This window comes from Macaca fascicularis, chromosome 14, assembly GCF_037993035.2.
Source record: "Macaca fascicularis isolate 582-1 chromosome 14, T2T-MFA8v1.1".
Classification (NCBI taxonomy): domain Eukaryota; kingdom Metazoa; phylum Chordata; class Mammalia; order Primates; family Cercopithecidae; genus Macaca; species Macaca fascicularis.
In genome coordinates, this window is record NC_088388.1 from 120,286,842 (window position 1) to 120,575,199 (window position 288,358).

The following is a 288,358-nucleotide window of genomic DNA, read 5'->3' on the forward strand; positions in this document are numbered from 1 at the left end:
CAAAATATATGTGTGCATATATATATATATATATATATATATATATATAAAAACCCATATAATCCTCATGACAACTCTCTGAGATAATTTAAAGTATATCATTATTTTAACTTACTAATAGCAGTGGTATCAAGAGAATGAGAAGACAAGCCACATACTGGAAGCAAATTTTTGTAAATGACATATCTGATAAAGAACTGCCATATAAAAAATAAAAAGAACACTAAAAATGCAACAATAAGAAAATGAACAACCCAACTATAAAATGGACAAAAGCTCTGAACAGATACCTCACCAAAGAAGATATACAGTGCACAAATAAGAATGTAAAAAAATGCTCAATATCATGTCATTAGGGAATTGCAAATTAAAACTAATAGCAATAATAATAGCTAGCATTTTTCAAATGCCCACGGTACTCATACTTTATGAATCTCATTTAATGTTCACAATACCTGTAAGAAGTGGGCACTCAATTATCATGACTATTTTGCAGATGAGAAACCCAAGACTTGGAGAGGTGAAGTAACTTTCCAAAGGCCACAGTTAATGGATGTGAATCCCTATCTGTCTCATCTTAAAGCCTGTGCACTGAATTGCCATACTATAGCCTATTAATATTTAGTCACTCTTAATAATTTACTGCTTTTATACAGTTTTGGTTTTACAATCTTACACAATTGAGTGAAAAAGTAAGCTTATTTAACACCTATACATATTTAACCAGGTTATTACCCAGGCACTACCGTTCATCTGCAGGGAGCTTGTTCAAATTGGCAGCATAGTACATAGGACAAATTTAAGAGCTTTGGAAAGTTCTCTTTGTGGCTGGGTGTGGTGGCTCACACGTGTAATCCCAGCCCTTTGGGAGGCCGAGGCGGGCAGATCACTTGACATCAGGAGTTTGAGACCAGCCTGGCCAACATGATGAAATCCCATCTCTACTAATAATATAAAAATCAGCCGGGCATGGTGGTGCATGCCTGTAATCCCAGCTACTTGAGAGGCTAAGGCGGAGAATTGCTTGAACCCGGGAGGTGGAGGTTGCAGCGAGCTAAGATTGCACCACTGCGCTCCAGCCTGGATGACAGAGTGAGACTCCGACTCAAAAACAAAAACAAAAACAAACAAAACAAAACAAAACAAAACCTATTTGTAATAATCCAAACTAATAAAGTTATAGGATAAAATCACAGTCTTCGGGGGCAGTTATTCTGATCTTCGTTTCCATACTGTCAGTTTGACAGATGTTGACTGAATAGCAGAAGTGTTCTGAGATGGCATATGCAGTTGGATACTTTAACAAGAATTTTTAAAAGCTATGATTTATAAAGTGTGCAAAACTTACATGAGATAATGCGGTATTCTCGGCGAATAGTCTGCGAAACTCTTACCAACCTGAGCCTGAAGAGACCAGAGGAAGGGGCAGTTACTGACACCCAGAGAGGACAGCTGGATGGAAGAGAATGACCCCACAGGGGCAGGCCTTCAGTAAAGGAACATAGCTAGCCCATAACTACCTAGAAGGCAGGAAAGTAGGAGAATAACCCCTGACCTCCTTTCTTTGCAACACTATGATCTCCTCGCAGTGCCTCCAGTTGGCCAAAGCCAACTGGAAACCAAGTGCCAGTCTCCTGAAGCACAGGGCAGGGCAAGAAAGGATGAAGACTGGCTTAAAGGAAAATGGACAATATCTAGGACACTGATAATGGCCCAAATAAGGGCATGTGCTTTGATAAAATGGAATTTCTGAGCCTGGCAAATTAAAATCCAGCTGCTGGATCTGCGGAATCCTCACTAAGTGTGGTTACCTAAGTAGTTGGACAGCCTGACTATTATAATCCTCTCTCAATCTCTCTCTTCATCAGTTACATTTAAAGAGGCCTCTGACTCAAATGCACCAGCCCACAGCTTTGGTTCCCTTTGTGTTCTTCCTCACCCAGCTGGCACAACTGCTGAAGTGCGGAGTGCAGAAGAACCCTCTGAGCTGTTGTTGTAGCAAACAGCTTCCTCCTGTTAGGAAATTTCACAAACCCATCTGCTCAATAGACATCCTTCCTGAGGTAGGCTTGGGAAGGTTACAAACATAAGCAAAGGACAGAAAACCAGGTTCCCATTTCTGGGCTTGTGCAAAGTACATGTGATTGTTGCATAGACAAAAAGAAGGCATGCTAGAGGGCAGAAAGCTGTTCACATGTTGGCCCAGTTCATAGTTTCCTGTCTTTACCTTTCCTTCAAAAGTTCTTGGGGATGGTGTTAGGCACAAATGGCCTGTCCCTTTTTCCTATACTTGCGGATGATCGCACACGGGTCACCTTGACCATGATGCCCCACTGCAGTGCCTTGCTCAGCTCTGCTCTCTGATAACGCCCTGTGCACTGGCTCTTTCCCTTTGCTCTGTCCCTTTCCCTTTGCTCTGTCTACTTGTCCTGAGTCTCATTTCTCTTATCTGGTTGAAAGAAATGCAAAGAGATAAAAAGAAAAAGCATGTCAATTTACTATTACATGTCAATTTTCAATTTACTTGGTTGCTAACAGAGTGATGTAGTTCTCACTGTGTGTTCTGCAGAACCCTACGGATTGGCAGAGTTAAGCAAGCAGGGCTTTGGAAACCCTGGGTCCCCCACAGCCTCAGTACCATACATCTGCTTTTGTCTGTTTCATACATTGAGGTTCTATGTCAGGTTTTAATTGTAATAAGTCTAGTTCTGCTGCTTGAAATTTTCAAATGATTGTAAACCACTGGCTAGATCTCCCAGGGTACTTCTCTTTTGTCAGGGGATTAGGGATATCACGATCACGAATCAACTGAGGAGCAATGAAGTGGTTAAGGGCACGGGCTCTGGAGCTCGACTGCCTGTGTTCATATCTGAGCTCTGCCCTCTACTAGCTTTAAGACAACAGCCTGAGGACCTCCCACACCCCAGCTCAGTGATCTGTGATGTCTTGGGCTACAATTCAGGATTGAGGAGAGGCTCTTGAGCAAGAGCCATATGCTGGGTTCTCACAACACTGCTTTTGAAATAAAGGTTGTCCAGTAAGACAGTCACATGCACACTAGAAGAAGAGGAGAGGGAGGAGAAGTGAGTTCCTCATAGGTGCTAAATATATTAGACATGGTTTTAGTTGATTTAGGCAAAATGACCACGGGGAAAAGTCTGTTACACAGCTTCAGCATAACAGTGCTGTGGTTTCCTGCTCCTATTTCTCATGTCTATCAGGTTCGTTCCTTATAGTTTCCTTGGCTAAACCACAGCTTCATATTCCACTATGCTCTGTGGTCTGCTGCGATTATGCCTTAATGAGGACAAACCCACTTCCTGATCTCTTTAATGAATATTTGCTTCTTGACCCCTCATGTCCCCTCATTCATCTCCCCTCACATGGCTCCAGACTGCACTGCTAGAGGAACCTGACAACTCTCAAACAGAAGACGCACTAAAATATTTAAAGTTCTTACTGCAGTGGTTTCTGCAGCCTCCTGCTTTCACTGAAATTATAAGTATAAATGGAGCCTTATCACACCTATGAATGATAAAACAAAAGCAGGGAGGACACAGATGAAACACAAAGAAGAATGTTCTTGCTGCAGATATTAGAGGCACTGGGACAGGTTACTGAGGAATGCCACAGACCTCTCTTTCCAGTAATCCTAAAAATAACAGGAAAGGAGTTAGTCAGTTTGGGATGGCTGAGGTACCTGGAACTAAGAAACGGGGCTAAATGATTTTGGCAGTTCCTTTCTGGGACTTACTAGAGCCTAGTGAGCAAGAATATGGACTTTGGAGTCAAATAGACCTGAAAATGAGACCCAGTTCTAGTACTGACTAACTGTGAAATCTTGGGCACACTACTTAGCCTCTGTACAGAGAGTTACAATGAGGATTAAATAAGATGAATGGACACAAAGTGTTTAGCATAGGATCTGACTCCATAGAGAGTGATCAGTAAATATTAGCTTCAGTACTTAGCCTGGAGTTTTATTCACCCACTTTCTTTCAACCCGCCATGTTCCATGTCATCTGCACAGACCCATTCTTATGCAACCACTGAGTTGAATTCTTTCTCATGCAGCTCCAAAATGGCAAGTCTCCAAGTCTGAACAAGTTTGGCGATCTCAACTGGTTCTCTTATTAATCAGCTGGTATTTAAACTTCTGACTTAATTCTAAGTAATATAGTTTTCACAGAAAGGTCCCAGGTCATATTCTATCATTCAGTCTATCTCATGTAGAACCTGATGAAGATGCTACTGCTGATGGCTTGGTTGTTTCTCTTCATTCAATCAAGCCCAGATTCCCCTGTTCAAAGAGCCAGACTCTTTGAGCTGGAAGGGACCTTGGCATCATTTAGCCTGGGAAAATTGCTATGTTACAGGTAATCTAGACTCAAAAATAGATTCAAACTGTGGGCCACAGGGCTTATAGGGTAGTCTTACTGGTGCAGTTGACTTCTATGTAGTTTCAAGGAAGGGCAGAAGTTGATGGGAAGTTGGGGTAGGGAGGATGTTTAACAAAGGAAACATACAAACACCACATGTTCTAAGATATAGGAACATAGAGTGGCTAAAGGTTTGCATTTCAGGAGGCAAGTAGTTAGAGGTAATGGTAAATAGAGGAAGAATTTCAGAAAAGAAAAATAAACAGATTCAAGAAAGTTTTTTGGTAACCTAAGTTTCCATATCTACGTGGAGTTCTCCAAAATAGAAGATGAATGCAGGTTTTGCCTTTTCCAAAATACATGATTAGTTCAGCATTACATATCAAGCATCATACCAAAGTCTTAAAATCTGAGGGCTTTTTTTTATTGCTTAATCTGAACCCCCAATTCGAAGCATCCACAATATCTCTGACAGGATTAGTCTAGCTTAAATACTTCCAGTGCCAAAGCATAATATTGGAAGAAGCAACTCATTTCATCCCTTTGTATTAATTTATTTTTATTCGAAGCATAATTACATATGGTAAAATGCACAGACCTTAAGTGTATAATTTGATTAAACTTAATTGTTTAATCAAAATGTGAAAATTGCCATCACCCAAAAAATTTTCCCATGCTCCTTTCCTGTGGCCCACCCTCCCTCTACCTTCTCACAGGCAACGACTATTCTGATTTCTATTTCCATAGATGAGTTTTTCCTGTTGCTAGACTTCACATAAGTGGAGTTGTTCATTGTTTGTACTCTTGTGTGTCTGGTGCTTCTCATTTAACATAATGTTGTTGAGATTCATCTATGTTGTTGTATGCATTAATAGTTTGTTCCTTTTAATTGTGGGGTAATATCTCACAGTATGAAAAATCTCATGTTATCTCTTTAGTCTATTGATAGACACTGGCATTGTTTCCAAAGTCTGGCTTTTAGAAGTCAGCCGGGCGTGGTGGCTCATGCCTGTAATCCCAGCACTTTGGGAGGCCAAGGTGGGCGGATCACAAGGTCAGGAGTTCGAGACCAGCCTGGCCAATATGGCAAAACCCCATCGCTACTAAAAATACAAAAATTAGCCGGGTGTGGTGGCACATGCCTGTAGTCCAGCTACTCGGGAGGCTGAAGCACAAGAATTGCTTGAACCCGGGAGGTGGATGTTGCAGTGAGCCGAGATGGCGCCACTGCACTCCAGCCTGGACGACAGAGCGAGACTCTGTTTCAACAACAACAACAAAATAAATAAAGCCACAAAGAATATTCTTATCCAACTTTTTTTGTAGACATAAAATTTCATTTCTTTTGGAATTTTTAGATCACATGATAGGTGAATATTTATGAGAAAATATCAGTTTTCCAAATGGCTCTACCATTTTATACTTTCGCTGGCCATGCATAAAACATCCTGCTGCTTCACAGCCTCTCTAACATTTGGTACTGCTAAAATTTTTAAATTTTAACCATTCTGGTGGGTGTGTAGTGGTATCCCGTTGCATTTTCAATCTGCACTTCCCTGACGACCAACAATGCTAAGCATCTTTTTTATGTTCTCAGTGGCCATGCACACATTCTCTTTAATGAGGTGTTTATCTAAGTCTTTTGCCTGTTTAAAAAAATTGATTGTCTTTTTATTATTGATTTGTAAGAGTCCTTTGCACATTCTGTTTACGAGTCCTTTGGCACCATGGAGAAAACTTCCACTTTGGAGCCAGATACCCAAGGGGTTTGAATCTTGGATCTGTCTGTGTATCTTCTATGAGTAACTCAATGTCTCTGATCTTCAGCAGCTTTGTCAGTAAAATAAAAATAATTCTCACCATACGGGATTGCTTTGAGAATCTGAGAGAGCACAAATACAGCACCGAGTTCAGATCCAATCCTGGCACATAACAGGCACTTACAATAACATGTAAAGACGGTGATATTAATATAAATGTTTAAAGATAATGGCTGAGTTGGCCTTCTGCTAAATCTCCTCTATTCTAAGTTAAATATCTCATTTCTTCAACTTTTGCATAAAATATGATTTCCAGACATTGCTGCCACAAGTTATATTTGAATTTTTTAAAACTCAGTAAGACAAGGGCATTGGCCAGTCAGAATGGACACAGGCCATGGGACTGGATGAGAGTCTAGGAGGCCCCTAGCAGACCAGACATCAATTAATATTTTAGTTATTGGATCCTCAGGGAAATTCACAGTGTTCTGGGCGGGGAGGCATGGTGCCTGGGGGAGCACTACCATGGGATTTGGTAGTGCTCAGGAGCTTGCCAGGGCTCAGAAAAAGGTACCTCAGGGTGGGTACGGTGGCTCATGCCTGTAATCTCAGCACTTTGGGAGGCCAAGGCAGGTAGATCACTTGAGGTCAGGAGTTCGAGACCAGCCTGGCCAACATGGAGAAACCCTCTCTCTACTAAAAGTGTAAGAATTAGCTGGGCATGATGGTACATGGTCTGTAATTCCAGCTACTTGGGAGGCTGAAGCAAGAGAATGTACCCAGGTGGCGAGGTTACAGCGAGCCGAGAGTATGCCACTGCACTCCAGCCTGGGTGACAGAGTGAGACCCTGTCTCTAAATAAATAAATAAACAAAAAACTCCAGAGGGCCAGAGGATGGCATGCAGAGACTCGGAACTGAAGAAGATGGGAAAGCCCCACCAGCAGCCTCAGAAACAAGTTCTCTCTGACTTTCTCTTGCCCTCCTGTCTCTTGTCCCTCTTTCTCTCCTGACTCCTAGAAACCGGAATTCCTCTTTCCCAAGATGGGTCATAGAAACTAGAATTTCTTTCTCCCAAAGCAAGCCATGAGCCTGGAAAGATCACGCTCTCCCTTAATACTTCTTTCTTGAAGACCTTCATTCAAGAGGGGTCCCGTTCCATACTCAGGAGGAAGGAGGTCAAGAATAATCTGAACAGACCAAGGCCTAATGGGCCAGTAGACCTTGGGAGGGTAGTCGGACTTGGACCCTGCAGGCCAGTGGCCCTTGGGAAGTTAGCTGGGCTGGGGCCAAGTGGCCCAGAGGCTCTTGGGAAAATGGTTGGATTTGAGCCCTGGAGGCCAGCAGACTTTTGGAAGGTAGCTGGGTTTGATGCCAATGTGCCAGAAGACTGAGAGAAGGCAGATGAACCCACTCCCCGGGAAGGGAATTGGCATTTACCCCCATGGGGCTGCCTCGCCTTGAGAAATGAGCTGAATTAGGGCCTATGGGGCCAGGACCCCTTAACATGGGAGATGGATTTGGCCATGGAAGGCCAATTCCCCAAGAGCCAGGACCCGAGTTTGGGCCCACAGGGCCAGGTACTCTTGCCATGGAGGGGGCTTGTGCCCATGTTTCCAGAAGCCTGTGAGAAAGAAGCTGAATTTGCTCCTAAAAGACCTGCTGCTCTTAGAATGGGGGCAAGATCGAGGCCTTGAGGTCCAGCCATTCTTAAGACCAGATCCTGTGCCCAAGAGGCCACCTGCTCTGGCATCTAGATTAGGGCTCAGGCCCAGACCACTTGGTCTTGGGTTGGGCCCAAGGGCTGGGCCTGGAAACACGCCTGACCTGGGGGCAGGGTTTGTCTCTAAAAAGCCTGATCTCAGATTGGGGTTTTGTCCCGGGCCCAGGCCAACCGGCCTAGGATTGGGAGGACCATTCCCAGAGGTCAACAGAACACCTGCTTTCATGTTAGGTCCAGATCCAGGGACCATGGGACCACCACTTCTGGGGTCAGGACCTGCTCCCAGGAGACCACCTGCCCGTAGATTGGACATAGGACCTGGTCCTGGAAGACTCCCTAACCTAGGGTTAGACAGAGGCCCTGTGCCTGGCAGAGCCCCTGTCCGAGGCTTTAGGGTGGGGTCTGGGCCTGGGCCTGGCCCCAAGAGGCCACCAGGCCTTGGGAAAGAAACTGCACCTGTGCCAGTGGGATTGATCCCTTTTGGAAAAGAAGCCATACTTGGGTCACGAGCACCAGCTGGGAAAGCTGCTGGATTTGAAGTCAAGGAGCCTGATGAAGCTGGAAAAGGAGATGGAGAACCACTGATTTGTAATTGGGTACATGGATGCTTAGAATAAGGCCTCTATTTCCCAGCATCCCTTGCAGGTAGCTGTGATCATGAAACTAAGTTCTGGCAAATGAGATGTGAGCAGAAGTGATGTGTATGCACTGGCTTGTGCCCTTTCTCCTTCCCACTGGATGACTTGAGGATGTTCTGGTGAGCCATTGTGGATCATACAGACAAAGGAGGCACCCTGGGATGGCACAGAATTGAGACAGAAGGAGCCTGAACTACCAACAGCTGCATGGAGTTACAGCAGAGACACCAGCTAATGTGTGGGAGAAATACACTTTTGTCTTGTGTAAGCCACCATCATTTGGGTCTTTGTGGCATGCAGCTAAAGTTTTATCCTAAGTAATCCACTGATCCTAAAAACCTGTGTGCCACTACCCCTACTCTTACCCTGGTTTTCCAACAGGAGCACTTAGTAACATATTGAAATTGAGCTAGATAAGTTTATTCATGCCCAATCATTAGTTATTTTTGATTGATAGAGTAGCTGCCAAGTTGGAGCACATAAGGTTTAGTTACTCCTCCACAACCTCACTGCCAGATTTTAATGATAGCAAACCTTGCACAAGATTCTGCTATACAGGCAGATGTTTATTAAGGAAATATGTATTAGCAACAAGGCATAGGAAGTTTCTCAGCAATCTTTTAGGTGCTTTCATTGCACCTTACTTGAATGTGCTTTACTAGATGTAGATGCAACATTCCAGAGTCGGCATTCAGTTAAACTTATGATTGGTAACAAGCAACTAGAATCCTTAAACACAAGGACACAGGAAGAGCTAGGGATTAAGACTCAGCTGGGACTGGGCGCAGTGGCTCACACTTGTAATCCCAGCACTTTGGAAAGCCAAGGTAGGTGGACTGTTTGAGGTCAAGAGTTCGCGACCAGCCTGGGCAACACGATGAAACCCTGTCTCTACTAAAAATATAAAAACTAGCTGGGCATGGTGGTGCACACCTGTGGTCCCAGCTACTCAGGAGGCTGAGGCAGGAGAATCGCTTGAACCTGGGAGGCAGAGGTTGCAGTGAGCTGGGATTGTGCCACTGTACTCCAGCCTGGACAACAGAGTGAGGCTATGTCTCTTTTTTTTTTGAGAGGGAGTCTCGCTCTGTCGCCCAGGCTGGAGTGCAGTGGCGTGATCTTGGCTCACTGCAAGCTCCGCCTCCCGCATTCACGCCATTCTCCTGCCTCAGCCTCCAGAATAGCTGGGACTACAGGCGCCCGCCACCACGCCCAGCTAATTTTTTGTATTTTTAGTAGATACAGGGTTTCACCTTGTTAGCCAGGATGGTCTTGATCTCCTGACCTCATGATCCGCCTGCTCGGCCTCCCAAAGTGCTGGGATTACAGGTGTGAGCCACCGTGCCCAGCCAAGGCTCTGTCTCAAAAAAAAAAAAAAAAAAAAAGAAAAAGAAAAAAAAGACTCAATTGGCATCTCTGAGGCTAGAGGACAAGAAGACATGGGATGGAATAGTGTGTCTATAAAATGTTTTTGACAAGCCATATGTCTTGAATACTTCTGACTCTACTAATGAGAGCCTGTTTCTAATACTTACTAATCTAACAAGCTACTAGTGAAAATTCATTCTCCACATTTGTTATGCTAATTAGTAAAAGATCACTTGTATTGATTGAGATTTAGAGCTACCCTGAGCTAGCGTTGGACTTTCTAGTGCTGGCTGACCACCCTTGAGGCATGAATTCCTGGTTAGGACAAACGACTGCCCTAGGTTGCTGCCCAAACACGGCCATATCTGGCTGTCTACAGTGGCATATCTGAAATAAATTCTCACAATGCCATGTCAAACAGACAGGAACCTAAGGCATGAATATTCCCACTGGAGGAAAAGCCATGGTTTTATACCACTCTCCTGTTCCATCGATGTTGGAAGCTTTTCCTTATTCATAGTTGCTATATTGTCTGTAGTAGATTTTAAATACTTCACTATAAACCGAGTCATGTATATGTGTATACATTAACTTTAATCCGTGCTGGGGGTGTACAGTTCACATTTGAAGGGACTTCACCAGAAATCCATGCTCTAAATGTGATCGGCACTTGAAGCATCCTGGTCAGGAATTCAGGCTTTTCAGGGAGCTGCGCTGAGAACATCACGTACATGTGATTCAGAAGGTGTATTAATTAGCATAAGGGATATTAATTATTTTTCATTGGTGAAATTAGTGCTGCTCAAGAAACATAGCTGGAGCGGGCTTGCTTGGACAAGATGTAAGAATCCAGGAGACCCAGCAGGCTGATTCCTCCTCCAGAGCTGTTGAATTCATCTGGTCTTTTGTCTCTCCACTTAAAGGGAAACTGTTCCCTGATTTGACTAGGAGTTTGGTGGATCCTGGCCTCAGAATACCGCTACATCTGTTTGGGGTCTAGGTTTTCCTTGTAAGGGTTTTAGGGGTGCCCTGAGCCTTCTGGTACAGGCTGTGTGATGGCCTCTAACCTGCTTGCTAAGAAATGTGTGTGTCTGTGTGTGTGTGTGTGTGTGTGTGTGTGTGTGTGTGAGAGAGAGAGAGAGAGAGAGAGAGAGAGAAACATGGTTTAATTTATAAAAACTAATCTCAGTTTTTATAGCAACATATCACCTAGTAGCGAGGTTGAAGGGACATGTACAAACCTGAATAAAAACCCAACAATTGCTGAATGGCCAAATTGACTTACCAACAATACCTAACCCGAGCTTCCCTTAATAACAATAGGCATCATTCGCTGAACAAGTTTTATGTGCCAGGAGTTCTTTCTAAACCATTGACATGTATAATCTCAATTAATCCTTTAAACCTGCAGATGTAGGTAATTCATATTTACCTACGGATGAAGCAACTTAGGCTCTGAGAAGGTGCCTGAGCAGATCCAGCTGGTCTGTGGCAGAGCCGGATATAAACCCAGGTGAGTGGGCTCCTGACGTCACGCCTCTAGTACTTTGCACTGCACATGGATGCAGGTTAAGCCCATTTCAATCTCTCGTTCCATTTTAGGTGATTAAATGATCTGGGCAAGATTAAATTATGAGGTGGGAGAGGGGCGGAAGGGTGGACAGGATCTAACTTCAGTGGGCAGGATAAAAAAATGAGGACACAGTGGGTGTCCCCCTGCTGGGAGGCATCCAAGACAGATGGGGGAGCAGGAACCACACTCCATGGTTGGCAGACTGTGAAGTCTTCCATGGCGTCATTATCACAGAATAGCAGCCTTTTAGAATTAAGAATAGTCTTAATTTGCGCTGTGTTGGGTTTTTCATTTACATAATGTTAGATTTCAAAGAAGATTCATACACAAAACTCACTGCTAATTTAGCACTGAAGCTTCTGTGGAAATAACCATTGAAAAGGAACGAATTTTTCACTCACCTCTTTGCTTAGGTGGTTGGGCAGTTTGAAAATTTGCCTCTGAGCAGGTCTGTTGGTACGATCCAAACTCTAATCGCTGTTTCAATAATTTATTTGGTGTGGAGGATTTAATGTAATTTGTTTAAGGGCTCTGAGAAAATGTATTCTTTTATGTGGAGCCTCATTAAAAGCACTTGCAGTTTTGAGTCTGGTGGGAATGATGATTTTAACAGGTGTTAAATCAGCTGATGACACCACGTAAAATTTCCAGGGTGATGGATTTAGAGAAGGCGCACAGTGACAGGTATGATCTGTCGCACCCTCTGGGAGATGATATGCATGATACATAGGTCCTCCTACTTCTCCTGAGCTATAGCAGGAGACGGGCGAAAGTGGCATTTGGAACACGTGTTGTGGCCCTGGTGAAACAGATGCCGGAAGAAGCGCTTCTCAGAACCCCTGGCTGCATGGCCTCCACAGATCCCTGCACTGCTGTGCTGAAAGGGACTAGCTGGGTGCTCACACCTCAGCTTCTGCTGTCCCCACAGCTCTCCTTTGGTGTCTCTCTCCATTGGCCTTCCCAGCCTCCCATAGCAGGCACCAACCCACCTGTTTGTTCCCACACCCTACCTTGCTGCCACTCTATCCTGAAACCTTTCCTCCTTCTCCTCGGATGCTGAAAATAACTTCCTGCTTCCTCCCGGAACCAGAGCACTTTAGCCTTCTCCGCTTGTCCTGTCCCAACTACCACACACACACCTGAAACCACGGCTCAAAACGTCTTATTCTCCAGAGAGTTTGCCCATCACCCTCCCCAAAGCCAGTACTCATCTTTCCCCCCTCCAAGACAGAATTCTTTTTGTATTTACATACTTCTGCTAGTTTCATGTTTATCTTTCTTCTCTTTCTTCAAGCTCCTTGCAGTTAGTGGCTGTGTCCTTTATAGACATTTGAGCCTATTACTGGGCAGATGATGACTAGGACATGCATAAAAATACGTTGCAGGGAAAAGACTCCCTTTTTGCTCGGGCTGGCTCTCCCGGTGCTGACAGGCCCTCAGAGGTCTCTCTGCCATTCTTTGGAGTGAAAGCTAGAATGGAAAATTCAGACTCCCCAGAGCATTGATTGAAAATTGTTCCTCCTTCCAGAACCAACTGCCGCAGGGTATGAGGAACGGGGGTGGAGGTAATTCCCTCTCACCACTCGCTTCACGTTCATTTCTATTCTGTAGGATCTAGTCTGCCTCTGTTAAGTACAGGACAGGGGAACAGACTCCAAGACATCATTACTATTTAGAAAAGGAGGTAAGCACTAAAATGGTTGCTCTGATGGAAGGCAGAACATGATCAACATCTCAAAAGAAACCTAAAGCAAGTTTCAGGGCCTCCATGGGTGGTTGGGGGAAATCCAGGAAGAGGTCAAGAAGTGGCCTTTTAGTTAGTGAATAAACAAGGCCAGAGGGAGAACATTTTGATCTGTTCTGATTGGAAAAGGGGTGTGGGAGATCCTAGGTTTCTGTTAGAATGTATCCAAGAGAAGGCCAGGCATGGTGGCTCATGCCTGTAATCCCAGCACTTTGGGAGGCCAAGGTGGGCAGATAACATGAGGTCGGGAGTTTGAGACCAGCCTGGGCAACATGGTGAAACCCCATCTCTATTAAAAATACAAAAATCAGCCAGGTGTGATGGCACATACCTATAATCCCAGCTACTCAGGAGGCTGAGGCAGGAGAAGCATTTGAACTCAGGGGGTAGATGTTGCAGTGAGCCGAGATCACACTATTGCACTCCAGCCTGGGTGACAGAAACTCTGTCTTAAGAAAAAAAAAGGAAAAGGAATGTATCCAGGAGAGGTGGGCCAAAAAGCTAGTCTGACTGTCTGCTTTCCCTGTCTTGCTGGCCCTCTGAGAGTGCAGAGGCATCTGCTGAAATAAAACATCACATTTCAATTATGTTGTGTCCAAGCTGACTGGTCACATCTCTAGGCTCGTCTGTGCCTAGTGCATGCATCCCCACTGAATGTACTGCAAAGGCCTCAAGGGAAGAAGATACAGGCCTTAATATGTAATTACACAGGGATTTTCAAAGAATCTTCAGCTTAAGTTCCTCTCATTCACTTCAAACCCAGGAGGGGGAGTCCTACTCCTCTATATTCCCAGGGAAAGAGGTAATTTCCTGGGGACCCTCAGCCACCCATTGTCTTATGTCAGGAGGTTCGTCCTTGGGTCTACATAATTATGCAAAACTTCTAGGTTCCCACTTCACACACTTTGTGAGAAAGGTCTAAATGCTTTCCTGTTATAGAAGTTCAGGAAGTTGATTTACTCAGGGATGAAAGACCAGACAAGGGTAAACAGTGGAACCAAAACTTGAGGGCTTTTTTTTTTTGGAGATAGGGTCTCTCTCTGTCACCCAGGATGGAGTGCAGTGGTGTGATCTCAGCTCACTGCAGCCTTGACCTTCTGGGCTCAAGTGATCCTCCCCACTCAGTCTCCTAAGTAGCTGGGACTACAGGCATGTGCCACCATGCCTGGCTCATTTTTCTATTTTTTGTAGAAGTGGGGCTTCGACACATTGCCCAGGCTGGTCTCGAACTCCTGGGTTCAAACGATCCTCCCGCCTCAGCCTCCGTAAGTGCTGAGATTAAGGGCATAGGTCACTGTGCCCGTCTGAGGGCACCTTCTAAAACTCGTGCTCTTTCACAGGTTTTGGAACACATTGGAAACCAAATCCCTCGCTAAATTCATCTCCTAGAAAAGTACAGAAAACAGGACTGGACTTGTGAGCTTTGTAACTGTAACATTATTGCTAACTTGTCCCAATCAGGGCCTGAGGGTCAAGCAGATATAGCATCTCACCTAGGCTAGGTACCTGGGAAGGGAGACAGCGCTGGTAAAGCAGGGCTGAGCTGTGAAGGAGGTGAGACCTAGAGCCACTCCCTTTCCTTCTTTCTGTCCTAGTTCCTGCTGTTCCACTATACCCAGGACTTGAAATTCCAGCTCTTCTCTTCCTAAGGGAGGTATCAGATGTGGCAGAAAAAGAGAGGCTGGGTTCAAATTTATCCCTTACTAACAGTAAGTTAGCAAGCCTGTTTAACTTTAGGCAAAGCAGGTCGTCTTCCTTTCTGAATTTCAGCGCTTAAGGTCTGTAAAATGGGGGTGACAATAATTCTTGCTTTGGCCCACTTCAAAGGGTTGCTGCAGGATGGAATGAGATAGATAATGCTGTTATAATGTTATGCAAATGTAGATCACTGCTATGCAAAATAAGTTACTGCTATTTCCAGAAACTCCTCTTTGGATTTAATTTAATCAAGAGTGAGAATATAAGTTACTTATTCTATGCTCTGGGTGCATTTGTATTTTAAACCTCATCAATTATCTTGGACGTTTTCCTAACTGAAGTAGATTTTGGCAACAGCAGAAGGAGTTATTTCTTTGGGGGCAGGCGGGTATTGCTATTTTGCCTGAGCTGGTGAGGTAAATGGTAGTTATTTGGCCAAAGTAACATGGAAGAGGGAACAATGTTTACTATCCTAAGGGCAGGGAAGTCGCTTTTCTCTTTTAATGACTCTGGTCTGGTTGTGTGACTCAGAGAGGCCTGCTTTGGGGGAAAAAATGAGGTGGGAAGCAGATGGTGGTAAGAAAAGATCTGAGATTCAACGATATTGGCCCCTTAACCAACCACTGCCACCGGGACAAAGGGGGTGTCACTTCTCACCTTCATTTAAATACATGCACCCTATAAATATTGAGTGCCACCATGTGCCAAGAGTAAGCTGGGCACTGGGCATATAGACATGAATGAGATAGACTGGTTTTGCCATTCTGCTGCTTGTAGATTAAGAGGAAGATGGAGATTAAGCAAGTGACCAGAGAGGAAGTATCAAAGGCTACAGGGGACTAGAGCCTTGGAGTGAGGGCTATAACCTAGCCTAGGTGCCTAAGGAGGCTGCTCTGAAACCTGAAGGATGTATAGAAGTTGGCCAGCCAGGAGGTGAGCATGTGAGAAGGCCACAGGATGAGAAAGAACAGAAAGAAGTCAAATTAGGCTTTGGGGAGTTTCTTCCTCTTCGTGGCTGTCCTTGCTGCTATTTTAAACGGGACTCCATCTGGATAAAAATGTGGGACACTGTAACCTCTGTGTGTTTGTCCTCTACCTCCATCTCCAGTGGCCTGGGATGGGCAGAAAGACAGAGGAGGGCAGTTTAAAGTCTGACAACAGGCTTAAGACTGTTTCATACACAGCTGTGAGTCTATCATGACATTTCCATGCATGTTTTCATCATGATGCTGGGCAGCATCCGAGCAAGGCCATGCAAGCTGGGACAGAGGGCGATGGGGTACTGCCTTCCATCCTGCACTCCAACTTTGTTGTTACTTCAGAGGGATGGAGGAAGTGGTAGCTTGTTTACAACCCAGAGCTGGTTTTGAAGCTGAGAGGAACGCCTCACTCATATTGCACAATTCAGCTCTAACTCCTGTCCTGGGTGACCTTGTCTGTGACTGCTCCTATCTCACGACCCAGTTTGGGAGTGGTCAGGGCTGAAAGGTGTCTTTTCATTTAACTTATGAAGAAATCAATGTCCAGAGAGGCAAGATGATCAAGACAAAAAAAAAAAAAAATCATATAATAATTTGGTTGCAAAGCCAGGACTAGAATCTATGTCTCTAATGCCACCTGCATGCACTATTTCTCTCTGGAGGCCTTCACACAAATTTGCACAGCTATTTCATATACTTACCTCATCTGATACTCTCAGCAGTCCTGTGAGATTTGTAGGGATTAAGATCCCTATTTTACAGATGAGAAAACTGAAGCTCTGAGGAGGTTTGGCCAAGTCCCCATAGCTAGAAAGTCAACCTTCTGACCTGAAATTCAGCATGTCTTCCACTGTGCCCTGTAGTTGTGCAGCAGGCACAGTCTTGGGGGGTTGCTGATTATCCACCTGAGGATGGTTTGGAATGTAGATAATGATTAGATAGGAGGGCTTGCAAGGAGTACATTAACCATGTTTGAATATTCTTACCAATTCTCCAGCATCCAAGTTGCAAATCAACATCAAAATGAGCAAGTAGCTGGCCCTGCCCTACTAGTCCTTCTCTGCAAGGGGCCATCTGAACCTTAAGCCAGCAGTTTGTGTGGGCAAACAGATCCCCATCTTCAAATCCACACTTAGGAGACTCCTGTCTCTGTTTTCTGCTGGGACTCTGACACTTGCTCTTGTAGAGAAGGTTCTCGTTAAATATATGTTGGAAAACCCCCAATAATTGACTCATCTACAGGATGTTCTCACTTTAGCCATATTCCCTTCGTTTTCCTTTGAGGGCTAAATGGGAGTAGAGGTACCTTTGCTGCTGGTCTTGAGAGACCATGGGGTTGTCTATTCCTGGTAAGGTGATGCTGACCAGACAGAGCTGATCTAGATGAGGGGTGGGAGGTGACAGTGGTTCAGTGGCTTTCTTGGAGGATGCATGATTGTTTGAATTACTATTTTTAATTGACATATATTTGTATATAATAAATATATATGTTAGGGCCGGGCGCGGTGGCTCAAGCCTGTAATCCCAGCACTTTGGGAGGCCGAGGCGGGCGGATCACAAGGTCAGGAGATCGAGACCACAGTGAAACCCCGTCTCTACTAAAAATACAAAAAATTAGCCGGGCGTGGTGGCGGGCGCCTGTAGTCCTAGCTACTCAGGAGGCTGAGGCAGGAGAATGGCGTGAACCCAGGAGGCGGAGCTTGCAGTGAGCCGAGATCGCGCCACTGCACTCCAGCCTGGGCAACAGCGTGAGACTCCGTCTCAAAAAAAAAAAAAAAAAAAAAAAAAATATATATATATATATATATATATATGTTATATATATATGAGTTAGAGCTGAATTGCACAATATGAGCAAGGCGTTCCTCTCAGCTTCAAAACCAGCTCTGGGTTGTAAACAAGCTACCACTTCCTCCATCCCTCTGAAACACCATCAAAGTTGGGGTGCAGGATGAAGGCACCCCAATAATATCACACTGGGCACAGTGTGATATTTTGATACCTGTATACGATGTATAATGAACAAAGCACGGTAGTTAACATAGAGAATGCATGATTTGCTTGGTGGGGAGAACTGGGTGGTTCTGTAATTATGTTGAGATGGACAGAAAGACATCATCTGACTTGGGGAGAAAATCGGGTGTGGGAGGAGGTGGGAGAGTGCAGAATCTGAGGCAGAGGTCTCCAGCAAGTCTGGCATGGGGTAGGGTGGGCTGGTTGAATGCTGGCTTCAGGGAGATGAGGCAAGCTGGCCTGCCTCTGGCAGGTTGTCAGTGGTAGTCCTGGGTAGAGGAGGGGGCTTTGGTAAGCTGACTGAAAAGCACTAGAGTGGGCGGGCGTAGGAATCAGGCTACCGTGGCTTGTTGGAGATGAGGAACATTGTTGGAAAACTGAACTGACCATCCCGTCCTTCCCCTGAACAGCAGCTTGTATGCAACTATAGGGGTAGTCTCCCTTTCAGCCCTGCTTGCTGTGTCTTTATTCGTATCAAAAACCAGGATCTGAGTCCAGAGGGCAGTGAAACATAAAATGAAATAGGAAAGGTTGCAGTAGTACATAGACCTCGGCTGCTCCCACTAACCTGCAAACAAAATATTTTCCTTGGGCGTACCTTAGCAGTTCCATGGCAGAAGTTTTATCTCCTGAGGTTCACAGAGTTTGGCTCTTCAAGCTGAATGTAGGGTTAATCTAAAGTGTGTCCTCCCTCCTCTGTGGGTGTTTGCCTAGCTCCTGGCTGTGGGTTGAAGGGACTGGTAAATGTGTCTATTTTACTGCTGAGGCAGGGTGGCTCAGTGCTTGGTCACCTTGGAGGGATCATAAGCAAGCCGCCGCTGGGGCCCTGTGCCACGCACAGGTATTCATGCATGCGTGCAAGCACACCCTGTATAGCTGTGTAATAATTGTCCAGGTGTGGTGCATTCTTTGTCAGATGTACCCTTGGTTTTACTGCCTCTGTGCAGAATGTTTATTTGCTGTGCTTCAGGCGGGGGCACGTAGCTTGATAAAGGGTGGTTTTTGCTGTGGCCCCTGCAAATACGTTTTGGTGGCCAGAGTAGATGAAAAACTGAGTTTCCCACTGGAGCGGGTTCATCTGGACTCTGACTTGTTGGTTGCGTTCTAGGAGCTAATTCTGTGGCTCTGGGCTCTCCCATGGAGGTGGGGATGAGGCCGGGGCCGGGGGGAGGTGGTCTTGTGACGGGACTGAGGGCTGTGCACTCAGAAAAGTGGCCACGGTTTAGGACGACCTCGACACGACCCTGTATAGGAGGCAATTAACTCCAGAGAAAACGAGCGAGCCCCGCGCAACTCTTCATTCCAGCAGGGAGAACAAGGAGGTGTGCCCGCCAGGGAAGGGGACGCACCCTCCTCGGCGCTTGCTGCCTTAACTTCCCCATCCCCGCGCCAGGGAGGGGCCGGAGTCGCCGCCGAGGCCGCCGAGCGCAGAAAGTGCGCTAAGGGGACGCGCTGCGAGCCTCACACGTGACGGCGCCGCGCCGAACCGAGCGGGACCTGGCGCCAGCGGCGGCGGGCGCAGCGGGGTGGCCCGGAGCGGCGCGGGCGGCCTGGAGCCCCGGGAGCGGCGCGCGCGGCCCCGGCCCAGCGGCTCTCCTGGCCTCGCGCTGCACATTCTCTCCTGGCGGCGGCGCCACCTGCAGTAGCGTTCGCCCGAACATGGCGACACGGAGCAGCAGGAGGGAGTCGCGACTCCCGTTCCTATTCACCCTGGTCGCGCTGCTGCCGCCCGGAGCTCTCTGCGAAGTCTGGACGCAGAGGCTGCACGGCGGCCGCGCGCCCTTGCCCCAGGACCGGGGCTTCCTCGTGGTGCAGGGCGACCCGCGCGAGCTGCGGCTGTGGGCGCGCGGGGATGCCAGGGGGGCGAGCCGCGCGGACGAGAAGCCGCTCCGGAGGAAACGGAGCGCTGCCCTGCAGCCCGAGCCCATCAAGGTGTACGGACAGGTGAGCAGTTTTGCAACCCGCCTCCCTCCAGTTTTTTCCTCTCCCTGCACTTCCTCACCCCTGCATCCATCCGTTGCAGTCGCTTCCTAGGTGCAGGCACCACTGGGGACTTCCCGGCTTGCATTTGTTTTTTTCCTTCACGAGTACAACCGTCAGCACTTGAATCGCATTGATCTTTCCTTCTTCCTGTCGATTTAGTAAACGTATTCCAGGTACCTCGCCGGGTGCAGTGCGTATTACCCCAGGGTGTGTGCAGAACGCTGTAGTTTCCGGCAGGTATAGGAGGGGTGCAGCTTCATTTTACATCTGGATAAAAAACGGGCTTTCTTTAGTGTACCATCAGTTGGCAGTGGAGGCGAGCACCCTGCAGTTGCGGTACACTTACACAGAACAGCACGAGGTGGGGGTTACCACACTTAGCATTATTAGCACAATAAGGTGGGCGAACCTGAAAGCTTGTCGACTGTCTGTACAGTCAGACAAGAGGTGTGTGTGCGTGTATAAGGGCTGAATTTTTAATTTCTGATTTTTGCCTAGGGTATGAGATGCTCTCCATTCCTTCTTCCCACCCTTCAAGATACTGACTCTCCTACCCCCTTCAAGATAACTTTATTTTGGAGAGGCATACCCCTCATGGCACTTGGAGATTTGAAATGACTGCAGGAAATTTGGTGGGCATTATTATTTTATAAGTGATTTATTTCTATCCAGGCAATGGGTTTATTAGATCATAAGTAACGTGAATTTCACTTTTATGGTCAGACTTACTGCGAGGAATTGCAGATGGAGTTTGTAGGTTAGGATCAGCACTGGCAAAATTAATTTGACCGTGTTATTGCCTCATGAGATTCCCAGTTCTGCAGTTAAGATTGACATCAGCAAAAGTATAAAGTCGGGAGGGGAGAAAAAGTAGGACCAGAGGAGGTGGTAAATACACTTGTTTTCTAGAGTCAAATTGTTTCTTTTAAAGTAGAAATTATTAATAAAAGATTACCCTGAGTTCTGCCTTTTCTCACTAATTTCACTTTAGCCATTTCTTCAGGAAATATATAGAGTTAAATGTTCAACCCTGGGATCCAGGACGAACCTTATAAACATATCACCCTATTGTGTCATTTTGTTGGTGAAGAAACTGAAGCATGGAATGGTGAAGTGACTAGTCCAAGGTCATACCGGGAAGGTGGCCTGCTCTCTAGTTTTTGTCTGCATTGTCTCAGTGACCTTTGCTTGATTGCAGTCACCCTGTCTTTATGCAGTGCTGCTTAAATACCTCTTTCCTGAAATAAAATAGATCTGGTATAAAGGGGGAAAGGATGGTGGGGACTTGGTGGGTGCATTAGACTTCCCTCCACTATTGGCCCCGGGCAAGAATGTGTGCCACAGGCTGCAGGAACCTGCGTGCTCAGTTCCTCTTGGGCCCAGATCCTTGTCCCCCGTCCCCACCCCATATGACAAATATATGTATTAACAAAAAGAAGTCATCAAGGTCCTTGCTCTCAACAGCGACAACAGCATGGGGCTGATGGAGGGTGGGAGGAGGAGGAGGAGTGGCCTGCTTGTTCATTGGGCCTCCCCAGTCAGCCCAGCTCTGCTGTGCTCTTGAATCAGCATTCTGGGAACTGGGAGTTGGGGGCTGGTGGGAGGCAATCCCTCCCAGTGCTCAGGTCCCCTGAAGCTGTAGTTTAGGTTGAGGAAAAAGCTTTCTGGTTTCAAAAATATGCGTACAGGTGCCATTTCTTTCTTGGGTTTGGTTTGTGAAAAGCTCCAGGGGATGTGGGGCAAGTTGGACATGAACTCTGTTCTCATTGGGAGTGACTTCCAAACCCTGGGCTTTTGAGTTTCTGGGCCAGCCAGATTGAGTTTGGTTCAGCTGAAGGATGGAGAAGTAGCAGTCGAGCTCATAATGAGGAATTCCTAACCAGAGGGTGAGGATGCAAGGGTGAGATTTTTCTTTTCTGTGGCTGCCTTCCTATGCCATTGTTGCCTCTTGCTCTGAGGTTAATAAGAAGTGGAATTAATTGGAATCTGTAAGGATTTGAGTCAGATAAAAGGAAGAACTTCCCCGTACTGGGCTTTCTGCCACAAGTTCTGTCTGGTGCAGACACTTCAGAGTGCAAGCACAGGTTGGTGACTGAAGGGATTTGAGGTGCCCTTCTTGGAACCCTGGAGTAACTGACATCTACTTGGAATGATCTTTCTAGCAAGGATGACCATTGCCTCTGTGTTTCCCTGGGGCAGACCTGGTTTCTAAGTTGTCTCTGGTGGTTATGAATAGCACCCCCTTCACTCTCAAAAGTGTCAAGATGTGACAATAAGTTATATGGTCCTACTTTTAGCCTTAAGCCAAGTTCCACTTTATACTCACCGCTTTCCCCTTCAACTTAGGTTTAAACCTAAGGAATGGTGATGTTTTCCAACAGTACTGCTTGACTTGAATGTGGGTCTATGGAGGTGCAGTGGGGTGGGGAATAGAATTTCTTTTTTTTTTTTTTTTTTTTTGAGACGGAGTCTCGCTCTGTCGCCCAGGCTGGAGTGCAGTGGCGCGATCTTGGCTCACTGCAAGCTCCGCCTCCCGGGTTCCCGCCATTCTCCTGCCTCAGCCTCCCGAGTAGCTGGGACTACAGGCGCCCACAACTGCGCCCGGCTAATTTTTTGTATTTTTAGTAGAGACGGGGTTTCACCGTGGTCTCGATCTCCTGACCTTGTGATCCGCCCGCCTCGGCCTCCCAAAGTGCTGGGATTACAGGCGTGAGCCACCGCGCCCGGCCGGGAATAGAATTTCATTCCTGCTTTTAGGAAATGTACAATTTAAGGAGGAGAACAAGCAGATGCAGACACAGGCATGTCAGTGTACCAGGACGGGAACCAGGAAACATGGTCACAAGAAACCAGCCACAACTCTACAATGGTGTGATAACGGGCTGTGACATGCAGCGCATGGGAGATGGAGCGATAGGGGATGGTGGGCTCAGACACTGTCCAGCTTCTTGCCCTCTGACCTTTGAGTGAGGTTAAGAGGACACTGGCAGTACAGAGCAGGGCTGGAAGCAGAGGCTGCCTGAAGGAAGCAGGCCTAGAGGCAATGTTAAGGCCACCAGCTTCAAGGGGAAGAGAAGGGAAGGCTTTCTCAGGGGAATACTTGCATCTGAGAAAGAGCCATGTGCTGGAGTCAAAGTCGGTCCTTTTTCCTCTGCTTTGCTAACCTCTTGGGTAAACTAGGCTTGGTTATTTTGACCATTTTCCTCCTCAGTTTCTCTAGGGTGGGGAGATTGGCTTCTGCCATGATTAGTTAAAGGCACATTTATGAACTGAAATGTGGCTGTAGTGGTGAAAATAATTTGCTGGCAGATATCAGGACTTTTCTGCCCATGTTCAAGGCTCACGCCTGTAATCCCAGCACTGTGGGAGGCCGAGGCGGGTGGATCACCTGAGATCAGGAGTTCGAGACCAGCCTGGCCAACATGGGGAAACCCCGTCTCTACTAAAATTACAAAAATTCACCGGGCGCGGTGGCGGGCACCTGTAGTCCTGGCTACTCAAGAAGCTGAGGCAGGAGAATCGCTTGAACCTGGGAGGCGGAGGTTGCAGTGAGCCGAGATCATGCCATTGCACTCCAGCCTGGGCGACAGAGCGAGACTCCATCAAAAAAAAAAAAAAAAAGGCAAAGTTTAGAAGTTGAGCCCTTCTTAAAAAGGCCAAGTCCAAGAAGAGAAATTCCCTGATTTATGCCACACTGAATTTCCTCCTGATTTCAAGTAAGCTCTGTCTCTCTGCACCATCATGCCTGCTTTTTCCTCTGCCTGAAATGGTCTTCCCCGACTCTCGTCCTTGCCTGGAAAGCGCTTATTCCATTCTTTAACATCCAAGGAATACCTCTTGGTATTCTCAGGCTACGGTGGGAAGAGTTTCTTCTGAGCTTGGATGCAGCACTTGCTGCCTTGTGTTAGAATTGCTCCACTGTCTCATTTTCCTATTTGCTCCTTAAGGGCATGGATCAAGTTCTCTTGTGTTTCCCTGGCACTTGGGAGGCCCTTAATGAGTATTTGTGGACCAGCAGCGCACCTGGAAGAAGAGAGGCCTGGAGGGTAGGAAGCAAATTCACATTATATAAAATGTATTTATAAGGAGGAATGCAGTGAACCACACATGGATAGTGAAAATGAGTTGGCTTATTCGGTAGTGAGGATGCAAGTGGCATGGCCTACAGATAGTGGAGTCCCGATTTTCCTGTGCTATCTGGGAGTTATTTTGAATGAAGAGCTTGGATTCTATTTTACAGAATCCTCCCTTTTAGGGCTATCATTCTGGTTTATGCTAATGGTATTGTTTTGGGGAAAAATCCTTTGGAATGAAGCACAAAGCCTAACAGGATTTACAGGTTTATTTTCCTTCCAACAAGCTCTCTCTTCATAATTCCTACATTTTAGAGGTCGGGGAGTATTCAGTGTCCTGATTTGAGACTGAAAATAAAGTGTCTATTACAGCACAAGGCCCTGGGACAAAGGGCCTCCTTTGGGGGTGGAATACCATTTAGCTTTAGATCTCTTTTGAGTAGATTCTTCCATGATACACTTGCTTGGGAAAGAATTGGCCGGTTGATTCTGAAGTTTGGATGTTTGACCCGTATGCTTCCAGAATAAGATGAGAAGGCAAAGAATTTGCTGTTTCAGGTTGGCTTCTACGTAGCTGAAGAGTTGCTTTGGGCCTTGGGTTGGCTCAATAAGGGCTGTGACCTTGAAAAACTCTTCCTGGTTCCACTTGGCATCTTTTCTTAGGGAGCTCTGTGCCCAGTCTCTGGCCACTTTTAGTTCATAAATAGCTTGCGTGGTTAGAGGCACAGAAGGTGGAGGCTTTGAGAGGTGGAAGGAATGGAGGAAAGGGGTTGGTGAGAAGAGTAAGGAGGTGGAATTTCAAGGGATGAAATAAAAAGCTATCTGATTAGGTAATGCACATTTACAAAACAAAATTTGTACAAAAGAGTATGTAGTGACAAGTAAATTTCCTTCCCTCTCGTGCCCCCTGTTCACCCAGATCTCCTTCCCAGGTGGCATCCGTTGTTATCAATCTTTTTGTATATCTTTCCAGAAATAGTCTCCGCATGTACAACATGTATGTACACAAAATTTGAAACTTGAATTATAAGTGGCTTCCTGTTATCTGTAGTCCCTGGTATCCTGAATAATGAGATTAACTTTAGCTCTAAATTATATTTGTGATATTATGATGGTGAATTGTTAGAAAATTACCTGAAGTGTCATAATATAAAATAGATAATTACTTTTTTCCCAGGCCAGGTGAGAAAAACGTCATTCTCCTTTCACTTCAAGGGTTCTTGCAGAGCAGGAGAGCAGCCTGATGTAGCCCTCTTATAACTTGCAGAGATGCTGGAGCACAGTTCCCTTGAGATGTGGAGTCCAGGCTTGTAAGAGCATCAGAATACAGTGATCATGGATCTTGGTTTTAATTTGTGTTCTTTCCGAGAATATTTTCTCTATGTTCTGTAAAATGAAGTTAGTGGTATGCTTCATAAATTGCTTTGAGACTGGGGATCCACAAGGCAGATCCTTATAGCAACGAACATCCCAAGGCAAAAGGTGGATGTTGTAGGAACATTTCATTGTCAGATTTTGGTCTTTTCCTCCTTAGAGATGACAGCTGTCTTTGTAGTGTCATTGTTGAATCCCAGGACACAGAGAGATGGAGCCAGCTTTGTTCTACCCACTGTAATGGAGGGACACAGGGGACAGTCTTATCATAATCTGGAGAGCAGATAATCCAAAAAATAATCTATTTGCTTTTGCTATGTATTTATTTAGTCTTTTTTAAAAAGCATTCATTTACCTTCCTAATTAAGTTTTGCTTAGGTGAATATTAAAACGAGTTTGCATTCTCTGATCTATTGATAAGGGAAATGGCTGGCATAAATGTGTTCAGGGAGAGGCAATTTGGAGTTTAGAATTTTTGACAATAATTCAGATGCAGATAATTGAGAGTTGATAAAAATGTATTAAATGTGTTAAATGCATAAAAATGTATTAAAACCGGGGGCATTACATTGACCTTTCCTCCATTTATTTGGGTTTAAATAAATGTGATGGAAAGTAAAAGAGAGCTCACTCCATTTTTGGTTTGAATATTCAGGGATTAGTATTTCTCCAGAGGTGGCCTGGGCTGTGGGGTTGAGACGTTCTCTTTGTTGATGAATGTGGGACCTTCCTATGCATTTTCTAGGTATGCCAGACTCTGTTGGCAGATGGTATAGTCAGTCTAGCCACGTACATGCAAAAATCAATTTCCCTCAATTTAAAATGGACCACAGTTAATTTCGACCTAATTTATTGGTTTATCGACCTGTGAACCCTGGGCCTTTGAAGAAGTGGCATGGGCGGCCTTCAAGTACTGAAGTGGCTGATGAAGCTAAAAACCAGAAAAGGCAGGATGGGCTCCTGAGCAAGATCAAGATTTGGGTTTCCTCCTATGTTATTGTGAGTTGCTCAGTTTTTAAAAACCGTAACATGACTAATGCTTTGTGCATTTTATGGTGAGTTCCATAAAAATAGGACTGCATAACGATCACAAGTACAATAGTGTGTTAAAAAGTAATTACAAAGTTCTGTTATCCACTGGGTTTATTATAACGGTAACATCCGTGGCCATAGCACTGCTACCAGCCAAGAGCTGGAAGATCCTATCTTCCTGGTTGCATCCTGGACCCTCCGATGTGGCACTGTTCCATAGATCTTTCTGTGAGAATGATGTTCTCTATCTGTGCTGTTCACCACGTTCAGTAGTCAGATCTGGCCATTGAGCAGGTGAAATGTGGCAAGTGTGACTGAAGATTTGAAGTGTCTTTCATTTAATTTTAATGAATTTAAAGTTGAAATAGCCACATGTGGCTCTTGGCTACTGTATAGACAGCACGAGCTTTGACGAGGCCCCTTCGTCCCACCTGTAGGCAACCTCTGCTTCACCCAAGAGAGAAGTTCCTGCAAAGACCTGCTCGTGTAGGCATCGCAAACAGGGTAATAAAAGCAAGAGTGGAGGGCTCGGGTCTAGACCCCAGGTGTTGGTGGCTGCTGACTGCCAAGTTGAGTGTCAGGAGACAGTGGCCCTTCTTTCCTAGGTAGGAACTTACCAGGGGACCGTGGAGGGCCAAGTGGGTCCAGTGATTGACTCTAGGGCATGCCTCTGCACAGTTGCCTCCTTCCGTCAGTCACTTAGTCAATGAAGGCTGGCTATTCACAGGGTGAACCAGGTCTCCTGGCTTCACTTCTCATCTGGCCTTATGCAAACACTGCCCTTGTGTTGGGCTTCGCTCAGGTGGAGTGCAGACCCTGCACGTTCTGTTTAGCAATGAAAGATGTAAATAGTGCCTTAACAGTGGGGCCATCTCCCTGCCCTGCCCTTTGCTTCCTGTGCTCTTGTTGACTTACCTTGATGTAGCTGGGTCTGTCTGTCTTCCCTTCAACCCTCCAGATTGGCATGAAGACAAACACTACAGGCGTGTGGTCTTCATCTTTGCATAAAAACCTCCCCCTCTTCTTGGCTGACCTTTTAACTTAGCGTGCCATTGCTGCTGCTGCTGCTGCTGCCGCAGGCTCTTAGCTTGGAGAATCAGGACCCTTCACAATGATTTATCTCCAGTCCCCTGAATTAGATTCAAAACACAGCTACGAATTCTCAGAAAGGCAGGCTGATGTGATTATATCCCAAATCTGAGTGGCCGACAAGGGCAATAAAAAGATGTACCTATATCAAATGCATTTATGCCGTGTAGAGACCGATGTGTTGTTTATTATGTCCCCCCCTTTTTGGGGAGTTTTTAAATGAAGAAGGTCACTGATGTGACCTCTATTATTTAGAAGAGAGACTAGCCTGTTGGGTAGAAACCCTGGGCTAGGGTGAATCTTATGTGAAATAAATGTGGGCATGAATCAATGGGTGGGCCCTCAGTTGGGATTTTAATATTTTAGGGTTACTGAGATGATTTCCTTCTGACTTTGGTGGGCTGGTGAGCTGAGGCATAGTGTCATGATTTTTTTTTTTTTTTTTGGAGACAGAGTCTTGCTCCGTCACCCATGCTGGAGTGCAGTGGCTCTATCTTGGCTCACTGCAACCTCTGCCTCCCGGGTTCAAGCGATTCTTGTGCCTCAGCCTCCTGAGTAGCTGGGATCACAGGTGCGTGCCACCACGCCTGGCTAATTTTTTTGTATTTTTAGTAGACACGGGGTTTCACCATATTGGCCAGGCTGGTTTCGAACTCTTGATCTCGTGATCTACCTGCCTCAGCCTCCCAAAGTGCTGGGATTATAGGTGTGAGCCACCATGCCTGGCCTTGATGAAATTTTTAACTCTTAGGAAGCCTCTGTGCCCAGAGGCATTGGAAAGGCTGGTATGAGCTGGTTGAGCCTGGAGGGCCCTGGGTTAAGAGCTACCTGGGGAGAAAGGCTAGCTTGGAAACTGTGGCTGGGAAGACTTTAATAGGTACCTGTGAGATAGCAAGCTATAGGGTTAGGGTCCCAGATAGTTAAGGACCCCTTTTCTCTACTAGCCCAGGAGACACATGCGAGACAGATCCACGTGTCTCTGCCCCAGGGACTTGGGAAGAAAGGCCAGTGCTGGCTGCCCAGGGATCTCAGCCAAGGAGCCCGAGATGGCAGGGAGTGAGGACACAGCAGAATGGGGTGAGTGTCCTGTGAAACCGGGAGTATTTGGAAGGACTTGCATGTTTTAAATCTGTGCTCAATTAATTGAGTAACCTGAGACTCTGTACCTATGACTTACCTCATCTTTGTATATTTCGTTCCCTGAAATTCTCTCACTGAGTGGTTAAAAAAAAATCTGCAGCTAACTGCACGTGGTTTGCTGAATTTGGCAAGGTGTGCTGTTGGTGGTGGTGGTGATGGGTGGGGTGGGGGTGGCGACGGTTACTGCAGAAACAAGGCCTTCAATCTCTAGAGGAGAGAAATGAAGGAGTGGATGTGGAAGTTGGCTAGAGGTGAAAGAGCTATCTAAACAGAGCTGGGGGAGTTTAGCTAGCAGATCAGAGCCTGTGGGACGTCCGCCTGTTGCCTCACCTCCTGGTAGCCCAGAGGGCATCTCATATTACTGAGAAATTGGCAGAGCCATTGGGTTTAATGCACTCCCCCTTCTCCATTAGTCTTGTTTATAGCTTCTCTCACAGGGTGGTGAAGAAGCCACTGGTAGGGTATAGAGGCCTTCAGTTCTGGGTTGTAATGTTTAAATGCTTTTCTCTTGGGGTTAGGAAAGTGCTAGAAAACAGTGTCACCTCTGGGCTGGAGCCTTGGGACCTGGAGGTTGGGTTTCCCCAGGTTTCGGAGTTCGGCTGGGAATCAAGGAGAAAACTGCCTGTGAGTTTCAGTTAGGCGGGAGCTCCTAGCTTGACTCAGGCATGCAGCATTTTGTCATTTTATATATGTCATCGCTTGCTCTTAGGCCTTACGCTAATGTTAATGTTTTATGTGGAGCCGTTTTGTGAGAAATGGCTTATTTTGGTTGAGAGGCATTTGGTAATGAAAAGAAATGATGTTTTAGTGCGTCGGAGTTTATGAAATGACATCCATGGGTTGCATCTCATTTGATTCTTACGACAATCTTGAAAAATGGGGAAGATAAGAATGATTATTCATCTCATTTCAGAGATGAGTATCTTGAGGCTCGAAAAGGTGAAGTGACTTACCCATAGTTAAGACAAGTGGTAAACCGGAGACATCAAGACTCAAACCAACCTGCTAACTTGTTTCAGATTTACGCGGACACATTTGTCTATCCTAAGTAATCTAGTGAAATTTTTGATCTCAGGCGGGGATCCACAGCTTTTTTGCAGTGCTTTTTTTCTCCACCTTTAAAACCTGGAGATCTCATATAATTCCACTTTCTCCTGGCCACACTGATCTTGTAATTTTTCAAACACAGCAAGTATCAAGGCCCTTCTCATTCCTGGCTTTTGCTCTGCCCTGCCTTAGGTCTGGGTCTCTGTTCTCTGCCTCACTTCTCCATCCCCTTTTCCCTAACACCTCCCTCTTCATCCTTATGGTGTCAGTACCTAGGTCAGGTCTTCCGTGAAGCCTCACTGTCTCCTCAACATGAGGTTAGGTCCCCTGTGTAACAACAGTAATTCAATCATCATTCCTGGAATTCATTGTTTAATGCGTGTTTTCCCTACTATAGTCAGAGATGTGAGGCAGGACCTAGAAGCATGTTATTTTTCTTTCTTTTTTATTTTTTGAGACAGGGTCTAGCTCTGTCGCCCAGGCTGCCACTGTTGAGTAGAAACCCTGGGGGAAGATGGCTAGGGTGAATCTTATGTGAAATAAATGTGGGGGTGAATCAGTGGGTGGGCCCTCATGCAGTGGCATGATCATAGCTCACTGCAGCCTCGACCTCTTGGGCACAAGCGATCCTCCCACCTCAGATTCCCTAGTAGCTGGGACTACGGGCCTGCGCCACCATGCCTGTCTAATTTTTGTATTTTTTGTAGAGATGGGGTTTTGCCATGTTGCCTAGGCTGGTCTCGAACTCCTGGGCTCGAGGAATCTGCCTGCCTTGGCCTCCCAAAGTGCTGGGATTACAGATGTGAGTCTGCCATTTTACTAACACCTAGTATAGCATCTGGTATATGGTAAGTGCTTGATAAGTACTTATTGACTGAGCAAGGTGAGAGGCTATTTATAGTGAGCTGCAGAGGGAAAGTCGGGGGTCTGGAACCATCCTGAAGAGCTGTGAGAAATGGCTTTGGGCTCACAGCGGAATCCTCACATAAGGCAAGTCCTGGCTTAGGGTATGCAGTCTGGAGGGGGTGCTTGCTGTGCTCGCTCTGACTGTGTTTCCTGCACTGGGGCCCTGTGTTTTAAGGCAGTGAGGACCACCACATTGCCTTAAAGTCTGTCTCTGAGCTTAATCTCATTTGCAAAATGTAGCATTTGGTTTAGATGTTCTCTGAGATTCTTTCTGGCTTTGATATTTTCCTCATTTTTTTTTCTTTTTTTACCAACTGGTAAATTAAGGGGTGATATTATGTTCATGAGAAAGAGAATTTTCCACGGTTTCCTTTTAGTAGGGAGCCCCTCCCAAAACAGCAAAGCACATTCGCTCATTGACAAAGTGGGTTCACCAGGACAGAGTGGCACACAGAGGTAAACGGTAGATAGGTTCTCCCTGCCAAGGATCAATCAGAAAGGGAACTAAGTTCTCTAAACTGATATTCTAAGGCAGTGAGATTATGATTATCATCCTTTTAGCAAAGAGAAAGAAAAGGGCACGTGTGTATTTTTCTCTGTAGAGTGGTCATGGCTCCAGTGAAGGAGATAGTAGTGAATGCTAAGTTCTAGTCCAAGGTCACTCTCCGTGTTTCCTCATCTGGAAAATGGGCAGCCTGAATTCATCAGCAAAGTAGTTCAGGAGTTCTGTGGGTGAAGCATCTTGAGCAAACTCAAAAGTCAAGTGAGTGAGCTGAGATTCCATGAACTGGGCCTCTCTTCCGGGCGTGCTTGTAAACTAGATTTCAGCTCTTCTTCTGAGGTGAGGAGTCCAGGGAGGATAATCAGCTTGCTAAATATAGTGAGAACACAGTCTTGAAAGGGGACAGTGAGAGGCATATCTAGCATTTAGGCCGCGCAAAGGGACGGTTTGGGAAAACCTTATTCTCCTGGACCTCAGGAGGCGTCTCTGGCTTCCTCCGTTTGGTCGTATAGTTCGGGGAGTGCCTGGCTCCTTCTGTCCTCACAGTTGAAGGACAGGATATTTGTTTTATGCTACATTGTAGAATTTTAAAAATGCCTCTTTGTATTCCACTGCTAGTGAAGCAGAGACAGGAATCAGACTGCCTTGTTTGGCCTCCTCGTACCGTGTTCTGGGAGGAAGCTGTGTAGGAGTTGTGAGGACTGCAAGCTGTGGGAGTCTAGGACATCCTGATCTTTGGGTCTGACCAATTTGAAAGAGGAGAGGTAGAGAAGGGTACCTGTGACCCATTCTATTCAGGGGACCCACCTCCTGCATAAGGCTCAACAACTATGCAGATGTTGGTGGTTTGATAGGAAACTTCTTATCATTGGCTTAGACTTGCAACCCTAATTTTCCCCAGAAGTGCTCTGTGTGAGCTCACAGGTAAGAAATGATTAAAGAGCCTAAAGGGTGCCTGGCACCTAGCAGACCTCAGTGCCTACTTCATCCACAAGTGAACGCATGAGTAATCAGTCCCTTCATCCAAGCCATTGACTTCCTCCCCTCTACTTGTAACAACCCAGAACTTGAGGACTGGGTGGTAGCAGGTCCTTCCCCTTACTCTGAATAACAGGAGGTGAATCATTCCACCTCTCTGGGTTGCCAGGGCACGCGGGGGGCTGAGGGACAACATGTGTGGGGTGATATGGACTTGTTTGATGAAGATGCCGAGGTGAGTCAAGGTGTGGGTGGCATCCACTGTTGTGAACTGGCGGTGGATACTAGCCTTGGGCCTGCAGCCGTTTCTCCGGCTGGGGACAGGGAGGCCCGTGCGGATGCTGTGGCTCTGCAGATGCCACTGACAGCACTTTGAAGGATTGGTTTGGCCAGAGACCCAGTCCCCAGCCTGCCTCCTGTATGACTCATTCTAGCTGCATATTTTGGTAGCATGAGGGCTCGAGATGAGATAAAAGGAGCACTTCTTAAGAGTGGAAGCTCCTCGGTTCTTGATTAGCACTTGAGAAATATAATGTTCTCTGCAGGTCCTAGAGGCCTTAAAAACATTTAGGTGTATTTCACATTATATAAAATTAGCCATTTTAAAGTGAACAGTTCAGTGGATTTAATATCATCACGATGTTGTGCCACTACGATTTCCAAAACATTTCCATTGCTCTGAAATGAAACTCCTTACCCATTAAGCAGTGATTCCCTCCTCTCCGATCTACCAGCCCCTGGTAACCACTCATCTGCTTTCTGTCCCTATGGATTTACCTGTTTGAGACATTTCATATAAATGGTGTCATGCAATATGTGATCTTTTGTATCTGGCTTCTTTCACTTAGCATATTGTTTGTGAGGTTCATCCACATTGTAGCATACATCATCAGTGTGTCCTAGAGTCTTAATGACCATCCCAAATCCCCATAAAATGGTATATCTTTCTAGTTACCGTCATTTAGTTCCAGCTCCTGCTGGGAGGCAGGGGAATCAGCTAGATTCATTGTTTCCCAAAGAAGCTGCCTTAGAAATACCTGGGGTTGGGGTGTGTCTTCTTTTTTTTTTTTTGAGACAGAGTCTTTCTCTGTCGCCCAGCCTAGAGTGCAGTGTCATGATCTCGGCTTACTGCAACCTCTGCCTTCCGGATTCAAGCAATTCTCCTGTCTCAGCTTCCCGAGTAGCTGGGACTACAGGCCCTTGCCACCATGCCTGGCTAATTTTTTGTATTTTTAGTAGAGACGGGGTTTCGCTGTGTTAGCCAGGATGGTCTCCATCACCTGACCTCGTGATCCACCTGCCTTGGCCTCCCAGAGTGCTGGGATTACAGGCGTGAGCCGCCACACGCGGCTGGGTGTGTCTTTTAAAAAAGATTGATTCCTGGGCTCCAGGCAGAGGGCGACAGAGCCGGTAGGCGTGGAGTGGGGCCTCTCAGGTGATTCTGACCTTTGGTGGGACATGGGACCCCCCTAGGCCAGGTGATCTTGGGGGGGTGGGGTGGGGGGAGTTATCTTGACTCTTAATGACCTGTCAATGAGCCAGATGCTGTTTCTTGTTTATGATGCAGTTTGTGTGTTCAGAGGTTTCTGTGGCCTGTAATTTTTCTCTGTTTGCTTTCTGAGGGGAGGCACTCAGCCCCTCCCTGCTGCCTTAACAGTTCCAATTAATTGCGTCTCATTTATCAAGCTCCAGCTATGCCCTGTGAGCTAGAGAGGGAAGAGGGAAGGTTGTTCACACCCCGGGGTTGTGGTTACAGCTGATTGCACGTCAAGGTTATGTTCCTGGGAAGGCCACCCTCCCGCCCACTCCCAGGCCAGTGTCTTCTGGGTGTGGGACCTGCGTGGGGGATTGGCGATGGAAAAAGGTTTGCGGAGGAGGAAAGGGGACATCATGGGGAGATCCTTGGGGATGGATGGAAAAGCAACCAAACAAACTGGAAGCCACTGGTTAAGTAAAGGGATCTAAGGACCTGTAGGTTGTTTTGATTGCTGGGGGCTGCCCTGGGCTGCTGGTGTCTCGGCCACATGCCATGGAGAGCCAGCCAGGAAAAGGCTGCTTTGATGACTTCTTTTCTTTCCCTTGGGGGTGAGGATGGGGGCACGGTGGAGACAGAGGAGGAAGGTGAGGCCAGAGGGCAGAATGCCTGTCTTGGTGATAATAAAATTTACTTCCCGCCAGCCTGCCTGCTGGCTCCCCTGTGCTGCGCATCATTCCTGATTCCTACCACTAGGTCTGCTGTGGGGGGATGGGCACCTGGGCTGCCTTGGGGATCAGCTGTGACTCACCAGGGAGTTATTCTCATGACCAGGATGTGCCTGACATCTCGCCAAGCGAAGGAGCTGAGCTGTTCCTGCGAGTGCCTGGTGGCCCTCGTACAAGTCATTTCTTGCCAGGGATTTTATCCCCCTACTGGGCTGCCCCTTTTCAGTCTGCACTTATGAGTCAAAGGCACATCTAATAAAAAAGGCTTTTCTAAAACAAAAAAAGAGAAAGAAACAAAGAAAGAAACAAACAGGTGTTGTACCAGGCTTGTCTTCTAGAGGTTTTCTTTGTAGAAAAGCCCTTGGATGTTTTGAGGCTTGCCCTTGGTGCTCTTCTCACCTTTCACCGGCCTTGGGATTGGTGAGGAGGCCTCCTGTCCTCTGAGTAGATCGATTTCAGCAAGTTGTCTTCAGACCTTTTGCCCCCTCTGATCACTGAAAGCTTTGCAACCTACTCAAAGCATTATCTGAGTGTTACCTGCCAGAGGGAGCATTTTGATGTCATCTTTAAGGATGCCCAAGTTGAATATTTGAGGACTTTTTATCCCAGACCCCAGGGGAACATGGGTGATTTTTTTTCTAGGTTCCTAGTCCTTTATTTTATTGACATTTGCATAGTTTTCTATCCCCACTCTGGTTCAAGAATGCAGATGTTTTGGGAGGGGAGGAAACCTTTATCTGGGTTTCCCAGGCACCTGTGTTGTGAGTTTCTGATCTCCAGATGCATCCAGAGGATTGGGCTGGAAAGAGAGAGGAGAAAAAGCGAAGGCTTCAGTGACCGGAGGAGATTCCTTTAGCTGCTTTCTCTTTGTAGCATTCTGGGTTAAATAATTTATTTACTTCTATTTCTTATTTGCACTTCTCAGTTAGTGCTTGCCTGGACTTATCTATCTGGGAATGAGAAGAGACAGTTTGGAAGGACGTATTTTCCTAGGTCCTTCTCTTTAAAGTAAGAGTTTAAAAGTAAAATTTTCAAATTTTTTCAAAAAGAGTTTGATCCTGGATCAAATTAAATGCAGGTATTTAAAACCCCAAGTAGCGTCGTTAAGGATTAGCTGCTGTGTCCTGCTAGCCAAGTATGTGGTACAGGTGTTTCTCTTCTCCCTGATGACATCTGAGAGCACCTCTAGGAGTGGGTGGGGAAAGTTCGAGAGTGCTGGGGAGAGGAAGCTAGAGAAGGAGAAAGGAGCTGTGGGTTTTCTGCTGCAGAGCCTTGGTGAGAAGACAGCTTGGAGGGCAGGTTGGCCAAGGCTTGAACTGTCTTCAGTCTAAGCCTTACTCATGGGTGGGGTGGACTGTGTGGGCTGGAGTCCCAGAAGCTTGATTTCCTTCCATGTGTGCCTGAGACAGCTGAGGTTGAGGAGGCTGGTGGAATGGGCTTCTCTCAGACATCGCTCAGCAGGAGAGGCAGCCTGTGCTCCTGGTTTCAGGGTGTTGTCCTGCTTCTGAGTGTTGGACCCCCTCTCAGAATTTTTTTTTGAGACTGAGTCTCGCTCTGTCGCCCAGATTGGAGTGTGGTGGCTCGATCTCGGCTCACTGCAACCTCCGCCTCCTGGGCTCAAGCGATTCTTCTGCCTCAGCCTCCCGAGTAGCTGGGACTACAGGTGCCTGCCACCATGGCTGGCTAATTTTTGTATTTTTAGTAGAGACGGGGTTTCACCATATTGGCCAGGTGAGTCTTGAACTCCTGACCTCAGGTGATCTGCCCACCTTGGCCTCCCAAAGTGCTGGGATTACAGCCGTGAGCCACTGAGCCTGACCAGCCCTCAGAATTATTGTTATTCCTGTCATGACTTTGCTTTCCACAGAGTGGGTGGAATGTATGGTTCAGGTGTTCAAATGCCAGTCCTCAGACAGTTGTCCAACAGCCAATGGTGAAGTAAGAAAATAAAAGCAATGTAGTTTTCCATACAGCGAAACAACCGTTCTTTATTCTGAGATGGCATCCTCCCTCAGTTTTCAGTGTTAATACATCTTTAAAAAAAAATGACAGCGACTCTAGATAGTGGTCAAATTGCCCTGTAAGGTGAGCTGCATAACAGACAAATCCCACAGGCTCAGCGGTGTGGCTGAGTTGAGGCTCCGGGTTATGAGAAGTTCAGGATGAATGCTACTGATTAGCGGAGGTCTTTTCCTTGGGGGATGCAGGCTCCTTCTGTCTTCGACTCTGCCCTCCTCTGGGGCTTTGGAGTCCTCTGAATGCGGCCTGTGGGTGGGGAAAGAAAACAGGACTGGATGGGGACCAGGCTGATAGTGGCCCTGATGACTTCTCTCACATTCCATCTGCTGGAACTCAGTCCCAGGCCACACCTCCTGCCCCACAGCCTGGACCAGAGTCTGCGGTGTCCTCAGGAAGCAGAGGAAAGAGATTGACAGAATAGCTAGTCCTGTTTTTGTGACGTCCTTACTTGGCAGAATAGAAGTTGCCAACCAGTCCTCTGTTGGCCTTCCTCATTTTTATTTCATTGGTTTACAAAATCTAAAAGTCTGAGAACTAAAATATTTCCTTATTTGAGACACTTCAAAAGCGATTTTGAGAAGCTTCACAAGGCTACTTCTCTCATTTCTCATTACCAGCTGAAAGTGAATGACGGTACCACCGAGCCAGAGAAAACATAGTCTGAAAAGAAGTTTGAAAAGCATGTGGTCTTTCTGGCCCATGAATTTTTTCTGAGGAAGGGCAGTGTTTCCATGCTTTGGTTTAAAATCTTACCAAAGTGCATGTCATACATGGAGTAAGGATCAGAGTAACCAGAGATTGGTATCATAAAGGATGAAAATAATCAAAGGAATTGGTTATGCCAATGAGAGTCCAAGAAGCCTTTCTACAAAATCTGTTTACATCCAAAATAGCAGGGGACTCATATTTCTTTGTGGGGAAGCTGAGTGTGACAGAATATGCATGAGGTGGGAGGGGAAGAGGCCCCCTTGGCCCAAATGCTTTAGATGTCAGAATCTTAATCGTTTCTGCTTGATAAAGGAGGAAGGAGTCTTGATTTAGAATGTTTGTGGCCATCACTTATTATGGATCCTAATTCCTATATTGATTTCTTTCAGGTTAGTCTGAATGATTCCCACAATCAGATGGTGGTGCACTGGGCCGGAGAGAAAAGCAACGTGATCGTGGCCTTGGCCCGAGATAGCCTGGCGTTGACGAGGCCCAAGAGCAGCGATGTAAGTATAGTGTTGGCTCTGGGCACACCTTGGTGCCATCAACATGCCCTTTTCTGATCCACTGGGATTATCCTACCAGAAAAAGTAGTGGGTAATTGGAACATGGAAGGAATGAATTGTATGACAGAGAAGATAATCTAGAAAATGATGTATCCCTTGTTTGCTCAACACAGGGAGTTGCAGTCAGTGTTGCAAACAGATCCATGCAATGTGTGATTACCTTTGGGAAGTAATAGCGTATGGACTGGATTGTTGCATCTGCCCAAGAAAATACCAGAGTGCCTTCCTGGGCAGACCTGCCTGCCCGCAGCTGAGCCAGATGGAATCAAATTGGCCTTTCCCATATGCTGGTTTCTTCTAACCCATTGTAGTGGGATGAGCTGTTGAAACTGATTCTCTAATATTCTTAATTTCTGTAGCTGGGTATTTATGATGTTTAGTAGGTTAGGTACTTTGAAGACACAAGATGCCAAGGGTTACAAACTCAAAGGCCTATGGGAGGCCAGGCAGGTAAAGGATAGGAGTGAAACCCCTTCAAGTTTACAGCACTCTTTTTTTTTTGGAGTTGGGATCTGACTCTGTTGCCCAGGTTGGGGTACAGTGGTGTGATCTTGGCTCACTGCAACCTTCGCCTCCTGGGCTCAAGCCATCCTCCCACCCATTCAGCCTCCCGAGTAGCAGGAACTACAGGTGCACACCAGCATGGTTGGCTAATTTTTGTTCTTACATATATTTTTTGGTAGGGATGGGGTTTATGCCGTGTTGCCTAGGCTGGTCTCGAACCCCTGGACTCAAACGATCTGCCTGCCTCGGCCTCCCAAAGTGTTGAGACTACAGGCGTGAGCCACCATGCCTGGACATAACAACTCTACCTCCTCAAAGAAATATGGTTTCTCCCATTTTTCTTGAAGTCTGTGGCCTTCTTGGACAATATATGTCATTTCCACTTTTGATGGAGATGCAGATTTAAGAAGCATTCTCCCGTATCTAAATTTGAACGTAGTAATGGATACTCGGTTCCCGTGTTGGAGAGACGTGGGGAAGGGGAAGGGCCTTTGAGGACCTGGAGAAGCGTGCTTCCGAGGAGCGTTGCTCGTCAGCTGCAGGCTCTGGTTGCCGTGCAGAATGCAGGGCCCAGTGTTGCCAGATCTTCTGGTTTTCCAGAGGAACCCCGAGGTCTGGAGTTTCATGTGAAAACTGCTGAGTCTTACAAGTTGGCAGCCAGTGTATAGTTTCTACAAACACCGCGCGAGCCAAGTAAAACACACGTAAGGGCCAAAGCTGGCCCGACGGCTGGTCCCAGGTCTGCGGCCTGTGCTCCGGACTCCTCCTTGTGGGAAAAAAGGAGCAGACCCTGCCTCAACCTGGGATCCGATGCTGTGGCAGTGCGAGGCTGTGGATGGAACACCATGCTTTACAGCTTCGGTCACCCTGCATTCTGGCCGGGGGAACCTTCTGATGAATTTGCCAGCACTTTCACATCAGCCTTAGGGATACATTTATAATTCTCGGATGCGGATTTGGTCTCTGCGAGGTGCCTCTCTGGGTATCCGCCGTCTGGGTTGGGTGTGTTGAGAAGCAGGCGATGGGAAGTTGTCTCAGGGGACTGTTTCCAGGGAGTTGAATGAGGGCAGCCACAGACAGGGGAGACAGAAGGGCTGGCTGTCAGGATGCATGGCTTTGCCCAGGGTGGGTTCTGAGCCGTGTGTGTGGGAGACCACCGCTGCTGAAGGCCAGTCTGGGTGTAGTGCTCTGGGGCAGGGCTAGACTTGTTTGGGGCAATGACTTTGGCCCGTTTATAAATGTGATTAGGTTTTGCAGGTTACAGCTGTGGCCACCACAGACAGCTGTGTCTGAATGCCTTTGGTGGCCGGGTGTGGTGGCCTGCTCCTGTAGCCCCAGCTACTCAGCAGGCTAAGGCGGGAGGATCCTTTGAGCCAAGGAGTTTGAAGCTGCGGTGACCTATCGTTGTGCCACTGTACTTCAGCCTGAGTGACAGCGAGACCCTCTCTCTAGAAAAAATAAAACAAAAAATAGAAAAGAAGGCCTTTGGGCCCGTGAAACTCTTCATAGGCACCTGTGTGTAGTCTCTACCCATGGGCATCCCTCCTGGGCACAGGAGATAGATGTACTGTGCTGTATTGTGTTGAGAAATCCTTCTTGGAATTTTTATGCATTAAAAAAAACTCTTAATCCAGACACCATTTTTTTGTGAGGTAGGCAAAGACCTTAAGCATTGTTTTACAGTTTTGCTGGACAAACAGGAGCCAAGAGTTGTAAAGAGACTTGCATGAGGTCACTCAGCGTGTCAGTGGGAAAGTTGGGGCTGATAGGACTCAAGGCCCAGTCATGTGCTTAGTGTGCAAAGATGTGGTATTAGTAACGTGACCAACTTGTCTGGGTTTTAGCACTGAAAGCCCCACATCCTGGGATCCTCCCTTAGTTCTGAGTGAACCAGGATGGTTTGTCACCCTAAGTATTGCCAGTCGATTGAAACCCAACTCTTGCTCTCTCTGTATATCTGGGTGTGTCTGACTAACAGCCCATTGAACATTTGAAGTGGGATACACTATTATGGAATGAAATGGGAGATAGAGCCGAGGTAGACAGATCACCTGAGGTCGGAAGTTCAAGACCAGCCTGACCAACATGGAGAAACCCCATCTCTATTAAAAATGCAAAATTAGCTGGGCTTGGTGGTACATGCCTGTAATTCCAGCTACTCGGGAGGCTGAGGCAGGAGAATCACCTGAACCTGGGAGGTGGAGGTTGCGGTGAGCTGAGATTGCGCCGTTGCACTCCAGCCTGAGCAAGAAGAGCGAAAACTCGGTCTCAAAGAAATGGGAGATAGATTAAATGGGAAGGAAACGCAATGGCCAGAGTTAATAAGTAGGGCTGGCAGAAATGGCCTTCCTCTCTATACAAACTGTGTTAAAGGATTGTCAGATGCAACTGAGATGCCTGATGTAAAAAGTTAATGTGAAAAGAATGATGACTCAGAGGCAGGAGTTGGGGTGATAACAATCCAAATTCTCTTTAACGAAGACTGAGCTTGGTTTGTAAGGTCCTATCAGCAGTCCAGAAGGGAAAGAACCTAAACCAATCAGGAACTGTGTGGGTGTTGGTGAGCAGCCAAGGTCATGCATATTCAGTATCTAAAAAGGAATGGCTCTGGAAGCTGGAATCCAGAAAGCCTTGCTCTTAAACAGGGGGGAAAAAAATGAATCATTTTCCACTGATGAAGTTGAAGCCAGTGTGGTTCCATGAAGAGAACGGCTCCTGCAGGACCCGTCTGTCCCGTGATAAATCGACAAAAGAAACAATACATGTTTATCTCAACTTTTCCTAACTCTTTGTTTCTGCTCTCTCATGATGTATTTTACAAAGTACTAGGTTTACAAAGTGCTCAGGTGCAACATAATTGGCTGAAGAGCTGTCCAGTGGTACAGTCCACCAGAAGATCAGAATCAACCAGGGGCTGGGTGAGGTGTGGCTCACGCCTGTAATTCTAGCACTTTGGAGGGCCGAGGTGGGTGGATCATTTGAGGCCAGGAGTTCGAGACCAGCCCGGCCAACATGGTGAAACCCCGACTCTACTAAAAATACAAAAATTAGCCAGGCATGGTGGCACAAGCTTGTCATGCCAGCTACTCAGGAGGCTGAGGTAGGAGAATCACTTGAATCCGGGAGGTGGAGGTTGCAGTGAGCTGTGATTGTGCCACTGCACTCCAGCCTGGGTGACAGAGTGAGACCCTGTCTCAAAAAAAAAAAAAAAAAAAAAAGAAAGCAAAGAGTCAACCAGGGAATATATTGTGCATGACAGGACTTGCTGCCCTTGTCCCTAGAGCAGTGTGACATTATGATTGTGCCCCTCAGGATTGACTGGGAAACAGTGTCAGGTCTTGCTAACTAACAGCGGGAGGCTGATGTCTGGCTGAGCACAGGCTCTGAAATCAGAACACCTGGGCTGGAATCCCGGCTGTGCCATTCATTAGCAATCTGACCTTGGGCCAGGTGATGTACCTTCTCTTGTCCTCCTCTGTCACTGAGATAGTGCTTGTTAAACCTTGCTACCCAAAGTGTGGTTGTGGTCTGTGGATCAGCCCTTGGGGATTTTCTGGGAGCTGGTTAGAAAAGAATCTCAGGTCCCGCCTGGACTTCTGGACTCAGAACCTGCACTTGTCCAGTGTCTTGCTGGGGCCGGGGGGGCGGGGGTGGGGGAGTGGAGGGGGGGCAGTCTGTGGGCATATTACAGTTTGAGAACATTGCTGTAAAGCACTTAGAACAGTGCCAGATGTGGGGATGTTTTCTGTACATTTTAGCCATCATCTGTTTCTCCCCTTTCTCTCCCTCCTCTTTATTATTATGTAGTTTTGAAGTACAAGGGAAATAATTTAAAATCACTCACTTTGAAGGACCATCTTTGTAGGTAGAAGCTGGGGGCAGTTTAGTAACTCCTCCCCTCTGCTATTTTGCTCTTTGGGGAGTAGCATCATACTGAGGTCAGAGGGGACTAATCAGTGCAGAAATCCTGTCTGGATGAAAAACCAACAAGAAGCACAAGATGAGCGAGTCCGGGGTGTTCTCTCCAATTCACCTGGAGATCGTATTGGACCGTGAGTCAGCAGCATGGTGCTGCCATGAAGACAAGACAGCTAGAAAGGAACACGCAAGTCAGGGTGCGGTGTGGAGGCCACAGAGCCACCAATCCGCTTGAGCTAAGTGCACACTGGCAGAAGCCTCTTCTGGGCTGTTCGATGTGGAGGAAGGTAGAGAACTGTGCACCAGCCTTAAGCATTGTCCTTGTTCTATGGAGCTTACAGTCTATGCTAATTAAATAGAAATAAGAATTGAGGGATGGGCGCGGAGGCTCGTGCTTGTAATCCTAGCAGTTTGGGAAGCTGAGGTGGGCAGATTGTTTGAGCTCAGGAATTGGAGACCAGCCTAGGAAACCCCGTCTCTAAAAAAAAAAAAAATACAAAAAATTAGCTGGGCATGGTGGCGCCTGCCTGTAATCCCAGCTACCCAGGAGGCTGAGGTGGGAGGATTGCTTGACCCTGGGAGGTCAAGGCTGCAGTGAGCTGTGCTTGTGCCACTGCGCTCCAGCCTGAGTCATAGAGCAAGACACTGTGTCGTCAAAAAAAGAGAAAGAAATAAGAATTATGAAGGTAGGATAAAAATGTCATGTTGGAATTTTTCAACCTAGCCAAGAGAAGGAAAGTTGATGAGCGGTGCAGGATGGCCTTCAGGCATAGGATGGACTCTTACATACTTGCTTTTTCACTTCTATTGAGTAGAAGACCCAAAGAGATGGATTTTTGTTTATAGGTGAGAATTAGGGAAGAGCTCTTTGATAGTGAAGGTGGTTTTATCTCTATGCACACGATGGCAGCAGCATGGCTGAGAATCTCAGGGAGGCTCCCTACTTTTTAATGTGGGTCTTCTCTCTCTGCCGGCCAGCACGCCTTCCAGTGCTTGGCCTGTAGACTTGGTATAAGACCTTCCTACTTAGCAGAGAAACGTTAAGATGGAGAAGAGAACATTCTCCTAGAGGTAACTTGTTGGAGTAGAAAGACAACTGGACGTGGAATTGGAAGAAACTGCCATAGTTTTATCTCTTCCTAGTGGTATGACCTGGGGCTGGCCATTCACTTCTGGGAATCTTAGTTTTTGTGTGTCTCTTAAATGGAAATCTCTTAGTGACTCACTGATTCATTCAATTCGTTCTTTTCTATTCATTTATTTATCACATTTGTTTACTTGCTCTTTGGTTTATAATGATATTTATTCATCCTAGAAATCTTTGTTGAGTGCCTGCTATGCCCCAGGTACACTGAGAGAGACAAGGGTGCGACTAACTCCGGTTTTTCAGATGAAGAGAGAGAATGTTTGTAAAGGAGTATTACATACTGAAAAATGCTACCTTAATGTAAACTATCACCTTCGTGCCCCTGAAGAAATACATAGAGGGTCATCAAATTATGGGATGTCAGAGCTGGAAGGGGCCTTAGTTCCCTTCCTGAGAAGCCATTATTTTGCTCCATGTGGTGTTTGAACCTAACCAGGACACTAATGTCCATTCTTGGCCAGCAGAATGGAAGTGAGAAAGTGCTACTTCGTCATTTTACCCACTCAGATTATCTGTGAACTCTCAGCCTGCACAATTTCTGAAGCTGCTTTTGTGGCAGCCCCTTACTGTGTATCTGGTAGTTGGGAACACATACTGTGTGTTCTAATAGCTTCCTCCACTGTGACCCAGATAAAGGCAGAGGCTCTGTCTTGGCCTCTTCTAACCTTAACATCTAGTAAGTATTAAAGACCTGCATGTTCTCTCTGTTCCCTTTCTATATATCTTGTGTTTACATAGGGCATTGTTTACAGACGTTTACATGTTTACATGCCTGTGGTGTCTAAACACTATGTCTTTTATTAGTCTTTGTCTGGTATCTAGACAATATCTGGCTCACATGGAACCCTCAAAACATGTTTGCTGATGACTCAGACAAGCAAGGATGGGAATACACTGTGCTCTACTTTGAACACCTGCCCCTCCCTCCCTCCCTGCCTCCCTGCCTCCCTTCCTTCTTTCCTTCCTCGCTCTGTCACCCAGGCTGGAGTACAATGGTGTGATCATGGCTCACTATAGCCTGAAACTCCTGGGCTCAAGTGATCTTCCCACCTCAGCTTCCCAACTCACTGGGAATACAGGCTCAAACCACTATATGCTCAAACCACCAAGCCAGGCTAATTTTTATATTTTTTGTAGTTATAAGGTCTCACTCTGTTGCCCAGGCTGGTCTCAAACTCCTGGCCTCAAGCCATCCTCCCACCCCAGTCTCCCAAAGTGCTGGGGTTACAGGCATGAGCCACTACTCCTGGCCTCATTTGTCTTTAATGCTCATCCTAATCCCCTTTTCCATGAATCATTTGAAAAATAACGAAGTTATTATTAATATATTCACCTATCAGGCTTGTTTTTAACCCAGTGATTATATTAATTATTTCACATCTCACAGGTAGGTATGAAACATCTGAGACCTTCATTCTCCTAGTTGTTACCTGCGGTGATAATGGCCTTCAGGCAGCTTAGGTCAGAATTCCACTCTGCTACTTACTTTCTGTGTTACTTTGGCAGGGGACTAACCTCATGAGCCCGTGATGTCTTATCTGTAAAACAATTTTAATAATTGCACTTGCCATGCAGGGCCGTTGTGAGTTACTGGAGCTCATTCATTTGAAGAGGTTGGTACTTTATCTTCACATGGTGAGCACTCACGGAATGACAAACATTCTTATGTTTTGTCACTGTGATTACTGCATAGCCAGAAACTGGGGTGCAATAGAGAAGCAAATATGATTGGCACCCTCGTGGATTCTGCTGCTGTTACCGTCTCCAGTGCTACAGAGTCATAAAACACTAGCGCTCCCAGTATTTTCACGTCACTCAGCACTCTTTCATTTCCATCTCTTGGGCTACGTGGTGGAGACCCGTGAGGGTTTTCTTCTCTTTTGTATGGAATGCTGTACAAACAGAACTTCTCAGCAGAAGAATGAAGAATTAGATGCGTTTTGGGCACCGTTCAACAGATGGCAAAGCAAATCCTCTACTCTGTTCCCCTCAGCTAGCCCCATTCTCCCTGCCTCTGGATGTAATTTGTTAAACACTTAACTCAGCCCTGGTGAGGAGGTTATTACTGTTTCTATCATTCGTCTCCTGCTCCAGGGACTTGCCATGACCTCAGAAAAGAGACTTGTGTATTCCAGGCAGTGGGGACTGCAGGGGCCCCATGCTTTCTGCCCCCACATGCTTGGGGACAGACATAGAGGTGCCCTGCCTCACCTTTGTGGGTTATCTGGTAACATCTGTCATTTCCTATCAGGCAACTAATGGGAGCCAGGTTCAGGATCCAGGATGGGATGTTTGAAAGACATCTTTCTGGCTGGGCGCGGTGGCTCACACCTGAAATCCCAGCACTTTGGGAGGCCGAGGCAGGTGGATCATGAGATCAAGAGATCGAGACCATCTTGGCCAACATGGTGAAACCCCGTCTCTACTGAAAATACAAAAAAACAAAACAAAACAAAAAAAACTTAGCCAGGCGTAGTGGCAGGTGCCTGTAATCCCAGCTACTTGGGAGGCTGAGGCAGGAGAATCGCTTGAACCCGGGAGGCGGAGGTTGCAGTGAGCCGAGATCGCGCCATTGCACTTCAACCTGGGCAAAAAGAGTGAAACTCTGTCTCCAAAAAAAAAAAAAAAAAAAAAAAGAGATCTTTCTTTTTGCTAGTTTCTCACCAACTCTTTTTCTTCTCCTTGTCTCTATATTCCAGGTGTACGTGTCTTACGACTACGGAAAATCATTCAAGAAAATTTCAGAGAAGTTAAACTTTGGCGTGGGAAATAGGAGTGAAGCTGTGATTGCCCAGTTCTACCACAGCCCTGCGGACAACAAGCGGGTAAGGAAGCGGCCATCCCGCCTGTCCTGACTTCATGGGACTGGGTTTTGGGAAGGTTGCCGCACTTAAGAGGGTGCTAGGAGATGGCGTTGTCTGTGATCTTTGCAGCATGACTGATGGCTAGTGAGGTTTTGTGCTAACCTGGGCGTTTGTGACAGACTGCTGTTCTCAGGGTGGGTCTCTGCACAATCAGGCAGGCCAAGTACTGGTCAGGCAGGATTTCTAGACAAACAATGGCAGGCTAAACCACAGAAAATCAGCCAACTATTATAATACCTTGCCTGACTCGCAGATGGCAAAAATGTTTCCCAGGCACACTGAGAATAACCTTGCAGTCTAATTCATGTTTTTTAAGACACTATCAGTGTGTCTGCTTGCGTGCTTATGTGTGCTTATATGCGAGTGTGTGCATGTGTGTGCTTGTGTGCGTGTGGGTACCTGTGTGTGTGTGCTTGTGTGCGTGTAGGTACTTGTGCGCATGTGGGTACCTGCGTGTGTGTGCTTAGGCACGTATGGGTACCTGTGTGTGTGCTTGTGTGCGTGTGGGGATACCTGTGTGCATGCATTGGTACCCGTGTGCGTGTGCGTGTGGGGATACCTGTGTGCATGCACTGGTACCCGTGTGCGTGTGCGTGGGGGGGTACCTGTGTGCATGCATTGGTACCCGTGTGCGTGTGCGTGTGGGGGTACCTGTGTGCATGCATTGGTACCCGTGTGCGTGTGCGTGTGGGGGTACCTGTGAGCACATGTGGGTACCTGTGTGCGTGTGTTGGTGCACCCCTCTTCCCCCTGCCTTTGAACCTGTACCGACGTGGAAAAGAAAACCAAGGCAGCAGATATTGCTATGCCTCCTGCTTTGTTTTCCCAGCTGGCTGGCCCTGGGGGCTTTGTTTCTTCAGTTAGGCAATTTGATTTGAGGAAGCACTGACCCTGGGCCCCCGGGGAGGTGGAGGTAGGAGGGCAGGAACCCGGCAGCCGGCAAGGCTTTCCTGCTGGTTGGGTAGCCCTTAGCTCAGAGAATTGTATTTCATTGCTTTCTTCCCCACTCTGTGTTACCTTGTTTGTTTCCAGGCCAGATCTTCTAGGGAAAGACCCTTAGTAGAAAAACTAAGAGAAACTTTCTAGTAGCAGAGGCTTTCTGCTCCAGAAAGCAACCAGCAAGCAAGATCTACAGGGTCCTACTTCCAGTCCCTAGTGCTGGCTTCTCAGGTTGCTTGAGGTCTCTTAGCAAGGGCTGCATTCAAAATCTTTAGCAACTGGTGTGGCTTAGGCACTGACCAATCAGAACAAATCCTGTCCGGAGGAGGCTGGGTCCTGGATGTCCCCTGCTGGGCCATGCATTAACTTTTGAGTTGCTGAATATCAGGGAGGTCCTGGGGAAGGGACCAGGCCATGGGAAGTATTGTGGGTGTAGGCTTAGGGAGGGTCACTTAAGGGTTTCAGGGCAGCGGCTGTTGACCAGGTGGTACAGAACAGTTGTTTTTTAACAACTGGAATGGTCATTACTGGTACATACTTGTTATGGAGTGGCAGTTAGGAGCAAACTTCCCTTTCTTACCTGACTCCAGGGTGACAAGAGTAATTTTTCCCTCTGAGATGAAAAGCAAGGAGGTGGTGTTGGAGAGAAATGGCCCCATAAACGGGTCAGCCAGCCTTTGTGTCCCTCTGCCTCACTGCACAGTGTGACCCGGAGTCCTGGCCCCTGGGACTCCCACAGGGAGGTGGGGCCCGCTGCTTGCCTTGCCTTTGGCTCCTCCATGAGGCGAGGAGCCCTGTCCAGGGTCCGGCTCCTAGCTGCCTCTTCTGTGGATGGATCCACATGCACCCCGCCTCTCAAGAACCGAATTACACCTGCTGATGTGTTGTACGCTTGGAACTGCAGAGTGGATTTTGTGTTCTCACACAAAAATAACGATGAGAGGGAAAGCATTTGTTAATTAGTCAGATTTAACCATTACACAACGTATGTATGTTTTTAAACATTATACTCTACACGATAAATATGTATAATAGTATGACAATTTAAATAATTAAATTTGAAAAAAGACTAATAAAATATCATAAGTAATGATAAAAGCCACAATCTCTTTTGCACCAGGCTAATAACACCTAGATTTCTCAATGTATTAGGTTGTACTTATCTGATGGTGATGATGATTACTATATTTACACATTGTCTCAGAGCTTACTCTTGCAGAGGTTTTGGCCCTCAAAAATGCCTTGTTGCCCCTCTGGAATCTTTCTTTTCAGCTTCATCTACTCCTCCTCACCTCCTGCTGTGGTGCACAGATGTCTATGGGCAGGCTCCATCTCCTCCTCCCCAGCTCCTCCCCTAGTGCACAGTTATCTATAGGCAGGCTCCATCTCCTCCTCCTCAGCTTCTCCCATAGCGCACAGTTATCTATAGGCAGGCTCCATCTCCTCCTCCCCGCTCCTCCCCTAGTACACAGATGTCTATAGGCAGGCTCTATCTCCTCCTCCCCAGCTCCCACTGTGGTCCACAGATGTCTATAGGCAGCCTCCATCTCCTCCACCCCAGCACCTCCCCTAGTGCACAGATGTCTATAGGCAGGCTCCATCTCCTCTTCCCCAGCTTCTTCCTTACTGCACAGATGCCTTTAGGTAGGTTCCGACTTCCTTCCTGCTTGTTGTGGGTTGTGATGAGCAGCTGCTAAGGTCACAAGTCTGAAGAGTCAGAAGACAAGGACAGATGATGTTTTGGACTTGGAGGAGGAGGGCTGGTGCAGGCAGAGGACCGGGGCTTTGGAAGCACTGGATCTGGAGAAGGAGCAGAGCTGGGGCGGTGGTGTTTGGGGCAAGAGCAAGGGGAGACTGGAGGGCGATTGCAATAAAGGAGTTTAGGTGCTGCACAGTGGAATGGGGGTGACATGTTTGCAGCCCAAGTGCTGTGTACCTTTGAGTGGTGCGTCTTAGATTCTCATGGGTGGATATTCTTTGGAGTTGGTGGGGATGGAGAAGTCAGGAGAAAAAAGGCTGCCTTCTTGGAGAATTTGTTGACGGTTGGACCTCAGGCCTGGAACAGGCTGAGTGGGTGAGGGGGGCAGCATTCTGTCTAGATAGTTTCAAATTCCCCAGAGAAGGCTGCTCCTCGTACCCCACCAGACTCTCAGGAAGGAAATGATGACTCTTAACAGTGCTGATTGCTTTTGTTGCTTTTGCCTTTGTCCCCTGAAAGGCAAATTGCCCCACCAGACCTACCACTTCCTGAGAAGAATCACACAAGGCTGGGTGCCTTGCTGTCAACAGCAGGGCGCTCCGCCTAGGCAAATCACCCAGGTGAAAATGTGAGCTGCCAAGGAGCGTTTGAAATGGTTGAAATGAATGTTAGCGGCTGCCCGGCAAGGTTAAGATATCAGGGAAGGGCAGTGTGGATGTCCAGGAGTGTGGGTGCCTGTGGAAGGGGAGAGAAGGTGCTAGCACAGCATCCAGCTGCAGTCCGAAGGCTTTGCCTTGTGATGGAGATGGTGCCTGTGGGTCCATGTGAGTTTTGGGTCTATTTTTGCATTAGCCAGCAGTCCCACTTCCTTCTTGGTCTCCTGTGTGCTGCCCTGAACCATTGTGCAGTGCTGGCCACGTGGCAGTTCCACCGACATTGTGGGGCCTCTGAGATCGGTCAGACAGTATTGAAGTAAGTCTGGTGCTGTTATTTGCTTGCTTATTAATTTTTTAAAAAATAGAGACAGGGTCTTACTCTGCCATACAGCCCGGAGTGCAGTGGCACAATCATAGCTCACTGTAACCTCAAATTCCTGGGCTCAGGGGATCCTCCTGTCTTAGCCTCCCCAGTAGCTGTGACTACAGGCCAGCACCACTGCATATCCGGGGCTTTTTAAAAAAGGCCACTGAATGTACGGTTAGGGCTCACGGCGTCAGCCTCGGCAGAAGCAAGAGCCAGTCCTGCCTTTTTCCAGGCAGAGGTTGGTCCTAGGTAAAATGTAATTCCCATCTTCTGGAGGGATGTTCCTTCGTTGCCTTCCCTTCCCTTCCTCCTCTCATGGGACTCTTGGTTTCTCCACTTGAAACTGGAGAAAGTCACTTATGCTAATAGACTGTGGATACATTCACTAGCGTAGTTTGTTTTCTTTCCAGAGGTGTTTGTATTTTCAGAGGAAACACAGCTTTAAACCAAAGGAGGAAGCTCCTCTGGAATATTAAGTTACTGCAAACAGGGTTGAGAGATTGGGGTACACAAAGGCACTCCTGAAATTGCATAGTTTTGGAAGCACCTTGTAGGTCAGCTCTTGGTCAGTCTGTAGGTTTGACTTCCAGTAAACTTGACAGCCGGCAGCACAGGGACTTAAAAGCCAGGGTGAAATACCGTGTCTTCCTAACATGTGCGTATGTGACCCTTTATATCACAGCATGAGGTACCAGGTGCTCAAGTGATGAATGTAACCTACAAATAATAGAGCTAGGGGAATCAAATGAGGTTGGATCATAGAAGTCAAGTCTTCGTGGGATTAGATACGAGCTTCAAGGATGGGCGTGTGACCCCAGTAAGTAGAGCAGAGCTGTCAGGAGCCCTCAAGCGGGAGAAGGGCATCAGCAGAGACTGCAAAGTGCTAAAATGTGGTTTCTGTGCAGGATGGCGAGGAGATTCACTTCTCAGTGGTGAAGAGTTTGTACTGAGCTGCTGTGCAATGTCAAACAGGCCCCTGTCTGAAGATGGAGATTGTCTTTTGCTCTGCGGGCTGAAGGGAGCTAGGAAAGAGTGTTTGAGTAGGGGTGTAAATGAATAGTGTGCTTTAGGGATATGTGTCTTCTGGCAATATTCATGACTTTCCCTTTTAGCAGGGAAAGATTAGAGAAGAGTCTAGAAAGGGAACTATTGTAGCAGTGCAGGCATGAAGTCGCTCTGTCACTCAACCAAACCTAGTATCACCCTCTAAGTATTTCATTTAGGCCCTGGAAGACATGAGGATGAAGAAAACCCATTGCCTGCCTCCAGTTTGCTTAGTCTCTAGTAAAGATGTGGGTCATGCCAATAGCACTGAGAGGAAAAAGGAAGGCATGCATTTTGAGAAAGATTTTAAAGGAAAACAAAACAGGTTTGGTGGCTGATAGAGACTGAGGGCCAAAGGGAGGGATTGGAGCAGAACCCATCTTTGCTTGTAAGTAGTGGGGCTGGGAGAAGGCATAGCAGGGAGGGGACTTGGGACGTGGGGTGGGAGAATTGGGTTTTATTGGGAAAGTTTTGAAGAACTCAAGTTTTGTGTATAGTAAAATATCTTGGCCCATCAAAAGTGGAGAGGGTGAGAAGGTAAACAAAAATGGAATCTCTGTAAGAAGTCAGGGTTAGACTGTAGATTTAAAAGTCAGGCCATGCTTGTTCTTTTGTTTTTGAGACGGGGTCTCACTGCATCACTCATGCTGGAGTGCAGTGGTATGATCTCGGCTCATTGCAACCTCTGCCTCCCAGGTTTAAGCGATTCTTGTGCCTCAGCCTCCTGAGTAGCTAAAATTTCAGGTGCACACCACCATGCCCAGCTATTTTTTTGTATTTTTAGTAGAGATGGGGTTTTGCCATGTTGGCCAGGCTAGTCTCAAATCCCTGACCTGAAGTGATCCACCCACCTTGGCCTCCCAAAGTGGTGGGATTACAGGCGTGAGCCACCCCGCCCGGCCCCGTGCTTGTTCTTAAGGGTGGTAGTTGAAGCTTTTTGAAAGGATAAGCCAAGGTTAGCAGCAAAGGATAGAAGAAGAATGAGGTTACATGAGCGTAGGGAGTGGGGAGGACCAAGGAGCCAGCAGAGGAGAATGAAGGCCTGAGACGATCAGGGGCTGGGGTTGGAGAGGTGAAATGAGAGGGTGCTGTGGATTAGGAGAAAAGGCATGCAAATGAGTTAAATAGTACAAGGTAAGATCTATGAATGAAGTTCAGGAAATGTTGCCTTTTTGTTAGAAGAAGAAATGTTAAGAGGTGGGATGTGAACAAGTCAGATATTGATGTCAATGCTGCCTAGTCCTGCGTCACCTTGGGCAGTAAACCACTCTCAGTCTCAGTGTCCTCATTATTAAGAGAGTGTATAACAGTAATATCCAAAGCACTGAGTCACTGTGAACCCTGAATGAGATAAGGCATGCCAAACTTTTAGCTCAGTGCCTGACACATAGTAAGTGCTCTTGAAAATGTTTAGCTATTACCATGGACAATAATACAGTCTGTGACTGGGTGCATGATTTTTAGATTCTCCAATGTGAGGCTGCAGGAAGCCATGGAACAGATGTCTGGGGAAATCTTTTCAAACTGAGAATGCTTCCTTCCCCAATAACCTAGGTGGTTTGGGAGCGGAAAGATGGACTACGTTATTTCTGGGGAATAATTTTATGCCAAAATTATGATGATCCTCTTAGGATCATAATTGTTTTTTATAACATTGGATTTTCTTGTAGGTTTTGCTTTTAAAACATTTACTAACTTTTCCAGTTCAATTTAATGAGGCTTCTACAGAGTTTAGAGATTTACCTGAGATGCTGGGGAGGAAACATGACGAGCGTAAATCCACAAAATATGTCCCTGGGAAGTTTATGGTCTGGATTTGGGGAGAGAGTGCAAATGAAAAGGAGTGAGAGCATCTGAAAGCAGCACGAGACAAGTGCAAAGTGCTGGTCCACACAGAGGCTGTGGCGCTGAAAGGCTTCAGAGCTGGAGATTGATCTGGGTCAGGAGGAGTCCATTAGAGAAAGTGTCCTTGGGCTTCTCCTGCAGGATTGCTTGACTTCTAGGATGTCAATGACTGGCTGTGGGTAGAACTAGGTCCCTGTTGCTCTGGTTTCTGATTCATAATCTCCTGAGCCTTCCTCATTCTTCCAGGAGCAGGGACTGGCCTCCGGGTCTTGCCAGGTGTGCACACGAGGCCTTACATCGTCTGTGCTTCCCAGCCTTGTTTTCCATTTATTTCTCTCAGGCCCTCAGGACTGTCGTCTGGGTGCAGTGGCTCCTGCCTGTAATCCCAGCACTTTAGGAGGCCGAGGCAGACTGATGGCTTGAGCTCAGGAGTTTGAGACCAGCCTGGGCAACATGGCGAGACTCTGTTTCTAAAAAAAAAAAAATACGAAAACTTAGCTGGGTGTGATGGCACACACCTGTAGTCCCAACTACCTGGGGGGTTGAGGTGGGATGATCGGAGCCCGGGGAGGTCAAGGCTGCACTGAGCCATGATTGCGCCACTGCACTCCAGCCTGGGCAACAGAGTGAGACCTTGTCTCAGAAAAACAAGACTCTCATCAAACCCATGCTGTATCTCTTTTCCCTGTTTGTGCCTAAACCCACGCCACCCTAGACCTGGAATGTTCTTTCCCTGTGGGTGTCTCGCCTGCCCTTCGAGGCCCATCTCGTCCATGAATCATTTCTCATCTCTCGGCCTGGACTGGTACTCATAGGACTCTGGTCATGGCTTCTCATTCAGCCTCACTTTCTCTGGACTGATGGTTAGCCCTGGACATGTCTGTCTCCCATGTCAGATTTCGGGCTACTTGAGGGAAGGCTTCTCGGGTTTTTGTGGCAGCTCTTGAGTGTCTGGTCCGTGGTGGGAATGCAGCACACGTGTGTTACGTTGAATTGCCTGGATCCTTCTCCCCAGGGAACTCTTTCATTTCAGCCGCAGCCACTGTCCAGCCTAACTTGTTCAGATTCACTCACCCATGCAGAAGCTAAGTAAGGTGAGGCCCCTGCTCACCAGAGGCACTTCCTGCTCTGCCCCAGAGTGAGCCTGCCAGCCACGGTGGCAGCCTGGTCCCCGGAGCTGCCGGTCACCTGGCATCTTCTAAGATGGAAGTGATTTTAGTGCTTTTCCTGGAAAGCCATGTCCCATAACTGCTTGGAGGATGCAGGGAGACTCAGCCATCCCATCTGTGTTTAGCCAATCTGAAAAGTAGGGCTTCTCTGTCCCAGATGCCAGTGACTACCCTCTGATTGTGACTGAGTGACCCGCTAGGGAGTGGGAATTGCTAATTCCATTGAAAGGAAAAAACAAAAAGGTTTGACCAGCTTCATTACCTGGTTAAACAAACCCACCTTGTAGCTTCATCCCAGTCCATCTCCAGGCCACCTCTTTCGTTGAGCCTTGTTTGGACTGTACCGGTGTCTTTTCATTGCCAAGAGGTGGGGAGAAAGCCATTGTGGAAGCCCTGGAAGGCCGTGGTGCCTTCTTGGTGCAGGTTGGCCCCTGTACATGTGTGTACTCGCGTGGACTCGTACATGGTTTAGGGGAGTGTTGGGCAGCTCTGGACAGGGCCTGCTCTGAAACTTACCTGTTTTCCCTTGCAGTACATCTTTGCAGACGCTTATGCCCAGTACCTCTGGATCACGTTTGACTTCTGCAACACTCTCCAAGGCTTTTCCATCCCATTTCGGGCGGCTGATCTCCTCCTACACAGTAAGGCCTCCAACCTTCTCTTGGGCTTCGACAGGTCCCACCCCAACAAGCAGGTAAGAGAGCTTTCGGAACCCAGTTGCACGGGGCTCCTCTAGTTTTCTCCTCTGCCTGTGTGATTGTGTGTCCTTTGAGTGATCTCGCCTCCTGCCTGTCCCTCCTTCTCTCTCAGGCCTAGCCTTTGTAGCTACTATTTCCCTTACCAGGGCTCAAGAAAAATATCTCCTCCTGGCACTCTCAGTCGGTAGCCCAGCCAGCCATCAGCACCCAGCACTTGGCAGACCCCGTGGGTTAAATGTCATGCCCTTCTCCATGCAGTTACACCTTTGTTAGCCCTTGGGGTAAATCGAGGCTTTGGAATTTAATCAGAGAGAGAGCCAGGTAGAGAAAGCTGGAATCTGAGCTCTTCTGGGACCTCTTGTTGAATTTCTGTTCTGCTTTCCCCATCCTCCACCTTAAACACTGCTTTTGCCTCCCATTTATTTGAAGTTACCACTAACAGTAATAGTCTTCCTTTGAGTGCGTGCATGTGTATCATATAAATGTGTGTATTTTCCTCCTTCAACCCAGGTTTGATGGAAATCTGAGAGATGAGGAAAGAGCCTCAGTAAGATTTATATCTCAAGGTTGCAACTTGCCTAGTCAAGGATATTAATTTGGCAAAAATCTGTGAAACTTGTAGATCCTGTATGATTGGATTTACAGTGAGCCTTGAATGTTTTTGCTCAGAGAAACCTTGGAATATTTCTTTGCAGGTTGTTTAACCAAAACACAGATCTGTTTACCTTTGCTTGCCTTAGGGAGTAACAACCTAAGTATGGGCTGGGTCAGTTTACTGGTGGAGGGGGAATTATCCTTTTTTTGGGTCTTTTTTTTTTTTTCTTTTTTTGAGATGGGGTCTTACTCTGTCACCCAGGCTGGAGTGCAGTGGCCAGATCTCAGCTCACTGCAAGCCCCGCCTCCCGGGTTTACGCCATTCTCCTGCCTCAGCCTTCTGAGTAGCTGGGACTACAGATGCCCGCCACCTCGCCCGGCTAGTTTTTTGTATTTTTTAGTAGAGACGGGGTTTCACTGTGTTAGCCAGGATGGTCTCGATCTCCTCACCTCGTGATCCGCCCGTCTCGGCCTCCCAGAGTGCTGGGATTACAGGCGTGAGCCACCGCGCCCGGCCCGGGTCTCGTGCTTCTTAATACATGGTTCCTAGGGCCGGAGGAACCCTCAGATTCCATCTGTGGGAGTTGAAGGGCTTTGGCAAAGATCAGCGTGTTAATTCCTCGTTGCCACAGCCGCGTATTCAGCTGGTTCCCCGCGGGGCTCTGTACTTAGCTGGTGTCCTCTGCATTCATCTTTAATTACCAGGGTCCATTACTGTTTTTTTCTTCCTTTTTTTTTTGTGTTAAAATACTCATAATGTACAATTTACTGTCTTGACCCTTTTAAGCATGCAGTTTAGTGATATTGAGTACATTCATATTGTTTTGCAGCCATCACCTCCATCCATCTCTAGAACACTTTTCATCTTGCAAGACTGAAACTCTAAAACCATTAAATAATACCTCTCTGCCCCCAGCCCCTGGCAACCACCATTTGATTTTCTGTCTCTATGCTTTTGCCTACTGTAGGTACCTCCTAAGTGGAATTATATACTATTTGTCCCCTTGTGACGGACTTATTTCACTTAGCAGAATGTCCTTAAGATTAATCCATATTGTAGCATGTGTCAGGTTTGTTTTTTTGCTTTTTAAGGCTGAATAATATTCCATTGTATGCACAGACCACATTTTGCTTATTTGCTCATCCCTCATGGACGCTTGGATTGCTTCCACATTTTAGCTGTCGTGAATAATGCTGCTGTCTGTGAAAGGTTTTTAAGGATACTGTTTCTTCGGTGAAAAGTGCTGAGTATAATCATCCTTTTGTTTTTACCATTACCTAGAGGCTAGTCTTGAGTGAAATATAACTTTTGGTAATCCATAAATAGAAGGCAAGTCCTACTCATTTTTCCTTCCAGTTGCTATTGAGGGAAGAACACATATGTACACAGTTGTCTTTCCTTTCTTGCCCTTGTTTGCTTTTGGAGCAACTGAGCTGGCTTTGGCAGTCCCAGTGCCTGCCTTCACAGAGAGCGTGTCATGGAAGGTGGAATTTCAGCGGGTGTTTGATGGTGATGCCATTCAGGTTGTATTATACATGCCTCTTGCATCATATATGCCTCTTGCATCATGACCACTTGTCTTTGCAGCTGTGGAAGTCAGATGACTTTGGCCAGACCTGGATCATGATTCAGGAACATGTCAAGTCCTTTTCTTGGTAAGTTGTGTCATCTAAGCAATCTTGATGTACATGACCTCCTTTCTCCAGTTCTAGCTCCTTCGTGGCGGACAAACCTGCCCTCACCTGAAATGTCAAGCGTTTGTTCAGGAAATACGTTGTTCCAGATCTGAGAATTAGAGCTGCAAGTACAGTGATCTCACTGGGGGAGGGAGTGGGGAAGAGGAGAAAGTAAGGTTATTTATGAGAGGAGTGGTAGAGCTTTTGCATTTTTCAGTTTGTCAGGGAACCCAGGGGAATCTTGAGGCCCTTGCATGTTTGTAGAGTTTCATTTTTAGAGCATCATATTAGAAGTGGGAGTTTTTTCTCTATATAAAATTTATGCATTTCGCTGGGCACAGTGGCTCACGCCTGTAGTCCCAGCACTTTGGGAGGCCGAGGTGGGCAGAGCACCTGAGGTCGGGAGTTCAAGACCTGCCTGTCCAACATGGTCAAACCCTGTCGCTACTGAAAATACAAAAATTAGCCGAGCATGGTGGTATGCACCTATAATCCCAGGTACTCGGGAGGCTGAGGCAAGAAAACCGCTTCAACCTGGGAGGCAGAGGTTGCAGTGAGCTGAGATCACATTGCTACACTTTAGCCTGGGCGATGCAGTAAGACTCTGTCTCAGAAAAACAAAACAAAATTCTTCATTTGTTCATAACATTTTCTTGAATGTCTGTTAAATATAAAACCTACTAGATGCTTAAGGGTATAAGAAGTTGAATAATTTATGGATATAGTTATTAAGGAGAGGTAAGGAAAGACATTTCAGATACATAACACACATCGTGAAAGGGGCACAGAGGTAACAGACATCGCATGAGAAGCTAGAGAGAGGACTTATCCTTCCATATGGGAGGATCATAGACAGCTTTGTAGAGGAGGTTGCCCTTGATCCAGGATGTGCACAACAGGTACGATGTACCTGTGTGGAGGTGTGGAGGATGGGAATTCCAGGCAGAGGAACAAAGTGGCCAAAGGCACAGGGATGAGCCAATATAGTGCTTGGACAGAGAACATGAACTCTTAATATTGGGTGACGTTTTGAAAGGGAAGTTGGTATTAGAATCTGCATTGCTTCATAAAGGAATTTGGGCTCCCTTCTGAAAGCAATGGGATACCACTGTAGGTTTTTGAGAAGAGGAGTGAAATAAACAGGCTGTACTTCAAGAAGTACTTGTTCTAGAACTAGATAATAATATACTTATTGTAATTTACCATCACAGTGATAAAGTAGTACAGGATCGTGAATTATCTGAATTTGTACGTGTGTAGGCAAACGTGTAGGACAGATTTCTGGGAGTGGGTATGCTGGGTCAGTGGGTTTATCTAACAGCTGTCCGTTTACTCACATGGATGACTGATGGATATTGCAAACTTGACATCTCCCAAATTGACTCTTGATCTTCACCACCCCGAATCAACACCACCCATAATTTTTCTCATTTGCTTAGGCTGAAATCTTTGGTGTCATTGTTGATTTCACATTTGTTTTATGCTTTACATTCATTCTATCAGGAAATCCTATTGGCTCCACCTTCAATATATATCTAGAATCTTCTAGGCAGGTACCACTTTTACTGCAAGCCTCCAGTATCATTGCTCATTAGTCTCCCAACTAGTCTTTCTGCTTTTACTCTTGTTTTTCTACCATTAATTCTCAGCATGTGGTTGGTTTGAGTCTATTCAAACAAATTAGATCATTCTGTTCCTCTGCTTTGAACCCTTAAATGCTTCGTCATTTCTCTCTGATTAAATATCAGATACCTTCTTACCATAGGGAACAGGATGTTTGCAATTGCTGTTTACTCTGCCTAAAATACTCCCACCCAAGATACACTATACTGTGTACTCCCTTACCTCATTCCAGTCTTTGCTCAAATAATATCTTCTAAATGAAGCCCACCTCATTTATGCCCACCTTAGGATCCTATTTAAAATTGCACCGCGCCTGCGCGGTGGCTCACGCATGTAATCCCAGCACCTTGGGAGGCCGAGTTGGGTGGAACATTTGAGGTTAAGAGTTCCAGACCAGCCTGGCCAACATGATGAAACCCCGTCTCCACTAAAAACGCAAAAATTTGCTGGGCGTGGTGGCAGGTGCCTGTAGTCCTAGCTACTCAGGAGGCTGAGGCAGGGGAATCGCTTGAACCTGCTAGGTGGAGGTTGAAGTGAGCCGAGATTGCGCCACTGCACTCCAGTCTGGGCAACAGACCAAGATGCTATCTCAATAAATGAATGAATGAATGAATGAATGAATAAAAATAAAATTGCACCTACTCCCCTATTACTCCCAGTCTCCTATACTGTATTCTGTTCTGTTTTGCAGAGCACTTTACCACATTCTAATACACTATTATTATGGTTATTATTTGTCTTTCTCTCTTCAATAGAGTGGAAGCTCCCCAAGGGCAAGGATTTTTGTAAGTTTTGTGCACTGATATATCCCGGTGAATAAATCCTTAAACTTGTAGCTTTGGGAGAGATTGCCAGACTCGCTATAGAAAGTGTCAAGTTTGCCGTCATCTCAACAATATACAATAGTGTCTCCCTCCACAGCCAGTGTGTTAGGGAAGAAATATTATCTCTGTGGTTTTAATTTGCATTTTCCTTATTAAGAGTTAGAACATCTTTTAATCTGCTTAAGGGTCCTTTTTTTTTTTTTTTTTTGAAACAGAGTCTCGCTCTATTGCCCAGGCTGGAGTGCAGTGGTGCGTTCTTGGCTCACTGCAACCTCCGCCTCCAGGGTTCAAGCAATTATCTGCCTCAGCTTCCCGGGTAGCTGGAATTACAGGTGCCTGCCACCACGCCTGGCTAATTTTATTTATTTTTATTTTATATTTTTTAGTGAGAGTCTCACTTTGTTACCCAGGCTGGAGTGCAGTGACAGTATCATAGCTTACAGCAGCTTCAAACTCCCGGGCTCAAGTGATCCTCCCACCTCAGCCTCTTATGTAGCTAGGACTACAGGCATGTGCAGCCATGCCTAGCTAATTTTTAAATTTTTCTGTAGAAAGGAGATCTCCCTGTGTTTCCCAGGCTGATTGCAAACGCCTGGCCTCAAGCAGTCCTCCCACCTTGGCCTTCCAAAGTGCTGGGATTGTGGTTTATTTATTTATTTGTTTGTTTGTGTAAGTATGACCAGGCTGGAGTGCAGTAGTGTGATCTTGGCTCACAGCAACCTCTGCCTCGCAGATTCAAGCGATTCTCCTGTCTCACTCTCCCGAGAAGCTGGGATCACAGGTGCCCACCACCACGCCTGGCTAATTTTTGTATTTTTAGTAGAGACGAAGTTTCACCATGTTGGCCAGGCTGGTCTCAAACTCCCAACCTCAGGTGATCTGCCCACCTCGGCCTCCCAAAGTGCTGGGATTACAGGTGTGAGCCACTGTGCCTGGCTTCATGCCCCTTTTCTATTTGATTATTAGTATTTTCATTATTGATTTCAAGGAGCTCTTTATGTATTTGAGATTAGCCCTTTGGCTGTAATGTGAGATAGATTGTATGTGTGTGTATTTATATTTCTATCTCCTAGTTTTTCATGTGTTTTTAGATTTTTACTAGTAATTTTAGTCCTCATTACGTGTAATGGTCCCAGAAGATGTAGATACTGCCTTTCTTTTAGTTCTCCATGTAAAGTGAAATGTCTTTTAGTTGGTATTGCTTCCTTAGTAATAGAGGATGGTAAAGATGGAGCTGGCATGTTGAGGAGCCTTACAGCTGACCATCGTCAGACACCCATAGATTCTTGTTTATGTTTCCACAGAGGGTAGCTGTTTCTGACCCTTTTGCTATTTTCCTTGAGCAGAAGTTGTGGGATCTTAGTGAAATTATAACCACAGTCTCATCCAAGGACACCCTGTGCTCAAGGAAAACCATTAGAACTTTCTTTTGCTTGATTTGAATTTTAAGGGGAAAAATTGTTCTTTTATCTGTTTAAGAAACTATAAGAGGGCAAACCAGCAGAATTACTAGATAAGGGAACATACAATTTAGAAATTTTTAAGTTCTAAAATTATATTGTACCTTCTGCCTCTGTGTAGATATACAGATATCTTGGGAGAAAGGACTGGTTTATCTCATTTAAGCTAATGACATGTCGGTTAGGGGATTTTAGGCTATTTAGGGGATTTTTCCCCTCAGGTTTCCCCATAGTAAGTGAAAGTGTAATCTAGTCTGTCAGAATAATGACATACATTTGTTCAACAATGCTTGGCAAGTTGGGAGCAGCAGGAGTGGGAAAGCTAATAATTTACATGGTCGGGAGCTGGAGATTGGCCGGACAGAACAGTGGAAGACCTGGAGGGGAGCTGAGGGGACTAAAGATACCCTGTGGAGTATCATTGAGGGATTTCAGGTGAGGCCAGGTGAGGCTGGTGACTGCTCAGAGGTAGAGCAAGGAGTGGAATTTCTCAATGAGGGCAAAGACAATAGAAAGTAGGTGTCAGTGAGCGTAAGACACTGGAAGTCTAAGTGATTGCAAAGTATAAGAAGTTGTAGGTGGAGCAGCTTGCAGAAATGGGAGGTCCAAATATGGATTACGGAAGAAAATTGGGATGAAAGTCATAGTTCTTTCTATCTCTAGGTGTTGGCTGCTGCTTTTGGCTAGGAGGGAATAATAGAGGTGAGCTGGGTCTCAAAATAGCTCAATAAAGGTTCCTTCCTCTGCCGTTTTAAAAATACCAAGCAGCCTCATTTTAATTTGCATATCCTCTGGCTAGAGGAAGTACTTTAATCAGTACTTCTAATTGTGGAAAAGAAGAGAACATGCCACCACCCGCCCACACATGCACACAGAGGATCTGATAGTGAAGAATAGTTTTCTCCCACACTAGGACCAAGGCTGCTGGTTTCTTCGTTGCCCTAAGAATCCAGATTGTAGGGCAAAACTCAAGTCTTGCTCTCATTGTAAAAAGAAGCTCTTTTTTCTTTGTTTTTTTGAGGCAGGGTGTTGCTCTGTTGCCCAGGCTAGAGTGCAGTGGCACAATCATGACTCACTCAGGCTCGAACTTCCAGGCTTCAATCCACCCACCTCGGCCTCCTGAGTAGCTGGGGCTACAGGTGTGCGCCAATGTGCCTGGCTATTTTTAAATTTATGTTTTATAGAGGTGGAGTCTCACTATGTTGCCCAGGCTGGTCCCGAACTCTTGGGTTCAAATGGTCTCCCTCCCTACCCTGGCCTCAGCCTCCCAAAGTGTTGGGATTACAGGTGTGACCCACTGAACCTGGCAAAAGAGGCTCTTGTTTCTCTGTTTCTTATCTTCCTTTGTGGGAGGGGTAGGGGAGAATATGCTCTTGACGGTGTATCTCTGAAGGAATTTTAACACAATTACTTTCGTTATTCTGAGAGCCATCATGCATATGGAACTGTATAAGGGCAATTACCTAACTGAGGCCTTCTGCCTTTCCTTGAGTCATCACTCTGTATTCTTACTACAAGACTATCTTCCCGACTTTTCCATTTATTTTTTCCATTTGCTGAATGGTTCCCATGGCCTTGGTGTTCTTGAGAATGTTAGGAGACCTGGAGCAGATGAGTTGTCCTCTGAGCTACTGTGTGGGGCTTCTTTGGGGAACACTGGCTCAGAAGTTCTTCTCCAAGGTAGTTTGGCCTGGTCATTCTATGTTTTCGTTTTGGATTAGCTTCTCGAATTGCCCCACAGATCCAATGCAGAAAGCGTCTCTTCAGCTAGGAATACTATAGGGTGAAAAGAAATCCAAGACATGGTTTTCCAAGGCATCTATACTATGTCTAGGAAGCTCAGACAAATACATAATGGTGAACAATAAAATACAGTGTCTAAGAGGCATTACTGCATAAAGGAATAAGACTGATTCTAAAAAATGGCCCAACTACAGGGGTTTTGTACCTTTGTCTGTAGTTCAAACTCATGTGAAAGGCTTGGAATTGGGTGCTGCAGAGCGATGTTTTGCTAGTGTTGGGAGAAGAGAGGACAGCACTGAGGAAGGCTTCCTGGAAGATGAAGACTGGAACTGGATGACAGAGGAGAGTAGGAATTGGATGGAGGGATCAGAGTGTGTGCGGAGAGCATCTCTTCGTGGGAGTGTGGTGTTCGCAAAAGCACAGAGGGAGAAAGGCGTCCTCCCTTTCTGAAGGACATCAAGGAGATCAGTATGTGCGAGAAAGAGTTTGTGGAAGAGCCTCATGGGAGACGAAATGCACAGGCAGCTCCAGATTGCCTAGATCCGTGACATTGGCAGGGGACAGGGCAGAGACAGGGCAGCGTCCCTTGGAAGGATCAGGCTCAGAGGTTCATAGTGTGGTTTCTCCAGTAATGTTCTTCAGAGGATGTAGCAGCTTGGGAAAACTCTCCTTCGTTCCTCTGAGATGCGTAACTTGAGACCAGAAACTTGCTTATAGCTTCAAGCAGTCCCTTGCTTATTAATTTTGAAAAATTTTATCTTGTACTATTACTTTTTGCCCTTCCCAAGCAGGGCAGGGTTGCCTTGAGCGAAACCCAGGATGCTTTGAAAACAACATAAAACACTTTACAAATGGCAGTTTTGTCCCCTCTATCCTGAGTCAAGGAGTAACCAAAGGGATATGTTTGAGGCACGGAGAGTATCATCTGTAGGTCACACCATGGTAGGCCTAAATTCTAGTTGATTTTCCTCATTGCAAAGCCTCCATACCTCTAGTAATTAAATGTGCAAATGATAACCTTTTTTTTTTTTTTTTTTTTCTGCCAGGGGAATTGATCCCTATGACAAACCAAATACCATCTACATTGAACGACATGAACCCTCTGGCTACTCCACCGTTTTCCGAAGTACCGATTTCTTCCAGTCTCGGGAAAACCAGGAAGTGATCCTTGAGGAAGTGCGAGATTTTCAGCTTCGGGACAAGTACATGTTTGCTACAAAGGTGGTGGTAAGTTGAATGCACTAAAGAATAAACTACTTTTGAGTTTCCTTTGTGACGTTTGGCATTCTGTGATTAAATAGGTGAGTTTGCATACACAGGAACCGGAAGGATGTGCTTGGGACAGATTGACTGAAGGATTCTCAACATTGACGACATTGACGAACATTCCCAAAGGGCTTGGCAGGTGCTAGGAAGTCAGAGGAGTGGAGAGGCCTAGGACAAACACTCAAAGTGGCTCTAGGCTCTAGGAATTTGGTTGTTTCCTGGTAGCCAAGCATTCTTGACAAAGACTATTGCTTTGAAATCCCTATGAAAAGAGCAAAGAATGGAGGGGGAGGGTGGTTCAGTGGTTTCTTTCCTTTAATCCCACTGCCTGATTTCCTTTAAATTTAGGCTGATTTCTTTGAGATTTTTCAACACATGTTAATTTACATGGCTAATAGGATGTGTAGCCATTGGCTAGTGGGAGTTAATGCTCTAAGAAAAGCAGTAATTAAGCTTCCAGCTGTCAGTAAGTAGCTTAACTCTCAGCCTCTGGGAAGATCTTCCCCTTGATTTGATGTCTTGGAGCCAGATGCTGAAATGGCGGGCTTGCTCGTTTAAAACCAGAGATGATTACTTAACAGGACTTGTCTTGAAACTGTATTGAGTTCAGTCTTTGTCACCCTAGTTGTAAAGGAAAAAACCAGGCCCAGTCGAGGGCAGGTGGGGCTCTTATTTCTGGGAGGCTACTAGCTTGCGTTCCTGATGGTGCCCTTCCCTTGTTGACTCAGGCTTTGTTGAAGGCCTTTGCTAACTGGGAGGTTGCTGTATTGTCTGTCACTGTTAACCTTAGAGACTGAAATCAGACACAATGTTTTCCTTCAGGTTCCCATTTACTTCTATAATTGGTAGTAGGTAAGGTGGAAGTAGGTCAACCTTCTTAGTAGGATTTTAGGGTCAAGAGAGGACCTCCCCAGCAGGAAAAGCAGGGAGTAAGGACAGAATGAGAAGAGAGATGTGGGTGGCTAAAGGCTAGAGGCATTTTCAGTTACACACCTTGCAAAATGTTCTGAAAAACCATTAGCCTATGGCAGTTTTTCTTGTTGGGCCATTTGCATTGATCCACAGACATGGGTTCACTGCCTTCCTGCTTTGCCTGTCTCTTTCTCTATCTTTCTCTTAGACACACATGCACAAATGTACAGCAGCCCAGAAACATAAGCATCCTTGAATGACTTTGGGCAGGGATGGGATGATGGGAACACACAGATGAGAAATCAGGCCCAAGCACTGGTGTCTTGTGACATCAGTTGGACAGTCTTGAGTTTTCAGTATGGTCTAAAACCTTGTCTTCAGTTCTCCAGGGTTTATAGGCCTTTTCTGCCTTGGTACCTTGGGCCTGGAGTTATTGTATGATTTTAATTCTGAACGCTAAAACACATTGGCTGACTGCCTGGTTTGTCCTCCTTTTTGTGTGAACCAGGGCAGGATGGATAGCTGTTGTGCATTTCTCTTAACCGGGTTATTCCTAGGTGTCACGGCCGAGAGTTTAAGTTATATCCCAGCTGGGCCGGGCATGGTGGCTCATGCCTGTAATCCCAGCACTTTGGGAGGCCAAGGTGGGTGGATCATTTGAGGTCAGTAGTTTGAGACGAGCCTGGTCAACATGGTGAAACCCCATCTCTACTAAAAATATAAAAATTAGGCTGGTGTGGTGGCACGTGCTTGTAATCCCAGCTACTCGGAAGGCTGAGGCAGGAGAATTGCTTGAAGTCGGGAGGTGGAGGCTGCAGTGAGCCAAGATCATGCCATTGCCCTCCAATCTGAGCAACAGAGCAAGACTCCATCTCAAAAAAAAAAAAGAAAAAAGAAAAAAAGTTATATTCCAGCTGGAGCTTTCTGTGCCCTCCATTCCAATCTAACAGCTATGTCTGTTCTCCAGATGTATCTGATTTACAGAGTGCCTGTGGTGAGTTTTTAATTAAACCTAGCCAGTGGTAAGATTAGGGGTCATGTTTGTTTCGATCTCACTAATACAGTACGCAGTGCCTTGCACAATGTTTGGTACGCAGCAGATGCGCAATGGAGTTGAATGAATGCCATGTTTGCCCACGAAATTTAAAAAGTAGTCAATTTTTAGAAATGCGGTGGGAGAGGTATTAAATTTTTGGTACTTTTATAGGCAATTCTTAACTCTCTATATGGCTTATTTATTTATATGCTGTTGGTGGCGCAACTGTAGTTATGTGTTGGCTCCTCCTCCTGCACATGGATGAACCAACAGAGTCCAAGGTCAGTGGTGTTAGCAAGAGGATGTAGGTAAGATGAGTTGGGCCACCACTGAGAGGTGTTTCCCAAATTGTGGTCTTAGGAGTAGCCACGTCAGCATCAGGCAAGGACAGTTGTTACAAGTGCAGATTGCAGGGCTCAAATGCACTTTTCCCCAGAGCATCTCAAGGCCGTCTAAGAATCACCAGTTTGAGAAACTCTGCCCTGAGCCTTCTACAGGCAGATCCTTCAAATGACAGAGTTGTACTACTGTCTAGGGAATATTTCTCAAGGGATGGATTGATGAGAAAAGAAACACAACTGGCTGTGGACAGCACGTAAAATATGTGCTTTCCTCCTTTTTATTACATCAGACTGCTAAACCACAAGGATAAACAAAGTTGGCCTTGGTCAGATAATCCCCTCCCAGTAGGAGTGTTGAAACCTGCAAGTGTAACTTTTTATCTGGGATTTGCCTAGTTCTAAGGCTGCCTGAGCTTGGGGAATTCCAGCTGGCTTTAGTGTTAAATGAATTCAGATCAAATTGGGAAAATCAAAGAACTGATTTTAAAACTACGGAAAGTTGGTTTTGTGTGATTAACTCTTTTGCTTCCTTCCAGCACCGTGAATAATTACAGTCCTTTGCAAGTTACTGTTTCAGCCCCCTGGCTTCGGGACTGGAGCTGGTGTCCAGGTCTTCAGAACCTCCTGGTACCCTGTTGGCCTTGCTCTGGCTTTGTAATGTGCTTTGTATTTGTTGCCCTTAAGCTGTCTAGTTTAATTTTTATTCCTTGCTTTTTGACATAAAGTTCACTTATTTGTCTTCATAGTCTACATCAAAATGATAGGACCATTAAAGAAACAATGACGTTCCTCTGTGATTTGTTAATTTGGTAATATACAACTGTGAGACTCTTTCAGTAGATAACAGTAATTTCCGAAAAGCTTGAGGTGGGTCAGGGTTAGCTACTCCCCTACAACCTCACAGCCTCACTACCAGATTAAGATTATCATGCAAGCCAGGCTCAGATATTTCTGGCACAAATGTGTATCAGTACGCAAAGACATGATCTGTGGACTTGAGGTCTCTTCTGTGTCCTTACAGGTGATGCAGCCACCCCTGCCTTGCATGCTGCACACGCTATGTTCTAGAGTGGATGCTAGGAAACTGTGGCCCACCACCTGTTCTTGTAAATGAAGTTTTACTGGGACACAGCCATAGTCATTGCTTATGTGTGGTCTAAGGTTGCTTTCATACCGCAGTGGTCGAGTTGCATAGTTAACTATACAGAAGCAGTATGGCTCCAAAAGCCGAAAATACCTATTATCTGGACCTTTACAGATAGTTGTCTGACTGCCTGTAGTTGCTGACTATGCTGCTAGTTGTCTGTTACCCCTTCAGTTGGCATCAGGTAACTGGAATCGCATTGTTTTGACAAGTCCCAGGCATTATCCCAAAAAGTATAGGTTATGGTCCTCTCTCAATTGTTATGCCCTGTTAATGACAGGATGGTATCTTTAGAATATTATGCCCAATTCAAGTATTTTGATGTCACGTCGATCTCCCAAGTGAAGGCCCATGTATATTTACATGATTCTGACCAAGCAACCACCAATTTCACTATTGAAAACCAATTTTCAACCTTAAGCTAATTTAGTCTCTAATGTTGATCAGAGGTAACAGAAGAGTTTAGTAACTGCTGCAAGATGTTGTGGCCTCTTCTAGATGAGAAATTAGCTGACAAAACTGTGCTGTGAATTATAGGATAACTGACCCAAATCAAATTACTTACGTATTATTTTAACTATGTTACTTAAATGTATGCAAATATAAAGCTACGTATAAGCACCTAATGCTTATAACTCTCATACACGATCAATAAAACCCAAACATTTACAGATTAAAAATAAAACTATAATACCAGTACATTTAAAATTAATATTTGTTACAACTGTGTTCAGATACAATTCACATTCTACAAAATTTAACCTTTTTAAGTGTACAATTCAGTGGTTTTTAGTATATTCATAAAGTTGTGCAATGATCATCATTACCTAATTCCAAATATTTTTATCATCCCACAGAAGAAACCACATACCCATTACCATTACTTCCCTTTTCCTCCCTGATGCTGGTAATCACTAATCTAGTATTTTTACGGCTTTGCTTATCTTGGGCATTTTATATAATAGAAATCATACAATTTGTGACTGTATTAGTTCATTTTCATACTGCTATGAAGAAATGCCCTAGACTGGGTTATTTATAAAGAAAAGGAGGTTTAATAGACTCACAGTTCCACATGGCTGGAGAGGCCTCACAATCAAGGCAGAAGGTGAAGGAGGAGCAAAGGCATGGCTTACATGGCAGCAGGCAAGAGAGCGTGTGCAGGGGAACTGCCCTTTATAAAACCATCAGATCTCGTGAGACTTATTCACTATGTTGAGAACAGCACAGGAGAATCCACCCCCATGATTCAGTTACCTCCCACCAGGTCCCTCCCATGACACGTGGGGATTATGGGGGAGCTACAATTCAAGATGAGATTTGGGTGGGGACATAGCCAAACTATATCAGTGACGTTTTGTGACTGGTTTCTTTCACAGTATAATGTTTTCAAGTTTCATTTATATTGTAGCATGTATAATTACTTTAACCATTTTTAATGGCTGACTAGTATTTGCAATGAATATAACATATTTTATTTATCCATCTATTAGTTGGTGGCCATTTGGCTTGTGTCTACTATTTCACTGTTACAAACAGTGCTGCTGTGAATGTTCCTGTGCAAGTTTGTGTGTGAACTTATGGTTTTAATTCTGTTGGGTTTATACCTGGGAGCATAACTACTGGGTCATGTGGCAATTCTTTTTTTTTTCGGGACAGAGTCTTGCTGTGTCACCCAGGCTGGAGTTTGGTGGCACGATCTCGGCTCACTGCAAGCTCCCCAGGTTCACGCTATTCTCCTGCCTCAGCCTCCGAGTAGCTGGGACTACAGGTGCCTGCTGCCACGCCTGGCTAATTTTTTGTATTTTTTAGTAGAGACGGGGTTTCATCATGTTAGCCAGGGTGGTCTCGATCTCCTGACCTTGTGATCCGCCCACCTTGGCCTCCCAAAGTGCTGGGATTACAAGCGTGAGCCACTGTGCCCAGCTGACAATTCTGTTTAACTTTTTGAGAATCGGTCAAGTGGTTTTCCAAAACTATTGTACCATTTTATATTCCCACCAGAAATGTATTAGGGTGTAGTTTTCCCATATCCTTGTCAACATTTGTTACTGTTTTTTGGATGATAGCCATCCCAGTTAAGTGTGAAGTGGTATCTAATGGTTTTAATTTGAATTCCTGATGGCTAAGGATGTTGAACATATGTTGAACATCTTTTCATGTGGCTGTTGGCCATTTGTATGTCTTTCTTGGACAGATGTCTATTCAAGTCCTTTGTCCGTTTTTAAATTGGGTTCTTTTTTGTTCTTGAGTTATAGTAGTTCTTTTTTCTATATATTCTTTATATATAAGTTACATGATTTGCAAATCTTTTCTGCCATTCCATGGTTTATCTTTTTACTTTCTTTTCTTTTTCAGCACTAAAGTTTTTCTTTTTATTTTTTTGAGTTGGGGGTCTTACTCTGTCACCCAGGCTGGAGTGCAGTGGAGCAATCATGGCTCACTGCAGCCGTGATCTTCGTGTGCTCAAGCAGTCCTCCTGCCTCAGCCTCCTGAGTAGCTGGGACCACAGGCATGTGCCACCATACCTGTTAATTTTTTTAGTTTTTGTAAAGATGGGGTTTCATCAAGTTGCCCAGGCTGGTCTCAAACTCCTGGGCTCAAGCAATCCTTCTACCTTGGCCTCCCAAAGTGTTGGGATTACAGGCACGAGCCACCATACCCAGCCTTGTTTTTAATTTTGATGAAGTTCAATTTGTCAATTTTTTTTGTTGTTGCCTGTTCTATTGTTATATCCAAGAAACTATTGCCTAATCTGAGGTCATGAAGATATGCTTCCTTTTCCTTTAAGAGTTATGTAGTTTTAGCTCTTACAGTCTATGATTCATTTCATTTTCAATTAATTTTTGTATCTAGTGTGAAGTAGTTGTTTACCTTCATTCTTTTGTATGTGGATAACCAGTTGTCCCAGCACCATTTGTTGAAAGGCTATACTTTTCTCTTGGTACTTTGGTTGAAAATTAATTTCTCATAAATATGAGAATTTATTTCTGGACTCCTTCTCTCTCTGTCTCTTTTTTTTTTTTTTTGAGACAGTTTTGCTGTCACCTAGGCTGGAATGTAGTGGCATGGTCATGGCTCACTGCAGCTTTGAACTCACAAGCCCAATGGTCCTCCCGCCCCAGCTTCCTGAGTAGCTGCAACTACAGGCATGCACCACTGAGCCTGGCTAAGTTTTTGAAGAGACAGGGTCTCACTATGTTGCCCAGGCCACTGCACTTGGCCTGTTTCTGGACTCTGAGTTCTGTTCCATTCATCTATATGTCTATCCCTATGCCAACATCACACTGTCTTGATTACTGTAGTTTTGTAATAAGTTTTGAATGTGGTAAATTAGAACTCTCCAACTTCGTTCTTTTTTCAAGATTGTATCGGCTATTCTTTCAACGTGTGTTTAAGATCTGCTTGTCAATTTTTTGCCAAAACAACAACAACAAAAAAATCCACAGATGGGATTTTGATAGAGATTGATCTACAGATTCAACACAATTTGGAGAGTATTACCATCTCAATATATTATGTCTTCCAATGCATGGACAAAGGATAGTCTTCCATTTATTTAGGTTTTCTTTAATTTCTTTCAACTGGGTTTTCTGGTTTTCAGTGTATAAGTCCTGGACTTCTTTAGTTAAAAACTTCTCCTGGCTGGGCACGGTGGCTCACACCTGTAATTTCAGCACTTTGGGAGGCTGAGGTGGGCGGATAACGAGGTCAGGAGTTCGAGACCAGCCTGGCCAATATGGTGAAACCCTGTCTCTACTAAAAATACAAAAATTAGCTGGGCGTGGTGGGGTACACCTGTAGTCCCAGCTACTCAGGAGGCTGAGGCAGAAGAATTGCTTGAACCCAGGAGACAGAGATTGCAGTGAGTTGGGATCGTGCCATTGCACTCCAGCCTGGGTGACAGAGTGAGGCTCCATCTCAAAAAAAAAAAAAAAGTTTCCTAAGTATCCTTTTTGGCTCCATTGTAAATGATTCTTTTCTTTATTTCATTTTCAGATTGTTCATTGCTAGTATGTAGAAACATGATTGATTTTTGTATTAGTGATCTTATATTCTCCAACCTTGCTGAACTTTATTAGTTCTAACTTTTTTGGTGTGTAGATTCCTTAGGATAATTCCTTAGGTCTGCTAAAAGAGACAACATCATCCTTTAATTCTTCCTTTCCAGTCTGGAGGCCTTTTATTTGTTTATTTTTTTGCCTAACTGCATTGGCTAGAACCTCTAGTAAAATGTTGGCTAGGAGTGGAGAGAGTAGGCATCCTTGTCTTATTCCTGATCTTAGGGGAAATGCATTCAGTCTTATACCATTAAGTATGATTTTTAACTGTGGGGTTTTTCTAGATGTCCTTTACCAATTTGAGAAAGGTTCCCTTCTATTCCTAGGTTGTTGAGTGTTTTTATCATGAAAAAGTCTGGGATTTTGTCAGTGCTTTTTCTGTGTCAGTTGTGATATCATATGTTTCTTTTTTTCCTCCTTTAGTCTGTTAACATTGACTATTACATTGATGGATCTTTCTCATATGCTAAACCAGTGCACATTTTTGGAATGAATCCCACATGCTCTTGGTTTATAATCATTTTTATCCTTTAATTTGTTTGGCAGAATTTACCGTCTTTGTGGGAAGTTTTCTGGTTACTAATTCAATCTTTTTAGTTTTTAAATTTTATCTTTGGTTTAGTTTCAGCAGTTTGTATCTTTCTAGTAATTTGTTCATTTCTTCTAGGTTATTTAATTTTCAATTATTCGTAGTATTCATACTAATCTTCTTTTTTATTTCTGTGAGGTTGTTAATGATGTTTCTTATTTCTTTCCTAATTTTAATAATTTGAGTCTTCTTTTCTTGGTAAGTCTAGCTTGTAGTCTAGTTTATTAAATTTTGTTAATCTTTTCAAAGAATCAGTATATTATTTGAGTAATTTTCTTTATTCTTTTTCTCTTCTGTATTTCATTTATTCCTACTCGAATCTTTGTATTTCTTTCATTGTGCTTGCTTTGGGCTTAGTTTGCCCTATGTTTCTACATTCTTAAGGTGGATAGTCAGGTTATTGATTTGATATTTTTCTTCTTTTTTAATATAAGTGATTATGGGTATACATTTTTCTCTAATCACTGCTTTAGCTGCATTTCATATGCTTATGTTTTCATTTTCCTTCATCTTAAAGTATTTTCTAATGACTCTTGTGATTCCTTTTGACCCACTGATGATTTTTGAATGTGTTGTTTAATTTCAATATATTTGTGAATTTCCTTGTCTTTTTGGTTTCTCATTTTATTCCATTATGACCACAGAATGTACTTTATATGGTTTCATTTCTTTTAAAATGTATTGAGGCTTATTTTAATACTTAACATCTGTTATCCTTGAGAATGTGGCTGAACATGTGAAACGAAACATGTGCTTTGAGAAGAATGTGTATTCTGCTGTTGTCGGGTATTATGTTCTAGAAATGTTTATTAAATTTACCTGGTTGATGGTGATGTTCAGTTTATCTTTTTCCTTTTCTGCCTTGTTCTATATTGAAGATGGGAAAATCTTTAACTGTTGAAATCTCTAACTATTATCGTCTTGAATTATTTATTTCTCCCTTCAATTGTGGCAGTTTTCCCTCATGTGCTTTGGAGTTCTGTTGTTAGGTGCATGTATGTTTATGATTGTTAATTCTTCTAGATTGACACTTTTATCATTATTAAATGTCCTTCGTTGTCTCTAGTAACTATTTTTTGTCTTAAATTCTATTTTGACTATTATTATAGCTATTCTTCTTTTCTTCTGGGTACAGTTAACATGGTGTATTAGGCCATTTTCATGCTGCTAATAAAGACATACCCAACACTGGGCAATTTACAAAAAAGGTTTATAATCGACTTATAGTTCCACATGGCTGGGGAAGCCTCACAATCAGAGTGGAAAGCAAGCAGGAGCAAGCCATGTCTTACATGGATGGCAGCAGGCAAAGAGAGCTTGTGCAGGAAAACCCCTCATTTTAAAAGCCATCAGATCTCATGAGACTTACTCACTATCAGGAGAACAGTGATAATAACACTATCATGGAAAAGACCTGCCTCCATGATTCAATTACCACCCACCTGGTCCCTTCCACAACATGTGGGAATTCCAGATGAGATTTGGGTGGGGACACAGCCAAACCATATCACAGAGCATACCATTTTTTCATCCTGGTAGTTTCAATCTATTTGTATCTTTGAATCCTTGTAAAGAGCATATGGTTGTGTCAGGTCTTTTATGCATTCTTTTGATTTCTGCCTTTTGATTAGGGTGTTTAATTCACCTACATTTAATGTAATTACTAAAAGGTAGACTATATATCTGCTATTGCTGTTTGCTTTCTATATTCCTCATATATTTTTTTTTTTTTGGTTCCTCTATTACTTCATTACTGCCTTCTTTTATATTAAATGCAGATTTTTCTAGGGTAACATTTAAATTCCCTTGTACCTTCTTTCACTAAATTTTTCCCAGGTGTTTTCTTAATCTGTGCTTTGGGGAGTATAATAAATACCTTAATTTATGAAATCTAGTTTGGATTAATAACAATGTAACTTCAGTAGTGTACAAAATCTTTGTCATTATATAACTTTATTGTGTCGCTGCTTTTGTGCTATTATTGTCTCATCTTTATACTCGTAAAGCCCGTCAGTACAGTCTTAGTCTAATTGAGGACTCCTTATATAAGATGAGTCATTTTTCTTTTGCTGCTTTCCAAGTTTCTTTATCTTTGGCTTTCAGCAGTTTTACTATGGTGTGCCTGGGTATGGGTCTCTGAGTTTATCCTTTTAGGAATTCATTGAGCTTACTGGATTTATGTTTTTCATCAAATTTGGGGAGTTTTGGGCCATTATTTCTTCAAATATTCTTTCTCCTTTATTCTGTCATCTCATCAATGACTTCAGTAATTTGTATGTCAGGACACTTGATGGTGTTTACTGGTTCTTTTAGGCTCTGTTTATTTTTAACATTTTTTTTTTTTTTTTTTGGTCAGACTAAGATATCACAATTGACATGTCTTAAAGTTCACTGCTTTTTTATTTTCCTGGTTCAAATCTGCTGTTGAACGCCTCTACTAAATTTTTCTTTTGATTTATTATACTTTTCAACTCCCAAATTTCTTTTTGCTTGTTTTTCTTTTTTAATTTTTTTATTTCTTTATTGATATTCTCTATTTGATGAGGCATTGTTCTCATACTGTCCTTTCATACTTTATACATGATTTCTTTTAGTCCTTTGAACATATTTATGATAGCTTATTGAATTTTTTTTTTTTTACTTAGTCTAATGTCTGAGCTTTTAAGGACAGTTTCTACTGACTACTCTTTTTGCCTGTGTGTAGGCTATACTTTGCTGTTTCTTCGCTTGTCCTGTGATTTTTTTATTGAAAACCGGACATTTTAAATGGTGTGGCAGCTCCACACCACTGACACCCCCTCCTCAGGGTTTTGTGTTGTTGCTGTTTGTTGTTGTTGCTGTTTTTGTTGTTGTTGGTTTTGTTGTTCAGGGAGTTTCCTATACTGCTCTCAAGTTTGTGTTCTTTATTGTTATTGCTACTGAAGTATCTCATAATTTAGCTTATTGGTCAGCTAATGATAAGACAGAGATTTTCTTAAACACTTTGAACCACTAAGTCCCTCAGCCTTTGCTAATGGCCTCTGGGTGTGTGTTTGGGTATACCTTCAATGCTTTGGCAGGGAGTTTACAACTCTGTCCTAGCCTTCACTTCCTGCTTATGTAGAGCTTCAAGATTAGCTGGAGGTAAGAGATTAGACCCTGTTAATTTCTTTCTTGAGCATACTCACAGCTCTTATGTGCTTGACTTTGTGGAGTCCCAGGAATATTCTAGAGCTTATTGAAGTCTCCTAAGGGCATCTTCTTCCCCAGTTTTTCCTTTTAAGCTTTTTAGTTAGCCTCTTTTCATTCCCAATTGGTAATACTGTCTTCAGCAGTTATGATGATAAGCATTTGCTAGTTTTTATTCACTGTTTTCAGTAAATACCTTGGCTGGCTATAAGGTTGTCTATATCATGAACCAAGTCAGGCTATATAAGGACAAGTGCTGATAATGCAGCTTTCCTGTGAGCCCCCAGACAGGTCAGGCTTTTTGGGAACTCCAGACCTATTCTGTCCTCTCCAGTGGCTGCTAGGCTGCTGTTTTTCACAGCTATTGTAGATGTGAGGCTGTGGGTTTCCAAGGCTACCACAGAGCTAGAGAGAGGGGGATGGGATTAGGGCAAATGAAAACATCACAAAGCTGGCTATTTTTGCCAAGATTCAGCCATTGTTCTTGAATAAATGTGCCTTGAATTTTTGCAACTCTTTATTTCATTTGCAGAATTGTGAAAAAGTTGATTTTGAAGATTTTTGTCAGTGTTTCTCTTGCTTTTATGGATGAGTATATTTTTAGAGTTCCTAGAAATGCTTCCAATTAATATTAACTTTGTAAACTTTATTATAGGCATTTTCCAACCTACACGAAAGAACAGTTAATGCTGACATGACCTCCCCATGTGCCCTCATTCAGCTTCAATATTACTTACCCACGTTTGCCAACCTCTCCTTAGCTGTCTACTCACTCCTTTTTACCCCCTGGAATATCCCAGATGTCGGATTTTAGCTATGTTTTATTTATGATTTTTTTTTTTTTTTGTAAACAACATTAATGTGGATGAGGATGTTTTGCTGAAGCTTTGTTGCTGCTTCAAGGGAGGATGTGATCCATGGCTCTGGTGCTTCTGAACTAGTGGCCCTGTGCTTCCACATGCCCTGGGAGGGCTTAGTTCTTTACGCATTTTCTCTAGCTGAGCTGCCATGCAACTTTCAGTGGGATAGCTCATTGCAGTATCCTTTGGCCTTTACTTGATAAGAGTATCCTTTATTTAGTTCCTTTCTCCTCTTCTTGATCCTCCTCCATTTCTTTCTGCTCTTAACACAATCTCAAATATAAAGGGAAATTCAGGTTATTTGCATACCTAGATGGATTTATTTGTTTATTTATTTATTTTTTTCTGAGATGGAGTCTTTCTCTGTCGCCAGGCTAGAGTGCAGTGGCATGATCTCGGCTCACTGCAACCTCCGCCTCCCGGGTTCAGGTGATTCTCCTGTCTCAGCCTCCCGAGTAGCTGGGACTATAGGCATACTCCACTATGCCTAGCTAATTTTTGTATTTTTAGTAGAGACGGGGTTTCACCATATTGGCCAGGATGGTTTTGATCTCTTGACGTCGTGATCTGCCCACCTTGGCCTCCCAAAGTGCTGGGATTACAGGGGTGAGCCACTGTGCCTGGCCAAATTTATTTTTAATTATCAGAAATGAAAAAAAAAAACAAAAAAAAAACTTCTTATAAATTCTCAGACTCTATAGGATTGACTTAGATTAAAACATTTAAATCATTCCTAGTAGTTGATGAAGGTATGTGTGTTTGTGGATGTGTTAGCTGGTACAGCTTTTCAGGAGGGCCATTTCATGATAGCTATCAAAAATACAAATTTTGACTTAAGAATTCTTCTCTAAGAATGCATCCTACCAACAGTATTGTGCAGTTCTGAAAAAGTGATAAATATATACGTGTGTGCACGTGTGTGTGTTTAAGAACTGTTTTTGGAAATAACCCAAATGCCTACCAATAGCTGTTAAGTGGAAAGATGTCTAAGATACATTGCCAGTGATAAAATGTTAAATTGTGGGACAGTAAGATATACTGTTAATGGAAAAAGTTAAGTAATAAAACAGCATTTATATCATGATCCAAATTATATGTGAAAAATTAAATTGCCTGTGTCAGTTTAGAATTGTGTTAGGTTGCTGGTAATAGACTAGAAAGAAAAGTTGCTTAACCAAGTCAGGAGTTTAGTTTTCTCCCCCTCGCTGCCTGGAGGTAGGCTGTCTTGGGCTGGTATGTTGGTGTCCTGATGTTCTTGGGAACCCAGATATCTGTCTTAACGTTCTACCATCCTGACTAATGATTTCCATTCTCAAGATTACCTCGTGGTTCAAGACGTCCACACTAGCCTTCAAGTCCTTATTGCAGTTAGGAAGAATAAGGAAAGACAGCAAGTAGGACCTCTTCCCACCAATTCCATCTATTTAAGCAGCCTTCCTAGAAATCCAACACAAGACTTCTGTTTTTAATCTTATTGACTAGTACTTAATCACATGACTAGCCATAGCTGCAAAAATGGTAGAGAAGTGCAGTCATTTATCCTGGATGTTGTCAGGGTCCCAGTGCTCGGAAGGAAAGGGATAATGGGTGTTGAGGGTAGATGTAGCAGTGTCTGTCACTATGTAAGTATGCTTGTGTGTGGTGGCACAGTGTATTTCTGAAAGGATGCACAAGAGCTGTTAGCCACTGGGCACTCTGCAGGGTAGAGTGGGAGGAGGGATGTGGAGGTCAGAGCAGAGCTTCTGCATTTACCTTGTACTCATCTGTGCTGTTGGATGTTTTCCATGAGTATGATTTGCTTTTATAATAATAGAGATAAAAAACAAACCAACCCAAAACCTACGGTTTATTAAGAAAAATCTCAGAGCCTTACAATACATCTTACAATCACTAGTGTACCATAGCTTAATTGTTAATATATTTCTTGGTGGCAGTAAACCAATATAATAACTCTTTAAAAATGCATTAAGAATGAACCTGAATTGTCCAGGTTTAGGAATAATTCTCCAAGAAGGAAGTGGGATCAATGCATTTTGAGATTATTTTTGGTTCGATGATTGTAGTATTCTGTGATTTTTGCATTTATGAGGTAAGACTGACCTGTGAAATATATTCTTAATACTCAGGCCTTGCAGCAGCAATTGTTAAGTATTTTTAACTAATGATGAGCCTGGGTGTCATTGAGAAATCACTCTTTTTAAAGTTTTACTGACAGTTGGAAGTAGTAAAAAACAAAGCATAAAAATGTATATTTCATTGATATGTTCCTCTATATATTCACAAAAATGTGTGTATATAGGCTGACTGAAACTAATCATCTGACATAGTCATAACATTTTATCAGCTTAATGAGGGCTTTTGGAATTTATATGTAACAATTTTGCTGGGAATTGTTTTCTCATTCAGTTAATATGCTTTTACGTTTTTAATAGATCCATCATTTCCTACAGCCCCATGTTTAGTACAGCTATTAATATGGTTTTCAGGTTTCCATTTTGGTGGGCAGTCTTTTGTACCTCTTTACCTGATTTCTTGAAAACAAACTACTTTTAACCATTTGTTCAGTGGTAGTTTGAATGTCTGCTGCTCAAATGGATTAAAAGTAACTTTGTCTTTATCAACTGGGTCCTCACAGTATTTATAGGGCATGTGTGAGCACAGGGTACTGAGTTGTTATATTACAGATAAAATAAATGGGTATGTTCCTTACTCTTTAGGAAGTTAATATCTATAATAAACAGCAACCTAGTCAAGGATAAGTGAAGCCAAAGTAACCCCTCTGGCTGGGAATCCCAACATCTCAATAAGTTTAATAGTCATTTGTACGATTATGTCCACATGAGGGTGTGCCTCCCTGTGTCTTTCCTGACAGATATGCAACATTTGCCTTCAGTTTCTGGCCGTGTTCTTTTAGAGCTGGAAGAAACCACACAGAGTCTCTGTAACAGTTCTTCTCTTTTTTGGAATTGTGGACTTCCTTGAGAATCTGATAAAACGTATGGAGCCTCCATAGCAAAATAAATAAGTGTATATAAAAAATTTGCATATGTGTTTACAGGGTTGCTGGACCATTTAAACCCATCTATAGGGAAGTCTGGATCCAAATAAGCTTCTCCTTTTGTAGATGAATAAACTGAAAGCTAGAGAGATTTTTGTCATTTTTTCAGTTGGTAGAGCTAGCTCTTAATCTGATGCTTTTATACACATTTCCAAGATTCTTGCTGTGACTTAAAAGTCTCTAAAATGCAATGTGATGTGGTCAACATCATGTTGAATACTCTACCAATGAATATATATTCTAGCAAAAGACCTTCCTCAATGAGATTATTCAGAGATGGAAAACCAGAATCAATGAATATTCTCTCAAGTCTTGGTGCAAATTAAAGCCTTGTGACTGCAGCATCCTTGTAATCTAAAAATAGGAGTAGAAAGAAGAAAAGAACATGTTTTGTGTGCATGGTGTGTGGCTGATCTCACCCTTTAGTGGTTTGGGGGCTGTAGGCTCCTCCCTGCCTGTTTCTTCAGCCTCATCACACAATCCTCTTTCTATCTCTTACTCTACTGAAGTGTTGGCAGCCTCCAACAACCTCCTCTAGTCCAAGTTCTACCATCATACCATTTCCTTCCTTATCTAATATCCACGGAGTGTCTAGTGTCTGTTGCAAACCAGGTATCTAAGATGAAGCAGTACAACCCAAGCTGCCCAGTGATGGCAGACGCTGCAAAAATATGAATTTGCAATCAGTCTCTATTTTGTGTTTCCAGTAGAACTGGAAGAATCTGGTTCTTCTATTTTTATTTTTGCTGCTTTTGAATGACTGTAATGTGGCACCATTAATTTTTTTTTTCTCCTCTTCCTTGGCAGCATCTCTTGGGCAGTCAACAGCAGTCTTCTGTCCAGCTCTGGGTCTCCTTTGGCCGGAAGCCCATGCGAGCAGCCCAGTTTGTCACAAGACATCCTATTAATGTGAGTGGGGTCTGCTTGAGGTTGGGGAGAAGTGTCACTGTCTTTACGCAGAGGTCAGAGGAAGGGTGTTGCAGGGATGGCCTGCTGGAGTGGATATTTTATGGAGCCTCCCTGAAGTCACTTTCCAGAGAGGTCTCTAGAGAGAGCAGTTTCACTTTGGCCATCGTGGTCTGTGTTTCCCACTTCACTGAAGCAGAGCTGAAGGAGGGTCTTAGTTTGCTTTAAGTGGAGCAGCACTGGCAGAGAGAGGTTGGATCCAGAGTCAGTGCCATCTGAGCAACGTGCCAGTACGGAAGCAATGGGAAGTTTGTGCATGATAGGAATTTTTTTTATTGAGTACCTGCTGTATTGCTTGCAAGGGGTGAGTTCCAACAGGGGATAGGATTTGGGTCCCACCTTTTAGAAACAGGTTGGAGAGACTATGAACTGAGCAGCAGAAGAAGCCACACATAAGCAAGTGCTTACATATGCAGCTTTATAACATGAAGATGGATAGGAAAGAGCTGCATGGGATGGGGTCATTAGAGGAGTTGCCACAGAGAGGAGGTCACAGGGAAACGTCTTGACACTGGCAGTTGGCTTGATGAAAGGTAAGCAGCTCACTGACTTACCTTCCACCCAACGAATGGGATCATATGGAGAACCGTCTTGCCAGTTCTCTGCTAGTTTCTATGGATTTTCTGCCTTCCTTTGGTCACCTTAGGGAAAATAAAGCGAAATGCATTAATCCATATTGTACTTTGCATGAATGAAAGGTCTCATGGGAAAATGAGGGAGACATTATTAACAGAAAGAGGTTTGTAGGTCATTTGTGCAGTGCAGTGGCCTGTTATTTTGTGCCCCGTTTGCCAGTAAGGGGCCCGCTAAGCTGCAGATCCGCCTCAGGTTCTCCAAAGGGAAAGTGGCCAAAGCTTCTTTGCCAAGGTTAGGGAGCTTCCTGTGGGCTTTAGGCACACATTCGTCACTAGGACATTTGAAAGTCATTGCTTCCGTGTGTATAGAAAAAGCCCACAGGGCACATTTGTTTTTTGACATATCTTTTTTGACTTCTGATTCCAAAGGAATATTACATCGCAGATGCCTCCGAGGACCAGGTGTTTGTGTGTGTCAGCCACAGTAACAACCGTACCAATTTATACATCTCAGAGGCAGAGGGGCTGAAGTTCTCCCTGTCCTTGGAGAACGTGCTCTATTACAGCCCAGGAGGGGCCGGCAGTGATACCTTGGTGAGGTAAGGAGACTGTGAGTCCTTCTGCCTTCTTAGGCCAACACAACCATTAGCTTCTCTCTGGTTCAGTGGTTTGCAGCATTAGCTGCACATATGGATTCACCCGGGAAGTTTTAGAAATCCAATGTCTGGCTCACGTGCCCGGGGATCACCGTGGGATGGGTTTGGGGTGTGGCCAGGTTATGAGGATTTTAAGAAGCACCCTAGGTGATTCTTATGTGCAGCCAAGTCTGGAAACTACAGCTCTAGGTAACATTTAGGGTCAGAGCTACTGTGTTAATCAATCCCTTGAGCTCCTTTTGCTCAGTGTTCTGGTTTTGTGGTTTCTGAGCATTGAAAAACAGCACTTGGAAAATATCAAGTCAGTGAGAGCTGGCATATGCGGCCAGTGGATCAGGTTAATTGATGTCATTACTCTTTTTTTTTTTTTTTTTTTAAGAGATAATTGCAGTGTTTTGTAAGGAAAGGCGCCAACGTCATTGATCTTTTATCTGTAAATCATGTGTTTAGAGCTGTTTTGCAGTCCAGCAGTGAGCAATATATGAGCACCACACCCATCAAGGGGTGGTGGAGGACTTGGGGTTTGGGAGGGATGAATTGGTTCTTAAGATCCTTTCAGGACCATTTATTCTGATTTGTCATTTGACAACCAGACTTGGGTGACCTGTGTGGCTGTGGTTAGAGTCCCCTCTGCTCTTGGAAAGAGTCTCCTGCATGAAGCTGACTGGTCTGGGATGGAGTCTGGCTCTCCAGCCATGACAGCCAGGTCTGAGGGCATGCCTTTGTGCCCACTGTTTCTGGGCAATTCATTCCATTGTCAGTTTATTCACAATTATGCTGCTGCTCTCTGCCAGAGCGTTCTAGGTATAGCCACAAAATAATGTATGAAGCAATAAAATATCAGAACAAAGTCCCTCTTCCATGGAGTTTATATTCTAGTTGGGGAAGATAGAACATAAGCAAGTATGTGATCTGCCTGCTAACATGTTGAAAAGAAAAATAAAGCAAGATCAGGGGACGGGGGTTTGCAAGGGTGTTCTTTTATTCTACTGGCTGCTTCAGGAGGGGGACATTTAAGCAGGTGCCTGAATTACATGAGGGAAGGAACCAGGCAGAACCCTGGGTGAGTAGCACTGCAAGCAGGGCAGACAGGAAGCACAGTGACTCTGAGGCTGGACTGCACTGGTGTTTTAGGAGCAGGGAGGAGGCCAGAGTGGCTGGAAGGGCTGAAGAGAGGGAGAGAGAAGGAAGAAACAGTACCTAAGAGAGCAGGGCTCAGATCCTATAGGGCCTTCAGGGGCTTGTGAAGAGCTTTGTTTTTTTCTTTTTGGTTGTTGTTTTTTTGTTTGTTTGTTTTTGAGATGTAGTCTCGCTCTGTCGCCCAGGCTGGAATGCAGTGGCGTGATTTTGGGTCACTGCAGCCTCCGCTTCCTGGGTTCAAGTGATTCTCTTGCCTCAGCCTCAAAAGTAGCTGGGATTACAGGCGTGTGCCACCAGGCCAGGCTAATTTTTATATTTTTAGTAGAGACAGTACCATGTTGGCCAGGCTGATCTCAAACTCCTAACCTCAAGTGATCTGTCTGCCTCGGACTCCCAAAGTGCTGGGATTACAGGTATGAGCCACCACACTCAATCCTGTTTTTTCCTTCTAAATGAGATGGAAGGTTTAGACCGGGAGATGGACATGATCTGATTTAACCTTTTCTTTTTTTTCCATTAAAAAATTGTGAATTGCATTATGTAATGAAAAGAATGTAAAACATAAATGGTGTTATAAATAATTATAAGTGAGCCCTCATGTGGCTTATCTTTTACAGAAGTTATCCTCAATGCTGTGTGGGAATTTGACTACTGTAGGGGACAAAGGCGGGAACAGGAAGACTAGTTGTGAAAGGATTGCAGAGATACAGGCCGGTAGGGATGGATGTTGGCTGGACCCAGGGTGGTGGCACTAGAGATGCTCGAAATGGTCAGACCCTAAATATATTTTTAAAGTAGAGCCAGTGGGATTTGTTGATGGATGGGAACGAGGGGTGTGAAAGAAGGAGGAGCCGGGGACTGTTGCTGCTTCACCTGAGCTGCCTGTAAAGAGACGGCCACACAGGGAGTCAGGGAGATCTGGGGCAGGGGCAGTATTAGGGGGAGACCACGAACTTGGTTTGGGACTTACCTGGTTGGAGAGGCCTATTGGATATCCACGTGCCCAGCTTTCTACCTGATCTCTGATGGTGCTTTTCCACTTCCTGTTTCTTCTCTTTTGGAGGCGCTGTCATCTTTTATTCCTTTCCTGCCCTGACACAGACTCATGGATTAATTATTATTTAATGTGTTATAAACCATTCCTGCCATGATTCGTTTTGATGCTCAGCTTGTCCTGGTTTGGTCAGTGGCAGATCCTACCTCCTTCAGGCTGGTTCTTGTCGTTTTTTATTGAAAAAATTATTTATTGACTGGGTGTGGTGGCTCATGCCTGTAATCCCAGCACTTTGGGAGGCCAAGGTGGGTGGATCAGGAGGTCAGGAGATCGAGACCATCTTGGCTAACATGGTGAAATCCCATCTCTACTAAATATGCAAAAATTAGCCGGGTGTGGTGGCGTGTGCCTGTAGTCCCAGCTACTCGGGAGGCTGAAGCAGGAGAAATGCTTGAACCTGGGAGGCAGAGGATTCTGTGAGCCGAGATCGCGCTACTGCACTCCAGCCTGGGCGACAGAGCGAGACTCTGTCTCCAAAAAATACATATTATTTATTGAGGTGAAATGTATATAACATCAGCTTAATCATTTTAAAGTAGGCAATTCGGTGGCATTCGATACATTTACAATCTTGCGCCACTGCCACCTCTGTTTAATTTCATGGCCTTCTCATTTCTCCAAAAGAAAACCCCATGCCCATTAAGTCGCTTCTCTCCACTATCCCCTTCTCCCAGCCCCTGGCAGCCCCTGGCAGCTGTCAGTCTGATTTCTGTCTCTGTGGATTTTTCCCTATTTTACAGGGTGTTTCGTATAAATGGAATCATACAATAATATGTGACCTTCTGTGTCTGGCTTCTTTCACTTAGCATAATGTTTTCAGGGTTCATCCATGGGTACCATAGATCAGTGCCTCATTCATTTTAATGGTGAATAATAGTCTCCTTTTTTAAATAATTAAAATAGTGAATCACTGTCCCTCAGACCTCTCACTGACGCTTTAATCTTTCTTTTTTCACCATTAAAAGCCCCTGGTTATGAAATGGAAAAGTCACAGCTTGCTAAATATTTTCTTGTCTTCCGCATGTGTCAGATATTCAGGGTGAATGTTTCATGCTGGGACAGAGTATGAGCCAGAAGCCAGAGCGATGGCCCTTTGCAGAGTTATGAAGGCCTCCCCTCCTTGCCTGAGCGCACAGTCCAGTGAAGAAACTGGAAATAGATTCACGTCAAGAGTCATAGACCAATGTCCTACTCAGTTTTCTCATTCTTCTCAGATTTTATCTGAGGACTAGAGAGGTTCCGTTGTACTCAGCTGAGTGACATTTTGTCATCTGCATCTCGATCTCAGCCGGATGAAATGGGATAAAGGTGAATTAGCACATCACGTGGGCAGGCTGGTTTAGAGTAAACTGGTGTGTGAAATGAGCAAGTCTTTGAACTGAATAGGAAAGGATGGTGTGTGGGAACTGCTTCTGATTTACTTAGAGAAATGGAGAAAGAGCTCTTTCTGGGGAATGACCCTGGCCCTGGTGGGATGTGCCAGGTGGGAGTCTCATAGAAAGCACTAGCTAGATGTTGGATGCTTTGGAGGAACTAATGTGCTGAGGAGATGTCAGGCCCGCGGGTCACCTTAGGGAGGGGCACGGGCCCAGTTGGTGGGGGTGTTGTCAGGGCGTGGATTCTGCACTGAGCGGGGCTGTAGGAGACCTGGTGAGCTTCCTGGTAAGCCTTGGCCCTGGGTACTCCGGGAAGAAGGGGAGAAGTGCCTGGGGGAGGGCCAGTGAGGATAAAATGGGAGAAAGTGGACTCTCAGAGAAAGTGCTTAGGGTGGGGCAAATTGTTGTAGGGCAGGTCAAGTGGGGGAAAGAAAAGGATGAGCTGGGACTCCTGGTGGAGGAGCATGTGAGATACAGGAAGACAGGCTTCTGCCTAGAAGTAAAAGATAAAACTCCCGGAATCCGACTCGGGAAAGAAACAGAGCTCATCTAAATGAGAGAAACTCAGACCTCCCAGATATGTAGAAGAAGCCCATAACTGGTGGGGTGACAGTTTATGATGATAACCCCCAGAGAGGTAGAGCAGAGGTCAACAGAGAAGGAGGGAGAGACCTTCAGCTGGTTCCTAAGAAGCCCCTGAAAAAGAACTGAACTAGGCCTAAGGAAACCGCATGTCAGAGAATTTGGTCTCAGCTCCAGCATTTCATTCAGCGTTGTGCTCAGTCCCTCAGCCTGAAGCAGCTTTGGTGGGGCTCCTAGTGTTCCTTTTCCTGCCTCAGAGGTTGTCTTTTGGGTCTTTCTGTCTGATGTGGCAGGGCAGTCCTCCAGCCGAAGAGATTGTGTGGAGACGGATGACGGAGGGCAGCGTTTCTCTGCTTTATTGTGTAGCCAGTGGCTCAGAACCCCTGAAATAAAGGGCAAGCTTCCAGTCTTTTTTCTTTTTCTTTTGTTTTGAGATGGAGTCTTGCTCTGTCACCCAGGCTGGAGTGCAGTGGCACGATCTTGGCTCACTGCAACCTGTGCCTCCTGGGTTCAAGCTGTTCTCCTGCCTCAGCCTCCCAAGTAGCTGGGACTACAGGCATGTGCCACCACACCCAGCTAATTTTTGTATTTTCAATAGAGGCAGGGTTTCACTATGTTGGCCAGGATGGTCTCGATCCCTCGACCTTGTGATCCCCCCATCCTCGGCCTCCCAAAGTGCTGGGATTACAGACGTGAGCCACCTCACTCAGTTAAGCTTCCAGTCTTCACAGCCATGTAAGAACCCTGGTTACAATTTCTCAGAAATCCGCTCTATTTGTAATGCTTGTATCATTTTAGCACAAAACCACTTTCCTGTGGCATTAGGGTATCAGCATAGTAGATAAAGCCTGGGAAGGCCGTATTCTCTTCAGAATATGACCCCAAGCTTTCTAGAGCCATCCTTGCTGTATGTACAGTTTCTTCAGGAAGGAGTCGACAGGTTCTGCTGAGCTTCCTGACAGAAGACCTTGTGGGCTTCTATCTGATCAGAGTGTTGGATAATTAGATTGTAAGTACCTGGAGAGAGGCTGTGTAACCCTGAGCTGTGTTCCTACAGATTGGGTTGAATTTTAAGCCTCAGCACTGTTATTAGTGTCTTGTAGGTCTGACTTAATGATTTCTGTTGTTGAAGGCTCGCTGGAGGATTTGGAGTCAATTTCGATAGTGATGTAATAGATGTGACTCTTACGTCAACTTTTGTATGTTATATTCATCATTCTAACCCCCCTGTTAGGAATTGTTGATCAGATAAGCCTTTTGGCCCTAAAAGTTGAAAAGAAACAATTTTTTAAAATAGCAAATTACCAGGCTGGGCATGGGGGCTCACGCCTGTAATCCCAGCACTTTGGGAGGCCGAGGCAGGTGGATCACTTGAGCTAAAGAGTTTGAGACCAGCCTCGGCAACATGGCGAAACCCCATCTCTAGCAAAAAGTTAAAAAATTAGCTGGGCGTAGTGGCACACACCTGTAGTCCCAGGTACTTGGGAGGCTAAGGTAGGAGGATCATTGAGGATCATCTGAGTCTGGGAGGTCGAGGCTGCAGTGAACCGTGATCGTACCACTGCACTCCTGCCTGGGCAGCAGTAAGACCCTGTCTCCAAAAAAAAAGGAATGAAGTACTAACAATGTGCTATAACGTGGATGAACCTTGAAAGCATTATGCTAAGTGAAAGTAACCAGATACAAAAGACTGCATATTGTAGATTCCATTTATATAAAATATCCAGATAGGCCAATTCATAAACCCATGGAGCAGATGAGTGGTTTCCAGGGCTTGGGAAGGGAAGAGGAAATGGAGAGTGACTGCCAGTGGGTATGAGGTTTCCTTTTGGAATGATGAAATGTTCTGGAACTAGATAGTAATGATAGTTGCCCACCTTTGTGAATGTGCTTAATGCCACAAAATTGTATACTTTTAAATGGTCAAGGTTTATGTTATTTATAATAACAAGCAAATACCAATTCAGGTTCATAGCTGTTTATTTTCATATTGTAGGTATTTTGCAAATGAGCCATTTGCTGACTTCCACCGAGTGGAAGGATTGCAAGGAGTCTACATTGCTACTCTGATTAATGGTTCTATGAATGAGGAGAACATGAGATCGGTCATCACCTTTGACAAAGGGGGAACCTGGGAATTTCTTCAGGCTCCAGCCTTCACGGGATATGGAGAGAAAATCAATTGTGAGGTATTGATGTTTTAATCTTGTTTTGCTTTTTGATATAAGGGAAAGAGCCCTACTCTGTGGTAGTTTCCTATGTCTAGTATTAATTGAAAAAATATAGTATCACATAGGATTCTATTAATATCACATGGAGCAGACTTTTATCTGTGTTGCTACATTTGGAGTTCCCAAACTCTGCTCCAAGGTCTCACTACCACTTCTGGGCAGAAGCAACTCAGGAAAAAAAAAAAAAAAAAAAAAAAGTAGTATTCACTTTTAGTACTACTTGTTTAGTTAGACCATTACTTGGTCTTTTGAATTTTTGAGTTTTGTTTGTCCATGGTGGGCTATGTGGACACTCCCCTGTATGATATATCTGTGGCCCTTGGGAACATTTCTTTGAATTTACTTCTTGGTTTTTCTTCTCTATTTAGCAATGGGTCTTGGCTTACCACATCAAATCTAATTTTGGAAAGAGGCAGCCTATAAACAGATATAGACAAATATCTGGGTGCTTCCTCCTCCCTTAGTAGTGTCTTCTACAGCATCTTGGTGAGATCCTGGGGTGGTTGGAACTTGGGTGTTTTTGAGTGTGCTATGGGGGTCAGGCTTTAGTTAAATTGAATTAATGGTATCACTCAAATTCAGCTTTTTGTTTCCCTGACTGAGCAGTTTATTTATGAACTACAGGACAGTTCATCAGCTTTCAGTTTCTTCTTCTGAGTTTAGGTGGTGGAAGGAATGCATAGGAAATGGATAAGTCTGATTACCTGAGGATAACAGGAACTTTTCAATGAATAGACTTCCTTGCAGGCAGAAAAGCATGAGTCACAAAGAGGAGTGAGCAAATAAATATTTCTTTGACACCCAGCCTAATTTGTTCCAGTTTTCATTGGTCAAACTGAGACTCTAGCCAGACAGATACTTGTTAGAGATCCTTTTGTGACAAAAATAAGTAGCAAATAATCCAGCAAACCTTGCTACCAGTTTTACCTGACTATAACCACATAAGCACATAGTTCTCCTGTGCAGAACCCTGGCCACATCTAAGTAACACTGAACAAGCTCTTCTGACCAGGAGAACTGAGTGTGACCATATGGCAAAAGGCGTTGTCCTGATTGCTTGCAGAGCTACTAAAATCTGGACATGAGTGATGGAAGCCAGACTGAATCACTTGAAGCCTTGCCCTGTATATGTACACCTTTGTGCAAATGTAAAATACATGGCAAAAAATTTAATGCCTGTCCTTTGGTTTTTATATCGCATTGATACTGTACATCAGGGGAGCTTATCCATGAGACTTATGACCTCTGATTCTTGGTCTTTCTTATGACAGAATTGCTGGAATCTTATTTAAAATACATCTCTGACTTAGAAAGTGTATATGACAAAATCATTTCATTTCTCTTTAGTTCTGAGTCACTTGAGAGGATCTCTGAGTGATAGGATGAGATGATGACTTCCCCATCTACTCGAGATGACACTGATTTCTAATTGTTATTCCCTGAGAGTCTCAGAAGGCCTTTCTAAGTTGTGATTGTTCTCTTCTTCTATGGGACATTTATGTGGGTCCAGATGATCCTCTCTGTCTGGGGGTGTGGGGACAGCTGGGCTGTGAGTCTGGTTTCCTCTGGGCCAGGCCTCCTTGCCCCGTGTCAGCTGCAGTGCCTTCACACAGGCCACAGGGTTTACAGGGAGCGCTAGGCATGGTATTACGTGCTGACACTGCCTGAAACGTTGCTTGTATAGCTTTCCCAGGGCTGTTCCCTTCATCTGGCTCAGCGCCTCAGTCAGCTCCTCAGCCTCCAGCTCCGGAGAATGCCCATCCTGTCCAAGGAGTCGGCTCCGGGCCTCATCATCGCCACTGGTAAGTGTGCCTTGCCTGTTCTCACAAGGGGTTCGGCTGTCTGGTGATACGCAGCCAGATGCAGAGTGATCACCCACCTCTCCAGCAGTAACCACTCTTTGTGGTTTGAAGGCATTCTTAGTTGCTAGATACTACTCAGAATTTCTGGCTGGGCAAGGTGATTATCTGACATACTCTTGAAATTAAAAATAATTATTTCTCTTGCATTTTAGGTTCGGTGGGAAAGAACTTGGCTAGCAAGACAAACGTGTACATCTCTAGCAGCGCTGGAGCCAGGTGGCGAGAGGTCAGCCCCCTCCCCCAATCCCCTCCCCTCCACCCTGGTTCCCGTTTGTGTGAGAATGCAGACTGTGCCTTGGCATATCAGGGACACATATGGTCCATGGCAGAGACCAATAATGCCAGAAATGACTATAAAGTAAAGACAGGTACCTGAAGTCACTGATTTGTATCCACAGTTACTTTAAATTAAAAACAGACCTTTGCAAATGTGTGAATTTTACTAAACGTTCTAAGATTATGAGTTCTATGAGGGCAAAGACAGTGTCTGTTTTACTGACTTCTTTATCCTGAGGACCTAAGAGTGCCTGGCATGGAGTAGGGGCTCAGGGCATATATGCTGCATGTATCAGCAAATTACAACGTAGTGGTATCAGCCCTGAAACCGGCTATTATTATTATTTTGTATATTATTGACATTGAAATGAAGCCAGTCCTTGCTGGGCTGTGTTGTGTGGACACTTTCATCTCATTCTGTGCTATGGAAGTAGACTCTGTTTTTGCCTTAAGGTTGTATAACTAGTATCGATCCTGATTATACCAATTCCTATGGCGGGGCTAGTTCTCTAGTTCCAAAATGCTAATTCATCTTCATCTTTGGGCATTAGAGAATTTCCAAACTTGTTAAAAAAAAAAAAAAAAAGGTTGTTTCCAGCCTCCCATCATTGATTAAGGCCAAGGACGTGTGTTTGGTCTCGTTCTGTGGGGGTTGCTTTCAGGGGTGACCCTCTAATTATGCCGGGAGCCACTAGGGTGAAACCCAGTAGATCCCTTAACAGGATGAGCACGTTGTCTTTGAGCAGCCATGCAGGCTGGGCAGCCTACGCAGCATGTCAGGAGTGATGTGGAGTCCTCAGAAGAGCTAGCAGACATAGTTCCCATCCACGTGGTGCTTTACTGGGAATGCACCGTGCTCACCTTGATATTTGAATAGGTAATATGTAAAGCAGTAATAAAAATACCAACATTCATTTGGCACCTCGCAGTTCACAGAGGCCTGTCGCAAGCCTTCTCTCACTGTGGCAGGGCTTACCATCCCTCCCGAGGAGAGAGATGAGGCTCAGACACTGTGTACTGTATGTGGCAAACACAAATATGTGTTGAGATGAGGCAGGTTGTTAGGTCCATTGTGGTCAGAGTGCAGACAGTTTGAAGGAGAATTTTCGGGTTGTCCTTGTCCAGCTCCCAAGGGAAGATTAAGCAGCTGCCTTCCCCTTTCGTGGAGCTGGACGCTCCCTTTGAAATGGGGTATCCTCTTCTCTGCGAATAGGCCTGTGGTTTGTTTGTGCCTTCTGCTGTTGGTGTAATCTGGGATTTGCACATCTGCAAGTGATTTCCTTCTGGGTAGAAAGCAGTGTCTTGTTCCTCCTCCAGTGAAGTGGTATCGTCTGGCGATTACTGGGGCAGCTGTCAGTGCCTCCCTCCACACACGCCTTGTGCCTGCCAAGAAGCAGCCAGTGCATAAGAGACCTTATTTTGGGACATAGCAGAAAACTAACTGGGGGATGAAAAGATTGTGAGTTTATCTGTGTGAGTGGGCATCTGAGTCCCCATGGGCAGCCTTCACTTTAGAGGGACAATCTGGGCTGTGTGCGGGAGCAGGTGGTGGCAGAGGAAGAGGCTGTAGTGGACAGAATGCTGCCTGGAGCACTGCTGATCGTAATTCTGGTTTTCTTTTCCTCCTAATTAGTTGTGCAAATTCTCTGATCCTCGGAATTCCTTTTTTTGTGCTTTTTCCTTTTTAAAATAATTTTTATTTCTTTTATTTTTAGCTTTTTTCTTTATCAACTTCATTGAAGCAGATGAAGGTACAGTACACGGCACATAGTTAAAGTGTACGGTGTGATCAGAATTAATTATGGTCACCACAATTAAGAAAACAAACATTTCCATCTGCAAATTCTCTGATCCTCAGAATCCCTTTTTTGTGCTTTTTTCTTTTTAAAATAATTTTTATTTCTTTTATTTTTAGCTTTTTTCTTTAACAACTTTACTGAAGCAGATAAGGGGATGGTACACTGCACGTATTTAAAGTGTACAGTTTGATCAGAATTATGGTCACCACAGTTAAGATAACAAACATTTCCATCACCCTCCCCGAGGTATCTTTGTGCCCCTCAGCAATCCGTCCCACTCTCTACTCTTGTCCTTGTCTGCTTCTGTTGTTCATTGGCATTTGCTAGCATGGGTTATTCATTGACATTTTCTAGAATTTTGATAAGTGGACCCACACAGTATATACTCTTTTTGCCTGGCTTCTGTCACACATCACAATGATTTTGAGTTTCATCCAAGTTGTTTCGTGTATCAGTTGTTCTTTCCTTTGCTAGTCGTATCCCATTGTAGGGATATATCATAATTTCTTTATTCATTCATCTGTTGATGAACATTCCAGCTTTGCTGATTACAAATATAGCTGTTATGAACATTCATGTGCATATTTTCTTCATTTCTCTAGGGTGAATACTTAGGAATGGAATAGCTGGGCAGCATGGTGGGTGTATATTTAACTTTTTAAAGAACTGCCAAATTGTTGTCCCTTTTACATTTCTACCAAACAGTATGTGAGAATTTTAATTGCTTCACATCTTTGCCAACACTTGGTATGATGAGTCTTTTTAATTTTAGACATTTTAATAAGCATGTGATAATATGTAGTTGTAATTGGCATTTGCATGATCATTAACGATTCTTTTCATGCGCTCATTGGCCATTTTAAAATATGCCCAAACCTTTTGGCAGAAGTATCTGCCCAAACCTTTTGCTTTTTTGAAAAAATTGGGTTGGTCCAGCACAGTGGCTCTGCCTATAATCCCAGCACTTTGGAAGGCTGAGGTAAGAGGATTGCTGGAGCCATGGGCAACATAGGGAGAGCTCGTCTTTACAAAAAATAAAAATATCCAGGTATGGTTGTGCATGCCTGTAGTCCCAGCTACTCAGGAGGCTGAGATCAGAGGGTCACATGAGCCCTGGTGGTTGAAGATGTAGTGAGCTGTAATTGTGCTGCATTCCAGCCTGGGTGGCAATGGAATGAGAGCCTGTCTCAATAAACATACAAATAAATTTTAAAAACTAATTTTAATAATTGAGTTGTCTATCTTCTTTGAGTTGTAGGAGTGTTTTAAAAAATAGGTTTTGGATTCAAGTCTTTTGTATGATGGTAGATACTCATTTTTTCCATATGGAGATCTAATTGATTTAGCACCATTTGTTGAAAACACTTCTCTCTCCCCCATTGAATTGCCTTGGTACCTGTTTGAAAATCAATTGGCCATATGTAGGCCAATTTTAGGCCAACTGGGTCTATTTCAGGACTTTATTCTGTTCCATTAATCTGTCTCTCTTTTTACTAATACTAAATTATCTTAATTTCCAAAGCCTTATAGTAAATGTTGAGATCAGGTAGGGTAAGTTTTTCAACTTTGATCATTTTACAAATCATTTTCGTTATTGTAGGTCCTTTGTATTTCCTGATACATTTTAGGGTCACTTGTCAATTTCTATGAAATCTGCTGGGATTTTTATTGTAATTGCCTTGAATTTATAGGATCAATTTGGAGGAGAATCAATGTGTTAATACTATTGAGTCTTCTGATCCATGAATGCAGTATCTTTTTCCATTTCTTCTTTAATTTCTCTTAGTATTTTGTAGTTTCCAATGTAGAGGTCCTGTACATCTTTTATTAGCTTTATTCCTAGATATTTTTATTTTTATTTTTTGGTATTACTGTAAATGGAATTTTATTTTCTAATTTTTGCTCTAGTATATAAGAATACAATTGATTTTTTATATATTAATCTTGTATTCTGTGACCTTGCTAAGGTAATTCATTAGTTCTAGTAGGTTTTTAGATTCTATTTAAGCAATCATACCATTTGCAAAGAGTGGCAGTTTTATTTCTTCCTTTCTGATCTTAATGTCTTTTATTTCTTCTCTCATTCTTCCCTTCTTTCTTGTCCTTCTTTCTTCTTCTCTTTCCCTCCTTTCCTCCATTTTCTCCCTTCTGATTTCTTTTTTTTTTTTTTTTTTGAGACGGAGTCTCGCTCTGTTGCCCAGGCTGGAGTGCAGTGGCGCAATCTCGGCTCACTGCAAGCTCCGCCTCCCGGGTTTACGCCATTCTCCTGCCTCAGCCTCCCGAGTAGCTGGGACTACAGGCGCCCGCCCCTGCGCCCGGCTAATTTTTTCTATTTTTAGTAGAGACGGGGTTTCACCATGGTCTCGATCTCCTGATCTTGTGATCCGCCCACCTCGGCCTCCCAAAGTGCTGGGATTACAGGCGTGAGCCACCACGCCCGGCCCCTTCTGATTTCTTTAATTCTTCTTATCACAATGGCTAGGACCTCTATATAGTGTTGAATATGCCGAGACCAGCTCCGTCGGGGAGACCCTAACCCAGCAGTGCTAGAGGAATCAAAGACACATACGCAGAAATATAGAGGTGTGAAGTGGGAAATCAGGGGTCTCACAGCGTTCAAAGCTGAAAGCCTGAAACAGAGATTTACCCACGTATTTATTAACAGCAAGCCAGTCATTAGCATTGTTTCTATAGATACTAGATTAACTAAAAGTATCCCTTATGGGAAATGAAGGGATGGGCTGAAATAAAGGGATGGGTTTGGCTAGTTATCTGCAGCAGGATCCTGTCCTTAAGGCACAGATTGCTCATGCTATTGTTTGTGGTTTAAGAACGCCTTTAAGTGGTTTTCCGCCCTGGGTGGGCCAGGTGTTCCTTGCCCTCATTCCTGTAAACCCACAACCTTCCAGCGTGGGCGTTAGGGCCATTATGAATATGTGACAGTGATGCAGAAATTTTGTTTATGGCCAGTTTTGGGGCCAGGATATGGCCAGATTTTTGGGGGCCTGTTACCAACGGAATAGAAGCAGTGAAAGTGGGCATTCTTGTCTTGTTCTCTCTCTATAGGGGAAACAATTCAGCCTTTTTACCATTAACTATGATGTTAACAGTAGATTATCAACATTTGGGAAGTTCCCTATTGTTACTAGTTGTTGAGTATTTTTTTATCATAATCAGATACTGGATTTCGTCAAATGCTATTTTTACATTTGTTAAAATGATTTTTTTTCTATTACTATGATGTATTAAATATTACATTAATCAATTCTTGAATATTAAAACAACCTGGAATTGCTAGGACAAACTCTACTTGGTCGTAATGCGTTATCCTTTTTATGTGCAGATAGGTTTGATTTGCTAATATTTTGTTAAAGATTTTTGCATTATTTGTGAGAGATACCTGTCTGTAATTTGTTTTTTTGTAAAATCTTAAAGTTTTGATATGAGGGTTTGGCTAGTATCACAAAACAAGCAGAGTGGTAAACCCCTCTTCCTCTTTTTTAGGACAAAGTTTGGTGTTATTTTTTCTTGAGTAGTTCCCTACAGATATTGAGTTTTCTTTCTGGGAATATTTTTTGATAAGAGATTTAATTTCTCTGGTTGATATAAGACTATTCAGATTTTCTTCTTTTTGTTTCGATTTTGATGAGTTGTATGTTTCAAGAAATTTGTCCCTTCACATAAGTTGTGATTTTCCTTGGCCTTAGTTATTGATGATATATTCTCTTTATCTTTTTATGTCTGTAGGATCTTTGGTGATGATTTCATTCCTGATATTGGTGATTTGTGTATTTTCTCTATTTTTCCTTAGTTTAGGTGTTTCAATACTGTTGATCTTTCCAAAGAATCTGCATTATCTCTGTTGATTTTCTATTGTCTGCTTTCTGTTTTGTTGATTTTTTTCTTATTATTTTTTCCCTTGTTTTTTTGTTGTTTTTGTAGCTTATTAAGATATAACCTTGGGTTATTGATTTTATATCTTCTTTTCTAATGTAAGCATCTAAAGCTGTAAGTTTTCCTTTAAATACTAATTTAGCTATATGCCACATATTCAGATATATTGTATTTTTAGTGTTTTTAAGTTCAGAGTATATTTAATATCCCCTTTTAAAACTGAGATATAGGCTGGGCACAGTGGCTGATGCCTGTAATCCCAGCACTTAGGGGGACAAGGCAGGAGGATGACTTGAGGCCAGGAGTTCAAGACCTGCCCAGGCATCATAGTGAAACCTTATCTCTACAAAAAATAAAAAAATTAGCTGGGCATGCCTGTGATCCCAGCTACTCCGGAGGCTGAGGTGGGAGGCTCACTTGAGCCCAGGAGTTCAAGGCTGCAGTGAGCTGTGATTGTATCAGTTCACTCCAGCCTGGGTGACAGAGCAAGACCGGGTCTCAAAAAAATAAAAAACAGATAACACTGAGATATAATTCACATACTATAAAGTTCACCATTTTAAAGTGTACAGTTCAAATGTTTTTAGTATTATTCAGTCATCACCATTATCTAATTCCAGAACATTTTCATCAACCCATAATATATCCTGATTTTTATCTTCGAATGATAAGTTATTTAGCAAAGTGTTATTTAATTTGTTGGGTATTTGGGGGTTTCATAGATATCTTGTTATTGGTTTCTAATTTAATTTCCTATAGTCAGAGAAGACACTTTGTATGATTTCAGTCCCTTTAGATTTATTGAGATTTGTTTTGAGATCCAGCGTGTGGTCTATATTGTTGAATATATCATGTGCACTGGGAAGGAATATGTATTAAGCAGTTGTTTGAGGTAGTGTTCTATAGATATTATTTAGATGAAGGTGGTTGATAATGTTGTTCAGATCTTTTGTGTTCATATTGATTTTTGGGGGGTCTAGTTCTCTAAATTCCTAAGAGAGGAATGGTAAGATCTCCTATTATGATTCTGAAATTGTCTGTTTCTCCTTTAAATTCTGTCAAGTTTTCCTTTGTTTTGGTATGCATTTTGAGTCCCTGTTGTTAAGTGTATTCACATTTATAATAATATTTTCTCATGAATTGTCCCTTTTTTCATTATGAACTATCTCTCTTTATTGTAATGCCCTTTGTCATAAAGTCTATTTTATCTGATATTAAAATAGTTACTGTAGCCTTCTTCTGTTTACTATTTGGATAGTACATCTTTTTTTGAGTTGGTGTCTTACTCTGTCACCCAGGCTGGAGTACAGTGGTATGATCTTGGCTCACTGCAACCTCGGCCTCCCGGGTTCAAGCAATTCTCCTGCCTTAGCCTCCCGAGTAGCTGGGATTTCAGGCGCTCAACACCACACCCAGCTAAATTTTGTATTTCTAATAGAGACGGGGTTTCACCATGTTGGTTAGGCTGGTCTCGAACTCCTGACCTCAAGTGATCCACCCGCCTTGGCCTCCCAAAGTGCTGGGGTTACAGGTGTGAGACACCACGCCCAACCCTGGATAGTACATCTTTTAACTTCCATTCACTTTCAACCTATCTGTGTCTTTGTATTTAAAGTGTTTTTTTTTCTCTCTTTTTTGAAGTTAGGTCTTGTGTGTTGTCCAGACTGGTCTTGAATTCCTGGGTTCAAGTGATCCTGCCAAGTAGTTGCAATTAAAGGCACATGCTGCCATGTGCAGTTCTTTGAAGTGTTTCTTCCAGACAACATATAGTAGGGTCTTGCTTTTTTCACTCATTCTGCCAAGCTCTGCTTTTTAACTGAAATGCTTAGGCCATTAACATTTAATATAATTATTGATATATTTGAATTTAGGTCTAATATTTCATTTATTTTCTTTTCATTTCTCCTATTTATTATTCCTCTGTTCCTTATGTCCTCTCTCCTTTTGTATTATCTAGATACATTAAGTATTCTACTTTTATTTCGATTTTTGGGGGGGCTTCTCTGTGTATTTCTAGTGGTTTCTCTAAGGATTACAACATACATATCTAATCTTTTATAGTCTTCTTTGAGTTGATATTGCACTTAACATAAAATTTAGAACCCTTTCAACCATGTAAGTCCCTTTTCTCCTCCCCCACCTATATGTTATTTTCATATTTATCACATCAACACACATTACAAAACCCACAAAGCAGTGTTTGGTTTTGCTTTAAATTGTCATATGAATTTCAAAGAACTTAAATATTTACCCAGATATTTACCATTTCTCTTGCTTGCTCTTTGTTCTGGAAAAATCTCTGTTTACCCATGGGAAATTTCCCTACAGCCTAAAGAAATGCCTATAGCGTTTCCTGTAACAAGATCTATTGGCTGTGAATTCTCTTGTTTATCCCTCGTTTGAAAATCTATCTCTATTTTAACTTCATTCTTGAAGGATATGTTTATTGGATAGAGAATTCTGGGTTGACAGTAATTTTCTTCCAGTACTTTAAAGATGTCTACTGTTTTCTTGTTTCGGTGGGTTCTGGTGAGAAACCTGTCTTCACTTGAGCTATCATTCTCCTGTGTGTAATATGCCATTTTTCTCTAGATACTTTGAAGATTTTTTTTTCATTAGTTTTCAGCAGTTTTGTTATGATATGTCTAGGAGGGCTTTTCTTTGAGTTTATTCTCTAAGTAGATGCTGATTTTGAATCTATATTTATGTCTTTCACCAAGTTTGTGAAATTTTCAGCCATTATTTCTTCAAAAATTTTTTCTGCCCCCGTCCCTTTCTCCTGTTCTTCTCAGACTCCAGTTACATATTAGACCTACTGTTATTATTCTCTGTGTCCTTGGCAATCTTTTTTTCTTTGAAATATTTTTTTCCCCTGTATGTTCTTTAGAACATACAGATAGATCTGTAATTTCTACAGATCTATATTTATTTTGAAGTTCACTAATTCCTCTGTCATTGCTTTTCTGATGTTGAGCCCATCAGTAAATTTCTTGTTTCAGACATTATATTTTTCTGTTATAAAATTTGTTTGGTTTCTTTTTAAAAATTGTTTCCACTTCTCTGGAATTCTTTTCTCTCATTCATTTCACGTGTGTTTTTCTTTCCCTCATTGGACATGGTTATAACAGCTATTTTAAAATTCCAGCAGGGTATGGTGGCTCATGCCTGTAATCCCAGCACTTTGGGAGACTGAGGCAGGTGGATCACTTGAGGTCAGGAGTTTGAGACCAGCCTGACCAACATGGTGAAACCCTGTCTCTACTAAAAACATAAAAATGAGCTGAGCGTGGTGGTGCATGCCTGTAATCCCAGCTACTTGGGAGGTTGAAGCAGGAGAATTGCTTGAACTCAGGAGGCAGAGGTTGCAGTGAACTGAGATTGCACCACTGCACTCCAACCTGGGCAACAGAGTGAGACTGTGTCTCAAAAAATTAAAAAAAAAATTCTAATAATATGGGTCACTTGGGATTGGCACCTTTTGACTATCTTTTCCCTTGAGAATTAGACACATTTTTTGGATATGTTTGTATGCTGTATGTTAAGTAATTTTGGTTTGTATTCTGCACATGTGAATGAAATTCATGCAATCAAGACTTCTGAAGGATATTGATATTTTTGTTTCAGCATATAATCAGCCTGTTTAGGTTCTGACCCTGAGTTCTGTCTTGCTTTCTGTAGGTGGTAGTTTAACTCTCAGTTCAGTATGCTAAGCCTCTGTTATACTGGTTTGTGTCTGTTTCATGCACATACACTTCAGGGGTTAGGCTGTGACTTACGTAAATTCATACACAAAATTAGGGGATTTACTTTTTTGACACTCCCTGCTATGGGATTCTATCCACACTTTCCCTACCCTACAGAGGCTCCTTTCTCTGATTCCTTTGGGGGAAATAGTGTCTGTTGAAGTTTTAGCTGTGACTGAGACTGAGGTGTACCCCATGTCTGGGACTTTCCTTTTGGGCAAAGCTTTACCAGCAAATTCATGACTTGTGTATGTAGCTTCTCTAGGTTTTTAAATCTCCACAAGCTGCTTGCTTTTGTTTACTTTTTCAGCATCCACTGGTAGTTGTTTTTTGTCCAGAGTTTTCAACTGTAATTAGCAGGAAGGATAGGCTATAGAGGGCTAATACTGTCATAGTAGAACTGGAACCTCAGTTACTTTTTAATCAAGGGTTGGTGGGAGTCATAGATTTGGATCTGAGTCCTAGCTCTGCTGTTCACAGTTTGCCATTTTAATATTAAGCCTGTGTTTCTTCATTTGGGCAAAAAATTGAGATACTAGAACTTGCTCTGCCTGTCCCTAGGGTTGTGTGAAACAGATGAAATAATGGATGTCAGTGTCTTCTGTGAACAGAAAAATTGTTTTAAAGTGGTTGTCATTGCTGTTATGTCTATGTGCACATGTGTGCATGCCTGTGGTTATGTGTACATAGTTTCTGCACAGTTACCTCCACAGCAGTGGTGTCACCATGAATTTTTCCTCCTCAGGCACTTCCTGGACCTCACTACTACACGTGGGGAGACCACGGCGGAATCATCATGGCCATTGCCCAGGGCATGGAGACCAATGAGCTAAAGTAAGTGTCTCTGATGAGGCCTTTTAACATCAAACTCTTCTCCCAGAAATTTACGTCTGTGATTCTAAGTGGATTATCTCTCTACAGCACTAGGTTGTTGACAGCACAATTTGTGATCTCTGGATATGACTTAAACTATTTTTTTTTTTTTTTTTTTTGAGATGGAGTCTCACTCTGTCCCCCAGGCTGGAATGCAATGGTGCGATCTCAGTTCACTGCAACCTCCATCTCCTGGGTTCAAGCGATTCTCCTGCCCCAGCCTCCTGAGTAGCTGGGATTACAGGCGCCTGCCACCATGTCTGGGTAATTTTTGTATTTTTAGTAGAGACAGGGTTTTACCATCTTGATCAGGCTAGTCTCGAACCCTTGACCTCAGGTGATCCACCTGCCTCGGCCTCCCAAAGTGCTGGGATTACAGGTGTGAGCCACCACGCCTGCCCTGACTTAAACTCTTTATCTCTGAAATGGGAATAATAAGAACCTGTCCTTTCTATCAGAAAGGGAGATTGTGAGGAACAGGGCAATTAATTTTATGGATTTGAAAAAGTATAACACTATAGAAAGAATTAATAATGGCCAAGTAATTTAGTGGAGGCTCTTTAATTTGTTCTCCTTTGCTTTGTGTCTTTATTATATAGAATGACTAAAAATAAATAGCAATAATAATAATACATGAGTAACACTTACAGAATGCATACACCTTGATAGCCATTGACTTTTGGTGCATTAGGTCGGTGGGGGGTCTCATAGAGCTGGAAGGGATGTTTAGGGTTAACTGCATCATTGCACAGATGAGAAAACAGGCTCAGCAAGGTGAAGTAACTTGCCCAGGGTCATTCCTTTTGTTAGTGACATTGGCAGGATTAGCACTTGGGTTTTTAGATTGCATCCTACATTCTTTGCAATATATTGTTCTGAAAAGCAAAACTGTCAGGAGTTTGTAACCTCTACACCCTTATGTTCTGATTTTATCAGATATAGACAGATCTGTATGTATGTACTGGTTCTTTTGGCTCATTATTGAATGGTTCATGTTAGGTCAAGTTCATGCTGGACCACACTTCTTCCTGTTTTTGAGCTGAACCCATTAGATGGATTGGTGAAGGATCTGGAGAGGGCTTCTGTAACTATCTTGTTTATTGCAAGGACAAAGCTTTCTTTTTCTTTGCTCCTTTTAGAAACAGGGCTAACTGGCCGGGCACAGTGGCTCACACCTGTAATCCCAGCACTTTGGGAGGCCGAGGTGGGCGAATCACGAGGTCAGGAGATCGAGACCATCCTGGCTAACACGGTGAAACCCCGTCTCTACTAAAAATACAAAAAACTAGCCGGGCATGGTGGCGGGCGCCTGTAGTCCCAGTTACTCGGGAGGCTGAGGCAGGAGAATGGTGTGAACCTGGGAGGCGGAGCTTGCCGTGAGCCGAGATCACGCCACTGCACTCCAGCCTGGGGGACAGAGGCAGACTCCATCTCAAAAAAAAAAAAAAAAAAAAAGAAACAGGGCCAGCAGCAAGTGAGAGGTGGGTGGTTTGGAAAAAGAGATCTTAGCAGCTGGTTTTTTCCCTGTGGATAATTTGACATGTGCTGAGCAACCTGGCTTCAGAGAAGGAGAGAGAAGCAAAGTACTGGTATTTGGCATTCCGCTTGGCTGTTCTCTGTTCTGTGTAGCACTGGTTAGCTGTTTCTTTAGAGGCAATACTCTGAAGAGGTCCTGTTTGTATGCCACACTCTGTATTCATATTCAGATAGGTATTTGCTCAGACAACGACCATCACAGAGCACAGTACTTCCCACATTTGTGCTATCATTTATATACCCATTAATTTAATTTTCATTTCACATGTTTAGCAAGCGCCGATTGTGCCAGGTACTGTGTATCTATAGATGAATAGGATGCATGCCACCCTGTAGTCATAAGGTGGGCGAGGAAACAATTGTAGTGTTTGGTATACTGCTATGTGTGTAATACGCACGTAGGGGACATAGTTTGGCTTCCTAGGAATACATTTCATTCTTTGTATGGTTTTCAGATTTCAGAGTCAGTTCTCGATTTGCCTTGTTTAACTTCTCTGAAAATTAAATTTGCATTCCAAACTGGCTCTTCTGAAGGAGTTAGTGTGATTCTAGTCCTCTTACACCATCTGTCGGTGCATATGTGCTCAGGGAACGCAGCGTCATTCTGCACTAGCTGGAGCAAAACATGATGAGGAAAATAAACTCGCTGCCAGAAAATCATAAAGCCTTCCGCAGACGTTCTGAAATGACTTGGGGGTTGTAGACTTTGGGGGATTATGGACACTGTAGCATTCCTCTATTTGTATAGGTTTCTTTTGGAAGTGTCTGTTTGAATAGTTCAAATAGAGCATTTGAAAATACAAAAATACATACAAGCTTCCTATTGACAGGTACATGTGTCCCACATAACAACCCGAGCTTGGCCTAAATCTGTGTAGCCACCTGGCATTTACTCAGTGTGTTGTTCACAGAGGTATTTTGCTTCTTCTCCTGCTGCTCTAAAAAGCAAGAAATAATATTCAGGTTAGTTCATATTCTCAAACTACAGTAGTGATTTACTGTGATGCCCGTGCACGAGGAGAGGGTGCTTCTGACAAGACCGGATATCTGTTGCTGGGCTAGGGCTTCAGGCCCCTTCTAAGTTTGGCCTCCGCAACCACAGAGATCTCTTTTCCTTTATGACTCACAGCATGTATAGGCTGTCCTATTAATTTGGCATTGATCATATTCTGACTTCTTATGTTAGTTACCTTTACATGATGTGCCTGAATTCTGCAACTCGTTAGTAAGGTCTTTGTAGGTAAACACTTCTGCTCGATACAGGTTAGCAGGCACTTAAGCAAATATTTGATTGAAATAGGTCATGCATACTTAATCATCCAAGATTGCTTTTTTTTTTAAAACTGATTTATAAAACTAGAGGAGACCTAGCTGGCGTGCCAATTGCAGAGCTCCAAGGGGACCACTGCCATTGTGCTCCGTGTCAATGACAACCCCGGGAGCACAGATGTGAGTGGAGGCTCCCTGGATGTGTGCAACCTGGTGGTACCCAAGAGACACCAGAGATGACCTATTCCACTTTCCTTAGTTTTCACATGAGGGAATAAGAGATTAGTCAGGAGTTAATGCCCACACTGGAACTTGAGCATATTTCTGTTAGGAATCATTTCAGGTCAATTACACAGACAGCTGTCGAACATCCACAATGAAGCAGATGCTGTGCTAGATACCAAGGATGCAAAGGCGAGTGGGACACTGATCAGGAGCTGCCTGTGCCCACTGTTGCTCTGTGATGTTTCTGAGCCAGATGCAGAGAGAGAGGCTGGGAGGAGGGGGTTGTTTGAAAGAGGGCTTTCTGCTCTGATTTTACCCATCTTTAGGGAGGAAAGCCAAGTAAAGTAGCATTGGTAACTCAAATAGGTGGTAGTGGGGACAGAAATTGAAGCATTGCTCGAAGTAAACATTAGTGGTTTTTTTGTTGTTGTTGTTGATGTTCTTTTAAGTTATGCGTGTCTTTCTCTCCCTGATTAGCACAGATATCTAGGAGTTGACTGTTATTTGTTTCAGCTTCTGCCTTGAGTCTCCTCTGAGATTGTTACCTTTGTTATTGTTAATTGAAATTGAGAGCGAGAAGTGGAACACTTTGTTTTGCTCTTGTGTCTACATGTCTGAAATGGGTAAATAAGAACCTGCACTGGGGATTCACTGATTCATTCATTCAGCATGCTGCTCCTGTGAACATGCTCACAGGAGGTGTAGGAGCAGTGGCTTTTTCTTCGGAGAAGGGGCTGTTGCATTTTTGCACCCCGAATGAAGAAGATTCAAACACGTTTGTCAGCTTTATCACGGAAGATAAGATCAATTTCTGTTTCTTCACTGCGGTTTGCTTGTCAGTGTGATGATATTATTCGTAGTCAGTGATAAGATTTTGAACTTGCCCCAAAGCATCTTTTTTTCTAAGATATCCAGTTTCATAGGGGCTTCTCTCTGGAAATCCCGAAAAGCTCCTGCAAAGACTCCACGCAGCAGAGCAGCTGCCTTTTCTGGACCTGGGCTCTGGAATCAGACCCACAGTTCCAGAATGTGGGAGGCAGCAGTTAATGTCTTCACTTGCTTGCAGCACCTCTCAATGGTACAGTTGCCGGGAGAGCCACCTCTACTTTATCCTGACCCCTGTGGTTTTTCTGCCCCTTGAGGTATAGAGGAGCAGGTATTCTTATCATGTTTTTTTTTTGTTTTTCTGGAGTGCCGTGGTGCAATCTCGGCTCATTGCAACCTCCTCTTCCCAGGCTCAAGCGGTCCTCCCATCTCAGCCTCCCGGTAGCTGGGACCACAGGCGTGAGCCACCATGCCTGGCTAATTTTTATATCTTTTTTTTTTTTTTTTGGTAGGCACGGATTTCGCCATATTGCCCAGGCTGTTTTCATTTGAACTCCTGAGTTCAAAGTGATCCGCCTGCCTTAGCCTCCTAAGTGTTGAGATTACAGGTGTGAGCCACCAAGCTTGGTCCTTATCACCTTTTAACTGTTAAGAAACCGAGAAATGGGGTTAAAAAAAATGCAGTGCAGTTTCTTTAACTTCCTTCAGCAAGCGTTTATGAATAATGCCCTTTCTGTGTGCTAGGAAAGATTCGAGGTGCCAGGGGCAGAAAGTAAGAGGTCTTATTCCTGATGAATAGCAATCTAGTAGAAAACACTCGCAAAATCAAGTCACTGAAATATAGTGAGGTATAAGATTATGGAGAGCCCTGGGTGCATTGGGAACCAGAATGAGGGCCAGGTGGTGCTATCTGGGGGACAGAGGAGGGCTTCTGGGAGAGGAAACCCCAGCTGAACCTAAAAGGATATAAAGCAAGGTCGGAATGCTTTTCTAGGGCTAGAGAGACCTTGAGCAAGGGCCAAAGCATGCTCAGTGGGGAATGTGCACGGCTCTTGAGTATTAATAGAATGCAAATTTCCAGGTGGGAAGTGGTGAGAAACGAGGTTGGAGGAAGGTCTGTATGTAGAGGCGAGGTCCTGGGGGACCTTACCTGTGCCTTACTAAAGAGATTAAAGTTTGCTTTGAGGTAATAGGGTCCCTTTGAGGGATTTTAGTAGGGGAATGACATGGCTAGACTTGCACTATGGAACGATGGATCTGGCAGAATGGAGAGCATGGATTCAGTGGAGAGAGACCGGAGGTGAGAGCTGATGCGGGGGTGTGTTTGAGGACTAAGTCTGCAGGGCGTGGCTTCTGATTCACTGGGATGATGGGAGAAGTGATTCTACCACTCATAGAAAGGCAGAGGGGAAGGAGTAGGCTTGCAGGGTCGTATATTAAATGCAGACATGGACAGGTTGAATTGAAGCCTCTGTGGTGTGTCCAAGGGGAGATATCCAGCGGGAATCTGGATATATTACAACATCCGGTTCAGCGTTCTGCCACCCTTTGCAAGAATTTTCTCCATGCCATCTGTGATAGACAGTCTTCTGTTCTATACTTGAACATTTCTCTTGGTGGGGAATTTGCCATATCAAAAGGTGCTTCCATTTTACTTTGGGACAGTTTGCTGTTCATTTGCTCACTCATTCATTTGCAAATGAAAGTTCTCTGGTAAGGGAGAGCCCAAATTCTCCTCCCTCCAGCTTCTATTCATGGACTTAGTTCTGCTCTGTGGAGATGTGCAGTAGATATTTCCTTTGGCATGAAAGCCTTTCAAGTATTTAAGGAGTCTGTCATGTTCTCCTCAGTGTCTGCCATTTCATGATGAATATCCCCAGTTCCTTTCCTCATATTCTATAAATCCCGAATCTCCATCTTCTAGGTTCTGCCTTAGGTCTGCCTCACGATGTCAGTGCCTTAAAATGTGGTACTCGGATCTGGCCCCAGTAGCCTGAAACGTGCAGAAGACATTGAGATTTTTGCCTTCACGATTCTGAACACTCTGTATCTATTAATAAAAACCTCTGACAATATTTACATTTTTAACAGCCATCTCAAACTGGTGGCTCCTATTAATTTTTTTTTGTTTTTGAGTGAAGCTATCATTTGCATACCACAGGATGCCCAGATATTGACTACAGCAGTTAATCAGTTCTGAAGGGTGCATGTCAAGATGTAGAGTATTTCCGTCACTCCAGAAAATACTCACGTGTCCCTTTCCAGTCAGTGCTCTCCACCCCCAAACCCCTGCCCCAATTACAGGCAACCAGTGGTATGTTTATCGCTGTAGGTTGGTTCTGCCTATTCCAGAATTTCATTTATTTGTATGTTTTGTATTTGGCTTCCTTTACTCAGCATAATGATTTTGAGATTTATCCATCTTTTAACTGGTATTGGTAGACTGAGTTCACTTTAACTAAAATACCTGAGATCCTTCTTTCTTATGGATCTTATTAAAGACCAGATGTTCCCCATTCTGTATTTGAGCAGATAGGTTTTTGAAACAACGTGTGGAGCTTTATTTTTATTTTTGCTTATTTTTTTGGTTTGAATTCTATTTTTGGCATTTATTTTATTATTTATACAATTAGCCTTTTACCCTTTGCAAATTTGGCAGATTCGCCTTCCAGATCCCTATTCAGATCGTTGACAGATGTGTTGAGCTCTGTGAGAATGAGAAGTCTTATCTTGGGTTGAGATCAAACCATATGTCAGCACTCTTGGGATGTGCTTATTTTACCACCAGTGAATTTTATCTGACTGCGTGGTCCACAAAGATCTTCATGAAAAAATGAATGTTCTGTGTCATTGTCCTGTTTTTCAAATCAAGAATTACCACGAGGAAAGGAAATGGAGTTAGTCTGTTGTGACTTGTGTGTGAAACCATTTGGGTTCTTAGCCTTGACCTCCTTTTCGTCTGATTGCTCTCAAATAACCTGTTTCATAATCCATTCTTGAAACCACCTTTTCTTCATTGAGGAAATAAACGTTTTTTCCTTATTCTAGTTTTTGAGATCTTTGTTCTTCATAATTCTTCTAGAGATTTTTGAAAAGGATGCTATAATCATCGTGTCTTTAAGTCTTTCAGTCCTTAGAATATATTTTGTACTCATTTTCCTTTAACTTACCTAGTTTTTCTTGTCATGTCCAATTTGAAGATTATTTTCCTTGCTAAGGAGCAAAATAGAAATTATTTTTTTCTGTTTTTTTTTTTAGACCCAGCTTTACTACTCTGTTGTTACTCAAAGATTTTTTTTTTTCTAACGAAGTCTTTATTTCTTTTATTCTCAGTTTTCCAATCAGTCAGAAAACATAAAATATTTTCAATTCAAAGTTCTAGTAAAGATAGGCAGAACTGGGTGATGGTTTTCATAAATGAATGAACTAATGGATGAATGTATATCAAGTGCTCTGTTTTTTTAAATTGATACATATGATTATGTCTGCTCTTATTTATTCTATTGACCATCAGAACGATGATCCTGTTCCTTTCTAATTCTTTATAGAACTTATCAGATAACCCATCCACTGACCCACCAGTCTGCCAATTATTTTGGTAATTTGAAACATAAACCGTGATTCATTTTGAACTTACCTTGCTACTGTTCCGACAGACTATTGGCTGTGAGAATTACAGCTAGAATTAGCTCGCAGTAACTGAATTTTTTTGCTCTTGGTTATATGACTTTTTTTCCCATCTTGAATATGTTCTTTAGAAACCTGAACTCACCAGGAACCTTTCTGTGTAGCTGCCTGCTAGAGTCCTAAGTTGGTTATCTACCACACTTCTTCCTTTTAGAGTATCTGTGGTTATATTATGCTTTATTATTATATTATATGACCTTCCCATCTTCTTGAGAGTTTTTGTCCCTGGGATTATGTCTATATTTTTATCTGAGCAGTTTGAATTCTTCATTCCTAAAGCTTAGTGCCCTATATCCTCTTTCATAACTTAAGAATGCAAAGATGGGCGAGGTGCGGTGGCTCACGCCAATAATCCCAGCACTCTGGGAGGCCAAGGTGGGTGAATCATTTGATGTCAGGAGTATGAGACCAGCCTGGCCAACAAGGTGAAATCCCATCTCTACTAAAAATACAAAAAAAGAACGCAAAGATGGCTTTGTTTCTTCACAAGGTTCTTGTCACTTTTACCAACACAAGTTCTCCTTTAGGGGTCAGAATTCAGTCCAAAATACGTGTTCTCTTAACTGCTGCTGTTGATAAGGCAAGAGCCTTTTCACCAGAATTCTGAAGAGCACCATTTTCTAAATGAGTAGTGTATTTTCAGATACAAGCTATGCTTGGTCATGCACCTGCTTGTTATTTCATTAATGAGTTATTGTCAGAGTCCTCTGGGAACCCTCAAGAAATGAGGTGATTCATTTCCTGAGGTTATGTGGGGTTCGAGGAGCTCTTAAAGAGAATTAACTTGGCAATGTATAAATAGGTGGACTTTAGCATTACCGCTGAGTGGGCAGATGGCTACCATCATATCTGGATAATAGGTTGACTCTGCTGGTTCATTTTGCTTTAAAAGTAATATAAACCTTTAGCTTATGACACTGGTTACAAGAAGGAGATTGAATGAGTTAATTTATCCAAATATCTGTTTCAAAATTTTCTTAAACCAAAAGTGTATCTGCCAGGTGAGATTTCTCCCCTTGTGAGAGATTTGTAGTGGGAGATTACTTAGTCTCCCATTGACATTTATTATTCTGCCTTGTAATCCTACCAGTTGGTTTAACCCCCTAGCCTTTTTGTGGCAGTATCTTTTTTATCTTTTTTTTTTTTTTTTTTTTTTTTTAGGCGGGGTCTTGTTCTGTCACCCAGGCGGGACTGCAGTGGTGCAGTCATGGCACACTGCAGCCTCACGCTCTTGGACTCAAGCATTCCTCACACCTCAGCCTCCAGAGGAGGAGCTGGGACCACAGGGGGCACCACCACACGTGACTAATTAAAAAAAATTTTTTTTTCTGTAGAGATGGAGGTCTTGTTATGTTTCTCAGGCTGGTCTCAAACTCCTGACCTCGAAAGATCCTTCTGCCTTGGCCTCCCAAAGTACTGGGATTACAGGCATGTGCCACCATGGCTGACCAAATCAAGTTTAATAATCTTAATATGAGATGAAGTGTTTGGATTGAGTGATGTCTTGAAAAGATTTATGTCAAGTATTAGAATCCCAAGGTGTAAAACTAAAATCTCAAAAACATGAGAAAGCTGAAAGAAAAAGTTTTGCATATAATTTGGATTTAAGAAGGGCCCAGAAGCCCTGTGATTCTAAAGAGGCTTGAATTGAGTGATTTCTCATGTCAAGCATCTCACCCGCTCACTGGGTGATAAAACAAATGTTGGGCAGATTTTCTTCCTTGCCTCCCTCTCCCTCCCTCTTCTTCTCCTTCTTCAATACCAAAGATAGTGTAAAATCAGTGCAGTTACTCAAACGCTGCTTAGTTTTTCAAGGACTTGCTTCCTTGTTCTGTTACAGTCTGTCTTGGAGACTTTCCTCAGTATATACTTTCCTTCAACTTTTTTGCTTTTTAATTTCTAAGACCACGGAAAAGTTGGAAAAACTGTATAAAGAACACCCATGAAACTTTCACCTAGAGTCACAAATTGTTAGAATTTGCCAATTTGCTCTACTTCTATCATTGGTCTATTTATCTATCCTGTGTATCCATCTATTATTTTTTAGCTGAATCATTTTAAAGAAAGTTACAGACATCATGCTCCCTCACAGCTACTTAAACATGTATCTCCAATAAATGAGTGCATTTTCCTATATAATCACAATGCCATTCTCATGCCTAAGAAAATTAACGTGAACTCGGTATGACTTAGAGACTATATTTTCTCAGTTGTCTCAAATTATTTATGGCCGCTTTTCCCCTTCGATCTGGGATTTAGTCAGTCCTGAACTAAACCCTGGATTGGATTTATGCATTGCAAATTTGTTTACTCATTGCATTTTGCCATTATACTCCTTTAGTCTTTTTAGATCTATAACACATTATCTGCCTTTTTTGTTTATTTATTTGTTTTTTGTGGCCTTGATTTTTTTGAAGTATCTGGAGCAGTTATTGTGTAGAATATCCCACATTTTAGATTTGTCCAATTGTATAGAATAGTACACAGAGGGTGTGTTCTTCTCAATGCTTTATTCAGGAGGTACCTAATATCAAGTTGTCCTGTTATTGATGATGTTTAGCTAAGATTGTGACTCTCTGATCATTCATTGTGAGATTATGTTTTGTGAAATTTTATTTCCCCATTTGTAGTGAATGATTTGTCTGTTGGTTGATGTTCAGACAATCTGAACATCCTGGCCCCAACACTTTCACCCCGTGGTTTTAGCATTTTTGAACCTTGTGTGATTTAGTTATTGCAGTGGGGATTACAGAATGGTAATTTTTCTGTAATTACTATTATATTGTTTCCAACCTTTAAGTGTCATTCTAATATAAGAAAAAAATTGGGGGCTGGGCACAGTGGCTCACGCCCGTAAACCCAGCACTTTGGGAGGCCGAGGCGGGCGGATCACGAGGTCGGGAGATTGAGATCATCCTGGCTAACATGGTGAAACCCAGGCTCTACTAAAAATACAAAAAAAAAAAAAAAAAAAAAAAAAAATTAGCTGGGCATTGTGGCAGGCGCCTGTAGTCCCAGCTGTTTGGGAGGCTGAGGCAGGAGAATGGCGTGAACCCGGGAGGCGGGGTTTGTAGTGAGCCAAGATCGCGCCACTGCACTCCAGCCTGGGCGACAGAGCGAGACTCTGTCTCAAAAAAAAAAAAAAGAAAAAAATTTCTCTTTTGCTCCTCTGTCTTTTAGTATCATTAGAGACCCATGTCCTATTTTCATTCAAAGTGTAATCTGTTACCATCATTTTTCTTTTTTATGTTTGAATTCTCCTAAATTCGGCCAGTTGGAGCCCCATCAGGCTGGTTCCTGTGTTCTTTGGAGATGACTACGTTTATCTCTGAGCATTTCCTTAAACTTTCCCTGCCTTAGCCCGGGATCAGCCGTTTCTCCAAGGAGCCCTGATTCCTGCTCCTGGTGAACGTTATATGGAAACCAAGCCTTTGCCTTAGATACTTTAACTGCAAGCATTCTCTTACTTGCGTTTGGGCAGATACAGTACCAATGAAGGGGAGACCTGGAAAACATTCATCTTCTCTGAGAAGCCAGTGTTTGTGTATGGCCTCCTCACAGAACCTGGGGAGAAGAGCACTGTCTTCACCATCTTTGGCTCGAACAAAGAGAATGTCCACAGCTGGCTGATCCTCCAGGTCAATGCCACAGATGCTTTGGGTAAGCTGCTGCCTCCTTGGACCTTTTCACATGGATATGCATGGACTTCCTGTTATGTGCAAAGCACCAGCTTAGATACTGTGTACTCAGAGGAGCTTGAGATGCGTTGGGGGAGATGGGCCCATAAGAGTTAGCAAAATGCATAGGGAGGTAATTCAGGGCTTGCTCAATTCTTCTTAGTAAGACTGGGTGTTATTCTTTGTATCTTAGTTTCCTCATGCAGTTCCTGGCACATAGGAGGTTTAAATATATGTCTGCTGAATATGTAGATAAATGCATGAATGAAAAACATAGTTCCAAATCAGCAGTGCCAACTGGACGTATTCAGTGAGTGTGCCTGACTCTCCATAAGTCAGTGTGCCAAGCAATGCAGGGTCCTCTCAAAGCCATCTAGGATCTAGTCGTGATCTGCTAGTCTGGATACAGGATGTGTAAGTATGCAGGCGGAAGTGAAACTCTTCAGCATCCTCTCCCTGCGTCCCCACGTTATCTTACCCTTTCCTACCTCTCAGCCTTGGCTAACCTGATTCTAGCTGCCCGAATGCCCTGTTTCTTCTCACCTCCACCCATTTGGCCTCTCCTACTCGAAATCCTTTTCATATCTCAGGATCCAACACACTTGTTGCTGATATCCTAACCAGAAGACATCTCCCTTCTCTATGTCCAGAACATAAGTGTACTCATAACTCTGTGTCTGTCACTCGGTGTGTTTCACCTTCCATTGACTAGATTATAAAGCCCTTCAAAACAAGAGCTTGCCCTTTGCATATTTGTATTCCACCTACTGGAAAGCTTGATAGCCTTACAGTCGGTAGGAGTTTAATAAGTTTACTGTGTTGCATGGCATTGAATCAAAAGTTGTGTATCGACTTCAGGTAGTATCTAATCTGACTGAAGACACATATATGAGAGTCAAAAAGTGCCAACATAGACATAGGCATACTTTGGAATGCTTGTAAAAAGCACCCTACTTACATTTTGATGAATGTGGCAGATGGAGTGATGGTGCAAGGTATCTTAGCATTTTCCAGCCTCTTTCCATGGAGATCCTGTACCTTCAAGTAGGGCCAGCGAGCCCTCCATTGCCCTCGGGCCACACTACCAGATGTGCCCTCACTGCCCGAGGAGGCAGGCTGAGAACATTAGCCCCCAGTGGTATTGCTCATCAAGGAATCAGCCGTTCCCCAGTTCTCTAGGAGAGAAACACTTCTGGCTACTTGTTTCTACAGTAATGTCTTCTGTAATGTTTCAGAAGTTTGGATAAAGGTGGCTTGCTTCTTCCCAACTTTTCCAGGCAAATGTCTGCATTTCAGGTATCCTTTTCATTGGCCTAGGGCTGCCCAGCTTCAAAGCAAGCCAATTGGAAGGTCTGTGTGCTTGTGGGGTGGCAACACATAGACAGGAAGTGGGGGTTGAGGCTGGGCACCTTGAGGCACAGCAGGGAACCCCGTATGGGCCTGCCTGTAATGCTTCGTGCTGTGTTCCTTTTTCCTTAGGAGTTCCCTGCACAGAGAATGACTACAAGCTGTGGTCACCATCTGATGAGCGGGGGAATGAGTGTTTACTGGGACACAAGACTGTTTTCAAACGGAGGACCCCCCATGCCACATGCTTCAATGGAGAGGACTTTGACAGGCCAGTGGTCGTGTCCAACTGCTCCTGCACCCGGGAGGACTATGAATGGTTCGTTCTTCTTTGATGACTGGCGACTGAGTTGTGCTTTATTCACTCAGTAGTGTCGGGGAAAGAGACTAGGCACGGTCCCTTTCCCTGAGCAAAGGAAGGGAATAGAAGGAAACAATTATTTAGGAAGCATCTTTTATGTGCCAGGAGCTGTGCTAGGCATGTTTCATGTAAGTTGTCTTCTTTAGTTCTTTCTTACAGCCAGGTAAAGTGGTAGAGGTGTCTAGGAGAGCTGTAGCCATTTCTTCAGGAATAGATAGCTCTGGGATTTATTTCTATTAGGGTAACCCAAAAATTTGCTGAAGGTTCCATTGTTGGTAATCCTTCTCCTTAGGACCGTATTCTGGAGGGGATTTATTTCTTTATCTGAAACAAGGGGATGTTAGTGTGTGTATATGCGTATGTGTGTGTTTGCATCATGTATTATTTCTTGAGCAAAATATCCAAGGCACTGCTGCGAATGCTAAAAGTAGAAGTGACTTGTGCATAGCTAATTGGCACAGGAGGTGGAAGAGAGCAGGTGCCTCAGAGCAGGAACTGGTACTTTTATTTTGACTATTGAAAGGAAGGAGAGGGCTGTGGATTGCTGTTGGAGAATCAGGACATTTTTGAGAGAAGTGATGTTTGAGCTGGTCTCTCATGGAGCATCTATATTTGCAGACAGCAGTGTTTTGAGACCATGTAGCTGTAACAGGCAGGTGTAGAGGCAGCAGGGTGTGGTTGGGAGTTTAACTGGGATGCCTTGTTGGGTGTATGACATGGGGATGATAATTGGAGATGAGACTGAAAAGATAGAATACAGTAGAGCAGAGAGACCTTAGAAGGGATGAACCTTATTCTATAATTAGGAGGAAGCCTTCAGGGGCTTTTGAGGAGAGTTGATGATCAGAACAGAGCTTAGTTGTAGGAATTTTGAGGAGAGTTGATCAGAACAGAACTTAGCTGTAGGAAGAGGATTCTAGTGGCAGAGTATGCAGGATCTCAGAGCTCCTGGACAGTTACTTTAGTCTATAATTCAGCATGAAATCGTTGTAGTTTATTCAGGAGCACCAAGAGAGCCATGGGTATTTAATATAAGTACACAACTCATATTTCAGCGGTTGCCGAGGCACAGAGGAACTAGATTTTGCTTTGGGCAGCTGTACTTATCTTGACTAAAGCCAGAAACTTCTGATGTGTTCTAGACCAGAGGTTGGAACATGGTCATACGGTAAATGTTCTAGACTTTGTAGGCCATATGGTTTCCATGATCTGCATTACAACTCCTCCCTCTGCCCATGGCAGTGCCCATGGTGCATGAAAGCAGCTCTAGATGAATGAATGTGGCTGTGATCCAGTAAATTTCTATTTACAAAAATGGCCAACCAGGTTTGGCCACTTCTGTTCTAGACCAGTGCTTCTGAAACTTTAAGGTGCGTATGAATCACGTGCAGATTCTGCCTCAGGAGTTCTGGGGGTCTGCATTTCCATCGAGCTCCCAGGAGATGTGGATGCTGCTTATCTGCACATTCACCCTTTGAGCAGCAAGGCTTAGAACACAGAAGACAGTCATTTCCTTAGAAAGGTGTGTGCTCCCAAGGGAACGACACAGACTCTTTAACAGCAAAAGCACAGAGCTGGCTGATGTTCTTGGTGATGTCAGTTCCATGCTGTGTGCCTTCTGCTCTTCCTTAGACACTTTTTCATTATAGTCTAATCTAATCTAAGAGCTTTGTTGGCCTCAGGTAGTCCTCCTTAGACTGGCTTGAGACTGGAGATGTCCTAATTCCTGAAAATATCATAGTGACCTCTATGCCCTCTTCCTATCCCCAACATGTACTTCAAAATAAAATTAAGACTAAGTAAAAAATAGGTAAGAAAGTCGAACAAATTTTTGGGTTTTTTTTTTTTTTCATGACATTTAGGCTTAAAAACAAATAACATTAAAATTTTCTCTCTTGCCCTACATTTCCCCAACCCCCACCAAAAAAAAAAAAAAAAAAAAAAAATTCACAAAAAAACAAAAAAGAAATGGAGCTTGGTGTGCTCTCCTGGGTAAACTGACCTGCATCCTGCTGGTCTGCCATGCCCACCCCATCTGCCTTGCTGGAACCTGCTGGATGTTCACCCTGGTTGTATGCGGAGTCTTTTTATTATAGACCAGTCAAACCACCTCCTCTGCCCCTTATGGAGTTGGGTTGCAGGCCAAATGAGATCGTGGGGTGATGACCCTCTGAAATGCTAAGGGGTATATGGATATCGGCTGTTCCCTGCTCCACCCCCCATTGTTTCTCTGCTTGCTGTAGCTGCTGGAAGGCAGCCAGCCCAACTGTGTGGCTCTTGGAGATGTTTGATGGCATCGGACTATGGCAGTGAGAAGGAAAATGGTCCCAAGATGGATGTCAGGAAATGAGATGAGATTATAGTATCTTTCCATTAGTTCAGGTACTGGTTGACCAACTGTGTTTGAACACCAGGTTTTTTCTGATGGTCCTTTCAGACCACACAGGGAAGCCCAGCTATTGGCCCCTGTTCCCTGATTTCAGTGGCAGATTCTTTTATATCCTTATATTTCTTGACATTGCCAAGTCATACAGCTTTCACATTCTTGACTGCAACCCCTAGTAAATAATACATTTTCTATGATGACCCTGTACCTACATATGTATATGTAGATACATACACACATGTAACTAAAACACAAGTTTTAGGAGACAACGTTGACTTTTAAATGTATGATGGGCCTTTTGCAATCTTTTGCTCTTTTTTGGGAGGGGGAGAATCTGGTCTTGGGCCTCCCAGGTACTTTCAGAGTCCACTAGGTCATGACCTGTGGTCAAAGAAAGCTGCCCAGGAAGAGTGCTTTGCTATTGGAGGCAAATAAGTAATTCGCTAATGCTTTATCTGGTTCCTAAAAAGATTTAAAGTGGCTGTTCAGTAATAACGAACCGAGGTAATGAAAGAGGCACGTTTGATCCAGTGGCAAAACTGCTGCCTTTCGATTCTTTACAAATTATTAAATGTGGATTATGATATAATGCACACAGGCCACTCTGTATCTGTTAATACTTTTCGTGTCAGAAATGTTTAATAAATATTTGGATTTTTTCTTTTTCTTTTTTGTTTTACTGAGACAGAGTCTCACTCTGTCACCCAGGCTGGAGTGCAGTGGTGCGATCTTGGCTCACTGCAACCGGGTTCAAGCCATTCTCTTGCCTCAGCCTCCAGAGTAGCTGGGACTACAGGTGCGTGCCACTACGCCCAGCTAATTTTTGTGTTTTTAGTAGAGACGGGGTTTTGCCATGTTGCCCAGGCTGGTCTAGAACTCCTGACCTCAAGTGATCCACCCGCCTCAGCCTCCCAAAGTGCTGGGATTACAGGTGTGAGCCACCATGCCAGGCCTAAATATTTGTTGAATTGAATAGAGCAAATAAATGTGTTCTGGTAGAGCACACGAATGTGGAATATATGTTCTGTTCTATAATTCTTTGAATATGTTCTATAATTCATTGAATTATAGAATTTACAGCTTGGGCAGGGCCTTAGAACATTCATAGTACAGTCATCTTGTTTTAGAATCGTCTTCGACTGACGCCTCCTGCTTCCTACTCCAGGATGCTACCCATCAAGCTGGGAGGTTTGGCAGATGTGACCCCAAATCACAGGCAGTCTCGTGAACCTAACTACTGTATCTCAAAGTACAGGATGATTTTAGCTAGTATGTGGACATAGTCTTAAATAACATTGAACCCTTAGTCAAAATTTTTCTTTTTTTCTGAGACAGGGTCTTGCTCTGTTGCCCAGGCTGGAGTGCAGTGGCGCAATCACGGCTCACTACAGCCTTGACCTCCTGGGCTCAAATGATTCTCCCCGCTCAGCCTCCCGAGTAGCTGGGATCACAGGTGTGCAGCACCATGCCTGGCTATTTTTTTGGTTCTTTTCTGTAGAGACAGGGTCTTATCATGTTGCCCAGGTTGGTCTTGAACTCCTGGGCTTAAATAATATGTCTGCCTTGGCCTCCCGTAGTGTTGGGATTATAGGCATGAACCACCATGCCCGGCCCAAAATAATTTTTTTAAAAGGGTTATTCTTTTAAAATTTCTCTTTTACTTCTTCAGAGTCTGTCAAACAGAAAGTCTCATTGGTTACTAGTAATTCTGTAACATTTGCCTAATCCCTTTTAACAGAGAGGGCAGGTCCAGATTCTTAGAGTAGGGAACTGGATCTGGCTAAAATTTAATATTGTTTTGATTTGGCATGATGATTTGTGTTTTTTTTTGGTCTATTTATGGCATGTGATTGTGTTTTCCCAACTGTGGTTCTGATATAAATCTTCTTTTGAAGATGTATTTTATATAAAAAGTACATATTCTTTAAAGGGACAAGTTAAATAACTTAAAATAAAAGTGAAAAGTAGTAAGGTAAAGTCAGCACAATTGGTACGGGAACGCCTGAAATGTATAAAACAGTGGCCCTAACAAAGCCCAATTGCCTTTTTAGTGACTTCGGTTTCAAGATGAGTGAAGATTTGTCATTAGAGGTTTGTGTTCCAGATCCGGAATTTTCTGGAAAGTCATACTCCCTTCCTGTGCCTTGCCCTGTGGGTTCTACTTACAGGAGAACGAGAGGGTATGTATCACAGAGATTTCCCTGTCAGGTTCTCAGGGGTCTGCACATGGAATGAGAGAGCATAGAGGGCCATCTGGATTGCTCTATACTCTAAATTGTACAATTGCAAGTTAATAGCCTACAAGTAGTTTGGGCCACATTTTAACTTATGGTATTTGTAAACTCTCCTACCTCCAGTGAGAAAAACATTGCAAGTCTGTAAGCATCCCTGAAACTCTAGGAATATCTTATGTCATCAACTTCAGCAAGGAAACATCTTCAGAGGAATGTATTCAAGAGATATATTTAAAAATCTTGGCCAGGACAGTGCCCTAAATTGTCTGGGCTTGCCTAGTCTAGTTATAAGCAGAACTGACTCAGAACTACTGAGCATCCTCTTTCTAGTTCTAAAGGGGAATGAGTGGATGGACTGTATTGACCGTGGATAGTAAATATATTCCTAGCTGGGATGCCTTTGTGACTGTTCTTCCCTGTTTCTGACCTCTTGCTCTTGGGGTGGGGTGACAGCTACCGGAAGATTTCTGGGGACACTTGTAGCGGAGGAGATGTTGAAGCGCGACTGGAAGGAGAGGTGGTCCCCTGTCCCCTGGCAGGTAAGGGAGGTGGTTTCTTCCCTTTCATTTCTTGAGACGTGGTTGCAACAGTGTCATGATCTCACCTAAGTCCAAGCTTGTGGCTCCTGTAATTGAGTGGAGAAAAACAATGGCCATCACAAGCATCACAGGGCTTCCCCTTTTCCCTAAGGTTGGTGTCTACACTCAACTTATGCATAGCCATACCCTTTTTTAGGAATGGAAAGTATGTTGTGTCAGCTCAGTTTCTTTGAGGGAAATCCCTTTGTTAATTGAAAAATATTGATTCAGCATCCACTGGGGTAGAAAGGTGCCCATGGGCTTCTGTGTGTTCCTTAATCTGTTTGTCAAAGTTGAGTATAAAGAGGCGTGTGGCTTCTTAGGAAGTAGCTGAGTAGTCTGTGTTAATTTTATAATAAAAATAACTGTACAATTTTAATGGAATTTTATAGATTTCAGTGTACTTTTTTATGTGTTGCCAGTTTAACCCTTTTAACAACTCAGGGAAGCAGATATTATCACTTTTGTTTTTTACTTTTTCATGAGGAAGCATGTTCAGAGGAAGTTAAATGGCTTAAGGTCACACATCTAGTAAGTGACAAAGTTGAAATTCAGACTCTAAGCCCCATGCTCTTCATTGGACATTGCCCAGAGGGCAAATAAATGTCATTCTCACTATTTTAGATAATCATTATGCATGCTAATTAAGAAAAACTTCTCTGAAATGATTCATATGCTATAAAGGTATAGTGTGTTTTAAAATGTTTCTGCTAGATTTAGTGGTGATGTCACATGGGATCTTTACAATAGAGACATGAAATTATGGTACTTTGACAAATAATCTCTTAGCTGCTTATTTTTCTTCACTCTGTTTCCAGTTCTTATTCATTTAAAGCTTCTTTATTCCCTCCATGCCCTCTTTCCTGCCCATACCTCTTGGTGAAGGCAAACGGCTGGAGTTAACTTCCATCTACGGTGGGTGGTGTTGTCTACGTGGACAGCCATAAGCACCGAATGAATCATGAAAGAAGCATGTGGTCTCCACAGGCAGGGCAGGGCAGCCCTGTCTTTTGCTTACTGCTGCCAGCTTGCCCTGGTGTTTTTCATGCTAAGCTCGTTAGTCCCTTAATTTAATCTTTCATCATTACCAGAGTAATTAACATACCTCACTATGGAGACTTAAAAAGAACCACCACTTCAGCAAATTCCAACAAATGAGCAGATAATATTCAAATATTTCCCTCACAAGAGCTGTTATTGATGAGGGCGTGGGTTAGTGGGGTTTGAGTGATTGCTCTTAAGGGGCTGGAGTGCCTACTTTTGTAATAAATATTTCTGAAGATAATTCAACAAGGGACAAAACAGCTTGTTTAAAGCCATCTAAACTGGCAGGAAAGCTGTTTTCTCTTCTACCAGAAGATAGAACAGGGAATGAAGTGGAGAAATCTCATTCCATTGTGGGCCACCTCCTATGTAGAAGAGAGAGAGAGAAAAAAGGCATGGAATAGGGGGCAGGGATATACCAGGAAACGAAAAGATGCTTTCATAGGACTAGTGGAGCCATAATATCTTTGCAAAGATGAGGTAATCTGGACATCTGGAAGGATTTTTTAAATGCAAGAATTTTTCTTCCTTTACGATTACTATGAAAACACACATTCCTAGGCTGTGCTCATGTATGGCCAGGACCAGCCAGGAATTCCATTCCTTTTCTAGGTTAAGCATTGCCCACTGGAATGCCACATGCTGCTCTGAACATAATCCTAAAACAAGTATTTCTGGATTCAGGTTCTACTTTATGGGTATTGGTTTCTTAAAGGAAAAAAAAAATAACCCAAAGTGACAGAATGAGGTTTATAGATGCTGGAGAGAGATGTGGGGCAAAAGGCTCACTGTTGCAAAGGTAGCTTTCATGTCCCTATACGTTAGCTGGCCCCTCCCTGGGAATGACAGTGGGAAGGTTTTCTTGACAACCAAAAGGGGAGGTAGGTTACCATGTGATGGTAGCATAGATAACTTCTAAAGTGACCTGCAACCAAAGGAAAAGAAGGAAAACTTACCTTACTAAAAATTGTAGATAGATTTATTTTTTGATGCATTATCTGTATTGCAGCTTTTATAAAGAAGGTGATAGGTACATGTTAAGTCACTGAGTGTATGGAATCAGGAAGTGGGCAGGAATGGCTAACCCAGGCATGCAGCAAAAGAATTCAGATTTGCATCTTGGTTCCATATGCAACACACTGTCAAGAGGCACACTTTAGACACAGATGCTGTTGTGCTGCTTGTGTCCACTCCTGGGGAAGAATCTGGATGTTTCCCAGGCTGTTCCCTAAGTGGAAAAGAGAGTATATTGAGTCTTCCTATTTCCAGTTGTCTGACGTTAGGTAAGTATCTTCAGCACTCAGGACCTTCATTTCTACATCTTAAAAATCATCCACACCCGTGTCTGTATCATAAGAGAGAGCACAGTGTAGTAGTTAAAGCATAGACTGTGGATCCAGAGTGCCTGGGATCTGATCTCAGTTCTGCCACTTGCTAGTTGTGTGACCTTGGGTGAGTTACTTAACCTCTCTGGTCTCAGTTTTCTCATTGTAAAATTTGGTTAACAGTAGTTCTACCATCGGGCAGTTGTTGTGAGTCTTAAACAATGCCCAATACTTAGTAAGCACATTATACACAATAGGTACACAATTTGTATTTGTTGAGTAGAAACAGATTTTTTGTGATGATTATGTTGTGCACCATTTTCTAAATAGCCAAGAACAAATGCATTATTATTATTTTGAAGATCTAAGAGGTTGATGTAATTGCCATATGGTGTTGTAAACAATATGAATAAGTGAGCACATTGATTAGAGAGCTTAGTTACAAGGCTTCAGTGACTAATGGTCTCTCGTCAACAAGATGATGGTGCTGTGGTGATAGCAGTCACGTGAGGAGGGGGAACAGGGCGATTGGTGTAATTAGGTTGGCAAGTGTGACTTGAAGACTTATAGGCTTCGCCCAGACGTATGGTTGTTGGAGCATGCATATTGGGAGATTCAGATGAAAGAAAAACGTAACAAGTAAAAACACTTGCAGATGAAGAAACAGATTCACTGAAGTTTAAGTCACTTGCCTGAGGTGGAAATGTGATTCCGTTATGCACCTCCTGAGTCTTGATTTCTGTGCCCTTCACTGGGTCCACACCACAAGCCAATGGATTTGAGGTTTGTGTGTGAGAAACAAAGAGGTCAGATGTGCTAGGACCTCTTCAGCATCCCCTGGGTCCAACCTCCCACGTGTCTTGTGTGCCTGGCAGAGGAGAACGAGTTCATCCTGTATGCTGTGCGGAAATCCATCTATCGCTATGACCTGGCCTCGGGAGCCACAGAGCAGCTGCCTCTCAGCGGGCTACGGGCAGCAGTGGCCCTGGACTTTGACTATGAGCACAACTGTTTGTATTGGTCCGACCTGGCCTTGGACATCATCCAGGTGAGTCAGCGCTTGGCCTCACTGTGGGGGCTGTGCATTGTGACTGTCCCGTCCTGATAAGCTGCATGCAGAATGGCCTATGGAAATGGACAGTTAGAGGTTTGTAAGTGTCGCTCATCTCAGGGCCGACAGGTAAAACTTTCCAGTCTTCTGTGTTAGTATTTTTCTTTCTCTCTCTTCATCTGGTCATATAGGAAGCATAAAGAAGGCCCTAAATCCACAGATGTGCTTGAAAGTGAGGTCTTGCTTTGCCTGCTGGGAAGGTGTTGGGACTAATAATGTAGGATGATTAGTTGCCCCCTATTGTGCCAACTGCCTCTTGAGCATCTTTCTTCCCAAGTCATGATACAGTAACGCTTGACTTACCCATAGCTCACATAATTATCCACTTCAGCTGTTCTGAACACAGATAAGAACCAGGAAGCAAGCGTTAAAGAGCCCTGGACAGGCCAGGGAGATAGCCATACACTCAAACCCATGCATTTAAAGGAAAGCTATTTGATCTTTTGATCTTTGTCCGCTTAATCCTTTTAGAAAAGCAATTCCAACAACTTTGTATCTAGATTCCCAACCCAACAGAAATCTTACAGTGCCTGGGTGTTTGAGGGGGTTGGGGTGGGGGATGGCGGTGATGCTGAATGGAGCTGTCCAACAATAGCACTTGATGGCTAAGAGCCTCACAGGGAAGAAAGAGTATAAAAGCAGACACAAGAACTTAAATATAACAGCAGTCTGGTTTCACTTCTTTTAAAAGCAAACAGACTCATACATCTCAATAATCTCCGACTTTATTGTTGCGATACAGCATAATTTAGTGACCAGTGTTCATAGTGATAATGCAGAGTAATGTATATGATTAAATTCTCTTTGTCCTGCTTAAAAAACAAAAATGTAGTACATTTTAGAAATGTTTTCATGAAAACCCGGCTTCATGGGTCTGGAAAGTTTACTAACATAAAACATCTCATCCCTTGCCAGTCCTACCACTTGAATAAAGGTTACCCTTCATAGGACTGACTTGGCAGGCGGTCCTTTGAACAGTTCCTAGCATTTATTATGACTTTTCTCTCTTCAGCGCCTCTGTTTGAATGGAAGCACAGGGCAAGAGGTGATCATCAATTCTGGCCTGGAGACAGTAGAAGCTTTGGCTTTTGAACCCCTCAGCCAGCTGCTTTACTGGGTAGATGCGGGCTTCAAAAAGATTGAGGTATGTGTATTTTCGTGCTGTTCTTAATTAAGGGAGTAGGCGGGGCACCTGGGCTTTGAGCCAGATTTGACACAGAGGCAGGGGCCAGTGTGTCAGATTACTCTGGAAATTTCCTGCGAGTTTCCAGAGAATGGACCAGCTGAGCCTCTGGAGAGGAGAGAAAAGGGGGTAAGTACCTGGGAGTTGATCTTTTGACTAGCAGAAGCTTAGCTAATAACAATAAATGGTAATATTATTTTTATTTTATTTATATATGTACTTATTTATTTTATTTATATATTATTTTTGTTTTATTTTACTACTTTTATTAAACATGATGGCAAAAACTAAAATTACTTCTGCATCAACCTAATATGGTATTATTATAATACTGTAACAATAATAGTCTAGTATTATTTTAGTCAATTAGAGTGATAGCAACAGTATCATCATCGTCATCATCGTCGTCGTTATTAATCCCCATTTCTCTGCAATGTAGCTATCTAGTAACCTGTCCCGCCTTATATACCCAAGGCAAGGATAATGAATGACCTCTAAACTGCCAAATCATTGTCTTGAGGAATGTAGTATGCTCAGCTCACTGCATCAGCACCTCTTTATACTGACTCTGCATGGAGAGATGGCATGTGGGTTAAGTGGGAAGTGCAGTAGAAGCAGGGAGATGCAGGGAACTAAGAGGAGTTGTAAGACGAAAGACACAGACTTGGGAGATAGACCCGGGTGTAGGCTTGACTCCACTAGCTAAGCAACATGGGGCAAGGTGCTTATGCTTTCTAAACTTCAGTTGCTTCACGCGTTAGATGGAGATTCATTTATTCATGCAACCAGTTGACAGGGGTTCTCTGCATGATACATGTGGTTTAGGTTCTGATGATACAGCAGTGGGCCTGATTCACACGTTCCTGTTCCCACAGAGCTTAGATTTTAGTGGAGGAAGCAAAATAATAAATCAGTTCTGTTGGTGATACTTGCTGCAAAGACTCTGAAACAGTGCAGTGTGATTGCACTTTTGGAGAGTGGGGCAATATTAGAATAGGCAGACAGAGCAGGTAACTTGAGGTTGATGTCTGAGCTGAGCCAAGGATGATCTTGTGTCCACCTCATGGGGATGCTGATAGAAGTGAACTGGCATCTACTGAATGCTGCCCTGGTGGTCGTGTTATTGCTCTTTCTCTCCTTTCTTTAGTTACGTGTGGTCAGCACTTGGCTAGGGGCCAGAAGAATGCAGGTGGTTGGTCACAAGCACCTACCTTCTCACAGGCTGTGGGGTGACCACTGCACAACTCAAATACTGTTGGTGCAAAATGATGTCAAATGAGCCAAGGTGCAGAGCTACTGATGCTTATAGGTCCAAGTGGGTCAGAGAGTTAGGAAAGGAGGCAGGCCTGGCAGTGAGGTTTGAAGGAGAGTTATGCCTTGATTAGAGTAAGCAGTGAGGCAGGTGGGTCCAGGATGGGATGTGGCAAGAGCAGACAGGAGTGAGTCTGCATCAGGCTTAGAGAAGCGTGAGATGACCAGCCCGGCTGATGGAGAGGAGCAAGAATATGAGTCCCACCTGTGGACTCTTCATTGCAAGGCTGTGACATTGAGAATCTGTTTTATGGGCAGTGTGGAGCCATCGGTTGCCTTGGAACGTGGACTGACATGGGATGGTGAAATAAGTCAATGCTTATTTGCTTATTATTTGAGTAATTTACTTATTGATATTGCTTTGTCCAGATCATCATGCCCTGGAAACTGGTGCATTCATGGTTCTAGCTCCTCTTTCAGACCACTTGAAAAACGTCCCATGAGTCAGAGGAAGGAACAGTGCATTGTGACTAGAAGTTGGGGCAGGTTTCCCAGATGGGTCGCGTCAGGGAAACAGGCAGGCGTGGAGGGGGCATGTCTGTAGGCAGAAGCTGAGGAGCCACCTTTGGCAATGGGGGTCTTTAAGGAGCTCAGATCCGTCTCAGCCTCTTTCCCCCTGTTTTTGTCAGGTAGCTAATCCAGATGGCGACTTCCGACTCACAATCGTCAATTCCTCTGTGCTCGATCATCCCAGGGCTCTGGTCCTCGTGCCCCAAGAGGGGTAAGTGTTGCCCCAAAAGGAAATCAGTCTTGCATCCAATGCTGCAATAATAGATTCTCATGGAAACACAGACAGTGGGACAAAAACCTGTTTCTCATGATGGTGGTTGAAATGATCTATTAACTGAAAAGTTAATAGAGACCACAGCTTAGTCACCATGGTCAGGTAACTCCATTCACTTTTTGTTAGCCAGTGTCAGAATCTCTTTAGGCATCCAGATGTCTTGCATCTGTAGGTTGTTTCCCTAGAAAAGTTGATGTTAAAAGAGAGCCTCTGTAGACCTGGATAGGCCTGCTTGGATATTGTGAGAACTTTCTCTTGAGTTTTATGCATGGTACAAACATTTAATTCATTCCATCTTTCCCCTGCCTTCCTAGCATGTGTAGGTTTTCTTACTTACAATCAGTGTGCACTTGGGGAAGGCAAAGGTGCTTTTTATTAACTCATTAACTGAAGGAAACATAACTAAGAGGGAAATCCCTGATTTGACATTCTGGCTTTTCCTCTCTCGTAGCATTTATGATAGAGAATTGGCACAATTTTTTCAAAGAAAATTCTAAGAGTAATGTATGTACTTGGTTGACAGTATTTAGAGAGAACAGAAGTTGATAAAAATTTTGCTTCCTTCCTTTTCATTCTTAACCCTTCACCCTCACACTTCCTAGTGGTAATCATTGTTAATAATATCTTGTGTATCTTTCATGATTGCTTTTACTTATGTACAAGTAATGTCTTTGCAACACACACACACACACACACACACACACACACACATGCCAAATAGAATTGTAGTAGAGTTTCTATTCTGTACTTTTTTAAACAAACTTAATATGTATTGAAGATAGTTTTGTGTGAGTACGTGTAGATTTTTTAGGTTTCAGAGTATTCTATTATACGTACCATAATGTGTCACCTCCTCTGCTGATTAACATTTGGTTTAATATACAAACATATACATTTCTTTGTATATTATCTTTGCATAATTTGATTTTATCTGTAAATTCTAGTAAAGGGATTTGCAGGTCAAGGAATTTAAGTGGTTTCAGGTATTATCATTATATATTGTTATAATAATGCTGAAATAACCAGCTGGATCATTCGAAAGGGGTTTCTGACCTTTTTTGGAGTAGTATTTGAGCTCCCATTTCTCTAGTCCTGGTGAGATATGTGTTCTGTCCCCATTTCCGCCAGGGTGATGTTCTGGACGGACTGGGGAGACCTGAAGCCTGGGATTTATCGGAGCAATATGGATGGTTCTGCTGTCTATCGCCTGGTATCAGAGGATGTGAAGTGGCCCAACGGCATCTCTGTGGACGACCAGTGGATTTACTGGACGGATGCCTACCTGAACTGCATAGAGCGGATCACGTTCAGTGGCCAGCAGCGCTCCGTCATCCTGGACAACCTCCCGCACCCCTATGCCATTGCTGTCTTTAAGGTGAGTCCGTTTGCTGCCGCCGTTGGACAGTCAGCTCCAGTGGGTGAGGACATATGAGGTCAGGAGCCTGCCGTCCCTGGGCTTTGCAGAGAAGCTGGTTAACTTCTTAAAGATTGCCTTTTTTCCAAATTTGAGATAACTTATTTTCAGTCCTATGGAGGGATGCCAGGCAGAGGCGCCAGGGGACCAGGCTCCCCTGCTGTTCACATTTCAAAAGGTTAAAAGTGAAGGCTCTTCCCATGAACATTCCCAGTTTGTCCCTCAGCGTCAGTAGCCTCATTTCGGGGTGGTGTCTTCATTTCTTGTGCGCTTTGCTCACTTTATTCCCTGATGACTTCCGGCGAGCTCTGCACCACCTACAGTGCCTTGCAGTTCTTTTCCAACTCTGGAGAGCAACATGGCTCTCCCCAACTCTGGGAAGCAGATTTCAAACTGAGGGGGTTGGGTTCATGTGATAAACTTGAATGCTTATCAGATAGTTTCTTCTGGGCAGTTTCTTCTGTGGCGTTATATGGTGAGGTTTGGATAAAATTGCTGTCCTTTGCATTTAAGTAGAAGCTTGATCGGGCCAGTCATTCAGCCAGTAAATGTTAGTTGTGTCCTGCCTCGGGGAGCTCTTACCCTTAGAGAGGGATCGGAATAAAGAACTAAAGAGCTGGGCTAATGGGCGAAGGTTTTCTTTGTAGAATGAAATCTACTGGGATGACTGGTCACAGCTCAGCATATTCCGAGCTTCCAAATACAGTGGGTCTCAGATGGAGATTCTGGCGCACCAGCTCACGGGGCTCATGGACATGAAGATTTTCTACAAGGGGAAGAACACCGGTAAGGCAGAGTCTCTTCCGTTGTCTCTGCAGAGTTGATCTCAGGAAAGGGGCTGCGTGTGGCCAATCTGCTCAGAGCAGGAGCTGGCAGCCTGCGTCTTTGTTGTCACGACAACATGCACATTATTTAATTTCTTCCTAATGACATCTTAATTTCTTTTCTAACGATACACACACAGCTGGAAGACAGCATGTTGTTGCCTGCCTAGAGTGTTGGTGCTTGGTGGGTAATTACACCCTCCTCCTGCCCTTGGCCCCTGACTGATTGGTGGCGTGGCTTCTGTTGCAGCTGGGAGAGTCCCAACATGTGCTTAATCCCTGTTTGGCACACTTGCAGGAAGAGACTCTGGGCTGGGTGCTGAGATCGTTGCTGCTTCCCGCCAGGGCCTCTTGCTTGTTCTGTGGTTGCCCAGATGACCTATTGCTCATTGCCCATACCTACCTCTGCTGGAATGGCGCTGTGTAGTTAGGTGTTATTTTAATTAATTTTTCCCACCATGAAACTCTAAACCCCATGAAGAAAGAGATTGTCTGTTTTATTCCCCGATAGTTTTACCAGTGTCTAGCACTTTGTAGGTGCTCAATTCATATTTGTTGAAAGAATAAGGGATGAAAAGGGAGGGGAAGAATTGCAGTGAGTGCAGACAGTAGCCGTTTTAGAGATCTATCGGGTGAGGCTTCAAGAACTGCTATGAGGCTTTGACCTGCTAGTCCTGGAGTCTGAGACTATTCAATGGAAAGCCTTTATCATTTCATGACTGCTCTTTAATTTTGCTTATCTCCCAGCCTTACTATTGATTCTAGAGGAGAAAGATCAGAGGATTACCAAGAAGAATAGTCCCTTTAAGAATTTCCCTCTTTATCTCAGCAGGATTGAATGGCATCCTGGGTTTGCTGATTCTCCTTTATTGACAAACTGCTAAGTTTTCTGTTCTTAGCTGGAATGTTGATATTGTTTTATGGTTCTTGGCTGACCCTATACGAAGAGAAAATTGACAGGGGAAATAATACAGTTATAGATACCATTGTTATCCTCTTGGGATTGTGAAGATAGCTTGAGAACACCCTGAGAAAACTATAAAGTGTCTTACAAATGTAAGACGATATTATTTGTTATGTCTTCACCACTGACCTGTGAGGTAGGGAAGGCTGGTGTTATGATCCATGGTTTATAGATTAGGGAATTAAATCTCAGATATCAATTAGCTTTCCCAAAGTATCCTCACTAGTTTAGGAGCTGGCCTTTTGTTGCAATTCTGCCACCACATGGAGAAGTCACATTCTTTCTTAGAGGAGGCACCTATTTTGAAATAAGGAGAGTTGAAGGAATCTTGCTTCTCAGCTCCAGTGACTGAAATCTTTAGGCCTTTGTTTGATGGAGGACATCCACCCCTACTGATCTGACTTGCTAGCTAGCAGAGTGGGTTTCTAGCATTTCTCCAAGTGGATTTTTAGCATTTCTCCACGTTACCCCTTAGTCCAGTGGGTCTTCATTTTCACAAGTGCTTGTAAGCATGTGTTTGATGTGCACACAGGAGCTTCTGAAACACTGTGTGCAGATGAAGCCAGTGGTTACCCGGTCACAACTTACTTCCCAGTCTTGACTGTCCACTTCATCCCAATAACTTGAGCACAGCTGACACAGGCAGTCATACCCGTGACTGGGGAGCAGTGGGGGAGGAGGGAGTTTGTGGTCTCAGCACGTGCAAACATGGTATCTTGGTGCCAGACAGACAGGCCTACAATCCTCACCTTAGGTATAATTTCCCTTTCATGCCTCAAAGAGTCATCTTCATTTAAGCTAGCCAGAGTCATTTTGGGGCCCAGAGTGAGGTCTGGATAGATGACAGGCTGGTTTAAAAGGGAGATATGTATTAGCAAGGCATAGTGGCGCGCATCTGTAGTCTCAGCTACTCGGGAGGTGGAGGTGTGAGGGTCACCTGACCTTGGGAGGTTGAGGTTGCAGTTTAGCCGAGATTGTGCTGCTGCACTCCATCCTGGGTGACAGAGTGAGACCCTGTCTCAAAAAAAAAAAAAAAAAAAAGTTTTGGGGGAGATCTGTGTTGGTGAGTAGAACACAGAACTGGACCTGTGCAGAGGCGGCTGTGACCGTCCCTTTGGCCATGGCCAGTTTTCGCCTCTCTGTTCCTTTCTCTGTTTGCCTTTGGGGTTCTCTCTTATTCCCCTGTGGTTGTGAGCAGGATACTTCCAGAAGACCTCCTGGCTCCTAAGGCAGGGCTGGAGAAAGATGTTTTTGTCTTTCTCTGCAGCCCAGTGTGGGTCAAATCAAAACTTCTGCAGTGGTGTCTGGCTGTCAGCACTGTCTATGAGCACTCCACACCTTTTGGCCTTGAACTCTGCTCTAACCTGCTTGCTTTTCTGGAACTGAGAAGATACTTGCTTTTTTGGACACTGTATTACAGATCCATGGTGTGTGTTGGGAACTCCTGTCCATCTTTATTATTTTTGTTGTCTCCTCCTAATATATTCAGGACTTTCTACAGTAGTCTCCTACTTATTTGCCATTTTGCTTTCTGTGATTTCAGCTACCTGCAGTCAACCACTGTCCAAAAATATATATAGAAAATTCCAGAAATAAATAATGTATAAGAGTTAAATTGCTTGCTGTTCTGAATAGTATGATGAAATCTTGCACTGTCCCCTCCCTGTTCCACCTGGGATGTGAATCGTCCCTTTGTCCAGTGTCTCATGCTGTTGATGCTGCCGGCTCATTAGTCCCTTTAGGAGCTGGCTGGGTTATCAGGGTGTCAAAGTATTGCAGTGCTTGTGTGCAAGGAACCCTTATTTTACTTCATGATGACCCTATATCTCAAGAGTAGTGATTCTAGTAATGTGGATATGCCAAAGAGAGGTCGTAAAGTGCTTCCTTTAGGGAAAGGGTGAAAGTTCTAGACTTAATAAGGGAGGAAAAAAATCTTACACTGAGTTTGCTAAGATCTGCTGTAAGAACGAACCTTCTATCTCTGAAATTGTAAAGAAGGAAAAGTAAATTCATGCACAGTATTTATAGGGTTTGGTCCTATCTGCAGTTTCAGGCGTCACCTGGGGGTCCTGGAATTGGGGACTTTGGAATAAGTGGGGACTACTATATTAACCAAGTGTTAAATAATAATAATTGATAGTAACGACATTTATTGAGGGGTTGCTGTGTTGTAAGTACCACAGTAATATGCTTTGTGGGCTTGTATAACCTCACTTCGTCTTTCCAAAGATTTCCATATGTACTATTAATATTTCCACTTTATAGATGACAATATGAAAGTCTGGTTTAGTAACTTGTGTAGGTCACACTCTTAGTAAGTGGTAAGAATTTGCACTGTGGCTCGATTGAGGTCAAAGCTTGAACTTAGGCCGGGCGCGGTGGCTCAAGCCTGTAATCCCAGCACTTTGGGAGGCCGAGACGGGCGGATCACGAGGTCAGGAGATCGAGACCATCCTGGCTAACACAGTGAAACCCCGTCTCTACTAAAAAATACAAAAAACTAGCCGGGCGAGGTGGCGGGCGCCTGTAGTCCCAGCTACTCAGGAGGCTGAGGCAGGAGAATGGCGTAAATCCGGGAGGCGGAGCTTGCAGTGAGCCGAGATCCGGCCACTGCACTCCAGCCTGGGCGACAGGGCGAGACTCCGCCTCAAAAAAAAAAAAAAAAAAAAAAAACAAAACAAAAAAAAAAACAAAGCTTGAACTTGGATAAAAGCACCAGGCTCTGCTCCCTCTGCCATGTGTTGCTGGAATAGCAGTGCCCTGGTAGTGTGACAGCGGTTCAGAAGTACTGTTCTAGATTTTGACTGATGATTGTTCCTGATTAAAATGTTGTTCAATTGCAACATTTATCAATTTGAAATATTTGGTTATAAACGGATAACAAAAGATGCATTTTTCCTTTATAGCTAGCTGGTTTTTATTTTTTATTTTTATGTATTTAGTTTTTTTGGAGACAGAGTCTCACTCTGTTGCCCCGACTGGAGTGCAGTGGTGTGATCTCGGCTCACTGCAACCTCTGCCTCCTGGGTTCAAGCAATTCTTGTGCCTCAGCTTCCTAAGTAGCTGGCACTAAAGGCACTTGTCACCATGCCTGGCTAATTTTTTGTATTTTAGGAGAGATTGGGTTTCACCATATTGCCCAGGCTGGTCTCGAACTCCTGAGCTCAGGCAGTCTGCCCACCCTGGCCTCCCAAAGTGCTAGGATTTACAGGTATGAGCCACTGTGCCTGACCACTAGCTGGTTTTTAAATGGTATTACTGGAATCTATTCTTTGTAAAGTGTGTTTTTTTCTTTAAAGAGGTTACTTTACAAGATTGTTGATGTATTCAGTTGCTCCTGCAATGGCTCTTGGAGCTTTGGAATTCTTTCGAAGTTTTGGAATTCTCCTTTAGAGCCTGCAGTAAGTATGTGCTTTTAAATATCTGTAATGAGGGTACGTATTTATTATTTGAGGTAGATTTGATTTTGATAATTGCGAAGTGTATAGATACTTGAGATGATGACATTTTTGGCTCCTAAAGTATTCCTGGAGGAATTTTCCAAAGAGGAAATGTGAAAATGTTCTGAACATGGCCAGTGAAGACGTCACGGGACTACGTGTTTGATCTTCTAAGGGAATGTCTTTGAAGATGATTGCTCTCACTTGTCCGCTCTTCACATTGAGATCACGGTTTTCATATTGCTTGGTCTACTCAAGACAGTTGGCATCCTGTATAAAGGGTCTGTGGCTGTGGTGGAATTGCCATCATAGGAGTTCCATCTTCTTCCAGGTTCTCTCTGATGCAGCTCTCCTGTTTTCCATTCTCTGGCTTCCTACCAGCCTAGACATTCCTGCCCTGCCTGCCTCTCATGATCAGTGACCTGGTTGGCTTGGTTTGGAATTTGTCCCTGGTTACTGCCTCAGAGTACAGTTTCATACATCTCTGCCTAGATCAGCCTCCTGAAGTATGATACCCCATTTTGAGTTCTCTGCTCTTAGCTCTTGCTTGTTTGGATAGGAATATTTGCTCTGCATATGAAAATGTTAGTTACGTTATTTTACAGACACGATCCCTGTGGAAAAAATCATCCTGTAGTAGAGTAGATTTTTTATTTGTTTGTTTTGTTTGTTTTTGAGACAGGCTGTGGCTCTGTTGCCCAGGCTGGAGTGCAGTGGTGCTATCTCAGCTAACTGCAGCCTCTGCCTCCTGGGCTTAAACGATCCTCCCACTTCAGCCTCTGGAGTGGCTGGGATCACAGATGTGTACCCAGCTAATTGTGTTTACTTTTTTTGTAGAGACGGTCTTCACTATGTTGCTCAGCGTGGTCTCGAACTCCTGGGCTCCAGTGATCCTCCCACCTCGGCCTCCCAAAGGACTGGGATTACAGGTGTGAGCCACTGCACCCAGCCAGTAATAGAGTATTTTAAGATAACATCATATTCTGTTATTGTTCAGGATCTTGGAACATTGAGTGATATATTGTCCTTTGAATACAAAACACATATTCCCACATCCTTGTTTGAGTTGTTTCTCATGAGTGGTGGCTCTGTGTCAATTCTGCATTCCCTCTTGTAGCCAGTGGCCTGTACCTTTGAACTAGAGGAGCGGTCTGTGCCCACTAATAGATCAGAGTGAAGGGATGTCGGGGGCTTCTGCTGTAGTCACCTGGTTAGTCTGCTATGCTGCTATGGTAATTAAGCTGTTATGATTGATTATTTACTGAACCTTTTGGAATGTTTCATCATATGGACTTCCCTTCCTCTGGATGTGTATGTTTTCTCTCTTTGGTAATACCTCTTACTCTTTTCCTTGGCATCATAATAACATTGTTGCCATAGCGTTGTGATTTTTATTTTTATTCATAATGTAAACTAACCAATGAGGTGCCCACACACCCAAAGCTACTGAGTATATTATCCATATTGACACTGATTGCCATTAATGAACTACATCTAACCTGTAGGCCAGGATACGCATGACTTAGATGAACGCTTGGCTGGATGGCAACAGATGATTTGGATATGGTGCTGATGCGTGGGAGGGTGTCTCTGTCCATGACGTAGCACAAATGAAGAATTAGCAGTTGAGTTTTATCTAAGTTTTTGTATTCATTTTCCCCATTTTCATGATTAATAATTGCAGTCAAAAGAAAAAACATGATTTCACAGTTTCTGTGACCCCATAGTTGTATCATGTTTCAGATTGTTATAAAATGGTTTATATATCCTCTTTCCCGCCATCCCCGGAACGACGTAGGGGATGGGATGGCACTTTTGCCACCTTTGTTCATCCACAAAGGCTCCTTCTCAAGAGTGCAGTGATGGATTTTACCAACTCTCTCTGGTGCTACCTTTGGTAAGCTGAACCAGAGAAAAGATTGGCAGGAGTGGGCTCGATCATCATGCACTAGTCCTTATATGAACTCATTGCACAGCAGTGACTGGTGAGTACTGTGGTTGGCTCCTCATTTAGCTCTTGAGCTGCACTGTGGCACAAAGGAACTGAGAAGGGGAGGCCTGGATTTTTGTCCTGGGCTCACCATTAACCAGGTATATGTTTTAATTATGGCCTTTGGGGACCTAAGGAGCAGAAACCCACCCAAGCTAGCTCAAGTGAATGGTTTTATAGAATGACTAAAGGAGCCCAAAGATGGAAGTCTAGGAGAGCCTCATGGGGACTGGAGCTGTTCTTTCTCTTTCCCTCTCGTTTGGCCTCTTCTCTCCATAAGTCTCTTTCTTTTTTAAAAAACAATTTATTCAGAATTTTCAAGGCAGTGTTCAACTATATTATAGCCACCAGTGTTGTGATCGAGAAATCCAAAGACATTCTGATTCTTTTTTCAATTAAAAAAAAAAAAATTAAGGGATAGGATCTTGCTATATTGCCTAGGCTGGGTTCGAGCTCCCAGGCTTGAGCGATCCTCCTGCCTCAGCCTCCTGGGTAGCTGGGGCTACAGGTGCATGCTGCCATGCCTGGCACCTCCGTAAGTCTCTTTTAGTCTCCTGACTGTCTGCAGACTGAGCTTATCTGCATACCCAGAGTTATGACTTCCACACAGTTTTGGCTTGCCATGTGCCACTTCAACACCCACATTCTATGACCCTTTCCCTGGCTCCAGTTCCTTGGTTGCTTTCTTGTCTTTCAGTAACCCAATTCCAAATTCCCAGGAGGAACACTGCTGCCTGGCTTGGCTCTGGGGCAGTCTGATCTGGCTGAAGACAGGATGCAAGTCACTGGTTATACTGAGCAGAAGGTTTCGGCACAGTAGGCCCCCCAAAGCTTGCCCCTTGACCCTTTAGAGCTTCCCACTGTCCTTTCCGTAAGACGAGGAGGTTACAGTGGGTCTCCTTTATGTATTCGGTACCTCCCTCGTGGTGTGTATTAACCTGTCTGCTGCTGTTTGTCTGCCCTCCAGGAAGCAATGCCTGTGTGCCCAGGCCGTGCAGCCTGCTGTGCCTGCCCAAGGCCAACAACAGTAGAAGCTGCAGGTGTCCAGAGGGTGTGTCCAGCAGTGTGCTTCCGTCAGGGGACCTGATGTGTGACTGCCCTCAGGGCTATCAGCTCAAGAACAATACCTGTGTCAAAGAAGGTACTTCCCTTTTTCTTTTTTGCCTGTCATCCTCCTTCCTTTGTTTCCTGCTCCCCCGCCAGGGGTGGGAGGGATAGCTCTCTGTTTCCTGACCTTTTCGGGTTATTGGAAAAAGTCCAAGGTAAAAATCAAACCTAGCAGGTACTTACAAGAATACTGGTTTGGGTTCTAAGGCCTGGTAAGGGTCAAAGAGGCCCTTCAGGCCTCATTCAGAACAGGCCTACGCTGTGCCTTTCTAAGGAGTAGTTGTGGTTTTTGGTTTCATGTCAGGTGGCACAGGCTTTCTTCAGGGTCTCCCTTTTTATTCTTTTGCTTCTTCCTTTCCTCACCCATCCCTCACATCCAGGTTTCTTACCTTTTCCTGTTTTGCATAAGCTGGACCAGCCTGACTGGGAAAAATAACCAGGGTGACTCCTTCCGTGTTGACTTACTCTCACCTAACGGTTGTCCATCCTCTCACCACAGCCTAGCCCAGCGTGTCCTGAACTTTCAGACCAATGTTTGCAAAGCGCTTTGAGTCTAGACTTTCATGCCGTGACCAAGTGGCGATAGCAGCCTTACGCCCACTCCCCTTCTGAATTTGAATATAGAGATTTAAAATTTCTTTCCTCCGAAATTTAAACATTTTTCCTTCCTGTGTAATTTTTACCCTCACCACTTCCCTACCCTCCAGCTTCATGTTTCTGTGAGTGGGGTGAAGCCCTGCAAGGGCACCTTGCCATGAAGTACATGGATTGATGGCCAGAATTTCTGCTTTTCCTTATCTGTGATTCTATTTGCCTTTTTTCTTTTTTTTAAACATTTTAAAGAGACAGGAAAGAGACAGGGTCTTGCTGTATTGCCCAGGCTGGCACATTCACGGCTCACTGCAGCCTCAACTCAAACTCCTGGGCTTAAGGGATCCTCCTGTCTCAGCTTCCCATGAAGCTAGGACTCCCGGCACGAGTCCGGCTAATTTCTTTCACAGCGATGAGGTCTCACTTTGTTGTCCAGTCCGGTCTTGAACGTCTAGGCTCAAGGGATCCTCCCTCCTCTGCCTCTCAAGGAGCTGGGACCACAGCCATGAGCCACCGTGCCTACTCTATTTGCTTTGTAATCCTACCCCTGCTTCTCAGAGCAGCCCGAGTCCAAGGCAGTGAAACACACAATACAAGCCTTTTAGTCAGTCTTCCTTAAGAAATATAAACAGCCGGGCGCGGTGGCTCAAGCCTGTAATCCCAGCACTTTGGGAGGCCGAGGCGGGCGGATCACAAGGTCAGGAGATCGAGACCACAGTGAAACCCCGTCTCTACTAAAAATACAAAAAATTAGCCGGGCGCGGTGGCGGGCGCCTGTAGTCCCAGCTACTCAGGAGGCTGAGGCAGGAGAATGGCGGGAACCCGGGAGGCGGAGCTTGCAGTGAGCCGAGATCGCGCCACTGCACTCCAGCCTGGGCAACAGTGTGAGACTCCGTCTCAAAAAAAAAAAAAAAAAAAAAAAAAAAAGAAATATAAACAGAAAAACGATGAGCCTTTCTTTCTTAGAAACAAGAAACTTTCTTTCAGGCTGTGGATACAATCTTAAAACTGTTTGGAAAGAAATAAAATCAACACTAAATTCCAAGAGAAGGGGAAGAAAGCTACTCCATATTTCCCATTAGAATGCCTTTGATTATCCAAATAAGAGACCAGTCATCACATGTCGTCGATGCAGTTTGCCAAACAATACATTTTTTTCTGTAAGGAATTTTAATTGCTTGCTTTAAAGTAGTCATGGGACAGAAAAAAGTCTCCGAGTATTGAGAAAATCTTTGTAACTCATTTGCTTGATAGATAGAATATATATGGATATATATAACCATATATATATAAACATACCTATAGATATATTGAATCTGTCTGTTTTAATACTGTGTAGACACAGTCCATTAAGGAGTTCTGTGTGTAATTAGTATTTTGTAATGCTGATGTACTCTATTCACTACCCAATAGACTCAATTGGTGTCGTGGTTATCCTTCCTAAGCATTTCTTCCAGCAAGCCTTCTCTCCTTTGATTTTAACTAAAAGAGGAAAGCAAGAGGCTAGTATGGGACATTTCCTTCCCTGTATACATGTGTGCTTGGCGTTCCTCCTCCCCCTTTACCACCATGTTACTAAAGGAAGGGAAACGCCAAAGAGAAAGTCCTGTGGTCCAGCAGTGAGAATAATATTGGTTTCATTTCCTCCCCTGCCGCACTCTGATGGGTAGAGAACACCTGTCTCCGCAACCAGTATCGCTGCAGCAACGGGAACTGTATCAACAGCATCTGGTGGTGTGACTTCGACAACGACTGTGGAGACATGAGCGATGAGAGAAACTGCCGTGAGTCTTCTGGGTTGGACATTAAGCATTTGCCATTACTCAGAAGCCTGGTTGGCTCTTCCCAGGCTGAGGGCCTAAGGTCTAGGGTGAGGGCCACCCATGATTGATGATGCCCGTCTAAGTGGATGGGGCTTGGATGACGGAGAAAACATATTTCCACATACAGGTAGATATTAGATATATAGGATTAATATTATATACATAATATGTTTTTAACCACCCCAGAAGTACCACTCATTACAAGAGATTTATAAATAAACATCACATGGCTGAAACTGAACTGATTTGGCAGTCTTTGCTCTGGTCTTGGCTGTGGCTCTGTAATAAAACTGGTGACTTGGGTGAGTAAACACATGATATTCTTTGATTTGGAAATTCAATATTCAGCCTTTTTAGGGATGGGAAATGAGTATTTACTCCAGTTAGTCGATGCTGGCTACCTACCAGGCTCAAGAGAGATTGTTTTCATTGGTTAGTAATGCATAGCTTGGCCTACAGTGTGGGGCCATTGGTGTACCTGCCATGTAAATGTCATCTTTGAGCTGTATAATTTTTAAGGTCTGACTTCTAAAGTATAAGACTGTGGTTAGCAGAAGTTAAAGAAAACCAAACAACCACAAATAGCAGATAATTTATGAACCACAAATTTTCACTATCTTTTCTTCACTTAATTTCTAATAGCTTCGACATCATCTTATAAGGAGATGATTTGCCCTTTTGTTAGTCATGCATTCACTCAATGAGCAGTTGCTATACACCCTGTGTTCCAGGCTGTGTACTGGGCCTGCATGTATATTGCCGATCAAGGTGGAAACGGAGTTCACAGTCTGAAGTAGGAGTCAGAAAAATAGGCAGTTGTAGGAGAGCGATGGGCACTGCGATGGGGAAGTGTCATGTTCATGAGGGATGGGCACCCAAAGCAAACTTGGGTAGGCCCTAGCAAAGAGCTCTGGAGAGCGTCTGGGGTGAGCCAAGCAGAGGTGGAGGGAATCAATTCACAGGCAAGAGAGCAGCATGTGGGGAAGCTGGCATGGCCGGGAAACTGGTTTGAGTTATGGGGAATGGGCATGGGCACAGGGGCCAAGGTGAAGTTGGATGAATGGGTGGGGCCCAGGGCAGCAAGGGCTTTGTGGACTTTATGGGAGAAGCAGTTGGGAACCACTGATGTGATGTGATAAAAGTTCATCTTTGGAAGGATAAGGAGTGACTCGGTAGAATGCGTTTGATGGAGAGAGACCAGAAGCAGGAACCAAGTCAGAAGCTTCTCTTTTAAATATTTTACCTTTGGCAACCCAGGGGCTCATTTCCCCATTTGTACTGTAAGAACAGATTAATGGGCAGCTCTAGATACTCATTTAGCCAGTCATCCATGGGGCCTGTGCCTGGCTCCCCTGCCACTTCACCCAGAAAGCAACTTGAGAAATATCCAGCTCATTAAACACATCTGGGCCCTGCGATCCTACAGACTCCCCCTTTTGACTGATAGAGGGTTATTCACAAAGCCTTTCCTTAATCGTTTTCCCTTGGCTTCAGAGGATGCCTTTCACACCGAGGGAGAAGAGCTTATTTGCGGAATGGCAGATTTGGGAAAGCACTAGCCTCTCTGTGTCTTTTCTGCAAAAAATAAGGCCTATAAAGCCTCCTCTATCTACCAGAGTTGCGGGAAGGTGTGATATTTGTGGGGGAATAGCCAAAGCTCTTTAAAAACATTAATGCTTATTAACAGCATTGAAGCAGATAACAGAAAGGAGTTTATTACATATCTGGGTGGGATAGAAGATGCTTCTTAGAATTAACAAGTTGCAAGGAAATTGCCCAGACATAATTAGGCACAGTGGAAGCAGTGAGATACAAACCAGATGACCTCATGTCCAAGTGAGGGACGCAGGCGGCCCAGCATTCCTCCTTGTGCCCTTGGGCTTGGTTTCTACTAAATGGACAGGCTGAATCTTGTATTGGCTCCGAGTTTTGCGAGGAATGAAGCCCTGCATCTTTTGAGAGGCACCTGCTGCCCCCAGTGGCTTCCTCCCACCCAGCCCCTGAGCTCTGTTGCAGACTGCACAGTTATGCATGAAGTATGGAGCTGGCCCTGCCCTCCTCCCAGCTTGGTGTGAATGTCAACTGGGATTCACTTTCCGGAGACCCTGAGACCTGCTTTCTGTTCTGTCATCTCCCTAGTTCACCTGGCTCAGATCTACACACGTCAGATGGAGCTGAGGTGTGGAGAGGAGGAACCAGAAGGATTTAAAACTCAGAGCCTGGGAATGGAGAGAGGGGCTTATCTGTGCCTGCACACGTGTCTCCCTCATCAAGGAGGTTGCGTGTGCAGGAGAGAGGTTCCCTGTTTCTAAGCAGGGCTGCAGAAGAGGGACCACCGTGAATGAGTACTGCCATGTGGGGAGTTAAGTGAGGCACCCCGCCAGCCGCCAGGGAGCAGTGGAGGAGGGGGGACACAGGGATGCAGGAGGGTGTTGTCAGTGGGTTTCCCTCCCTCTTACACAGAATCCTCCAGCTGGGTGGCTGTCAGGCACTCAGGGTTTTGACGTGAATCCCTGCAGTCTTGTCATTTTGCATTCATCCCCTGCCTCCCACCACGAGCTCAATTACAGAGAAGAAATGGAGCCTCAAATAAGAGCTGCCAGGATGTCTAACGGCAGCGTTGCTATTTGGCATTTTGTGCACGATAACCCCTCCCCCGTGCCAGGATTCTGTTCTGCCACATTTTACCTCCTGGGTCAGCCTTTCACTGCTCCTGAGAGCAGCCTGCCTTCCCCTCGCCTTTCCTGGAGGGTGTTTCACGGGGTGCCAGGGATTGTGCTTAAGCACAGGAAATATCTACTTAGGAGAGGAAGAAAAATCTAACTCTATATCCATTCTAATGCCAGAAGGACATGAGGAATGATGAAGAGAAGTGACATTTGTTTAGAGCCCATTATATTTACATCCTATTTAATAGGCTCTGGTTCCAAACTTGTTCCCTGATTTGTCTTCATAATAATGCTACCAGGTAAAGGTAGATTAAGTTAGTTGTAGGTAGCAGATTCACTGCAAATCTAGTCTTTCTGACTGGGCCCGGTGGCTCATGCCTGTAATCCCAGCACTTTGGGAGGCCGATGCAGGCAGATCACTTGAGGCCAGGAGTTCGAGACCAGCCTGGCCAATGTGACGAAACCCTGTCTGCACTAAAAATACAAAAATTAACTGGGGCTGGTGGTGGGTGCCTGTAATCCCAGCTACTTGGGAGGCTGAGGCAGGAGAAATCACTTGAACCTGGGAGGTGGAGGTTGTAGTGAGCCGAGATTGCACCACTGTACTCCTGCCTGGGCAACAGAGCAAGACTCCATCTCAAAAAACAAAAAAACAAATCTAGTCTCTCTGACTGTGATCTCAAACACTTGGACATGTTATCTTACCCAATGTTACGGTTGCAAAAACTGAGCCATAGGGAGATTAAAATTAATTTCCCCAGGAAGAGGTAGAGCCAGGATTTGATGCCCAGTCTTGACTGACTGCAGACAGAGTCTATGTTCCTGCTGTGGAATTCTACCTCCGTGCTGCCTTTACCATCTGTCCAGTGAAGTGCTAACTTCTTGGGTGAAATTGAGCTTCTCTAAAGGTAGTTTTGTAGATAAAGGTATTTCTGCCACTTATTTAGGAAGACACTTTTCATGTCTGAAGGGATCTTAGGAGGTAATCTAGCCTGTCACTCTCTCTCCCCAACAGATGACAGCTTCTCACTTTTCCCAGTCCTATTCCAATCTGGAAGCTGTCCACAGAAAGATATACCCTTATCTCTCTTGGTTGTAAATTTCAGGCTCTCATGCAATTTATTTCTTCTGTAAGTCTAGGTTTAATTTCTGTTGCTACAATTAATATCTGCTTTCTTCTATTTTTTAATTGGCTTTCCAGTAGGATATTTACATTTGTGGGAAGTTAATTGTACTTAAGGAGTATATCATCTTTCTCTCCCATTTTAGCTACCACCATCTGTGACCTGGACACCCAGTTTCGTTGCCAGGAGTCTGGGACTTGTATCCCACTCTCCTATAAATGTGACCTGGAGGATGACTGTGGAGACAACAGTGATGAAAGTCATTGTGGTAAGGGGATGCCACATCCTGAAACCCTGCTCCAGAGAGGGGTCATCGTGCTCCCTCACAGGGCTGTACTGGTGTGTACTGGTTTTCTGATCGCCATCTCAGGATTTATGATATTCTAGCTGAATGGCTTTCTCCATCCACATGGTGGGGTTGAGTAATTTCTCTCTTCCATTCTTAAAGAGCTTGTTTTCTGCTTTTCATGGGGATTCAGTTCTGCTGGAGACACTTGATCCAAAGTGAATGGGAATCTAGGGTCTCTGGATCAAGCGTCTCCAGCAGAACCGAACCCTCATGATTCATGGTCAGAAAAGATGGAGCCGAGACTCAGCTCCTGTCACTTACTCTTAGATTAGCCTTTGTTTTCTAATCTGAAAAATGGAGAAATGGACCCTGCTTTGCCTTGGAGAGATGCTACAAGGACAAAAGGTGATGATAAGGAAGTAAATTTCTGAATGAATTCAGGGAGTTATTAACAGCTCTACAGGCTTGGCCCACATGTCTGAGTGTGTGTGAGATTAGCCCGCTGAAGACACAAATCTGCACCTCTGTGAACTGTTCTTTTTTTTTAACCAATTTAATTCATTCAACTCTGTTATTATTAGAAGTCAGCAGATGGTATAGGCATTGAGTGAGCATCTGTTTTCTGAATGGACATTTTTATATTTAGAGAAACAGTGGGTTACAATTCCAAGGAATGATAGAGATTCTCTGGTCCAATCCTTTTAATTTCTACTTTCTAGAGTGACTGAGGTCTGTTGAGGTCAGGGGGCTTATTCAAGGTAACACAATTAGTTGTGTCAGAATGGGGAACTGGAATCCATGTCTCCTGTTTTCTAATCCTGCACTATTTCTGTTGCACAGTACCTCCGTGTCAGTTTCATGAGACCCATCTTAGTTAACAGTCTTCGGTCCCAGACTCGTAGTTGCTGACCACCAAAGGAGACATTATGCAATCAGCATGGTGTGCCAGATTGAGGCATGAAAGGGAAGTGAGAGCGGAGGCCAGACGCTGACCCAGACGTGGTGATGAGTTGGCCAGGCCCTACTCGGCGCTCTCTCCCTGTCCACGGGGGCAGGTCCAGCCATGCTGTGCTTGTGCACATGAACACAGCCTGCTTGATTATGAGCAGGTGGTTTGACTCACAGCGGCTGAAATAAGGGGAGCTAGGGCAGCTTGTAAATCATCTCAACACAATTTAACCAGTAGAGCACAGCCTAGGCCACTTCCACACAGATAATACCCCTAGCCTGGCTCTTGGAAGGTTTTTAAAAAATTCCCAGTTTTCCTTCTTCAAGTGCCTGAAAACATGTCCTTGGAATGTGCAACTATTTTCCCTTCATCCCTGCCATTCCTTTCCCAGCACTCTTAGAAGGTTGAAACGTGCGGCTAGTTTTGCCCTAGTAAGAAGGAAACTCCACATGGTTCCCTCTTTCTGGTATCATCGAGCTCACGTACGGGGCACATGTTTGACTGTGAAACAGTTTCAGCCCCCCGGATCCTCTGTTCATGTCCCATTCTTACTAGTTTGTCCTGAATTCATCCCAGCGTCCCAGTTAGCCCCATCCTCTGATGCAGGTCTTCTTCGTAAGTTTCCAAACTCTTCCTCATCAATATCTGATTTACCAGCTTTGCCATCAACAAGCCTCTGGGGAGAATGACTGAGATGGCTGCCTCGGGCCCCACACTTGGCTGCTCCTGTTTTCTGAGGCTCTGTAGACTCCATGTGAAAGTTCTATGCCATAGTCTGTTTGGGCTGCGATAACAAAATACTTAGTGTAGGTAATTTATAAACAGTAGTATTTTGTTTCTCACAGTACTGGAGACTGGGAGGTCCAAGATTGAGGTGCCAGCAGACTTTTTGTCTAGTGAGGGCCTGTTCCTCATAGATGGTACCTTCACTGCATCGTCAGATGGCACCTCTGCTTCTGGAAGGACTGCAGGGAAATGCTTCTCTCTGTACACAAGCGTGGCAGAAGGAGTGAACAGCTCCCTCCCCCCTCTTTCATAAGGACACTAAACCCTTCATGAGGGCTCACCACCCGCCCCCGTGACTTAATTACCTCACAAAGGCCCCATCTCTTAGTAATATCACATTGGTGATTAAGTTTCAGCATAACGAATTTGAAGTTTCAACATATGAAGTGTAAACATTTGAATTTTCCTAGCCTCCAGAACCGAGAGAAATAAATGCTATTGTTTATAGGCTCAGTCTATAGCATTCTGTCTTCATGATCTCCCCAGGAGCTTTGAAGGCTGTTGCCAGGGCAGCCTCCTTCCCCTTCTTGGTCAAGCTCTACTGGTTGGTTCGTACCAGGCCCCCACCCTTCTAGAGACAGTGCACCCACCCACGTCCCTGGAGCTCTGCCCACAGAAAGTCCCGAGTTACATTTACCCCGTTTTGGGAGCTCGGCACTGATTTTACTCTCTCTGACTGAGCATCTCACGGTGATCAGCGCATGCGGACCTCTTGGTGCTCCTTTTCTCAAACCACAGGCTGTGTCTGTAGGAGTCCTCTGTTTCTTGAAAGTTCTGCTCCTTGGCCGCCTCTGTCACTGCTTCCTAACCTCTTTCCATCATAGCAAGCATAGACAATAATATATGTGGAGAGCACTGGGATGAATGGACAAGGATGCTGTTGTCAAGAGGCAAGCAGCTCTAAGGGTCTGAGGATCTCAGAATCTCAGCCATTTCTGGCACCCTGTAACCCGTTTGCAGCACACTGACTGAAAGCTGCTAAATGACCTTATGTCCCTGATAAAAGTCTCTTCGTTCATGGTCTCTATGGATCATTGGTGATCATGGGTCCATCTCCGTCCTTTATGAGAGCTTTCACACCAGTGATAAAATTCTGAACAAGCTTTTGTCCTCACCTCTCTGTTTGTGGTCTCACCTGCAGAAATGCACCAGTGCCGGAGTGACGAGTACAACTGCAGTTCTGGCATGTGCATCCGCTCCTCCTGGGTGTGTGACGGGGACAACGACTGCAGGGACTGGTCTGACGAAGCCAACTGTACCGGTCAGTACTTCTTGGACTCAGTTGACAGCACTGATCTGTTCATGCAGTGGTTAACATTATAGCTTTAAACGATCGGAAGATCTAGGCTCCGAGAATTAGCTTGGACCTTAGAAATCAACGAGTTTCATGCTTCTCAAAGAGCTGGTCTGTGATGAGATAAGGAGCCTGTGCCAGAATGTAAATCAACACCCTGCTTGCAACTGACTAAACAGTGTTCTGAGTGATATCGTTGATTTATGTTCTGGCTCAAGCTTCTTATTTATTCAGGACCAGTGTGAAACAGTTTTCAGACCAGCCCCTCGGCTGGGGTCCATACTTTGAGTAAGCACTGAACTAGTTCATGTTTTTTAAATGGAGCATCAGGGAGTTCCCCAGACAATGAAAATGTAAACTGTGTTTGTACTCATTTTGGCTAAGATTTTATTAAAGGTAAAGATGGAAACAACATGAATACAAGGCAAGTGCTAGGTGCTATAAGGTAGGGGTAATGTTCTAATTCTTTTGTTGCGTTCTAATTCTTTTGTTGTACATTATAAAATAATGTAATAATTACATTATTTTTATGATGAGTGGATGAATGGTGGCCATATACATTATGACGGGGCAGGGCAGACTGGGGGTGATGGGCAGTAGGTAGTGCAAGGAGTTGGGAAGTTTGTGGAGAAATGAAAACAAATTCCATTTTATAATCATCACTTTGTATTGTACCCCATTATAATTTGTCAAATAAAACAAAATTCAAGGAATAAAAAACAGGTTTTATGACTCATTGAGTAAATTTGCTCTACAGCCTCCTCGAGAAGCTGTTATTCAGTTCTGTCTTAAACTCCTCTAGTGATTTTGGACTAGGGAAATAAAGATGTTTCATTTAAACATTTTATGGTAAGGACAGATCTGTTTTTACACTCGGATAATTCAGACTTCATTGTGCAATTCATTGTTGAGTCAGCTTCTCAATTATCTGAAGCCAGTCATTAATCTTGTGAGTTATTGGACTTTTAAATCTCATGCCTTAACCTCCTCTGCCCCCAGAGTATCCCAGCACTTCCTACACTGCCCGGCATCTGGCGGCTCAAAGCACGCCTATTAATTGGTAAAAGCAAATACAAAGAAAGTACATCTGTTATATCTCAAACCTAAGGATAAATAACTGTGCATTATGCCTGGCTTAGACTTGCTTCCCCAAGGAGAGAGGTGACCTCTTCTTTTACTCTTTTGTATTCTCTGCAGTGCCCAGCACATAATAGAGCACATGCTCAGAGAACCTTTGTGGATTGAGTAATTTTGCGCAACTGCTTCCCTCCATTCGTTTTAGTTTAGAGGTGACCTCATAATGGCCTTAAGGAAGTGAATGGATCTCTTCAAATGCCTTATACATCACACGGGATATTCTGTGATATTACCAAATCCTGTTCGCTTGTAAAGTCCACCCATATTCTTTCTGGTGCAGCCTCTGTGGCTTCACCTCTGCTTCTGAAAAGACTGCAGGAAAACGCTTCTCTCTGTATATAAGCCTGCAGAGGGAGGAAGAACCGAGGCCCATAAGGGAGCTGCCATTGGCACAGGAAACGCATGAATGCTGTTTGGAAGCTTCGGGTTTGGATGGATAATTAGTTAATAGATTAGAAGGGTGCACTTGGACACTGCAGTTTGTAAATTGCAGTATGATTGAACATCTTGTTAACACAACTGCCTTACTCAAATTTGTGTTTCAGCAGTGTGTGCCGGTCTTACAGAATGAATTGATAACTTCATTTCTGTAGGCAAGCTTGTATAAACTCTTGGGTTTTTTTCTCTGATTTTCTTCCGGCAAGGCAAACTGGAGAAAACTTAAGAGTCCTTGCTGCTCAACTGCAGCCTTGTTCCAAGGGCTGTTCTTCCAAACCTTTCAAGGATGATCCACCTTCTCTGTCATCTCAAAATAGTTGGAGGTCAGGTGTGAGCTCATGGTGATGTGTGACACGACACCTCATTTTCAGACCTACTAAATTAAGCTGGTACAGTGCCAAAAGAAATAGGTCAGGGTAACTGACCTCCTGTTGGCATCAGCTTGGATGTGTTCTCTGCTGTGTGTCCTCTTTGCTTTGCTTTTCCCCACTTTTAATTTCCATGGGGCTGTTTTCTTTATTCGCCTCAACCCACCGCTATTGTTTTTAAATGTATACATCTGATTTCTGTGTGTTTTTTTCTTTTAAGAACAATTACCTGTAGTCATTTTATGTATATTCTTAACATCTTTCCCCTCTCCTAGATATATGGGGACTTTAGAATTTGATCCAGATCTCTGCCTACAGTTCCAGTACTAAAATACCTAGTATTTTAAACACTAAATATTTAATATTTTAGTTTTATATTGAAAAATCCTAAACTTCATTGTTACTTTTTTTTAATAACCATTCTTCTGCATAGGCACACAGCTATTACCAGCTACCTTTGTGTCTTGTTGCTAATGTCTTCCACCAATGCACATCCTTCAGGCGTTTTGCAGCAGGAGTCTATAAGTGGCAAACTCTTTTAAGGTTCTGTTAGTATAGACATATCTTTAATCCTCAATCTTGAATTCAGATGGGTCTGGGTTTCTAGGTTTTTAGTAATTTTCTGTATTTTCACAGAATTCTTCCATTTCTTTCTGGCTTCTTTTGTGTTGATTTGAATTCTGCTCTTAGTCGTCTGTTCAAACAATAACAGACATTCTTTTCTTTCCAATTACCTTTGGGTTATATTGCTCTTAGTTTCACCTACCTAGGTGTGGAATTATTTTTACTTATCCTGCTTGAGACTTTGTTTAAGATCTGAGAATTTTTTAAAAGACAACTCTGGGAAGTTACAGCCACTAACTCTTCAACTATACCTGTTGGCTACTTTCTCTGGTCTTGTCTTCAGCAGTTACTCTAAGCCATTCATTGGACTACCTCATTCTGTTGTTCTCTTCCCTCCTGTTTTTATATTTGCTGTTGCTTTATGACTCTATGTAGAATCTGAGTGACTTCTCTAGATTTATCTTCCAGTTCAGCAATTCTCTTTTCAGCTAACTCTAATCTGCTATTTCACATATACATTGAGCATTTTTTTTTATTTCTGTGAGTATATGTTTTGTATCTAGAATTTCTGTTTGGTTCTTTTTCAAACCTGCCCTTTCTTTTTCAGTGTTCTTTTTTTATACTTTATGCTTTTTCTTCTCTGTCAATCATTCAAATTGTGATGATAGTCATTTTTTTCTTTATGCACTTACTTTTTATTTTATTTATTTATTTTTTAAGACAGGGTTTTGTTCTGTCTCCCAGGCTGGAGGACCGTGGCGCCATGACAGCTCACTGTAGCCTTGACCTCCTGGGCTCAATCCATCTTCCCGCCTTAGCCTCTTGAGTAGCTGGGACTACAGGCACGTGCCATCATGCCTGGCTAATTTTTGTATGTTTTGTAGAGGTGGAGTTTTGCCATATTGTCCAGGCTGGTCTTGAACTCCTGGGTGCAAGTGATCCTCTTATCTTGTCCTCTCAAAGTGCTGGGATTACAGGCATGAGCTACTGCACCTGGTCCCCTTCTCATACACTTTTTTTTCTTTTTCTTTCTTTCTTTCTTTTTTTTTTTTTTTTTTTTTGAGACAGGGTCTCATTCTGTCGCCCAGGCTAGAGTGCAGTGCTGCAATCTTGGCTTACTGCATCCTCTGTCTCCCAAGTTCAAGCGATTCTCCTGCCTCAGCCTCCTGAGTAGCTGGGACTACAGGTGTGCACCAGGAGGCCTGGCTAATTTTTGTATTTTTAGTAGAGATGGGGTTTTACTATGTTGGCCAAGCTGGTCTCTAACTCCTGACCTCAAATTGATCCACCCACCTTGGCCTCCCAAAGTGCTGGGATTACAGGTGTGAGCTACCGTGCCTGGCCCTCATTCTCTTCTTAATAGTCAGTGCTTTGTAAGAAATAAGGCAGTACTTTCCCTGTTATAGTACTTATTTCATCCGTTCTACTCTGCCCATGTTTGGTTAATGTTTTTAATCAGGTGTTCCAGCATGTCTTGATGAATCAGGAAAGTTCTGCCTGAGTCAAAGATTAAGTTGTAGGATATTGACCTATATTAGAAACTGATACTAGATTTCCATGATTGTTTACCACATGAACCTCACCATTCTTATAGTCACAATGAATCCCACCATGCAGAGGATTCTTTTTCTTCCCTAAATTCTTCAGTCTGGATTAAAGTCCATGTCTTCCATCCTTGTAATTAAAAAAAAAAAATTATGTATTAAGCATGCAGTATTTACCGGGCACTCAAAATCAGAGCTTGTAAGTTACTAAGAAGACAGAAAAATCTAGAAAAAGATAATGTGTTATGCATTCCAGCCATACTTGGCCACTTGAATGAAATTGTGCAAACTGATTTCTCTTTCTGAACTCAGCTTCTGTGATAGAATCTGGAGATCTCAGCTATACCTCCCAGAATTGTCATTTGGAAACTTCACTAGCACTCTGAAATGGTTTTCAATTAAAAATGCAGTGCAGAGGCTGAATAATAACTAGATTAGCATGGCAATCAGTTTAGGCAACTTTATGTTTTATGAATGTGAGCAAGGTGTTGGTGAGGGATTTTTTTGAAAGGCTGTCAGACTTGTGACATGAATAAATCAAAAGTATTCCAGGCGATGGCTGTTACTGGGGCAGAAACTCATGTAACATGCATGATACATTTATTCCTCTCATCAGAAATAAGTATAGTTTTTAAAGATGTTTAATGGATTCTGAGTGCCAAAGGTTGTAAATATTGAAACTTCTTATAGTTGTATATACATGCTGCCAAATACAGCCTTAGTCTTTGGAGAGATGGGAAGACATAGATAATGAGCCACCGCTTGTTTTAAAGTGGTTTGAAAAATCAGGTTCTTTGGATTTCTGACCATTGCAAAAAATAGCTTCAAATGCAGTAAAATTCCTGAGGACATCATAAACCAATTTCCCCAGTCCTTGGGCAACTTATTGCCAACTGTCTCAGTTGAATAGAAAACTCTAGTTTGCTCTCAGCAACCCACTTCTGTATGTTTTGTTTTTTTCTGTTGTGGAGTCATCCTGTCCACACAGTTAAACTAACAGAGAGCCCATCTATCTAGGTTCTGTTATTTTATGCTGGTTGTAAACAAGGCCAGTCCTGGCTTGCATTCAGCAATGAACAGACACAAACAGCTTTCTGTTTCAGAGGAGGAAGAGGAAATCAGATGGAGAGGACCATTAGGAGTGTTGGTTGGGTTTGAGGCACATATTATGCATTTGAACTAGTGTTTGACTGAGATTTTGAGATGGTTCTAAATGACTTCCAGGTGGCCTCAGCCCACGTGTGTGGAGGGGGCTGTTCATTTTTAACAGTGACTCTCTGTTTCACTAGCTTCTTTTTTGCTTTTAGTGATTATAGTGGACACCACATATTATTGGCTGGTAGATGTTGCTCTCAACTCTGCAGAAAGACAATTTCAGGTTCTTGGGGCTGCTTTCTTTGTGATTTTGGATGATTCTTTTATGTTCTTCCTTTGGCCTGAGGTTTTTCACATTTGAAATCTTTTTTTTTTTTTTTTTTTTTTAAGAATTGTAACGTATGGCTTTCCAGAACTTAGCAGGGCCCTTAGGTGTCACTGCGTGACTGGTGAATTTGAGGTCACCACACGGTGGCTGCACCAGGTCCAGGACTCCGTCTCCTGAGCACAGGCTGCCACTCCTTATTTCTCAGCATTTGGATGAGTAAGAGGATTGAGGTGAGAAGGTAAACTACCAGGGTATAGTAGAAGAAGTACAGGCTTGGGCCTTGGACTGCCTTGGTGTTACTGCTTAATGATCTCTAAGTTTCCTATTCTTTCTAAGCCTGTTTCTCATTTGTGAAAGGGGAATAATACTTACCTCACAGGTTGTTGTGAAGGGCGAGTGATTTTTTAACGTGTGCATCTGTGTCTGGGCAATGGCCTGGGTCATGTTTATAAATCCATCGGCTCAAGCCCATTGAGGGAGCTGCCCTCCACTGCAAGGTCAGCCCCAGTGCCCAATTCCCAGCCGAGGAGAAACCTGGGCACTCCCACCGTTCAGACCATATTCCCACCTCGTGCAAACCTCTTTTCAGCCCACCCCCTTGGACAGTTGGCTGAGGATGGAGATGAGGGGTGTGCAACTGTGTGTCTCTTCTCTGTTACAGCCATCTATCACACCTGTGAGGCCTCCAACTTCCAGTGCCGAAACGGGCACTGCATCCCCCAGCGGTGGGCATGTGATGGGGATACGGACTGCCAGGATGGTTCCGATGAGGATCCAGTCAACTGTGGTAAATGCAAATTCCCCAGCTCCCTCCCTGAGCCTCCCCAGTGTCTGCTGCTCAGGCAGGGAGGCAACAGCGAGCCAGGGGATGAAATGCTGTTCTCCTATGCCCCTATTTACATTCTGAAATCGAATAAGCCCATCTACTTTCTATGTTGTATTGCCATATGATGTATCAGAGTATACTATATAGTCTTAAGAGTTGCAGGCAAGCAGTTTGCCCCCCACACAAACTATATAAAATGCTGCCACGTAAACAAATTAAAATGCTTTTTGAAACCAAATATTTTTAAGGTTCTCTATCCTTTTGCCAAACATTCCAAATTTGCAGAGGATGTTGGTTGTCTACATGTTATACGTTCTACTCCTCAAGTAAAGATGTTTATGCAACTCTATTTTTCTGTAGTAAGCATTTTCGTGGAAGATGCGTACTCACTTTATACTACCATAACCTAGTTCACCTGATTGCTTCCTGATTGGGCGTTTGAGGTTTTTAGATTTATACTGTTATGCTAGTACCACTATTCATGTCCTTGGAAATGGCCTGATTTTTCCTTGAGATATTTTCTGAGAGGCGTTCTTCAGTATGGAGTTGTAAGGTGAAAGGTTCCGACCAGTTTTTGAGTCTCTCTGTTACCAGATTGGGTTTCCAAGGGATTCCATCAAATGTGTCTCTACTAGTAATAGGTTGTATGTTTCCAGAAGTCTCCCTTGATATTAGATTTGTATCTTTTTAGTTGCTTCCACTAATGTAATGTGTGTGTTTGCCTCACGTAGGTTTGATTTATACCTCTTTTAAAATACTTTTCTACCTAGTGACATTAACCATTTCTCCAAATAGTGGTGCCTGTTTACTGTTTCTGTTTGATATCCTTTGGCTAATTTCCCAGAAATGATTACTTTTTACAGGATTAAAACACATTTTCATGCTTATACCTAATCCTCAAGGAGCAATTCTACACAGAGCTCGGTTTGCAAAGGCTGTCTATGACTGCCCCATTAGAAGTGATTTTCTTTCTTTCTTTTTTTTTTTTTTTTTTGAGATAGGGTCTCACTCTGTCATCCAGGCTGGAGTATAGTAGTGTGATCATGGCTCACTGCAGCTTTGACCTCCTGGGCGCAAACCATCTTCCTACTTCAGCCTCTGAGTAACTGGGACCACAGGGGTGGACCACCACGCCTAGCTAATTTTTCTATTTTTTTGTAAAGATTAAGTTTTTGCTATATGGCCCAGGCTGGTCTCAAACTCCTGGGTTCAAGTGATCTGCCCACCTCGGTCTCCCAAAGTGCTGGGATTATAGGCGTGAGCCACTGCGCCTGGGCAGAACTGATTTTCAAGTCCAATGCCTGGCAGTAACTTTTTGCTCAGGAGAAAGGATGACCTAGTACTAAAGATTCTGATCAAGATACCTTAGTTCTAGTTTAATTTCCCCTGGAACTGTTGTGAAACCTCAGGCTCTTAGCATTTCTACGCAAACTTTCTCCAAAACAGCTTTGCCTTAGAATTCCTCCAGAATTAAGGTAGTGAGTGATTTAAAGAGCTTTATAAAACTAGGATTTCATAGTCAGGATTCATATTGTCCTTTTCCTGTTCATTGAAGCTTTTCTTTTTCTTCTAAAAAGTATACTTAGGTCAGGTATGGTGCCTCATGCCTGTAATCCCAGCACTTTATGAGGCTGAGGTGGGAGGATGGCTTGAGCCCAGGAATTTGAGATCAGCCTGGGCAACATGGCAAGGCCCCATCTCTACAAAAAATACAAAAATTAGCCAGACGTAGTGGTGCACGCCTGTGGTCCCAGCTACTCAGGAGGCTGAGGTGGCAGGATTGCTTGATCATGGGAGGTGGAGGCTGCAGTGAACTGTGATCACGCCACTGAACTCCAAGTTGGGTGACAGAGCAAGACTCTGCCTTAAAAAAAATAAAAATAAAAAATATATATATATACACACACATATACACATATATATGTATATGTGTGTATATATGTGTGTGTCTATATACACACATATACACACACACTTATAAAAATGGAAATGTTCAAAATGGAAAAGATACAAAAAGGTATAGAGTTAAAGGTTGATCTCCTCACCTGCCCAGTTCCCACTTTTTCCTAATAGGAAACCAAGTTGTATATTTTTTCAGAATATTTTTGTGCATATACAAATGTAAGTATACTCTGTATTGTTGTGCTGTTTCATACCCATCATGTTTAACTTTGCACCTTGTTTTTTTCACAGAACTGTTTAAGGCATAATTTTTATAGAGCACTTCTTGCATCTCTTTATAGCTGTCTGTGTTCCAGTGTACAGTACAGTAATTTATTAAACAGTCTCTTGTTGATGGACTGTTTTCAATCTATTACACAGTTTTGCAATGCAACACTTGTGGGTAGTTTTCAGTCTATTACAAACAGTGTTGTAATGCAACCCTTGTACTTACATTAAGTACAAGGTCGTAAACTTTTATTTACATCATTTTTTTCAGTTGTGAAATAGAATGCATTTCTACAAAAGTAGAATTACTGGGTCAAAGTGTATATACATTTGTCATTTTGCTAGTTACAGCCAAATTTGCCCTCCCCAGTGGTGGTACCAATGTGTAGTCTGGCCAGCACTGTGTGTAAGTGCCTGCCCGTTTCCTCCTCATCATTCTTCCGTACTGTTGAATTCTCTTTCAGAGAAGAAGTGCAACGGATTCCGCTGCCCAAATGGTACTTGCATCCCATCCAGCAAACATTGCGACGGTCTGCGTGACTGCTCTGATGGCTCCGATGAACAGCACTGCGGTGAGTTCATTCCTTGCCCCCAGGACGCACTCAGGCCTGGTGATTGTGAGTGAAAAGCGTATATTGGACTAAATCCTTTCATTTCCTCAGTATCTGCTTGTGGTTAGCTTTTAACTGAGTTGATCCCCGAGTTCTTGGCTAGGACTCCTGGAGGCTGATCGTGGCAGAGGGACATGGTTTGGTTAAAGCAGAGCAGGAAGAAAGGAAGCAGGGTTGGGGGCGATGGTGGGATTAGTTTGTACTTCAGTGAATTAGTTCATACTGTTTAGTTGAAATCTGTTCTATTAATTGACTGGTTGTTTTGAATCGGCCACTTATTTCTACTTGATAGGTTTTATTAATGTTGCTGAGTATCACTGGGGGTAGAGTGGGGGGTGGGTAGGCATTTTTTGGCCAGGTGACCCTTTTTATCTTCAGTTTTCTTTAGACCCAGAAAGATTGCCTTGGGTCACTGGTGCTTATCCTTGATTATGGGAATTACCTGGGGAGCTTTAAAACCTTCTGGTGCCTGGACCTTACCCCCAGAGATTCTGATGTAATTAGCGTAGGTGTGGCTGGGGTGTTGGAACATTTATGGTGCTCCTGGTGATTCTTCTGTGCAGTCCGGATTGAGAGCTAATGTATCAGTGCAGGGAGTGGCCAACTAGCCTGTGGGCAAAATCCAGTCCCTAACCTGCTCTATTAAATGAAGTTTGATTGGCATACAGTAACTACTGTTTGTTTACATATTGTATATGGCTGCTCTCATGCTGCGGCAGTGGACTCTTGAGCAGTTGTGACAGAGGCTGTATGACTTGAAAATCCTGAAATAGTTGCTTCCTAGTTGTGTTAGTTGGGGTTAGTTGGGATTCTCCAGAAGAATAGGACCAATAGGATATGCATATGTATATATATAGACTTATTTTAAGGAATTGGTTCATGCAGTTTTGGAGGCTGGCAAGTCCCAAATTTGCTCCAGCAGGCTGGAGACCCAGGGACACACTAAGGCTATAGTTCAAGTCCAAAGGCCGTCAGGCTGCAAACCTTGGAGAGAGCCAGTTGCAGTTCAAGTATGAAGGTCTCCTTGCTGTGTCCTCACATGGCCCTTTCTCTGTGTGGGCATTCCTGGTGTCTCTCTCTTCTCAAAGGACATTAATTCTATTGAGTTGGGGACCCATTCTTATATTTTCATTTAACCTTAATTACTTTTTAAAGGCCCTATGTCCAAATACAGTCAAATTGGGGATCAGGGCTCCAACATACAAATTTTGGGGGGACACAGTGCATTCCATTAGACTAGTTCCTTACAGAAAATTTGCCTATCCCCATATTAGAGAGTCAGTATCATATTAATCATGCTTGAGATCAGGGGGTTTGATGCCAGACAGCTCTGGATTTCACTTTTGGCTTCATCTTCATCAGCTGTGTACTCTTGGCAACCTACTAAACGCTATTGCCCTTGTTTTCTCCTTTTGAATTAGCGACAATAAAATCTCTCCTAATGTTGTCTTGAGGGTTTAATGATGCACTTTATGTCAAGTGCTTTAGCTCTAGGCTTGGCAGAAAACAAGTGCTCAATAAATGGTGGTTTTTACTGTTGCTTCCTGAAGCCACATCTGTACCTGTAGGCACTTGCCCAGGGCTAGAGGGCCCAGCCAGCCACAGTGCTCATGGCCTCTTCCCCGCTCTGGATCCCTTACAGAGCCCCTCTGTACGCACTTCATGGACTTCGTGTGTAAGAACCGCCAGCAGTGCCTGTTCCACTCCATGGTCTGTGACGGAATCATCCAGTGCCGCGATGGGTCCGATGAGGATGCGGCATTTGCGGGATGCTGTGAGTTGGGGCAGGCAGGGGAGGTGACTCACGGTCACTAAAGAACTTGCACGGGAGTTTGGCCACCCTGGGGTTGTGTCTGTATTTAATAACTTACAGGTCTTGGATGAGTGTTGAGGGGTTTGGCCACCCTGGAGTTGCACCTCTATTTAGCTTACACGTCTAGGTTGAGTGTCCAAGCTTGCCTTTTCTGAGAAAGACTTTCCTTTGTTGCTTAAGGAATCCTGCTTTTCAGTAGTGGGTGTATGCATAAAGGGCAGGATGGCGAGTGACCAGGGTCTTGGCTCAAGGGTCACTGAGAGTGAGAGGCCTTCCTTGCCAGTGCTGTATCAGATGGCACCTCCAGCCTGCCACAGCCCTTTACCCTGCTTCGATGGTCCTCCCACAACACGCCCCGCTTTGGACCTGTCTATTCATTTTGCTGCTTGAGCTTCACAGGAGCCGGGGCTTGTTTTATGCATTGCTATGGCCCTATCTTAAAACAGTGCCCTCGTTGGAGTAGCTCTTGTATTTGTTTGCTGGGACTTATGTAGCGAAGTACCGCAGACCAGGTGGCTCAAACAACAGAAGTTTATTTCTCACAAGCCTGGAAGCTGGCAGACCAAGCTCAAGGTGTCGGCAGGGTTGGGTTCCTCCTCTCTCCCTGGCCTCGTGGACGGCTGCTTTCTCCCTGGCTCTTCACACGGTCTTTGCTCTGTACACATCCGTGTCTACATTTCCTCTTCTGTAAGGACACCAGGCCTATTCAATTTGGGCCACCCAGATCACCTCATTCTAACTTTTCCTCTTTCAAGCCCTTATCTCTAAATACAGTCCTGTTTCTGAGAGACTGGAGGTTGGAACTTAAACACATGATTTTTGGGGGGATAAACTCAGCTCATAACATGATTCGGTAAAGATTCATGGAATGGATTAATTAACAGAGTGTGCTCTGTTTAGATTAGGTTTGGCTTTTGCTTTCAAGGTATGTTTTAGCCAGACAGTCCCTTGCCAGGACTCACTGCTGTTCCCCCTTGCTTCTGAGCAGCACTGCTGCTTCGACCCCTCAGCCTGGAAGTTCCTGGACTTCATGGATGTTTGTTTCCTCTGTAGCCCAAGATCCTGAGTTCCACAAGGTTTGTGATGAGTTCGGTTTCCAGTGTCAGAATGGAGTGTGCATCAGTTTAATCTGGAAATGCGACGGGATGGATGATTGCGGCGATTATTCTGATGAAGCCAACTGCGGTAAGATGTCAGATCTGCCTCCTCGCATCCTAGTCCTCTAGTTACAGTGATGCCTGCAGTTACAGGGACACTCACCGACACCCCCACTGCAGACTTGGCCTTCCCCTAACTCAGCAGCAGTTGCTGCCAGTTCCTGAATCCTCACACGAGGTGTTGAGTCTTGAACTGGGCAGCTGGCACCCAGCAGGTGCTAGGGAAAAGTTTATTTGATCTCCTTTCCTTTCTGCAGTTGGGAAGACCACATTATGTATAAGGAAGACGGTAGATAAGGAATTATGGTAAATATTATGGAGCGACCTCCCCTTAAAAGTGACAGGCCACCGTGTAATAGTTATTGTCACCATTGGCTTACCATCAATAGTTGTTTTATTCCTTTAGTGAAATGTCAGAATTAAAATTCAGGTGATCATTCTCAGGATATCATAGTATAGATCAGAGGAACATGGGTTAGGGGCTGGGAAGATGGGGTTTTGTTTAGGTCGTAGGTGTATTTTTTGTTGCCCACTGGGTGCCTGAAGCTGCCTTATCTCTCTATGGGTGGGAAGTGCGGGTTGCCCTGGAACTTGGGTCTGGAGGAGGATGCATAGAGTTGGAGCCCCGTGTTCACACTGGTGCAGGGGAAGCGACTGATGACCTGGTTGATCTCCACAGAAAACCCCACAGAAGCCCCAAACTGCTCCCGCTACTTCCAGTTTCGGTGTGAGAATGGCCACTGCATCCCCAACAGATGGAAATGCGACAGGGAGAACGACTGTGGGGACTGGACTGATGAGAAGGATTGTGGAGGTAAGAGGCCCCAGGGTCCTGGGTCAGCCCCATCACCAAGGCACACCGGAATCGTTCCACCAGCTCTGCAGGGTGTGCCTGGCTTATTCCGTGTTTTGGGGGGCATATTTTTGCGAGAATAGTGACTCAAATTTTTTCTGTTCCTCTTTCTCATTTTGAAAAAAGTGTGGTTGGTTTCTCCTATTTTCAGGCTGTTTATTCTGTATTTTCAGGGCAGAGTGAGAAGTCTAGAGCCTTCCTACTCACCGTGTGGTTTGCAACCAGTAGCATCTGCATCTCCTTGGAACTTGTTAGCAATGCAGAATCTCTGACCTCACCCCAGACCTAGAGTCAGAATCTGCATGCTACTAAACCCCCAGGTCCTGTGTGCTCCACCATGCATTTGAGGAGCACTCATGTGGAATGCAGACTTGCCCCTTTCCTTTCTGGCATTCTCATCTCTGGACCAGGTCGTGGGGTAGTTGAGGTTGAATTAACTAGAAAACAATGCTTCACCTCAGTAGGAATTCTCTTAGCCATGCTGTGCCTCCTCAGCCACCTGTTTCTTCCCCCAGCCCCTGCGAAAGCAAACTTACCTGAATATTGTTAGCCCAAATCAAATATAGTAAGTAAGGGAAATCTACTCCCCAAAAGGGAAAAGGATATTGCCTCTTCTGACAACCTGTTATACATGATTTCTAGATTAGCCACTGCTCAGAGCTGTGCCTGGCACTGGCCTCCCTCAGCAGGTACAGCTAAAACTGGGACATCCGCACTAGGTTTGGGACGCAGTTGGTCTAAGATCAATGTTCTGCTTCTAATGTTCTGGGTTTCCTTGCTTGGTGTTTTTCTCAGATTCACATATTCTTCCCTTCTCGACTCCTGCGCCCTCCACGTGTCTGCCCAATTACTACCGCTGCAGCAGTGGGACCTGCGTGATGGACACCTGGGTGTGCGACGGGTACCGAGATTGTGCAGATGGCTCAGATGAGGAAGCCTGCCCCTCGCTTGGTGAGTTCTGGCCCAGGTCTTCTCCTGTGGTACCTGCTGTTGTGGAGAGGACCTTCTGGGGGTGTGCTCTGGGCACAACCCAACCGGGTCTCATGCCCTGCTGTCTGGGCCTCCGCTGTGTGGCCAGGTTGCCTGTCACTAATGGTGCACCTCCAGGGAAGGCTGATTTCTAGCATTTCTCCCTGGATCACAGACACATAGGAAATTGGAATGGGAGCATCTCATCCTCTATAACTGGCCTCTGACCTTCCTGCAAGAGGCCAGCCACCCTGATTTCCACCCAGGCTGTGGTTGTGCCACCTTTGCTGCCTTCTTAGTGGGAAAGTACAAATTGGAATTAATGTGGCACTTTTTGTGTGTGTGTTAAAACTCTCAGGGGAGAGAGCCCAATTCCACTTGCTAGTTGGCTGGCCTGTCCAACTAAAAGAAGGGTAAGCACTGCCATCTAGTGGCTAAACTCAAAGAGGCAGCTGAAGGTCTGTAGTCACCATGTTGTTGGAGGCGGGCGTAGACCTTGAAACCCCTTCTCGTGCGTGCTCTTAACTGCAGGCAGAACAGAGGTAAGGATCCTGTGTTCGTTCCTAAACAGGAGTCTACTTCAAACTCAGTTATAATAGGAGAACAAATAATTTTTTGCATGCTTTGCATGATCGTTTCCTTTCTTCTGTGACCATGTTCATTCCATGGCTTCCTTGTTTAAAAACATCAAAATCCCAAACTTTAGTGAAGCTAAATCATATAGGGGGATCTCCTGGGTTCCAACCAGAAATTCTGATTCTATGTTTTTTTATAAAACATTCTAAAAATGATGGTTTTACTAGGGTGGTCTTTTTGCCATATTGAGTTTCCTCTTGTTCTCCTGTGTAGAAGCTCAATTTTTGACAATTTCTATTTTCCAGGCCCTCTATGAGCTGACTCCTCCTTGCCTCCCTGGATTCCTTACCTCAGCCAAGCTAGGTTCCTCACCTTCTCCAGATAGACTTGCTTCTTTCCTGCCTGTGCACCTGCAGCAAGGTTTTGCCCTCAGCAGGAACTTCTGTATCCTCAACCTCGTCTTCCTACTTTCCTTATCACTGAAACCCACCATCCGTCAGTGCAAACAGAGGCATGGATTTTATAACAAAAGAGACCTTGATGTGTTAATATCATCAGAACTTCTCAAAATATGGTGCAAAGACCAACCTAATGGAATCGCCTGGGGTGTTTAGAAAAAACATAGAATGAGAATTTTTGGGTGGAGCCCAGGAGATCCCCATATGATTCGTAGGTTCACTAAAGTTTGGGATTTCTGCTTTGAACAAATAGGGCATTATTCTCCTTTCAAGTACCACCTCTATGGCGCTTTCACTGATTCCTTGAACTGATTTCCATCTCTTTTCCAGTCTCATTAAACTTACCCATTGACCTTTTGATTCTTAACTAGGATCTGCTGTATATTGCTTCCTAATTATTTCATGTGTGTTGATCTTTGCTTCCATAGCCATTGCGTGGATTTCCTGTTTGGGGATCATGCCATCTACTACTTTGAGTCCTGCTCTGTGTCTCCTACAATAATAGGCAAATAGTCAGTATCCCCTAAATGCTTCTCAATTAAAATAAATTGTAAAAAACGAAACAAAACTTTGTGTCTGTCCTTTCCCCTCCAGGCCTACGTATTTATTGAATAACTTGATTATCCTCTCCAAGTTGTTTTTGCTTATTAAAACTCTGACCAGGACGTTAATAGACTCTAGCAAATTCTGACTAATCCGTTGAGCAGATCTCTGTTTATGTATCCTGTTCAGCTTTTGTACTTTCTTTTTTGTGTGCAGTGCTGGGACAAATTTAAACTCGTTGTTGTCTGTAGCTCTTCTTTGTGGATCTTCTTTGTTTAATGTAGAACTCTCCTAACTGGTTTATCAGCCTCATATTTCTCCCCTTTCAGTTTTCTTCTGATAAGGCCCATACTGATGAACGATCATGTCCTCCCCAGTATTGTAGCCCTCTGATGCCTCCCTTCTTGTCCAGGAATAAGTGGCATGATTTGCCTTGGCCTGGCTTTCTCCCCCTTTTTATTTTTTATCATCCGTCTCCGTGTACCTTGTGTTTCTGCAGAGTGTTTCTGGGATTTAGGGAAAGCCCTTTTGAAAATCCAATTAAAACTGTAGAATAGGCAAAATATCCTAAAGTTAATAATTGCTTTTTCATTTGTTTGCTTAGGTTGTTTTGTACCCTTTGCCAATGCTTTCTGCCTTTCAGTCACCACTCAGGATAACTTTCCACAGGTCAACGTGTCCAGGGATGTATCAGGTCCAGTTTTTCTCTTGGAGATATTCGTTCTAACAACTTGGATTCTCCTTTCTGGACAGATTGTTCTCTAGTCCTCCTGTGTGCCTGTTATGCTGAAATTTTCATGGCCTCTTTGGAATTCTCTTTGCCTTTCTCCCAGTTTAGATTCCTTGTTTCTTGGATCTTGTGTTTTGCTTTTTCTTAGTTTACTCCCTTGTTTGGGTGGAGTGCATCCTTCAGTAGCCTTGTCAGGTGAATATGATGATGCAGTGGCCAAGGACACTGTGATAACAGCTCTCAGGTGTTTGTCTCTTGAATTTTGCTGCTCTGGTTTGTACTAGTTGCCCTGTATACCTGGGGCACAACTGCCTTCTAGGACGTTGCACCATCATCATCCTCAGTACTTGCTTTTACCTCCATCTCCTGTTGGAACTCCTGTTTTCTGTGTCCCAGTTTTTCTCTTTAGTTTAATCCCATGTTTCGGTAGAGCACATTTTCTGGAAAATGCCTGAGAAAATGCATGTGGGAGGCCTGTGTGAGGTCTTGCTTGTCTTAAAGTGTTTTAATTCTGTCTTCAGACTTAATTGATAGTTGGGCTGGGTTTGGCATGCTAGATTGTAAGTAATTTTCCTCCAGAATTTTGAAGGTTTTGTTCTACTGCCTTCAAGCTTCTGATTTTTTTTTTTTTAATATGTGACCTGTTTTTAATCCTCTAGAAGCTTGTAGAATCTTCCCTTTGGCACCAGTGTTTTAAAATTTGACAATGATGTGCTTTGCTGTGAGACCCTTTCCATCCAACGTAGTAGACACTTGCATGCTTTTTGATTATGGAAGTTTATATGTTTTAGTTCAAGGAATTTTTCTTGAAATTTTTATTAATGATATTTCCCTCTCTGTTTTCTCTTATTTCCTGGAACTCTTGTCATTCATATGTTGTCTCCTGATCTGGTCTTCTTCCTTATTTTTTAAAAATCTTTTATATTTTTTAACATTCCCTTCCCCCCCCACCCCCAACTTGCTAGGAGATTTACTCAACTTTATATTTCAACTTTTTGCCGAGTTTTTCATTTTTGTTATCATGGTTTTAACTTTGAGAGCTTTTCCGTTTTTACCACTGTCCCTTTTTATGGTTTTCTGTTTTGTTTTGTTTTGTTTTCATGGATAAATATATATTCTTTCTTTCTGAACATATTAAGGATATTTGTTTCTGAAGTTTTCTTCTTGCAAAGCCTGTAAAGGGCCTTTTGGGGGTTGGGGGCTCTGTTTGGCTTTCTGCCTTTCCTGTCAAAGCTTTTTCTCAGATAGTCCTTGGTTGCTGCTCTGCTTGTCTTTAAGGCTGGGGACTAAAGAACTGCTAAGTAATTCTGAGCACGTGGGTGGGCTTGTCAACTTCGAGGTTCATGGCTGGGAACCATGGGGGAACTCTGAATCTCGGTTACTTCAGGGTTAGTCTCTGAAGCTGGTCATTTTCCCCAGAGAAGATTATTAGATCTCCTGCCTGGACAATAAGTACCTTATTGTTAGGATCCTCGGAGAAGAGGACTGAGGCTCCCATATGTAGGTTTAATCCCCCTTTTATCAGTAGGATATACTTGCTCTCAACTACGCCTATCTAAACAACTCTCTGTTTTTACCCTCTCCAAACAACAACCCTCCATTCTTCTATTGGGGTGACGTATGGATCGGTTGTCTGGTGGGACTGATAGGAGGGGATATAGGGAATGTAGCTGCGTCTTAAACATCATTCAGTCAGTTCCCTTATTTTAACTCCTTCTTCTTCACTTCTGGTTGGGAGATACCAGTTTCTGAGCTTTTGGAGGACTGTGTGTTGTTGATCTGATTGGTTCTGAGCTTTCTCCTGTGACGGCTTAAGGTAGGATGCAGCCTTCACTGGCCTCTTTAGTCACATACCGCTGTCTGTCTTCTTTCCACGTCCCAAATCTCATTATCCACGTCCTCATGGATTTAGGTCTTTGAAAACAATCTCTTGGCTGTGGCTTTAGTGGGATCCTGTGAGGAAGCAACATTAGATGTCTGTATCTACTGAGTTCTCTGTCTGGAACTTGCATTTGTCTTCAGGTTCCCACTGTAATTTCTAAAGCACCGTAATCTCCTAGCATATTGATTGGTTGCTGTTATTGGCCAGCTCCCTCAGTACTAAAAAGTGAACTTTAAAAATCTTTTATTTTAGCAAATGTCACTGCTGCCTCCACTCCCACCCAACTTGGGCGATGCGACCGATTTGAATTCGAATGCCACCAACCAAAGAAGTGTATTCCCAACTGGAAGCGCTGTGACGGCCACCGAGATTGCCAGGATGGCCGGGACGAGGCCAATTGCCGTGAGTAGTCAGAAAGCCCTTCACCCCCTGGGCACATTTCTGCAGACAGCGCAGTTCTGGTGCTTCTGCTTCATTTCTGGATCAGCACACACCTGTGTGTGAGTCTGTGTACTTTTGTGTAACCATGCTCTTACTACATTCTCCACAAGAGCTTTGCCACGTGCACCCATTCCGTTGCGTTAGTCACTTTCTTTGTAATAAGTTGACTGTGTTTTAAATACCAGGAGCGTGTCCAATAAAAATACTTTCTGAATGACTAAAATAAATATTTTAGATAGGTTTCATAAGCATATTTAACTCTTTAAAAACACCCGTGGGGAAAGCCACAACTCTTCTGTATGTGCATTCATTCTTCTGGAAGTATTTAGTGAGCACTTACTGGGCATAGAGGCCGTGTTGTTAGAGGGTTTGCCTCTAGCACCCCATTGAGAAAATTCATTCTTAGCCTTTAGGGTAATTATGGTTGGTGAGATAGTGTGCTGAGCCACATGGGGAATAATTGCAAGGCCATCTGAACCCAGTGTGACGTGATGCATGCATTCTCTACAGGTTTGGAGTTGGTAGCTTTCAAACACAGTGGGTCCTGGTGTTCGGTCCTCTGATGTACCCAGGGAGGATCTTTGGAGTGAGTGATGGAGGGAAACACTGGCTTCTGCAAGCGTTATCCTCATGTGACCAGTCAGCACTTTTCAGTCCCTGGCTGCATGCTAATGCCACCACTGGCTGGTCTGTCCTACTGTAGTGGACTAGGGAGGGCATGGCTGGAATGGTGCTTATGCAGCCCCTCACCAGCCTGTCTCCCTGATGGTTGGGTGCTGCTCTAGCTCAGGGATCCCAGCTTTGCGGGCCTCCCCTCCATCCAGTCTCCTGGCTGCAGACAGCAGGTGTCCTAGCCAGTCACACTCCCTTCCTTGCCAGGATAGGGCTTCGTCCATGTTTGCCTGATTCCTGCCCTGGTGAATGTAGAGGAAGCTCCTCTCACTCTCTGCTGAGAGCCTCCCTGCCGCCAAGCCCTGACCCTAAGCAGCAAATGCCTCAGTTCCTCCACTTTGATCCCTGTTCTGGTCCCATTTTTTTTAAATCTTAAAATAATGACTTCCTCAACCAATGAAAAACTAAGCCTCACTTGGAACCCTACCGAATCTTACCATTTAGAGATGGAATAGAATCTGAGGTGGAGGTTAGTCATCTCTTAATTCCTCTAATTCAGTATTTACAAAATTTATGGGACTTAGCAGGATCATGTGGAAGTGCTTATAAGAAATGTGAATTTGGTGATCTCACCTCAGACCACTGAATCAAGAGCAATGACGGAGGAAATGCTTGGGAACCCAAGCCTGGGATCTCAGCTCACTGCAGCTTCCGCCTTTTGAGCTGATGTGATTCTCTTGCCTCAGCCTCCCGAGTAGCTGGGATTACAGGCATGCACCACCATGCCTGGCTAAGTTTTGTATTTTCAGTACAGACAGCATTTTGCCATGTTGGCCAGGCTGGTCTTGAACTCCTGACCTCAAGTGATCTGTCCACCTTGGCCTCCCAAAGTGCTGGGATTACAGGCCTAAGCCACCATGCCCAGTGACTGGCAATACAGATTCTAGTGGGAGGGACATCAAGTCAGCAGCTATCCTACAGTGTGGTGTGGGCAGTAGCAGAAGTTATCCAAGGAACTGGCATAGTTCACAGCTTCCTGGAGAGGTGGGGACAGGCCAGGAGAGGCAGCCCTATTGATGGTGCCTGGACAACGGTGGGACAAGGTGGCAGATGATGGGCATTCTAGACACAGGGGACAGCATGTATATTTCAAGGCTCAGAGGCATAGGAAAACAGACCTGTAGAGTGGTTGTGAGTGGGATAAAGGTGAGTGCGGAGAGGTAGGCATGAGGTGGACAGGGCGACCCCTGTGCTTTGAGTTTATTTTACTGGTCCTAGGGAGCCATTGAAGATTTCAGAGATGGGGTGTTTATATCTTAGATCACTTGAACTTCATCACGCGGGGAATGGGTTAGAAGAATGCTGAAGTGAGATTGGAAGCCAGGTGCCCGTTAGGAGGCTAATTTGATGGGACTGTGAAGGTGAAAAAGGGAGAGTGACCTCTTAATATATTGGAGGTACTATTAACAGTGTCCAGTGAGGTTTTTTTGGCTGTGGTGATTAGGAAAAAGGAAGAATGAGGGTTTCCCCCAGGATGACAGTGAAAGCTGATGCCACCAGCTATGCGGGGGATGCTGAGGATGAGGAGTCACAGCTTTCCCTGGGTGGGGCTAGGCACGATGGTGGGTTCGTTGATTGACATTAGCATCTGAGGTAGTGCAAGTCATCCTGGTAGAAAGTGAAAAGGGAAGGTCAGAAACTGGGGCATTGTTGTCTTCCTTTTCATTTTACTGCATTAATTGTCCGTGCACGTGTCCTTCACTTGCCCGTTGGAATGAGCCTTTGCCAATTTTCACACGTTTGTTGTTCCTTATGATGATCTCTACAGTGATGGACTTTTGGAGACGAATTTCATTCTAGGCCTTGATGTGCTCTGAGTTGAGAGAAAAAATCATCTTGGCCAAGTCCTTAACTTGAAATATGAAACTAATTTATTTCCACCATGCATAGGTTTTTCTCTTAACACTTGGTTTTTCGGCAGGGGTCCCAGGACCCCCATCATTCCTGCGTCCTTTCATCTCCGGGAGTGTCACTTTGGCTTTTGTTTCAGCTGCCTGAAGGGTCTGTTCTTTGACTAAAAGTCAAGGAATTGGGTAAGTTGCTACCTAGGGTTCTTTTTTTCAAGAAACAGCCTTTGAGTCTTTCTAATTCTTCAGTTTCTAAGGTAGGGTGATTTCTTTTTACTTCGTTTATTTATTTATGTGTTTATTTTAGTTTAGGAAAATCGTAAGGAATCTTTCATTACTAAACTATTCCTATTGGAACTCAGGAATTGAGCAGTTTCAGATCCATTTTGGGGATGGATCTTTTTGTTTCATTTATTTATTTATTTGTTTATTTTAGTTTAGGAGAATCATAAGGAATCTTTCATTACTAAACTATTCCTATTGGAACTCAGGAATTGAGCAGTTTCAGATCCATTTTGGGGATGGATTTCTCTCTGTCCAGAACATGCTCCTTGTTATCTGGAACCCAAGAACCAAAAAGATTAAGATAATTTGATATCTCTTGATGCTTGCATATAAATCCATAGACATAAATACATAAATCTATAAAAATAAACCAAATAGGCCAGGCGCGGTGGTTCACGCCTGTAATCCCAGCACTTTGGGAGGCCGAGGCAGGTGGATCAACTGAGGTCGGGAGTTTGAGACCAGCCTGACCAATATGGAGAAACCCCATCTCTACTAAAAATGCAAAATTAGCTGGGCGTGGCGGCACATGCTGTAATCCTAGCTATTTGGGAGGCTGAGGTAGGAGAATCGCTTGAACCCAGGAGGCGGAGGTTGCAGTGAGCTGAGATGGGGCCCCTGCACTCCAGCCTGGGCAACAAAAGCGAAACTCTGTCACATAAATTAAAAAATAAACCAAATAAATTCAGATGGTAAGGGATATTTTAATCTCCTTGGTTAACATTTCCATATTACATCTCTTTCTCATTTCTTTGTCATGTCTATCAGTTATAAGGTTGAGCTTTGTCATTTGCTTTCAAAGTTAATGCAAGTTCACACAATTAAGTGTTTGGATTCACTGATAGAGTTTGTCTTCAATGTAATTAATTTTCCTGCTGTGTACTTTTTTTTTTTTTTAAGTTGTGTGTTTAGCAGGATGCGGCAGCCTTTGAAAAGCCTTAAAAGATTCTCGTTTCTCATTCTATCGCCTTATATACTGCTTTCGTTGTTATGCCTGTTTGCTTTCTTGCATTTTGGCTGTTTTGTTTTTCGCTTTGCTTTATCGTAAGTGGTCTTTTTCAGGCTGCTTCTGCTTTGCTCTATTCGCTGTGGTAATATTTTCTGATGATTTTAAAGTGATCCTATCTTCTTTAATGACCAGATGAAAACTTGGAAGGCAATGCCTGTCATACTTGCAAATAATACCAAGTTGCCCAGATAGCTTATTTTCTGGCAACACACTCAGGTTTTACAAAGGGAAGCTAAACGTTGGTGGTGGGTTTTAATGTGCTATTCATTATTCTCAGGCAAATCAGGTATTCATTCCACTTAATTCTCAAAATAACTGTGATTTTGGTATTATCTCCTTTGTTGAGATAGGAGAATTAAGGTTCCAAGAGGATCACCTAGCCAGTACCAGACTGGGTTATTTATTTAGGTTGAAAGCCGTGTTGAAAGTTCTCATCAGGGAAGAATACACCAAAACCAACACAGATGAACTGAATAGGGATTAGTGTACAATTCTACCCTTACATTAAAAGAATGAACAAAGTGGACTCCTAGAGTGTTAAACCAATGGGGACAGGTTGGCCCCACACTCACCAAAATAACAGTGGGAACGTCTGAGCCGAATAAGCAACCACATAATAAGATGAACATTGGAGATAATTAAGAAAGAGAAAAGAAATGGGACCTCCCTCCTGGGTGATACTAATTCATTAATTGGCATTCTTGAAATCCATGTTTTCAGCCTGTTTCCAATCTGGCTTATTCACAGGGATGTTGCCTAGTTAAGGGTCTTAAAATCAAGATGTGTTATATCCACAGTTTTTTTCCAACAATAATTTGATAACCTTATCTAAAAATGAAATGAGATGAGTGTGGTGTGATTCTTTTTAGAGAAGCTGTCCCCTGAAGGCTACTAAGTTCTGTTCTAAGTGCCTATTAATCATCTGTTTCATTATCAGTTTAAGAATTTTCAGAGATCAATGACAACCTTATTCCCAGATTCTATTTTTTTTTTTTTTTTTTTTTTTGAAGAAACAGGGTCTGGTTATGTTCCCAGGCTGGTCTCAGACTCCTGGACTCAAGCAATCCAGCCTCCCCAAGTAGCTGGGATTACAGGTGCACACTACTGCACCCAGCTTATTTCCAGAGTCTAAAGCCCGTGCTTTTTTGTTCTTAAAATTTTGAGACACACTTTAAAAAGAAACCTCCAGTGTCCTCAGCTCTACTGCTTAGCTGTTGTTTGATTGTATTTTACCACATTGTTACCCAGTGGAATACTTCTGTGATGAGGGTTTTGGTATTTTTCAAAATAATCCCCTCTGAACAGAGTCTGTCCCTGGCAATCCTATAAAAAATGGCATAACTTGATCAGATTAATTTACTTGTTTGCAGTCTCTCTCAATAGAAGATAAGCTCCATGAGGGCAGGTCCTTCATCTGTTCCACATATCCCCATACTCTTAACATCCGGAGCAGTGCCTGAGTCATGGTAGGACCTCCATGAATGTTCGCTGGATGGATGAATTCCATCTTGGGCTTCTGAGACTATTACAATAGTGGTTCTCAAACCTTTCTTTAATTCTTGAATACATGTTTGTTTGTTACGAGCTTCCCCCCACCATGGCAAACCAATTACATCTCAGTATATAATAGAATTCTGAAATGCAGTGATCTTCCTGGAGATTGGGGGATTATAGTTTGTGAAAAGCCTTATAACTGGTTTTGCTAGTTCCCTTCTCCTGTTGGCAGTTTCTGTATCAGAATTGGTTTTTAATAAGTAGTGAACTGAAGTCTGTACCTCCATCCTGGAGACTCGTGCAAAGAAGTCCTAATTCTTCTTTCTCATGAAAACTCCTCAGCGGAGAACACTTGTTAGAGTCTGCACGTCTTCTCACCACCTCCCCTATCCTTTATCTTTTCATCTCTAGGAAAATATCCCTGGATCCTTTATCCATTCCTCTTGAGCATCCTTGTTGCTCTCATGGGAACATTATCCAGTTTCTCTACCTACGTCTCAAATTGTGGTTGTTTATGTTAGCAGAAAGGGGAAGAGGGAGGGGGTCGAGGTCAAGAGGTGACCCATGGCCACATGCCTGGGTCTGAGGTGGGGCAGATGAAGCTTCCTTGCTCAGGTCACAATGCTCATATCACCTTTAACATAACCTTGTTACTTGTGTGAACACACTCCTTATTTCCTCAGGGATTAGTTTCAGGAAGGGACTATTATCATCGTTGCTTTAAAATTAAACTATAAACAAAATTCCTTCCATAGTTAGCTTGGCCTATGTGCCGTGCCGAGATAAGCAGAGGCCATTAACCTACAAGATGTCACCACGGGCATGGGGCAGGGTGCGGGGAGCAGAATGGAGCCACTCATGTTCGGCCTCCTTTTGTCTGTTGTAATTTCCCCATTTTCAAAGCCAGTGATGTTGCATGTCTCTCACCTTTCTTCTGTTTTCTCTCTTTCTCTCATCACAACCAGAAAAGGGTCTCTGCTTTTAAGGACCCAGGTCATTAGACAGAACCTACCTGGATAATCCAGGCTGAACTCTCCTACTTCCGGGTCCTTAATCTAATCACACCTACAAAGTTGCTTTGTTACATAAGGTAACATATTACAGGTTCCAGGGATTAGGATGTGGACCTGTTAGACTTGGAGGAGCAAGATTGATTTTAGACCCTCATCACTGGTGGCACTGGATTTCTGATGTAGCCCTTCCTTGTCCAGGACTGGGCAGGCAGGTGTGAATCTGTATAAGGAAGGCCTCAAATTACTGTTCCTGGGCTCACCCAGGTACGTAGCAGATTTGTACCACCCAGGTACACAGCCTGCATAGCAGGTTTGCTGTCTATAGCCATTTTCACCTTTTCTCTTTTCAGGAGGATTTGCAATTTTATGGTGATTGCTTTCTTTTTAGAGCCTCCCATGCAGTTTAAATCTACTTTCAGAACTGGAGAGCACATCACATTTTGGTCAATAGCCTAGCCATACAATTGAGTAACCCTTAACTTACCGATGCTCATTGTTTGCATTGTTTCATTTTCCGTGAAAGTACTTTGAAAAGCCAAACAACTTAAAATACTACATAAAGTATGCATGCCTCTTAATATTGTTGGGATTCATCTCATTATTATTTCTATTACTCAAACCAGAAATCAGCTCCTCTTTCTAGATTGCAAACTAATAATAGCAGCAGAATAATAGTACTGTAGAGTAATAGCTACAGTTTGTTGATGCTGGCCAGGAGCCAGGCACTATTCCAGGTGGGTGATCCCGTTAGATCCTTGTAGACACGACAGCGATGGAATTGTTACTTCCATTTTTTATAGGGGAACTGAACTTGGGTGATGTTAAGTGATTTGCTCAAACTCACGCAGATCTAGGGTTTAAACTCTAGTTTGTTTGACTCCAAAGGGCTCCCTCTTCCTGAATGCAGATTCCAATTGTTAATGTTAGATGAGATGGCACCTTAGTGCCGGTATAGATTCCACCACTGGTCATTCCAGAGGTGTGTTTTGAAGCAGAAGCCTATTAGTACTTTGCCTAAACCCGAATAAACCTGGGCCCAGCCTTTAGTACCATACGGCCCCTCCCCGTGGGTTTAAGAAGCTTCTCTGTGTTTCAGCCACACACAGCACCTTGACTTGCATGAGCAGGGAGTTCCAGTGCGAGGATGGGGAGGCCTGCATTGTGCTCTCGGAGCGCTGCGACGGCTTCCTGGACTGCTCAGACGAGAGCGACGAGAAGGCCTGCAGTGGTGAGTGCCGGCCCGTGGGCTGGGCTGGGCTGGGCTGGGAGGCTCGCTTACCCCAGGGCCTCTCCCATGTAGATCTCCAGCTAGGACTCTTTTGAACTGTTCCTCAATCTGAGGATGAAACAGATTTGTGCCTAGTTTTGGAGCCCCAAGTGAGGTGAGCCTTGGCCAGAGTCTGATATAACGTGCAGCTGTCTCCTCCCTGTTAGTGAAAAGCTGGTCTTGGATTTTTTTTTTATGGACTCCCTACCTCATGTCCATACATCATGACTCTCACAGTCTCAATCAGCTGGTGGAATTAACTCTGTTCTTATCTCAGAAGACCCTAGGAGGGATTGTATAGGGAGGTTTCAACTACATTTTCTGAGATTTCTTTTCAGATAATGATTATGACCTCCTGATAATCTAGATCGCGGTAGTCCTCTGAAATCTAAGGATTTGTAAGATCTAACTTTTTTTTTTTTTTTCTGTATTTTCAGTAGAGATGGGGTTTAGCCATGTTGCCCAGGCTGGTCTCGAACTCCTGAGCTCAGGCAATCTGCCCGCCTCAGCCTCCCAAAGTGCTAGGATTACAGGCGTGAGCCACCAGGCCCGGCCAAGATGTAACTTTTTTTGACTTTTTCTCCTTTATCTCTCTAGATGAGTTGACTGTGTACAAAGTACAGAATCTTCAGTGGACAGCTGACTTCTCTGGGGATGTGACTTTGACCTGGATGCGGCCCAAAAAAATGCCCTCTGCTTCTTGTGTATATAACGTCTACTACAGGTGGGTCCCATCTTTGCCACGGGAGGTGAAAATGGTGTCTTCATTGTCCCAGGATGCTCTGAAAGCTCTCTAGTGGCGTGCACCATGTTCTTAACTGAGTCAGACATCTCAGCCCCCCATGCTGCTCCCGTGTGACAATATCTTTATTTTTTTGGGCCAGGGTGGTTGGAGAGAGCATATGGAAGACTCTGGAGACCCACAGCAATAAGACAAACACTGTATTAAAAGTCTTGAAACCAGATACTACGTATCAGGTTAAAGTACAAGTTCAGTGTCTCAGCAAGGCACACAACACCAATGACTTTGTGACCCTGAGGACCCCGGAGGGATGTAAGTGTTTCCGTTAATTTTTATGGCATGTGTGAGACCTCAGGTGGGGTTTTGTGAGCGTCTTTCCGAGTATTCTCAGGAATGTGGGAACACACGTGTGCCTCACATGTACCGAAGTATTGTGGCTAAGCTTTATAGTCTTGCGAGAGTTGTCAAACAGCTCTTCTCCTTACTGCGTCAGAGACTGTTCTTGTACCTTAAGTTAATTTAAGATTCTCTACACCATTGTCCTCTTGCATTTTTTGTCTAGTTTCTACCTCTACCTTCCTTCTCTAGATATTTCCTAGTACTTGGTACTTGGGAGGTCATCCTCATTAAAATATGAGGCATATCAGCAATTTTGTGGCTAAGTTTTTTTTTCTTTTTGGAGACAAGGTCTCACTCTGGCACCCAGACTGGAGTGCTGTGGAGGCGCAATCACTGCTCATCACCTCAGTCTCCCCAGGCACAGGTGCTTCTCCCGCCTCAGCCTCTCGCATAGACTATAGGTGTGTGCCACCATGCTCAGCTAACTTTTTATATTTTTGCAGAGATGGGGTTTTGCCATGTTACCCAGGCTGGTCTTGAACTACTGAGCTCAGGCAATCCACCTGCTTCAGCCTCCCAAAATGTTGGGATTACAGATGTTAGCCACTGTGCCTGGCTTTGTGGCTAAGTTTTTAAGAAATCTACCAAATTTATGTGTCTAAGAGAGTTCCTCACCTCCTCCCTACTTCAAAGTAGTTGACATGAGCAACTGTCTGCTTGAATGTCATCTTTTTCCATTGCCTAAAGTATCTTGAATATGCTAGCACTAAACTCATTAAGGAGCCTGCTTTGAAGATGATCACATTCATTTGGATATAGAAATTCTGTGATGTTACAAAATTAGTCTTATTTTTTGGTAGTCATGCCCACAGTACTCTGTTTTTGTTGTACAAGAAGCAGAGGCAGCAGGTGCTGTCATTGACAATTAAGATCTGAGCATTGAATTCATAGGGTCAGTGGTGACTCAGCCTGCCCAAGTGATTCTATTATACAGGCCTTATGAGCCACAAATTTACCACACACTCAACTAAGCCATGATGTGACATGTGGACGGCACACCTTGCTTTTTGGAAGAAGAGGAAAAGTGTCTTGTCAGTGTGAAGACCAAGCTAGCAGCCTTTCTAGTGGATAGTCTCAGTGCCGGCTGTGGAGTCTTTCTTGTCCTTGTTCTAAGCCCAGGAAAATTCCTCTGGTTGGCCGCTAGGCAGATGGGTTTTAACCTTGAGTTGACTCTTCTTCTAGTGCCAGATGCCCCTCGAAATCTCCAGCTGTCACTCCCCAGGGAAGCAGAAGGTGTGATTGTAGGCCACTGGGCTCCTCCCATCCACACCCATGGCCTCATCCGTGAGTACATTGTAAGTATCTTCAAGGAGTTGGCCGTATGTGTGTTGGGGGGGCTAGGAGATTTCTGGGTGTTCTGTATGAGTAGGGGTTGATTTGGTATAGCTTTGTAGGTGATGACCCATCTGTCAGAACATTCTGCTCCTCACCTTCTTTTCTCTCCTCCCGCCTCCTTGCAAGGTATTAGGATGCCCTGGACCGTTGGTTCCCTTTCCTCACATTTTTTTTTCTTCTCATTTTAGGTAGAGTACAGCAGGAGTGGTTCCAAGATGTGGGCCTCCCAGAGGGCTGCTAGTAACTTTACAGAAATCAACAACTTACTGGTCAACACTCTATACACCGTCAGAGTGAGTGTCGCCGTCCATTCCAGCCATCCACGCAGTCTTAGAACTGAGCGAAATTGCTGCTATTTTGTGAGAACTCTCTACTCACCTTTATGAGATGCGTATTACTCATCTGCAAAATACCCAACTTCTTGTCCTGGGACGGGGGAGCTCAGAGTTTCTTTCAGTCTGTTAAATGGACGCCACAGAGAGCTTGACGTCAGAGTTTCTGTCGATAACGGGGCGTTTATGGGAATGCAGCTTCCCTGCTTTTAACTCCGAAATTCTGCTAGCTTTCCAGCTCCTGTACTTTTGCACTCAGCTCTTCTCTGCTTATCTTTAGCTGCAGGATGATGCAGAGCTATGATAAGTAGTCTTTCGACACTGATTTTGTGAGGTTCTTATGAAATATATTTTTAGTATTTTTTGGCAGAAAGAGATAGATTTTGTGTAAAGCATGTTTGCTAAGACCATTAAGTGTACACATTTGTGACTCTCACACTGATCATTTTGTCAGCACCCTTTTTATATATGTGTCTATTTTTGAACCCCCTCCCCCATACACCTGCCCTTTAGAAGAACCTTGATATTTGTCGATCAATAGACATTTCCTGATCTCAGGACTGTCATAATGCCCTTTACCCAAGCTCCTTCCCTCGGGTATTTTGCCGTCTTATTTCAGATGCTGGCGCCTCTGAATATTCTGGATCACTCTGTATAAAATTTTTCCACCCTCACTGCCAAAATCTCAGCCCTTTAACTCATTCAGTATTCTTGCTGTGTGGTGTATTGCCTTCATGTCATACTAATTCCCCCTCTGATTTGAAAAGGTGGCTGCGGTGACTAGTCGTGGAATAGGAAACTGGAGCGATTCTAAATGCATTACCACCATAAAAGGAAAAGGTAAATGATCCCAGCCTTTGCAGATTTAGAGAAAATATTATAGAAACCCTTTCAAATGACTTTCAGTATGACTAGAAAATGGAAAAGCGTAGGTCAGAAAAACATCACACAAATTCCTTCTCCCCAACACATGCACATTTCTGGGTGTCTCTGTAGTGCTTTAGATACAAAGTCTTTTTGGGGTGACTGAGTGTGTTTTTCCTCCTAGAACTGAGCATTTCTTCTAATGCAGACATACAAAGGGATTTCCAAAGGCCATCGTGCCCAGCCCTTTGTGAGTAGTCACAATATCTAAAATAGAAGGAGTCCTTCCTTCTCGCCAAAGCCGAAGATGATTTTGTGCATGTTCATTTATGGTGTTTTAAAGAAAGCACCATGCTGAGTCTTGTTATTCTCCCAGTGGCACTGGCACACTGTGTGTAGGTGGTTTTTTATCTTGTACTAGAGCTGATATTAGTAATAACTGATGGCTTGCCAAGGGCAGGACACTCTAGAGTGTTCACTGCTTTGCGTACATCAGCTCATTGATGGTCAGAACAACTACAAAAAAATATTAGCAACTTGAATGAGGTTATGTCACTTGCCCCAGGACACACAATCAGTAAGTGACAGAGCTGGCACTGGAACCTGATCTGCCTGACTCCAAAGCCTGTGCTCTTAACCACTGTGCTCCACGCTTCTCTCTGGGCTGAGACACATGCGGCCTACTGGACCACCCTGCTTGCCGGGGGTGGCGGGCTCAGCATCTTGCACGAGTGCCTCATGAGGGCAGAGATCTGGTCTGTTTTTCTCTACTCTATCACGGGCATCTAGTAGAGACTAAGGAAATGATTGATGAATGAGTGAGTCGAACCAGTTAAATGAAGGGTTCTGGCATATCTTGGGGAATGGACTACAACTCATTTTCCAGAGTGGTTTTCCGGACCTTCGCCTTGGCACTGGGGACTTGCATTTCTGGATTTCCAGGTATTAAAACCGGGTGGACACTGTGGCATGCAACAGGACTGGAAGATTTTACTTTAACCTAAGCCTGTGAGGAATAGGCTCTGGGTCATGGAGAGTCACTATCTGGTCCCCTGTAAAATCTAGAGCCTTTGCGATCAGGGCCCAAGGCGGTCAAACATAGTGTCACCAGATGGTCTTCGGAGCTGAATGCTTGCAGGTCTTCGAGAAAGCCTGCTGAATTCACACTCTCCTAGAGTTTTTATTGTTTTATGACTTCTCTCTACAAAGTCTGTTTCAAAACACTGACCACACGTACCAAGAAAAAAGGATGTTGGAAGATCAACCAAAAACATGTACCTTGAATTCCAAAGGCACAAGTCACAACCGCATTTGCAAATCTCAGTGGGTGGTTGCTTCTCTTTAACTTATTTTCTGTGATTTTGATGAATCTCAGCTCCTTGCGTATATTTGGGCTAGGATTTATACAGAAGGCAGCTGTGTGCCACATCCAAAAGGTGTTTGTTGTAAAATATCTGTGACCTGGTATCATAATAATATTTTAAGATGAAGGACAAAGACAGCAGAGGCATCAGCCAGACGTGCCAGGTTAATTGGTGAACGTCGTGGATTAGTAATGACAATGAGAAAAGCCACCATTCCCTGAGCACTTCTTATACACTAGCACCGTGCTATTGTTGCTCATGAATTGGTCTCTTATTAATCCTTACGAATCCTATGAGATAAGTATCCTTATCCTCATTGTGTAGCTGAGGAAACTGGGGTTTGGAGTGGATTGTGACTTGTCTGTGGCTGCCATGATTATAATTCAAGTCAGCTTTACCATATGCAGCATCCATAGTGTTTTGTTCTGTGTTGGCCGCCTGAAGCTTCCAATTTCCTTTCTTCTTCCAGTTGTTGAATTTTCCTGAAGTCAAGTTTTATTACGTGATTGATCATCTGGACAGACCTCTTCAGACTTTGACACGTCTCTTTTGCCACCAAATCTTATCTGCTCCTTTGAGTCTCTCTTGCCCAGTCTATAGAAGGGGCATATATGCGGAGAGTCTAATATGCAAGTTGTCATTTAAATAATATTTTCTGATAATATTGATCCGTTGAGCTCTTTTAGATCATGCTGGGCCAAGCACTGTCAGCCTTCTGGTGGCAAGGCCTTCCAGAGGACGAGCATGGCGCTCATTGGCTGAAGTGAGAGCGGTCTTTTCCTTGGCCACTTCTCCTTGCCCCATCAACTCGCAGCTTGAGCTCCGGTCTTTTTGAGAGCGCCAGTTGGTTTCTAGTTGTTTAATTGGCCGTATGTGAGGTTATATTAGAAAGGAAGAGAAAGAGAGGATCAGTTGAGTGCTAGGCACCATACATACATTATTTTAGTTAACCTTCCCAGCTCTGTGAAATGCGGATAACATCTCTAGGCTCCAGGAAGATCAGTAACTTGCGCAGGTTACACAGCTACCAGAACAGGAATTCGTATCTGTCCTCCTCACTCGGGTTTGCCAGATTCCAGAGGCCACATTCTTTCCATTTTGCTACACGTACATCTACCATTTATGATTTACCCCACTGTCAGCCTTCCGAAAGGACTTGAGATTGGTGGGACTTCGTTAGTGCCAAGTGAGACGCCACTCGCAGTGAATGATCCCTGTGCCTTTAAGAACGAGGCTGAAGCTGGGCTGTTTTGGGACCTTTACAAAATGGAACTTTTCTGCCTGACCTAATTGCCAGGATAGCTGACTGAGCCAAGATAGTTTTGTGTTCACCAAGCAACTGTGGACCAACCTTAGCTTCGGGAAAACAGTGGTAAAAAAGATAGATGAGGAACACTGCCAAAGAAATACCCTTTCTTCCCCGACTGAAAGATGGCTTTGTCCGTTGAGTTGAAAACTGTTAAGTCCTGCCTTCCTCGCTTTTCATCACGTGGCTTCTGTTTTTGAATTCCTTTTTGTTTTCAGTGATCCCACGACCAGATATCCACATTGACAGCTATGGGGAAAATTATCTAAGCTTCACCCTGACCATGGAGAGTGATATCAAGGTAATGTGGGAATTTCAAACCAGCAGCTGGATGGGGCTTTATTTTGTATGGGAACTGAAAGGACATAGCACAGTAAGGCTGACAAAACAAAAACAAAAACAAAAACAAAACGAACGGCTAGATCTAGTGAAGCTAAAATACCAGAACTAGGTGGTTCCTTCCCCCCATGAAGAATAACTTGAATCTTCGCATGTAATTATTCTGCCTCAGCCTGGTGCCTTTTTTTCCTTAACCATATAATTAAATGGCTCACAGCAACAGTGCAAATAAAGAGTTGGTGTTAACAGAATATGTATGCCCTGTAATTTTCAGCTTTATTGGATTTCCTGGTGCTAAGCGCTAATGCTGAGGCACTCACAGTGGAAGAACAACCTTCTTGTGGGAGAGTTGGATACCTTGGAAACATATTCACTTTCCATCCACCTAAGATCTTCCTCTTCCAGCACCGCCCTCGCTTCTATTGGCCCTCTGCGTAGCCGACTTCGCCATTGTTATCTGTGCCCATGTGGTTCCTCAAGCTGAGATCCACTTTCCATAGTGTTCCTTCTTATCTGTCCCTCCTCACAGCCTCTCCATCGACGAAGCTGTGTTGGGACAAGCAGCCTTCAGAGTCCTTGTGCCATTTACTTAACTACCATTTAGTGTCATGCCCTTAGCTTCAGAATGGGTTGATATAAGAAATGGTCTTGGCCGGGTGTGGTAGCTCACGCCTGTAATCCCAGCACTTTGGGAGGCTGAGGCAGATGGATCACCTGAGGTTGGGAGTTTGAGACCAGCCTGGCCAACATGGTGAAACCCGTCTCTACTAAAAATACAAAAATTAGCCAGGTGTGGTGGTGCATGCCTGTAATCCCAGCTACTGGAGGCTGGGGCAGGAGAATTGCTTGAACCTGGGAAATGGAGGCTGCAGTGAGTCAAGATCATGCCACTGCAGTCCAGCTTGGGCAACAGAGTGAGACTCTGTCTCAAAAAAAAAAAAAAAAAAAAGAAGAAAAGAAAAAGAAATGGCCTTATGTGGTTCTTGTCTTGTAATCTTTGATCTTGAAAATATTTTTGTTTGTTCGTTGTCCCATATTTAAAGATCTTTAGATCAAATCCTTTTATGAGCTCAGGACTTGGAAAAGGTAATCTTTCCTGATGGGTGGATGTATTTTTGGTAGTTAGACAATGAGATCTAACCAGCCTGTTTTGGGTGGATTGGCCTCATGGCCTTGACTGCAAGGACTTACCTTAATTTCCATAGCCTAATTATCTTTCCAGTGTTTCCTCTTTCTACCTTTGTTAATTGTTTATTATTCTTTTATTCTTCATTCATTTTTTTGTTGCATCGAATTTATAAATTAAACATGGTCTGCTATTTGTTTTTAGAAGTAGGTGGAGTATAACTAAATATTAGCTGATGGTAGCACAAATAGAACCTGTTTAAAGATTTTAAAAAACAACCTGTTCAGTGTAAGAAGCGAGATACCCAAGGAAACAGCAGAAAAGAGGTGTATTTTTAATCCTGCCTTTTGTGTGTGGTGTGCCGCATGACTAGCTGTTCATCTGACGTGCTTCTTCGTTCTTGGCAGGTGAATGGCTATGTGGTGAACCTTTTCTGGGCGTTTGATACCCACAAGCAAGAGAGGAGAACTCTGAACTTCCGAGGAAGCATATTATCACACAAAGGTAACACGTTGGTGCTGGTCGGTGTGTGAGCAGGAAGGAGTAAGGCTGGACCGACGCCTTCCCGCCATAGAGCTTGATTGGGGGTGCCAGGGAACGGGGGGTATTCTCTGGAAGCTGTTCTGCGTTGACAGGTTCTCGTGCATTGAGGATCCTGTAAGTCTGCTGCTGATCCTAGGCAGAGGGCTTCCCTCGGTGGCCCCTCGAGCCCTCCTCCAACCTCATGACCCTTAGTGGAAGTTGGGGGCCATAAGGAGGAAAATTGGACAGAGGCAAGACTAATTCTCTGCAGATGAGTTTTGATTTCCAAAATAAAGAGTTCTTAGATGTAGACAGTTTCCTGTCTCTCTTTTCTATTCCGTTGCTAATGAGAGACAGCAGAAGGCCTTATGCATAACTGGCGTTCAGTAAATATACGTTGCCTGGAGAAATGAACAAAAAGTAAAGGAGGAGTGGTCCAGTCCTTGTTACATATGTACCAGCAGCAGGTCTCAGCTACAGTTCCTCTATCTAAACACGTGCTACAGGACGGATTTTAATTTATTTCTAAGTGGCAAAAGCTGACTGTGATTGTTGAGAATGACTTGGGAGCTTCTTCCTGTCTCCATCTTCTAGTCGTGAAGTACTTTCAGTCATGTTTTTATTTAGTCCTTGTCATAGCCTTATAAAATAGAGACTACAAATGTTCTATTGTTACTTTTTTTTTTTTAACTGAAAGTCTACAAGGTACCCGAGGAGGTTGTTATTGGTACTCTTGCACATGGAGCACCTACCATGTGCAGGCATTTACATAGGCATTCTATGCATATTATTTACATAACCCCAAGTATAATTCCATGAGATATGGGCGCTTTACAGAGGCAAAACTGAAGTTGAAAGAATAAATCATACTCTCAGATGGTGGCAGAGCCAGGACTGGAACCCACATCTTTCTAACTCCAAAGCCTATGATCTCATGGCCTCAGTGTTGCCCCAGTAGAAACTGGCAGAGTCAGGAGCAGAAGTCTTAACTAGCTGTTGTCTGAAATCTATTAGGGCTAGTGCCATGCTAGGCATTATGCCAAGCACTTTATAAGCATTTTCTTTTTTTTCTCCCTGTAAGCCAGCAGCTGCTGTAAGTGCTGTTATTTTTTTCTCCATCTCACCAACAAGGAAATAGAGAGTTTAAATACTTTATCCAAGGTTATACAACCACAAAGTATAGAGTCAGGCCTTAAACCCCAGTCCTTCTGATTCCAAAGGCTATCCTGTTAGTGTAGCCTCCCCCTTCTCACTTTTCTTTTAGTTTTATTTATTTATTTATTTATTTATTTGAGATGGAGTGTCGCTCTGCCGCCCAGGCTGGAGTGCAGTGGCGCGATCTCGGCTCACTGCAAGCTCCACCTCCCAGGTTCACACCATTCTCCTGCCTCAGCCTCCTGAGTAACTGGGACTGCAGGCACCCGCCACCATGCCCAGCTAATTTTTTGTATTTTTAGTACAGATGGGGTTTCACCGTGTTAGCCAGGATGGTCTCGATCTCCTGACCTCATGATCCACCTGCCTCAGCCTCCCAAAGTTTTGGGATTACAGGCGTGAGCCACCGCGCCCGGCTTCTTTTAGTTTTAATAGCCTTTCCTCTGATTAGAAAGGGGATACATATTTGTTTCAGAAAATTGAGAGCACAAAAAGAGTGTAATGAAAATTAAAGTTGCCTGTAATTTCACTTTTACATTTCAGATGTATTCTAATATATTTTTCCATGGATTGATCTCTATGTCTTTTTTATAAAATCAGAATAATGCCATATATAGTATTATATCCCGCCCTTTTCACTTAACATACAATTGTGAGAATTTTCCAGTGTCATCAAATATTTTTGAAACAACTTTTAGTGCCTGCACAGTAGTTCATGGAACGCACATTATTTAATTATTATCCTGTTACTGGACAATTAAATTACATTCAGTTTTTTCCTATTGTAACACTGTGATGCGAATCCTTATTATACACACGTTCGAGTCTTTCTCTGACTTCATAGGATAACTGGATTGAAGGCTATGATTTTCAAGGTTCTTGTTATACAAGGCCAGATGGCTTCCAGGAGCATCATACCAACCCATATCCGTGGATGGGCAGCTTTAAGGAAATTACCCAGTGCCTGTGCAGTGTGTTATGTACGGTCGTCATCAGTGCATAAACGTTGAATGAATTTGTCATCTAATGACAGTCCTACAGTACATGGGACTCATTTAAATTGAGAGATGACTATTTTTTTAAGAAGTGTGTATACCAAGACACATTCTTGACTCACACCCCCAGCTTCCTCCTGGAATCTCCTTTTCCTGTTTTCACAGTTGGCAATCTGACAGCTCATACGTCCTATGAGATTTCTGCCTGGGCCAAGACTGACTTGGGGGATAGCCCTCTGGCATTTGAGCATGTCATGACCAGAGGGGTTCGCCCACCTGCACCTAGCCTCAAGGCCAAAGCCATCAACCAGACTGCAGTGGAATGTACCTGGACCGGCCCCCGGAATGTGGTAAGTCAGCCAGAATGACCATCACAGAGTGAGTGTGGACTGTCTCCTAATGCTGCGCCACCACACAACTCTAGCGCTTTTCTGTCTTTTGCAAATGTTCCAGTGTCCCTGCTGCACTTGGATATAGGCCTTTCTTTTTCCTTTGTTTTCGTATGTGCATTATGATTCACTGTGATCAGATCTGTGCTCCTTTTTCAGTCTAGTGTTTCACTTTCCACTCCTCCCCAGTGTGTCCCCTTTGCTTTTAGGTCAACCGTCCCGAGGCTGTTGGCACGTTCATCCCCCTCTTGCCTCTCTGTACTTGGCTTATGCCCTTTCTCCTCCTTGGAGTCCTTTCCTCCTCCTGCTATGCAAGAAAATCCTCCCTTCTATAATTGATCTCTTTCCCTATGAACTCCTACTATATTTATAGTTGGTTCCATATAGCATGATATTTCATTAAATACCGCCTTACCCTATTTGATCATTTCTGTCTGTTACTCTTATCTTCCTAACTAGTTTGTAATTTCCTTGAAGGGAAGGATTGTTTTCTGGATTTTCTCAATGGAAAAGCATATAGAAGTAAATTTATAATCAGGAATTAGTAAATCCTTAGTGATGAGTGGAGGAACTACCCACGTCTGGTCTTCTGAGGATATCTTCAGTGTGCATTTGGCACAGGGCTGATTTATAAGGAAATAACCAAAGTTTGCAAGTAATCGTCTATAAAATCAGTGAAGAAGAAGGAAGGAGAAGTTAAGGTTTACTGAGCAGCCAGTATGTGCCAGGAACAATACAAAACCCGATAAACCCATGCTCCCCCTTATTCCTTTTATTGGTTCTGTGGGTAAATATTCCCATTTTGCCAGCGAGGAAACTAAGGCTCAGTGAGGCTGAGTAACTTGCTAGAGTTAAAACGCTCACAGGCAGTAGATTGAGTTTCAGTTCAGGTCTGGCTAATTTAACAGCCTCTGCTCTTTCGTATGTCCCAGCACCTGAAGCTGAGGCAGGGACAGTGATGAGAAGCCCTGACCCATCCCCGGAGCTCTCTTTTACCTGGAAGTTGAGTCTACTCACAAAGCACCCTTTCTTTCCATTTACATACCCGGCAGCACGTGACCACCTCATCACCCCCAACTATCTGTCCAGAGCAGGGCAATTGCACAGAACACTGCAGCCTGACTTGATTTAGGGTCTGTAAGTGTGCGTGAAGTTGGAGGAGCCTTCCTGCACCTCATCCCAGCTCATGCGCTGGTCACACTAAAGGTGGCTTTCAGAGATGAGAGTGCAAATGAGATCACCTGTAGGAAGCTCTCTGTTTCTGCCCCGCTTTAGTTCACTGAGGACCCTGACAGCTCTTACGGTTTTCCTGTCTACTGTGAGAAGTGCCATTGTCACTGTGCATGTGGGGAACCTCTCATCCCTTGGCTCCCATAGCTCTGTGGTCCCCTTTCCTCTCCAGAGACACCCCATCCAGGGCGGTCACCAGCTTGTCCTCGGTGATGTCATCCTACCTCTGTACTCTAAGCCCCCACTTGGCCTACTGCCACCTCATGTTTTGCAGCTCCATTTGCATTTGCTTTGGGACTCCTTTGAGTCCCTCAGCGCTTATCTTTCTTACATCCTCCCAGGCGATCACCGTCTTCAGGGTTTCCCTTCCTCTTTCTCTGTCTGTGCTCTCCCGTCTGTCTGTCCTTTTTCAGCTGTCAAAAAAAAAGAATCAAACTCTGTAAAATATATGAAAAGATTTATTCTGAGCCAAATATGAGTGACCACGGCCCGTGACACAGCCCTCAGGAGGTCCTGAGAACATGTGCCCAAGGTGGCCAGGATGCAGCTTGGTTTTATACATTTTAGGGAGGTGTGAGACTTTAATCGAATACATTTAGGAAATACACTGGTTTGATCCAGAAAGACAGGACAACTCAAAGTGGGCGTGAGGAAGGTGGGGTTCCAGGCTATAGGTAAATTTAAACATTTTCTGGTTGTCATCTGGTTGAGTTTGTCTGAAGACCTGAGATCAACAGAAAGGAAATGATCAGGTTAAGATAAAAGATTGTGGAGACCAAGGTTGTTTTGAAGACTTTCAGTGGCTGCCCTTAGGGGAAATAGATGACAAATGTTTCCTATGTAGATCTTTAAAAGGTGCAAGACTTTTAGTTAATGTCTTCAGGATTGGGAGGGCCTGGAAGAAAAAAATCTAGCTATGTGAATAGAGATTCTTTACAGATGTGAATTTTCCCCCACGAAGGACAGCTTTGCAGGGCCTTTTCAAGCTATGACAAAGAAACATGTTTTGGGGTAAAATATTTTGATTTTCTTCCTTGTCTCATGATGTTATGCCAGGGTCAGGTTGGAAAGTAAGTCCGATATATAGGATGAAATGAAACCCATCTAATGAGAATTTATGGTTTGTAGGGCATGACTCCCCAGACCCCTTAGAGAGGAATTTGGTCAATATTTTAAAAATCAGAGCTTAGTCCTCACAGCTGCTGAGCAGTGTTGGAGAAAGTCACCCTGTTGCCTGGGACTTGGAAATCCCTTTGTGGATGGATCCCTGCTCAGTTCCTGCTCATCCCATGGATCCTGCAGCTCCTACAGTTCTCTTCAAGCCCCTGTCTTACCTGTGCACATAACTCTTGGAGAAAATTCTCTTTGATTCTGCCTTACAGAGAAAGCTTCCTCAGCTCCCACCCTCCAGTAATAAACTCCCTCGGCTTCCACTTTCTGCCATAAGCTTCATCCCATTCCCACTTCCCTGCTTGAAACTCTCTCAGTTTCCAATGTTTACCAGCTAGGACTAAGCAGGGATGCATAGAGCAGAGGAAGTGACAGTAACAGTGGCTTTGAACAGTTTATTTCCTCTCGTAATTAAAAGAAGCTTAGAGTTGAGCAGTGCAGGGTTTCTGTCAGAGCAGCACGATTTGATCCGGCACCCGAGCCCTGGCATCTCCAGCCTGTGACATGCGTCTTCAAGCTTACCTCATGGTGCTGGGGCTGCAGTCATGATCTCTATTCCAGGCAGCCGGAGGGCAGGAAGAAGGGCTCCTCCCTCTGTTGTAATGAGTCCTCCTAAAGCTTTCCAGTGTGATACGTCTGCATCTCAATGGCTGGAAGCTCCTTGTGTAGCCTCTGCTAGGTTAGGGAGGTGCGCAGTGTAGACTTTTCTAGGCAGCAATTCTCAGTAAGTACCAGAGTTCTGAGGAAGAAAGGGAGGATGGGTCCCCGCTGGACAGCCAGCAGTGTCTGCCCTCCTTCCCTCCCTCCACACACTCGCTGGGGTGTTCATATCTACTCTGCAAGCTCCCATGACTTTCCTTCCCACTCAGCACATCTCCTTGGAGCCCACGTCCATGCTGCCAATGGTAGAATGACACCCCCTCTTTAATAGCTCCCCCGGTTCCCTGGCTCATCATGTGGGTTTCTGGTGTAGCATCTAACGCTCTATGTTTGCCACTTGTTATTTATAATTATGTATGTTTTTCTTCTCTGCCCGCCTCTTCTCCAGAATGAGCTCTTTGAGGACAGAGACCACATCATATTTATTTTTGTAGCTCTACATACAGTGCCTGGCCCAAGTGCCTTCTCTGTAAATGCTATAAATGTAATAAATGTAGAATGAAGACTTCTCTCTGAGCTCCTTTGAAGCAGTTCCAGGGTCTTAAATTGGGGATTTCAAGGAAATGAGGTCATTGGCCCATGAGCTGATGTCCTCTTCCATTCTCTGCTTTCAGGTGTATGGTATTTTCTATGCCACGTCCTTTCTTGACCTCTATCGCAACCCGAAGAGCTTGACTACTTCGCTCCACAATAAGACGGTCATTGTCAGTAAGGATGAGCAGTATTTGTTTCTGGTAAGTTTCCTGTACCATTTAAGTTTTTTAAGGGATGTCTTAAGTCCTGGGCTCTGGGCTCAACCCAGGACCTGGGGAGCTCGCATACCTGGACTCCAGGATCGATGTGTGTGACGAGAGGCAACTTCCTCTTCTTCATAAGCATCATCAGGTTCTTGCTTGAAATACGGAATGAACGACCACTGTCACCAACTGCAGCTCCATTATAGAGGATTGATAACTTGGCAGATGATCACAAGTATAGATAAATCAAAAACTTTTATCAGGTTCCAGTTCTAGGAATTTAGTCTACATACTTTTATGTGTGTGCTGAGATAGATGGAGAAAGATACTTGGTATGTTATTATTACTTATGATAGCAAAAGATGTGATGCAACCTAAATGTCTATGAAGAGAGGACTGGTTAAACATACTGTGATTTATTCATGCACTGGAGTACAGGGCAGCCATTCATAAGAAATATGACAACTCTAAATGTACTGATACGGAAAAGTCTCTAAGCTATCTTATGTGAAAGAAGCCAAGAGCAGAATATGTGTGCCACTGTCTCAGTTGTATAAAAAATATTTGCGGAAGATAGGCTACATATACACATGCTTATATGGGTAAGGATACATGTATATACATATCCGTGCTTATATATGCATAGGGCATTTCTGGAAGGAAGCACAAACACTCTTACCAGTGGTACCTCTTGGAAAATGATCTGGGGTAGGTGGGAAATTACTTTATATTTTATGTTGTTTTTTACTAACTGAATGTTAATTGTTGTCATTATTTTGTTGAAAAAATACGTTAATAAAGATTGCATAAGGCCATGATATATTTTTTTCCTGTGTGTGTGCTTGGGCTTTAGGTCCGGGTGGTGGTACCCTACCAGGGGCCATTGTCTGACTACGTTGTAGTGAAGATGATTCCAGACAGCCGCCTTCCGCCCCGTCACCTGCATGTGGTTCATACGGGCAAAACCTCTGTGGTCATCAAATGGGAATCACCGTATGACTCTCCTGACCAGGACTTGGTGAGTGGGCCGGGCTTCCAGGCCTCTGTGTTTATTCTTGGCATGGTTAGGGTAGGGTGGGATGGAAGGGGGTCCTCTAATGGGGCAAGAAACACAGGCCTGCTTTCTGGCACCCAGCAGAAGGTCTCTCCCATTTCTGTCTGGCCAAAGATGGGGTCCGTATAGGGACTTCTTCTTAACTGACACTTCTCCATTATTCCCAGCTCTTCTCTGCTGCTCACATTTCCTTCCCTGACCCTCTCACACAGGGATTAGCAAACAGAGGTCTGCAGGCCAAACACAGCCCATTGCCTATTTTTTTTTTAATAAAGTTTTATTGGAACCAAGTCATGCCCATTTGTATATGTATATTATATCTCACCACTTTTGTGCAATGATCAGCAGAGTCGTTGTGGTGGAGACTCTCTGGGCCTCAGCGCCTACAGTATTACTGTGTGTGGACCCTTACAGAAAGTTTGTGACCCCTCTTTGAAAGGAGCGTTGATCCTAAACAAAACAAAACAAAACAAAAATCGCCCATTTTTTCCTTGCTCTGGGCTGCTCTGCCCTCTGCCCTCTCTCCACTCCCCTTCATCCAGCAGTGGTTGGTTTAAAATGCTTGGTTGCTAATACTCCTCTCAACTCTCCACTTCTTTGTTGTGACTGAATTTCCTGTGCTTACTATATGCCCTGTTATTTTCCCTTGCACCCATATACCTAGAAGCAGCCTGGGAGAAAGTAAGTAGATCCTTGCCCTTTAGAGCCAGGATTGAACACTTTGGTTCATTCTCTCTCCACCAACAACATCCATGAACTATTGCAATGGTGAAGATATGGAAGTTGAGTACTGAGTTTGGATGTGCTTGCTTGTTCCAACCTACCTGCTGATGCCACGATAAATGTGGCCTTCCCTGGAGGGCTAAAAAAAATTTAATTGATAACTCTATGTGCAATTCTATGAGTGAATAGTTATTTTAAGATTGGACCTGGTCCTCCAAAGGCTTTCCAAAGAATGAAGTCAGAGTTTGGGACTCAAACTATGGTTGCTGTGGGTCACAGCTATTAATACACTGCATTGTCCACCATTGAACTACAAAGAGTGAAAAATGTCAGCCTTCTGATTATCATTCAGATGTTCTTTTTCGGTCCTAGTTGTATGCAATTGCAGTTAAAGATCTAATAAGAAAGACTGACAGGAGCTACAAAGTAAAATCCCGTAACAGTACTGTGGAATATACCCTTAACAAGTTGGAACCTGGTGGGAAATACCACATCATTGTCCAACTGGGGAACATGAGCAAAGATGCCAGCATCAAAATTACCACAGGTAAGCGGGAGAGAGGTTAGAGGTCTCCCCGCACAGCCAAGTGCCCACAGTGCTGTGCCGCTAGACCTCCAGACACAGACTTTTCATTAGGAGTTTCACAGGAAGTGCAAACGCTGCCTTCAGTATCCCTACAGGGGCAGAGCAGTGCAGAGGCTCCAGTGTCTGGGCTGCGGCGTGGTGGCCGGGGCACAGTGGGCTGGGGAGTGGCTATCGTTTTCTATATTTTCTAAGTCTTTTTAACTCCCCTCACTTGTTTTGATATTACTAAAGGAAAAGAGAGGAGGGATGCCCAAGAGAGGAAATAAAACCGAATAGTTACCACGATGTAGCTGAAGATCTGAATGGCAGGTTCTCAGTGGTCCGTTGTGGCAGTCTGACATGTCGAAGTGGAGGGAGACCCATAGCTGGGCAGTGGATCTAAGGGCAGTCACGCTCAATTCAGAAAGATGGTAGTAAGCTCAGTTGCTCAGACAGCAGGTATTATTGGGAGTTTTGATAGTGGGTTATGGAGGCCCATCCCCATTTATGCTAGTGGCATGCAGTGGGCCCGGGCCACGAGCCATCGTCACTCCAGTGTCCTGTTTTCAGACGAAACTCCTTACGCCATCCCATTCCTTCCCCACCACCCCTCTAGCCCACCCCATTTGTTTTTGTACACCCTTGGGTACAAGGGCTATTAAATTAAGTACTGTCCAGATTTCTTGCCTGAAGATGTTATAAGAATAACAAAGAGATGCCAATTAAAGAATATCTACCACATGCTAGGTTCTGTACTCAGCAGTCTGTATGTTTTATTTTTTCCGTAATCCAGCCTCCAAGGCTAGCATTATTTAATCTCTCTTTGACAGACAAGAAAATGGAGTTTCAAATGTGTATCCACTAACTGCATCCCATTTCATCTTTAATTTTCAGTTTCATTATCAGCACCTGATGCCTTAAAAATCATAACAGAAAATGACCATGTTCTTCTGTTTTGGAAAAGCCTGGGTTTAAAGGAAAAGCATTTTAATGAAAGTAGGGTAAGTTCCTCCCTCATTCTCAATGACTTTGGAAATTTAATTGAAATGCTGTTTCAGAGATGAGCTCGTTAACAGCCTGCTGGCATAGATAGTGTAAAAAAAAAGAAAGGAAAAGAATAGGACGTGGACATGAACTTGAGAATTAAAGGACCATTTTCGATGGGATTGCTAATTAGTGAAATGTTTATATTGCCCATTAAAGATGAGAATCTCTGCACTAAGCACTTTTCAATCCTGACTTGTCTTCCTCTGAAGAAAGAGGAATGGGCTGGAGGCCATGCTGTGCTTCCCGCAGAAGCTGCAGCTGGGCTGGGGCTCAGGGTATCACACCAGGAGCCCCGCCTGTTCCACACTCGCTGAGGGCGGGACTGTTGCTTCAGTACCAGGAGCTGAGCTGCACTCTCAGCCTGGCATCTCAGCACTCTCTTCCCAGAGAAATTACAGGGAGCAGGAGGTACTTGAAGATACCTTGCTGACTTATGAAGAACACCTTGGTTTTGTTTGGTTTTGCTATTGGTAGGCCAATATGATATTCACAGCAAAAGACAGGGGAAGGGGAGTGAGACCTGGGAGTAGATTTACCACCCAAGGGTGGACAGATTCTTGAGTAAAACTGGGTTGGCCCCAGTGACAGCAAAGCCTTAGCTAAATAGGAATGTGATGAATCAACTATGGCTACCTGGAGATGCAGCATAGGCAAAGAGCCGTGGGTTCTAAATAGTCACCATGCAATGCCAAAGCAAAGTGAAATGAAAATTGGAAAATTCTCACCACACACTCTGTGAGAGTTCTCATAACTCTTACAACTATGATATCTAAATGGCTAATATCCTTAAATATAAGGAAAGCTTTCAAGTAAATTCACAACAGAAATATTCTAATTTTGAAGAAGGTACATGTAACAAAGCAAAAAATTCCAGCAGCAGTAAGCAAAAGGAGAAAAGTTCAACCTCACCAATAATGTAAATAACAAAGAGGTAGCCCTGTCATGTTAAATTGGTAAAGATTTGCAGGGAAGAATATAACCGGTATGGATAATAGTTAGGGAAGTAAACATTCTGTGAATATAAATTGGTTCAACCTTAAGTAAGGCTCTTGGGTAATATCTATCAAAAATGTTAAAAGTGTTCACACCCATTGATCCGGGAGTTGTAGGATTTTACTCTAAAGAAACAATGTGCCTGAAGAATTTATGTACAGAATTTATGACAGTAAGAAAGAGGAAATGGCCGAAATGCCAAACAGAAGAGGATGGGTTAAATAATGTATGAGTGGTTGATGTTGTGTAATCTAAATTATTTTCTTTATAACCTTTATGTATTTTACAAACGATCGACACCAAATATATATTAGGTGGAAGGTAATAACTGCTAGCTTATAGAACAGAATGTGGGGATGAGATTCCAGGCAGGTATTGGGAATCCCAGTTCGGCAGCCAGTCGCCAGTAGGGGATCCTTCCTGGGTGGCTGGAGCCCGGCTCTTAGGTTGAGATTCTAAGTTAGTATTTCGTTCCTAGTGGAGGGTCTGGCACAGGCAGAGCATGTCCTTCTTCCCTTCCCCCGACAGGGAGTTCAAAGAATTATATTAGTCCGTTTCCACGGTGCTAATAAAGACATACCCGAGCCTAGGTAATTTATAAATGAAAGAGGTTTAATTGACTCACATTACCGCATGGCTGCGGAGGCCTCTCCATCATGGTGGAAGGCCAAGAGGAGCAAAGCCACATCTTACATGGTGGCAGACAAAGAGAATGAGAGCCAAGTGAAAGGGGAAACTTCTTATCAAACCATCAGATCTCGTGAGACTATTCACGACCATGAGAACAATATAGGGGAAACCACACCCATGATTCAATTATCTCTCACTGGGTCCCTCCCACAACACCTGAGAATTATGGGAGCTAGAATTTAAGATGCGATTTGGGTGGGGACACAGCCAAATCACATCAAGAATAGACAGGTCAGTGGTGTTGGGATCAAGAGACTGTGATTATGCAAGGGGGCCCAATATGTGGCTAGAGATAAGGGATGGAGTCTTTTCAGGGGGATGGTGGAGAGTGTCAGTAGCTTTGACACTGGAATAGTTGGGGATCAGCAGAGAGGTCAGATTGTCAGCCCTCATCCCAGCTAGCATCCTGGGCCAGGGCTGTCCCAAGGGTGACTTTTCCCAGCACCGGAGTCCAGGGCTCTAACTAGGAAGACATTTCATCCTCTCCTCCAGAGAACAGGGGCCTGATCAAGCTACAGTGCTTCTTATTTCAAGGCCAGGTTGTTGGGGAGCTGAGATCAGCTCAGGAGGAGCTAGAAAGCAAGGAGACAGGAAGTGAGCCGACAAGGTCATTCCTACACATTGTTCTGGGGACAAATGTCCTGTCTTTTCTAATTGCAAGTTCCCCTTTCTCACCCCTTTGCTGGAGTCCACTGCGACCTGGATTTATTATTAGTCAAATCCCATTACGGCAACCTGTTCAGATTCTTGGTGGCATTTAATATTGCTTGAGACAGGCAGACTGCTGAGCACAACTCTGAGTGTGGCTTTGTTAAAATGACTTTCCTGAGGGCCACAGTTCTCATTTCCACAATATAGCTTGTAAGTGGGGGGCGGGGGGTGGCAGTTATTTGAGACATTGGAGATGAGCAAATTTTCATTTTCTGAATCCAGTATCTCAGTGGTAGTATAAAAAGAACAAGGAGAAACCCAGAGCACTTTAGCATCTATAGCAGCCTGCAGTGAGGAGTTCACATAAAGCTGGAACCAGTAATAGACTAGGCTGTCAGTTTCCATATTCGACTTCCTGAGCAATCTCCTGTGTTTGTTTTCAGGGCTATGAGATACACATGTATGATAGTGCCATGAATATCACAGCTTACCTTGGGAATACTACTGACAATTTCTTTAAAATTTCCAACCTGAAGATGGGTCATAATTACACGTTCACTGTCCAAGCAAGATGCCTTTTTGGCAGTCAGATCTGTGGGGAGCCTGCCATCCTGCTGTACGATGAGCTGGGTTCTGGTGAGTTGTGATTGCTGTCCATTTCTGCCTGCAGTTCTGGGGAAATAGCAAGAACGTTGGATGATTTGATGACCACGTGTCTTTCTAAAACACCTTGAAGATATTCTCAGCTTAAAAGAAAATCATTTATATATCAGTTTAATCAGGTAGTGATGTATTTAACAAATACTTCCTGAGCTGGACATGGTACAAGAAGCTGAGATTACAGGGGGACCGGATTCTCAACAGAAAGTGTAAGAAAGGCAAGGCTTGGTTTAAAAAGAGAAATACTAGGTTCATAAGAGTTTTGTTTTTTGTGGGACTTCTCAGAGCCTCTACCCTGCTAATATACCCTGTGGGTCCGCAAGCCAGTAGATCATCTCTTTGTCATGGATTTTACATGTAAAATCATATAACAGTGCGCACCCCCGCCCCGCCCCGGCTTCATCTTAGCTCTCAGCATAAGCTTAGGCCTGGAATTTGCCCTGGGATCTCTGTCTTATGTCTTATGCCGGGCCATGCTAGTGGTAGGAGAGAAGACCCTTCCGTTCATACAGAAAGTCTGCTTACATTAGAGTAGCTTGGCCAGGATTTCAACAAATGTTTTGCCACTGGTCTTTTTTAGTTCCATTTACTCTCAGCCAAGAACTAACCAGTGCTCAAGCCAAAATCTTGTGTTAGAGTTGTTAAATGTTCCGTCTCATAGTGTTTCTCAGGGTGAGATCTCGTGCAATATTTATCCTTGGCACCCCCCACTAAGAGAGGGAAGCACTGCCTGCCACTTCCCTTGGGAGAATCATAACATATTAGAGGTTCTGAGAAGGTCCTACAGAAACCAGCACAACTCTTGTTGACCTAGGATTTCCTCAATAGAGCCCCATTTTTAGGCAAAACTAATTGGTAACCTGTGAAATATGCTTTGGGAAAAATTCCTGTGCAGACCCCTCCCGGCCACCTTTATGGAACCAAGGTTGTCAGGCAGAAGGGCTCTTGACTGGCATCTTGCCCCTTCATGTTCACCTTCCCCTTGGAAGTGGGGTGGGGGAGGGAGGGCGCTCATTCCTGGAGCTCCCAGCCTCCATTGTGCCGACTTCCTCTTCACTGCTCCGGCCGAGCACACTCGCTTCATTAACCACAGCACAGTTGGAATAGGTTGGAACATATTAAATAAGATGTTGCTAGAGTTTTTTTCTGGCAAGGAAATAATGAAAGAAATTTAAATACAGACATGAATATTGAATTGTTAAATTAAGCTTGCAAGAAATGGTGGTTCTCTGGCCCATCTTAATGAATACCCTGTGAGGGTGAATGCCTGGGTAGCGACAGAGCTTTCTACATGAAGCAGAGTCCTGGCCTGTGCCACTTCTCCCGATACCAGGGAGCAACCCCAAGCCTGTTGAGGCTCCTCATGGAGACCTAGCCTGAGGGAAGTCCACTCTGTTTCCTTTGCCAAAACCTGATTCCTAGGTTTCATTTTCAAGTTCAGACATTCCCTGGAATTTTTAACATGAAAAGTCTACCGCTTTCAAGGAGACTGGCCCCTACCCCAGCAGCGTGGAAGGTGGGCCATGGCTTTGCCCTAGAGCCCTGGTGGTACAAATCTATTAGTGACTCATCACAGAGCCAGTTTGTTTAAGTCAATAGGAAGGGGCCATCTGTGTTAGGTTATAAATGGCAAAACGGCTTTGTAAAGAGCTTTAAAAAATGTTACATGTATATATGGAAAGTTGTTTTTCTCCCCCACTCTCTTTTTTACTTAAGTGAAAAACCTCGTAAAACTTCATGAGCTGTTAAGTCTGTATTGTGGTATAGGAATCTCGTTTGTATCACTTAATGGAGCTTCAGGTAATTGCAGTTCAGAGTGACTTTGGTGCCAAGTAGGGGGAAATAATTGCAATCTCGTTAATTAGTGGTCTGATTTCACATCCTCTTATGTAAGGCAAGCAAGTGGTCTTAAGTAATAATGCTAATGAAATCAATGTTGATACCCCAACAAAGGTCTCCCTTCCAAGAGATTATCTAAATAACCAACAAGGCAGTGATTAGGAGTCTAATGTAATTACCGTATTTGCATGCACAAGGCCCTTGGTCTATCAGCCCATAGCAAGTAGTCGGAAAGCAATCAGGCATCACGCACATGCAGAAATGTCTCATACCAGACAGGCAGTTTGTGTAGCTGTGGCGATCCCCCAGCTTTTTTTGGTGGGTGGGGCCTTGAGGAGTCATCTCGTCTGTTCTCCTGCCCTCAGGTGGGCTTATTGGTGGGAACTTTGCCTTGGCAGGTGCAGATGCATCCGCCATGCAGGCTGCCAGATCTACGGATGTTGCTGCCGTGGTGGTGCCCATCTTATTCCTGATACTGCTGAGCCTGGGGGTGGGGTTTGCCATCCTGTACACGAAGCACCGGAGGCTGCAGAGCAGCTTCACCGCCTTCGCCAACAGCCACTACAGCTCCAGGCTGGGGTCCGCAATCTTCTCCTCTGGGGATGACCTGGGTAAGTGGGGCAGGGAAAGTCGGTTCTTCCTCCCAGGGCTGGCCGGCACACAGCCAATGACTTGAAGAGGAAACACCCACCCTCAGCTCGTCTTTCGACACTAGAGGAGCTCTCATCAGCCAGCGATTTGATTCCATGGCTTTTGGTTAAACCATTCAGAGTCCTTACTTTTTACCTTTTAAGTTAATTAAAATGTTGTATTATCTTTGACTGTGTAGTTCTGGCCTGAAACAGGGAGCGTGCCTCAAACAGGAAGGATAGATAGGCCCCAGGCGTTGAGACTCCCAAAGTTTGGGAAAATCCTCAAGAATATCTGAGCCCTCTCTCATCCTTCACTGACCTGGAGGTCGGACGTCTCTGAAGATCCTAACTCGAGATAACAAATAATGCTTTCCCAATCAGCTTCTATCAAAGGAGGCCCTTTCCGTCTTGCTGTTTCTCTTTCTGGTTGCTAGTGTAACCTCACCAGCCATTCTTTTATGTACCTTAACACAGTGGTCCCCAACTTTTTTTGTACCAGGGACCAGTTTTGTGGAAGATAATTTTTTTCACTGGACCAGCGGTGGAGCGGGGAGGGTTGGGGCATGATTTCAGGATGAGACTGTTCCACCTCAGATCAACAGGCATTAGATTCTCATAAGGAGCGCTCAGCCTGGATCCCTTGCATGCTCAGTTCACAACAGGGTTTGCGCTGTGAGACTCTAATGCCGCCCTGATCTGACAGGAGGCGAGGCTCAGGCTGTAATGCTCACTGGCTCGCTACTTGCCCCCTGCTCTGTGGCCCCGTTCCTAACAGGCCAGGTACTGGTACCGGTGGTCCTTAACCCGGGCACTGGGGACCCCTCTCTTGACACATAGCAAGGGAAAAAGGAAGAAATTTCCCGTTTTGGAATCTTTGCACAATGAAAACCCTAAATGCTAATAGAGATAGTAAGATAGTAATATAATTAAGTGGGTGTGTTACAAGGCTTCCCCAAACTGAGACTAATGACTGTGAATGTACAAGTTTATTTTTTTCTGTAAAGTAGTTATAATTGTTTATCTATGTGTATAAAGACATTTGTATATTCCCCTTCACGGGTCGTATATTAGCTCTGTTCCCTTTCCTTGTCAGTTTCCTTTCTTGCTTAATAAGCTGGCACCTGGACTGCCTTGCGTAAATGGGGTGGCTTCTTTGCTTCTGCTGTTGGAGGCAAAAGGAGTCGACCCGTCACGGTGCCCTGCGATAATCCCTGAGTGTCGGTCGACACTTGGTTGCACAGGATTATACCAGGGGTCACAAGAGGATAGCCATTAGTCTGGGAAGCTGTCCTCAAAATGCTTAAACCCCACCAAGATCCTTTTTCCCCAGAGCAGTTTGGGTTCAGAAGAGAAAGCAGACACTGCAGTTCACTGTGCTAGTGCAGGGTATGGATAACTCAAACTGGGGAACCCAAACCACCCACTTAGCTTTTGTGTAGGTAATAAGATTCTTCTCCTGAGAAACTTTGTTTTCCTAATTTGGCTACGTTCAAATGACCATTAAAATCAGTATGAGGATGCGTCGATGGGTAGAAGGTGGCCAGGAGGGACTGTGGGAAGCTGGGCTGGGTTTCAGAACTGATTATGGTGTCTGCCTGGCTATGGCGTTGACCTTCTCAGCTAGCGGGTTGTGGTAGGGTTGAGGGGTAGGTAGAGTGGTGGGATGTGGGGTCAGGTTAAAGTGTGTTGGAACTCACCAAGGCCTGACTGTTTTGTCTCTAGGGGAAGATGATGAAGATGCTCCTATGATAACTGGATTTTCAGATGACGTCCCCATGGTGATAGCCTGAAAGAGCTTTCCTCACTAGAAACCAAATGGTGTAAATATTTTATTTGATAAAGATAGTTGATGGTTTATTTTAAAAGATGCACTTTGAGTTGCAATATGTTATTTTTATATGGGCCAAAAACAAAAAACAAAAAACAAAAAAAAAAGGAAAGAAAGGAGTGAATAAACTTTGTAGTAATCAACTGTGAACTTCAAACCAGGTTGATTTGAGTAACCAAATTGCTTTGATTTGACATTAATGTAGTCTTACAGGGCTGTGCTTGCTGGGCATGCTTTTAAGTCTGTGAGATAATTTTGGTTCAGTAAATTGGCCAATCTTTTTATTTTTCTAAGACACAGAAATGTATTTAATAAAAACCTCAAGAGAGTGATGGGTGGAACCCCTTCTCCTTGAAAGTGTGCGCAGATACTCCATTTTGTTTGGATATAGTTTATAGGAAAGTGTGTGGGTGTGTTATGGGGGAAGGTTTCTTTATGTTATTTTGTTAATTTATTGGGACTCTGTGTAAGGCCAGGCTTTAGTGGTCATTAGACACCACATGTGTTATGAGCCCCTTACCCATAGGGTTGGAGGTGGGAACAGAAGCATTTTTTGTTGCCATTCCGGAAGCAATCCATTTGATTCACTTGTGTGTCACATAATGGTCTTTGGCAGGAGAGAGCACTGAGTCATTGCCGGAGTTCAGTTAAACAGAGCTGCAGCCTGGGAAGCCCTGCAAGCCCACAGCTTCCTCTCTTATATTAATTGATGGAATTTTACTGTATGTGCCTCTGTACAAGATGTAGCTTTGAGAGCTACAAAATGATAACACTGCTTTATTACACACTGGTTTCATTGTCATTGCAAAAACTTACCCTTGTTGTAGGAGAGAGTTCTAGATCTGTGCCATGATCCATACACTGGCCAATAGAGTACATAATTTTTCCATTTTCCATTTTTTGTTTTTACTTACTACTGAAGGATCTCAAATGTAAAATTATGTATTTGGGTTGAGATGGCCACTTATTGTCCTTAAAAATCCATACTGATGTATGCAGTCATTTTGAATTGGGTCGGTGCCTTCTCGCTCTTTTTTTTTTTTTCTTTTCTTCCATCTCCCTCACCCATGCCCCCACCCAATCTAAAGAGACAGTGCTGTACACTCTCATAGAGATAGAGAAGATCTAAAACGTTGAGACTCCTCAATCCAGTTAACAACAGCAGGAGCACTAGAGGGTGTTCATTTATTCTCTCTGTAAAACAAGCTGTGCTTTTTTTTCCTTCTGCCTTTAAAATGCCACCCCTGTATTCAAACCATGGCCACTTGATAGTTGTGTAGAAGCCATCGTGGGCTGATGCCAACCCTTTATGCTTAGCGTTGTAGGTACCAATGTCTAGCATCGTTGTGACTTGTACTGTATGATTCTCACTGAAGAATTTCCTTTCAGCCAAGAAGCAGTGAGGTCTGGGAATAGTCCAAAGTCGTGTCTCTGAATATATGTCCTTGATATGCAAGCTTTGTAAAACCCCATCCCCCCTTAGGTGCGATGCATCACCTTCTCACAAGTGTTTAGTTTCTTTTAACCAAAAGTATCATTCTTGGGTGATAATATAGTTTTATTCTACTTAGGGATTGTTTAGAAAACAAAGAGCCAATTAAATTTTTTAGTTTTTAAAATTTTTATTTATATATATACTGAGATGAGTATTTTAAGCTGTCGACCTTTAATTTGCCATACGGGTAGGGCTGTATTTCATTTTAACAACCGGTGGTAATGATAAGCCTTCTTCTAGTGTATTTTCTCTTCTTTCCTGTCACTCTCCTTTTTTAAGTTTTTTTTCTTTTTTAAAGACTGGAATTTTTTTGGCCTTATCATGTCTTACTATAGAGATTTGTTCAAAACTCTAAGCCCTACCACCTCCCCTTTAATAAGCTCTTTAAATAGTTGAATCATTAACAACCTGGTGGGAGGTAAGTCATTTAATTGAACCACTAGGAAGTGTATTTTCTTTTCTTTTTCTGCCAACTTTTTGGTGGCATTTGTAAAAGCTGATATAAAAGGCTCTGCGATGTTATTTTCAGTTATTCCATAGGCAAGCCTTTTTACAGAGCATATGTCTCCAGTTGGCAGCTTGAGATATTTTTGAGCATCCAGTTCTAGCTACCAGTGCCTCCCAATGCTTAGTGCACAGTACTGTAGACTGGCCATCACCCCTCTCCTTGGAAAATGCCACTGTGCTGTTTGAAAAAAAGCAGCTTTTTAGGGCTAGAGTATTTTCTATAAACAGAAGAGCTAAGTTCCTGAAGACTAAGCTAGATAGATGCAGCTATATGTAAATTGTATATTTTTATGAACTTTTGAAGCACACACTCCCGTTTCCCTCTGCGTAGCTTTGTGGGGATTTCATGTGTATATGCTGTCTGAAAGAATCCAGAGGTTGGAGTGCCAATAGGAAATGAAAACAAATGCCTCATACTACAGACAGCCTTTGAAGGTGACCAGATAACTGTCTTCATTGTGACCAGCTGGAGTCCCTCCTTGCTTGTGAAGAAGGGGCTTTTGTACCTTGTTGGAGATGCCACCTCAGAAGGTCACGCCGTGCAGGAAAAAGGTTTTATTCTCTCGCGGTGTACATTAGAATGTCAGATGCCTGCATCCATGTGGACCACGATGGGCCTCTAAAATTTGGTGGGCAGGGGTTTTGCTTATGAGTTTTCTCTGGAAGCCGATTTTACTCCTGGATGTATTGAATGCCCCTTGAGCTTTATGAGATACGAGTCCACATGGATAAAATGTCAGAGAGTAAAGTTCTACAGAGGATATTCCAGGAAAAGGCCATGTCTGTGCAGTCCTAGTTCCAGACAGGTGAGAAGCTCCCGGAGCTCCTGGCTACCTTGACAAGCTGGGTAGATAGTTATTATTCTGGGTAACTGTTGAAACTTTGACTTTTGAACAAGTAATTCCTGGGGTTCTGTCTTTGGTAGCATCACCAGGGATATTTGGGTAGGACGGACAGGGGACACACAGCTGCCTTTTCTCTCCTGCCCATCATGTTTGGCTATACTCAGCAAAAATTTAAGGAATGTAACCCTTCTCAAAACTGGCCATTTTCAGGGGAGGCTTGGGAGAGCAGTAGTATGGTGAGCCCCTTACAGATGAGCACCCACTCCTCCTTGGTGAATCCTGCCTTCAGATGCTTACCCAGTGGTCCCTGCATCTAGTAAGATTATATTTCCAGTACACTTCCTTAGGGCAGAAACACCATCCTGTCAGGTTTGGTCAGTCCCTTCTCCATGAAGGGAGTCATGGTGAATTCCTGAAAATCTTCTTCCTTCTGCAGACGGTTGGAGGGGTCCCTTAGAGAAGGCATCCAGAGACATAACCAAACTGAATATCACCCCATATTGATTTTCGGAATTGACTCTCAAACTCTGTGCAGAATCTTGTGTTGGGATTATATCTTGACATTCCTGTCATGTTATTTTTCTTAACTGGAGTGTGTGCTGCCTTTCAGGTACAATTTTTGTGTAATAAAAGCCAGTGCATTAAGTTTATATAGACTACTTTCTATGCAAGACTGAGATATGGAATGGATAGCAAGAGATATGTACTGTTGGATACACGGACAGTAAGTGTGTTTTCGGATGGAGTACCAGCACCGAAAATGGGTTGAGGGAGGATGGGTTGTATATATGTTTCTGCCCACTAATTTTGAGCAGCCATATTATGAATTAAATCATCACAGCCAAGTAATAACCCAAGAATGGTATTAGTTTCATGTGTAATAGCTCAAATGGAATAAGCATGAATGCTGGAGTGGAACATTATCCTCAAATATTCTATGTCACTTCTCATTTAAAGGCTCTTGTTATGAACTATTAGAAACTTTAGGCAAAATCGAAAGTATTTGTGGCAAAATAAAGGCCTATTCTACTCTTATTTAAAGTGAAACACTGTATACTTGTTTCTCTCCAAAGTGAAATTAGGTATTTATAATTTCAATTGCCTCGATAAGTTTCCAAGTCACTGAAATCTGCTGAAGGTTTTACTATATTGTTGCACAATTTTAAGATAATTTTTGTCTCAATGTCAACTTTTTCACTGAATAAAAATTTAACTGGGTCAAGAAAACACCTATTTGAAAATCCACTGTCTCTGTGTGTCTTGAGTTGTTCTTTAGAGTGCAATAAAGATGGCTAACGCAGGCTCCAAACCCCATTTGATTGGTCTGTTTTAAAGGGATGTTTATTTCATAGATGAGAGAACACTAAGGCCTGGAATAATTCTGTTATTAACAAGCTGGTCTCAGATGGTGGATCCTTGAAGAACACGATGCCTTTGTGTTGGCTGAGGAGGGGGGAGATGTGGTGGCTGTTTTGAAGTAAACAGAATTATTCCGTAGGGACAACGACTAAAGTAGCTCCCTTAAATCTGTAGCTACATTTGCTAAGAGGCAGTGTGCTAAGAAGGCAATTTTCAAATCTAAGAGAAGGAAGCGCAGCAGTAGAGATGAGCTGTGTGTCTAAGAGCACTTCCACGGGTCTCCATAGAGAGTCTTGTGAGGAGGGCTGCATGTACCTCTTATGAGCAGCTGAATGGCCAGTGGGCCTGTAAGTGAGGATTGGAGGCTGTGGAACTGGGTGGGGGAGGGAGGCAGGTTTTTAAGAATTTAACAGGTCTTCTGGTATGCTGCTTTTGTTTAGACACTGAGCCAGAGCCAAACCCTGAAGTATTAGCATCCGGTTTTGTGAATGAAGAAAAGGAGGCATAGAAAAGTGAAGTAATTTAGGAGAAACCAGAGCATAAAAGGCAAAACCAGCCTCCCGTCCCTGGTGTTTCTGATTCCAGATCCTTTTCTGAATCACGATGCCGCAGCGCCTCATGTCACCATTCAGTGTCACAGAGAACGCATTAGTCCAACATATTGCACCAAGCGAAATCCCAAGGGGAGACCTACCACCTGGGTGAGTCTCCTTGGTCATGGCCTCACCCTTAGGTTTTCAGGCTTAGATAATTTTTGTCAACACATGATAGTGAATTCATCTCTCATGGCCAAACACACCTTAACCAAACTCAGGATGCTGATATTGCAACGTCATAATGTCCATTTGTTAATTCACCCTGGGAAAGTGTCCTGTCCCTTACAATGTCCACATGACCAGTGCATTCTCTCCCCGTAGGGAGATCTATCCCAGGAGCCAGTCACCACCAGAAGCTTGCTTGGAGAGCAGGGGCAAATAATTTTAAAAGTAGGAGGATTCTGGGTTAGCATAGTGGCATAAATAATGAATGGACAAAGGCTTGACACTCCGCAACAGGAATCATCTACTCCATATAAACTTAGTATTTGGAAACCGTCAGATTGCAACGCCCTGTATCCATTTCTATTTAAAAAGATCTTGCCAGTGGGATCTAATACTTCAAGTCCAGGCACTGTGGTTCCCCTGGACAGGTCTTGGGCACTGCCCACATCGGTCACTCTGACTCATCTCTACGTGTCCCGTTGTTGAGTAAGCTCCCCCACTCATGAAAACATTCTATAGCAAAATGAATGCATTTGGACTGAGTTTGAATCGAATCTTCCTGGCTAAGAGCCACATTCTGACTACATCCGTCAGCTGTGATTATTGGGCTCCCCAGCCCACAGCAAATTGAACATGGGTTGAGGCTGCTAAAGGCGGCTACTCCGAGTACAATAGAAGAGAAGCCACGAGTTGGAGTTAGACTGCTGGAAAACCTATGTGAGAGATAAAGGAACTCCAGCAAATATACTTCTTGGGAATATTTAGCATAAAACCAGAGTCCTACACAGTAAGTAGCCCATCCAATTAGAATAATTATTCCCTTCCATTGAACCCCTATTCTTTGCTAGTGACTATGCTAAACTCTCTCTCTCTCTCTCTCTATATATATATGTGCGTGTGTATATATATATAAAACAATATCTTTTATAGGAAAGTTTATATATCTTGTTATATACAGAAACAACATCTTTTTTCTTTTAAAGGAAAGATTAATACCTAAATCACAGAAGCACTTTTAGAATTAAAATATTAAATATATTTATATATTTATATAATATATAAATATATTAATATATAATATATGTATATATATAAAACAACATCTTTTTTCTTTTATAGGAAAGTTTATATATCTTGTTATATATGTAAAAGCAACATCTTTTTTCTTTTAAAGGAAAGATTAATACCTAAATCACAGAAGCACTTTCAGAATTAAAATAGGTGTATATATACATATATTTACATATTATATATAATATAATATATTTGTATATTATATATAATATAGTATATATTTATATATTATATGTAATACATAAATATATAAATTATATATATATTATATATAATATATAATTTATATATAATATAATATAATATACATATATGCATATATATGCATATATAACTATATGCATATATATCCCTTTATCACTTTGTTCTGTATAAGTGACAGCATCTGTTACAGTTCTGCTGTGACAATGACTAAGTCCCTGTGTAGGAGTGTGCCAGACCTCTGTCACTTCTCTTAGGTCTTAGTTCCAACTACAAAGACAAATCTGAATTCAGATAGAAGCCGAGCAGGATCTTCTTCCCCTTTGTCCCTAGGAGCAGTTTTAATACAGGCTTACTCGGAAGACCAGGAACCGGGGGTTGTTGCTGCACCACCAGCTGTGTGTCTCCTTCTCTTATCATTAATACATATATTTATACATTATATATTAATATATTTATATATAAATATATATTAATATATTTAATATGTTAATTCTTAAAGTGCTTCTCTAATTTAGGTATTAATCTTTCCTTTAAAAGAAACAAGATGTTGTTTTAAAAGAAGAGTAACTTCTCCAAGGTCTCACATGTATTAAAGTGGAAGTGTCAAAATAATCTAGATTTATCGCATCCTTAAACTCCTGCTCTTAGTTGTCATGCTGTTTAGCCCTGTCAGTATAACATTAAGTGATCTGTAATAGTGATATTTAAAGGATTCCCACTAGAAAGATTAAAAACAATGTTTGGAGACATAAAGAAGTATACTTAGATTTCTTTGCACAACCATTTATGTGGAACACAGTATTACCTATGGATGGTAGATCAATGAAGCCTTTTTTATTGGAAAACGTTTTTGCAAAGAGTTCAATAATTAGGAACATGGAGGATTCTTTTGCTTTTCAGCAACCCAGTTACATTTTATCAAAATTCTCTGCATCTTTGGTTAGGAACGTTCAGTGAATATTTTATTCACCTTTATTTACATATGCAGCGAGGTACATCATCACATGTTCTATTAGGGTGATAATTGGGCTAGCATGAGACCATCAAAAATCCCAGCAAAAGGAGGTGGCTCCCATTCTTTCCATCCAGCCCGAACTGGCTTTGATGCTTGTGGCCCATTAATTTTAAGAGATCATGTGTAGGGTAATTTGAGCCCGCAACAATTTACAGAACAATGATGTTATGCTTTTTAAAATGCTAATGTTACAACTGTAATGTTGCAACCCTGTTTAATGCCAAAATGACAATTGGTAATGTTTGGGAATATTTGTATGAAAACAATGACATTTCATACTTAAAACTCAGCATCAGCAAACTTTGAGGAAGAAAAAAGACGAGGATTTAAATGTAAATCAGCCTTTTATGAAATTTGCCCTTTGGTTACATGCCGATTTGTAAAGCCTTCAGGATCTATCAAAGAGGTTTCATAATTCAAACGTTTTTCAACCTCTCTCTAGCAGACGCAGAACTTATTAGTTACCCAGGGATTGATCAAGCCCCAGATGGTGCTGAACTATGTGGTGTGTGTGTTTGCAGCTATGTTTGATGGAATTCTCCATAGACAGCAGATGACCAACAATAGAACAACCTGTTGGTTTCCTAAATACACCTTATTTTGGACCCCAAACTGCTTGACTGCTCCTAAGAATTAGCACATTTTCGAAGGAGAAGTTTTGTTCTTATTGAGGTGATTCAAGAGAATGCATTTAAGACTAATGACTAGGTTCCCAAAAGGTGGTCCAAAAATATCTTGAGGAAGGGCAGCACTGTAGCAATAAGTAATAGTATTTTGTAATAAGTAGTAAGTAATTGCTACTTGCCAGACACTGTTCTGAGGGCTTCTTATATGTCAACTCATTTAATCTTCACAACAGCCCTTTAAGGAAGGTATTATTATTCTCGTATTATAAAGAAATGGAAGCACGGAAAGGTTAAGAAATTTCTCCAAGGTCACAACAGCTTCTAAGTGTCAGAGCTGAGATATGAATCCAGGTAACCTGGCTCCAGAGTGCTTTCAGTTACTTCACTGCACAACCCCTCCAAACAACCCTTTTGATAGCACAGTTTTGGGTGTATACACTAGGAATTTATTTTAACCAGCCAGTTTACCTTTTTAAATACAGTAATGTTCTGTTAGGGGGTGGATTATAGGAGGAATTTGTATCCATTGTAGACATTTTTGGAAACTGAAAGCAGCCAGAAGGAAGTAAGATTTCCAGGTAATCCCAGAGATAATGGCTGTTAACATTTGGTATGTGTCCCTTTATCGCTTTGTTCTGTATGAGTGACGGCATCTGTTACAGTTCTGCCGTGACAATGACTAAGTCCATGTGTGGGAGTGTGCCAGACCTCTGTCACTTCTCTTAGGTCTTAGTTCCAACTACAAAGACAAATCTGAATTCAGATAGAAGCCGAGCAGGATCTTCTTCCCCCTGTGCACCTAGGAGCAGTTTTAATACGGGCTGACTCGGAAGACCAGTGGACCCGGGGGTTGTTGCTGCACCACCAGCTGTGTGTCTCCTTCTCTTATCATTACAGTCAAGTGCTTTGAGTCATCTTCCACTAACGGAGTTCCCAGGAGGATTCATTCCAGTCACCTCGTTGTCTCTGGCTCACCAGGTTTTTACTGTTCAGTGTTTTGCTGCTCACAAGATTGGGAGAACAGCTATCAATACATCCCATCAGTGAAAGTAGAGAACAGCTATCAATACATCCCATCAGTGAAAGTAGAGAACAGCTATCAATACATCCCATCAGTGAAAGTAGAGAACAGCTATCAATACATCCCATCAGTGAAAGTAGAGAACAGACGTAGACATGAAACAGCACAACATAGGCACATAAACAGAAGATGGGTTGCAAACATGTTTGTCACATTAAGCATGTTTAGGCCAAAAGGAACCTGACTTGCCAATAAGGAGGTGTCAACTCTGGGGAGAAGTAGTGGATGGTCTACAGTCTGCTAAAGGCTCAGTGGTGGGACCGGTTTGCAGGTTTCTGTGATGGGGAGGGAGGAAGAAAAAGAGATGAAAGGAGTTTTGGAGGTATTTAGTGTTGGATGGTGAATACTTTCTTCATTTCAACTCAGAATGGGAATGTGTTACATGGCAAGATGGTTTTCCTTAGTATTAAATTGCAGCACACCAAGATTATAGAGATTATTATGCCAGAGCTAGAGGATGTAAAATTCGGATTCTATGTGAATAGATGCTGTGCCTTCTGCTGGGAATAAGACAGGCATGATTCCTGCTCTCCCGAGCAACAAATAATGAAACCTCAGGGTCGAGAGGCCATTTTGGGTCTTATGTAGGTAGTGTAAATGATATGATAAAAGAGGAAATGGAGGATAAAGATGTCAAATGACTTGCATAAGAGCTTGGCTCATCAGTGAGCTGATCAGTTTTAATCCAAAAGCTCTGAAGTGAAGCCTGTGCTGTACGCCCTGTGACTCTACTGGGATGGGGGAGTAGGCTCCCGTTTGATTTCCAGCCTAAGTCAGGCTGCAACTCAACTTCTCAGAGAAACCTTCTTCTCTGGCGCGGAAGAGTTGTGTTGTCTGTTTATCCGGATTTTATTAATAATGTGGTACCTTATTCCCCTTGGCCATTGTTTTTATATGTAGACTCTTCCTCAAATGGAAAAAGGGATGAATGGAAGAATCCCAGTACCCAAATACTCTCCTGTAACCTGACACTATTCTGTTATTTTATATTAGGGAAATAAAAGCTGATTGTAATAACAGCAAAATGTACAAAAGTAGGCAAGCTTTTTGTTTATAAAACACACATAGAAAATACATTTTTGAATAACCCATCTTCTAAGGTTTTTCCAGAATTTCTCAGCTCCCTTTCTAAAGGGAGCACAGGTAATATGTCCATCTTCACCATTTCACCCTAAACTCTGTAATTCATACTAAAAATGAGTCTCTAAACCATAAATTAACAAGTTGATCTTCCTCCTTGCTCTGAACGTCATAGGTGGGATTCCTTCTCCTTGACTCTTTTAGACAGCCCTCGAATCAATGGTGCAAGCAGCTGCATCCTACACCCATATGGCCTGTTGATACAAACATAGCATCATCCCCTGCACAGTAGAGCAGGAGACGGAGTCCTTCCCTGAATGCTTCTGCTTGTCAACTGCTACAGCAGGGGTACCAGCAGGATGGAAAGTGAAGAATACATCCTTGAGTCCCTCACTGAAAGGGCAGCTCTCTTCTGCTCCAGTTGGGCTGTGTGAAGGAATGGCATATACACACAGGGCCTGAGGTGTGATCTGGTTTCTTACTAAAATAAATCACACTGGCTGGGTGTGGTGGCTCACGCCTGTAATCCTAGCACTTTGGGAAGCCAAGGCAAGTGAATTGCTTGAGGTGAGGAGTTCGAGAGCAGCCTGGCCAATATGGCAAACCCTGTCTCTACTAAAAATACAAAAATTAGCTGAGCGTGGTGGCTCGTGCCTGTAGCCCCAGCTACTTAGGGGCCGAGGTGGGAAGATCGCTTGAGCCCAGTAGGTGGAGTGATACCTTGCCTCAAAATAAATAAATAAATCACACTTATTGTAGAGATTTGTGGCCACTGGAACCCTTTGATGGAAAATCTATTTTGCCTTCTTATCTGGTAAAATTTCCCCTAACTTCTATTTTGGATGGCAAAACTAAGTTCTCTAAAATGAAAGACCAGTGTCTATCACTGACACTATACTGCTCTGAATTTACGGTTAATTTGGAAATGTTTGTTGGGTGGATGGATGGATGAGTGCCTAATGATCCCTCCCATTTATGGAGGACCAATGATGTGCCAGGCATTTCCATATCACTAAACTTGAAAACTCTTTTGGAATAAATATAATCATCCAGTTTTACATAGAAGATAAATCCAGTTTTGAGCCCAGATCTATCTGGTCCTTCCTGGGGTTAACCCCACTGTGCTAGTTAGCAGATGGTCTGTTTTATGGAATCGACATTTACTTGAGTGTTTCCTGTATTCAGAGGTTCTGGTCGGGGGGTAGATTGAAAGGAGAAGACAAAGTAATTATGTCTTACAAGACGCAGCAAGCCATGACAGGAAGAGTGAGCCCAGAGATTTATGTGATTTTCCCTATCTCCTTGCATTAGGGTGGAACCATTAGGAAATATATATATGGAATTGGCTCACATAATTATGAAGGCTGAGAAGTCCTACAATCTACTGTTTGAGGGCTGAAGACCCAGGAAAGGTAGTTGTGTAATTGAGTCCAAAAGGTGAGAACCATAGGAGCTAATGGTGTAAATCCTAATCTAAGGACTGGAGACAATGAGATGAGATGTTCCAGCTCAAGCAGGCAGGTAGGGAGCACAACAGAGCAAACCCCTCCTTCTTCCACGTTTGTTCTATTCAGGCCCCTGATGGACTGGATGATGCCCAGTCTCACTGGGGAAGGGATCTATTTTAGTGAGTCCACCAGTCAAGTGATAACCTCATCTGGAAATACCCTCACAGACACACCTTGAAATAATGTTTAATCTGGGCACTTTATAGGCAGTTAAATTGATATATAAAATTAACCATCACACTCCTCATTGAAAATGATACACACACACACACACACACACACACACACACACAATTAGTCTGTTCTATACAGCTACATGATCTTTAAATTTCTTACTGCTGCAAAATTTGGTGATACATTGAACAGGTTAGAATGAATGGACACATTTTCAAGATGTAGCAAATTTTCGGAATAAGTGCCAGACTGAAGTAGTCCTTTGGGGGCTTACTCTTTCAAGATTTTTAGTTTCTTTGTGCTGGGTACGTAGTTCCTCCTTTAGCTCTGAGAAGTTTGATCGACGGAAGCCTTCTTCTCTCAACTCGTCAAAGTCATTCTCCATCCAGCCTTGATCCGTTGCTGGTGATGAGCTGCGTTCCTTTGGAGGGGGAGATGTGCTCTGATTTTTTGAATTTCCAGCTTTTCTGCCCTGCTTTTTCCCCATCTTTGTGGTTTTATCAGCCTTTGGATTTTGATGCTGGTGACGTACTGATGGGGTTTTGGTATGGGTGTCCTTTCTGTTTGTTAGTTTTCCTTTTTTTTTTTTTTGAAATAAAATATTTATTTCAGTATTTCCATAATTAAAGCAAACATACATGCTTGAGTTCATTATTTAAGGTGATTTATACTATAAAATGACTTCAATGAATATTAGAGTTCCTGAATGTCATTTGAGTATCTGCCTACATGCTTGTTGGAAGCTTCTGTAGCCTTTTCTTTGCAGGAATTCCAGTTTTTCTGAATTCTTCCCTTTCCTTCAGGTATTCCATTTTGCATTCTTCATGAAAGGCTGGATCATTATAGTAAGCAGTTAGACATTCTTTCAATGCAGAGTTTTCTTTCCGGCATTTTACTACTATAAGAACTCCAGAGTTCTTGCAACATTTGGTAAAATCTTGAACTTGTTCAGAATACCTCTCTTTGGCCTTTTCTCTCATTATTTTAGGGATCAAAATGTCTTTTTCGACATGTCTGAGATGCTGGTCTGCGCGGTCGAGCGCCATCTCAGCGGGCCGAGAAGCAGCCAGCCGCTTGGCGGCTCCGGGGCAAGCGGGGAGGGGAGTGGAGGGAGGGGCTTGGGCTCGGACGCACGTGCGACCTCCGGGAGCTTCCCACAACAGAAAGGTGGGCCCTTTGCAAAAGCCTGTTAGTTTTCCTTCTAACAGTCAGGACCCTCAGCTGTAGGTCTGTTGGAGATTGCTTGAGGTCCACTCCAGACCCTGTTTGCCTGGGTATCATCAGCAGAGGCTGCAGAAGATAGAATATTGCTGAACAGTGAGTGCTGCTGTCTGATTCTTGCTCTGGAAGCTTCCTCTCAGGGGTATACCCCGCCATGTGAGGTGTGAGGTGTTGGTCTGCACCTAGTGGGGGATGTCTCCCAGTTAGTCTACTCGGGTCAGGGACCCGCTTGAGCAGGCAGTCTGTCCGTTCTCAGACCTCAACCTCTGTGCTGGGAGATCCGCTGCTCTCTTCAAAGCTGTCAGGGTCATTAACATCTGCAGAGGTTTCTGCTGCTTTTTGTTAACGGTGCCCTGTCCCCAGAGGTGGCATCTACAGAGACAGGCAAGCCTCCTTGAGCTGCGGTGGGCTCCACCCAGTTTGAGCTTCCCGGAGGCTTTGTTTACCTACTTAAGCCTCAGCAATGGCCGGCGCTCCTCCCCCAGCCTCGCTGCTGCCTTGCGGTTAGATCTCAGACTGCTGTGGTAGCAATGAGGGAGGCTCCGTGGGCGTGGGACACTCTGGGCCAGGTGTGGGATATAATCTCTTGGTGTGCTCTTTGCTAAGACCATTGGTAAAGCTCAGTATTAGGGTGGGAGTTACCCGGTTTTCCAGGTGTTGTGTGTCTCAGTTTCCCTTGGCTAGGAAAAGGGATTCCCTTCCCCCTTGTGCTTCCCAGGTGAGGCGATGCCTCGCCCTGCTTCAGCTCTCGCTGGTCGGCACTCCCCAGTGAGATGAACCCAGTACCTCAGTTGAAAATGCAGAAATCACCCGTCTTCTGTGTCACTTGCGCTGGGAGCTGGAGGCTGGAGCTGTTCCTATTCGGCCGTCTTGCTCCCGACCTCTGGGGGCTTACTCTTAAAGGACATTCCAAGGTCACGTGAAGTTGCTCTTCACACAAAGACACATGGACCAGAAGTGGCTCTGACAGGGGGAGACAGCACAAAAGGTGACCTCTTCGCTTCAGGAGCACAAGTCACCCCATCCGTGGAGAAGGTGAGCTTGATGGGAGAATACAAAAGTGAAGGTCATTGATCTTACCCAGGAGTGAGCAAACTTGTGGAATAAAGCCTGCCGCTTGTCAGCCCTGGATCCCGAGCGGTTAGGGGTAGAGTGAGGGTGAAGAAGTAGAAAACACAGAACCTTTTAAATTGGAGCTCCTCGTTTGTTTATTTCCATAGAGCCTAGAACAATCCTTGACACTCAGTGAATCTGTTGAATGGCTGAGGAGATGAATTAACCTATTCTCCTCTCTTTTATTTTCCTTTTCTTTTCCAGACAGGGGTCTTACTTTGTCACCCAGGCTGGAGTATAGTGATGCAGTCACGGCTCACTTGCAGCCTTGACCTTCCAGCCTCAAACGATCCTCCCCCCTAAGCCTCCCAGGTAGCTGGGACCACAGGCTGTTCCACCATGCCTGGCTAATTTGTTTTCAAATTTTTCTTGGAGACAGAGTCTGTGCCCCAGTGCTTCTCCTGCCTCAGCTTCCCAAAGTGCTGGGATTATAGATGTGAGCTACTGCACCAGGCCTTAATTAACCTGTTCTTGAAGAATGAATCAGTTAGTATGTGGCTCAGCTGCATATAACCTAAATCCCATTTAACAGTGGCTTCAAAAGACTGGGGTTGTATGTTTGTTTGTTTTCGTGTAAAAGAAATCTTGGGCTGGTATAGAAGCTTTGACCGTCAAAGATCCAGGATTTTCCCATCTTTCAGCGCCACCATCCTTAGGGTGACTTTCTCCCTTTAGATCCCCTCCTTGTCTGCAGCCTGCGTGGAGCTCCCATCCCAGCCATCATGTCTAAGTTTCAGGCATTAAGAAGGAGGAAGAGGTCAGGTGGGTAAGAGTACCTCACTGCTGTGTCGGCTTCTTTTAAAGAGTCTTCCCAGAATCTCCACCTAACAACTTCTGATTGTGCGGCTTTGGCCACCCCTTCCTGCAAGGAGTCTGGGAAGCATGTGCATTTATCCTGGCTCATTGCCACTTCCAGCGCTGGAAGGGAAGGGGAGAATCAATATTGAGCAGGCAACTAGTGATCTTTGCCTCCAGCCTGTGGCAGATAATAGTAAAACCAATGAAAAGTTAGAAAACATAAACAAAAAACAAAAACAAAACAGGCCAGATTCTACGGAGGGCCAGGTTAGCTAGGTCTAGCCTGAAGTGGGGTGCGGGGGGCAAGTGTAAGCTGAGGCATCAGCCTGCCTCAGTGCTTCGTGGCTTTGTGACCACTGAGACAATTTCCCTGATCACCTCGGTACCTCAGTGCCTTAGTTCTCTTGTCCATAAAATGGAATAATGTGGAAGCGGACCTCACAGGGTTGTTGGAAGGTTTGAAAGATGTAGATATACAAGTGCTTTCTTTTTTTCTTTTTTTGAGATGGAGTCTCGCTCTGTTGCTCAGGCTGGAGTGCAGTGGTGTGGTCTCGCCTCACTGCAACCTCCACCTCCTGGGTTCAAGCAATTCTCCTGCCTCAGCCTCCCAAGTAGCTGGGATTACAGGCACCTGCCACCACATCCAGCTAATTTTTTGTATTTTTAGTACAGCCGGGGTCTCACCATGTTGGCCAGGCTGATCTCAAACTCCTGACCTCAGGACTCGCCTCCCAAAGTGCTGGGATTACAGGCGTGAGCCACCGTGCCCGGTCGTACAAATGCTTTTAAGCTGGAAGGCGCTAGATGAATATCACTTCTGTAAGTGTTTGGAGAAAAAAGACAATGTTTGGAAAATGATCACCTAGCCCAGGCCAATGTCTTGTGACCGACTTTGCTGCGCTGCACTCACCGCACTGCTTGTGCCGCCCATTTCATTGTCTAGTCTGACATGGGTCCTCAGTTGTTTCATCTAGGACAATGCCTTGCTGATAACGTTGTAAGGGGTCTCCTTGAGTACGGAGATCACTGTTTTGCAAAACCTCAGGGGTCATACCATCTGCAGAGAACTCACTGCAGCTAGCAGTGTGCCCCTAGAAGAAGGGGCATGAAGGCAGAGCAAGGTTCAGGACAGTTTCAACATTCCCAGTCTGTAAAACTGAGGGTCTGGCTGAACGAACCCAGACAGGAGAGGCAGAAGGAGGACAAGGGCTGGGAAGGGTGGTGAATTCTGTTTTGGAAATGTTGAGTTTGAAGGGCTAGTGGCACTTCCAGGCGGCATGACCGGTTGACAGCTATTTTTTTTTTTCATTTCTGAGTGACTATGTGCCAGGCACACTCCAGGTGCTGGGAATACCACAGTGCACAAACACACAAACCTCTGCCTTCAAGGAACTTGGCCTCAAGCAGAGGGAGACAAACAATAAACACAGGAGATTACAAAATGACATTGTATGTTTGAAGATGGTCGGTGTTACCAGTGCTGGGGAGGCGGGGGCTGGGGGAGGTACAGAGCTCGAAGGAGAATTGTGCATGGGAAGGGCGGTTGGGGAGGACAGTTTAGACAGTTTTTTTGGAGTGCAGAGCGAGGCTGGAGATGTTTGCCAGAGATTTATATCTTGAATCGTGGCAGTTAGAGGGAGGGTAGAGAGAAAAGTTGGGAGAAGGATGTCAAGAAGAGAAGAGATCTCAAAGCCACACTTTTGGGACTCTTTCAATGTCCAACATCAGGAGCCTGGGACAAGCTGTGCTAGGGAGGCCAGAGAGGTAGGTGGAGATCAGGAGCACTCAGATGTCAAGGGGCACAGGAAGCTGATGAGGCAGGATCCGGCTCAAATACCACAGGGAGCTGAGGGATGATAACTGTGGAGCAGCTCATCTGTTCCAGAAACACTTCTTTGCATTTTCCATGCAGAATCACATGTGGTTAACCGTCTGGGCTCTGGGCTCAGATGGCCTCGGCTTGATCTGGACTCAGGGGCCATGTGACTGGGTGTCTTAACCTTTTTTGCATTGTAGTTTCCTTGGTTGTAATTAAGGGTGGTTTCGCACCTGACTCACAGTGTTGTAGTGAGGGTGAAATTAGATAATGAGAGAACGCATATCCTAGCCAAGACTATGAGTGGTGCCTGTGAGAATGCCCCTCCTTCATCCTTCCTGCAGCCCTTGACAGATAAAGAAACCATTGGTGTCCTCAACAAACGGGTTTTGGAACACTCTGCAGCAACACCAGACTAGCAGAGGATGAGCAGGGATTGAGAGGTGGGGAGAAGAAATGACTTTAGAGTTATCTCTACAAATGTTCAAAAAGAGAGAAAGAGGACAGTAGGTTCAATGTGGAAAAAAAGATCAAGGGAAAGATCTCATAGTCTGGGGAAGACTGGGCCATGTCTGGTGGGCAGAGGGGAAGCAGGAGTGTCTGGAGAGCAGGAGGCTGGCCCTGCAGCCTGTACTGTGTGCTCAGTGGCTTCTGCCACCTCAGAACTCACTGCTCTGCCACCTGCACCCCCACCTGCCTCAGAACATCGTCATCTTGTTCAGACGTGTCCTTTCTCCTGAACTAGATGTGGCTGGGCCCATATCACTAGCACACTTTTCAGACAGATACTTGCTGCTCCAGAGTGTTTGCTGCCTCTGCTGAAAGTGCAAAAAGAACCCAGGTGATCTGAGTCTGTTTGGGCTGCTGTCACAGAATAGCACAGAATGGGTGGCTGATTAACAGAGGGAATGTATTTCTCACAGCTCTGGTGGCTGGGAAGTCTGAGATCAAGGCACCGGCAGATCTGATGGCTGATAAGGGCCCACTTCCTGATTCATAGACGTCTTGCTGTATCCTCACATGGAGAAAGCGGGAAGGGAGCTCTCTGGGGTCCCTTTGATAAAGACATGAATCTCATTCATAAGTGCTCTGCCCTCCTGACCAAATCACCTCCCAAAGGCCTCACCTCCTTATACCATCACAATGGAGATCAGGCTGCAACCTATATATTTTGGGGGGATACAAACATTCAGTCTCTAGCACAGATCATTAAAACACAAAGGGAGATCTGACTGATGGCAGGTGCTTGATTGAAAGAGAGAAATGGGGAGGACAAGACATCCCTCTATCACCACCACCACACTGTGCAGAAGGGAGGGACCATTGTTCTGTTTCTCCTAGCATGTGGCAGTGGAAGCCTATGGCCCTGGGTCAGAGCAGGCTTGGGGAAGGGATTGCTGGCCCCCAACCACTGTGTCATCTCCCAAGGGAATGGAAGGAGCTCTGCTCTCAGGAATCCCTTGCTTTCATTCCCCATTTACTCACCTCATGTCCCCAGCACCATGCTAAGCCCTGGGGATGCAGCTAGAAAGGAGGCAGGGGCTGCCCTGCAGTCCTTGAGCTGGAGGGGACCAGCATGGCCAAGCACTGGGACCGAGGCAGGTGCACAGTGCTGTGGCGACATGAAGCGGGGAAGAAATCTGCCCAGTGTTTGGGAAAGTTGGTAATGCTTGAGGGTAGGACTGGCATTTGACTTGGGCCATGAGGAATGAGGAGGAGTCTGCCTAGTGGGGAGTGAGGTGACGGCGGCTCTGTGAAGACTGTGGGGTGCTGAAATTTGGTGCTGCTGCAGGTCACAGGTTGGTTGGAGGACTGGAGTCAGGGTGAGGTGCAGGAACAAGAGTCAGAAGGACCTAAAGGACTTAACGGCAGAAAGTTTCCTTCCCCCCTTTCTCCCCACTTTGTCCCCAGTGCTTCCAAGGGAAGAAAGATCATTACGGTATCTGGGAGTCCAAGGTTCCAGAATTTTGTATCTGGCTTGTGTAGTCCACCCATTCGTTTTACACCCGTGGAAAGTGAGGCATGCCTGCGTGTCGTGAGATGACACTACACGGCAGAGCTGGAACTTTCCTTCTGGAAAACCAACAGCATCCTTCAAGTCCAGAGCAAATTGTATTGGAACAAATGGTTGCTTCCCTCACCGTCCTCCAGGAGGGCAGCTCTGGGCTCCGAGCACTTTGAACTTGCCCTGAACCTTCAGGTCTTACCTCCACAGGTTCTGACCTGCACTTTCCCCCACGTCTCATGGTCAGAGTGCTTATTAGGCTTTCAGAGGTGGAGATGTGGGTGGGGTAGGTCAGGTAGTGCAGAGTGAGTACAAATGTACCTTGTTTTACACCGCACATGCATTCTGCAAATTTGTATGTCAGTCTTTTTTTTCCTGCAAATTCAATGGAATCTTAAAGAAATTAGGGGGAGTTGTCATTTAATGGAGTGCAAACCTGCCTCTTTTTAATCAAGTGAAGGCTCCTTTTGTAATGCAAATAATGCCTTCGTTTTGTGAGCTGAGATTCTGCCTTGGCTTTCTTTAAATGAGACACACCTCTAAGGGGCAAATGTGGGGCTCACACGCAGCATTCTAAACGCAGGCTAGCGTCCATCCTCTGCCTTTGTTGTAACATTTGCTTTGGTGGTCTTTGTTTATATCAGGTATTATTTTGGCCACTGGAGGGCCCTCCAGATAGAGAATGACTGGAGAATCCCAAATACGTTGCCTCAGCCCAGACTTCAGTTCACACCCAGATTTTTGAGCATGCAGCATTTCTTGCAAATCGGATTTAACTGGGGAGACTAGCAGTAGCATTGATGTTTCTTTTATTTAGGAATTTAAGCATAAAAGGAACCTCTATTTAAAAGAGCAGCTTTTGGATTATAGTCTATTTGGAGCTGGAAAGGAGGTGCTAATCTTGTATGTGGAGAGTGATCTTGCAATATTCAGCACAGCTTAGGAGAGCAGAGCCTTGAACAAAGGTTATTTCTCTGTGTGAAGAGAATCACACCAAGATGTATGGAGTGAAGTGGGGCAACAGAAATTATTTTTTATAATGAGGAAAAAGAGAGTCTTATATAGGCCTGGAAAAATAGTTGGGAGGTTGGCATCCTAGGCCTAGTAAGGCACAAAATCACCAAAGTTTATTTTCATGCCACATATTTTTTCATCTGCAGTTTTTCTACCCTCTTGCTGGAGCCTAGTTCAGAGATTTTATTTTGCTGAATGTTGACAAAACACCCTAAAATCTGGGCTCAGAGTTGTCAATGCAGCATGAAAAATTTCAGCCCTCAATAGATTCAAACACAGATCTGTTGCAAAACCAGATAGAAATGAGGAAAACTGTCAAGAAGAGTCCAGAAAAGAAATATGGGTCAGTGACAAGGTTTCCTCAGTTTATAAAACAAAGAAAATTCATCAGAACTCTCCACATCAGTCCAGTACCAAACCAGATTAAAGTGCTGTCTCATGTTTTAATCCTCTGAGGCCTGAAACAAAAAGTGAAGTTGATTGTGTTGAATTGCATGGTTTCCCTGAACTAGTAATCTTTCAGCATCAGAGTGGAGCAGGTGACTGACCGACGGGCTTGCAGATGGCCTTGGGGATTCGTTTGCGCCCTAATAATTTAAGAACGTGAGTCCTGTGGGAATGGATGTGGCCACTGGGGATATAGCTGGTGGCAAGATTTGTGAGGATTGGGATGGGTCTTACATTTTTTGCCCAGCTGTAAAATGGGAAGGAGGCTTTTTTCCAACTCAGTCCTTAGTGCCAAGTTTCCAGACCCACGCAAATGGCAGCTCTTTCTATACTTATCTGGGGGTGAGATGGAAGAAGGGATGGAATGGAGAGGATCCGTTCCCTTTTTGAACTTGGGAGTTTATAGGTAAGTGGACAAAAATGAGCCTACGGAAGAGACTGACTTTGGTCCGGATTAGCAGTATTTGCTCTTCCGGGAACCTCACATGTGGGCAGCAGAGAGCTGAGGGTGTGCTTGGTAGCTACAAGTAAAGGGAGGTGCTGTGCTTAATGAGGTCTGCAAGCCTGGATCTTTTCATTTGACCCAAGTCTTTCTCCCTTGGATTAACCTCTCTGTGTGTTGCTGGGAAGCACAGCTCATCTGGCTGTAGCTCAGAATTTTGTACCTGGCCCACGGGAGATTCCTGGGAGTGGAGTCTAGGTCCCCACCCAATTCTGATTGTGAGTAATGGATACCGTTTGGATGGGAACTGTAGAGGATTTATGTTTAACGCCAGAGGGCTGGAGGTCATAGCTGAAGCAAGTTGATTAAAATCAGTTACTCAGGGGATTTGACTACACAACCCGTAATTGGAGGAATCCAGCTTCTTCTCAGAATTGGCCCCCAAATACTGAGGAAAGGTAGATTCGAGGTCTGCAATCCTCTCCTTGCCTCTGAACTCAGAGCTGTCATTGTCTCAGACACGCACTTGACACTAAACATACATTTTCCTCTGACATATTTGTATTGTTTTTTAAACTGTCTGACAAATAGTTGTGCTGAGTGAGTTCCGGGCACCTAGCAGGCAGGCAGTAAATATTTGCTGCGCATCGAAAGAATGCCGTTGGCTTGGCTGTCAGTATGGCTCCGATTCAGAACCATCCCAGCGCTGGGTTCTTGAGGCTGGGAGGATTGCACGTTGAAGGGCTGGTCAAGCCCTGCCTGACCAGAAAGGTCTCTGTGAATACTGGAACATTCTCAGACATGCTGAGGAAAAGCTACCATCGCAGGCAAGAGGGACGGTGGGGGGAAGTGCAGTTGGGAGTTTTCCTAGAGACGTGGTTCCTTTGTTCTGGTAGATTTCAGCCAGAAGGAACAGCAAAATTTTACTGTCTGCAAACCACCAAGGAGCTACTCCCCTCCCCCTTTACCTCCTTCCTTCCCAACCTGGGAATTCATTTGCTGCTTCTCTCTCCTCCTCCTCTGCCCTGGGGCAGTCCCCAGGGACAAAGCTCTTTGTTGTGAACACTCTGAGACAATATGGAATTGCACAGTCCCCAGGGCACAATCGGGGCTGTCCTCCACGGAGAGTGATCGCCCGGGCAGAGACCCCCACCTGTTGATCTCCCCCTTCCCGGGGCGAGCGGCAACCTGCATTGTGCTGAGGACGCACGCGTTTCCACAGCAGGCTCAGCAGATGGTGCTGGTGAGCAAAGCCATGCCCGTCCCTCCCGCGCCCCTCCCCACCGCCAGAGCCTCGCTGGTCTAAAGCAAAAACAGATGTTTTCATCATTTCTGGATCTGGCATGTGACTCGCAGTTCAGCAATGCGCCGACATAACCCAGAGTTGTACGTCCCCTTCATCCCCCGCAAAATAAAAATCCTGAACTTAAACGAGCCTTCCTCCTTGGCGAGCCACTGACACATGATCTGTGTAATCCACGGGGCACATGTTTAATCGGACTCCGACTGCAACTGCCTTTGTAGCCGGCCCCGGCTCTATAATTGGGAAGTTGTCTTTTTTTCAGCGAAGACACGGGACAGCCAGACTAGCTATCTTTACACCAAGGGCTGGGAAGAGGCGCTAGCCTTTTAAAATAGCCCTGGTCTGGCTGGCTGGCGAACCTGTCTGCGTGGGAGCCGGTGAGCGGGGCCAGAACAAAACAGGAAGGCCGCGGCGGCGCGCCCTGTTCCCGGCGCCCTCGGCAGGTGGCAGCATCGGCCCGAGCTGGCCTCTGCCGCTGGCCAGCCCCAAAGCAGGGCCCTTTTACTTTCGGTGGCCTCAAAATTATTAGTTCCAGATGAGTTCTTGCAATTGTAATATTTGGTTTAACCCAATCTGCCCGACTGCGTCAGCGCACGTTCAAATACAGCCGTCTGAAGTCTAAGCAGACATCAGAGGCATGGTTCAGGGGGTGTCAACATTCCTTACCCTTGGAAAGAATTAAAGCAAAACAAAACAAAACAAAAAAAGGAGGCTGATTTATCCCCAAACGAAAGAAGGGTGAACAGGCATGGGGCTAGGGTGCCCGAGAGGGAGCGAGCAGTGGACATTCAGGGAAGGCGTAACAATGGAACTTTGTCCAGGAGGCCCGCTAGAGTGGAACTGGATTTATTTGTTGAACTAGGAAGGGACCTCTGGGTTCTTTGAAGGTTAGAGCAAATAAGCAAAACTGGCGTGCATTTGGTTTACTAAGAGCAGAGTCCTTCAAGTCACGTAGGCTGCTATTGTCAGACACAAAACGCGTTGTTTCTGGGGCTGGGCCTCTGCTTAACACTTGGCCTGGTGTCCCAGGAAGGGGGCAGAGGAGGAGGGGGCTCCCCATGTTAGCACACAGCTTTTAGGGGGACTCTGAATATCTGCCAAGGATGTGGACTGGGTTTCCTAAGGACAGCAGCCCAGGCCCCAGAGGACTCATTAAGAAGACAGGAGCCCTCCTGCAGGCCCTCTGGCGAGTGGACTGGCCGGAGTCATCAAGTGTCTTGTAAATGGCCCTGCTGTGGTTTTACTGCCACACCGTGGAGCTGGACGCAGGGGAGACTAGGGACCCATCCTGGTGGTCTCAGGGTATTCCAGATGCATGAGCTGAGGCTAAAAGACTCCCTCTGACCCCCAGGACAGAGCAGCAAAATGTGCAAAGGGAGCCCAGAAAGCCTGCTCCAACCACCAGCCAGGAAAGGCTGTCTCTTCCCTTAGCAGAGATGGAATAACCTGACCTTGAAGAGACAGCCTCTGTCAAGCAGTCCCCCACGCCCCTTCCCCCTGCCGGCACCTCACTTGTAAATCTGTGCTCAAATTCTTCAAGCACCTCTCCCAAGGTTGCAAGAAAGATTCCTGCTAGTCGACTCCAGGGAGCCTGGCCGTTTCCCTGCAGGTCTCTGGCTCAACATGGTACTGATCAAAAGCCGGCACCAGTCTGGCAGATGCTTTAAGTCCTGCATGTCGGGAGCTAGCGGCTGGCGCTGGCATCAGCCAGCCAGGCCGACGGAGCGGCCATCTTGTTAGATGTGGTTGGGGCCTCGCTGGTCTCTTACCTGCTGCAGGGGCCACCCCACTGTGTGGAGGAGGAGGTGGGACCTCCACACATCTGGTCCAATACCTGCAGAGTGTTTAGGGACCCAGACTTCCTGCTATCCTCCTTTCAGTCTGAAAACTACATGTGTTCCTGCAGATTGCTGGGAAAGTGCTGACTGTCTTGCTGGGAGTCTCGCCCTGATCCTAGAGGGAACTTGGCCTTGGGGGGAAATAGGCAAGTGAGGCATTCGCGTGAGTACAATGGTTCGAGGCCTGCGTGCCTGGAATGGCTGAGGAATTCCAGTGTTCCTTTCCATTGCTGCATTTACTTTATTCCCTTCTGAGAATCAGCCTTTGGACATGCTATAATCCAGAACTTCTCAGTCCTGCCTACTTAGGAATTGCCTGGCCCCTACCCCCAGAGCTGCTGAAATCACAAGGAAAAGGGATTGGGGATAGGGGTCACAATTTTACTCCCTGCCCAGGTGGTTGTAATGTACAGCTAGAAGCTAAAAAACAAAATTTAAAAATCACTGCATTTCTAACCCAAATTCCCTTGCTTTAACAGATGAGGTTCCTAAGAGTTAAGTGGCTCAGCCAAGGTCACACAAATTCAAGTCCAAGTCCGGAATTTCTGTATAAGACCTCCTTGCTCCTCAGCCATGATTGAGGCTTTTCCTCCGTCTTTGAACCCATTAATGACTGAGCCAGTCACTTCTTTTCCCTGTTTAATGAAACCCTCCATCAGCCACAACCTGTGTTGCTGTTGCCTATAAGAAATTCCTCTTACAGTCAGCTCTCTGTGTCCATGGGGTCTTCATCCATGGATTCAATTGGCCTCAGATACAAAATATTAAATATATATATTATATATATTATATATATATGGATGGCTTTGTCTGTACTGAATATGCAGACTTTGTTTCTTGTCATGATTCTCTAAACAATACAGTATATCAACTATTCACATAGCGTTTACATTGTATTAGGTATTATAAGTAATCTAGAGATGATTTAAAGTATGTAGAAGGATGTATATAGGTTTTATGCAAATCCCACACCATTTCATCTAAAAGGACTTGAGAATTCATGAATTTTGGTATCTGTGAGGGTCCTGGAACCAATTCCCCACAGATACTGAGGGAGGACAGTACTTACCGGCGAATTTTCAATTTTGTACCTTTAAATAAATGCTTATACTGAGATCTTTAGAAATGAAAATCCAACCCCCGCTGACCCTGATTTCCCTCATTTATCACTTATGTTCCCAAAAGGGATTCCCACCTGCAGATGGCCATCATGGAGATAACTGCTCTGCAATGATTTGTTTTTAGAGATGAGGCTCCTGGGCCCTAGAAAAGTTTAGTGCCATGTTTGGGCCAAAGTAGATGGCAGAGGCAAAATGAACATGGAGGCACCCACTTCCCAGCCCTTGCTGACATCACTGCTTTAGTCTCACCTCTCTTCCCCTGGGGCTGCTCAAGGTGCTGTGTTCTTGTTAGTCGTCACCTGCTGGAGGTAACAAACACCCTCAGAAATAAGTCTGTCCTCTGTGAGCAAGGAAGCAGTCACTGGCTTAACGCTATGTTTCTGAGAATTGGTTTGACTTGAATATTTTGAGATCTTTGATACTTGAAGGTTGAGGAAGTTACCATAACTCTTTGGGAAGAAGACAGACAAAGAGCCCAGACATTGTTGTGGTCACCAGGTAAAGTGGAAAGGAAGCTGGACGGGGAGTCAGGCAATGGTGTCCTGTGTGACCTTGGACAAGCCATTGTACCACTATGGGCCCAGGTTTTTCCTCTGGAAAAAAGCCAGGAAGTTGGACATGATCTCTGAGGTCTCTCCCAGCTCTGACATTCCATGGGACAATGAGTTCCTCATCTCTGGGACCTTCCTTTCATGTGTCAGATATGAAGCTCCAGATTCTCTTCTCTCTCTAAGTCAATTACTCTTGAGGCATTTCCCCAGTGACCTTAGGACTAACTCATGATTTTTAAAAATGGAGGTCAGAACATGAGCAGCCACACAAAAACAATGACTTGGTTCCCTACCCAATGCCTGGTGACTTCACAAAGGACACTTGCTGTAAGTCCCTTCTCTAGAATTCTTTCTTTTCTTAGAGGAACTGCCCAGGGATTTTGCATCACTGGGGCTCATTTGTCCATCCACCCATTTATTCCATCTTATAAACATTTGTTAAGTACTAACTCTGTTTAAAGAAACGATGGGGAAGAATGTTTATTTCTAGGAATGACTCTTCTAGATTAAGAGGCTATAGAGGCATTATAACTAACTACAGTATATGAACTTAATTGGATCCTGGATCCAAGAAGAAGAAAAAAGCTAGAAAAGACATTTTTGAGACAACTGTGGAAATCTGAATATAGATCTTGTAATGGGATTATTGACACATTTTTTAGATTTGATAATAGCATTGTGGTTTTATATGAGAAGTTTTACATGCTGAAGTACTTAAGGATCAGTGTCATGATGTTTGCAACTTTCCTTCAAATGATTCAGGAAAAAAAAGCAAATGTACCAGATGCTAATGATTGATGAATCAAGGATGGGGTGTATCAAGTGTTCATTGACTAACTCAACTTTTTTGGAGATGAGTTTTCTAAATAAAAAGTCATGACCAAAAGGGAGTGCCTCTGTCCACAGGGGGCTTCCATTTCCCATTTATTTACCCTTTGCTGCTTATCAAAGGCAAACAGACATGTGAATCACTATATTTAATGCAAGGCAGAATAGAATACATGGCCAGAGGAGGTGTAAGCGGTAGGTCTTGGAAGACCAAAATGGAGAGTTGTTAATTTTTCCTAGGGCTTTGATGGGGGTAAGGGAAGGCTTCTTAATGGGGCAGTATTTGAGTTCGATATAGAAAGGTGTGTACAGTTTCAATAGGAAAAGGGCAAGGAGGGTGGGGATTTTAGGCTGAGGGGACAATGGGAGAAAAGTTACACAGCCTGAAGTTGTTTAGGGCACAGAGATTACTCTATGTAAGGTAGTAGGCGTGGGGAGGGATGTAACGGGGTGTAAATATTGCTTGGTGTCTGACAATGGGTGCCTCAAAAGCCATACAAACAATTAAAACTCTGACCTCAAGAAGAGATAAACCAAACATGTATTTCATGCTGCACCCACAAGTAGCTGCTGTATAACCACCACCATTTGGTTGTCTAACGAATTTTCTGTGGCAAAGTCCTGCCCATTCTTTAAAACTAGCACATAAGATTCCTCTCTATACTTTTACCCAGCCTCTGCAGATAGAACTAGTCACTCTGGCCTTTTCTTTTTCTGTTCCTGAAGTCCATTCACACTTATCACGATGTCACGAGGAGCAGGTCAGGCCAGTCTTGGCAAGAGCTGGTTCTGCCTACTTTCTCTAGAATACACTCACTGGTTCTTATACTTTTTTTTTTTTTTTTTGAGATGGAGTCTTGCTCTGTCACCCAGGCTAGAGTGCAGTGGCGTGATCTCGGCTTCACTGCAACCTCCGCTTCCTGGATTCTCCTGTCTCAGCCTCCCAAGTAGCAGGCATGATAGACACCCATCACCATGCCTTTTTTTTTTTTTTTTTGTATTTTTAGTAGAGACGGGGTTTCACCTTGTTGGCCAGGCTGGTTTCGAACTCCTGACTTCAAGTAAACCGCCCACTTCGGCCTCCCAAAGTGCTGGGATTACAGGCATGAGCCACCGCTCCTGGCCCACTGCTTTTTATTCTTATCCTTTTTGGATCACCAGTCCTTTGGCACCACAACTCAGCTCCCCACACTTATTCGCCTCAGGCTCTGCTTGCTGGGATAACCAGCCAGTGGTCACATGGTTTTTTGATATCTTCATGTTACCTTGGTTTGCCAGCGCCAAGGATCGAGGGCTTGCAGGAGAGAGGCCTGGCTGCTGCCCAGCTTATGCCAGGGCCCCACATCAGCTGGGTTGTCAGTGGGACTTCCCCAGCATGGAAATAAGAGCATTTCTTCCTCCATGTTCCCAGAGAAATTTTGTGTACCTTTATTGCTATAGTCCCTATCATCTTGTACTGTGATTTTTTTTTTTTTTTTGCCTCTTTTCCTTTCTATACCATGAGTCCCTAAAGGACAATCTCATATCTTAGTCAGCTTTGAATCACCAGAACTTAGCAAACTTCCTGATACTTAGCAGGTGCCCAATAAATGCTTATTGCAAGAAAGAGTGGATAAATGAATGGATGGAATGAGAAGTATTTTTTCATTGACATCCATTTAGATTCCTACATCATTTGTCCTTTATCTGAATGCATAATTGAGAATTGACTATGTGTTTAGAAACCAACAGCCATAAACAGGTGATGGAGAGTCTCCCTTATTGAAGTTTCATTTCTGCGTGCACTTGTATTAATGCATTAAGTATGGCTCCCTAAGACAGTGAGAGCCTCTAGCGGTGTTCCACTGGGAAGCTGTTTTTCCAATGCACATAGAAGAGATGAACTCTGCTGTGGAAATCACATGGGATTGCAAAATGTATCAACACAGAGCTTGGGAAAAGAGGTGAGTCATAAACTGTAGTAACAAGACTTTGCTCTTCTGTGTGGCCCTTTTCACTAGCAGTTCCACCCAAAATGTAGCAAAGACCAATTAAATTAAAGACTGCTAGAGTCACTTTCCTGCACAATCTGTGTGGAAAAAACTTTGTCATCACATCCACAAGGGCATAGCCATTTCACCTCTGTTTGACGCACCAGTAGACTGTGTGCTGAGAAACAAAGGCACTAACTTCAGAGCACAAAGCAGTTTCCATGAAGAGCCCAGGCCAGGAACCAAGGGATCTGTTCTGATCACTAAATAACCATCCCTTGTCCATGTAACAGATGGTGGGTAATTGTGTTGGCTTGTGTAATTCATCCTGGCAGTGTCTCCTTGATGACTGTTTTCAAAATATTTTCTCTGTCCCTGCCCCTGACCCCCAGGCCCCTATCTCTAAAGGATAAGAAACAAGTCTCTGGTTGATTTCATAATTCAGAACCAAGCTGACCATGTTTATGTGGTTCTTATAGAAAATAAAAATTTCATACTGGATCCAACAATAGCTTAAATCCCATGCAGGACAACTGACAATGGCTTGGGTGATTGATTCTACTGCCCAAGAATGGATACCTGGCAAACTGATTAGGCTTAGGGACTGGACGTCGTGATAGAGAGGTCTTGTCATCTCTTGATTCCATCTCCTCCAACTCGGAGCACCAGGATTCTCTCTCTACTAATAATGAAACCTGTGACCAAAGAATCACCTACCACACTCTCTGCTGAGCGGTATTCACAGAGCCATTTTGATTCAGTTCGACTCAGTGAAATTCAGTGATTATTTGTTGTTGAGGTGCTCTCAGGAATAAGGTGCCACACCAGGTGCTATAGGGCCATGGTATTATGAACTAGACATTGATCCTTTCTTCAAGGCTGTCTAGGTCTATTGCCATCTCTACCCCAACTTCTTGTAGGACCACAGAACTGATTTCCTCTTTCAGATTCTATTAGATAAATTGGGTGTAGAAGAAGGAGACCCCATAAAATAGGAATATGAGTGGTGATTATATTCAGTTGAGAATCTTAAATAAAAGTCGGTATGCAAAAGAATAGTCTGGCTCTGAATTCAATTTTTCAAGGCTCATTCCCTTAGAAATATCATTTCTAAATATTATCATTTCTAAATTCCCTGGCTTCAGACAAAGTCACCCTCTGCCTGCCATTCAGAGGACTGGTGGTAAAGGTGCTACAAATGGTACTTCCGTTATTTTGGGACATTCTTCTTCACTTGACTTTGGTGGGGAATCCACAGCCAACAGAACAGAGAATTGGAACTAGGGGCACTGGATGAGGACCCATTGATAGAGAGACAGATGTTGACAATCAGGATTTTTAAAGAGGCTAAAAGAAAATGTTAGTAGTCTTTATCTAGTGGAGTTCAGGCACCCCTATTTAAAGGGGAGTGATAAGTTTGAAATTAATTTACATGGGCCCGTAAAACACTCAAAAATACATCATACCATTAAGCACCCAATGCTCCAATGCCCTCTGTAAACATCCTAATGCCCCAGTGCCCTCTGTAAGTACCTGGATACCCCAGTGTCCTCTGAAGAGTGTGATCCAACCCATTTTCCATCTTCTAGCATGAAAACAGGGAAATAGAAAAGTTTGAAATTAATTTACATGTGCCTGTAAAACACTTAAAAATACATCGTACAACTAAGCACCCAATGCCCCTGTGCGCTCTGTAAACACTCTGACGCCCCAGTGCCCTCTGTAAGTACACTGTCCTCTGAAGAGTGTGATCCAACCCATTTTCCATCTTCCAACATGAAAACAGGGAAATAAAGGAAGCTGCCCACAACCTTTCAATGAGTGCATGGATTTTGAACGTTTTCAAATGATCCTCCTGCCAACTCAGCCACAGGAAAGTATTGCTCGAGAGTTGCTTCCACCGCCCATCACCTCCTAACCTTGGCTCCAACAAGCCCTCTCCACACCCTCTGTTCTAGCCAGGCTGAGTTGCCTTATTCTTTAACAAGCCTACCTTGTCCCATTCTACCCTGTACTCCCTTCCTGTTCATGCCATTCCTTGTGGTGTTGGCTGATTTTCCTTCTATGTTTTGTGTAAATCTTTGTATTTTTCATGACAACCAGCACAGGTCACTGCACATGGTATATGTTCAATAAATGTTTATTGGACGAATGGTTAATTTTCTTCTCCATATTATATTCAAAAAGACTTAATTAAAGGATTAACTGTATGAGGCACAGTGCCGGGTGCCCTACTGAGATAATTACACCAAGGGTCCCTGTCCTAAGTAGCTTAACATCTAAAACTGTTAAACAGATATAAACATTCATCTGTAGCAGCCAGTGTGACCTGGGTTCTTAACCTGCAATCTACTGACAAGCCTCTCCCCCAATGGTGTGTGAATGAGTCTATGAAACCTCTGAAATAATATGGAAAATGTTGCATATATGCATATTTTGGGGATAAGGTCCACAACCGCTGTGAGAGTTAGGGCATAAGAGATGGTGAGAAGTAGCAGATGCTGGATTTTATTTTGGACTTATTGATTTACTGATTGATTTTCTTTATCTTGGATTTTCTATTTGAGTGATTGGATGGGTGTCCTGCCATGTACTGAGCGAGTGAGGATTTGCTGGTGGAGGTGGGAGCAGGCCCGAATAAGCTTGAGATGTCTATTAGGTATCCAAGCATAGATGTCAGAGAGAATGGATGTAGGGAACTGAGCTCAGAAGAGAACTGGGCTGGAACTATAAATTTGAAAATTGTCAGCGCATAGATGGTACTTAAAGCCACTATGTTGGATGTCACTCAGGGGAAGCGAGGACCAGGAAATAAGCCACAGGACTTTCTGAGACATGAAGGAACAAGATCCAGCAAAGCAGGCTGAGACAGAGGTGTCACTGAGTTAGGAGGAAAACCAGGTGACTGTGTTGTCCTTGAAGCCCAGAGAAGCCAGTGTTAAGAAGGGAGCACTGGTCAGCCATGTAAAGTTTCACTCCTAGAAACAAAATCACCTTCATGTACATATTTACTTGTCTGTCTCACTGACTAGACCCATTTTCCAAGTCCAGCTGAAGTTCAGACTGTACAGGAATCACATTCATCTTAGACTCGGTAGGGCACAGCACAAAGCTGGGCACATAATTGGTGCTTGCTCATTGTCTAATGAATAGAAAGAAAGAAAGAAGGAAAGAGAAGGAAGGAAGGAAGGGAGGGAGGGAGAGAGGAAGGGAGGGAGGGAGGGAGGGAAGGGAAGGAAGGGAAGGAATCTGAAAGGCCAAGCAGGAGAATAAAATACCCTTAAAGCTGAGGCTTCAGGGACTGAGACAGCATTGTTTTAGCATGCTTCCAGAACAGTGTCGGAGCTGGTATGGTATGATATGATTCCATGCAGCAGGAGGCAGGACAGTCGCACTGCTGTGTCAAAGAGCTGGAGCCCTTGGTAGGACACGTACCCAACAATGTCATTTGTGCACAAGGGGACTTGGCTGGGGAGCAACTGCACTTCCACCTCCACCATCTGCTTAGTTAATTCCCAGCCCGCTGGCTCCAGTGTCTCTTACCTCTTAATTACCAGCCTTGGCTCCCACCTGGCTCAAGAGACCAGCTTTGCTTCCCTGTTGCATTTTAAGCAGTGACCTGACAAAGCCTATCTCTCCTGGCTGAGATTTCCTTTGGTCGCCTTCAGCCAGCCCTTTCCCTTTGGGATATCCTGCCTTACCCATGTAGTGGTTCAGAGCAGCCTGACATCCAGGTGGCCCTGGCAGCTCTGAGCTAGTTCTGTCCACTCGGGGGCAATGCCCCACAGGGCAAACTGGCATTTAGAGACTTTGAGAGTGACTGGCACAGGATAAAACCAATTAAGAGGGCAGTTCAGAGATGCTGGGACCCGTGGCATAGTCTACCATTGGTGGACTTTCCAAGTCAGGGCGATGGTAATTACCTGAATCCCTGGATGCTCTCTTTGTTTGACGTCCTGGAAAAGAGCCTACCTTAGTCAGTTCATCTCAGCCCAGATAGTGCCTATTCTTGAACTATCCCTTCTGTAAAAGAATTTCAATGTTTTTCCTTTTTGAGAGTGGGTGACCTTGGATTGACGGCATCTTGGTTCAGAGCATGACCTCAGAATGGAGAGCTTTCTCCAGCTGAACTGATGAAATTTGCCTCCTCTTAACCCTCTTAGCTTTTTTCTTAAATTCCAGTCAATAGAGAAACTCCAAAATTTACCCTTCTTCTGAATTGAGTTGCTTTTATTCTATAGATATTTTAGTCTTTCCCTCTGTGTCAACTTTGATGACCCTGACAGTGAAGGCGAACATGATACCTGGATTTCTGAGTGTCATTTTCTCATCAGGTGCTCAGATGAGAGCTCTTATGCTAGGTCCTTTGGACAACAGAGAAAACCCATGAAAGGTGTGCATTCTAGGTAAATAGTCAAAATAAGGTGCTTGAAGGTGGATTGAATTAGATAAACTATCTCATATGCTCCAGATGCTTGTGACAGCCCCAACAGGTAAGTGCCTGTGAGCATTCTAGGGGACAGGGGATTTTATTTAAAAGCCCGAAGAAAAATGTTCATGTCTTCTTATTTCCAAGCATTTCCCATTGTATCTTATTTAATCTTTACTAGAATAATCCTACAGGGAAAGGAAGGAGAGTGGACTAGCTTGCTCCTCCCCACCTTTTACCTCTTTAATAGATGGTAACAGATGTAGAAGGAATGAGTTATCCATTAGGTAGATCTGGGACTTGGACCTGGGTCTTCAGATTCCCACCACAGGGAGAAGTTCTATGAGGGCGGGAGGCATCATATGTAATACCTGGCTCATCCATCTTGGATGAAGATGGTAGAAAGCTGCACTGTGAACAGGGCTTCAAATCGATCTCCACCCATCTGGTGGATATCAGAATCTCCAGAGTGGGCAAAGGAGGAAAAAAAAAAACTAGTGTTTTTCAGAAAAATATATTCATTATACATTCCTGCTTAGAAAATGAATGTTTATAATATAAACTAGCAAAACTTCTAGCAAAATCTTGACTAATATGATATGGGTTAAAAAATACTGAAAACCAGTTTGATCTTTTTTGCCCTCTTTGTCTACCAGAGAGTTGTGGTCTCTGGAGCTGGGACAGCTACCTCACTGCATGGCCACGATCCCACTATACCCTGATAGAGTGCGGAGCCAGAAGTAGCTCCAAAGGAATCAGCTATCATCAGAGCCTTTACTACCAATTTGTAGTCTCAGATGGAGTTGACTTCTGGTGAACTGGTGGACTGAGGCTGACCCATTAATCGACAGGTCTTACTAAGCACATGTCCAGCACTATGCTAGGTCCTTTGGACAACAGAGAAAACCCATGAAGGGTGTGCATTCTAGGTAAGGAGTCAAAATAAAATGCTTAAAGTTGGATTGAACTACATAAATGATTAGACAGGTTCATAAAAAAGAGTAATTCTGGGCCGGGCATGGTGGCTCCTGCCTGTAATCCTAGCACTTTGATAGGCCGAGATGGGCAGATTGCCTGAGATCAGGAGTTCGAGACCAGTCTGGCCAACATGATGAAACCCCATCTCTACTAAAAATACAAAAAAATTAGCCGGGTATGGTGGTGTGCACCTGTAATCCCAGCTACTCGGGAGGCTGAGGCAGGGGAATTGTTTGAACCAGGGAGGTGGAGGTTGCAGTGAGCCAAGATCGTGCCACTGCGCTCCAGCCTGGGTGACAGAACAAGAGTTCAACTCAAAAAAAAAAGAGTAATTCGGTATATGATTTATTTGGCATTTGAATATTAAATACTCACTATGTGCTAAATGTCCTATATCAGTTGTTGAAAAGGTAGGGTGGCAAAATAGGCAGGATAAGCTAAGCTGTGCTGAAATAACAGCAGTCCCCAGATTTTAAAGCTTTAACACAACAAAGGGTTAATTTTGCTCAGATAATGTATCCAACAAGGGTGTAAGGAATTGTCTGCTCCACATAGTCACTCAGGGACCCATACAGATGGGAGCTCCCCATCTTGTGGCTGAACTTTAATGTAGCATACATGAAATATTTGATGAACACTAACAGTTTCTGTGACACGTGGGAGTAGATATAAAGATAGATATAGTCCCTACCCTCAATTCCTGTTCAAAACTATGACACAAAACAGATGGTGCTAAGCACCATCAGAGAGATACAGATAAAGTGCTGAGTTAGTTGAGAGACTGGACAGATTGGTGGGACTGAATCCAGGACAGGATTTTGGAGAACATGGCATTACAGCCTGAAGGATTGGTAGGTTTTGATAGACTCTTTGAACAAAGGCATGCTGGTAGAAAAGCAACATAGAACAGCAAATAGTTTGCTGGAGGGCAGGATCTGAGATGAGGCGGAAGGATATGAACGACAGCGATAACTGAGTGCCAAGTATATGCCAGGTCGGGTTTTAAGTGCTTCATGTATAGTAACTCATTTAATCATCTCAATAGTCCTTTGTCGAAACTGGGGCCCAAAGATGTTAAATATTGTTTAAGTTAATTTGCCCAAGTCCACAGTAGTACTAAATGGCAGAGCTAAGCTTGTCCCCCAGGCCTTCTGACTCCAGAGTGGGTGCTGTTACAGGTAAGGTCCAGATTCCAGATGGCAATGAACACCAGGCTAAGGCACCTGCACATTTACTCTGAAGGCAGAGGGCACCATGGAAGGCTTCAAAGCAGGAGAGTGACGTGATCAGATTTGTAATTAAATCATAAATGGCCCAGGTCCCTAAAGTGTGAAGACATGGGAGAAGAGGAGAAGGGGACTTGGGCTGGATTCTGAGTGATGGGGATGCTATGACCATATCAGAGAGAAATAAAGGACTTTCCAGGCAAGGGACAAGCCCGCTGGGGAGGTAGAAGGAATACATGTGGATTGGAGCAAGATAGTGAGATTTGTTTGACTGCGTTGGGACTAGGTTTCATAGAGTGGGGACAGATAGGGCAAAGCAACGTGGTGAGGGGTTTTAAAGTCAGACGAAGGAGTTCGGTTTGATTTAGTTAGAGGGAAAGAGACATGGACCGCTTTGAAGACACAGCCAAGCAATGTGTTAAGAGGCGTCTCCTTGCCCTTCACTGTCCGCAGCCTGAGCCTAGTCACGGCCCCAACACACCTGGCATTTCAAAGCCTGGGGCATTTTCAAAGCAAACCCGAAAGGCTTGTTGCCATTCTTTCAAAAGATTGCCTCTTCTCTACAAGCAATAAAATAATTAAAGTCAGGTTGTTGTATTTTCTTTTTTTAAATTTTTACAAGAGCCATTACAAAGGTGTGAAATATTAGACACTTACGCATCTGTGAATAAGATTGTAGGCTAAAATGTGTGAGTTCCCGTCTCAGCTAATGAACCAGAATATGGTTTTAATTTTTGAACTGCAAAAATGTTCTGCCTTTTTTGGTCGTCCCTACAGAAGACTTCATATTTTAATAATTCAGTGCAGCCTAATTACTTTAATTAATCACCTTCTTTTCAAAGATGTCAGTGGGCTTCGTATTTTCTTGTTACTGTGGGTACTATTGGGAGTTTTAAGGAATTTTAAAAATATATATGTAATAACCAAGGTTAACTCTTTCATGAACTCAGAAATGTATATTCTTTTCCTTAGAGTTCTCTGTCATTCACAAATGGTAGGCAAGGTCATGCCCATAACTCTTTTCTCTTCCGTCCCTTTCCCTCCCTATGACTGGTTAACAAAATCATCTCTAGTCATCCTGCGCCTTAAAAACTGGTGTGTGGAGACAAAAGTAAAATACTATTTAGAGCAAGTCAATATTTTTGCATCTTTCTGAGTCATGGTGAATATACTGGGAATGACAATAGCTTTTATTGTACAATCAATATAATTTGCTTCCCTTGCAGGAAAACATAATTAGCTTATAGGTCATGCAGAGGCAATGAGAATGTGCCCATTTGTAAAGTCTGTTCGTGGCTGGAGGGTCCTTTCTGATCCAGGTGGGAGGTGTTCCTCTCTGGTTCCTGACCAGGTTGATCGGGTGTCACTAAGCAGCTCTCTTAACTTGTGGGGCCCTTGTTAATTTCTAGCACCCAGGAATGACAATGCTTTTATACAGAGTTAATAATACATAATTTGGATATTTGGAGGCTTCTAGTTAGGGCCTGGCTTCGAATACATTTTGCTTAAATGACAGAGCTCTAGTATTGATTCTTCAACTGGTCTGATAGTCTTTTTTGTCTTTTTTTTTTTTTTTTTTCCATGAAAGGGAGGGCTCAGATCTTATGATTTCCACACATTTTCCCCAGTAAATATAGAAAGGTTCTTAATTAATAAATAAATCATTAATGCATTGAGATACAGGGAAAGAGACGCCTTGCCACCTTCCTTCTTCTTTCTGGGGACCTGTTTGTCCCCCTCAGTGGCTGCTCGGTGGAGGCTGCCTGCGACTTCATTCCTGTGCAGTTTACACGCCCTGGCACCAGGCTCTGAAGCCTCGGCTTAGTTTGGGTGAGGCAGCTTTGTAAGCAGTCTGAGGTTTTATGAGAACTGAGAACAAAGTGAGGTCTGAGTGGAGACTTGAGGGCAGTGCATCTCACAGAATTCCTGGTTAAAAAACAAACAAACAAAAAAGCTGCAGAGAGACCTCCCATTTGGGGCTCAGGGTGAATGCCTTTATTTTAAAATGCTGACTATCTGAAATCAGATTTATTCAACCCGAACTTTGGCTTTGAACTGAGGCACACTTGCTACCTGTCACCTGAAGAGCGCAATTAAGCTCTGTACTTGGAGCTATGTTTTCTATCAATGCTGAGGGGTGGACGTGAACAGTGCGTGGGATTTGTTTGGCTGAAAGAACAAGAAAGGTCTATTAAAAACAATTCCCTTTTTGTTTCATTTCTTCCCATTTTCTGCCCACACCCCACCCTCCTTTTTCCAAAATCGCCAACCACCTGAAAAGTCACAGAAATCAGTAAGAAATAAATCAATAATCAGATCAATTCCTGGATGATCATCATAAATCAATAATCAGATCAATTCCTGGATGCCATGGATTCAATAAAGGCTTGTGAATGAAAACCCTCCTAGTCCTTGCGGGTCTCCTAAACTTTTTCTATTGCAATCAGAGATGTTAATTGGTTGAAACTGCCTGTGGTCTTAGGAAGTGCTCCGATTACAAAAAGAAATCCTTTTATGTTGCTGGACTCCAGCCACAAAATCTCTGATGTTAGGAATCTGGCAGAGGTTGAGCCCCCTCCAGGGTGTAAATAAACTGGCCAGGTCTATAACCCAATAGAAGTCAATTCATTATGTGTGTGCGCTTCAGCCCAAACCCTGCCCATGTATTAAAGAAAGGGTGTGGGTTATAGCCGGAGCCCAGACAATGGAATATAGCAACGGAGGCCCCACAATGATTGTCAAGTCTACACAGTCAATGGAGGAGATGAGGGGGACCTGTGGAGATCGATATTTCTCTTCCTGCCCAGATTTGCAAGGCTCTGCCTAGAATCAAGCAGCTAAGCGTGACTGGCACACGGAACTGCTTACTTTGCTAGCTGGGAGGCTGAGACGCAAATGGCTTAAGTGGGGGAACGTTTTATAGCCTCCGTCTGGAAGTCCCAGTGACATTCTCTGCTGCACTGATAACACATGAGCCCACACGCTTGTTATCAGAACTAGAGGTTTTGCTGGGCCACATCTTGCCCTGACTCAGTGAGATGCTTAGGGCAGCGTGTTGGGCGGCGGCTCAGAAGCCTTGGGCAGGGAACACGCTGGGCCCCTTGTTTCCGCACACAGAGCTGTTTCACTTACATTGTAAAAGGTTGTTTGGGGTTTACCTAATCTCGAGACTGGAGGAAGCATCCTGATGCCCCTCCACCCTCATCCCTGCTTCCCTGCCTCCAGCTCTAGCATACTTGTATTCCCCAAACGGTGTGTGGCAGCGTGGCGAGGGTGTGAAATGTACCCAGCCTCGTTTGCATACCTCTCCAGACTGCCAGTAACAGTGAGCTATTAGTGAAACCCAGGACAGTCTGAACAAAGCTGACTCTTAATTGCTCATTCTCAGCTCTGGTCCATCGGGCACCACTACTCACCTACACCTTAAAAAAATAGACCAACGAAACCTCCCATAAATTTACAATACCCCACTTTAACATAGAAAACGCAATAATAGTCCAGCCCGGAGAGTCTTCTTTTTTTTTTTTTTTTTCTTTTGGTGGCTTTTTTCCCCCCTCCATCCTCTTCATTCCCATTGGTTTCTGCCAAGTCCCAAAGAACCAATGGGATCCTTCTTCTTCATTCATGTCCTAGCAACAAGCTCTGTTCCAATCTTTCTCTGCCAAACTAACACCTGAAAAATTACATCATGAATAATGGCAAAAGCAGCAAGGGCCAGAGAAGGGCTTTTTTTTTTTTTTTTTTTTTTTTTTTTTTTTTTTCATCTGTCTGCTGCAGAGTTCATTTAAGGTGTTTTAGTCTAGATTCTTAAAGCGACAATATCCTAGATTTTTGCTGATCTTTTTCAACACATTGGTTAACATAAACAATATAAAATGAACAGTGATTGAATGCAGCAAAAGGCCTTTAGGTGAAGTGAGGGAAACACATTTTGTTAAGGATGTTCCCTATATATTCCTTTTAACAGTCTTCATTTAGGGAAGCCCCTGAAGTGGAGAAGTAGATTGTTCATATGGTACAGTCTTTGAGACAGGACTAAAATATTGCAAACCACACAAGCCGCCCACCCACTCTCCCATACAAAAATGCACCCCTTCCTGGTGGCTTCTCTCACTCAAGTTAACTATACCCAAGGCCCTTTCTATTCCTACTTTGGAATAAAGAATCCATTCTGTTAAGGGGGTCCTGGAGCCAAGGAAGGAATTGCCTTGTGAATCTGCAAAAGGTGTGGAGTTGTTGGGGTAAAGAGCCACAGGGTGGGGGTGCCGGGAGCACGTGTGTGTCTGTGCACGTGCAGGGCTGCTAATGCAGACAGGCAGCTGGGGAAATGCAAGAACAACGAGATCCAGATGACCAGGGAAGGAGGGGGTTGGTAGAGAAATCAGAAAGGGGAGCTAAGGTGATAAGGAGTGGGTGCAGGGGAGGGAAGGAGGCCAGGAGAGGAAAGCAACTGTACAGGCAAACTTGTTCTGTCCAAACGGGCAAGAGTTTCTAATGCAAATGTCCACTTCTAGGCATTTCTCAAGACCCAGACGCTGATTTGACACTTCCGGCTTCCCCACCCCACCCAGTCTAGTGCAGACAGGGAGCAGAAACTCAGACACAAAGAACTGCAGCCTGTGCAGGCAGCAAGCGGGAGAAGGGCGGGTGCTCAGCACCTGCCAGGCATCCACGTGCACTGTGCATTGCCTGCCCAGCACCCTGGCCCCTCAGTGCTAGGCACCAGCACCTATGCACGCTGGCTTCCTGGTTTCCTTGTAAGCATGTGTGAAGTGCTGGTGGCTTGAGTCCCTGAGGCCTTCTCGGGTGCCTGGAGATGCAGAAAATAGATCTATTTAGTGTCTGGCCCTGACCGGAGTTTGCAGCTCGCTTCAGCCATGCATTGGCAGTAGAGTGGTTAGAGGTGCTGGCAGACAGTCACAGTCAGCCTGAGTTCTTGTGAAACTTTGTGACTATATAAGGCCTGGGAAGGAAAGAGAATGATGCCAACCTAAGGGATGGGATGGTGAAAGAATGGGAAGAGTGCAAGGGAGGCCACTTTTGGTGCTGAGCTAGAGATATTCCCCTTTATCCACCCGCAGCAGGTTGCAGTGGCAGTAACTTCTCCTGCAGAAAGTCTGCCATCAATTGCGTCATAAAGGAGGAGTCCCGAAGGGAGTAGGTGGATGGGGTGCCGTACCAGGTTCCTGCAGGAGTAGATGCTCTTTCTATGGTGACTTACTTGACAGTGGCTCCCCCTCTGGTCAGAATCAGTTGGCTTCAAGGTGGGCCAGGAAGAAGACCCTGAAGTCCGAAGTCTCAAATCTCTTTGATGAGTATCACATCCCATGGTACAGAAGACTTAGGTCACCTAGCCTGAGGGGCAGTTTTGGAGAAAGAGATGGCCAGGTAGGCTAGGCCAATGAAAAGGCAAGAGGAGCAAGGAGTACTGGCTTAGAAGTCAGGAGTCTTGTATTTATCCTGGCTTTGGCAGGGAGATCTAGAGGAGTGTGATCCCTTTTCCTATGCAATGCTACTGTTGGGATGACATGAGATCATTCTCATAAAGCTCTTAGACTAGTGCCAGGGTATACAGTAAGCACTCAATCATCTTAGACATTGCCATCACTACCCTCCCATTCGCCTTCTGCATGGTTCTGGAACCTTGAGTTAGAAGGGACACCATCCCCAGCTGCACCCTCTTAGATTTTGCAGTATAACATTTTTCTGTTTTTCTTCCCACTTCCTGGGCACTCCTTCTCATTGTTCTTTGTGGGCCCTGCTCTTTCTGGCCTGGCCCTTAAGGACTGGTTATCCTCTGGGCTCTGTTACAGGATCTACTCTTCTCTCCTTACATCTCTGTTTCTGTGGCCTCATCCTCCCAAAGGCTTTGCTCTATTCTGATGGGTGCCATCTCCATACCTCCAGCCCGGATGTCCCAAACTTCAGGACCCTGTGTGGAGTAATCTGGACTTTTTCCTATCAGCATCCTCTAGGTATGTGAGGTTTAATATGTTCCTCATCTTTGCCTCAAAATCCCCTGAGTGCCTCTTTACCTTCATATACAATGGAGATGCTTCCATTCCGGGTTGCCCAAGGAAGAGAGCTGGTGGTCATCCTTGACGCCTCCTTGTCTCTCATCCTCCAAATCTAATCCCTCACTAACTGTCCTTTTTTATCTCCTAGCTGTTTTTCAAATGCATCCACTTCCTCCCTCTCCACGGCCATTCGGCTAGTAGAAGTTGCCAATTCTCTCACCCAGACTGTTTCGTTAATGCTCTTGCTCCTGCGTAGGACCCCTGGCTAGCTTTTCATGGTTCTCAGGACATGGCTTGGACATGACTTCCTGTCTTTTGCACTTCATCTTGCTTTGTTGTTCTTAGAGTTCCAACCACACTGATCTTCCTATATCTCCTTCAAAATGCTTCTCTCTCCCACACAGAGACTTTGCAAATGCAAAATCCCCTCCCCCAATTGGATAAAGTCATACCTACTCATCCTTAAGCGTCTAACTGGATGGTCGTTTTCTCAAGGAGGTTTCCCCTGCTCTTCTGGGCTAGGCCAGCTCCCTTTGTATGTGGTCCCATAGAATTGTTCACCTTCTTTCACCTTGGAATCATACATTCTACTTGTTCAATTAATGTCTGCTTCCCCTATAAGAAGGTAATACCATGAGAATAGAAACCTCATTCTTTTCTTCATCATTATTGTCTTAAGTGTCTAGCACAACATGGATGCTTAAAGAACATTTGTTGGATAAACAAATAAAAGAAACTCACAACTAAGTGCCACCAGTAAATCTAATAAGTAGGATTTCTTGCCATATGAAAATGTGGAATAGGGCAAAGGTCAAGAACAAAGCCTTGTACTTTTAATCCATTTTATAGAATCTTTTTTGATTATTTAAAATTAATATTATTGAGGTATAATTTACATATAAATCACATAGATTAAAATGAACCCATTGAAACTGCACATTTTGATGAATTTTGACCAACACATGCACCCCTGCAAGCATTGCCACAGTCAAGACAGAACGTTTCCGCCACCTACCATGTCACTTTGTGTGCAGTTTTCACCCCTTCCTGGATCCAGGCAACCACAGCTCTGTCTTCTGTCACTATTGATTAGTACAGTATTGCCTGTTTTAGAATTTCACATAAGTGGAATAAGACATTATATACTATTTGTATCCAGCCATTTTTACTCAGCATAATGTTTGTGAGACTCGCTCATGAGGTAGCATATATAAGTAATTTGTTCTTTTTATTGCTAAAGAATATTCCACTGTGTAAATTTGTCACAATGTGTTTATGCATTCCCCTGTCAATGGACATTTGGGTTATGTCCAGTTTTTGGCTATCATGATTAACTCAGTCTCAAACATTCCTGTATGAGTCCTTGTGAGTCCGTGTGTCCATGTGAATGAGTCCACACATTTCACTTCTCTTGAGTAAATGCCTAAGCGAGGAATTGTTAGGTCATAAGGTAAATGTGTGCTTAACTGTGTAAGAAACTGCCAGTTTTCCAAAGTAGTCGTCAGATTTTTACCCTCCTGTCAGCAGTGTATGAGAGTGCACCTTGCATTGCCTGTCTAGCACCCTGAAGCCTGAGTCCTAGGCACCAATACCTATGTACTCTGGCTTCCTGGTTTCCTAGTAAGCAGTTGCAAAATGCTGGCGGCATGAGCTGGGAAAGGGCCCTTGAGACCTTCTCCCATGCCTTGCTGGAGAGGCAGAAAACAGATCTATTCGGTGCCTAGCCCTGACCTGGAGTTTGCAGCTCACCTCAGTCATGCCTTGGCTGAGAGTCCCAGTTGTTCTACATACTTGCCAATGTTTGGTATTGTGTGTGGTGATAATTTCTTGGGCAATTAATTTTTATTTCCATGATTACTAATGAGGTTGAGCTTCTCTCTCTTCTCTATGTGTGTATGTGTGTGTGTGTGTGTGTGTGTATATATATATGTGTGTGTGTGTATATATATATATATATATATAAAAAAGTCGTTGTTTTTTTTCTTTCCACCTGATTTGTAGCTTTTCTTTTTTTTCTTAACAATATTTTTCAAAGATCAGAACAGCCATTTTTAATGTTAATGGAGCTTAATTTATTATTTTTTCTTTTATAATTAATGCTTTACTTGCCCTTATTATGGAGTCATTGCCTACCCTGAGATTGATAACATTTTCTACTGTTTCTTTCTTGAAGTTTTGTAGTTGTAACTTATAAGTTGAGTTTAGTGATGAACTTTGAGCTACTTTTTTGTATGTGAGGTAAAATAAAAGCCAAGACTTATTTTTTCTCCACAAACATCACAATTTTTTGAAAAGAGTTTTCCCCCATTGAATTACCTTGGCAGTTCAACTGTTTGAATTAACTGACCAAAGGGTTGAAAAATCAACTGACCAGATGTGAGTGTGGGTCTATTTCTGGACCCTATGCACTCTCCATTGATTTGTATGCCCAACCTCACACCAATGTGTGAGCACAATCCTCACCGGTTAGTGTCGTTTTCTAGTAAATATAAAACCAGAGAGCATAAATTCTCCAACTTTGTTCATTATACAGAATTATATTATACATTATAGATTTTTAATTTCCCTATAAATATTAGAACCAGCTTGTCAAATTCTACAAAAAAAAAACTTTTACAATTTTGCTCAAAATTATATGGATCCTGGCTGGATGCAGTGGCTTATGCCTGTAATCCCAGCAGTTTGGGGGGCTTAGGCAGGTGGATCACTTGAGGTCAGGAGTTTGAGACCAGCCTGGCCAACATGGTGAAACCCTGTCTCTACTAAAAATACAAAAATTAGCCAGGCGTGGTGGTGCGCACCTATAATCTCAGCTACTCGGGAGGCTGAGGCAGGAGAGTCACTTGAGCCCAGGAGGAGGAAGTTGCACTGAGCCGAGATTGCGCCATTGCACTTCAGCCTGGACAACAGAGTGAAACTCCATCTCAAAATAAATATATAAATAAATAAATGGATCCTATAGACCAATCTGGGAGAGTGATAACAGTTAGTCTTTCAATCCATGAAAGTGGCACATCTTGGCGTTCTTCTCCAGTTTCTCTCAACAATGCTTTTGCTTTGCTCTTGTCAGTGTGCAGGTGTTGAAAAGATTTTTATACTTATCCCTTATTATATCATGTTTTTGAATGTTGTGGCAAAATTATATTGCTTCTAAGTATTATTTTTAATTTTGTATATAGAAATATAACTGACTCTTTCCTGGCATCCTCTGACCTAGCATCCTCTATTGTGTGTTGACTTATCACTCTTTGACATTCCAAATTTACTTAGTTTCGACGACTTCTTAGGTTCCTTAGGATTGCCTCCGTACATGATATTGCCTCTAAATAAAAGCAGTTTCACGCCTTTCTTTCCAACAGCTATCTTTTTATGTCTTTTTCTTTTCTCATTTCTCTCGCTGGAACCTCCAGTAGAAAGATGACTAAAAGTAGTGACAGCTTATATTTTTGCCTTGTTACAAATCTTAGGGGGAAAGAGTTTAGTGTTCAGCATTAAGTATGAAGTTAACTGTAGGTTTTCATAGACATCCTTTACCAGGTTGAAGAAAGTTTGCTTCTAGTCTCAGTTTACTGAGAGTTTCTATCATGAATGAATGCTGAATTTTGTCAAGGGCTTTTTCTACATCTATTGAGATGATCATGTAATTTTCTCCTTTATTTTATGGTAAAAATTTTATGGCAAATTTCAGTGACTGATTTTCAAATGTTAAATCAGTATCACATTCTTGGTATAAATCCTGTTTGGTTATGATGCATTATGATTTTTATACATTGCTGAATTTAATTAGTGAATATTTTGCTAACACTTTTGTGTTTGTATTTATGAAGGCTATTAGTTTGAATTTTTTTCTCGTAATTTTATTATTTGGTTTGGGTATCATATTATTGCTGTCCTATAAAATGAGTTGGCAAAGGTTCCCGTTTTTTGTTTTCTGAAAAATTTTCTGTGAGAAAAGTATTTTTTTCCTTGTAAGTTTCATGTAACTGACTACTGAAACCATCTGAGGTGGGAGTTTACTTTTTGGGAAAGTTTTACGTTTTTGAAAAGACTTCCTTTAATTAAATTCACTTAAATATATTTTATATTTATTCATACATTTACCATTTTGGTGCTCTTCATTTCTTTGTGTAGATCTCAGTGTCCATTTGATGCCACTTTCCTTCAGCTTAAACTTCTTTAATATTTTTGTATGCAGATATGCTGATGACAGATTCTTTTAGCTTTTGTTTTTTAAAATGTCTTTATTTTGCCTCCATTTTTGAGACAGATTGTCAATGGACATAGAATGCTGGACTGACCATTTTCTTTCAGCACTTTAAAAGTGTCATTCAATAGCCTTCAGGCTTGCTTTTTTTTTTTTTTTTTTTTTTTTTTTAAGGAAAGTCTGCAGTTAGTATTATTTTGCTTCGTTGTATATATTTTTTCTCTAAGTGCTTTTGCAATTTTCTCTTTACTTTTGATTTATACAATTTCACTATAGTGTGTCCAATTATTTTCATTCTACGTGCTCTTTGTCGAGTGTCCTGGATCTCTGGATTTATAATTTTCATCTAATTTGGTAAATTTTTAACCATTATTTATTTAAACATTATTTTATGCTTGTCGTTCTAGGACTCAAATTACATACGTGCTAGACTGCTTCCTCTTGTCTTGAAAGTCACTGATGTTATGTTCATTTTTTTTCTAATTCTTTTTTTCTTTCCTCTGCTTCAATTTGGATAATCTCTATTGCCTTGCCTAAAAGAACTTCAGGCAAGTTCTTAAAACAGAACCAGTCTTTTTTACTGCAACGTCTAGTCTGCTTTAAGTAAGTCTATTTAGTAAATTTTTTATTTCAGATATAATATTTTTCAGCTCCGGAAGTTTCATTTTGATTTTTTTTCATATTTTTAATTTATACTTTTATATTCTGTCTTATATCATTAAACTTGTTTATATTAGCCATTTAAAAGCCGTTGTCTGCTACTTTCATAATTTCTATCTGTTCTGCCACTGTTCTTATTGCCTGTTTTTTTTTTTAAACTGACTATGGGTTCCATATCTAACAATTTTTGGTGTAGGGTGTCCATTGGGTGTTGGACATTGTGAAAGCTACATTGTTGAGTGTCTTGGATTTTGTTGTCTTCCTTTAAAGAGTGATGAATTTTGTTTTGGCAGATCATTAAGTTACTTGTGGATCACACGGATCGTGTTGAGATTTGTTTAAAAATTTTTAAAACTTGGGTCTAGAATAGTCTTTACCCTCACGGTAGTTTTATCTTATTACTAAGGTGTGATTCTTCTGTAGTCTCTGCTAAATGCCCTGAGGTTCTATGAACTCTCTTTATGCTGACTGGCTGGAGCATAACTATCTTCCAGCCCATGTGAGCTCTGGAAATTGTTTAGTTTACAACTCCCTAATATTTGTTGTTTTCCTGGCCTCATAGAGCTTCTGTCTGAAAATATGCAGGTTAATACTTAATAAAAGACTCAAGGGGACCACTATGCAAATATCTGGAGCTGTTTTCCTGTGTAGAATTCCTGCTCTGTTGTATTCTATTTCATAAATTCCAGCTGCCCCCACCTGCTCAAACTCTGATTTCTGCCTCCTCAATTCAGCAAGAATGCTGTGCTTTGCTTGGGCTCCTTTCTTCTCTGCTGTTTCCTTGAAAATGCTTCCAGACAGAATGCCAATCCTATTCTATAGCTCATCTGGTTTGCATCTCTTTTCTCAGAGATCACAATCCAGCATTGCCTATCTTCTAATGTTTGAAAATAATTGTTTTATTTTTTTTTTGCTCTTTTTTTGTTATTTTTTCCAGTTTTTAAATTATTTACTATAGGAGGGCAAACCTGGTACCAGTTACTCCGTCATGGCCATTGACATAGGTTTAACCAGCTTACATGACAGAATTTTCATTTTGTCTGTATTTCTTCTAAAGAAATCACCAAAAGAGTGTAAAACCAACAAAAAATATATATGACCTCTGTATGATCACATTAATTCACCTGTCTAATAATCCTTTTCAAACAGAAATGAGACTAGTGGATTTGACTTAGTCAAAATGAACCCATGCTAGCCTACAGGGGTCACATCTCTTTCTCTTCCTAAGTCAGACATTTAATGATGTTTTAAGGATTTTTCCAGAGAATATAATGTTCACCGTTAAGCAGGTTTTGGAATTGCTTCTTAAAAATATGAAAATATTTGTCTGTTTTTGGTCTTCGGCGTAATATTTATAAATAACATTTATTTGCTGATGAAGTGCTTACTGTGTGCCTGGAAGTAGCTAAATGTTTTATATACTTCGTCTTTTTGAGTCATCGTAATACTGTGAGTTTTGAGTCATTACAATAATATGAGTTCTTCTATTATCCTCACTTAATAGATGAAGAAATTGAGAATTAGAGATATAAAATAACATGCTCCAGGGCACATAACCGGAAAGGGATGGAACTGAAATTTGAATCAAAGCAGTTTGATTAGAAAATGCCAGATGAACCACTGGGCTATCCTTAACATCACCTATCTTGATCTTCGTGATTTCTCAGAAGTTTCTTTTAACCAAAAAGCTTAACTCTTTTTTTGTTTGTAAATATCATTTGAAGTACCCAAGGAATGCCAAATATGAACAAAAATGGAGTCCTTCAGTGTGTACTTTTTTTTTTTTTTTTTTGAGATGGAGTCTCACTCTGTTGCCCAGTCTGGAGTGCAGGGACACGATCTCGGCTCACTGCAACCTCCACCTCCCAGGTTCAAGCAATTCTCCAGGCTTAGCCTCCCGAGTAGCTGGGATTACAAATGTGCACCACCGTGTCTGGCTGATTTTTTGTAGTTTTAGTAGAGATAGGGTTTCACCATGTTGGCCAGGCTGATCCGTTCAGTGTACATTGAGTATGTTTTACTGATTCATTTAATCTCTTTCTGTTCTTAGGGCATTCCAGGCAAATGGAATAATATGAAAAACAGCAAAAGAAGCATGAACCTGCAGAACTCATTAGTTCAAATGCAATATGGGGATGTTTTGTAGTAACATTACATGGATGTTGAGAGGGTTGAAAGGAAGGAAACACATTTTACTACACAAGGGGCTAGTGATGAGAATGTATGTTTAAAGTTCATAGATATATTTGGTACAACCATGACTACAACACCTGAATAAATTTAATTAATGCTTTTCCTGTGAAGAACATATAGTACTTAAGTATATCATAAAATATTATTGTTAGTGGTTTTAGGAGGGAGAATCATTCACCAAACAAGACAGACAAGAAAATCATGAGGATAAGAGCTGGACAAGTGTAATGTGTTGTTGGTAGAAGACACCCAAAGGAGGGAGAGATCAGACTCACTTGTTTATTTAAAGATGAGTAAGAATTTGCCTGACAGATGGGAATCATGAGAGCTGGAAAGAGGATGTTCTAGGCAAATGGAACAATATGTATAACACCATAGAGGCATGAAACAGACCACATTCTCTTTGATCAGTAATGTAACATATATATGAATGTGTATATTCAAATAGGTTTAAAATCTTAGTGCTCTCCTCCAAAGAGTTTATAACATAATTGAATAGATAATATACAAGTATGGGTAGAAAATGTTAATACTATGTGATAGCGGTCTGACAAGTATCTGTTGAATAAATAAATGAATGATGACAAGTATCTGTTGAATAAATAAATGAATGATGAACGAATGTCAGGGCATGCTAAATGCCAAACGACTAACGCTACCAGTATGATCTCCAGGAGGACAGGGCAGGGTATATTCATTTTTGCATGATATGATTTGGAGAGTCCTTGATGGAGAAGTGGGGATTGATCCAGACTTTGAAGGGTGGGTAGAAGTTGGATAAATGGATGAGGGAAGGTGCCCCAAGGGAGTGAAGAACGGCATCAGCAGAAGCAAGCAGGAGAGAGGGATGTTATCAGGGAGGGAAGGTTGAATGTGGAGGAGCTAGGACCAAAAGGTGGGCATCCCCAGATCATAATGGGCCACGAATCATAGGCTGATTTTGAACTTTGTTTTGTTGGTTGTTAGGGAATCCTAAAGGGTTCTGAGCAAGGAACTGACAGGATAAAAGTAATTTTTAGTCATTATGGACAAAGTTGAGTTACACATATTTATACAACGGCCAAGCACAATGTCTAATGCCTGTAATCCCAACACTGTGGGAGGCTGAGGCAGGCAGATTACTTGAGTGCAGGAGTTTGAGATCAGCCTGGTCAACATGGTGAAACTCTGTCTCTGCTGAAAATACAAAATAATTTAGCTGGGTGTGGTGATACACGCCTGTAATCCCAGCTCTTGAACCCGGGAGTCGGAGGTCGCAGTGAGCCGAGATTGTGCCACTGCACTCCAGCGTGGGTGACACAGTGAGACTCTCTAAATAAATAAATAAATTTACGAAACATATTTTTACAGTTCTTTAGCACCTACTGAGTGCCATACACAGGGTATAAGATAAATAAGACCCATTTCTTGCTTTTAAGGAACTTTGAAAATGAAAGTGATGGTTGAGAAGAATTAATTTGGCAGTGATGAGAAGAGTGTATTGGAGGGAGAGAGAGTCAGAGAGAGCAGTTATGAAACAATTAAGGTAATTTAGCAACTAGTACCTAGTGGGGTGGGATGTGGGGTGGGGCAGGGGTGGGAGACATAGGAAATAGGAAACAATGGATAGACATTAGGGCTCTCACAGAGGGAGAAACGATAGGTCTTGGGACTGACGAAAGATGGCAGACAGTTGAGAGCCAACAGAGCACCGAGCTTTCTAGCTTCAGTGGTTAGAATGGTGGTGGTACCAATGGCAGGAATTCAGAGTCAAAATGTACTGAGCATTCATTATATGCCAGAGGATGTAGTGAGGATACAGCAGTGAACAGAAACAAGGCCTCTACTGTATTCTGAATAGAGAATATATGGATCTCATATTGTAGTGGAAGACAGACCATCACTCTTACTCCTTGCTGTGCTTTATTCTCCATCCTGCCACTGCCTGACGTCTGAAGTCCCCTGCTTCAGTGTTGTTCAAGAGAAATATAAGGAGAGCCACATTTGTAACCGAAAATATTCTAGTGGTCACATAAAAATGTAAGAAGAAATAGGTGAAATGGTTTTTTTTTTACAATATCTTATTTCACTCAACACATCCAAAATAGTATCATTTTAACATTCAATCGATATTAAAATTTTATTATAAGATATTTTACATTCCTTTTTTATACAGAGTTTCTGAAACTCAGTGTGTATTTTAAAACTTATAACACTTCTTAATTTGGAAGCTAAATGTTCAATGTTTAAAGGAATATGTAGCCCTATCAAAATAATGTAGTTGTGTTTAGCAGAAAAATATTTCACACAGTTTTAGTTCCTTAGTTGCACCAGACACATCTCAAATTGTCCAAAGGCACATTGGCTGGTGGCTACCATATTGGACCTCACAGTTCTCTATTATCTGGGCCCTCTTTGTGATAACTTAGGTTTCATTATGTCACCAGGCATAGGGTACAAGTACCCCTGATAATCAGGCAGGTTCCTGCGTTATACCATAAACACAGCACAATAATTGAGGCTTAGCTTCCCTATCTGTCAAATGGAAACTAAAAATTCTTGACTCATAGGGAAGTTGTGGGGAGCCAGTCATATTACATGTGTGAAATCACCCACAACAGTGTTGGGGAATAGTAGGTGTCAGCAAATATTAGTTTATTTTCCCCCCTTCTATCTCACAGATAGATGTTATTCATTTTTCAAGGATTCACTTAATCGCAATCTTTCATAGCATTGTACATAGTTGCTCTGAACATCCACTTATCTCTAGAATTTGTTCCCTACGGTTTGGCCCTTAGTTGTAGCCACAGTCTTGCCATTTGCATTTTGTGATAATTTTTAGTCTTGTTTTTCCAACATTACTGGGATTCCTTCAGGTCAGGACCTGAAGGTCCTCTCCTTCCTTCTCAGATGTTTTCTGCAGCGCTGAATTCACAGTTCAAAATAAATACATGTATTCATATTTTGTGATTGACTGACTGAGATTGTCTCTGAAGTATTCTTAGTGACCAGGGAAATTCCATTTGGATTTTAAAAATTAATTGTAGATAATAGACTTTGTGAATCCAGTGGCAAATGAATAATTAAGGTTTGGCTGTGATTTGCCCTCATATGGCATTCATCAATTTCAAGTTACTTTATGTTAAAATTTATAATAAATTAATTTATGTTAAAATTAATTCTGAGGGGGTGAAATGATTACATTTCAAAACTGTTGAAAGATAAAGGAGAAAGAAATCCCTCTATCAACCTATCACAGTCCTTACAAAATGTTTAACTCAATTCAAGTTACTCTAATATTATATTATTGATACAATAAATTATATTCATAGGTTGCTAGGTAGAAAATAGGTTACTGTCTTCTTTTTGCAGATGGTGAAACTGAGGCTCAGGGATTCAAGAAAATTGTGCAGTTTGACATCAGAAATCAGGGTGAAGACACATGAGGCAGGTGGGTGTCTTGATAGTTTCTCCCAGCATGGTGCCCACAGGTTATGTTAGAACAGTTCCCTCCCGGAATCACTGGTTTGAGCTTTCATGACTGATAGTAATTAGAGTTCAAGGGTTTACCAAGAAATTGCATTGCCTCTATTTTCATTGTATGTTTAGTTGCCTTCTCGTATTATGTCAAAGTTTCTTAACATCAGTAGAAAGAGAAGAATTTGCAAAAACCAAATGACTGTGGCACTCAGTTGTATCCTTGTAAGGGACCTGGATTCAGCTAGGTCGTTGAGGCTTTGTTAGATCTTAAGCAGCATTGACAGTTTAAATTTGAGATTTCAATCCTTCCATAAGGCTGTTAAACTAGCCAGAAAATCTGGAGCATTTGAGAAATTCCACAGATTGAGGGGACACAAATAGACTGAAAGGAACCCAATTCTGGAGCTCAGGACCCAGGTGGAGGTGGAAACAGGAGAGCAGTACCAGGGGTGCCAAGGCTTTGAGCTCCTCACATGAGCTCCTTGAACTCAGCTCTGCCCATTCCCACAATGTACCTGGTCCTTCCCATAGAATGGATCTTGGTATTTTGAGTGAGAGTCAGGAGAATATTATACTAGAGTCATCTTGCTGTCCTGTGTGGAATACACTGGGTTTCCCATTTAGTGAGTGTTTAAGTGCCTGTGGCATGCACACAACGTGCAGAGGGTTCAGAAACAGATTCAGAGAACATCAGAGGCGGAAGGCATCCTTACGCACTTTGTAGAGACGTAATGGGACTTGGAGCACTTCTGGGATTCGCTTCAAGTCTTCTAACTAACCAGCCCAGTGCCATTTGAATAATCCCAGGTGTCCTATTTCAGTAGACTTTGATTTGCCCCACCTTTGTCCAAGTTTACAGTTTGCTGTTTATAATCATCGAGCAGGGCCCCGGGTTTCCTGTCTACAAAGGGGATAGAGATGGAGTAAACTCCAGACAAAAAGGCTGTTTCCTACGCACTTGGACCTTCTGCTGCCTTCCAAATCTATTTTTACACTTTTATATTATAACTTTTGTTTTCCAGCGGTTTCTTCTGCATCCCTACAGCCTTCTTGCCAGGAATCGAGTCCCAAGAATTCTTTTTTCAATTTCTTTTTTTAAAAAATGATTTCAACTTTTATTTTAGATTCAGAGGGTACATGTGCAGGCTTGCTACATGAGTATATTGTGTGATGCTGAGGTTTGGGGTACGATTGATCCTATAACTCAGGTAGTGATCATAGTAGCCAATAGTTGGTTTTTCAACCCTCCCCATCTCCTTCCACCCTCTAATAGTCCCTGGTGTCTATTGTTGCCATCTTTATGTCCATGAGTACCCATGTTTAGTTCCCACTTATAACTAAGAACATGTACTATCTGGTTTTCTGTTCCTGTGTTAATTTGCTTAGGATAATGGCCTCCAGCTGCATTCATGCTGCTGCAGAGGACATGATTTCATTCTTTTTTTTTTTTCTTCGAGACGGAGTTTTGCTCTTGTTGCCCAGATTGGAGTGCAATGGTGCGATCTTGGCTCACTGCAACCTCTGCCTCCCAGGTTTAAGCGAATCTCCTGCCTTAACCTCCCGAGTAGCTGGGATTACAGGCACCCGCCACCATGACCAGATAATTTTTTGTATTTTTAGTAGGGACGGAGTTTCACCATGTTGGCCAGTCTGGTCTCGAACTCCTGACCTCAGGCGATCCACCCGCCTCAGCCTCCCAAAGTGCTAGGATTACAGGCATGAGCCACCATGCCCGGCCAATTTCATTCTTTTTTATGGCCAGATAGTATTCCATAGTGTGTATGTCCCACATTTTCTTTATCTAGTCCACTGTAGATGGGAACTTAGGTTGATTCCATGTCTTTGCTATTGGGAATAGCGCACAATAAACATGGGAGTGCCTATGTCCTTCTGGAAAGAACAAGTTATTTTCCTTTGGGTATACACCCAGTAATGGGATTGCTAGGTTGAATGGTCATTCTGTTCTCAGTTCTTTGAGAAATCTCCAAACTGCTTTCCACAGTTGCTGAACTAATTTACATTCATACCAATTGTGTCTAAGTATTCTCTTTTCTCCACAGCCTCACTAGCATTTGTTGTTTTTTGACTTTTTAATAATAACCATTCTGACTGGTGTGAGATGGTATCTCATTGTGGTTTTGTTTTGTATTTCTCTGATGATTAGTGATGTTGAGAACTTTTCTATATATTTGTTTGTTGCTCATATGTCTTCTGTTGAGAAGTGTCTGTTCATGTCTTTTGTTCACTTTTTAATGGTGCTCTTTGTTTTTTGCTTGTTGAATTGTTTAATTTCTTTATAGATTCTGGACATTAGACCTTGGTAGGATGCATAGTTGTGAATATTTTTTTCTCATTCTGTAGGTTGTTTGTTTACTCTGTTGATAGTTTCTTTTGCTGTGCAGAAGCTCTTCAGTTTAATTAGGTCTCACTTGTCAATTTTAGTTTCCGGTGTAATTGCTTTTGAGGACTTAGTCATAAATTATTTCCCAAAACTTATATGCAGAATTGTGTTTCCTAGGTTTTCTTCTAGGATTCTTATCGTTTCAGGTCTTACATTTAAATCTTTGATTCATCTTGAGTTAATTTTTGCATATGGTAAAAGGTAGGGGTCCAGTTTCATTCTTCTGCATATGGCTAGCCAGCTATCCCAGCCCATTTAATAATAGGGAGTCTTTTCCCCCACTGCTTATTTTTGTTGACTTTGCTGAAGATCAGATGGCTGTAAGTGTGTGACTTTTTTACCTGGTTCTCTATTCTGTTCCGTTGGTCTACGTATCCTTTTTCTTACCAGTTCTGTGCTGTTTTGGTTACTGTAGTCTTATAGCACTGTTTGAAGTGTGCTGTAAGTGTGATACCTCTGACTTTTTCCAAGGTTTCTAACAGGACACTTTATCCCAATGTAGTTTAAATGTTATGACAATGGTCTTTTGCTATCGGAGGAGGTCACCAACTTAAAGAATGTGGTCCCAGATGAGCAGACATTATTATAGTCACTTTCTGACAGGGTGAGGGAGAGGACAGAGAGGGGAACCAGCCAGTTCAGAGACACCCAGCAAGTCAGGATTGACTGCCTTCAAGTGCACACCCCCGTGTACTTGCTCCCATAGGGAAATGACCGTGACCTAGACCTCCAGGGCTCATGGTTCAGGCTGTCCAGAGCACTCATGGTCTCTCTGCATGCCTCTCTTCTCTCACCCTCCAGAAAGCTTTCAAACAGCTCAAGTTTCACTGCGGGTTGGAGTGGGAGGCAGGCTGGCCTGGCTGCAGCAGTAATTTGTCTGGTTTACTAGGTCAGTTTCCTGTCAGGCTCACTGTGGTTTAAAGTTATTGTGGAGCCCGGTTTCTTATTGACAGAGGCTTTATAAGCCCCCAGTATGTCTGTCCCTGCTTCCATCCCGCAGGGAGCAGCTTGTCCATAACCTTTCCAGGCATTGCTTCTATTATTGAGGGCTAGATATTGTTTTCCTGGGTGACCTGTGATGTAGTACAGTACCACGGCTTTGAATTCTACATTTTGGGGCCTAAAGAAGGGTTGATGCTGACTTTCCTCAGCTCCGTTTCTGGTGAAACACTTCTACAACACAATTTCTTTTTTTAAAGGAAATTTCAATTGATTTGTAAATGCAACGTATTGTCTTATTCTTCCTACTTTACCTGCATGCTGGCCTGTCTGGCAGTCATCAGTCACATGTAGCTATTGCACACTTGACATGGGGCCAGTTCAAATTCAGATGTCCTCTATCTACAACAAAGCATGTCAAATAGCTCATGAAAAATTTTTATATTGACTGTATGTTGAGAAGATAACATTTTAATATATTGGCATTTAAAAACCATTAATTTCACCTCTTTCCTTTTGCTTTGTTAATGTGGCTGATTTGTGTTAAATGTGGAAAATGTTTAACTTACACGTGTGGCTCTCATGAAGTTTCTGTTGAACAGCATTGATCTATATCAGCTTATTTTCTCTAAAATGCCAACTGCTCTTGTACTCCTACTACTATTTGAAAGACCAGGGTTCAACTCCTCGTTCCCAGATCACTAGTTTGTCATCTCCAGCAAGTTGCTGCACTATACCTAGCTTCAGATTCTTCACCGATTGCTAGTTTAACACTGCCCATGCTACCTATCTCTCATGGAATTTTATAGGTGGAAGGGAATCTTTTGAAATGTATGGCACTGGCTGTAAGGAATCAGAATGATCGTTAGGTGGTAACAGCTGCCATCTCTAATAGAGGATCCAGTACGCCCAGGATTATTCCTCAATTTCCACTTTGTGCAAGGAGAAAACTGTGCAAATCTTTTTCTTCCTAAAAGTTAAGAACGGCAGTTTGAGAGGCTTAGACTGTCCTTTGGTTAACAGTTCCCAGAACAGATCTGAATAGGTAAAAACAAAAAGGCCATCCAATCAGATGAGGAAAGACTGAAAGCTGCTGGCATTTCATTTCTTTTGTTCTCATTCTTGGTCATCAGAATAGAAACTGATGGGCAGTGGGTGGGGTGGACGGCCTCTGCAAAGTGGCCTGATCAGATTCCTGAGCATCTAGGTCATTGGGCAGGATGGCGCCTGGCCGGAGCCACCGCTGCTCTCTTCTGACCTTGAAAGGTGTGACAAGTGGATCTGCATTCATTGCTCTGTGAGCCTCTATTGAGTATCTGTGATGTGCTGGGCATCAGTCTGATCTTTATGAGAATTTGGTAAGCCCACAAAGGAGTAAGTAGTGGAAATGAGAAAAAGTATATATTTGATATTGATTAACAATGACAACAATCAAACAAACTAGAGACAGGGAAAAATATAAGATACTCTTCCCTCCCTGTATTTTTTTGCTCCTTTTTATTCAGAGACCCTGGCACTTATGGTTCTTTGGAAATAAATGTAGGAATGAGTGAATGAGTTGTTTAAATCAAAATAGACATATTCATTTGTAAAATAAAACCATTTTGGTGTTGTAATTATCTTTTAAGTTCCCAAATAAGGTGCCCGAAGATGTTAGGTATCAGTTCGGAACAAAGAAGGATTCAATAAATACTTGGTGATTTAAAAGTTAACTGATAATGTCACGTAGCAGAGAAGGAGGATTCACCCTCTGTTTATCTGATGTCATAGATTTTTCTGAGGGGTAGAGAGAATGATTTCTCCTTCGAACCATGCAAATAGAATTTTATGTCAACACAAAAATGCGATGATACTATACATGCGCTTTGTTGCTATTGTAAGTCTGGTTTTCCTTTTCTGTTTTTGCTTTGCTCTTCCTTTCCCCACTCTTGTTCCCATCACCTTGACCTCTGCCCATGATGTACATATTAGCATACTAATATATTTCCATCTTCACTTTTCTCCATCCTCACATAATCACACACACATCATCATCATCATCCATATATAACATGTCTTTTGTCACAGTGCATTTTTATTAAATGTAGTAAAATTCTATCCTTTCCTCATTCAATGATACTGCATGGACATTCCACCAGGGCATCTAGTATAGCTCCAACTCTTTCTTTTTTGTTTTCTGAGATGAAGTCTCACTCTGTCACCCAGGCTGGAGTGCAGTGGTGAGATCTTGGATCACTGCAACCTCTGTCTCCCGGGTTCAAGCAATTCCTCCTGAGTAGCTGGGACTGCAGGGACATGCCACCATAACTGGCTAATTTTTGTATTTTTAGTAGAGATGCAGTTTCGCCATATTGGTCATGCTGGTCTCGAACTCCTGACCTCAGGTGATCGACCTGCCTCAGCCTCCCAAAGTGCTGGGATGACAGGTATGAGCCACTGCCCCAGGCTGTCCAACTCATTCTTTTTAGTGACTACATAATATTCCATTTGTTGGTATATCATCATCTCTCAACTGTCCCTTAGCAGTAGGCATTCACTTTGTTTCTAGGTGTGTGTATTTGTTTCTTTTTGACACTGTGAACAATGCTTGTCTCTATGTCTTTTTTTTTGTACTGGTGTTTTTATTTATTTAAGTTAAGTCTCAGGGCTGAGATTACAGAGTATATATGTATTTTAAAATTTCAATAAATATTTGCTCCATTACTTTCTAAAAGGCTGTAAAAATTCATATTTTCATAAACTGTGTAAGAAACTAATTCTTTGCCACATTTTTACCCAAAAGGGTGTGCTTTCTTTTTGTAAGAAATATTTTATAAGTATAATTGATATAAATTAATAATTCATTGCTCTAGACCAAGATTCTTAACCATTTTTTTGGCCACGGACTCCTTCTCAGAATACTGGTTTTTTGTTTGTTTTGTTTTTTTTTTGAGATTGAGTCTTGCTCTGTCACCCAGGCTGGAGTGCAGTGGCGCAATCTCAGCTCACTGCAACCTCTGCCTCCTGAATTCAAATGTTTCTTGTGCCTCAGACCCCTGAGTAGCTTACAGACGTGCGCCACCACACCCAGCTAATTTTTGTATTTTTAGTAGAGATGGGGTTTCACCATGTTGGCCAGGCTGGTCTCCAATGCCAGACCTCAGATGATCCACCCACTTTGGTCTCCCTAAGTGCTGAGATTACAGGCGCGAGCCACCATGCCAAGCCTGAATACTTTTCCTTTTTTAATAAGCAAAATAAATTACATAGGATTACAAAGCAAAAGCCAATTATATTGAAATACAGTTATCAATTTTTTCGAATAATGGATACTTGGATGCAGAAAAAAGAAAATAAGTCAAACATATTTTTAAAAACCCAATTTGTGATACAGAAATGTGTGTGTCTCTATTAACATATTAAATAACAAGGTCTACTTGCAAGTCTAATAGCTACCATAAATTAAAAGAAGTGATGGATATAATTGGTATTTTAAGATATATGCACCAACTGTAACATAGGAACATATTTATGATTTCTGTTGGAGACAAAGTTATAGGTACTGCTAACGATACTGTGGTTTGTTGTAATTGAAGTAAATACTACATTTCCGTTAGAAATTTATGAAACAAATGTAACGGGACTCTAAGTTCATGAACCTCTCAATATTATTCATGGACTCCTTGGGATGTCCCTGTCCCCTAAGTTAAGTACCCCTGCTTAGACCTTCAGAGAAGAGGCTCTAGAGACTCTTTTCTACTCTTTAGTTTTATAGATGAGGAAACTTTGCTTCAGGGACATTATCATAGAGACTGTGGTCCAACCAAGAGCTGAATTCAGATCTCCTGGCTCCCTACCCTAGTATTCTTTTGCCACAAATATCACCTTTCTCTAGGGAAGCCAACCCCAGCAGACAAGGTTTCCTTAGTTTCCTCTGTTTGGCTCCAAATCCTGGTTAGACCACAGTTTGAAAAACTCTGGTTCAAGGGCAAAATCCAGCCTACTGCCTTTTCTTGTACATGCAGTTTCGTTGAAATACAGCCATGCCTACTTGCTTACTCACTGCCTATGCTGCTTTTCTGCTACAAGGGGAGAGTTGAGTAGATGCAGTGAACCCTGTGGACCATGGAGCCTACAATATTTACCATCTGGCCCTTTGCAAGAGCAGGGAGCTGACACCTGGCTTCAACCTACAGTTTGATGTGCTCTCTTGCCTCAACTGTGCTTTGATGCTCCACATTCCAACTGTGGTACTGAGGGGCACAATAGAACTCTTGTTTCAGGGACTGTGCATAAGCTGTTCCTGTTCTCGGGAATACTGGGCCCCCCACCCCCACTCCTATGATTTCACAGTGCTTTCCCTGCTTCACTCCTTTCCCCATGTCCAGTGTATGTGCCCCTAATGTGTGCCCTGTTAGTGTATTGTACCCACCCCGAATAGCACTAGTTATGTTGTACTGTAATTGAGGTACTTGCTTCTCATATTACATATAAACACTCCAGCCGGGCGCGGTGGCTCAAGCCTGTAATCCCAGCACTTTGGGAGGCCAAGGGGGTGGATCACGAGGTCAGGAGATTGAGACCATCCTGGCTAACACAGTAAAACCTGTCTCTACTAAAAATACAAAAAATTAGCTGGGCATGGTGGCGGGCACCTGTAGTTCCAGCTACTCGGGAAACTGAGGCAGGAGAATTGTGTGAACCCGGGAGGCGGAGCTTGCAGTGAGCTGAGATAGTGCCACTGCACTCCAGCCTGGGCGAAAGTGTGAGACTCCATCTCAAAAAACAACCAACCAAACCAAACAAAACCAAACCAAACAAAAAACACTCCAAGGGCAAAAGGACCGTGTCTGCCTTGGTCGCTGTTATGTCTCTAGTATCTGGCTCAAAAGAGATGCTCAAAATATACTTGTTGAGTGGTGAATGAATGAAGTAGGTGAAATTTATCCTCAGTGGCCATTGTCTTGACATCCTGGTCTTTGCGCCTTTTGGTTCAGGGACAGCCGTCACTAGGCAGCCCCCCTTTATGTGTTTCCAGGAAATAATTTGGTGAACTCATCCTTAAATGACTGATATAGATTAACAGAAGTGCCACAAGGGCAGAAACCCTGTACATGTTATTTACCTCATCTATCTATTCCCCAGCACTGTGCATTGCATAGAGTGTTTGGTAGATATTTGCTAAATAAATTAATGTTTGTAGTAGTGCAATTTTGAATTAGGCCAAAGAAACACATCTCTAATTGTGGAATTTCTTGTGTCAGGGTGCTAAGTTGGGAAATATTTTTGGAAATAAAATGTCTTGGAATTGTTTTAAAAAATTGACACATAATGAACTGGATGCGATGGCTCATGCCTGTAATCGCAGCACTTTGGGAGGCCAAGGCAGGGAGGCTTGAGCTCAGGAATTTGTGAGCAACCTGGGTAACATAGTGAAACCCCATTTCCACAAAAAATACCACAATTAGCCCGATGTGGTGGGACATACCTGTAGCCCCAGCTACTTGGGGGTCTGAGGCAGGAGAATCACTTGAGCCCAGGAGGTTGAGGCTGCAGTGAGCTGAGATCACACCACTGCACTCCAGCCTGGGCGACAAAGTGAGACCCTGTCTCAAAAAAAATTTGAAAAGTAATAATTGTGCATATTCATGAAGTACATAGTGATGTTTCAATGAATATAATATGTAGTGATCAGTTCAGGGTAATTAGCACATCCGTCTTCTGAAACATTTATCATTTCTTTGTGTGGGAAACACTTAATATTCTCCTTCTAGCTGTTCGAAGCTGTATAATATTTTATATATATATATATATTTGTGTGTGTGTGTGTGTGCAAATTTTTGTATTTTTAGTAGAGACAGGGTTTCACCATGTTGGCTAGGCTGGTCTCGAACTCCTGACCTCAGATGATCCACCCACCTCAGCCTCCCAAAGTGCTGGGATTACAAGCGTGAGCCACTGCACCCAGTCAATATTATTGTTAACTATAGTCATCCTCCTATAGCATGCTAGAACTTTTATTATGTTCCTGAAATATCACTAATTCCAAGATGTCCCATCCCATCTAACTGTAACTGACCCATCAGGGTAGTTTTGGCATCTCAGGTGTCAGTGTAGATGATTGGAAATGTTAGTGTAACGTGAATTAGGAGAGGTGTGAAAACCCAGAGAAGGCAAGTATTTTGTGAGAAAGGGTCTGCTCTTTTGGTAGCTCCCATAGTTCAAAATTCTTTCACCCCCAAAGTGCAGAAGTTAGTATTTTTCAATGTTTATAAGTAGCCTTGACAGTTCTGCTTCTGAACTCCAGTCCTAGCTTTGCTCTGGGACCACTCCTATTGGCTCTGGCTGAGAAAGAGTACACTCAGTGTCCCCAGAAGGCTTGTTCTCAGGGACATGGCCCCGTCAGGGGCCAGCCCCCACTTTCTTTTATCAGTGCCTCGAGGCTTTTGGTGTTTGTTAGGGATTTGGGCTGCTCCCAGCTATGGAGGATACTGGAAGGTGCCACATGCTACTGTCCAATATTCTATTTTTCTAATACTAGGCTTCTGTATTTTCCAATGCCCTGATGTTGTGTTTTCAATGTGGAGATGGAGCCTGTATTAATAAAGAGATCTTACTACCCCCATTCAAAGTACCAGAGAATCTGGATATCTCTCACGAGTTTTTTTCTTTCTTTCTTTCTTTTTTTTTCCAGCCTGTGGAAGGGTTGGAGAGCTGATCTCTTACATTTTTCCAGTTATCAGCTCAGAGAGGGCTCATGAAAGAGAGGAAGGGCAGGTAGGGAAAATGAGAAGAATAACAAGTATTGCCTTCCACATCTAAAATGTTTTAGCTTTTCTTCCCTCCTCCCCTGGCTGAGGCTGGGAAGAACAAGCTCGATTAGCTCTAATAAAATCCTCTTCCTGTAAGTCTTGATTCTCAGGTAACTCTTCTTGGATGGAGGGGACGTGATAGTTTCTCTTTAGATTTAAAGCCTCTTGCTCTGTGGGCATCCGATACCAAGACCCTTTCTTTCCCATGCACATCCCCCTTATCTAGCCTGCTTGAGAAAAATACTTTATTATTATTATTTTTTTGAGACGGAGTCTTGCTCTGTTATCCAGGCTGGAATGCGGTGGCGTGATCTCAGCTCACTGCAACCTCTGCCTCCTGGGTTCAAGGAGTTCCCTTGCCTCAGCCTCCCAAGTAGCTGGGATTACAGGTGCCCACCACAGTGCCCGGCTAATTTTTGTATTTTTAGTAGAAATGGGGTTTCACCGTGTTGGCCAGGCTGGTCTCAAACTCCTGATCTCAGATGATCCACCTGCCTCAGCCTCCCAAAGTGCTGGGCTTCCAGGAATGAGCCACCGTGCCCGGTTGAAAAATACTTTGTCCCTTTTTTTTTTTTTTTTTAAGATGGAGTCTGGCTCTGTCACCCAGGCAGTGGTGTGATCTCGGCTCACTGCAAGCTCCGCCTCCCGGGTTCACGCCATTCTCCTGCCTCAGCCTTCTGAGTAACTGGGACTACAGGCACCTGCCACTGCGCCCGGCTAATATTTTCTATTTTCAGTAGAGACGGGGTTTCACTGTGTTAGCCAGGATGGTTTCTATCTCCTGACCTCGTGATCTGCCTACCTTGGCCTCCTAAAGTGCTGGGATTACAGGCGTGAGCCACCTAGCCCGGCCAATACTTTATTCTTGACTCTCCATAGCTCTAGTCCCTCTTGCCCAAGCATTGGTGCAGATTATCTGAGGTGATTTGGTTTTGACCTCCCAATGCCTCCTTTCCCCGGGCATCAAGCCCACCTGGGCCTAGGCCCATAAGGTCTTCATAAAACATCCAGGTGGTCTGGCCTGCTGGGTTCCATAAATGGTCCTTAAATAAAGATGGTACTATTGGCTAAAATAATGTGCCACGTCAGGGCAGGGAAATTGTGTAAGTGCCACAAACTTCCCGGCCCACAGGGCGACTACAGCTCTCTTCCCTTCTGGAACATACCATCAGCCCAGGGATGGGCTGTGACGAATATTTGGCCTCGGGCAATGCTGGAGCCCAGGGAAAGCTTTAGTTGCAGGCATGTTTTCTCACAGCATTATAAAGCCCAGCAGCTCTCGGTGCCAGAGGCTGCGGAGAGTTTCTGTGTTTTTCGACTATTCATTAGTGATTACATACCCCCCTGAACACCTGCAAGACCAATTCATAAAGCAAGCATTCATGGACTTTGGCAACGGCTTCATGGGAACTGCAGGGTACGGGGTACGGTCATTGTATCTCCAGATAAAAAACATTCTCTTACCAAGGAGGCCTCTGAAAATAGAAGCAGGCTGCAATTTCAGTTCAACACCACGGGGTATTAAAAAGAAAAGTGTTACTTCACCTCGTCTCTTTATAAAGTCAGCACACTGCGAGGCTGTGGCATTCCTGGACAAATCCTCTTTCAGGACCCTTTCGGGAATGAGAAGAGGGGAGTGGTGGGCACTGCATTGATTGTGACAGGGGCCGGCCCGGCCGTGGGTACGTGTGGCATGCTCTCCGGCGAGTGACACTGATTTACAGCAGGATAACAGGAAGTGTGGAGCTTGGGTGGCCTGCTGTGTAATTCTGGGTGACAGATTGCCCCTGCCACTTACAAAAACGGTGCTATAATTAATCCAAAAAGGCCAAGAATAATAAATAATGAACGAAAAAATAATATCTTTATACAAAATATGGGACTGACCTTTAGTATGATTCTTTTTCACCTATTTTTTTTTCTTTTGCGTGCTCTCTATTAAATAACAGAATGGCAGGGGCTGGAAGAGTATGGCTGGGGAAGACAATGCCGGAACGTCGTGGCGGCTAAGTCTGAGCTGAACGGGCAGAATGAGAGGTTTACTCAGAAGTCCTGTGAGGACCATTGCCCAGACTAGGGAAGCTGAGGCTTGTCTGGGCATCTGAAAACAAATGTATTTTGTCTGTAGAGGCAAAATGAAGTTTAATTTGATTCTCTCAGATGAGATTGGCCTGCCTAAAGAATTCACTTTTTCTTGAGAGTGTGTGTATATGTGTGTGTGGGGGGGTGGGGGCAGGGGCTCCAACTCTCCCTCTCCTCTCTGCTCTGCCAGTATAGACAGCCTCCAGTGCTCAATTAGCCTCCTGAAGTGCCTCATTCTCTGACAACAGCTTAGACACTAGGAGAAACGGTGCTCACAGTGTGTTTCATCCTCACACGTATAAACACACATAGTCACAAGCTCATTTAGGTTAGAAAGGACTTTTAATGGGACATCTGGCTCTCTTCCACTACTTCTTGTCAAGGCAAAGTGCGTTCCCTTGTTAATATGTATACTCTAGCAACCACACCATGGCTAGAGTCTGTGGCTATATAGAATTATGTTTTGTCTTTTGTTATTGATTTAACTAGTGCAAGGGGGCAAATAGTCAAACCTAAGATACTATAGTCAGAATTTCCATCTACATGGAAGGAGTGGGGAAGCTTAAGTGCTGGGCAAAAAAGGGAAGATGTGGCCAAAAACTCAGTGGAGAGAGGATGATGGTGACTGTGATGACAATGTAGTAAAAATCTCACTCTTCTTTAGTTGGGGGAGGCAGTAGAGTATAGTGGCTAAGATTGTGGACTGTGGAGCTAGATTTCTTGGGTTCAAATCACAGCTTTGCTACTGACTAGCTGTGCGAACTTGGGCCCATTTTTTATCTCTCCATTTTTCAGAGTTTAAGGAGCTTCCTCATCTGTAAAATGGCATAATAATAGTTGATCATTTCAGAGGATTATTGCAAGTATTAAGCAAGTTACTATGGGCAAAGCCCTTTAAACAGTGCCCGGCTGTATAAATGTTAACTGTCACCAGTTAAATTATCTAGATCATCGCCTACTGGTGAAGAGTTGTGTACATCATCCATTGCATTCTTAGGAATGATTGCTCTACTTCATGTTTAATAATCACAACTATTAAGCATTTACTGCATGTCAGATATTGTGCATACTCCAACTCTTCTGATACTTACAAACAGCTCTCCACTTTACAAAGGAGAGTACTGAGATTAGAGAGAGTAACTAGTTCAAGATCACATAGCTAAGAAATAATAGATTTAGAATTCAGTCCAGGTCGGCAGGGCTCGTGCCTGTAATCCCAGCAGTTTGAGAGGTGGGCAGATCACCCGAGATCAGGAGGTCGAGACCAGCCTGGCCAACATGGTGAAACCCCCTCTCTACTAAAAATACAAAAATTAGCTGGGCATGGTGGCGGGTGCCTGTAATCCCAGCTACTTGGGAGGCTGAAGCAGGAGATTCGCTTGAACCCAAGAGGCAGAGGTTGCAGTGAGCCAAGATCGCACCACTGCACTCCAGCCTGGGTGAAAGAGTGTCTCAAACAAACAAACAAACAAAAAAAGAATTCAAGCCAGGTCGACTCTGACCACCATAGTTTAAATCAACAAGTTGTCCTATCTGTATTTGCCTCTAAAGAGTGAAAAGTAATGACAAATTTTGTATCCACCTTTTTTTTTTTTTTATGATTGTCTTTAGTGTTCTATTCACTGTTTTTGAATGTGTGGTGTAGGCAATGCTGAAAGTTAGTGAAGCCTTATGTTCATATAGCAGTGCTCTAGACAGGTAGACTCAGGGCAGCGTGCAGAGGGCATTCATTCTGGAGTCAATCCTCCTGTCACTGCCTCTCATGATTCCATTACTGCTCAAAATCTCAGTGTCCTCATCAACAAAATGAGAATAATAGAAACTTACTTTGAAGGGCCTTTTCTGCCTTTAAATGAAGTAATACGTGTTAAAGACCTGGGATAGGTTTGGCACTTAGTAAATGTTATGTTTTATAACTAGCGGCATGGTTAACTCCTCAAGGATCTCAATGAGTTGTCTTGGGGGACATAGAAGCTGATTAATAAAATAGGAAGGTTTCACCAGCTGCAGTAATAGTCATAACATCAGATCCATAAAAATGGTCTATCTACTTCCATCTCCCAGTATTCATACACAAGCAGTCATTTGAAGCAAGACATTGTTCAGAGAATTCAACCTGTGAAAAAAGTCAGTAAAATCAGGTATCCATTATATCCAGTTTTTCCTAATGGTGGGATATTTTGCTTTGTTAAAGATAATTCCCTCAGCTTTCCAGGGCACTTCCAGCGTGCTTTTGTGGAGGTAGCCATGCTCTATATACTTGAAAAGAGCAACTAGGTTTTGTTAGATAATTCCTTATTCTCTTCATGTCACCTGTTAACTCCAAGCTTGATTCAGCCCCGTCCACAGTGTAGAGTCTACGTAGCAGTAATGGAGAAGATTGTTAGTTACCTAATAATGATGAAACTCTGGATAATTTAGCCAGAATAAAAAGCTTGCTCTTTTCTGGATGATCTGGTTAATTATTTGGTTAAATTAGGTTAAAACCTTTTCTGTCGGGGTCTCTAATTATCTGGAAAACCAGGTAACTGTGTCCTTTTAAGAGCTTTTAGACTTGAATTATTCATCGACATAACCCAGCATCCCGGGAAGATTCCCAATTCTTCACCTGCCTTTTTGTGCATAGATTTGGATGGAGACTCTCGAGCTGTTCTATTTACAGCTGCTGGTAGATGCAAAATATTCAAACCATCTCCTTTTTTTTTTTTCCTTCTACAAAAGAGAGTACCAACTTTGAGCTGGGAAGATACTGGTGCTCAGCTTGGAAGATCGGTAGCAAATTTTCCCGAGAGACACAAACAAACACACACATAACTTGAATATCAATGAGGTCTTTTTAGAGGCGACGCATTAAAATGCAAGGCTGGAGATAATGAGATAAGCAGCAAGTTACAGGTTTCTTAATTCTAGTGTGAAAAGAGAGAGGGAAAAAAAATAAAAAGAACAGAAAACCCCCCAAAGTAGCTTAGCACAAAAATCTACTGAGCTTGGTATTAGGCTTGTTTGGGGAGGGTGTTAGGGGGCGTTTTCTGTAGTGACCTCAGTGACACAAATAGAAATGGAAATAATTATCTTGGAGGTGACAGGAAAGATATTAAAACCAGGCCAAAAATTTTTTCTCGGCTCCAGCCTTGTAGCTATTTCCTACTTCCACTAGTGTATATATCTCTTCTGGTTATGGCTCAAGTCTTTCCTGACTATTCTGAGGAAAAAAAAAATGGTTCCCATTTCTTGAGAGCAGACCAGTACCAGACATTGTACTAGGTGCTTTGATCTTGTTTAACCCTTGCAGCAATCCTGCTGGATGATGCTTTTGTCCTCTTGTGACAGATGAGGAGTCTAAGGTTTGAGGATTACTGCTTAAGGAATAAGACCCAAGTTGCTCAGACTCCAGAGGTAGGCACTTAGCCACAGCTGCCTTCTGGATGAACAAAGTTATGCCCAGACAAGTGATTTATCTGCCATGCTTCAGTGTGGCATAGGAAAGACATAGAACAAGAATGAGTCTGAGGCTGCTTAGTGAAGATGCATTTGAAAGAGAACATCACTTGGAGTCAGAAAATCTAGGTACCAGGCTTGCTGCTGCCTCTCACTGTGTAACTCTGGGTGAGTTACTTAACTTTTCTGATTCAGTTTCTTCCTTGGTAAAACTGAGACATAAATGCCTAGTTTTCAGCAGTGTTTTGAGGCTTAAGTAATATATGTGTATGTGTGAAAGTGAGGAAGTAGTCAATACATGTTAAAAAGCAAAAACAAAAGCCAGACCCACACTCCAGGAGGAAATCAGGACAAATTGCTGCTTTTTTTGTTGTTGTTGTTCCTCCCTAGTCTTGCTGTCACCACCTTCATTTAGGCTTCATCTTTTCTCACTTGGACTTTTGCAACATTCTCTGTGTCAGCATCACCTGTTCCCATGCTTTGGCTCTTTCAGGGCATCTTCCCATCTTCTAACAAAGACAGAGTTCTAAACCTAAAGCGTTATATAATCACGTGACTCCCGACTTACGATCCTCCAATGACGCCTCATAGACCCTGGGACAAAATCCAAATTTCTCACTGCAATATGGATCTGTAGTTGTTCTTAATGATATGACTTCTGCCTCCTTTCTTAGCCCCTGGTCATAACAGGTTGTCCTCTGTCTGCCCACTGGATAGAGCTACTTGCAATCTGATAATGACTTCTCATCCTTTCTACCTTCGGGCCTTTGTACATGCTGTGCCTTCTTTTTGGAATGCCCCTCAACTCAAACAGCCCCTCTGCTCTGAAGCCTTCTCTGAGTTTGCTAGCCAGAAATGGCCACATTTTTGATACCATAGCAAAAAATTGACCAAATCACAGCAGTGATTTCCTTGTCTGTATCTCATCTGCTAGATTGGGAGCTCCTGGAAGACAAGATCAGAGTGATTTATCTTAAGCACCAAGCATGATGCTTCATATGTTAGTGATTCACAAAGCACTGCAGGTGGGAATGGATGAGGCGGTCATCAGGAGGCTGCTGCAATTGTCCAGGGAAGAAAGTTCCCCAAGAATGGAGGACCTGAACTAGGGCAGTGGCAACGGAGATGAAAAGGGAGACGTGGGTTTAAGAGATTTAGGAGATTATTTAACTATAGAAACAATTGTGTGCCAAGTTCAAGGTAGAGAGAAGAATCTAGCATTGTATTTGACAATGAGTCAGGCAGGAGAGCATGATATTTTCAACTGTAACACCATCTATTTGTCATTCAGAAAAGGAGAAAACTAACTGCTTAAGTATAGGTCATGCCCAAGCTGATCTGAATGATTCAGAACTAACAGTTATAGCAACAGGTCATGAAGATGGTCATATAGAAACTAGAGGTCTTCAGTCAACTCATGGGTGAGCTCAGTCCTTTACAGAGTGGAAGGAGAGGAGGCTCAGAGGGATTTGTGTTCCCTACCTAGACAGAAAGATTCTTGCTCTTATCATGGCTGAAATGACAAAGACAGTGATTGCTCTATTGTTCTATTGTCCAATGTCAAGATGAAGATCCTGTATCTGGATGATTTGATCCAAACCTCCTTCAGTTTTTCTCTCCAAATATTTGGCAATTCTTGGAAGGGCAAGGTTTATTTATTTACTATTTTTATGTTTATTTCTTGAGGGCATATGGCTATATTTAGATGGGTGGTGCTTAACAGGGAGTAGCACTTCCTACATCTTTGATCAACCTGATATTTTCCATTTGAAAGACTTTCAACCTCCACATTTGGTTAACAGATGACAAAAATGAAGTCCCAAAATTCAAATAGACTTTTCCCTATTGACACTAGTGTCAGAAACAGACTTTGCCAGACCTAGCCTACCTGTCATTCAGTTCTTATACATTTTCCATTGTTCCCTGTTAGCCTCCAGTTTTCAGAACCAAATGTTTCAAAGGCCAGAAAGTTAAAATAGTTGGGTACTCCAGAAGTTTAACTGCAACAGTTAAAATAGTTAGGTACATTTTTTTGAGGTTTCGGCTACACACCTTGGTTTAGAAAACAAGTCTTGGTCTCAGGACCTGAAGATTTTATAAATTTTAGTTTCAAGAAGAAACTATTTTGCACCCATATTTCTTACACGTTGTTTGGGGATAGGGAGAAGGCTGATCATGGCTTAGACATAGTTGAGTTTAAAGCAGTGGGTTTTGTGCTGACTACATCTTACAATCACCTCAGTGCTTAAAAAATACAGATGCCTTGGTCTCATTCCCAGAGTTTCCAATTTAATTGGTCTGGGGTGCAGTGTGGGCACTGGGATTTCTGCAAGATCCTCATGTGTTCCCAGTGTGCAACCAAGGCTGAGAACCCCTCTCTTGAATGCTTTGGCTTCCATGAGCTTTAAATGGTTCACAAGAGCTGTTAGCCTCACCTTGTACAGGTGACTGTTCTGAGGCTTTGGCGAGGAAATCAGAATGAGAACAAAGAGAAGTAAAGTTAAGATGTAAGAAAGTATGCAGAATAATGGCTCATTATTCACCAAACTCAGTAAAGGCGGGAGAAGATATTTTCATTTCTGCCAAAAGCCATATGTGAGTGCCTGTGGGGAAAGCATATCCTTAGCTTTGTGACTGAACCAATAATTCATATCTGATTCAGAAGCTGACTTTGTTGGATTTCAGCTCTACAGCTGTTCTCAGTCTAAGTCCAGCCTCTCCCAATGGGACTGATTGTAGCAACACGTCTCATTTATAGAACTCATATGCAGGGGCCTGGAGACCCCAAACTGTAAATTAAAACCTTGTGTATACGACTTTGGTGAATTCAATTCAAAGGCATTTTGGCTTCTCCAAATAGGCCACTTTCACTAGAAAAGGGAGGGGAAAACACAATGGAAAGGAAATAGATTTTTTATATTCATCCTTCCTATTTCTGGTAGGAGGTCTTGAGACAAAGGTAATAATGAAATAAATTCTAATAAAATGTCAAGGCTTTGGTGGGTCTTGGTGGGGGCATGTGCGGAGGGGAGGAGAGGAGAAGGAGAGCAAGGGGACAGGGAAATGAGAAGTATGGGATTCCAGAGCCTGAGTGTTAGGACTAAAGTTCCTTGGAGTGTATCTCCTGCTAGAAAACCTCATCAAGATTGATTTATTATGGGAGGCTTTTTCCAAGTTGACAGTGGGAAAAGAAATGGAGAAGCAGAGAGGGGAAACATTTTGACCAAAGTCATACCCAGTATCAGCAGCAGCGGTGGAACTAGAAGTTCTGTGTCTGGGTTCATAACCCAGTGCCCCCTCTCATCATATCGCCTTGAAGATCCGAGAGGGGTGTCAAAGGAGGCCCATGAGGGAAGCAGGTATTTTAGGTACTGCTCTCCAGGACAGAGGAAGGCTGTGAATCTGAGAACATTTTCAGGAGTTTCAGGCCAAGATATTTCTCCTTACTTCGCCCCAGAGAAGATAAGACAAGGGCTCAAGGATGATTAAAAACTGGGGATAGATGTGGGAGACATTTTAGAGGGAGAATCAGTAAGACCTGCGACTGATTAGATTTGGGAGAAGAGGAAAAAGAACAATGAATCAGGGCACACAAGTTTCTTCTAGAAATGCTCTGTTTGATCATCAAGGACCTGGTGTTCTCTGTTCATCCCACGGAACATTTCATTTTCATTCATTTCTCATTCTTATGAGCACATCAGGGTGAACTATGAGTAAGGCAAAGAACACGCAGCTACAGGGACAAAGCAGAGTGAAGAGCTGACTGTGGGATCCGGATTTGATGAGAGTGGACAGCCCACCCGGCTGAATTCACTCAACAGACAACAGATGCTTGCTGAGTCCCTTCTTTGTGCCAGGCCCTGAGGATGCAGAGATAAATAAGACCCAGTCTCCACCTCTGCAGGACCTCAGGGCAGTGAGATTAAAGATACATGTCAGCAAGTAATTGTGATCATCCTGTGTGAGGAAGCTGAGGAAGGAGCCAGAGTATAAGGTGGGAGCTGTGGTGGGAGAAGCTTCCTAGAAGTAACTTGGAAACTGGTTTTTGGGGGTGAGTGGGAGTGTGAGGAGGAGGTTGCAAAGCACAGGGAGCAGTACGGGTGCTGGCACAACGTGAAAGGACACCCTTGAGTGGGGGGCGTGGTGACCAGTTGGACTGATGTATCTAGAGGGTAGGATGTGAGGGCTTATAGGGAGAAATAAAACCAGAAAGGTAGTTTGGGACCAAATTAGGAAGCTATGCCTAGGAGTACAGCCTTCATCCTTAAGGGAATAGGGTGGGATGAGGGTTTTTCATGACTTAGTAAGCCAAGGAGGGACACGCTCAGATACGAGTATTATGAAGTCATTGTCTGCCCTGAAAGGCTACCTTAAAGAAGGGGAAAGGCTAGAGGGGCACAGACAAGGTAAGAGGTCTTTGTAACAGTCCAGATAGAAGGATGATCTAGAAATGGGGATAGATGCGGGAGAGATTTTAGAGGGAGACCCATTAAGACCTGAAACTGACTGGATTTTGGAGAAGAGGGAAAGGACAGGGACAGGAGATAATGATCTCTCACTTCTATGCCTTTTATGTTTCCTTGTTTAGTTTGTTTACTCCAATTATTTAGATAATGTCTTCAATTCTGTGGATATCCTTCCTTGTACTGGTAAACCCAAATGTTGTCTTCCTGTCAATATTATTTAAAAATCCAGGGATCACACTATTCCTTTCCCTCATCCTACTGTACCCACTGTCATTACTATTACTGATGTCACTACAGGTGTTTTGGAAGATAAGACATTTATATTCCAAATACATAAGCCCAAAACAATGTTTTAGCCTGTTCTTTCTAGCCACCCCTACTCCCACCCTATGTAACTGGAATTACTTTCTTAAACACACATTTAAAAAGAACTTACTGTATACAAAGTGCCGTGCCAAGTTCAAGGAAGTTATCCAAGGGCCAAAATGCAAGGCACCATGAGTGTTCCAGGAGTTCAGACAATGGGAACACTCCGGGGACTGTGGCATCAGGAATGGCCCTGCAGAGGAGGCAGCAATTAAAATTTGAGTCCTGGTGAAAAGAGACAGTTTGAACCATGAGAGAAATGGAAGTTCAAAGGGGCAAGACAGAGAGAGCTTGAGCGAAGATGTGGATGGGGACATGTCTCTGACACAGTGGGAGACAATGGCGGGCCAATGGAGAACCATATTTGGGAGAGGAAAAGGGACTGAATAGTGCTATGGGCTCTGACATGCTCTCCAAGCATGTTAGGCATTGTACTGTTTGTACTGAGCCATCTGCGCCTTGTTCTGAATGACATGACCCTCTGACCCACACTGTGTACCAGTGGGATGATTGGATGGGATTGTATAGCTTCCTTCATCCAGCAAATTGTGATGGCTAACTGCTTTTTGGTCTGTGGATGAATGAACAGAAGATTGAAGCTCTAAATTTGGTCACGCTACCACCTTGTTCTAACCAACTCAAATATGCCTCGTACTCTCCTGATGCCACTTTTGCCTGGGACCCAGCACATCCTCATAAATAGAGTTTTCTGACATAGGTGTAGCTAAGTGAAATTTTTGTTTTCTTTTTTGAGATGCAGTCTTGCTCTTGTTGCCCAGGCTGGAGTGCAATGGAATGATCTCGGCTCACTGCAGCCCCTGCCTCTCAGGTTCAAGCGATTCTCCTGCTTCAGTTTCCTGAGTAGCTGGGAAAGGCGCCCACCACCATGCTCAGCTAATTTTTTGTATTTTTAGTAGAGATGAGGTTTCGCCATGTTGGCCAGGCTGGTCTCAAACTCCTGACTCGGCCTCCCAAAGTGCTAGGATTAGAGGCGTTAGCCACTGTGCCCGGCCTGTGAATGGTTTTAAAATGAGTCACATATTGTGTTTTCACCCTCTTTATCTCTGCTTCCATGTTTCCTACTTGGAATTTAGTTTACCAACTACAGCATAACATACGATTGCCCCACGTAGGGAATACCATGCTTGGCAAACTATATTCTCTTCTTGTAAGACATCTTGCAGTTTATTGGATGAGGCAAATGTGAATGAGAACGATGTGGCAAAGAAGCATGAGGGTCCTGGTGGTTCTTGGTTATGGGTGGCCAAATGACTCCAAATTGAATCTCTGTGAGATAGTAGTGTTCATGGACTTCTTTCCAAGTTCACCCAGTGTCCTGATGCAGCGACATCTGACCTCGGCTGGCCCCAGACAGTAGACCACATGAAAGGGTGGTTTGTTAATACCCCATCATCATGCCTTCACTCGGATCTAGGTAGGAGCTTGGGTCTGCTACAGGGCTTTCATCTGCTTCTTCCTGCTCATTCTACTCACCACCTAAGACTAGACCCAGAGTCTCTTCTGCCCACATCACTGCAGCTGGCTGAGATTGTTATCCATTTTAAAGTCATAAATCTCATTGTCTGTACTTCTCACTTGCAAATAGCTACATATTATCTTGCCAAATGACTTGTAGTGTTATCATTTCTATAATTTAATCATTATGCTGTTACTGAAATTTGATGTGTTTATGCTTTGTTCTTCCAAATAGGTTGCAAGCTCCTTTATGAGCATGGGTCAGATGCAATGCTTCATTGTGTAATAATGACACTTTACATTTCTCTGGCATTTAGAGCTTATAAATCCCTTCCACATATATTACCATATTCGAGCTTCACAATAATTCTGTCAGGTTGGAAGAGCCAGTATTATTACTATCCAAATTGGGAGTAAGAAGTATTTAATGATTTGCCTAAAGTTACACTGTACCATGTTTTCCACGGACCAGGGACATTGGAGGTACTCAATAAGTGTCATTGATTTATCTGTACATTTATTTCTAGCTCAATTCCATGGCCAGGATGATAATTTAAGCAATAGCATTTGTGTTTTGGGGAGATGATTGGTTGTAAAGTTATCCTAAAAGCATTGGTTTCATATGCAACCTTCTTATTCACCCTGTTTGAAATGCATTTGGTGAATCAGGACAATGCAGATGATACATCAGACTTTTCACATCAGCTTCTCCCTCCTATCTTTTTCCAAAGTAAGTTTCAGAGACTCCCTTTGCTGCTTCACCTCTCCCTTTCACACTGCCTATAAAGACACAGGTGGGGGTAATGAAACTGTGGGTTTAAAATTCTTCTTTCCAGATGTCATCTATTTAGTTCTTGCAATATTAGTTGGCAGCCATATTCAATTTTAGAAGTGTGAAGATTACTTGAAACCATATGACAGAACTGTTTTACTTATGGAACCAAATGTTGAAAAAGGCTTTGGTAGTAAAAGTGGTGCAACAAAAATGTAATTCGTAAAGAGGGATTTTATACCTTTTATATTTCCAGGAGTCTGTCAACCTGGAAGGACAAAAGTACCGAGTACTTGTTAACATCCTCAGTATGTGTAGGGCCCTTTTCTATCCAAGTCTGTGCAGCTCAAAGTGACTCAAAAGGCTCAGCAAATTAGCTGCTTCTTCCTGACTCCATTTCCTCTCTCTGCCTGCTTCTACCACCTTGGCTCCTATTCTGTCCTCAGTGTATTTAGACTAAAGTAGAGTTTTCAATTTGTCTGAATTACCTGAAAAATTGTAAGGATGAATGAGGTGTGAAAGCACTTTCAAAGTGGAGAATGGCTTTGATGACTCTAAACCCAATCTAAACAGAATGCTCTGTACTCCGTAATCCAAGAAGAAAGAAGAAGATGACAGTGATTAAAATGAAATTGAGAACGAGGTAACATAGAATTGGACTTCCAGGGTGTGTTCCCAGGTCACAGGCAGCTGTGGTGCAGGAAAAAATGCAATGGAGTTAGAAGGTTTGAAACCCAACTGTCACTTACTAGTGGTGTAACTGGGGGATAATTCATTTGAGCTCTTTGAGTGTTTGTCCTTATCGGTAAAATGCTGATAATAAGGCTCATCTCATAGGGTGGCTGTGAAGAGCAGATGAGATAAACCACAGAGAAAAAGCTTTGTAAATGGAATGGTGCTATACAAAGGTGGAGGATTACAGTTATTATTTAGAACAATATCTTATGCCTTTGGCATGTGCATTTATGGAAGTATATTGTGGTATTTAATGTTTCAATGGATTATTAAGGCACCAAAATGTCTGCAATAATTAAGCAAAGACTCAGGCCCATCATTTACTGATTTAGAAAGTGAATTAATGCCCTCGGGAAAACATGCCCACCACTCCAAAGAGCACCCTTGCTCTTACCAGGAAGATCCCTTCTTCACCTGGGTTCCTCCCTACCTCTGGGCTTTGGTCCATCTTGTTCTTTGGCCTGGTGGGATGAGGGGGTAGGAGGGTATTGTCTTACTTTCTGTTGGAATCCTGTCCATTCTGCAAGGCTCGCTTTTCTTTTGTCTACTGTAAAGACTTTTTTGAGCTCTCCAGGTGAAATTTTCTTTCCACAATTATTCCGCAAAACTTTATTGCTTTTGTTAGTCTGACATTTGCCTCTGTATTTCTGAGTTAATTGCTATAGATCTAATCTTCAGTTAGGGCTGGGACAGCACAGAGGACACAATCTTATTTAACTTGGTATCCCCACTGCCTGGCACAGGGTCTGCCTGACACCTGTTTGTGCTCCGGAAATGGCAATTATTTGGAACCCCTGCAAGGTGTTTGGTCTGGTCTGGATGACAACAGCTGGCAGAGCCCTGAATTAAAGTATCTTATAGATCCTCAGAAAACACTTATTGGCTGATTGCTTGATTTTCAGCAAAGAGTTTCAGAAAGGGATTCCTAATTAATCTTTCTTGTCACAACAGTAAATCCACCAAAAACATTTCCTTCCTCTGAGTATTCTGGCGACTCCAGGTCTCACAATACAAGAAGTCTTTCATATTAGTTTTTTATTTCTATGGACCTTTTTTTCCCTGATTTTAAAAGTAGCAGATGACCAATTTGGAAAAGTTGGAAACTACAAAAAGTTTAAAGAAGAAAATAATAATAATACAATATTGAAGTATGTTGTTCTATTTTTATGGGGTATGCAATTTTCAAGATTAAGCTTTAATATACACTTTAATGACATTTTTCACTTAATAGAACATCAAAGGCATTTTCCATGTCATTAAAAATTCTGACAAAATATACTTTTAGTTAACTACATACTGTTCCATCATATGGACAGACCCTAATTTACCATGCCATTACCTTGTACTGGTCATTTAGACTGGATCCAATTTTCCTTTATTAAAAATTATTTGTACATGAATATTTTTATTAAGAAAAGATTTTGTGTTTCAGATTTTTTCTGGAGATATAGTAATAGAAGAAGAATCACTAAGGTATGAATATTCTTAAGCCTATAGGTACATTTTTCCAAACCTATTTCCAGAAATATTATACCAATTATGTATATTTTCATTCATGGGTGAGTGCCAATTTCACTGTACTCGTTCTATATTTTATTACTTGAACTGCTTTGTTGACTTTGTTAAAGAGGGTGCTCTTGGATTAATCCCATTTTAATAAATGATATTTAATGTTAATAGTTTATGTTTAGAGAAATGTTTGGTGAAATGATAGATGATAGCTTCTCAACTGATGATGTGGTGCTATCAATATAAATAATCCTGATGAGTATGGCGTTAATTTTAAATAACACGTGAATTCATACTCCTTTTATCGGAAAAACTTTAATAAGTGGCCATAGGTGGTACACAAGTGTGAGCTATCGTTGTTTTTTTTGTTGTTGTTATTTCCAGGGAAACAAAATGTAGGCAACTGACTTGTCTGTGATAAGTATACTATAGCAAATTAGGAAGAAAACAGTAGACCACAGTAATGTAAGGAATTATGTTAAAATTGAAGAATTAATTCAAGCATACATTAAAAATGGAAGAGGAGAACTCAGTTAATTGTGTTACTAAATATTGTTCATTTTTTCCTGGGAGTAAATTAAAAGTTCAACACCAAAAAGGCATGGATACATACTTTATATATATAAAATGATGTAAAAGCTTTTAGAAGCAAGTCAAATATAATTATACATAATATATTAATATATTAATTAGCAGTATTTACATATATAATATAGAAATATAATATATATTAATTAACATATTTTATATAAATATTATATTTTAATAATATATTCTACATTATATATAGATAAAATTAATATATAAATGCTGTTAATTAATAGAATATATAATTATATAGTAATATATAACAATATTACACATATATAATTATATTTGACTTGCTTCTAAAGCTTTTACATCATTGTTTTACTTTTTCTCAATAGGATAGGACAAATGCTTTCAGAATGCACATCTTCATGGAAAAATGCCTTGAAGGGGAAAATTACTAAATTTATAACACAAACACATTAGAAGTGATCAGAATAGCAATGTGGAATCATAGTCATTATGAGCTTGAAGGGATTTAGAGATAGTATAGTCTAACCCTTCTTTGCATAGATGAGGAAACGGAGCTCTGTTGTAGTTAAAATAATCTATCTAAGGGAAGACAGCAGAGTGGTACCACAAATGAGTCTGATATACAGGGTTCTGTGTTGCTACTGTAGTGCATATTCTACTTAATCACTCTCTTCTCAAAAAGTTATTTTATTAGAAGATAATATAGTACAAGAATTTGTGAACTCTTCTTTTTATCTGCTACCCCAAGATCTTTAGTTGGTGTATATAAAATGGAATACGCTTTATTCTATTATTTATGGAGACATCGTGGTGGAGTCAGTTGCAGTTGACTACAGAAACACTAAAACAATACGTGGGGGAAATTCCTCCACTGGTATCCAAGAACTTGATGGTGTATAAGAGATATTTTCCACCTATAATTCTGTATGATGTCACTTGACACTCATCAGAGTGGAATTACTGTAAATCATTAGCTTTGGTATACCTATTACAATGAATACCTTCCCAACTCTAAATGCATCCCGTGTGAGTGTTATGAGTAAGGAAGAAGTTTTCTGGATAAAAGGGGTATGAATTCATGTTAAAACAATACTAGGCCTTGGTGGGCTTTTCTCTAGCAAATATTTTGACTCAATGGCCAAAAGACTGGAATTTGGTTTGTAAGAACAAAGTGAGGAAGAGAATGAAACAATGATTCCTGTGATTTGGGGATGAGCGTGGAGGGAACTTAACAAAAAATCAACATGAGGATCTTGGTTGTTTTTTTCCCCAGCCTTTTTTCATTGATCAATTTCACCGGCTTGTTGCTCAGTTTTGATGGTGAATCTCTGTGTTGAAACTTTCCTTGGTAAAGTTAGGTAGACAAGAGCAGGCATGCAACAGTAACCATCCCCTACCCCAGTCCTGGCCCTCAAATCCATTCCCTGGGTTTTTCTAGATAGGTAAATATCTCAAATTCTCCTGGTGGAGGCCTAGCCTTTGTTGATTGCCTATCCAAAGAAAGGGACGGCAAAGAGGCCAGGGAATGTTAATATTTTCCTTTTGTATGTGTCTAATGTCATTCCTGATTAAATTAGATGAGTTACCCTCATCTCCATCACCATTTTTAGGCTGGCCAATGAGAAGGCCATCTCCCCCAGGCTGCCTGCTTCTCCAGACACTGGAAGAATTACTCAAGTCCTAACTTTCTTTTTATTACACTTTTTAGGAGTACCAGGTAATAAATCAACTGGGGAAGACAGATATGGAAAAGCAATATTTAAAATGAGTTATGATGTTAGAGGGAAGAGTTGCTGTTATGTTTTATCAAAGGCAGCCATTAACAAGCATAATGTAATTCACAATGCTTAAGTAGGGTGACTTTAATTGCAACAGTCATTAAGCTCACAGGATCATTAAATGCATTAAAGGAGGGAGCCAACGAGCTATCATGAATGAAATAAGGTCCCCACTCACCCCACTTCACCTATTTAACTGGAATTGAACTCAGTCTGGGTCTCTGATATAGCCACAGTCCTTTGACTTCCTCTTCTTTCTATACCTAGCCACTGTGACTATTTCAGAATAGTTCAAAGGCAAGCATTTAAGAGAAAACAAAGGGAGACAGAGGTACTGTCAAACCATAGTTTCAATTTTCTAATGGATTAAATGTTGCCAGATACTACATTTTTATAGAATTTTAAAGTTTGAAGTCTAGCCACTTAACTGTTTTTGATGTTTATTATCTTAAGAAGCTTACATTAAAAAAGAACTACCAGAATACAAAAGTTCAGTTTCTGGGGTAATGGCAGAAATGTAAATGGAAACTTATCAATTTGGCAAACATAGGAACAAAATGATTTTTCTTACTGGTGGAAGGTATGTAGAAGTATGTATGCTCCTGAATTTCTCATGGGACTATACATTCATAAAAATGTCCGGAGAATGATTTGGTGCCATGTACCAAAAACCTTAAAAAACTATTTATGGCCAGGTGTGGTGGCCCATGCCTGTAATCCCAGCACTTTGGGAGGCTGAGGTAGGCCGATCACCCGAGGTCAGGAGTTTGAGACCAGCCTGGGCAACATGGTGAAATTCCATCTCTACTAAAAATACAAAACTTAGCCTGGCATGGTGGCACATGCCTGTAATCCCAGCTATTCCGGAGGCTGAGGCAGGAGAATCACTTTAACCCAGGAGGCAGAGTTTGCAGTAAGCCAAGATCAAGCCACTGCACTGCAGCCTGAGTGACAGAGTGAGACTCCATCTCAAAACCAACCAACCAACCAAACACACAACCAACCAAACAGAAAAACAAAACAAAAAGCAGCAACAAAGAAACCTATTTATACACATTGAACCAAAAACTGTACCTAGGAAGTTATCATTGAAAACTGTTAAGACTTAGCTATAAAGATAAACGTCAAAAGAAATGAGAAACACTCCAAATATTTCACAGATTCAATAAATAAAGCAACATGGAACCAACAAATAAATACTATTTATTTTTTAAAGTGCTATTTTAGAAGTGTATTCATCGAGAGAAAAAGATGCTAACAACATTAAATGATAACATGTAGATCACAAAACCTTATGAATGGCACGGGCCCATTTTTGTAAAAAAGCATTTTTTAATGCATGTCTACCTTCACATATGAAAGAGTGGTGATTTATGTTTTGGTCCCTTCTTTTCCCTTTACTTCGTCTTTCAACATCCACACCTTTTCACTCTACTATTGAGATAATGAAATTATTTCAGTTTTTGAGATGCAAATACTCTTTCTTTCTACTGGACCATCCAGCATATTTTTTCCATTTTTAGAACACCATCTCTTCCATTTTCTCTTTCCTGCAATCAAGCTTAGCCCAAGTCTCACGTAAAATATTTCCTGGTCCAGAACCCCTTTCTGGACCTCCAAAGCCTGGATTGGGTTCTTAATGTGCTCTTGTTCCACAGCATACATCTTCCATCATTGTAATTACCTGTTTACTTATTTGTATTACCTGTTCTTTCTGTGAGGCAGGCACAGTGGCTCACTCCTGTAATCCCAGCACACTGGGAGGCCAAGATGGGAGGACTGCTTGAGCCCAGGAGTTTGATACCTGCCTAGGCAACATAGTGAGTCTCCATTTCTGAAAAACAAAGAGAAAGAGAGAGAGAGAGAACAGAGACCATTTCCAGATTCTGATGGCACCATATGTGGCAGCTTCTTCCCAAGTTGGCCACCATGGAGTCTTGTCCTCGCTGTATCTGCATGCCACATACCCATGGGGAGGTGGGGTCTATTCCTTCCCTCACCTTGAATCTGGGTTGGCTTTCATGGCTCAGTTTGACCTATAGAATGTGGCGGAAGTGATGCCCAAGGACTTCCGCTTGGGCTTCTTGGAGCATGTGTGTGGGGAATTAGTCATCATATGACTACTGTGAGACAGGCATTCTGTGAGGAATCCAAGCTAAGTGAAGAAACCCTGGACAATGAGACAGCATGTAAAGACAGGGAAGAGAGAGAGGGAGAGAGATAGAAAGAGAGAGAGACATGGTCAAGGAGCACCAAGGTTCTAGACACGTGAGTGAAGATGCCATCTTGAAAGAATTCTCCAGTCATTAGTTCATCAGATGCCAAGTGGATCCAGGTGAGCCATCCCCAGATTCTTGACTCACAAAATTGTGGACACAATGAAATACTTGTTTCAGCCACTTTGCTTTTAGATAGTTTGTTACACAGCAATGGATAACTGCAGCATCAGCCTGACATGTAGTGGACCCTCAATAAATATCTGTTAAGGGAATAGATGACAGAAGTTGTACTTTTTTCCCCCATTTTTTCCCTGTTACTTTCTGATTTTTCCATAATGTATATAAACAATAAACTATAGGAATCTGTTCTTTTTTTAATGAAAGAAAGAGGTTCCAGGAAATCTAAAAGTGAAAATGACATGAAATGGCAGGTTTTGGTCAGTTAAATACAGAACATCTCTCCGATTTAACCCAATGGTACAGAAATGTCATAAATTCTTTCTGCAAATGTGGCTTCTCCATAAAGACCTCTGTCTCACTTAAGAAATAAATAGCTACTTTGAAGCCCAACAGTCAGAACTGAGAGAAAAAGAAGCATAGTGTTGAACTTTTAATCTCTCAGTGTCTAAAACCTCAAATGGTCGTAGACAATCTCCACCTGTACAGCTTAGCCTTCTCTGAGCTTGGCATTGTCTGTTATTTAAGGAAGAAAAAACATGATGTCTTCTCGTTCCTCTTACAGAACAGTCTCAGGTTCTTAAGGTTATAATAGAGAATGGAAAGCCTTCACTTTTCTTCTAATGAGGTTTCTGTTAGTTGGGGGAGCAGGGTGGTAAATGTCCATTGGCTTACTATGATGTGGCAGGGATTGGGGCACGGTACTAACATTCTTCATATGAGAATTTCTTTCCAGTCTGGAAAGCAACACCTAAGTTTTGCTTATGAGGCCAAGGGAGGGCAATTGCTGTCAGTGGTGTTTCTAACCAGTTCAAGCAACTGTGTCTAGGATGAATTAGGTGTCTTGGATGGATGGAGTGAAATGCTCTTTAGTGACAAGTGGGGGATTAGCTAGATGATCTGTGCTAACACTTTCAGCCCAAGAATTCTCTGGCATCATGGATTTCCACTTGGAGAGCTTAGTGCATTGAGAATCATTTCAATTCTAGCATGTTAGATCCCATTATTCCATAAATACGTCCATACAGTCCAGATTTTCCTCTGAGACTAAAGTCAAATAAATGGTGAATGAAGGAATGCATGAATGGATCAGTGAATTAGATTCATAGCTTTATTTTTATTTTTATTGTTTAAGGTGGTGAAATATGTGTTGAAAATTTACCATTTTAGCCATGTCTAAGTGTAAAATTCTGTGGCTTTTAGTACATTCACAATGTTGTGTAACCATCACAATTATTTCTAAAACATTTTCATCATCCCTATAACTAAGTTTTTAAAACATCCACATATTCAAAGGCTATTTTTTTATTTCTGGATTCTTCTTCTTCTTATTATTATTATACTTTAAGTTCTAGGGTACATGTGCATTATTTCTGGATTCTAAACCATTGATGTGGTCAAATAGCTGACCTTGAAATACATGCTTTATTGCCCAAGTCCTCCATGGATGAAATATTTAAGAAACACATGTGTCAAAGTAGTAACACTGAAACCGACTTCTCAATGTACCAGTCATGTCAGTGGTTTCAAATCCTCTGAGAAGAGTTAACATCTAAAAGACTAACAGCTGCAATTGGTGAGTCATTCAGATCATGTCAGGCCTGTGGGGGTGAGCATTGCTATGTCTGCCCATGCCTATTCTCCTGCCAGTTGATGTGGCTACCCTGGCTACAGGAATGATTATGTGGTCCAGGCTGGGCCAATCTAAGTGCCTCACTTACAGGCCACAGCATGGACCAAGGATGAGCATAGGGTCCAAACCAGGGTGATCTGAGTTTTTCTCTTGGGTTTTTCAAATTTCAGTTGGGAGAACAGAGACTTTATTTTCATCTCTGGTTCCGGAGCATTTGGGATCTAAATCTGGAGTAGCTGATAGTCATGCCCCATTCTGTTAGGTAAGGTGGTTTGGGAGAAGATATCTAGTATTTCGAGAGAAGTAGAGATGAGAGACGAAGAGAGAGATTCCTTAGAGCCTTTGATCCTTGGCTTAGTTGTTCCTAAAGCCATATCCACACCTGCCTTTTTAGTTGTTGGGCTATTACTAATTCCTCTCTTTTGCTTGAATCATTTTAAGGTGTGTTCTTGTGCCTGATAACCCAGAGTCCTGATCAATATGGTAATATTTTTCACTGTAGCCAAACTACATATTTTGATCAGTAATATAGATGCCAGCCAGTGTTGCCAACCTGTGACTTTATGGAATAAGCATATAGAGACAGGAAGACAATGTTTCCCATGTGCATCCAACCATCCATCCACAAATTTAATACATCTGTCCATCCATTCTGCAGCCCTATGGATATTACATATTTATGAATATAAAGCAATATCTTTTCATTGCTTTGTCTTGTGAAATCCTACTCATTGTTCAAAATGTTCACCATACCATTGCAGGAAACAGAGAGTACTCTATCCATTTTAAGCAGCAAGGGATTTAACACAAGGAATAAGTACAGATGCTCCTCTACTTATGATAAATCCATCATAAGTTGAGGAGTGTACTGAATGTGTATCACTTTCACACTGTCCTACCTTTGAACTGTCTTAAGTTGGGGACCATCTGCACTTACAAAATTGTCGGATGTGCTGGAGGAGCAGACTCTAGGTGGGGCCTCCAGGAATGAGTCTTAGAAGAGCACCATGGATTTAGTCTGCCAGGAAAGTTTCTACTTCTGCCACAGTCAGGAAGAAGAGGAATCAGTAGGCTACTACTGGAACTACCAATTTCACAGCAGGAACCCAAAAGCTACTACTGATGTCTTTGCAAGTGTCTTTAATCACCCACAAAGCTAGTGATTAGGCAATTCCAAGTGTTGCTGCGGAAAATTCCAAAGTATTCAGAGCTGTACTTGTTGGTGGCAGTGGCAGAATTCAGGGAAACTCACCTCCACCTTCAAAATCTGGCAGGTGTACCTAAATGTATACCACGTTCAGCTGGGTAAGAGAAACATAGTGTTAGAACAGAGGTGGGGATAAGTGTGCTGCCTATGCTGGTTATACCTCATCTTTGCATTTAGTTTTGGGTAGCCCACTTTAAGAGGGAAAGAGATAGATGATGCATTTGGGGAGGGTGGACATGATGATGAAGAGCCCAAAAACCATGTTATATAAAAAGTAACTGAAAAATCTGGAAATACATAGTTGGGAGACAGAAAACTCAAGAAGGCTGTGCTGGTTATTATTTAATATTTGAAAGGCTAGTTCTTTATGGTCTCGAAGGGTAGGACAGAAGCCATAGGAACTAGATTGTAATGGACGTAAGAAAGAAGCCTGTACTAATCAGAGCCATGGAATGATTGTGTTGCTCTGGAGGTAAAGAGTTCTCTATCTGTAGAAGTACCCAACCATTGTTTGCATGGCCAGGTGATAGATTTTGGAAAATATTGTATTTTTACATGCTAAAGACTTGATGATATATTTGCTATGAATTTAGTTAATTTTGGAAAAGTCCTTCACTCTTTTCAATTTTTCTAGGTAGTTGTGTAAATACTACATTAGATAGATTCTTCTACGTAAATACTAGATTTAGAAAGAAGTGGAGTAGAAGGGGTCTGAACACAACATCTCTTTCAGGATCCAAAATAAGATCTTGTGATGGAGAGGTAGCTATGTTGGGCTTGGGGAAGGGGCAGAACATGGTTGAAATAATACCCTTCAGGGGTTAGAAAGGAATAAGAAATAGCAGTACCTCCCCAAAGAGTATTTCAGCAAGATAGCCTATGGGAGATTTAGCTGGAATTTAGACTTGATTGAGGGGTGTAAAGGGGTTTGGTATAAATGATAATAGTTATTGAGTATAGAACATACAGTATATAAAACATATTTAATATGCATGAGATCTCCTTGATTTACACATGAGGACTATGGAGCTTAAAAAAGTTAAATGACTTGTCCAAGGCAACAAAATTGCTCAGGAGAAGAGCCAGAATTTGAACCATTGGCTTTTTGGACCCAGAGTTCATGCATATTCATTGCATTACACCATGCTCCATGTTCAAATTGGGAAAGCATGAAAATTCCGCTGGTAATGGATCCCAGGCTATTAACAATCAGGTCTACCCAGCAGGGCCAGGAGGGTATGGTAAGGCAAATATCGGAATCATTTGGGCAATGAACGACCCACACTTCTTTCAATGGTCCAGAGTAACACAGACTAAATCTATATATAGCCAATGAGTGCTATTTTTGAGACATCTTTACTGTTTTCAGCACCATTTATTCCAATCAGGTTTTCATCCACCAAATAGAAATAAAAATAATTGCATCAAAAGGTTCATGTGAGGATTGTTTGAGATAACATATATAAAAGTGCTTGCCTGGAATGTCTATGCTGAATAAAAGGGAGTTGACTCTGAATTCTGAAGTTATTCTGCCTTTAGGGACATGGTCTCAGTCTTAGACCATGTAGTCAGCTGGAAGAACAACAGAAGACGAGATATCTTTGAATTCTCAGGAGAACTTCATTAAAAAAAAAAATCCATTTGTGCCCTTTTGTTTTAGTCTACCTGCAGCTGTACCCAAACAGGGAGGCAGGAGGGGAAGTAAAGAGTTCAGCTTATAGTTAGTGAATCCAATTTATGTTCAGGTCAAAACTCTTGACTGTAAGGCCAACTGATATATTTGGCTGTGCAGTCACTATTTTCGTGAGAGTAGGTGGTTGCTTATGTGACGTGACCTGAAAGTCACTGAAAGGCCTTCTGTCCTCAAATCTTTTCCTCTTTCAATCAGGCCTGCAATTTGACATTCCATTCTGAGAAATCTAACCTCAGGTTAAGGCCATGATTCTCAAACTTTGCTATGCATTTGGGTCCCTTGAAGTACTTATTTAAAATACTGACCCAGAACTACTAAATCTCTGGGATTGGGGCCTGGGCAAGTGTATTTTTCACTAGATGAGTCTAATGCACAACATAGTTTAAGAAAAACAAGATGAAGGTGTTACATCTATAGATGTGTCCTATTACATTTCTAGTCTTCTCTCAGGGAGGTTGCCCTGGTTCTCCAAAGGCAGCCTCTACTTCCTCATTCTACTAAAACTGCTCTTGTCAATATCATCAGTGAGCTTTATGTTGTCAACTCTAATGGGTTTATTTTAGTCCTCATATTATGGATCCTCTCAGCAACATTTGATGCCATTTACTACTCCTCCTCTCAATCCATGAGATGTCAATCTCTCCTTGTTTCCCTCCTTACCTCATTGACTGCTCCCATTCCTTCTTCCTTGCTGGCTTCTCCTCCTCCATTCAACTCCAAGTAAGGAAGTTTCCCAGGGCTTGTAGTCAGGCCTTGCTCTTCCTTGTATACTCTCTTCATAGACTTAAATATCTAGTGACCAGCAATTGCTAAATTTTTACAGCCTACCTAGTCTTCTCCTCTGAGCACCAGATTTATGCAGTCAACCACCTACTTGATAGATTGACTTGGATATTTCATGATTACCTTAAACTCAACACATTAGAAGTGATCTCTAAACCCTTCCGCATCCCCACATCATTCTCAAATCTAAGTTTCTCAAGAAATGGTATCACCGTGTACCCCATTACTCAAACTAGAACCAGCAGTTATGCAGGATGACTACTTCTACCTCTTCACCTGCATCCACTTCATCAAAAAGTCATGGCAATGACCTCCCTATGACCACCATTCAGCAAGCCACCGTCCTTTTTCCCAGAATCCTTCCTGGTCACTGCTTAGTCTCTTACACCCCTTACATCATTCTTAAAGAAGCCAGAACATTCCTTTAAATAACTCAAAACACAAACGAGATCACTAATATCCCCCCTTAAGCTGTTCAGTGGCTTCCTACTACATTTAGAATAAAATTGATTTTTTACCTGGGTCTGTAAGACAGCCACTCTTTTCTTCCTCATCTTGGTCTATAAGGCTTTTTATCTCGCTACTTTGCTCACTAGGTTCTAGTCACACTGGCCTTCTTTAACTTCTCAAATACTCCAAGTTATTTTCCTCCTCGTGGCCTTTGCATATGCTGTTCCTTCGGCCTGGATTGATCTTCACCTCCATGACTATTTCTCATTCCTCAAATCTTAGTTTAAATCTTGCCTTCCGTGACCACTCTCCCTAAGTAGGTATTCTCTGTTATTCTCCATTAATTCTTCGTAGTGCTTTGAATTTTGTAATTACTCATTTATTTGTTTATTGCCTATCTCCCATTCTAGAATACAAGCTCCATTAATTCAGAAACTAGGTGTATATACCCAATTTCTGAAATCGTGTCTGGCCTATGTTACTTGCTCAATAAAAATCTGCTAAATAAAATGATAAAAAAAAAGATGTTAAATGAAAATATAGCAGAGTATTTTAATTTTCTGGAAGTTTGAGAAAGTTTTTCTAACCATGGCATGAAACTTAAAAACTATCAATGTAAAGATTGACAAATCTGACTGTATTAAGTACTGAATATTTCTATTACAGAATTGAAAGATAGTAAATGAACTGGAAAAATCTTTGCAAAATATTAAAGGGATTTCTTCAAATTAATAAGAAAAGATGAGCAGACCAATAGAAAAAATAGGCAAAAGAGACAGTAACTTATAGGTTCAAACTGACAAATGGCCACTAAAACTTTTAAAAGAAATATGCTCAACTTCATTCTTATAAACATCAGTTTTTCATTCTGTTGAATTTGCAATACCCAGGTCAGGTGTGTATGGAAACAGTTAACTTTCATAAACTAATGTCATACACTAACAGTTTACTTCACTACGTGCCTTATAATTTAGTGTCACATTTTTATTGAATGATTTGGCCATGTCTTTTTAAATTTAAAATGTGTCTTCACTTTAACTCAACACTGTTTTGAATGCGCAATTTTGGGAATTCATCCTAAAATAATACTTTCACAGTGTGCAACATATGTTGAAGTCTTTAGTTTGACATTGTATAAACAAAAACTGGAAACCATCTGATTATTCAATAACATAATGGTATATCCATATGAAGAAATACAATGCAGCTCTTAAAAAGAACAGTGCTACAGATTTATATATTCTGTTTCAGAAAGACATCTTTGATATATGGTTAAAATGAATGGTATGTGTAGTAATTTCCTATTTTTTAAGATAAAAATGCATGTATCGATAAATTGCATAAATATGTTCAGATATGTGTGGAAAAATAAAGAAATGACTGAAATTCTTAACCATGGCTATTTAGGAAATTTGATTTTGGAGACTTTCCATTTTATACCATATATGTATGTATCTCATATTTCTGTATGGTTTGGATTTTTTTTACCCACAGCATATACTGTTCCGTAATTAAACAGAGGGTGGGGTGTGTGTGTGGGGAGCGAGAGAGAGTGAGAGACAGCGAGCGATGTGCAGAAGACAAACGATAACTGTTTCATGCATTTTGTCATCAGCGTGGTCAGAGCTGCCCCACTAGGCCTCCTGGAAGGTCAGACACTCGGCCAAGTGTTCACGGGTTCCAGCCCTTCCCCTCTCCTTCTTTACCCCAAGAAGGAGAGGCACTTACTTTAGCATCACATGATTTTACAAGGATCAAATGAAAAATGGTTGCGAGAAGCCTTTATCAACTATAAAGCTCTTTCAAATACAAGCGATTATAATCATAATCAAAGTGCACTTCCCATCCCAGGCAGGTCTGCTTGGTTACTGCAGAAAACCCTCCCAGTGAGTGCTCGGTGCCAGCAACCTGCAGGCCACTTTATCCCAAATAGCGCTGGCCCCACTGTCCCCCTCCCACCACCCCCTGCTTCTCAGGGAGGGAGTCCAGCCGGCCTCCTGCCTCCTCACTTCATCCCGGCCCTGACGCAGCCGCTTCCCAGCAGAGCTTGGCTGTTCCTTGAACTTTCAGTGTTGGTTCGATTTCCTCCAGTGGTACCACATGCTGCTGTGCAAACAGAGCACGTGGTCCCGCCAAACAAAGGAACATGTGTGCTGCAAACCATCCCCCTATCACGGGAGCGCCGAGCTCCGCCAGGAGAGGGCTGGGCCTGCGCACTCTAATTTTTCACCGCAGTTTAAACACTCCGTGAGCCTCTCAGGAAGCGGCGGGGGTGGGGGGCGGCCGGAGAGCAGGGGCCCGCGTCTCCGCCGTTTCCATCACCGCCCTGGAAATAGCATCTGAACGCGCACGGCCCGACCAGGCTTCCCCCAAGCTGCTAAGATTTCATTTCACCTCCGACAGGCTTCATGGGGACTCGCTGTTAAAAGATCACTCTCCCGGGATGCGATCGGAGCGGGAGGGGGCCCGGCACTGTATACAGCTGTCAAAACGTCTCCGACAGGAGACGAAGGCACATCTGCACGAGCCTGTCTCAGGCTGCGGGGCACACAGGGAGTGCCTCAAACCTATCAGTGTAATGCCGAGCGGTAATTGCATTAGGATTAGTTATCTCCTGCGCTCTGCTCATTAGCCCGGAGGATGGCTCGCATCCAGCGAGAGGGTGGCACAGGGAGAGGGATGGGATGTGCGCCTAACAGGTCGTGATAATGAAAGACTAGCTCTCCTGGAGTTTGCTCCCCCCTCCCCCCCCCCCCCACCCGGCCCCCTACTCTCCGCCTCCCTCTTCCTCTAAACCTCATTTCCTGACTTTTTTCCTGAAGGTCTTATGAAATGTGCAATTTAGGAAGATTACAATGAAAAAAAAAAAAAAAGAATCGAGGCTGGTTGAAGGTGGGGGAGGGATGCTGCAGAGAGCGCGGGGAGGGGTTGCCTGAGTCAAACGAAGGGAAGGAGGAGGCTGGGACTCTGATGCCAAAGCCGGGGCCACAAGAATGCCTGGGTTCTTTTTCTGCCGGAGCTCGTTCCTGACATGTTTGAACTTCCTTCCCTGTGTAATGCCTAAGACCAGGATGAGACGGAGAGATGACGATTTCCAGGGGATTTGGATCCGGGGAAGACGCACCTTAGATTGTGTGAACTCTGCGGGCCGCGCCCACTCCGGGTTGAGCTGGTTGAGTTAAGCGGGCTCCCTGCTCAGCACTCCCACAGCTTTTCCATTACAGAAGCGCCAGAGAGGAGATGCTTGTCTCACGGCTGTTCCGCAGGGAACAGGGACCCAGTCATTCCATTCTTCAGTGCCCCTAGCACACTGTCTGGCATACACAAAGTGCTCAAAAAAAGCAGGATGAATAACAGTTTTATTTTTATTTTCACTCTCGCTCCGTCTCCTAGGCTGGAGTGCAGGGGCAGGACTATAGCTCATTGTAACCTTGACTTCCTTAGCCTTCCAAAGTGCTGGGATTACAGGCATGAGCCGCCAAGCCAGACCTCAATAATTTTAGAAAGTCAGGGAGGACATCATCAATTTCAAGAGACACCACATACAAAACACGATTTTCAGGCAGACCAACCGATGTACTGGCAATGTGAACAACGTCAGCTAATCTAGCTTCTCTAAACTTGTTTTCCTCATGTGTAAAACAGGGGTAATAATTTACCTCATAATCAATGCTTATTTATATGTATGTAAATCACCACAAAGTCCACTGAACACATAGTAGGTGCTCAATAGACATTAGTTCATCGTGACATCTTGCTTTATTCATCCCTAAAATGGGGATTAAAAAAAGAAACTCTTTGATGTCTCAGGAGGAGGTAATTAATGTTCTCTTAACCCATCCGAACAGGCCAATAGAGTACAAAGTTGTTTTATAATTAAGAAATGTATCAAACCCCGTGCAGGACTAATTGCTGTGCAAATTTGATTGAGGCCTGTGAGGACAAGATTGCCTTTAATGGGTTGCAGCATAGGGGACTATTTAATATTCTTCAGGGAAGTTTCAATACCCAAGTCTCAGCATTGGAGACTGCCTCACCAACCATTAGGAACACTAGTCAATGGTTTGGAGTGAATACACCAGGGCTTTGCTTAAATAATTATTTTGAAACTGGAAGGTTTATTGAGGGTTCAGGGTTCAGATTTAGAAATGTCAGAAATAGAGTTTTATTTGTTTCCATTGCACATAATGAATTGCCCTTTAAATAATGAAGCAATGAAAATGCCAAGCACCACAAACTCTAAAGGATTGCCAAATGTTGAATTAGGCCCCTGTGAGACTCAAGCCTTCAAAGCCACATGCATCACAGAACTGAGGCATTGAAAGTTTTCATAGAAATCATTGATCCAGAGGTTGTTCAGTGAGGACCACACCCCTCACCAAGTCCACAATCTAAACTTTTCAACTTCTTCTTTCGTTTTTTTGGAATACCCTGGGGATCCCTTATTACCGGGCATCTAGAACAGTATTGTGGGGAGGTGGCAACCGAGAGAAGCTCGCAGAACAGCCTGTTTGGATTCCGTTTACTTGTATGGAACAAAAATGTTCTCCCTTTGTCAGTAAGGTTATGTATGTGTATTCCACTGGGGGCCAGGTGGGAATGACTGATGGGACCAGCTTGCTGTCTGAGGCCACTGGTTCTGCTTCTCACAAGTCAATACCAAAGGAAGAGTAAAGGACTGGAGTGTCTTAGCTGTAGAGTCAAATGTTTTCCTGCCATCCATCGAGCCTCAGAACACAAGTCATTTTTCCTTCTCATACCCGATTCTCTCTCTGTCTCTTCTCCATGCTCTGCAGGTAAGATTTCCCTCTCTGTTTCCCAGGTTAATTCATCCACATTTGCCCTTGACTTCATTGCCCTCTGCCTCCATCAGGGGTTTTGCTCCTTAGTTATCATTTATTTCCTCATAAGTATATTTTATATCTCCTTGTTTAGTGGAGCTTTACTTGATTTACTTCTGTCCAATCACAATCCAGTCTTCTTGATATTGAAAATAAATCTTCATTTGAGTTTGCTCTTTTTCTAGTAATTCTTTCCTTTTACTTTCTACCTCATTTGTCTATATCTACTGCCTCTGCTGTGACATTACCCGTATCTCTGCAATCCCCTGATATCCAGCTTTGTCTCCTTTAGTCCACTGATAGACAATGTCAGCGGCCCATTCCGATCCCATCTTTATCAATTTCTCCTTAAGTCCCTGAGGCCTATGCCGTGTGGCACTTTCTAAGTCTTTTCCAAGTTTCTCTGGCTGTTGCTCATCTGGGTCTCCCAGGCTTCTTTTTCTTGTCCTTCTCCTAAAATATGCACATGCCTCAATAATCAGAGCTGACATTTATTGAGTACTTATTGTACATTTTAATCCTCCCATCAACCCTATAAACCAGGTACATTAACCGTTTCATTTTATAGAGGAAGGACCCAAGGCTCAGAGAGCTGATGGGTGTCAAATCCTGGTCTGCTTTGTCTGACTGTAGAGTTCAAGCACTTAACCATCTGCTCTGTTGCCCAAGGTTTGGTTCTCTGATCTCAATCCCTTGCTCTTTTACTATTGTACAGATCTCACAACATCTGCATGTCCCATCGGATCTCAAGCCTCAAATGTGCTGTACTGATGATCTGACCACCCTCATTCCGGTTCCCTGTCCTGACTTCTGTCACAGATCCACTATTTTCCCCAGGACAAAGGCCTCACCCTTAGAACCTTCTTCTCTTTTCTTAGCTCACCTTTCTCAGTCCTTCATTCTACTGGACACTAGGCCTTAGCATATTTCTTTCATGAAGTCTCTTGAATATTTTCCAAAATTTTTTTCTCACTACTGTTCCCTTAGTTTAGGTACTGAAATGGACCGTTGTTGGAACCAATACAGCATACTATTATCTTCTTACTCCCTACTCCTGCTGTTGGTTCCCACCTAGTTTACTCTGTTCATCACGGTCAGAATGATCTGAAAACATTTCTTCAACATTCACATGATTTTACTCTAGGAACTTTAATGACTTCCCTCTACTGTAATAAAATTGATACTCCTTAGCATGTTATTCAAAGTCCTTTATGTTCTTGTCTCCCTACTTTTCATTCTACATCATCTCAATTTTTCTAAACAATTCCTTTGTCTGTTTTAACTAATTAATAATTAATTGATATCTCGCTGTATACAACAAATGCCTTACTTAAGACCCTGTTGCAATCTCATCTGCAGAAACCTGGGGCAA

General features: G+C 43.4%; 2 protein-coding genes and 1 pseudogene across 5 annotated transcripts; 1 reads left to right on the top strand and 2 right to left on the bottom strand.

Moving 5' to 3' along the window:
• Positions 1-6,667: 6,667 nt before the first annotated feature.
• LOC107127480 (uncharacterized) lies at positions 6,668-18,725 on the bottom strand (annotated as a pseudogene).
• Positions 18,726-19,517: 792 nt separating this feature from the next.
• On the top strand, positions 19,518-199,395 carry SORL1 (sortilin related receptor 1). 4 transcript variants are annotated; one of them, XM_045370875.3, is made up of 48 exons: positions 19,518-19,816; positions 37,315-37,431; positions 45,760-45,885; positions 54,176-54,337; positions 56,524-56,591; positions 63,309-63,489; positions 79,505-79,606; positions 80,668-80,837; positions 87,043-87,235; positions 88,962-89,079; positions 89,292-89,365; positions 99,597-99,685; positions 110,748-110,926; positions 112,423-112,609; positions 117,089-117,217; positions 117,725-117,810; positions 121,094-121,266; positions 122,342-122,473; positions 124,453-124,544; positions 125,736-125,982; positions 126,669-126,807; positions 134,207-134,380; positions 136,608-136,721; positions 140,699-140,821; positions 143,719-143,838; positions 150,007-150,132; positions 152,805-152,912; positions 154,594-154,725; positions 155,818-155,949; positions 156,601-156,735; positions 157,570-157,725; positions 162,185-162,334; positions 169,790-169,921; positions 170,558-170,684; positions 170,845-171,014; positions 172,284-172,396; positions 172,625-172,729; positions 173,536-173,608; positions 176,521-176,603; positions 178,175-178,271; positions 180,605-180,789; positions 184,503-184,622; positions 185,479-185,643; positions 186,775-186,949; positions 187,862-187,968; positions 190,792-190,984; positions 193,246-193,458; positions 195,202-199,395. In XM_045370875.3, exons 1-48 carry the CDS (start codon positions 19,532-19,534, stop codon positions 195,267-195,269), a joined length of 6,645 nt encoding a protein of 2,214 aa, XP_045226810.2. In that variant the 5' UTR covers positions 19,518-19,531; the 3' UTR covers positions 195,270-199,395. The 4 variants fall into 4 exon arrangements, 3 of the variants coding, with proteins under 3 accessions (XP_045226810.2, XP_045226814.2, XP_065385194.1); XM_045370879.3 differs by lacking the exon at positions 19,518-19,816 and adding an exon at positions 19,881-20,028; XM_065529122.2 differs by lacking the exon at positions 19,518-19,816 and adding an exon at positions 20,158-20,216.
• An 8,218-nt stretch (positions 199,396-207,613) lies between these two features.
• LOC102122191 (COX assembly mitochondrial protein homolog) lies at positions 207,614-208,197 on the bottom strand. The gene has a single exon (XM_005579958.5). The coding sequence runs from the start codon at positions 208,080-208,082 to the stop codon at positions 207,762-207,764; it is 321 nt and encodes a 106-aa protein (XP_005580015.1). The 5' UTR covers positions 208,083-208,197; the 3' UTR covers positions 207,614-207,761.
• Positions 208,198-288,358: the final 80,161 nt, after the last annotated feature.

Bases quoted from the DNA above. Each gene is read 5' to 3' on its own strand.
- SORL1 (XM_045370875.3), top strand. From the start codon at position 19,532: ATGGCGACACGGAGCAGCAGGAGGGAGTCGCGACTCCCGTTCCTATTC. The intron at 110,927-112,422 runs GTAAGCTGCTGC...CTTTTTCCTTAG, and splicing joins CAATGCCACAGATGCTTTGG to GAGTTCCCTGCACAGAGAAT. The intron at 178,272-180,604 runs GTAACACGTTGG...CTGTTTTCACAG, and splicing joins AAGCATATTATCACACAAAG to TTGGCAATCTGACAGCTCAT.
- LOC102122191 (XM_005579958.5), bottom strand. From the start codon at position 208,082: ATGGCGCTCGACCGCGCAGACCAGCATCTCAGACATGTCGAAAAAGAC.